The 254745-nt window shown below is 42.9% G+C and overlaps 3 protein-coding genes across 9 annotated transcripts; 1 reads left to right on the top strand and 2 right to left on the bottom strand.

Annotated features, from left to right (window-relative positions):
* Nucleotides 1–3810: 3810 nt before the first annotated feature.
* On the bottom strand, nt 3811–23505 carry LOC134348868 (platelet-derived growth factor receptor-like protein). 4 transcript variants are annotated; one of them, XM_063052653.1, is made up of 6 exons: nt 23385–23505; nt 18517–18805; nt 13074–13225; nt 10394–10687; nt 7228–7367; nt 3811–5279 (listed from the first exon to the last, which is right to left on the bottom strand). In XM_063052653.1, the coding sequence occupies exons 2-6, from the start codon at nt 18666–18668 to the stop codon at nt 5070–5072; spliced, it is 948 nt and encodes a 315-aa protein (XP_062908723.1). In that variant the 5' UTR covers nt 18669–18805; nt 23385–23505; the 3' UTR covers nt 3811–5069. The 4 variants fall into 4 exon arrangements, with proteins under 4 accessions (XP_062908723.1, XP_062908722.1, XP_062908725.1 ...); XM_063052652.1 differs by lacking the exon at nt 23385–23505 and adding an exon at nt 22827–23162; XM_063052655.1 differs by lacking the exon at nt 23385–23505 and adding an exon at nt 22758–22791.
* A 7924-nt stretch (nt 23506–31429) lies between these two features.
* On the bottom strand, nt 31430–71589 carry LOC134349185 (cationic amino acid transporter 2-like). Its single transcript, XM_063053132.1, has 11 exons — nt 71214–71589; nt 56929–57084; nt 52406–52571; nt 49481–49617; nt 48169–48391; nt 43852–43988; nt 42448–42550; nt 42190–42353; nt 37497–37663; nt 37164–37272; nt 31430–35988 (listed from the first exon to the last, which is right to left on the bottom strand). The coding sequence occupies exons 1-11, from the start codon at nt 71587–71589 to the stop codon at nt 35858–35860; spliced, it is 1869 nt and encodes a 622-aa protein (XP_062909202.1). The 3' UTR covers nt 31430–35857.
* A 5-nt stretch (nt 71590–71594) lies between these two features.
* On the top strand, nt 71595–171629 carry LOC134349186 (fibroblast growth factor 1-like). 4 transcript variants are annotated; one of them, XM_063053137.1, is made up of 4 exons: nt 71595–71673; nt 143132–143337; nt 150992–151095; nt 169683–171629. In XM_063053137.1, the coding sequence occupies exons 2-4, from the start codon at nt 143169–143171 to the stop codon at nt 169875–169877; spliced, it is 468 nt and encodes a 155-aa protein (XP_062909207.1). In that variant the 5' UTR covers nt 71595–71673; nt 143132–143168; the 3' UTR covers nt 169878–171629. The 4 variants fall into 4 exon arrangements, with proteins under 4 accessions (XP_062909207.1, XP_062909206.1, XP_062909205.1 ...); XM_063053136.1 differs by lacking the exon at nt 71595–71673 and adding an exon at nt 107487–107804; XM_063053135.1 differs by lacking the exon at nt 71595–71673 and adding an exon at nt 123398–123587.
* The last annotated feature ends 83116 nt before the right edge of the window (nt 171630–254745 follow it).

Below are 254745 nucleotides of genomic sequence, written 5' to 3'. Positions count from 1 at the left end.
TAAGTTACATAGAACATAGAAAACCTACAACACAATACAGGCCCTTCGGCCCACAGAGTTGTGTCGAACATGTCCCTACCTTAGAAATTACTAGGCTTACCTATAGCCCTCTATTTTACTAAGCTCCATGTACCTATCTAAAAAAAAGACCCTATCGTATCCGCCTCCACCACCATTGCTGGCAGCCCATTCCACGCACTCACCACTAACTATGTAAAAAAAAAACAACAACAACTTACCCCGACATCTTCTCTGTACCTACTCCCCTGGGAAAAAGCTTCTGACTATCCACATGTTCAATGCCTCTCATCATCTTATACACCTCTATCAGGTCACCTCTCATCCTCCGTCACTCCAAGGAGAAAAGGCTGGGTTCACTTAACCTGTTCTCATAAGGCATGCTCCCCAATCCAGGCAACATCCTTGTAAATCTCCTCTGCACCCTTTCTATGGCTTCCACATCCTTCCTGTAGTGAGGCAACCAGAACTGAGCACAGTACTCCAAGTGGGGTCTGACCAGGATCCTATATAGCTGCAACATTACCTCTCAGCTTCAATTCCACGAATGATGAAGGCCAATACACCCTCCACCACCTTAACCACAGAGTCAACCTGTGCAGCTGCTTTGAGTGTCCTATGGACTCGGACCCCAGGATCCCTCTGATCCTCCACACTGCCAAGAGTCTAACCATTAATACTATATTCTGCCATCATATTTGACCTACCAAAATGAACCACTTCACACATATCTGGGTTGAACTCCATCTGCCACTTCTCAGCCCAGTTTTGCATCCTATCAATGTCCCGCTGTTACCTCTGACAGCCCTCCACACTATCCACAACACCTCCAACCTTTGTGTCATCAGCAAACTCACTAATACATCCCTCCACTTCCTCATCCAGGTCATTTATAAAAATCATGAAGAGTAAGGGTCCCAGAACAGATCCCTGAGGCACACCACTGCTCACCAATCTCCATGCAGAATATGACCTGTCTACAAACACTCTTTGCCTTTTGTGGGCAAGCCAGTTCTGGATCCACAAAGCAATGTCCCCTTGGATCCAATGCCTCCTTACTTTCTCAATAAGCCTTGCATGGGGTACCTTATCAAATGCCTTGCTGAAATCCATATACACTACATCTACTGTGTTTAGTCACATCCTCAAAGTTGTTGGAAGGAAGAGGAGTCAGGCAGAAAAGTACAGTAAGAGGCCAATAATCAGATCAGCTATGACCAACCAAATGGCAGGAAAGACGTGAAGGATCAACCGTTACTCCTGTTATGAATTAATATTTCCCAGGATTGTGCACATACGGTCTTTGATAATTCATCTGATTTTTTTAATAGCATGTACATTTAATTAAATAGTAGTGTCTTTTTTCAATCACTTTAAATCAGGGATGACATTCACAAGATTTTAAGGTCAGGAATTATAAAAGAAACACATCATTGTAAAAAGTCACGAGTCAGGGCAATCTAACATGCTTCACTTTTTAACAATAGGACAACAAACAAAAGCTTCATAGATTCAGTTTATTTAACTAAAAACCTTTTAGTTATAATCTACAATAAGTGACAAAGGGGCATGATGCTCATGATTAGTCAACATTTCCATCACCGTTGCAATATGTAACTTCCAGGGCAGCGGAAAGGAAATGGAATAGACCTTTGGCTTTTCACGTCTGATATTTCCTGTTTGCTTAAGGTAGTAAGTCAAATACAGAACAACTGTGGCCTAATGGAATAATAGTTCAGGTTTCAAGGGCTCATGGTTTGTCGCTTCTTGTGGATTCTAATTATGGACTTTTTTCATACTTTGGATGTTATAATGATTCATGAACTGCAATTACAGTCTAATTTTAAAAAAAAACATAAGTGCCCTCAGCCATTCAGGACTGCATGGTACAAATGTTTCTATTCTTGAATTAAATTGCCAGGCAATTCAAATCCCACATCTTGTGGCTTGAACTGACATTTGAGTGAAAGATTCGGACTGAATTTCATTGCTATCTATGCCATTTGTCAGGCAAGTTATTAAACTGATTTCCAGCAGATGGGTGGATACTAAAGATTTTGTGAAAGGAAGATCAAAGATTTCTCCCAGGCTTTCAATTCCACTGTTCAATATTTCAGGTTAACATTGCTCATACACAATCTTACAACATTCTCCAAGATAATTTTTCAAACTCTATGGCCCAGATATTGAGAGGACAAAGGGAGGTGAGATACCGGTCAGCAACTGAAAGACCGGGAAATCCCAGGAAAAGCAGAAGCCTTTGGGACGGTAGCTCAAAGAGTTTTTATTGTATTGCCTGTCAATTTTTATTGTATTAACCATATAACCATATAACAATTACAGCACAGCAACAGGCCATCTCGGCCCTTCTAGTCCGTGCCGAACTCTTACTCTCTCCTAGTCCCACCGACCTGCACTCAGCCCATAACCCTCCATTCCTTTCCTGTATTGCCTGTCCAGTAGTTGCCAGACTAAAAGATGGTCAGTTGCTGGGTGGCAGAAGACAGCAGTCCAGGTCTCTGGCAAATGACAAGTTCAGGGATCAATATGGTCTTGAGTCATGGAGAAGAAACGGGAGGGAAATTGGTTAACATGGGGCAGAGATCATGTGTGTAAGGTCTTGAAAGGAGATGCTGAATCCAATTCCTATTGTCCTGTTTTATTGGAATATTGAACACACCCCAAGCCTTTCTGATTGAAAATGCAAAAACTGCAGATGCTAGAAATATTCAGCAGGTCAGGCAGCATCTACAGAGAGGGAAACAGTTAATATTTCAGGTCAATGACCCCTCTGATGAATCTACCCAGATCTCTCAAGACTCCACCTGTGTAATACAACAAATTTGCATTTAACACATTTTTGAATTTAGCAATCCCCTCCGCCCTTGTGCAGGGTCTCATCCCTCAATCTGACCCTTTGCTCCCACAGATGCTGCCTGATCCACTGAGTTACTCTTGCAATTTACTACTTGCCCCAGATTGCAGCATCTACAGTCTCCTGTGTCTCCAATCCGCTCCGTTGGCTCTCTTTAGGTGCTCAACGTCTCCCTCTGCTGTTCTACCTGAGCTAGTATTCAGCTCAGTCTGCACAATAACATTCTCAGTTGATGCAGCACCCTCTGCAGTGCATCACTCCCCTCTGCAGTTGCCCATTTTATTCAGTGCTCAGATAAAGGGATCGGGGATTCGGAGTCAGAGTCAAGCATAGTAACACTGCCTTCAATTCGTGTGTGAACTACAAGAGCACAGATTTGAGCATGCATGCATACTTACTACTTCCAGAAGACCTGAAGTTCACCTTGTGGCAGAGGCTTGTGAGTTTCTGTGATCCCGAGAGTGATGTAATGTTGTTTAGCCATCTGGCCCTGAGCTCCTGATAGGGTCACCCGTGGCAGTAAGGTCAAGGGGGAGTTTCCAGACCAAGAGCAATCCAACCAAGATCTCAACAGTGGAGCTTGTGGAAGATGATAACAGATCACAACAGCAGTAAAGGCGGAGGAAGGCTGCTGCAGTCCCCCTAACATCCCAGATTCATTTTTGTGGCAATCAGCCAGTGGCGAAGGGGGCAAAATTCTGAGGTCTAGAAGCCACTCAGAATATGTGGATTGCGGATCGACCTCCGCAGCCACCTGAAGATGCTTTCAGGTCTTCAATAGACAACCCTTTAGGAGATCATGCTCAACTCGAGTTATTGCTCTACAACTATTACTTCCAGAGTAGCAATCATTTTGTTCTCCTTTACACTAGCATATTGATGAATGACAGGAAACAAACATGAATTAGGACATTTATTAGTGGAATCTGTGCCTAGATGAAATTATAATACTGGCCACAAAAACTGCTTGCTGCCACTGTCATATTAGTCACCACTCAGGCTTTATTGTAAATTTTCATTGAGAATTGTAGTTGCAGGCACAAGTGACATCATTATCTTACCAAGCAGGTATTCATCTCCATAAGGGATGAGGCATAGTCTACTTTTAATATAATTGTCATATAAATGCTCATTGCATAGACCAATGTATAACAACAGATATCAGCTTTGTGCTCCAACATCAAAAAATACAGTGCTTCTGGTTAATTGGGCCATCAGTTAAGTAGGGCAACTGCTTATTTGGGACAACCCTTAAAGAACAAAAACTAATCAAGACAATAGGCCAGATTCCCTTTGTTTATTTGGGACACTATGCCACTTAACTAGGCAGGAGATTGCTGCTCAACTGTTTCTAACTAGCATCAGTCACATGTGCTTGTGTGGCCATTAGACATCCCTAGGGCATGTCTTAGGGCAAACAGTTTTCAAATAGCATCAGTTCCATGTGTTTGTATTCAAAAAATCAGTAATTATTGTCACTGATAGTTGGTGAGAAATAAGCGGTAAGACAATTCAAAACTGTTGTACTCACTGCAGTTTTAGGCATTCAAGCTTGCAAATGCCAGAAACGGCCGGGAGTGAAAATGAAATGATTTCACCACTTCAACAAGATAGGAACTACGAAGAGTTCGAAGGTATCTACAACAATCTTGAACTACAAGGATGTAATTGTTGAAAACATTGCGTAACAAAATTCCATTACCTGCACTAGGTGTCTGTGCTGATTTTGTTCATTTACAGTCAATCAAAAAGTCACAGTAGTGTACGCTGGATGAATTCCTTCATCAATAGCTTTTAGGAACTAATACACGGTTTTATAGTACTGTATTGGTAGTGTTCTAATTTGTTTTGTTTTTCATTTAAATACATACTTTGTTACTCAGTTAAAGGGTAATTTGTCTTTTTTTTATACCCTTTAACTATTTCCATGAAATGTCAGCTAATTGGGGCAGCTGCTTAATTGGGCCAAAATGTTCTAGTCTGATGTGTCCCAATTAACCGGAATCCATGTATAAAGGAAACCTTAAACAAAAAAATACAGCTTCTCTTCTAAGACAGAAATAACAAATGCTCATCTAAATACATGGCAGAGATTTAAAGACGATTGCAGTCGGTTCTCCATTTTGCAAAGTAGTTCTCAGTAACCTGAGGGAAAGTCGTATTCGTGTCTCTCTGCTCAGGCTTGACCTGGGCCTCCCTGTGGAAGTACCTTGACCCGAGTGGAGACTGTGGTCGACCCCTGCAGATTCTGAGCTGTACAAGTGTAGAGCCCATCATCGACAGGGCGGGCCTCATCCACCAGGAGCACGCTTTGGGATGACCGGGCTGTCTTACCACCAGGGAATACTGGGTGCTGGCTCTCCACAGTATAGGTTGGTCTCCCCAGCTGATTACAGCAGAAAGGGATAAAATGAAATGGCAGGCAGAATTTTAAAACATCAATTCCATTTTCAACAACAGAGTAACTTAAGAGTTAAGCAAATTCACGTTTTGTTACTGTTCCACTCTAGATATAAATAACAAGAAAATAAGTCTGCTACCTTGTAAGAAGGACTTGAATTTCTTTGCACACTCAGTTTGTGGAGGCAGCGGGAATTTAAAGTTTATAACAATAATGGGAATATATATTTTAGAACACCAAATAGCATCAATAAGAACAAAAATATTTTCAGATGGTGGTTCTAATATAACTGGTTACCGGGAAAACCACTTTTATATCCTGCATAAATGGGATTTCTTAAAGTGTTCACTGCTTACTGCATTCAGAGAGAAATTTGTAAAAATCCTTATTAAATGTGAGCAAGCAAACTTCAACATTGTTCAGAAACACAATTTCAAATTTTCCTCAGATTAGCCATGTGCTGTCTTGCAGACTGTGGAAGTCAACCATCTTCAGTGATTTTCAGCAGCACACATTGGATTATTATTGACTGACAGCAAACAAGAAAACAATTGTTTTTGCTTTACCATAAGGGAAATATTCCAAACCAATTCACTGAGTTTCCATCAAATAAGCAGACACTGTGTTATGGCATTATCAAAGGGAGCTTAATTTACACAGAAGGTTGCAAGTGCCTAAAACACGTTGCTAAGAGAAGTGGTAGAAGCAGATACAATAGACATTTAGACACACACGTGAACAGGCACAGAGGGCGTGGACTATGTGCAGGCGAATAGGAATAGTTTAGATTGGCATCATGGTTGGCACAGACATGGTGGATCAAGGGCCTGCTCCTGTGCTGTATGTTCAATGTACCTTCCAGTCTCACATTGTTTAATAAGGATTTTTACAAATTTCTCTCTGAATGCAGTAAGCAGTGAACACTTTAACAAATCCCATTTATGCGGGATATAAAAGTGGTTTTCCCGGTAACCAGTTATATGTCCTGAAGTCTTGTATAGGTGTGAGGCCCTGGACTGGAGCATGCCTTATGAGAATAGATTGAGTGAAATCGGCCTTTTCTCCTTGGAGTGACGGAGGATGAGCGGTGACCTGATAGAGGTGTACAAGATGATGAGAGGCATTGATCGTGTGGATAGTCAGAGGCTTTTTCCCAGGGCTGAAATGGCTAGCATGACAGGGCACAGTTTTAAGGTGCTTAGAAGTAGGTACAGAGGAGATATCAGGGGTAAGTTTTTTACTCAGAGTTCATGGAATGGGCTGCTGGTGACGCTAGTGGAGGTGGATACGATAGGGTCTTTTAAGAGACTCCTGGACAGGTATATGGAGCTCAGAAAAATAGAGGGCTATGGGTAACGCTAGGTAATTTCTCAGGTAAGGACATGTTCGGCACAGCTTTGTGGGCCGAAGGACCTGTATTGTGCTGTAGGTTTTCTATGTTTCTAAATGGCATAATGCTTGTCCGAACTGAGAGCTCTATATACTTTTACAATATGGCATCGTTGTTCAGATTGTTTGACCTTCATCTACCTAGGAGTAGATGCAATTCCCATCTTAATCATTTTTTTCTGATTCCCATTCCCAGTGCCTCAATCTCTACACTACTTCACCCTATGGATGTGTTCCCATTAGTCAGTGGTGGGTCAGATAGCAATAATACTCTATGACACTCACCATCACCCTGCTTCTCCCACAGCTTCCTCGCTGCTTTTGAAGCTTCAGGTGTTCTTTCTAAGTTGGTGAAAATTTCTTGGTGACCACCCATTACATAGCCTTCCCTTTAAGTTTTTATCTGCTGATCAATGTCAGCGAGGCAGTGATATCATGAGACATCCTAATTAGATGAGGTCCAAGGCTGAACATTATGCGCAACTCAAGACAGCAAGAGAATTCCTGGGTCAGACTTTGAAGTCCTTGGAGGGCTGAAACTTACCTGCTGGCCAGGGAACTCCCAAGTGAAGTCCACCTCTATGTTAGTTTCTCCAACAACTGTACATGTTAAGTTGAAGTTAGCACCTGCAAGGACAGAGCTAGACGAGGCTTTGATTGTAGTTGATGGAGGTGCAGACGGGTCTGAGAAAATAAATATGTTGTTTGCCCTCAAAGATAGTCTATAGTTCCTATATCAGAATTGTCTTTTGTTTTTTTTTCTCTATAACTTAAATAACATTTCATAATCACTAGGTAAAACTTTGCAATTGAACATAGAACAGAACGTGAAGCGCAAAGAAGTACAGCACAAAAACAAGCCCTTCCACAAATAATGCCTGTGTTGGGAATGACGGCCAAATTAAACTAAATCTCTACTGCCTGCACATGACCAATATCATGTGGCTATCTAAAAGCCTCTTGAGCATCCCTATTGTATCTAAAAGCATTTAAAAATCTTAAAAATATTGAAATCAATGAAAGTAATAAATTTTAAAAATCATTCACAGGGTCTGTCATCTGCTAAGAGCCTTGTTAACTGGACTGAGTGTTAAGAATGCATTTGTTGGTGGATCTAGAAACTACTTGCCGAAGTGTTTCAGCCTCTGGGGAGTGTACATATTCTAGCTCAGGAGACCCAAGATTTGCAGTGAGGTGAAATGACTTGTGCACCCTTACAAATTCCTCCTCCAACACACATACAGTTAATTCTGGATTTCTAACACCAACTTTAACTGCTTCATTAATGGCAGCTCTGTGTCAACTGCTCTGGAATTCTCAGTTAAGTGTCATTGTCATGGTCTTCCTCTCTTTTGATAAATTCTCCTCAAAGCCCAGTTCTTTGAATTAACTCTCCTCAAAGCCCATCTCTTTGAGGTTTTAGTCGTCTCCCCCAACAATTGCTACATGGCAAAGTCAAATTTACTTTGATAGTACTCTGTAAAATACTTGTAACAGTTTACTATGTGAAAGCAAATTGTTCTTGTTTTTTTTTGCAGTATAATTTTTTGCACTCAGTGTTCAGGTGCAAATAATTTCTTTGCTGATTAATTAAGTATTCATATCTGTTCTGTCATATTTTGTGCTTTTTCAGTACTATGAATATACAAGTGGAACTGTTGGATTCAACTCACCCTGGCACCATCTAAACATTTAAAAGCAACAAAAAATTGTCAGAGGAATTCAGCAGGTTGAACAGCATCTTTGGGGAAGTGGGGAGGGAAGGAGCAATTGTCCGTGTTTCAGCAGGGTTCTGACCCATTCACCACCACCACCCCTCCCAACCCCACAGATGCTGTTTGACCTGCTGCATTCATTCAGCAGTGTTTATTGGTCCACATTGCAACCTCTGTAATCTCTTGTGTCTCCGAACCTTAAAAAGACTTACTGGCCTTTTTCTTTTAGTTCTTTCCGGTTCTTGCTTTGTGCCTGCCTGTAAACAGACAAATCTAAGGTTGTATAATTTATACAAACTATTATAATAAATGTACTTTGAATATTCTTTGTTTATGGAGAAAGATGTCTACAAAATATTAGTGATGCTCCTATTTTACTGATGTAATGGGAGAAAGCAGAAGCTTTATTTCTGTCCGTTTTTTTCCTCTTTCTCTTCTTCCTCCTCTCCTCCCCTTTGTGTTTCTCTTTACCTCCCAGGGTTTTTTGCTCATTGATTTCCCAATTTTCCCCTTCAAGAGCCTTGGGGTGTTCAGGTGACATCTACGGATCTTGCGGCTATCATTGTATTGAACGGCACAGAAGGGATATTTTCTCCAGATAGCAGAAAGGTTGGCCAGCATTGGCTGAAGCATCTTGGTTTCAAGCTCAACTGCCAGGGTTCTGTGCTTGATCAAGCTGTGAAGACAATGATCAATGATCACCAAAGCCAACAGCAGCAGACACTCTCTAGTGATACCATACCTACCTAGCAAAGAGCCAGTTTAGAAAACTCTAGTACCCACCTGCAGTAACCTGAAATTATACTGAAGGCACTAATTTTATATTAGCTGTTACAAAAGACTGGAATTGGGAGTATTTGGGGAGTGCCAAACTTCCTTACGCAGAGAGTGGTAGCTGTGTGGAACGAGCTTCCAGCAGAAGTGGTTGAGGCAGGTTCGATATTGTCATTTAAAGTTAAATTGGACAGCTATACAGACAGGAAAGGAATGGAGGGTTATGGGCTAAGTGCAGGTCGGTGGGACTAGGTGAGAGTAAGCGTTCGGCACGGACTAGAAGGGCCGAGATGGCCTGTTTCTGTGCTGTAATTGTTATGTGGTTATAATATAATGGTAAAATTATTATATATATATATATATATATATATATATATATATATATATAGTTTCTTTTGCAAAGGGACATTCAGTAATTGATTTTATGTTTAACATTATATTCAAAAATATAAGCATCTGGGCAAGCACTTGAATCACCAAAGCATTGTAAACTACAGACTAAGTGCTGGTAAATGAGATGTCTATAGATCTTCTTTAGCAAATAGGACTGGCTTAGATGTGAGTTATGTTCCGGCTGGACTTAGTCCTTAAACTGCTGGAGAACAGTGCGGAAAGAACAGGTGCCGCTTTCTCCTGGTAGGGATTAGCTTTTAGTTCCAAGTGCTCCTGCCACGTTTTGTCACCCTGCAACCTTATCCTTCAATCTCTTTGAATTATGGAGGACAGCATGTGTATAAATGTCTCTCTCCAGCAGACTTCATCATGGCTCCAGTATCTCTACTATTTTTTTAATGTTTCTTAACTGTACATATGATTTTTTTGTGTTCTGTCGCTGAGCAGCAGAGAACCATCTGATTGGTCTATCAGAGTTCTCTTTGGGAACTAGTTGACTTGATCAGCATTTCTGATCTGGCTATTGTTCATGATTGCACTTAATAGAAATAAAAATCTTGTCTGGCATGGACCAGTTAAGACAAAGGGCCTGTTCTGAGCTGTATGACTCCATTTTTTTTTTGGGACCACCAAGTCTTGTCTGTACTTATCACATTTTTCTGTTTCTGTGCTGTATGACTTCATGACTCTAGGGATGTACAGGTGGCATAAGGAATTAATTCAGGCAGCTGGAATTAGTATAGCGAGGCACAATAATCTGCACAGTCATGGTGGACAGAAAAGTTTGCTGCTATGCTATACTACTTTGTCACTTTATAGGATACTTACAATTGATAAATATCAGCAGGTACTTTGTAGAACTTTGCATTAGACCCTGATAGCTTGCCACACAGTACAGTGTGCCACCAAACAATGGGAGAGCCTTATGGACAATAAAACCTTTCTTGACATCAAACGTGATTAATCTCCCATCCACTGGAATCACCTCCGGGGGGAACTCTCGGTGTAGAGACACTTTGGCAAGAGGGTTTGTCACTTGGCACGGCAACCGTGTGGGCCTGTCAGTGCGAAGCTGAATAGCTTCATAGTAATCATTCGCTGGTACAAACAATTCACGTGGATCTGCAAAATGAAACATTAGCAATCTGAGTCATTGCAAGCCATGCAAATTCGCAGTGTTTAGACCTGTTTGGGGATTTGGTTCTCATTCAGGCAGTCTATGGACAATATGCTGCTTTTATTTCATTTTATCCAATTCCAGCTCGGATGCTGCTGAGATATCTCAATCATCAGGAGGGCTTTGCAAGCCACTAAAATACTCAGTGAAAGTAAGTCACACAGAATGGCGGAGCAACTTAGCAAGTCAGGTAGCACCTATGGGGGGAAAGAAAACAGTCGATGTTTCAGACAGGGACCTTTCATCAGCTTTGGAAAGGAAGGGGTCAGAAGCCAGAATAAAATCCAGAATGGAATCAAGATGTCCAGCATCTGCAGAATCTCTGACACTGGACACACTTTGATTTGTGGACAAGAACTCAGTTTCCAACATCACTACCCAGTTGCCACTCATCTTCTCAGACTCATGGTACAGGCATGGCACACTGGCAGCTACACGTGACTGTGGGCATCCTGTGAGGGGCAAATGTACGGCTTAATGAGGTTGTGCCAAAGCCAGCTCAGCATACCTGTGTAATTCTCAGGTTAGTTATGTAACTGGCACTCTTTGAGGAGGAGACAAGCAGGAGAAATAAGTTGTACTGGGGAACAGGGCGTAGGTACTACTGCCTGTTTTTATAGTTTTTACTATGGTAAAACTCTGATAATCCATGGGACTTTGATGGTTCCAGACTATTGGCTATTTCAAAGTTCAAAGTAAATTTATTATTAAAGTAATATTCTTCTCTTAATATAGCAATGCATTTTAATTTTATTTCCTTTTTAGATGTTCGACAACAGTATAATTTTTCTAATCCCATGGAGTGCAGGAAACAGGGCCCCAGTGAATTTAATGTGGACTGTGGAAACAGAGACCCAGTAGGTTTAAAGGGAGTGTACGGAACAGGTCCCTGGAGAGTTCGAAGGGAGCACAGCAAACAAAGCCTCAGTGAGTTTAAAGGGAGCATGGACACAAGTGTTGCTAGCAGATCATCAACTTGGCGAAAGATGCCCTTTGGTTTGCCAGTACATCAACAAGCCCATAGACACAGAGGAATGCTGCTAACTGGCAAATTCCAGGCTGCAGGAGTATGTGCTGAGGGACACATTTAAGCTTGGTGCAGCCACCTCAGGGCTCAGGGGGGAAGGACTGATAACTACTGTCACTGGGCTCAGTGAGGAAGTTCCTCAATTATTGTAGTAACCCAGGGGGCTAGATGAATGGCAATTGTGCTATTGGGTTTAAGGAATGCAATAAAAAATACATAATGCAATAACTGTAGATATAAGAATGAAAGGGTATTACACAGTTCATTCTTGTAAACATTATTTTATTATGAATGAGGTTTATTTTGATATATTAGAAAACATATCCCTGTTGAGTTCAATGGGAGCACAGTGAAGTTGAACAGTGCAGAAACATGGCCCTAGTGAGTTTAAAGGGAATGTAGATATAGAGCCCTAATGAGATCAATGTAAGAAAAGAACAGGATCCCAGTGAATTTAAAGGGAACAGGAAATTAAAACCAATGAGACAGATACATACCACCTGAATTTCTAAATATCAGATGCTGAATTTGGTGTTGTCAGTTCTTTTTTAAATATGTGGAGTCAACTAAATTTGCTGAACATTAACATCTGGCATCCAAATGGTGATGACATCAGGGAACTGTCAGGTTAAAAAATTAACGCAGTGCTTTAAGATGAGCACACCAGTACTTGTATGACTACAAAGCACTTCCAGTATATGACAGTTTTGGCAAAATCAAACAAGACTTCAGACTAATGGGAGGTATCTTGTATAAAGGAGGAAGAAAATATACATTTTAGGATTATTACTTTGAGATTAGAATGGAAATCTGACAATTAAACAGTCTCCATACATTTATCAAGGAACAAATTGCATAGATTGCAGCATCTTCTGCAGTTAGAGCATGTAATTATATTAATTTGCCAGCCTGAAATTAATTTCAGTTAGGTTTAAACCTTTCTGCTATATGAATCTTCAAAATCACATTCTAGTGATTGGACCTACTTCTGTAGCTCAAGAGATTCTGCAGATGCTGGAAATGTTGAGCAACACACACACAAAAGGCTGGAGGAACTCAAAGGTCAGGCAGTGTCTATGGTCTTACTTCAATCTCCCTGTCCCTTCCACCTGCCTCCTTGCCTGGTCTCATCTATCACCTGCCAGCTTGTACCCCTTCCTCACCCCCACACCTTCCTTTCCAGTCCTGATGAAGGGTCTCGGCCCGAAACATCAGCTGTTTATTGCCCTCCATATATGCTGCCTAACCCACTGAGCTCTGTTTTTGTGTCTGCTTTAAGGGTCGCATCTAAGTGTGGTCCCCACCAGAGAAGAAGACGTAAGTGCTGCCCGTTTTGGAGTCATCCTTTCTGCAGGTCTCAGAGTCACAGTCCAACGCCCAGCAGCTGTATTCACCCGTATCAGCTCCTGTGCTGTTCGCTACTGTCAGCTGGCTAAATCTTTCCCGATGGCTAATGCTGCAATGTAAAAATCAACATTTAAAATTCAAAAAGCAAGCATTGTTCCATTCATAAATTTATCCAAACCTTCCTTTTATTTGCAGATACAGTATTGTGAAATTTTATTTGTGAACTTTTGCTTTGCACCCATAAATGATATTACTGTAGTATATATAGGGGGGAGTCCAGGACCAGAGGGCACAGCCTCGGACAAAAGGAATGTCCATTTAGTACAGAGATGAGGGGGAATTTCTTTAGCCAGAGAGTGGTGAATCTGTGGAATTCATTGCCACAGACAGATGTGAAGGCCAAGTTATTAAGTATATTTAAGGTGGAGGTTGATAGGTTCTTGATTAGTCAGAGCATGAAATATTATGGGGAGAAGACAGGAGAATGGGATTGAGAGGGATAATAAATCAGGCATGATGAAGTAAACGGAACAGACTCGATTGCTCCTATTCTTATGGTCTTATTTATTATATGTTATATATATGGAAGTTTATATAAGCTCTTTCTAAGGTTAATTAAATAAGCAGTCAAATTTAGAATCTCAATAGGTACATTTAATGCCAGAGAAATGTATATACATCCTGAAATTCTTTTTCTTCGCAAGCATCCATGAAAAACAGAGGAGTGCCCCAAAGAATGAATGACAGTTAAATGTTAGAACCCCAAAGCCCTCCCCAGCTCCCCCGTCCCCGCACAAGCAGCAACAAAGCATCGACCCCCCTCCCCCACCAGCAAAAAAGCATCTGCATTCTCCACCGAGCACTCAAGCACGCAGAAAGCATCAATAAAGACACAAACTTGCAGTACCCCAAAGACTACTCATTCACCTGGTAATTCGACATAACACAGACTCTCTCTCTCTCCCTAATAAGGGGAAAAAAGGTGTCCCCGTTTCACAGCGAGAGGGGAGACATAACAAAACAACTCGCCGATATATGATGAATCTGGACCAAAATGTAAAATTCTGACATTTTTAGAAGCACTTGGCTAAGTACATAGAAAGGAAGGGTTTGGAGGGTTATGAAGTTCAAAACTAGAGGGCACGGATACTAGATAAGAGGGGAGAGATTTAAAAGAGACTCGAGTGGGAAATTCTTAACAGAGAATAGTGAGTAGCTGGAATGAGCTGCCAGAGGAAGTGGTTGAGGCAGGCACAATGGCAACATTTAAGAGGCATCTGATTAGATAAATGGAGGGGAATGGCTTGGAGGGTTACAGGTTGAATGTAGGTAACTGGGACTAGCAGGGAGGATGCTGTGGACAGCATGGGCAAGTAGGGCCAAAGGGCCTGTTTCTGTGCTGTATTACTCTAACTCTAAAGTCAAATTGATTGAACTGTACAGAGGCACACAAAACGTCCATTTTAATCTCTCCTTTTTGCTGTTTTTTTGATAAGACATTAAACTGAGGCTTCTGACTGCCATCTCTAGTAACATTGGTGAGACACTGCACCATTTTGCGGGCAGCGAGCAAAACTATTCTACTAAATATACTTTTTCTGGACTACGATGGTTTCAATCCACAGTCCATAATTTCCCTTTGGCTTTTGTGCTTCTGACCTGGTGTTTTTGTGGTATTCTGATGGATTTCGTGAACTGGATTTTCGAGAATGCAGGTACTGCTACATCAGCCATGGCTGGAGCAGACTTGGTGTCTGATTGAAGCAGCAAAATCTGGGCCCAAAACGAAAAACAAAGTGAAGTTTAGCCGATTTCAGCACCAAACCAGATTAAAAAGATCAAGGCATCAAGGCCAAGGGCAAAGGACAAGTTGGTGTTCAGCTCTCTACATCGGGCTCCTAGATCAGCTGCAGCCCTGAACTGGCTCCATGGCTGTGGACTCACTGTCGGGACTCTGCGGTTCATGTCCACTGTCTTATTTGTTTACTTTTTTAGTGTTTGCACAATTGGTTCTTTTTTTGTCACATTGGGTGTTTGATGGTCTTTGTTGTGTGGGTTTTTTCATGGATTCTATTGCATTTCTTTGTTTTGTGGCTGCCTGTAAGAAAACGAATATCGAATATGTATATGGTACACATAATGTGATATGTACACTACTGTGCAAAAGTCTTAGGCACATAATGAGGCATCCGTTAGTCTTGTGAGACCATGGATCTGCGTCTGGAAAGTGTTCACTCTCCAGGGCGCAGGCCTGGGCAAGGTTGTATGGAAGACCAGCAGTTGCCCATGCTACTAGTCTCCTCTCTCCACGACACCGATGTTGTCCAAGGGAAGGGCAAGGGCCGATACAGCTTGGCACCAGTGTCGTCGCAAAGCAATGTGTGGTTAAGTGCCTTGCTCAAGGACACATCACGCCGCCTCGGCTGGGGCTTGAACTCACGACCTTCAGGACGTTAGTCGAATGCCTTAACCACTTGGTCATGTGCCCACACAATATATATATATATACACATATATACAGTATATATAGCTCAGGTGTCTAGACTTTTGCATAGTACTGCAGTCATTTTATGTACTGCTGCCACGAAAGAAAATATATCATATATGTGGTGATGATAAACCCGATTCTGATATGGACCTCTATTGTGGGCTGAGAGTGAGAAAGGGGCAGGGAGAGGGAAATCATGGATGGAAAAAGGGGAAGGGAGCAGAGAAGAAGTGGGAAGCACCAGAGAGACATTTTGTAATGATCAAACAAACCAATTGTTGTAAACAAATGAGTTTGTCTGGTGTCTCAGGCCCCGGCCTCCGGCACCTCTTCTCTACTAGCTGTCCCACACCCCTCCCACGGCGCTCCATCCTCGCTACTCCCAGCATTCTTTGTTCCTGCCAGATTTACAAACTCACTCTCCGCTCCACGTTGACAAATACAGTGCCGTGCGAAGGTCTTAAGTATCCTAGCTATATATATATTTGCCTAAGACTTCTGCACAGTCTGTACTTTGAACTTTAAACTTTTGAAAAAGCCCCCTCAGCAAAATCTCAGAGAAGATCAGGAGAGTTCTGACCAATATTTAGCCCCTAAATACAGACGATCATGTCTTGTCATGTTCGTGGACTTGGTTGTGCACTAAATTGATTGCTGCATTTCCTATGCACAACTATTGTGTCTACAAAAGTAAGAGATTGTGAAAATGTCTCTCACTAACTTACCTGGCTGTGAAGTACAATTCACTTCAACCCTTTGGGTCAGGGAAGGGAGCTACAACCATTCCTTCTGATCTAATGTAAGCATCAGGTCCAGCTGTTTCATCTTGGATAATCAAAGGATTGTCTAGGGTCACTCACTCCGATTAGCTGAGATACCATTACCCCAGGAATTAATATCTTCTTCTTTGAATTAAGTCCAAGGAAACTCTGAAGAGTACCCTGCAAAATTAAAGTTGGCTGCTGTCTAACACATGTCAGCCTCAAAGGGAAACTAATTCAGCTTCAAAAAAAACTACAATAAACAAGAAGAAGAAAGATAAATCTTCCAAATGTTTCTATGGGAATTCGTACTTCAGAACAATAATCCAAAGAAATAGATTATTACTGAGTACAAAATGTATTCATAACTGCATTCATTTTAAACTAAATCATGATTATATCAGATTGTTTTTAATCAGCTCAGTCAACTGCTATTCCACTTATCTGTTGCTTTATAATATAGAATGTAGGCTTCATAAAGATTGATAAACATTAATTTGTATTTCAGATGAAATATTAAATTGAGATCCCTTCTGATGGATGTGATTAACAAATGTAAAAGCATTGTTCTGAAGGGCAGAGGAATGCTCTAGAATTTCCTGATTCGGAAATGTATCTTATAAATGTAATGTTCTCATTTTCTGTTGTATTTTTAAATTTTTGTTTTTTTTGAGAGAGATTGGCAACAGGCCCTTCTGCCCAACAAGCCCATGCTAGCCAATTACCAATTAACCTTCTAAGCCATGCATCTTTGGAATGTGGGAGAAAACTGGAGCACCTGGAAAAACATGGGGAGAACATACACCCCTTACAGACAGTGATGGAATTGAACTCGTGTCACTGACACTGTAAGAGATTTCCACTAACTGCTAAGCTACTCTGCACTGATTGTGCATGAGGTGTGACCCAAACTGTAATATGGAACAGGGCTAGAATCCCAAGGTTTCAATTTTCCTCCCAGTGCAATTCATCTAAAATTGGTATTATCACAGAAACTTGACCCAAAACATTGGTAATTCTCAGATCAAATTACCGTCAAAATTAGTGTGTTTGGCATTTAAAGAGCCATCCTTTTTAATTTCAGGAAATGCCTTCCTTAGACTGCACTGTTCTATTTTACAAATTGATTAAGTTCAATAAAACATGCAAAATAGACTGAAGAGAAAAAATTTGTCAAAATCATTGTAAAATTATACTCAAAATTGAAATCATCCTCTCTAACTGTACCTAAATAATTACTCACATGTCCTCAACTGAGGAGAGCTATAATGTAGAAGAAATTTCAATGAACAACTTCCATGTACTGTGTATTAGACTTTTAACTGCTTTGTGCATCTGTTACAGATTTGAAGTATATTGCAGTAGATTATGATGAAATTAAGGCTAGAGTAAATTTTATTTCTGTCCAGTGTAGTGGATACTTATTGAGCAATTTATACTAAATGTATTGTGTTCCATCCCCCTTTTTACCTGAGGTGCTTTGGTGTTCAAAGTTTTAAATAAATTATCGAAGTACATATATATCACCATGTACAACCCTGAGATTCATTTTCTTGGAGACAATAACAGTAGAACAAAGAAATACAATAGAATCAATGAAAAACTACACACAACGATAGCCAAACAACTAATGTGCGCAAGAAGGCAAACTGTAAATACAAAAACAACGACAAATAATAAGTAACTAAGTAAAAAAATAAATAATATTGAGAGCATGAGTAGTAGAGTCTTGAACATGAATCCATAGTTTGAAGAGTCCACGCTCATTCAGAAGTCTGATAGGGTAATAAATGTTCCTGAACCTGGTAGTGTGGGACCTGCCTCCTTCCTGATGGCCACAGTGGGAAGACAGCATGGCCTGGATGATGGGAGTCGTTGATGGTGGATGCTGCCTTCTGTGACAGCACTCCATGTAGATGTGCACAATGGTGAGGTGGACATTTCCCGTGATGGACTGTATGATTAGTTGTTGACTCTTGATTTCACTTTGGGAAATACTATGGGTAGCTAAATAACGAAAGGGAATTTTCAGGTGTGATTGTGTGCAACTGGTGAGTCCAGTTAATGTTAGACAAAAGACCCCCACTCACTGATGATTATGGGTGCGCAAATACACAAGGACAAAAAGCATTACAGCAAATGGATAAATACCTGAATCTGCCATCGTTTTCCTCGTCTAGATAAATGGGATAGGTCCAGCTAATGTAGTCGCCCCTGCAGCGTAGCACGAGCGTCTCTCCTGCAGGAATTACCAAAGAATCGGATGGTTTCTGAAACCTGCCTTTCTCCAGTAGTTGGGTCATGATGCCAAACCGTGCGGGTTTCTTAACCGTCACCTTCTTCACTTTCGGCTTGCTCTTGTGCTTTTTGTTGGTCAGTTTACCTTTCTTGTCAGCATTTCGCTTTTTACTTTTGGCAGCTGTTACATCCTGGCATTCCACTAAAAGAAACAACTTCATTACACTCAGCAATACTTAAATATGAACCGATTTATTTAGCTTTGTAATCGTGATTTTTTTTATTGAACTTACGAGTGAAAATGTCTTAAATTCTTGACGTTCAACTTCATTCTGCAATCAACCCACTTGCCATAATCGATGTAAAAATGACATGATAGAAATAGCTATTGGCTAAACCAATCCACTTGATGAATACCAAGTTTCCCCAAACACTCTTGAAATAGTAATATTAACTCCATATGTTCATTCTGTTCATGTTTCTTTAACAACTGCCTTTCGATCGGTCTATCTGTAATGATGAAATGTGCCTGTTACGTATTGCCCGGAACAAGAACGACAGCAAAATGGTGTGATTAAATGACTTTTTAGAAGATTTATGTAGTAACACTACACGCTGGGCAATTTACAGTGAAGCAGCAGCGAACCGGGCCCGCCTAAACAAAACACATGCGCACCGGAAAGCCCGCGCGTAGGAGGCTTAATGGATTCACCGCACTGTCAAACGGCCGCATGTGCATTTGCCACATTCGCGCAATCGATCTGACGCAGTTCTGTGGCCTTATGGCCAACTTTGTCCGTATCGACCATGACGCTTACCAACGCTAGTCCTAACTGTATTTAGTCCGTATAACTTTAATCATTTCCTAATCAACTATCTGCACAAGTACTTTTTATATGTTCCTCTTGCTCATATGTACTTTCCATCTAGATTTTGTTTTCCCCACCGTGAATATAATCATGACTATTCGAATTCGTAATGCCCTTTATCTATTCTAAGTATGAGCATCAAGCTGACGTTTCTCTGATGTATTTTAATAGTCACTTAAATATAATACAAACCAAATGAGAAAGGTAAACAACACATTCAAAGCACCTTAAAAATAGTCTCTCAAAGGAGAACAAAATTTACCAATTACAACACAGATCATATTTTGCTTGTTATAGACAGGTTGCATTTCTCAATGTAACACAAATGATTTGTTTTCAAATATAGAACAGAACAGACAGTACAGGCCCTTTGGCCCATAATACTCTGCCAGCCCTTTAACTTACTCCAAGATCAATCTAACACTTCCCTCCCACACACAGAACTGTAATTAATGTTCATTAACATCATTAGGATGTCTCATCTATGCACAGACTGAGGTACGCATGTACATCCACTGTAATTGTACTGACTGCTGTCATTCGCTATCTACTCACAAATAAATTGGTCATACAGTAGAACAAGAACAGAAAAAAAAATGGTCCAGCAAATCACTTACATCCTGACATGATAAAAATAGCATTTCCTGTCAACCCATTCAAATAATGGAACAAGAACTCTTAATGTGATTTGGCAAGCCATGCTTGAAGTTTCCACTCGAACTCCTAGATGATCAAGGAGATTGCAATAAACGGCACAGCCAAGAAGGGCCAAAGGGCCTGTTTCTGTGTTGTAGTTTCTGTAGTTTCTATGGTAAACTACATTGATGAGCATGGTAATTCTATGTCATGTGCAGAAATTCTCTGGTGACTCAGCAATAGTTGGGTGTATAAAGGGAGGACAGGAGAATGAGTACAGGGCCCTGGTGGAGGACCTTGTTAAATAGTGCAAGCTGGATCATCTGCAGTCAACATCAGTAAGACAAACAAGATGGTGATGGACTTTAGGAAGACTAAGCCTTTACTGCTATCTGTTATTATTGATGGTGAGGACGTAGATGTGGTGAGAATCTACAAGTACGAAGGGAAGCACCTGGATGACTGACTTGAGTGGAGCACCAACACAGAAGTTGAGTACAAGAAGGGCCAGAGCCACCTCTACTTCCTGAGGTCCTTTGGAGTATGCAGGCCTCTTCTTCACATGTTCTACCAGTCTGTTGTCGCCAGCCTAATCTTCTATATGGTGGTGTGCTGGGGCAATGGCATCAACACAGGTGATGCCCCAATAAACTGACTAGCAAGGCTGGCTCTGTTATAGAAGTCGGACTGGACATGCTGGAAGCTGTGGTAGAACAAAGGACTCTACGGAAAATCCTGGCAATTCTGGACAATGTTTCTCACCCTCTGCATACCACCTTGTCTGAACAGAGGAGCACTTTTAGTAATAGACTAAGACAACTGCACTGTTCCAAACAGTGCTAGGTGAAGTCATTCTTACCCTTGGCTATTAGGCTCTATAAAGAGTCGGCCTATAGCTGGGGAAGTGATGACACCCTCCTGTAAGACTGTTTGAGGTAACTTTTTTTTTTATTCTTTCTTGCTTCTCTTCTAATATTTGTATACTTGGATATCTGTGCACTTGTAATGCTACTGTGACACTGTAATTTCCTTTGGGATCAATAAAGTATCTATCTATCTAGTTCTCCAGTTTTCCATAAGCTCAAATGTCTTCCATGCCTAAGATCTTTTGCAGCTTGCTTTAGATGCCTGAAACCCTCCTACATTGAAGAGATCCAACCCACTGTAGTGCTGTTTGGGAACAGTATTCCTTGCAGAGCTTGTACTGATCAGCATCCCACTGAGAACCTCCCTATTCTACAAACTGGGAGAGACCACAAAAAATACAGTAGGTTAACATGGTCAAACTTGCAGAAGGTACTAAAATACATTAGCTTCCCAATGATCTTGCAACATCCAGCAGAACTAGATGTGGACCTTCGCAATTATACAGTACTGTGTCAAGCTCTCAGGAATATATATATATATAGTATGTAGCTAGGGTGCCTAAGACTTTTGCACAGTGCTGTATGAATTGCACTGTACTGCTGTTGCAAAACAAAACAAGCTTCATCACATATGTGAGTGATGATAAAACTGATTCTGATATGGGTCTCTATTGTGGACTGAGAGTGGGAAGGGGATAGAGAGAGGGTAGTCATGATTGGGGAAAGGGGAAGGGAGGGGGAAGCACCAGAGAGACATCCTGTAATGATCAATAAACCAATTGTTTGGAATCAAATGATCTTGCCCGGTGTCTTAGGGCACCCTTGCCAACCCCCGCTCCTGGCACTCCTCCTCTGCCACCGGTCCCACACCCCTCCCGCGACGCTCCGCCCTCACCATTTCCAACATCCTTTGCTCCCGCCAGACTTACAAACTCGTTCTCCGCTCCATGTTAACAAACACGTTACCGTGCGAAATTGTTAAGCACCTTATCTTGCACGGTACTGTATGAGCTATCTATACCCTCAGGTTTAGCGATCTTGAGGAGTTAACAGGATGTGTTGGCATGTTGTAGTCGCGACTGGAAAGTACTGTACCATGTGCGTAATGTTTACCGTCTCGCAGAGACACATCTTTCCATTCAGTGCTCGATGACTGGAGAGCCCTGGACGGCGGGGCCTTTGATGACGGATGCTGCTTTCTTGTGCCAGTGCTCCTCCTGAATGAATTTAATTGTTGGGGAGAGCTTTGCTTCTGATGGACTGGGCTGTATTCATCGCTTTCTGTAGTTTTTTTTTCCCCGTCCTGGGCATTGGTGCTTCCATGCCAGGCCATGATGTAACCGGTTAAAATACTCTCCTCTGTGTGACATGCCGAAAGTAGGCAAACGTTTCAGAAAGTAGAGGCGCTGTCGTGCCTTCTTTGAGACCATACTAACGTGTCGAAATCCCCTGATATGTTAACGCCAAGTTACTTTCTCTCTCCACCCCCGTGCCCCTCACGGGGACTGATTCATGGACCTCCGGCTTCTTCATTTCTCTGAAGGTGATGTTACCGACTCGAGCGGCCGATTGGCCTCTTTCTGCTGTCTACCAGCCTGACATTCAATCAACCCACAAGCTGCAAATAAACAGCGGTCGTGTCCCTCTCAGAGCTGTGGGTCACTGCAAATTCCCCACAGCACTGCGTACAGTAAATTACCTTTATTGCCCCGTTTAAAAAAGAATATGATTTTAACCTCTAATTATTTAATCTTTTGGTTACCAGAGTGTGATTTTAAAGTACCTTGGGGTAGTTATGGGGCTCAAACGTGATCCAGGTTTCTCCATTATAATCCCTTACAAGTTTACTCACCGAATTCCAGCAAAAAAACGCTCAGACAAACCAGCAGGAAAACTAACCCCGGCCTCATTGTGGAAATTTTGTTTAAAAATAAACGAGGAAGCTTTTTGCACTTCGCAGCCAGCGAAAGAAATGCCGTCTCAAACAGGAACGAATTTGACACCAACTTCGTTGTTTCGTGGTCTCTCGCAGCGGAGAACCTGCCTCTCCCCGAGCGGAATCAAGGAGTCAACTATTTCTCGTCTAACAAAGTACCCTCACAGACCTAACCCTGATGAAGCTGCCAGTCGAGAAGACAAACTCAATGGAATCTATTCAACAGAATTCAGCTCTCAATAAATATCCACATTCCTGCCATATTTCCCTTTCCGCCGTTACTTACCCTTCCTAAATCTGATTTAACACGTCGAAACCCCAACATGAATCCACCTTATAATATGCATTTTTTACCCTCGTAGCCACAGAGGTCAATAATAAACTTGACCTCTTACAGTTCACCGTCGAATTCTATCCTTAAAACCACCTTAAAACCAGAATCGTAGCAAATATTTCTGAAAAGAGATCCCCCACCTGCAAGGTGTTTTTAAGCCTGCACTCTGTACTGACCCACACAAAATGCTGGAGGAACTCGGCAGAACCAGGCGAACAGGGTAAACAGCCGGTATTTCGGGCCGAGACCCTTCATTAATAGTTGACGCCTTTATTCCGCTTGGGGAGAGGCAAATTTCCACGGCACCGCAGGTCTCTGCTGCGGGAGTTGCCGAAACCACGAGTTGGTGTCAAATTCGCCCCAGTCTGGGTCGGCATTTCTTTCGCAGGCTGCAAAGTGGAAACCTTGTTTTCTCCATTTGTTTTATACTCTTTGTAGTGCAGTCATTTCTGCAAGGTAGGCAATGTAGCGCACAACTTGAATTCCTGCAGGTGACTACAGAGGAATTTATGGATATTAAAATGCAAACATTAAAACAGAAAGATAACTGGAAGATGCAAACAGCAGGAATTCTGCAGATGCTGGAAATTCAAGCAACACACATAAAAGTTGCTGGTGAACGCAGCAGGCCAGGCAGAATCTCTAGGGAGAGGTGCAGTCCACGTTTCAGTCCTGACGAAGGGTCTCGACCTGAAACGTCGACTGCACCTCTTCCTAGAGATGCTGCCTGGCCTGCTGCATTCACCAGCAACTTTTATGTGTGTTGCTTGATAACTGGAAGATTGCTGGTTTATTTTGAAAATATTATAGTTATGTAAATTAACACGGCAGCAAAATAGTCTTTACATCCAAACATATATTTTAAAAATCCTTCAGTTTTGAAAACGCAAACACGAGGAAATCAGATGCTGGAAATTCAAGCAACACACATCAAAGTTGCTGGTGAACGCAGCAGGCCAGGCAGCATCTCTAGGAAGAGGTACAGTTGACGTTTCCGGCCAAGACCCTTTGTCAGGACTAACTGAAAGAAGAGATAGAAAGAGATTTGAAAGTGGGAGGGGGAGGGGGAGATACAAAATGATAGGAGAAGACAGGAGGGGGAGGGTTGGAGCTAAGAGCTGGAAAGCTGATTGTCAAAAGGGATACAAGGCTGGAGAAGGGAGAGGATCATGGGACGGGGAAGCCTAAGGAGAAAGAAAGGGGGAGGGGAGCCCAGAGGATGGAGAGCAGGCAAGGAGTTATAGTGAGCAGGACAGAGGGAGAAAAAAAAGGGGAAAATAAATAAATAAATAAGGGATGGGGTACAAAGGAGAGGAGGGGCATTAACAGAAGTTAGAGAAGTCAATGTTCATGCCATCAGGTTGGAGGCTACCCAGATGGAATATAAGGTGTTGTTCCTCCAACCTGAGTGTGGCTTCATCTTTACAGTAGAGGAGACCGTGGATAGACATGACAGAATGGGAATGGGATGTGGAATTAAAATGTGTGGCCACTGGGAGATCCTGCTTTCTCTGGTGGACAGAGCGTAGGTGCTCAGCGAAACAGTCTCCCGGCCTGCGTCAGGTCTCGCCAATATATAGGGGGCCGCTCCGGGAGCACCGGACACAGTATATTACCCCAGCCAAGTCACAGGTGAAGTGTCGCCTCACCTGGGAGGACTGTCTGGGGCACTGAATGGAGGTGAAGGAGGAAGTGTAAGGGCATGTGTAGCACTTGTTCCGCTTACAAGGATAAGTGCTGGGAGGGAGATCGGTGGAAACAGATTGGGGGAAAAATAGACAAGGGAGTCGCATAGGGAGCGATCCCTGCGGAAAGCAGAGAGAGAGGGGGAGGGAAAGATGTGCTTAGTGGTGGGATCCCATTGGAGGTGGCGGAAGTTATGGAGAATAATATGTTGCACCCGGAGGCTGGTGGGGTGGTAGGTGAGGACAAGGGGAACCCTATTCCTAGTGAGGTTTTTTCTCTCTCTCTGTTTTCTTCCTCTGTCCCTCTCACTATAACTCTTTGCCCCTTGCCTGCTCTCCATCCTCTGGGCTCCCCTCCCCCTTTCTTTCTCCTTAGGCTTCACATCCCATGATCCTCTCCCTTCTCCAGCCTTGTATCCCTTTTGCCAATCAACTTTCCAGCTCTTAGCTCCATCCCTCCCCCTCCTGTCTTCTCCTATCATTTTGGATCTCCCCCTCCCCCTCCCACTTTCAAACCTCTTACTATCTCTTCTTTCAGTCAGTCCTGACGAAGGGTCTCGGCCCAAAACATTGACTGTACCTCTTCCTTTAGATGCTGCCCGGCCTGCTGCGTTCACCAGCATTTTTTGTGTATGTTGCTTGAATTTCCAGCATCTGCAAACTTCCTCCTGTTTGTGTCCATTATTAAGGACCTCTAGCACCCAGGGCATGCCCTTTTCTCACTGTTACCATCAGGTTGGAGATACAGAAGCCTGAAGGCACACACTTAGTGATTCAGGAACAGCTTCTTCCCCTCCACCATCTGTATCATAAATGGACATTGAACCCATGAGTACTACCTCACTTTTTTAATAGACAATTATTTGTTTTTTGCATGATTTTAATCTATTCAATATACGTATACTGATTTACTTATTTATTTATTATTATTATTTTATTTTGTTTCTCTTCTTCTTTATTATGTATTGCATTGAACTGCTGTTGCTAAGTTAACAAATATTAGGACACATGCCAGTGATAATAAGCTGATTCTGATTCTAGCGGAGATGGAAAGGGTATCTCCAAACGTGGGAGAGTGTGGGATCAGATGGTGCAACTTCAGACTACAAGGACATCTCTTTAGAACAGATTTGAGGAGGAATTTCTTTAGCCAGAGGGTGGTGAATCTGTGGAATTCATTATCACAGATGGCTGTGGAGGTCAAGTCATTGTGTATACTTAAAGTGGAGATTGAAAGCTCCTGATTAGCCAGGGCATCAAATTTTACGGGAGGGAAGGCAGGAGAATGGGGTTGAGAGGAATAATAAATCAGCCATGACTGAATGTTAGAGCCAACTTAATGAGCCAAATGGCCTAATGCTGCTGCTATGTCTTATAGCAGGGTTTCTCAACTGGGGTTCCGCGAGAGATCATGATTTTTTAAAAAACATTGCTTTTTGAACTTCACACCACACGTGATGTTCAAGTAGTAGTAAGTAGTAAGGAGAAAAGTAAAAGTGGCAGGCCGACAAATCCAGGGCAAGCATCAAAAAGGGCCACTTTTCAACATAATTGTATAAGGGCTAAGAGAGTTGTAAAAGCGCGCCTGAAGGCTTTGTGTGTCAATGCAAGGAGCATTCATAACAAGGTGGATGAATTAAAAGTGCAGATTGTTATTAATGATTATGATATAGTTGGGATCACAGGGACATGGCTCCAGGGTGACCAAGGATGGGAGCTCAACATTCAGGGATATTCAATATTCAGGAGGGATAGACATGAAGGAAGGGGAGGTGGGGTGGCGTTGGTGGTTAGAGAGGAGATTAACACGATAGAAAGGAAGGACATTAGCCGGGAGGATGTGGAATCGATATGGGTAGAGCTGTATAACACTAAGGGGCAGAAAACGCTGGTGGGAGTTGTGTACAGGCCACTTAACAGTGGTAGTGAGGTTGGGGATGGTATTAAACAGGAAATTAGAAATGTGTGCAATAAAGGAACAGCAGTTATAATGGGTGACTTCAATCTACATGCAGATTGGGTGAACCAAGTTGGTAAGGGTGCTGAGGAAGAGGATTTCTTGGAATGTATGCGGGATGGTTTTTTGAACCAACATGTCGAGGAACCAACTAGAGAGCAGGCTATTCTAGACTGGGTATTGAGCAATGAGGAAGGGTTAATTAGCAATCTTGTAGTGAGAGGCCCCTTGGGTAAGAGTGACCATAATATGGTGGAATTCTTCATTAAGATGGAGAGTGACATAGTTAATTCAGAAACAAAGGTTCTGAACTTAAAGAAGGGTAACTTTGAAGGTATGAGACGTGAATTAGCTAAGATAGACTGGCAAATGACACTTAAAAGGTTGACGGTGGATATGCAATGGCAGGCATTTAAAGATCGCATGGATGAACTACAACAATTGTTCATCCCAGTTTGGCAAAAGAATAAATCAAGGAAGGTAGTGCACCCGTGGCTGACAAGAGAAATTAGGGATATTATCAATTCCAAAGAAGAAGCATACAAATTAGCCAGAAAAAGTGGCTCACCTGAGGACTGGGAGAAATTCAGAGTTCAGCAGAGGAGGACAAAGGGCTTAATTAGGAAGGGGAAAAAAGATTACGAGAGAAACCTGGCGGGGAACCTAAAAACTGACTGTAAAAGCTTTTATAGATATGTGAAAAGAAAAAGATTGGTTAAGACAAATGTAGGTCCCCAACAGACAGAAACAGATGAATTGATTATGGGGAGCAAGGACATGGCAGACCAATTGAATAATTACTTTGGTTCTGTCTTCACTAAGGAGGACATAAATAATCTTCCGGAAATAGTAGGGGACAGAGGGTCCAGTGAGATGGAGGAACTGAGGGAAATGCATGTTAGTCGGGAAGTGGTGTTAGGTAAATTGAAGGGATTAAAGGCAGATAAATCCCCAAGGCCAGATAGTCTGCATCCCAGAGTGCTTAAGGAAGTAGCCCAAGAAATAGTGGATGCATTAGTGATAATTTTTCAAAACTCTTTAGATTCTGGACTAGTTCTTGAGGATTGGAGGGTGGCTAATGTAACCCCACTTTTTAAAAAAGGAGGGAGAGAGAAACCAGGGAATTATAGACTGGTTAGCCTAGCATTGGTGGTGGGGAAACTGTTAGAGCCAGTTATCAAAGATGTGATAACTGCACATTTTGGAAAGCGGTGAAATCATCAGACAAAGTCAGCATGGATTTGTGAAAGAAAATCATGTCTGACAAATCTCATAGAATTTTTTGAGGATGTAACTAGTAGAGTGGATGGGGAGAACCAGTGGATGTGGTATATTTGGATTTTCAGAAGGCTTTTGACAAGGTCCCACACAGGAGATTAGTGTGCAAACTTAAAGCACACGGTATTGGGGGTAAGGTATTGATGTGGATAGAGAATTGGTTGGCAGACAGGAAGCAAAGAGTGGGAATAAACGGGACCTTTTCAGAATGGCAGGCAGTGACTAGTGGGGTACCGCAAGGCTCAGTGTTTACAATATATATTAATGACTTGGATTAGGGAATTAAATGCAGCATCTCCAAGTTTGCGGATGACACGAAGCTGGGCGGCAGTGTTAGCTGTGAGGAGGATGCTAAGAGGATGCAGTATGACTTGGATAGGTTAGGTGAGTGGGAAAATTCATGGCAGATGAAATTTAATGTGGATAAATGTGAAGTTATCCACTTTGGTGGGAAAAACAGGAAAACAGATTATTATCTGAATGGTGGCCAATTAGGAAAAGGGGAGGTGCAACGAGACCTGGGTGTCATTATACACCAGTCATTGAAAGTGGGCATGCAGGTACAGCAGGCGGTGAAAAAGGCGAATGGTATGCTGGCATTTACAGCAAGAGGATTCGAGTACAGGAGCAGGCAGGCACTACTGCAGTTATACAAGGCCTTGGTGAGACCACACCTGGAGTATTGTGTGCAGTTTTGGTCCCCTAATCTGAGGAAAGACATCTTTGCCATAGAGGGAGTACAAAGAAGGTTCACCAGATTGATTCCTGGGATGGCAGGACTTTCATATGATGAAAGACTGGATGAACTAGGCTTATACTTGTTGGAATTTAGAAGACTGAGGGGGGATCTGATTGAAACGTATAAAATCCTAAAGGGATTGGACAGGCTAGATGCAGGAAGATTGTTCCCGATGTTGGGGAAGTCAAGAACGAGGGGTCACAGTTTGAGCTTAAAGGGGAAGCCTTTTAGGACCGAGATTAGGAAAAACTTCTTCACACAGAGAGTGGTGAATCTGTGGAATTCTCTGCCACAGGAAACAGTTGGGGCCGGTTCATTGGCTATATTTAAGAGGGAGTTAGATATGGCCCTTGTGGCTAAAGGGATCGGGGGTATGGAGGGAAGGCTGGTGCAGGGTTCTGAGTTGGATGATCAGCCATGATCATAATAAATGGCGGTGCAGGCTCGAAGGGCCAAATGGCCTACTCCTGCACCTATTTTCTATGCTTCTATGTTTCTATGTGATGCTGACATTCGCAGTGGTAGGCGGTGACTGAGTGGCCCCTTTGCAATTTCAGCCCAGTATGGCAGTGTATCATTTGGACCGTGTTTATCTGGGTGAGTCTATTCTCAGTTTTTGATATGAAATAGGGGAGGCCATTGATAATTAGAGAGTGCTGTGTTGCACGGGGGACAGCAGGCTGTTGAAGAGCATGGAGTGCATTTTCCAAGCATTGAATGTACTCGCCCAACATGGGCTGTGACAACATCCTCTCCCTCCCGAATTACCTCCCCCAAGTTCCACTTACGCGCCACCGACTGGTTTATGGGAGCAAACAAACTACCAGTGTAGTAAAAAATTGGAGGAAAATTATCATTCTCAAGACAGTACAGTGTGGTGAATTTTGAGGAGGAGGTGTGAGATGGAAGAGCAGGATTCTAGGCCTAGGCCTATGGACAACTCTGATAACATTAATGATGAAGGATTACAATCCTCAGAATCATTTCGCTGCACTAGTGCAACAACAGACACAGGAAGGTCTGTCTTTACAACGAAAGTTACTTATCAATGGGTCTTACATGGACTGGTGATCCAAGTTGTCCTATTCCATTGTGCCTAGTCTGTGGCAAACAATGTACAAATGTAGCAATGGCTCAGCAAAATTGAAAAGACACAAAAACAAATCACAGCCATATGACATGTAAAAGAGCTGATTATTTTAAACGACTATTGGAATCTCAAAACAAACAGATTAAAGCTTTTGAAAATAAGGTCAGAGTCAGTAAAAAGACCCAGGAAGCAAGTTATTTTGTAGCTCTTAAGCCCAGTTCACTCAAGGATGTGTAAAAACCTGGATGAAGAGCATACCAATCTCCTGCTACATACAGAAAATCCTGTGGCTTAGAAGAGGAAGAGTTCTTCACAGGGTGTTTGAGCTGAAAGGTGAACTGCAGGAGTACTTTCAGGAAAATAGTAGGCTAGATTGTGCTAAGTTCTTTGAAGATGAAGAATTGGTACAGAAGCTGGCCTACTTAACAGACAGTTTTCATTATATGAACCAGCTGAACAAGTCTCTGCAAGGACTTGAAGAAAGTGTTTTGATTTCAAGTGACAAGATTCTTGGATTTAAAAGGAAACTGAATCTTTGGAAAAATCATGTTGCAAAAGGAAATCTTGAAATGTTTCCACTGCTGCTTGGGCTTGAGAGTGAGGAAGGATATCAGAAAGTCTCAAGTGTTATTGAAAACCACCTGGAAGAAATGCAGAACAAAACTGAGCCGTATTTCTTCCCTTTCAGCACAGGTGTATGACTGGGTGAGGGACCCTTTCTTTGAATCTTCTGCTCAGCCTGAGAACTTGGCTTTGAGAGAAGAGGAAGAACTTAGTGAGTTGCATTCTGATCATACACTCAAGCTGGGAATTACTGACCTGCTCCTGGACAAGTTCTGGATTTCTGTGAAAAAAAGAGTATCCTGCCACTCATATGAAATAATGAATATTTTCCTACAGTTTTCAACTTCTTACATGTGTGAGCAAGCTTTTTCTTGCTTAACAAGCATCAAGAGCAAGGATAGAAATCGTCTCATTTCAGTTGAAGGTGAAATCCATATGTGCTTATCTGAAATTCGACCCAGAACTGGGAAACTTATTATGATTGCCTTATGAGTTTTTAAAACTTATGAAAAGGAAAGAAAAAGATTAATTTCAAGAAAGTTAAGCTAAGGTTGACTATCTTTTTTTAAGAATGGTTTGCTAAAAGTTCATTCTTTACTCAAAACAGCATTGACAATTATTTTCACATTATTATATCTACAACTTACCGATCGTGCTAATGTACCATGAGCTCTAGCTATAATAATTTTTATGCAAGGGTTCCCTGAGCCCTGAAAATTATTTCAAGTGTTCCTCCAGGGCAAGAAGGTTGAGAAAAGCTGTCTTATAGTCTTAACATCTCCAATTACTTTTAAAGCACTGAATTTGTTTCATTTAACTGTCCAATTTGGAAATGATTTCAAATGCCTTTTCTGGGTAGATGATTGAAGCAGGTTCAAAAATAACTTTTACTGGGAATAGAGTACATACCGTACTCAAAAGGGAAACATTTTCAATGCTATGGTGAAACAGCAAGGGACTGTTTCAAGGACTTTACATGCTTAATGGCCCTCTTAAAAGTTCCCTGATTATTTTTCGTTGAAACACAATTTTCCAAGATGTTTATTCTGTAAAAAAAAACTCACAATAAGTTTCTGCAGTACATAGAAGCCAGACAGTGATACTGATAAAGGGTTGACTCTTGTAATCCAGAGGTTAAGTTTTTCAGGACAATTTTATCCATTACCAGAAGGTTGTAAACAGACATCAGTGAATTTCTAATAGACAGTGGTATTCCCTGGAGCGCAGGAGAACGAGGGGAAATTTGACAGAGGTATACAAAATTATGAGGGGTATATATAAGGTAAATGCAAGCAGGTATTTTCCACTGAGGTTGGGTGAGACTAGATACGGAAGTCATAGGTTAGCGGTGAAAGGTGAACTATTTACTGGAAACCTGAGGGGGGACTTCTTCACTCAGCGGGTGGTGAGAGTGTGAAATGAGCTGCCAGTGGAAGTGGCGGATGCAGGGTTAAATGCCATCACTTAAGAGAAGCTTAAATGGGAGGAGCATGGAGGGCTATGGTCAATAGAACAAGGCAGAATTACAGTTAAGCACAGACTAGATGGGCTGAAGGGCTTGTTTCTGTGCTGTAGTACTCTATGACTCTATAGTTAAGTGAAAGACTGAAATACCCTGGCCTAGTCACTTAATATACTACTCAGGGCACTCTTGGCAAAGACCTGTTAGAAGATTGTACCCCCACCCCTTTGTCTAGTCTTCTTCTGTGACACATATCAAAAATAACCGAACTGTTTAGAAATAAGATAGAAAATCAAACGAGGCGCAAGCGAGGCATAAAAGTGTGCATGGTCTGTTTGGGTTGCATAATCTGTTTCTGTGCTGCATAGTCCATGTAATCCTTTGTAATTTAAAAGGTGACAAGAAAATGAGCAATGATCTTAGATGTCATCTGTACAGAGTTTGCAGTTCTCCCTGCGACTGTGTGGATTCCCAAAGGGTGTTCTGGTTTTCCTCCCACATTCCAAGACCAGCAGGTTGGTTAACCCTTCGCTGTAAGTTAATTTTAGTATAGAGGGGAGATTGGAATGTGAGAGAGAATAAGAAGAGGAAGAATACCGATGGGAGTGATCTGGTAATGGATCAAATAGCCTTCTTCTGTGTCTTAATGAATACATAACCAAGTCCTCAGGGAAATAAGTATTACAGCACCACTGCGTAGCAGGAAAGACAGCATTAACACACGCTGGATTCTCGTGTTCCACTGAGTTTCATAGAGTCAGGAACCAGTTACTCACCTCATCAATCCCCATATTTGTTTAAATATTTACCAATAGGCATTTAACTATTATATGTTTTGATAACCTACTATCAAAACCAAGAGAGAATAAAAGCTGCTTTAAATCAGTCAGCTCATAGTATCACTATGTGGATAAATTTTAATAATACTAACATATATTAACTCATCTTCTTTGTAAATTTGTTTTTCCTCATGTTCATTTAAAATATCTTCCGGTGTTCAACCCAGAATGCCCCAATTAAAATGGAGATTCCACCATTCCCACCCAGTGAAGATCCAAAATGAAGCATCTGCTCCATTGTGGCTCTGTTGAGACTGTGAGCAAAACTACGCTACAAATTAAGTGCGATGTAAATCTGCATTTTGTGCTTTTCTTTAGATCTGGAGCCAATAGACAAATAAAGGTGTTTCAATTAGATGCATGACATAGAAATATCTAAATGCATCTACATGCTGCCTGCAGCTTCTTAAGTCAAGGGTCAACTAGTGGTCCGTAAGGTTAAGAACTACTTTGAGGTCAAAATGTAGATTGACAATCCAGTGTAGCTTTAAAGGAATGTTGTACCGATAGACATAGTATTTCCCGCATAAGACATTAAACCGAGGTTCCATTTGTCTTCTCAGGTGCAATTTACAGATCTCAAGGCACTATTTTATACTAGGTGGAGGAGTTCACCCTGACATTTCAGACAATACTTATCACACATCCAGTATCATAGCAGCAGATTACTTCATCATTATTGAAAATTGTTTCCACCGGTAAGTGAGACTAGAAATAGGGGGTGTAATCTCAAGATTCGGGGAAATAGATTTAGGATGGAGATGAGGAGAAACAGTTTCTTTTTCCCAGAGAGTAGTGAGTCTGTGCATTTCTTTGCAGAGGGAAACAGTAGAGGCTACCTCATTAAATATACTTAAGGCACAGTTTGATAGAATTTGCATAATAGAGAAATTTGCATATGTGGAAAAGGCAGGGAGGTGGAAGAGCGGACCGGGTGTAGCATATCTAAGTTTGCTGATGACACTAAACTGAAAGGAAAGCAAACTGTGCGGAGCATCCAGGGAGTCAGCAGAAAGATGTAGACAGGTTAAGTGAGTGGGCAACGATCTGGCAGATGGAGTACAACATTGGCAAATGTGAAGATCAGATTATTATTAATTAAATGATGAAAGATTGCAGCATGCTGTTGTGCAAACCACAAAAGGTTGGTTTGCAGGTACAACAGGTTATTAAGAAGGTAAATGGATCTTTGGCTGTCTGTGCTAGAGGAATTACATTTAAGAGCAGGGTGTGTATGCTGCAACTGTACAGAGTATAGGTGATGCTACAGCAGGAGTACTGTGTGCAGTTCGAGGGAGAGTGGATAGACATACTGGCTTTGGAGGAGGTGTAGAGGAGATTCACCTAGTGAGTTCTGAAAATGAGGGGGTTGGTCTATGAGGAGAGATTGAGACTCCTCAGTCTGTATTCACTGGAATTCAGAATAATGAGAAGGAATCTTATAGAAATATATAACCTATGAAAGAGATAGATAAGGTAGAGTCGGGAAAGTTGTTTTCGTTGGAGGGTGAGACCGGAACTACAGGATATAGCCTCAAGATTCAGGGAAATAGATTTAGGATGGAGATAAGGAGGAACTGTTTTTCTCAGAAAGTAAATCTGTGGAATTCTCTGCCCAGGGAAAGGTAGAGGATACCCCATTAAGTACATTTTAGACACAGTTAGGTAGATTTTTGCATTGCAAGGGAAGCGTTATGGGGAAAGGGCAGGTAGATGGAGCTGAGTCCGCAGCCAGATCTAATTGGAGCAGGCTTAATGGACCGGATGGCCAACTCCTGCTCCCATTTCTTATGTTCTTTTTCTTGAGAAGTGACTTCTTTACGCAGAGGGTAGAGTGTGTACCTGAAATGAGCTGCCAGAGGAAGTTGTCCATGTGGGTACAATTGCAACATTTAAGAGACATTTGAGAGAAGGGATTTAGAGGTCATAGACTGAACGTGAGCAACTTGGACTAGCAGGGAGGATCCTGTAGTTGGTGGACCAGTTAGGCCAGAGGGTCTGTTTCTGTGCTGTACTACTTTGACTCCATGTCTCTATCATAACCCAGCGACAGACAATTTGGCCACTGTGTGTGGTACATAAAAAAATGTTCACTATTTTACTCTCCACAAATACTGTTGAATATTTGCCATTTTCTATTTTACCACAATTAAATGACAGAAGGTATCTTAGATGTCTTGAGGTAATAATATGCACTATATTTCTTTTTCATTGAGAAATGGTTGATCTGCATCTCTTTCAGAGTTTAATTTCCTTACACATGCAGTGAGTTATTTTCTTGTAGAATTAGAATTTTGAAACCAGATGTGCAAAGAAAAACAAGCTGCAGGGAGACCTCAATGGGTCAAGTATCATTTATGGAGGGAAAGGGCCATCTAATATTTTGGGTTGAGACTGTTCATCTATTATTCACAACGGTACCTGACTTATGAGACTATGTATGAGGTACCATATGGTTTTCATCTTGATACTTAAGGAAGAATAGGCTCTGGGACAATGCAGGAAGGCCTTTCCAACTTAGCTCTGGATTGGAAGTTGTCTTATGAGAAAAAAATTTAATTGATTGGTACTTCACCCTCTATTTAGGTGAATGAGAGAGGATGTTATTGAAATATATAAGATTCTGAGTGTATTTAATTGCCGATTTTCCTGAAGGGGAAATCTCAAGCTAGGGAGAATAATTTCAGGAGGGCCTGTTTCTGTGCTATTTTGTTCTATGACTTTATGTCTATCATAACCTTATGAGAGTGGGGGCTTCTTTCATTGATTCTGGTTATTATTCTATTACGGGTTTACTGAGTATGTACGCAAGGAAATCAATCTCAGGGTTGTATATGGTGACATATATGTACTTATGATAATAAATTTACTTTGAATATGAGGCAACTTGGGATGTTTGCTTACATTAGACATGCTGCATAGATAGAAATTGCTGCTGGTATTGGAAAATATGGTATTTTGCTGAGAACTCATTTTCATTCTCCTAGTCTTTGGTTCCTTTAAACTTTCTCATCCTTATGCTCTTCCTCTGTTGGCCTTGCGATCTCAACTGGACTTGAGGCAGACTGTTCTCGAGGCTGCTGACCCACCACGCTGTGCTGGATACCATAGCAAAAGTATATCAGCAAACCTGTCAACAGTGCAGAAAGTTGTGTTATTCAGTATTGGTAACGTGCAGGAAAGGAAAGGAAAGTTTTTCTTAGTTGACTAGCAACAACAAAACTGACTGCATAAGATAAACAAGGCAGCGACTGCCTGGATTTCAGCTTTTGTCATTAATTAAACTTAAAGATGAACTTTATTGTATACTAATAGGAAGGGTTAAACAGAGAGAAAATGAGTGAAGGAAGAACAAGAGAGATGCAGTCAGTACATAGGAAATGGATAAATAATTGTTTTCACAAACATGGGAAAATCTGCAGATGCTGGAAATCCAAGCCACACACACAAAATGCTGGAGAACTCAGCAGGCCAGGCAGCATCTATGGAAAACAGTACAGTTGACATTTTGGACAGACCTTTCATCGCTCCTTTTATTTTTACTGTAAAGAATTTTGCTGCTTGGGAGGTTTTTCTGCTCATGTGGCAAGAAATTAAGATTTGTCTCGTCTAGTCAATTTTAATATATTCAGAAAGAACTTATATAAGATGATGCAGATTCATTGAATTGCAATTTGATATACACTCAGTGTCCACGTTATTAGCTACCTCCTGTATCTAATGAAGTGGTCAAAGTGTATGTTTGTGGTATTTTGCTGCTGTAGCCCATGTACTTCAAGGTTTGATATGTTGTGTGTTCAGAGATGCTCTGCTGTGCACCACTGCTGTAAGGCACGGTTACTGTCATCTTTCAGTCAGCTTGAACCAGTCTAGCCATTCTCCTCCGATCTCTCTCATTAACACGGTGTTTTTGTCCACAGAAATGCCGTTCACTGGATTTTTTTTTTTTGTTTTTCGCAACATTCTCCGTAAACTCTAGAGACTTCTGTGCATGAAAATCCAAGAAGATCAGCAGTTTGTGAGATACTCAAACCACCCCATCTGGCATCAATAATCATTGCACGGTCAAAATCACTTAGGTCACATTCTTTCCCCATTCTGATGTTTGATCTGTACAACAACAGAACCTTGTGACCATGTCTGCATGCTTTTGTGTATTGAGTTGCTGCCCTATGATTGGCTGATTAGATATTTGCATTAATGAGCAGCAGTAAGGTGTACCTAATGAGGTGGCTACTGAGTGTAGACTGCAGTTGAATCAGTCTGTATCATGATGAGGCGTTTAACTATGATGAAGAACCTTACCAATTGCCAACCAGATAGACAGTCGAATCCATGTGGCTACACTCATCTGTGCCATGAGGTAAATGTTTATCAAAATACTGAATATTGGCAGAAATGGTAGGCAGGGAACCTTTAAACAGAGCAAAATATATATATAGTGACAACCTCATTGATAACAAACATTTTAACAGAACATTATTGAAATAATGGTCAAATCTATAAAATTACATCATCCTATTCTATTCTACAATAGAGATAAACTTACATTGTTAGTTAATGACACAAATATTTAAATAAAATATCAGATATCTATCTCGTTGTTTACTAGTCCATTATTTCCTACCATCATCTTACCATAAACATGGCCTTCTTCTGATTTTGAGGTTGCCTCCAGATAACAAATACAATGAATATTGATGCCAATATAACAGGTACAAAAAAGCCGACACTCCCAATCGTTGTTGCTGTGATAGTTTTCAACCCATATGTCATCATTCCACTTAGAATACAAATTAGGACGACTGTGAAAGAGTACAGTATAAAGTCACTATAAAGCTTTCATGGCACGGGCTGCCCCCAACATATTTTTCGGCTTATGTTGACAAATGAACATTTAATGCAAGAAGCCAAGCAACATCTGTGGCAGGGGTTCCCAACCTGGGGTTCATGGACCCCTTGGTTAAAGGTCGGAGTCTATGGCATAAAGAAGATTGCTAACCTGTGATCTAGGGAGATTAATCAACAGGTGACACTTCGGGCCAAGAACCTCCATCAGTACCCTTCATCAGGGTCTTTGCTAAAACATCAACTATTTATTCTGCTCCATAAATGCTGTCTGACCTGCGAAGTTCCTTCAGCATTTTGTCTTTGTTGCTCTGGATTTAACAGCAACTGCAAAAACTGGATATGTTGGTTGTTATTGCAAATGACACATTTCACTGTATGTTTTGATGTACACATATTAACTAAGTAAACTGATGATACTTAATAATTCACCAAAACTTTCTGGAGGTTTAATTTTCACGGTGCGTTTATTTGAAATGTACACATGTATTAAAGCAGTGGTAGGTCAAATGGAGTAAATATCGATATCATAATATCCTAAATTTTACTTTAGATCAAAGGTCAAGTTAGAGCAAAATTGCTTAAAGGAGGAGCAGTTGACCAGAAAATTGGCCTGGTGCTATAAGAAAAATTGTCAGTCAAAAATGTCATTGGCGCTCATTAAAATGGAGACAATTTGGGTACAGGCAAGGTACATTTGTATGAGGGAAGTCGTATACAAAGATCTCCATGGGTGAAAAGAGTTTGAATAAAATGAAGCAGGAAAACAGTTCATATGACCAATGTCAGAGGGGTTTTAGAAGTGGCTAGAAATTCTTCCTTACTTAAATTTATGTCACTAAGTCCTTTGGGATTTAATGAGTTTATTGAGGGAATAGGAGTTTAAATTGCAGCGATATTGTCCGCAATTATCCAATCATCCTGAGTTCCATGAGTGGTACAAAGGAGAATTCCAAATGTTACAGTCCATTTCTCAAAATAAGGAGAAAAGATGAATCAGCCTACTTCTTTCACTGATAACCTTCACAGTCGAAGAACATTCTAGAAACAACAATACAGGACAAATTAACAGTCTTTGGGTGAATTATTTAAAGGAAGCTAGCATGAATTTGTAGGAGACAAAAATCATGATTAACTAACATGATGGAATTTTTGTTTAGGTAATACATGAGGACAAAGCAGTGCTTGTGAAGCATGTGGACTTCAGATGGATGTTTACTGAAGGACCATGTTAGGCTTGTCTATTAAGAAAATAAAAAGCAGCAGAGGTAACATGGTAAAAATTGCCTTTCTGATAGAAAATAATAGCAAATATTTCATATTGGGAGTAGAGAATGGCTCTGCTGGTAAAGAATGGCATCAATCAGTAGGAAGATGTTGAATCCTTGTGGGCTGAGTTAAGAAACTGCAAGGGTAAAAGGACCATGATGGCAGTTATATACAGGCCTCCCAACAGTAGCTGTGATGTGGACCACAGATTACAACGGGAAATAGAAAAGGCGTGTCAAAAGGGACAGGGTTATTATAATCATGGGAGATTAAAGCACGTATGTCAATTGAGAAAACAGGTTGGTAATGGATCTCCCAAGAGTGAATTTGCTTATTGCCCATGAGATGGCTTTTTAGAGAAGTTTGTTGTTGGGCCTACTGGGGGATCAGCAATACTGAACTGGGTGTTATGTAATGAACCAGAGGTGATTAGGGAGCTTAAGGTAAAAGAACCCTTAAGAGTCAGTGATCACAATATGATTGAGTTCAACTTGAAATTTGATAGCGAGAAAATAAAGTCTGACATAGCAGTATTTCAGTGGAGTAAAGGAAATTACAGTGGTATGAGAGAATATTTGGCCAAAGTAAGTTGGAAGGAGATGCTGGCAGGGATGACAGCAGAGCAGCAATAATGTTTCTGGGAAAAATAAAGAAGGTGGAGGATAGATATATTCCAAAAACAAAGAAATACTCAAATGGCAAAATAGTACAACCATGGCTGACAAGGGAAGTCAAAGCTAATGTAAAAGCAAAAGAGAGGGCATACAACAAAGCAAAAATTGGTCAGAGGATTAGGAAGCTTTTAAAAACCTACAACTAAAAGAGTCATTAGGAGGGAAAAGATAAAATATGAAAGCAAGCTAGCAAACAATATCAAAGTGGGTAGTAAAAGCTTTTTCAAGTATGTAAAAAATAAAAGAGAGATGAGAGTGGATATAGGACCACTAGAAAATGAGGCCAGATAAATAATAATGGGGGATGAGGAGATGACAGATAAACTAAATGAGTATTTTACATCAGTCTTCACTGTGGAAGACACTAGCAGTGTGCCATATGTCGAAGAGTGTGGGGGAAGAGAAGTGAGTGCAGTTACTATTACAAGGAGAATATGCTCAAAAAGACCTAAGGATACGTAAGTCGCACAGATGAACTGTACCCTAGGGTTCTGAAAGAGGTAGTGATCGAGATTGTGAAGGCGTTAGTTACGACCTTTCAAAATTCAGTGGACTCTGGCATGGTACCAGAGGACTGAAACATTGCAATTGTCACTCCACTCTTTAAGAAAGGAAGAAAACAGCAGAAAGGAAATTCTAGACCAGTTAGCCTGACCTCATTGGTTGGGAAGATGTTGGAGTCAATTGTTAAGGATGAGGTTATGGAGTTCTTGGTGACACAGGAGATGACAGGACAGTCAGCTTGATTTCCTTAAGGGAAAATCTTGCCTGATGAACCTGTTGAGATTCTTTGAGTAGATTACAAGTAAGATTGATAAAAGAAATGCAGTGCATGTTGTATATTTAGACTTTCAGAAGGCCTTTGACAAGGCGCTACACATGAGGCTGCTTACCAAGTTAGGAACCCATGGTATTAGAGGAAAGTTACTGGCGTAGTTAGAGCATTGGCTGATTGGTGGGAGGCAGCGAGTGGGAATAAAAGGATGCTTTTCTGGTTGACTGCCAGTGACAGGTGGTGTTCCGCAGGAGTCAGTGTTGGGACCACTTCTTTTTATGGTGTATATCAATGATTTAGATGACGGAATAGATGGCTTTGTTACCAAGTTTGCAGATGATACAAAGATTGGTGGAGGAGCAGGTTGTGTTGAAGATACATGTAGGTTGCAGAAGGACTTATACAGATTAGGAGAATGGGCAAGAAAGTTGCAAATGAAATACCATGTTGGAAAATGCATGGTTGTTTACTTTGGTAGAAGAAATAAATGTACAGACTATTTTCCAAACGGACAGCAAATCCAAAAATCTGAGATGTAAAGGGACTTGGGAATCCTTGTACAGGGCAACCTAAAGGTTAACTTGAAGATAGAGTCAATGGTAAGGAAGGCAAATGCAGTGTTCACATTCATTTCAAGAAGTCTAGAATACAAAAGCAGGGACATGATGCTGAGGCTTTATAAGACACTGGTGAGGCTTCACATTGAGTTTTGAGCTCCTCATGTAAGACAAGATATGCTGGCATTGGAGTAGGTTCAGAGGAGGTTCGCAAGGATGATTCCGGGAATGAAAGGGTTAGCATATGAGAAACATTTAATAGTTCTGGGTCTGTACTCGCTGGAATTCAGAAACCTTACGAATGTTGAAAGGCCTAGACATGGTAGATGTGGAAAGGGTGTTTCCCATGGTTGGGGAGTCTAGGACAAGAGAGCACAGCCTCAGGATAGAGGAGCATCCATTTTAAACAGAGATGCGGCGAAATTTCTTTAGCCGGAAAGTGGTGAATTTATAGAACTTATCGTCACGGGAAGCTGTGGAGGCCAGGTCGTTGGGTGTATTTAAGGCAGAGCTTGATAGGTACCAGGGAGTGGGGCTGAGGAGGGGGGAGAAAAGGATCAGCCATGATTGAATGACGGAGCAGACGCGATGGGCCAAATAGCCTAATTCTGCTCCTATGTCTTATGGTCTTATAGAGAAGATAGACTGTCATTTTCCCTCGGACTAAATGCTGAGACCAACCAGGTCCAAAGACCGAAAGGATCTTTCGTTGGAAAGCTCTGGAGGAGCAAATAACTTGGGCCAGACTACAGTCAGAATGAGTATCAACATGTCATGTATCAGGTGAGTAATATGCCTTGTGAAGTAATAATTTTTTTGACAAACTCTGTTTCAGTCAGCTTCATCATGGGCTGGCTCACCATCAAGGACATCTTCAAAAGAACCACCCCCCACCCCCACTCCCCCGGCCACACCCAGGACATGCTGTGTTCTCATTACTACCAACAGGAAGGAGGTACAGGAGCCTGAGGGAACATACACAATGTTTTACGAATGGCTTCTTCCCTCCATGATCAGGTTTCTGAATGGTCCATGAACCCATGAACACTACCTCGCTAATTTTGCTCTCTCTTTGCACTATTTATTTATTTTTTTATATATTTCTCACTGTGACTTGTAGTATTTGTTTAATGTACTGCACAGTACTGGGGACAGAAATCAATAAAATTCATGGCATGTATCACCTGACTCTGATTCTGGACACTCACCTATTAACCCTACGCAGTATGTCACAATAATTGATGATCGCTTTGTGGGGAATTGAAGAGGAAGAATCAACAACTTCAAACTGGAACCTTGTTTAGGAGTCTCTGAAATCTGTAGCCCATTGAACATTTCAATCTCAGCTTCAAAACTAGGATCTGGTTGGTACCTTTTGTATTAAAAAAAAACATATTGATAAGTTAACTCTCTATCCTTATTACATTTGAACTGCATTTTCCTGTACATAGATATAGTGTTCTTACCTCAAAACAAGGATACATATTGCCACCAGTGTATAGGCTAGAAGTGTTCCAATGGACATCATATCAACCAATGATTTCAAGTCAAGAAGGCAGGCCATTATAGCTAAAAGCAGTTCAAAAAAGATCATTAGTGAATAGTTTAGGTTTATATTTAATTTAAATACCCTACGTAAGGAATGCTTTTAAAATAAATTTGAATGTTGCTGATGGGCCGAGCTTCTTAAACTCAGAGTGTTGTGCGTGTGTGGAATACGCTAACAGCAGAAGTGGGAGATGCAGGCTCCTCCACAGCATTTCAAGGAAGTTTGGAAAAGTCCATGGATAGGAGGGACATAGAGGGCTATGGTCCAGGAGAGGGTCGATAGGACTGGGCAGAATAACAGTTTGCCACAGACTAAATAGGCTGACGGGCGTGAATCAGTGCTGTAGTGCTCTATGACTATGCCACAATATAGCTTAGAATATTTAGCATATCAAGATAATATTCAACTCCATTTGGAGTTCATGTGTGACTATTTCATTGAACACCTTCGCCTCTCTCTATGTCACTTGCAAGTCACTACATAAATGAGCTGAGATCCTTCCTTGTATGCAATAATAAAATTTCACACAATAGTGCAGTCATCTGGTTAAACACTCCACTCCCCCCTTTGATGACTATCTTGCAACCGCAGGTAAGTAACAGTCTTTCATGGAGTGAAGATCATATCCAGCTTTTCTGTGATGTAATAACCTCTGCATGTAATAACCAGCATTATTTGCATTGATTCATATATCAGTAACGGCAATTTGGTTGAATCCTGGTGGACCAATTAATGAGCAAAAAGATCATGCAACTGCCACAAGGAGAGAAGGGAACAGAATGAGAATTAAAGGCAACAGGAAGTGAATACTCTTAGAAAAGATTAGTCGTCTCTTCTGGGAATATTATTCCCAATAGCAGTAATGTGTAGTGGTTAGCACAATGTTCTACAGTACAGGTGATCTGGGTTCGATTCCTGCCATTGCCTCAAAGGAGTTTGTACATTCTCTCTGTGAACTGTGTGGGTTTCCTTCGGGTGCTCTGGTTTCCTCCCACAGTCCAAAGACATACCAGTTAGTGGGTTAATTGGTCACTTTAAATTGTTGTCCCATGATTAGGCTGGGATTTTTGGGCAGCATGGCTCGAAGGGCTTATTTTATGCTGTATCTCAATAAATAAATTAATTAATAATGCTGCGAAAGGTTTTCTTAAATAATGCTGCAGAACCGGAATTATTCCTTCATATACAGAATTGAAATTGATGAAGAACTATACTGACTGAAAAACTATTGACAGAAGTTGATTACATTTTGGGTACTTACAAACAAATTTTTACTTGGAAATAATAAGCAGAATAAGGTTAAATCTAAATTGCCTCTTACCAGAGATGCTTCCTGCTGTGATTGTGGCAAGGACTGGAGTCTGACGTTTACTCAGTTTTGCTAAGGCTTTGAAAAGCAAACCATCTCTCGCCATTGCAAACAGAATGCGGGGTAGAGGGAACATGGAACCCAAAAGGCTGTGGGGAAATAAAAAAAAATTGAACCGAAAATCAAAACAAAGAGCACAGTGAGAAGATGATGAGCAGAGCTTGCTGAATTTCTTGTTAGTTAAGTGGGTAATCTACACTCAGTAGCTGTTTATGAGGCCACTGGGTGGATGTTCATGGTCTTCTGCTGCTGTAGCCCATCCATTTCAAAGTTTGGCGAGTTGTGCTTTCAATGATACTCCTCTGCACACCACTGTTGTAACACATGGTTGTTCGGGTTACTGTTGCCTTCCTGTCAGTTTGAACCAGCCTGGCCATTCTCCTCTGACCTCTCACAAAGTGCTTTTGTCCAAAAAACTGCAATTCACTGGATGTTTTTTTGGTTTCTCACAAGTTTCTCTTTAAATTCTAGAGACTGTTGTGCGTGAAAATTGCAGTGGATCAGCAGTCTCTGAGGTACTGAAATCACCCCATCTGGCACCCACAACTATTCCATGGTCAAGGTCACTTAGGACACATTTCTTCCCCATTCTTATAATTGGTTTGAACAGCAACTGAACCTCTTAACCATATCTGCATGTTTTTCTGCATTGAGTTGCTGCCACATGATTGACTATTTAGATATTGTATTAACAAGCAGGTGTACCTAATAAAGTTACCACTGAGTGTACTAGGTACAACTGGTGTCATTAATGGATTAATGTGGATGTGTGCAGATTATTAGATTATTATCAGACCTATAGATGTCTGCGGGCTAGAGGATATAAGTTGGGGCACACACATACACACACACAACTAATATAAAAGTGCAATCACTCAAGTCGAGTGTGATGTCCTCTGAAGGGGTTTTCTATTGGTGGGTCCTCAGGTGGTTGTAGAGGTCGACCCGGAATCCACGTAACTATTCTGGGATGTCAGGGTGATTCTGTTAATGGAGAATGCCCGAGCATGATTTTGTTTAATGTGGGGAGGCAGCCACCACTCAGCCCTTGACAGATCAGGGTCGGGGTCCAGTGCCATGGAAAGCAAGATGACTGGGGACCTTTCATGACTGCAGCCTTCCTCCACCTTCACTGCTGATGTGACGTGTCATCATTTCTGCCAGCTCTGCTCTTGAGGTCCTGGTTGAACCTCTTTCTTATATGGAACCTACCCCTTGACCTTACTGCCACATGTGACCCTATGAGTCACTATAGTCATCTTTAAATTCAATACAGCCTTTATTTTAGGTTTACGGTTGTTTTATTTACTGTAACATTCTGACTGATTGCATCCAGTCATTCACACGCTCACGGATGTTGGCCACTAACGGTATCGCTCTCCGCCACAAACAGGTGGAGAAGATCAACTAACATTAAGCTACATCTGTGGGTATGTATTCACCACATGTAATTAAGGACATATGCAAGTACTGTTTCAAAATCCAGCATTTAAATCTGTACAATTGATCAGAACGTGGGGCTGTGCAAAGAACTATATACGAATTCTGTTCATCTGTATTGTTTTTTATCTTTGTGCAAAGATATAATTGTAAACTCACTCATAATCATGATTTGATGATGAAAGAGTTTTTACATACCATAGGACCATTAGACATAGAAGCAAAATTAGGTCATTCAGCCCATCAAGTCTCCTCCTCCATTCCATCATGGCTGATTTATTATCCCTCTCAGCACCATTCTCCTGCCTTCTCCTCATAACCTTTAATGACCTGGCTGATCAAAACTTATCAACCTCTGCTTTAAATATACCCAGAGACTAGGCCTCCACAAACTTCTGTGGCAATGGATTCCACAGATTCACCAATACCTGTCTAAAGAATTCCCTCCTCATGTCTGATCTAAAAGGACGTCACTCTATTCTGAGAGTCTTAGACTCTCCCAAGACAGGAAACCTCCTCTCCATTTCCTCTCTATCTAAGCCTTTCTATATTCAATAGGCTTCAATAAGGCCTCATTCTTCTAGTAAGTACAGGCCCAGAGCCATCAAACACACCTCATACATTAACCCTTTCATTCCTGGAATCATTCAGATGAATCTCCTCTGGACCCTCTCCAATGCCAGCACGTCTTTTCTCAGATAAGGAGTCTAAAACTGTTCACAACACTCCAATTGATCTGACCTAAGCATACAGGTAGGAGTGTATCATTTTGACTGGCTTCCTCTCCATTTTTCAGTGAGCAACAAGAAAACAGAATCTGTCTCCTTGTATTACAAAATGCTGAGATAAAACTCGGACTCCTTCTATGCTTCTATATGTATTAAATGTTTCAGCATGGACCAGATGGGTCAAAGAGCTTTTCTATGACTCTATTCTATTCTCTAATTATAAAAATGTAGGAGATATTCAACAAATCAGACAGTGTCTGTGGAACAGGAAACAAGCATCAATGTTTCTGATCTATGATGCTAGTCTTTCTACTGATACTCCATTGCATCCTGAATATTTTCAGCATCTTTTGTTGTTATCTCTGTTTCTCTCCCCACGGATGCCTCCCAACCAGTTGAGTATTACATTCATTTTTTTTTTGTTTTATTTCAGGCTTTCTCTCTCTGGCTGAGAGGAAAAGAAACTTCTTTACATAGAGGGATGTGAATCTCAGAGGTGGATAAGCAGTCCTTTAAGTATATTTAAGACTTTGGACAGCAGGGAAATCAAAGAGCATGGTGTTAGAATGGGAAAATAGACTGAGAGAGAAGATTAGCCTTAACCTGGCCAACTTGTAGAGCTGGCTCAAGGAAGCATATAGTCTCTCCTATACCTATTTCTTATGTGCTGATGGAACATTGCAACGAATATGTTGGACTAATGGTTAAGGCTTATAATATTGCAGTTTTACAGGAATAAAATGATGACAAGGAGGCATACAAGAGCAAGATAGATCAGCTAGGTGAGTGGTGTCATAACAACCCTCCCCTCAGCATTAGTAAGACGAAGAAATTGATTGTGGATGTCAGGAAGGAGAAGTCGAGGGGAAACACACCAGTCCTCATCAAGGGAACAACAGTGTCAACATCTCTGAAGAACTATCATGGGCCCAACATATTGATGTCAACTACAAAGAAAGCATGACAGCGGCTACATTTCATTAGGAGTTTGAGGAAACTTGGTATGTCACCAAAGACAATTGCAGATTTCTGCATGTGTACGTGGAGAGCATTCTAACTGGTTGCATCACTGTCTGGTATGGAGGGGCCATCACTCAGGATTGGAAAAAGCTGCAGAAACTTGTAAAATCAGCCAGTTCTTTCGTGGGCACTGGCCTCCAAACCATTGAGGACACCTTCAAAAGGTGATGCCTCAAAAAGGCAGCATCCATCATTAAGGACCCTGATCATCCAGGACATTGCATCGTCTCATTGCTACCATCAGGGAGGAGGGACAGGAGCCTGAAGACACACACTCAACATTTCAGAAACAACTTCTTCTCTTCTGCCATCAAGTTTCTAAATGGACAATGAACCCATGTACACTACATCTCGCGACTATTTTTCTTTTTTTTTTGTTCTCATTTTGCAGTTATTTAATTTAATTTTTATACGTAGTACTGTGCCAGAAGTCTTAGGCACATATATATAGCTCGAGTGCCTAAGACTTTAGCACAATACTGTAATTTGTCAGTGTGAGTTTGTAAATCTGGCAGCAGCTAAGGATGTTGGGAATGGCGAGGGTGAATCATTGCGAGGGGCGTGTGGGACAGGTGGCAGAGAAGGAGGGCCAGGGGCGGGTTGTGGTGCTGGTGCAGACACACCCAAAACCTGAGACACCAGGCAAGGTAATTTGATGCCAAACAATTGGTTTATTGATCATTACAGAATGCCTTTCTGGTGCTTCCCACTCCCTTCCCTCTCCTTCTCTTGTTCCCAATCATGATTCCCTTCTCTCTGTCCCCTTCCCACTCTCAGTCCACAATAGAGACCCACATCAGAATCAGGTTTATTATCACTCACATGTTTTTTTTTGTGGCAGCAGTACAGTGCAATACATAAAATTACTTCAGCACTATTCAAAACCCTTAAGCATCCTAGCTATATATATGTGCCTAAGACTTTTGCTCGGTTCTGTACTTCTCCATTGTTATAAATAATGAGCAGTCCTGGTATATTTGGAAGACAGAAGCCTTCTTGTCCTTTAAATGTAAGTTGAAATTGTCAATTCTATTTGATTTTGGGGGGTGGTGGTAGGAATTGGATTTTCTTCACACATTACCTGGTGGAAAGGGAACATAGTGAGCCCATAGCCACAAAATATTTGGCAGCACCCCATTCAATATACTGGAAGGCCTCAGGGAATGGACTCTTGGTATCAAGGAGGTAATAGGGCATAATAAGAGTCAGTGCAGCAGAAACCCCAAAGTAGGCGAAGAAGCAAATGAGAAGAGATGACATAATCCCAACTGGGATGGCCTTCTGAGGATTTGTCACTTCCTCACCTGGGAAGATAACCACAAACAGAATCAAGGTGAAATATGACAGAATAAAAATATCTTAAAATCTCCTCAGGTTCTGTTGAAGTTCTTTCATTTATAAACCTCTTTCATAGTAAAATCAACTGTCGATAGGCTACTTTATGATCCAAAGTGTAACCAAGCAGAAAGGCAGATCAAGAGACTGAGATCAGAAATAATGTGTTCACTGTAATTTTAACATCATCATTCCATTTTCTTTGCTAACAAAGGAGCTACAGAGAATTGAAATAGAAAGTGTTACAGCAATAATAACTTGCCTTTATATAGCACACTATAGAGCAAAACCTCCCAGGACCACCTTCAAGCAAAATTTAACATCATGTGAAACAAGTACAGATGACCAAATGTCTGGTCAAAGAGCTTTAGGAAGGTTTAATGCATTTTAGAGAAGGAACTTCATACTTGTGGGTGTTGGCAGCTTGAAATCTTGGACCTAATGGCAGAAATATTGAAACTAAAATGATCGGTTGTTTGTCAGTCTGTTTTTTTTAATAGTTTTTCAGAAATTTTATTGTATTTCTTTATTTTCCTGTAAATGCCTGCAAGAAAATTAATCTCAAGATACTATATGGTGATATAAAAATACTTTGATAATAGTTTACTTTGAAATTTAAACTGAACTTATTTTATGTTTATGGTTTTCTTGTGAATGCCGTTTATCTGATGCTGTTGCAAGTTTTTCACTGCTGCCAATTTTCTCCCATGTGTAGCTGTGTGGTAGAGTCCATGGGGAGTTGATGGGAAAGAGAGAACAATTTGAAAAAATAGGATTACTGAAGGATTAGTGTGAATGAGTGCTTGGTGTCAGTGAAGACTCAGTGGGCCTAAGGCCCTGTTCTCAAGCTAGTTGACTCTATGACCAGAATAGTTTTAGTAAAGATTTCTGAAAGGAATGTACTTGTAAACAGCAAACTAATACTCATGGAATATTTTCTTAGCACAATTCTGCAGAGTAGTTCACTTAAAATACAAAATAAAATGTCTCAAATCTTTATTGATTCGCATGCACTGGCTTTAAACTTTGTAGCATGCTTTTCACCATGAGAAACCTACCTGTGGTCGAAATGCAATCAAACCCCACAAATGCATAGAAGCAGGTGGCAGCGCCAGTCAGAGTACCTCTGAACCCATAGGGCATAAACCCTCCTGTTCCATAATCACTTGTTATGTTTGCACCTGAAGACAAGTTCCTGGGGAATATGATAGAACATATATGTAAGCATCCAATGCAAATTATAAAGTATGTTTAGATGAGGAATTTCTCTTCGCTGCTGTGACTCTTGCTGTGGGGCAGTCTCACCACTTCAAGAGGCCTTCTAATCCAGTGATCAACTGAAACTCTTCAACGTGAATAGGAAATGTTGGAAATGTTTAGGAATGGTTTCGAGAGATACAGGGGGAACATAGGCATATGAGAATAGCTTTGGTCAGTATGGATGAGTTTGGCTGAAGGGCCTCTCTCTGTGCTATTCGGCTGTGTGGTCCCTCGAGCTCGGGGATGATTTTCTTCCGCTCGCTTACCTGGTTCAGAGATGACTGATTAGGTCAGTGTGGAACTTGGAAATTATGCAGACTGTGGGGTAGGAGGTCCTGAATATATGGGTGGGTGGGTAGTTTGAAAGACAGTGCACTCCTTTCAACATATACAGTACGTTCCTTTGTGCTCACAACGCATTGACTGGAATTTTTCAGCACCAACCCAAAATTCTCCTTCCTCACTCTCCTGCAGTCATAGCCAGGGATTTCTAGGAGCCAAAGGGGGTGATGTATCTTTTTCCAAAGAAGCTTTGAGAACTTCCTGGAATATTTTCCTCTTGACTGGTAATGTCTTCCTGTGACAAAGTTGGAATTGTATGTATACTTTTTGGATTTAGGTGTCATAGGATGAGTGGCCTTATCCCAGGTTTGAAGCCTTGACTTCAAACACCTTTTCCTTAGTTGGTATTAAGGCACTGAGTGTTGGAATTCTTTTCTCCCTCTTTGGCAAGTTTTAAGAACTGAGGTCAGCTTTAATTCTTAGCACTTGGACAGAGATCAGTGAGCCTGCAACCTGGAAACTGTGTGATTTAGTTACGCCCAAGGTTCACAAAAAAGGGCCACTTGTGTAAAAACAACAATAATGTGAAATGGTCTTGCAAGTTCAAGGGAACAAATGGAAAAAAGATGGTTCACAAGAGCACAATCAAATAAATTTTGTTTCAAAAAACTATTTACTCAATGTCAGTAAGATCACGAGCTGATTATTGACTTCGGGAGAGGTACCCCAGAGGTCCATGAGACAGTCCTCATCAGGGGATCAGAGTGGAGAGGGTCAGTAATTTAAAATCCCTCAGTATTATCATTTCAGAGAATCTGTCCTGGGTCCAGCTTGTAACTGCAATTATGAGGAAAGTACTGCAGCTTCTCTACTTTCTTAAGAGCTAGCGAAGATTTGGCATGACATCTAAAACTTTGACAAACTTCTATAGATGTGCATTGAAGAGTGTATTGACTGTCTGCATCATGGCTGGTATGGAAACACCAATGCCCTTGAACGGAAAATCCTACAGAAAGTAGTGGATGTGGCCCAGTCCATCATGGGTAAAGCCCGCTCTACCTTTGAGCACATCTAACATGAAGCATTGTCACAGGAAAACATTTTCCATCATCAGGGACCCCCAATACCCTGATCATGCTCTCTTCTCATTGCTGCCATCAGGAGGAAGGTACAGGAGCCTCAGGACTCACACCACCAGGTTCAGGAACTGTTAATACTCCTCAACTATCAGACATTTGAACCAAAAGGGATAGCTTCACTTAATTACAAGTGCTTCATTACTGAAATGTTCCTACAATCTATCGATTCACATTCAAGGACTCCTCATTTCATGTTCTTGACATTTATTGCTTATTTGTTTGTTTGTTTATTGTTTATTTATTCTTTCTTTTTGTATTTGCACATTTTGCCGTCTTTTTCACACTGGCTGTATGCCCAGTTGGTGCGGTCTTTCATTGATTCTGTTATGGCTATTGGATTTACTGAGTATACCTGCAAGAAAATGAATCTCAGGGTTGTATATGGTGACACTTACTTTGACCTTTGAACTTTTGAGTTTTGACTAAAAGCTGTAAGCAGCGTCCTAAAGGACAAATAAGGGAACAGGAAATGTTGGGAGTGAATTCCAAAGCTTAGAACCTTGCCGGAAGACGCCCTGGCTACAGGTAAGACCATAACACCGCAAGTCAGTTGAGCAGAATTAGACCATGCAGCTCATTAAGTCTGCTCCGCTATGCCATCATGGCTGATTTATTATCCCTCTCAACTCCATTCTCCTACCTTTTCCCTGTAGAATTTGATATCTTTACTAATCAACAACCTAAAGTGGCCATTATGTGCATTTAATTCTTTTTTCAGATCAATGATTAGCTTTATTTTGCACATGTACATCAAAACATACAGTTAAGTTCATTGTTTGTGCCCAGGACCAGTCCGATTTGAGGATAGGTTGGGGCAGTCCACAAGAGTTGCCATGCTTCTGCCACCAAAATAGTATGCCTACAACTCACTAACCCTAAGCCATGCATCTTTGTAACATGGGAGGAAACCAGAGCACCGGAAGAGGCCTATGCAGTCGTAGGGAGAACGCACTAACTCCTTACAGACAGCAACAGGAATTGAACCCTAATCGTTGGTGTTGTAAAGCACCGCACCCACTGCTGTGCTATTGTGCCACATATTTGGAACACCAGGTGAACAGTAGAACAGAAACAAAGGAGTCGGCGGAATTTAGAGTCAATACTAGAAGGGGGCTGGAGAAATCAAGTTCTTTATTCAAGTATTTTTTAAATAATGGTAAAAGTATAAATCTACTTTTAGTGGGTGTGGTAAAATGCTAATGTTGTGTTACCCAATATGACAATAGTTTTCTAGTTTGCAAGCAAAGAAAAACACATGATGTACATTTGATCAAACCCTTGAATGTCCTAGTCAGCACATACCATGTTTCAGCAGTGATGTTCTTCAGCAGCTCAGCAGTAATGTTCCAGTTCTTAATGTTTCCTTTAATGCAACCTCCAATAATAACAAATACAAGCACAAGGAGGTTGATAGTTGTAAAGATTTTGTTTACTGTCGTCGATTCTTTGGCCCCAAATGACAGGAGACCTACAGAACAGCAGGAAGAACACATTGGTGATCTGGACATGTTCACTTTGATATGTAAAGTCAATCCATGCGGATTTAAGATCCACATTTGCACAACTTCTTGAGAAAAAGAAGGGGAGAAAGGAGAAATGTTTTCAGAGATAATTGTTAAAATTTGTAACATTCTATTCAGAACTGTAGTGTAAGCCAATATTCTAATTAATTACAAAGTACTGTTCGGAATTATTTGAAGATTTAAAAATTTCAGCTTACTTGAACAAACGAAAGAGGAAAGAGATTTATAGATCCAGCACAGGCATCATGGGCCAAATGGCCTCCTTCCATAGCATAGGTTTCTATGATTCTAAGAGAAACTGGTAAACAATTTAGATTATGAGGACACTCAGTCCTTGTTAATTGTCATTTAGAAATGCACGCATTAAGAAATGATACAATGTTCCTCCAGAGTGATATCACAAAAAAAAACAGGACAAACCAAAGTCCAACACTGACAAGAGCACATAATTATAACATATAGTTACAGCAGTGCGAAGCAATACCATAATTTGATAAAGAACAGACCATGGGAACGGTAAAAAAAAAGTCTCAAAATTCCGATCGACTCCCAATAGTCCCCAATAACAGGCGGCAGAAGGTAGAAACTCTCTCTGCTCTAAACCTCCAGGCACCAAAAACTGTCGATGCATTGGAAGCACCCGACCCCAGCCGACTCTGAGTCCGTCTGAAAACTTCGAGCCTCCGACCAGCCCTTCGACACCGAGCACCATCTCTGCCGAGCGCCTCGACTCCACCCCGGCCGCTGAGCAACAAGCAAAGGCGAGGATTCAGGGCCTTCCCCTCCGGAGATTCTGGATCACACAGTAACAGCGGCAGCGAAAAAGGCATCTCAGAAGTTTCTCCAGATGTTCCTCCCTTCTCTCACGTCTGTCTCCATCAAATCAGAATTGTGCACGGCACCCTACTTGACAGATTACAGATATCATTCACCGGAGTGGCCGCGCCAGCTGCGTCGTGCCACCATCTTCTCCTCCTCCTTTGAGAGCATTACATAGGATATTTGCTTCATTAGATCTGTGCTACTATTTATGCTCCATAACAGCCCCTTCTCATCTAACATCGCATCTTGTCAATGCATCTTTCTGCACATTTCTCTTCCAAGCTAGCTTTGGATGCATCTATTCTCCTCAACCACTCGATCTGGTAGCAGGCTCCATTTTCCCTAAGTACGAAATGGGGTCTACTTGCCTTAGAATAGATGACACAGTTACCTTGAACCTTGCACTGGCTAATCTTCTCTAACTAGAGAACTAGCTTAAACAGACTAAAACCACAAGACCATAAGACATGGGGGCAGTATTAGGCCATTTGGCCCATTGAGTCTGCTCTGCCATTTCATCATGACTATTTCAATTTCCCTCTCAACTCCATTCTCCTCCTTTTCCCCGTAGCCTTTAACACCTTTTCTAATTAAGAGCCTGTTGACTTGCACTTTAAATACACCCAGTGACTTGGCCTCCGCAGCTGTCTGTGGTAATGGATTCCACAGATTCACTCCCTTCTGCCGAAAGAATTTCATCCACATCTCTCTTTTATTCTACGACTATACCCACTGTTCCTAGACTCTTCCAATATTAGAAACATCCTCTGCACATTCACTCTATCTACGCCTTTCAATAGTTAGTAATTTTTGATGAGATAACCCGCTGCATTCTTCTTAACTCCTCTGAGTACAGGCTGGAGTATAGGACTGAGCTACGAAATAAGAATAAAATCTTATGAGGCAGTTTGTAAATATCTCAGTGAGATATCGAGGCGAGAAGACTGCAACTAGCGGGGCACTGTCTATGCCACCCCGAGCTACCCGCCAGCCTAGTCATCATATGGGAGCCCAAGCACGGGAGGATGAACCCTGGGCGCCCTCCCAAGACTATGGTCAACACGCGCCTAGAAGACAGCGGTGCGGCTAATGTGGATGAACTGAACACACTGATGAGGGAGAGGGAGAAGTGGAGAGTCCGTCATCGTGCCCGATGCCGGCCCCCTAGGCCTGAGTTGACGTAGTAGTAGTAGTAGTAAGTATCTCGAGCTCTCTGCATTAGAGAACTACAGATGCTCAGACATAGGATGTATTGATGAATGATATTGATAGATTTTTGGGCATTAAGCTAGAAGATAAGTACATTTGATATCAGAATTGGACTGAACACAAGATCGGTTATGATCCTGGAGGATGGTGAAGGAGGGCCAAGGGAACATACAAGCTAATCCTTCTTTTATCTGTACTTTTCTACATTTTTAAAAGATTATTTAATACTAGCTTGAAGATGATATAAAAAAGTTGGAATATTTAGAGGTCTTTTTATACCAAGAACACAGGAAAAATTGTAATAGAAAATCTGGAGGTACTGGAAATCTTAAAGTGCTTTAGATAGAGTGAACTTTAATTACACCTGTTGTGTATTTGATATTTCAGTAATATTGCTGAATAATCATATATAATATATATATATATATATATATATATATATATATAATATGTATACATATAACCTGTAATGAATTGTTTAAGGGAACAAGAATGCTTAATCAAGGATATATGTGTATTTGATATTTCAGTAATATTGTTGAATAATCATGTACTATTGTTGAATATATATATATGATTATTCAACAATATTACTGAAATATCAAATACACATATATATATCCCTGATTAAGCATTCTTGTTCCCTTAAACAATTCATTACAGGTTATATGTATAAATACATGAATTGCATACCCCATCATGCTACCATGTGAAACATGTGCCCCTTGCTTAAAGTAAACTCAAAGTTAGATCGCTTTTCAGATTCATGTGTCTCCGTTTGAATTAATTTAATGTTTTGAAGTTACAAAACAAGACCTATACAGAGTTAAACTGAAATGTAACAGTATTAGTAAAAACTAGGTCAGAAAAGGACAGATAGTAACCGAGGATAAGTTGTAAATTGCCATGAAAGTGCTGCCATCTTGAAATAAGAGGTCCATTAAACTTCAGCGGGTGACTGTCATGATAAAGTAAGCTCAGTAAACTTTGAATCAACAATGAACAAGCATTCCTAAAAGAACTAACCTTTCACATGTGCTTGTGACAAATGGAAAGAAAATGTTAGCACCGAAGACCATAAAGAATATTTAATGACTGATTTTTCACTGCAGATAAACAAAATCGATAGAAGATGTTCAAAGATTCAGGCGTCAAATTGTTGTCAGTTTGAACAACAAGTCACTTGAAGACTCCAGGAGAGGTTAAATGTTGTTCCTTGTTTAATCAATGTGCTGGTGGTTTAAGCCAGAGGATATCCGTGATACCGGTGCACATACTGTAATTATTCCTGGCAAAACCGATTCAGATCCAAGAACTCCAAGAGATGTGAAAGACAAATTAATCATGCACAATGAATGATATATTTTTAAGGCTATATTTATTCCGCTAACCTACTTAATTAGACTAAAGAGCCAACAAAATATTTAGGCTTTAACAAAGTATCATGTTACCAAAGTATCCAGATAAAAAGAAAATAGAAGTAGCCAGAATGTATTTTCAAATGAGGCAATTATGCTTGGTAAACCTCTTAACATTTCTTCAGTAAGTAATAGATAGGGTAGAAAGGGAAATTGCAGTGTACTCTGACATCAGGTAGACCTCTGATATGTTCCCACACAGGATTCTCCTGCAAGGGATCTACCATGTTGTGTCAGAGATAAAAGAATCAATGAAAGGAATATGGAACAAAATGAAAGAGAACCACCGACAAGAGAAAACCTGCAGATGCTGGAAATCCAAAGCAACACACACAAAATGCTGGAGGAACTCAGCAAGTCAGGAGGCATCTATGAAAAGGACTAAACAGTCGACATTTCGGGCTGAGGCTCTTCATCAGGACTGGAAAGGAAAGAGAGAAGTCCAGGTAAGATGATGGGTGGGGAGGGGAGGGCAGGAAGAAGCACAAGGAAAGAGAAGAAGCTTATAATTTACTTAGAAAGAAATGTAGCTGCTCAGCTAACTGCCAGGATGAAAAAGCACGGTGAAAGCTTAAATCAAAAGGACCAAGGGAATAAGAGATTAACTTTTTTTGCTTAGTAAACTTCGACATGACTAATCACCCCTTTTGAAAGTTTATTTGATGATTTCTTTAATTATCATTGAACCTTTTAGACATAAACCATACTACTGAGATGGCCAATAACCGAGCTAAAATCCCTTCGACTATTTAATTACATTATGGCCCCAATTCAGACATAAGCGGTTTCTAGATTTCGATCTTCTATTCATTGTAGCATTTCTTAAGTTGTTTAAATATAAAAATCACCTTACCTGCCAGTAAGATTATCAAGCATGCTGCAAAGAAATCTGGATATTCTGCCAATTCTGGTGCCTCCATTCTGAAATGATTACTAAGAAAACTGCCAATACGTTTGCCTAACAGTTCATCAAATGTGCTGCTCCAGGCACGTGCTACGCTGGATGTACCTGATGTGGAGAAAAATGTAAGATGAGACCAAAAAATGTGCATATTTTGTTTTGATATTTTGATCGAGGGTAATACTGACTTCTGGAAATAGCATAAAATGGTTATTTTGGATTAGGTATTCCTTGTACATCCTGCCCTTATTCCCTTTGTACAAAGCAGAACCACAGCAACAGTGATTGATACTGGACTCCCTGGATGAGTGCTCATTTAGTTGTGTTTATAACCAGCAATGTCAGTTTCAGCAGGAGGTGTATAATGAGCAGCTATTTCAATATCTCCCATTTTACACTCCCAAGCAAAATTAAAATTATACCAAGAAAGAGGAACTTCATGTCAAGAGAGATAGTTACATTATAGTGAATAGCTTGCTTTGAGTTCATTCGCAAGCATCATCACTACATCATTGTCTATAAAATTAGGTCCAGCTTTTGCACAGCATAGGAACAGGTCGCATCATCTGGTTAGTAACCATAGTTTACATAATAACATAAGAACACTAGCGACAGAAGCGGGAAAAGTTCATTTGGTTCTGGTGCCTAGTCCATCATTCAATAAGATTATGGCTTTTTGTTTGTTTTATTTCAGCATTGCTTTCTTGCACCAACCTGATATTTATTATCATTTTCCATAAAACGAAGGAGACCATTCTGTCCATCAAGTTCGTACCAGCACTCAGAGCAATCACATTCATCTCATTGCCCCTTTGTCTCCCTATATCATATTCTATCACACATGCTCAGTGACACCCCATACAAGTCCTTCACTAGCCACCAGCACTAGGGATGATTTGCAGTAGCCAAGAAAGTTACCAGTCTATTATCAATTCTTTTTATACCCAAGTATCTATCAATTCCTGTCTTGAATATATAACCAGAAATATATTAGGTTCTTGATTAGACAGGGCATCAAAGGGTATGGGGAGAAGGCAGGGAAGTGGGGATGACTGGAAGAATTGGATCAGCCCATGATTGAATGGCAGAGCAAACTCGATGGGCCGAATGGCCTACTTCGGCTCCTATATTTTATGGTGTTATGGTCTGGAGCATTCCAAGATTCATTTCTCTCTGGTTAAACAATTTTCTTCTTAGTTGAGTTATGTATGGCCCACCTCCTACTTGAACACTAGGACTGCAGGTTCCAGATTCCATAGCCAGGGAAATTATCAACTCTGCACTTCCCTGTCAACCACACTAAGAATTTTATAGGTTTCAGTGAGATCATATCTCAAGTTGCTAAACACTTGGGAGAATAAAACCAATTTTATATTGATTTTCTATATCCAAAAGTTTGCAAACTTGAGAGGTGATCTCATTGAAGCCTACTGAATTCTTATGGTGGTTTTATATCGGTTCTATAACCAATTAATCAGCTATGAACAAAAATAACTCAGCCACAATCAAATGGTACTGCAAATGTCACTCCACTCTTCAAGAAGGAAGAGGGGCAGAAGAAAGGAAACTATAGGCCAGTTAGTCTGACCTCTGTGGTTGGGAACATGTTGGAGTCGATTATTAAGGATGAGGTCTCAAGATACCTGGAGGCACGTGATAAAATAGGCCGTAGTCAGTATGATTTCCTCAAGGTAAAATCTTGCCTGAGAAATCTGTTGGAATTCTTTGAAGAAGTAATAGGCAGGCTAGAGAAAGGAGAATCGGTTAATGTTGTGTACTTGGATTTTCAGAAGGCCTTTAACAAGAGGCTGCTTAACAAATCATGAGTATTACAGGAAAGACTTACATATTCTATCATGGATAAAGCAGTCGCTGATAGGCAGGAGGCAAAGAGTGTGAATAAAGAAATCCTTTTCTGGTTGGCTGTCTACGAGTAGTGGTGTTCCACAGGGGTCTATGTTGGGACCGATTCTTTTATGTTACACTGTATATCAATGATTTGGATGATGGAATTGATGGCATTGTTCCAAAGTTTGCAGACTATATGAAGACAGGTGGAGGGGCAGGTAGTTTTGAGGAAGTAGAGAGGCTACAGAAGGACTTAGACAAATTAAGAGAATGGGAAAAGAAATGGCAGATAGAACATAGCGTCAAGGAATGTGTGGTCATGCACTTTGGTAGAAGAAATGAAAGGACTGGCTGTTTTCTAAATGGAGAGAAAATACAAAAAAATTGAGGCACAAATTGATTTGGGAGTCCTTTTGCAAGATTCCCTAAAGGTTAATTTTTAAGATGAGCCTATGGTGAGGAAGGCAAATGCAATGTTAGCAGTCATTTCAAGAGGACTAAAATATAAAAGCAAGGACGTAATGAAGTTTCAACATTACATCCTTGCTTTTATATTTTAGTCCTTTTGAAAGCACTGGTGAGGCCTCACTTGGAGTATGATGAGCAGGTGTGGGTGCCTTATCTAATAAAGGAGAGGGTTCAAAGGAGGTTCACGAAAATGATTCCAGGATTGAATGGCTGGTTGTATGAAGAGCGTTTGATTACTCTGGGCCTGTATTCACTAGAATTCAGAAGAATGAGGGGTGACTTCATTGAAACCTATAGAATAGTGAAAGGCCTTGATAGAGTGGATATGGAGAGGATGTTTTCTATGGTGGGAGAATCTAAGACCAGAGGATACAGCCTCAGAATAGAGGGAGGTCCTTTTAGAACAGAGGTGAGGAGGAATTTCTTCAGCCAGAGAGTGGAATGGTTCGCTTCAGGCAGCTGTGGAAGCCAAGTCTTTATGTTTATTTAAGGCAGAGGTTAATAGATTCTTGATTGGTCAGGGCATGAAGGGATATGGCGAAAAGGCAGGAGATTGGGACTGAGAGGAAAATAGGATCAGCCATGTTGAAATGGTGGAGCAGACTCGATGGGCCAAATGGCCTTATTCTACTCCTATGCCTGATGGTCTAATTTGCTTTATTTATCCTCATATAAATAGTTGATTTTTTTTTGTTAAAATCTTTCCCTTTACTATATGCTCATCTTTTACTATCTCTAGTTTTTCACTGGACAAAGGATTGTTCCAGCCACCATCAGTGACAGGAAAGCATACCCCATCCTCTCTTGATCTGTTAACCTGTGACCTCATACAAACTTCCTCCAAGAGGACCACAACCTTGTCGTGGTTTGGAGGCTTGCATGCTTCAATGACCCAGGGAGCTATGTTGGCTGGAGTCAGGGCATTATGCTTAGGCTGTTGGTAGGGTCACCCATGCTAAACAGGTCAAAGGGTAGAGACCAGACAAGGAGTGGTTCATTGGTCCTCCAGGATTCAGACTGGTAAAACAAAATTATTTCATAAACAGCAATGAAGAATACATCTACGTTTGTGTCTCCACCCGGGACTTGCATGACTGACAGTAGTGAAAACCAAGAAGAAGCTACTGACATGAAGGAAGCCCTGACCACCAGAGATGGAGGACCTTCATTGCTGCCCTAAAAGCTAACAGCATAATTGTCAGTAAGCAAGTAAGTCATACACACTTATTTGTCAAATAGTGAACCTCATGGCTGAAATAATGGGAGATAAAGCTAGAATAAACATGAGCATGGTCAGAAACACAGCAATGTGTACAACCATAGATCCACTCCAAACTGGAAGAACTAAATATGACTCCAAATGCATGCCAATCATCATCATTACGTGCCCTGTCATATGACAAAGATGACCATGGTCCAATGACCATAATTCTTCTTGGCAAATTTTTCTACAAAAATGGTTTATCATTGTCTTCTTCTGGGCTGTGTCGGATGACCCCAGCCATTATCAATACTTTTCAAAGACTGTCTGCCTGACGTCAATGGTTGCATAGCCAGGACTTGTGATATGCCCCAGCAGCTCACATGAGCATCCATCACCTCTGCCCATGGCTTCATGTGACCCTGCTGAGCGGGCTAAGCAGGCGTTACACTTTGCCTAATGGTGGCCTGCAGGCTAGTGGAGGAAAGGAGCGCCTTACACCTCCATTGATGGAGAAGTATCTCCACCCCACCACCCAGATGTACCAATACATGCTGTATTCATGTATTTATCCACATTTTTATTCCATATCCATCCTTTAACCCCCTAACTTTATTTTTATATAGTCCTTTATTCAATATAGTTGTGGAATGTTGGTGTTTTTGTTGCAATGTAACTAACACATTCACAGCAAATTCCTAATATATGTAATATATGGCGACCTAAGTTGATCCATGATCCTTGAAATACAGTTCGAAAGAGGCTGATGAGCTTGAAAACTGATAAATTCCAGAGAACAAATGATCTCTGGAATAATTCTGGAATTATTCCTGCAGATTCAAAGGTGGCAAATATGACCTTACAATTCAAGAAAGCAAATAAAACCACTGGCTTGTTAGCTAATGTGAGTGGTAAAAAAAAAAATCCCAAAATATCTATCTATCTATCTATCTATCTATTTATCTATTTATTTATTTATTTATTTATCGAGGCAGTGTGGAATGGGCCATTCCATTCCAATGAGCCACACTACCCTATTTAACACTAGCCTGATCAGAGGACAATTTACAATGACCAATTAGCCTAGTGAAGAATGTAACAGCAGAGCACCTTGAAAATAAATATTGAGCAGAGGCAACAAGATTAAAACCATAAGACAAAGGAGAATTAGACCATTCAGCTTATCAAGTCTTCTCCACCATTCCATCATGGCCGATTTATTATCCCCCTCAACTTCACTCTTTAGCCTTCTTCCTGTAACCTCTGAAGCCCTGTAATTTAGAAGGGGGTTGGGAACTGGATATAGACTAGTTTGGCATGGGATGGAAACCAGAGTGACAGAACTATGGATGTTGCTGTTAGTTCACAAGTAGATGCATTGTGTAGTGAGACCGAAGATAGGGCAAAATTGCAGACAGTGGGATGAGTTGAAGTGTAACACAGGAGGAAAGTCAAAAATGTTGATGAGTAGAGGACTGAAGGTGTTATGTTTTAATGCATGAAGTATATGGAAAAAGGTAGATGATTTTGTCGTGCAGTTAGAGATTGGGGGTAGATATGATGTTGTCGGCATCACTGAGTCATGGCTAAAAGAAGATCATAGTTGGAAGCTTAATATCCAAGGATATGTCTTGTACTTAAAGGACGGGCAAGTAGGCAGAGGGATTGGGTTGGCTCTGTTAGTAAAAAAATGTAATTTATTCCTTATAAAGAGATGATTTAGGACAAAGATGGAGAATTCTTGTGGGTAGAGTTAAGAAGCTGCAAGGATAAAACTCCCTAATGGGAGTTATATACAGGCCCTGAACAGTAGCCAGGATGTGGGATGTAAATTACAACAGGAGGTAGAAAAGGCATGTAATAATGGGTAATGTTATGATAGTCACGATGGATTTCAATATGTAGGTAGACTGGGAAAATTAGGTTGGTGCTGGATCCCAAGAGAGGAAATGTTTAGAGCAGCTGGTGGTTGAGCCCACTTGGGGAAAGGCAGATCTGAATAGGGTGTTGTGTAATGAACCTAATTTAATTAAGGAGCTTAAGGTAAAGGAATACTTTGGAGTCAGTGATCATAATATGGTAGATACCACCCTGCAGTTTGAGAGGGAGAAGATAAAGTCAGATGTATCAGTATTACAGTGGAGTAAAGGGAATTACAGAGGCATGAGAGTGGAGCTGGCCAAAGTTGATTGGAAGGGAACACTATCGGGGATGAGAACAGAACAGCAATGGCTGGAGTTTCTGGGGGCAACTCGGAAAGCCATGATAGATACATCTCAAAGCTGAAGTATTCTGAAAGGAGGATGATGCAACTGTGGCTGACAAGGGAAGCCAAAGACAGCATAAAAGCAAAAGAGAGGGCATATAATATAGCAAAGATTAGTGAGAAGTTAAAGGATAGGGAAGATTTAAAAACCAACAGTAGGCAACTAAAAAAACATAAGGGGAGAAAGGATGAAATATGAAAGTAAGCTAGCCAACAATATCAAAAAGGATTCCAAATGTTTTTTTTTCAGATAAGCAAAGAGTAAGAGAGAGATGAGTGTGGATATCAGACCACTGGAAAACAATGATGGAGAAGTAGTAATGGGGGGCAAAGAAATGGCAAATGAACTTAATAGTGTTTTGTGTTAGTATTCTCTGTGGAAGACACTAGCAGTATGCCAGAAATTCAAAAGTGTCAGGGGGCAGAAATGAGTGTAGTTGCTATTACTAAGGAAAAGGTGCTTGGAAAGCTGATTCGTCTGAAGGTAGATAATTCATCTCGACCAGATGGACTACACCACAAGGTTCTGAAAGATGTAGCTGATGAAATTGTGGAGATATTAGTAATGATCTTTCAAGAATCACTAGATTCTGGTATGGTTCCAGAGGACTGGAAAATTGCACATGTCACTTCACTCTTTAAAAATGGCGGGAGGTGGAAGAAAGGAAATTAGACAGTAGCCAGTTAGCCTGACTTCAGTGATAATGTTGGAATCTATTATTAAGGACAGGTTTCAGGTTACTTGGAGGAGAATGATAAAATAGGCTATAGTCAGCATGGTTTCCTCAAGGGAAAATCTTGCCTGACAAATCTGTTGGAATTCTTTAAGGAAATAACAGGGAAGATAGAGAGCAGAAAGTCAGTGGGTGTTGTTTTATTTCAATTTTCAGACGGCCTTTGATGAGATACCTTTCATGAGACTGCTTAACAAGATAAAAGCCCATAGTATGACAGGAAAGGTATAGCATGGATGTAAGATTGGCTGACTGGAAGGAGGCAAACAGTGGGAATAAAGGGGACCTTTTCTAGTTGGCTGCCAGTGACTAGTGGTGTTTGGCAGGAGTCGGCATTGGGACCACTTCTTTTCATGCTACACTGTATGTCAACAATTTGGATGACAAAATTGACAACTTTGTGGCCAAGTTTGCAGATGATACGAAGATAGGAGGAGGGGCAGGTAGCGTTGAGGAAGCAGAGAGTCTGCAGAAGGACTTAGACAGATTGAGAGAATGGGCAAATAAATGTCAGATGGAATATAGTGTAGGGAAGGGCATGGTCCTGCACTTTGTTACAAGGAATAAAAGTGTAATCTAGTTTCTAAATGGGGAGAAAATTCAAAAACCAGAGGTGCAAAGGGACTTGGGAGTCCTTGTGCAGGTTAGCTTGCAGGTTGAGTCGGTGGTAAAGAAGGCAAATGCAATGTTAGCATTCATTTGGAGAGAACTAGAAAATAAGACCATTAATGTGATGCTAAGGCTTTATAAGGCAATAGTAAGACCACACTTGGAGTTTTGTTAGCAGTTTTGGGCCCCATATCTAAGAAAAGATGAACTGGCACTGGAGAGTCCGGAGGAGGTTCACAAGCATGATTCCAAAATTAAAGGGTTAATGTTTGAGGAGCATTTTTGTTGGCTCTGTAATTGTACTTGCTAGAGGTTAGAAGAATGAGGTGGGATGTCATTGAAACCTATCGAATATTGAAGAGCCTCGACAGAGTGAATGTTGAGAGGATCTCTCCTGCATTGGGTGAGACTTGGACTGGACAGCACAGTCTCAGAATAGAGGGATGTCTATTTAGAACAGAGATGAGGAGGAATTTTTTTAGTCAGAAGGGTGGTCAGTCTGTGGAATTCATAGCCACAGACAGCTGTGGAAACCAAGTCATTGAGTATATTTAAAATGGAGTTTCATTGTTCTTGATTAGCCAGTATTTCAAAGGTTGCAGGAAGAAGGCAAGAGAGTGAGGTTCTGAGGATAATAACTGAGCTACGAAGGAATGGTGGAGCAGGCTCGATGGGTCGAATGGCCTAATTATGTCTTATGATCTAATAGAAACATAGAAACATAGAAAATAGGTGCAGGAGTAGGCCATTCGGCCCTTCGAGCCTGCACCGCCATTTATTATGATCATGGCTGATCATCCAACTCAGAACCCAGCCTTCCCTCCATACCCCCTGACCCCTGTAGCCACAAGGGCCATATCTAACTCCCTCTTAAACATAGCCAATGAACTGGCCTCAACAGTTTGCTGTGGCAGAGAATTCCACAGATTCACCACTCTCTGTGTGAAGAAGTTTTTCCTAATCGCGATCCTAAAAGGCTTCCCCTCTATCCTCAAACTGTGACCCCTCGTTCTGGACCTCCCCAACATCGGGAACAATCTTCCTGCATCTAGCCTGTCCAATCCCTTTAGGATCTTATACGTTTCAATCAGATCCCCCCTCGATCTTCTAAATTCCAACGAGTACAAGCCCAGTTCATCCAGTCTTTCTTCATATGAAAGACCTGCCATCCCAGGAATCAATCTGGTGAACCTTCTTTGTACTCCCTCTATGGCAAAGATGTCTTTCCTCAGATTAGGGGACCAAAACTGCACACAATACTCCAGGTGTGGTCTCACCAAGGCCTTGTACAACTGCAGTAGTACCTCCCTGCTCCTGTACTCGAATCCTCTCGCTATAAATGCCAGCATACCGTTCGCCTTTTTCACCGCCTGCTGTACCTGCATGCCCACTTTCAATGACTGGTGTATAATGACACCCAGGTCTCGTTGCACCTCCCCTTTTCCTAATCGGCCACCATTCAGATAATAATCTGTTTTCCTATTTTTGCCACCAAAGTGGATAACTTCACATTTATCCACATTAAATTGCATCTGCCATGAGTTTGCCCACTCACCCAACCTATCCAAGTCACCCTGCATCCTCTTAGCATCCTCCTCACTGCTAACACTGCCACCCAGCTTTGTGTCATCCGCAAACTTGGAGATGCTGCATTTAATTCCCTCATCCAAGTCATTAATATATATTGTAAACAACTGGGGTCCCAGCACTGAGCCTTGCGGTACCCCACTAGTCACCGCCTGCCATTCTGAAAAGGTCCCGTTTATTCCCACTCTTTGCTTCCTGTCTGCTAACCAATTCTCCACCCACACCAATACCTTACCCCCAATACCGTGTGCTTTAAGTTTGCACACTAATCTCCTGTGTGGGACCTTGTCAAAAGCCTTTTGAAAATCCAAATATACCACATCCACTGGTTCTCCCCTATCCACTCTACTAGTTACATCCTCAAAAAATTCTATGAGATTCGTCAGACATGATTTTCCTTTCACAAATCCATGCTAACTTTGTCCGATCATTTCACTGCTTTCCAAATGTGCTGTTATCACATCCTTGATAACTGACTCCAGCAGTTTCCCCACCACTGACGTTAGGCTAACCGGCCTATAGTTCCCCGGTTTCTCTCTCCCTCCTTTTTTAAAAAGTGGGGTTACATTAGCCACCCTCCAATCCTCAGGAACTAGTCCAGAATCTAACGAGTTTTGAAAAATTATCACTAATGCATCCACTATTTCTTGGGCTACTTCCTTAAGCACTCTGGGATGCAGACCATCTGGCCCTGGGGATTTATCTGCCTTCAATCCCTTCAATTTACCTAACACCACTTCCCTACTAACATGTATTTCACTCAGTTCCTCCATCTCACTGGACCCTCTGTCCCTTACTATTTCTGGAAGATTATTTATAGAAACATAGAAACATAGAAAATAGGTGCAGGAGTAGGCCATTCGGCCCTTCGAGCCTGCACCGCCATTTATTATGATCATGGCTGATCATCCAACTCAGAACCCAGCCTTCCCTCCATACCCCCTGACCCCTGTAGCCACAAGGGCCATATCTAACTTCCTTTTAAACATAGCTAATGAACTGGCCTCAACAGTTTGCTGTGGCAGAGAATTCCACAGATTCACCACTCTCTGTGTGAAGAAGTTTTTCCTAACCTCGGTCCTAAAAGGCTTCCCCTCTATCCTCAAACTGTGACCCCTCGTTCTAGACCTCCCCAACATCGGGAACAATCTTCCTGCATCTAGCCTGTCCAATCCCTTTAGGATCTTATACGTTTCAATCAGATCCCCCCTCAATCTTCTAAATTCCAACGAGTACAAGCCCAGTTCATCCAGTCTTTCTTCATATGAAAGACCTGCCATCCCAGGAATCAATCTGGTGAACCTTCTTTGTACTCCCTCTATGGCAAAGATGTCTTTCCTCAGATTAGGGGACCAAAACTGCACACAATACTCCAGGTTTATGTCCTCCTTAGTGAAGACAGAACCAAAGTAATTATTCAATTGGTCTGCCATGTCCTTGCTCCCCATAATCAATTCACCTGTTTCTGTCTGCAGGGGACCTACATTTGTCTTTATCAGTCTTTTCCTTTTTACATATCTATAAAAGCTTTTACAGTCCGTTTTTATGTTCTCTGCCAGTTTTCTCTCATAATCTTTTTTCCCCTTCCTAATTAAGCCCTTTGTCTTCCTCTGCTGAACTCTGAATTTCTCCCAGTCCTCAGGTGAGCCACTTTCTCTGGCTAATTTGTATGCTACTTCTTTGGAATTGATACTATCCCTAATTTCTCTTGTCAGCCACGGGTGCACTACCTTCCTTGATTTATTCTTTTGCCAAACTGGGATGAACAATTGTTGTAGTTCATCCATGCAACCTTTAAATGCTTGCCATATATAATGGTCTATATTTGAAGAGGACTGGTGTATTTGGATTTTTGGAGAGCTTTCAATAAATTCACAAACAGGAGATCAGACAATAAAATTGGATCACATGGAAAGGGATGTAATATACAGAGACAGAAAGCAAAGAGTAGGACTAATCAGAACATTTTCCAGTTCACAAGATGTGTCAACTCGAATAATGTAGAGATTTGTGCTCAGGATCCAGCTTTTCTAATATATAATAACAAAACAAAATTCGGTGAAGAGATTTAGAACGGAGATCAAGCCAAAATAATTAATTTATTTGACACTATGCTGATAGGATACCCAGTCAAAGTTAGTGAATAAAATGCAATCCATGACAACTTATAGTTGGTAAAATAGTTGTTGAAGAAAATGACTTCCTCATTGGATGAGGACCAAAGCTCAAATAAAAGACAAAATTTAGTCTGAACTAGATGGGATGAATGGCCTACTTATGTGTTGCATTTCAAATATGGCTTTGACATTGATTGTTGGCAGAATATCTAACCCAACTTTTCAGTTCTGAGCCCAGTCATGATTTTACCTAATTCTCCTGATGAAGGGTCGCTGCCTGAAACGTCAACACTTTATTCCTTTCTATAGACGTTGCCTGATCTGCTGAGTTCCTCCAGCATATTGTATGTGTTACTCTTGCCTAACTTCCACCATTCATGCACAGCAGCAATATCTGGATGACAAAAGGAGGAGGGAGTCCCAGTCTATATTCTCCAGATGAATCCAAAGATACTGAGTCTTTACATTGCTAACCAGTAAGCGAATTGATTCTGCAAACCTTTGAATTACTAGGTTCAATCACTCACTGGATAAGTTTACAAAACTATCAAAGGTGTACTCAATGGTGTGCCCACTATTGAGCACATCGACACAAAGTACTGTAGCATCCATCATCAAGGACCCCCACTACCCATGTCATGTTCTCTTCTCGCTGCTGCCATTGAGAAAAAGTTACAGGAACCTCAGGACTCACACCACTGAGTCCAGGAACAATTATTACTCCTCAACTATCAGGCTCTTGAAACAAACTTCACTCAGCTTCATTTACCCCATCATTGAAATGTTCCCACAATCCATGGACTCTCTTTCAAGAACTCTTCATGTCATGTTTTTGAAATATTTATTGCTTATTTATTTACTATTATTATTTCTTTCTTATTGTATATGCACAGCTTGTTGACTTTTTCACACTAGTTGAACACCCACGTTGGTGCGGAATTTCATTGATTCTATTACGGTTATTTTTCTAATATGGCTTTATTGAGTATGCCCACAAGAAAATGAATCTCAGGGTTGTATACTTTGATAAGAAATTTACTTTGAACTTTGAAAAGGACCTGAAGAAATTTTTGTGGTAAGTGCTCTTATGATCCTTTTTCAGCATATACAATAACTATTGTTATCAATGAAACATACATAAACAGAAGCTGACAGGCAGCTAAAGGGTGGCTCAGTCCAAAATATTGACCGTTTATTCTCCATAGATGCTGCCTGAAATCCTGCTGTTCCTCCACTATTTTGTGGGTGTTGCTCGGTATTTCCAGCACCTGCAGAATCTCTTGGTTTTATGATGAGCTGCTCCACTGCAAAGTCTGTTTGAGGGACGCATACCATGAACAAGTTTAAATCTTCTCTTTGACGGGACTTCAGTGAGATCCTCTTCGATGCTCCCCCTGTGTGATCTTTGCTGCTCTCCAATTCTTCGACCATGCGCTCAGCCGGACATGCTATCACAGCACCTACCACTTGCCAGCTTGTATTCCATCCCCTCTGCCCACAATCTTATTCTGTCTTCTTCCCGCTTCCTTTCCAGTCCTGATGAAGGGTCTCGGCCAAAGCGATGAATGCTTATTCCTCTCCAGAGATTCTGATGGTCCTGCTGAATTCCTCCAGCATTTTGTTTTTGTTGCCTGGATTTCCAGCATCTGCGGAATCTCCCTTGTTTATAGTTTTTTTAAAACTTGAATATTTCCTCTGGTGAAATAGGTTCCTGATTCATGTGGAGCTCTCTGCTAAGCTGTGGATACAGTGTGTCAGGACACTGGCTGAGAACAGGATTAAGTTTACATGACATCTTCTCAATCACAGTTTTGAAGAACTGGCACTGCTCTATTTAGTTAGAAAGTTCACTAAATTGAGTCCCCAGGGCTCGTACTATGAATAGAAGTGAAGTATATTGGGCCTCCCTCTCCAGAGCTTAGGAAAAAGTAAACAGAGTTCACTGTGACATGTAAGATTTTCATGGGGCTTGAATTGTGTATCTGGAGCTGATATTTCCCTTTGCTGTGTCAAAGTTTTAAGTGTTTATGTCACCCAGAGGAATATAACTATTTGTTGTTCTTTACCAAAGAGAGCTGTATATGCTCTGTCACTGAAATATATTCAAGATATTGAAAGATTGCGGAATATAAAGGGAAACAAAGGATGTGGGGTTACTACAGGAAAGTGGTGCTGAGATAAACAAAAAAAATCATCCATAATATCTTACTGAGTGGCAGAACAGAACTTGTAAACTTACAATCGACTTTGTCATGGCCTTGCGCCATATTGGATTCAAAGTACATTTATTATCAATGAATGTATAAATTATACAACCTTGAGATTTGTTTGCTTACAGGCAGTCACAAAGCAAAGAATCCAAAAGAACCCAATTTTAAAAAATAAAAACCAATACCTGATCTGCAGAGAAAGGGGAAAAGAAACAAATCATGCAAACAATTGAAGTAAGCAACAACATTTCAAACCAAAAATCAGCCCTTAGATCCAAACCCGAGAGCAGCCTGGAGTAGGCCCAAGCCTGGGTATCAGTCCATTACATTAACAGGCATGGAGCACAGCAGCCGGGGGCAGTTTTCAAAGCCTCAGCGCCATGAGAGAGGAGTGAACATCATGGGAGAGTGAGCAAAATCAGCTCTCACTTCCGATCCCCACATCCTGTCTTTCCAGTATATTAATTAAATTGGCCAAGCAGCGTTTCGTACCTCGCACTGGGACGCAGGCACCGCTGCAGTGAAAGACTCCTGGCCTAGAACATGCTGCCCAGTGACCCACTCTGGGCCCAGATTTTACCGCCCAGCCTCGACTTCTCCAAATAAGCCTGGCGCACTTAGCGATCCCACCTTGCACCCGGGCTGGTTGTACGGGCATCAGAACTCCTCAGCTTCGACTTCTCCTCTCCAAATGTCTCACTCCAGCTGCATCGATCCTGCAACGTACTCGCACGGTTCATCCCTCAAATTCACTTCACCTTCGCTCGCCTCTTCATTGATTGCAGTGATAATTTACTACAATTTACTTCAGAAAAGGTGTCATCAGCAATGCTTTCAGTTGAATTTCTTGCTTTTCAAACTACCTGTGACCCGTCACGCGCGTTCAGTAGCACCGCCCTGATTCGGAAGTTTAAAAATTGTCTGCCTGTACTGCACTTTCTCTGTAACTGTAACACTTTATTCTGATTATATTTTTTGCTTTTCCCTTGCACTACCTCAATGTACTGATGTGATGAAATGATCTGGATGGATGGTGTGAAAAACAAAGATCTTCACACTATTTTAGAACATATGGCAATAATAAACCAATTTATTAATCTAATACCACTTAAGTTTCTACCAACTTAATTACCAATGTAAAGTCCATCAACTTTGTTTAATTGTATCACTTAGAGATAATATTAATCTGCTACTTGCCAATGACGTAAGAGAGGATTAAATTCCAACCCGTAATGAAAGCCAAAAATTCTCCGATGGTAACATAGCTGTAGAGATAAGCCGAGCCAGCCTTCGGTACCCGTGCACCAAATTCCGCAAAGCATACACCTGCCAACGCTGAAGCAACCGCAGCAATTAAGAAGGAGATGACGATACTGGGCCCAGCCTCTACTTTGGCAACTTCTCCTGTCAGCAAGTATACACCAGCACCCAGAGTACTGCCAATGCCGAGGGCAATGAGGTCAGCGGTAGATAAACAGCGACACAGACTGGATTCTTGAACGTTGTCCAACGTCACCACTTTTTTCCGAAAAAGGCACTGAGCAACTGATGGGACTCGACCACAGGAAATCATCCTAGTGGGAAAATAGAAAGAGTATGAATTATGAAGCAAAGAAAGATTAAAACATGATGTCTGTAACTGCCAAGGAATCACAAAGTGAGTTTTGAACTACCTTCTAACAACTGAATGAAGTGACAATGTCTTTCCTTTAGTTTTAAAAATATATCTTTTTAAAAACTTGTATTTCGGTAGTCATGCATTTAGTCATACTGTATCATATATTCTAGAAAACTCCTGTCAGGCCACATCTGGAATATCGCATCCAGCTCTGGTCACCCCATTACAGGAAAGATGTTGCGGCTTTGGAGAGGGTGTAGAAGAGGTTTACCAAGATACTGCCTGGTTTAGAGGGCATGTGCTGTAACGGGAGGTTGAACAAATTCAGACTGTCTCCTCTGGAGAGCCAAAGGCTGAGGGAAGATCGTGGAGAGGTTTATAAGGTTATGAGAGGCATAGATAAAGTGAGCAAACAGTATTTTTTTCTCCCCAGGGTTGAAATGTCAAATACCAGAGGCCATGCATTTAAGGTGAGAGGGAGCAATTTCAAAGGAGATGTGAGGGGCAATTTGTTTTTTAACTACTGTGACGAGAATACACATAAATTAAGATGTTTGCTGGCCTGGGCTAGCATCAGTGGCATCAGCAGTTGGTCTGCCACCTGTCCTCAGGGGAGGGAGAGATAAGGAACACAATGAAGCAGCATTTGGAGATGTTAATGAAGGAGCCATCAGTCTGGGTATTGTCTAGAGCGGCTCCCCCTTTGAACCCTGAACTGTTTGAAGTGATGGACAGGCGATACCCCAGCAGGGGGATAAAAAGGGACAGGTTCGCTAAGGCAGGACACGCATGACACCCGAGGTAATGAGACCCTGGAAGCGGTGCGCCTCTCACAATTCGGTGGGAAGCTCTTGGACGGCTGATCGCGGGATCAGCCTTAGACGCACAGGGTGGGTACGATCAGCGGGAACCCGGTGTGTGTCCGCCCTTGCTTGGGTGCCAGGTTCACTGCAGAGGATCGACCGCATCTGGAGGAGGGGTCACAGTCGGTGACCTCAGGTGACATCACAAAGGACCCGCCCGAAAGCTGCTTGTGAGCAATATCACAGGTCTGTGTGTGGAAGCCGTTTTGAATGATCATTCGTTCTTGTTCTCTCTCTCCTTCCCCCCCCCCACATGGTCCATCGCCATGGCAACGATTACTGCGAACTGAACTAAATTGAACTGGACTTTGTGTCACTTTGAAATTGGTCATTTACCCCTAGACAACGATAGAGCTTGATTGATCCTGTTATCTTAATTCTGTGCACATGTGTGTTTATCATTGCTGAACTGTTGCATTTATTATCCTTTCGATTACTGTGTTGCTTGTTTCTTTAATAAAACTTTCTTAGTTCTAGTAATCCAGACTCCAACTGAGCGATCCATTTCTGCTGGTTTGGCAACCCAGTTATGGGGTACGTAACACTACACAGAAAGTGGTGGGTGCCTGGAATACATCATCTGGGGTGGTGGTAGAGGCAGATGTATTAAGGACTTCTAAGAGACATATAGTTAGGCACATAAATGTGAGGAAAATGGAAGGATATGGACATTACGTCAGCATAAAGAACTCGGTAAATTGGCCATTTGATTACTAATAGATTTGGTTCGAAACAGCATTGTGGTCCGAAGGGCCTGTTCTTGTGATGTACTCTTCTATGTTCTGTGATTCTGTTGAAATTTGCTTATTAATCGCAAGTAGGTCAAAACATACAGTGAAATACTTTGTTTGCATTAACAACCAACTCAAACAAAGAATGTGCTGGGGGACTGTCTGTTTTGATGGTGAAGTTCTGTTTCTCACAATGTTGCAAATAATGCATAATATCTATCCTATTCCTTGGCGGTGAGTATATTTATTTATTGACATTCTGCGCAGTGTAAACCCTTCCGGCCCTTTGAGCCGCACCACCCAGCAATCCCCCAGTTTAATCCTAGTCTAATCATGGGACAATTTACAATGACCAGTTGACCTACCAGTGTAGATATTTGACACACTAATTGGAAATTTATTTTGCTACCATTTTAACTCACTTATTTTAACTAGTTTAATCCTTTGGTTTACTTAGCAGAGAAGAAGATTTAAGACCTTTTAGTCGTTTGAATGTAATAAAGAAATAGTTTAATTTCTAAAGCACTTTTCATGACCCAGTCTGTCCCAGATACACTCTAGCTGATTGGTGATGAAATGATAAAAATTTCTAATGTAACTGAAAAAATAGTGCAGGAACAGCTCCTAAGTCTCTTTGTTCTGGAGGTCGGAGGCCTGGAGGTAGCCTGCCCAGGCGTTGGAGGCCCCTCTGTGTGTGGGGGGGCAGGGGGTGGTAAAGGGGGTGTTGTTGGGGAAAGGGTTTGTTTTGCTGTTGTTGCTTGTTGCATGCTGGCTGTGTGTTGTTCTGCGGAATATTGTAGGCATGTAGCATTTGTTGTGGTAGTTAATACTGTTATTCCTTTGCCACTCAGTTAGCCGCTCGCACTTGGGAGGAGTTCACATATTGTACAAGCAGCGTTATCAATGAAGTTTAGTTGAATATCCTGCATGCTGCTGGCAAACTGGTGTGCTTTGCACTCGCCCTCAATATTGAAAATGACGTGGTGTCAGAAATGGTCGCTCATCAATGAATTCGGGCTACAGACCAAAAGGGATCCCCAAGAGGAAGAATTTACAGTAAAATTGTCCTTGTTCGTATATATCTAGGAAAAATATCCGAAGTCTTATCAACCTATATTGTCCATGCCAGTTGCAAATTATATGCACCATGAGGCAGAGCTGAAACTTGGCAACACTTTTGAGCCGTACCCAAAAGTGGATACATTGTAATAAACTGTGTGCCAATAGCCTAGGGAGGTGTACAGAGACATAGACACAGCAGAGAAAGCAGAGAAGTCAGTCAAACTCTCAGGGAGAGAAAAAAAGATTTTTGTTGTCCAAATAAATAAAATACTGAACAAACAAATAGGAAAATGAAGCAACACACGCAAAATGCTGGAGAAACTCAGCAGGCCAGGCAGCATCAATGGAAAAAAGTACAGTTGATGTTTCAGCCCAAGACCCTTCAGCAGGACTGGAAAAAAAGAAATGAGGAGTAGATTTAAAAGATGGGGAGAAGGGAGAGAGAAACACAACGTGATAGGTGAAACTGGGAGGGGGATGAGTGAAGTAAAGAGCTGGGAAGTTGATTGGTGAATGAGATACAGGGCTGGAGAAAGGGGAGTCTGTTAGGAGAGGAGAGAAGGCCATTGAAGAAAGAAAGGTGGGGGGAGCACCAGAGGGAGGTGATGGGCAGGCAAGGAAATAAGGTGAGAGAGGGAAAAGGGGATGGGGAATGGTGAAGGAGGGAGGGGGTGCATTACTGGAAGTTCAAGAAGTCAATGTTCATACCATCAGGTTGGAGGCTACCCAGACGGAATATAAAGTGCTGTTCCTCCAACCTGAGTGTGACCTCATCCCACTAGGAGAAGAGTCCATGGATTGACATATCGGAATGGGAATTGGAAGTGGAATTAAAATGGGAGGCCACTGGGAGAGCCTGCTTCTTCTGGCGGATGGAGGATAGGTGTTCGGCGAAGCGGTCTCCCAATCTACGTCGAGTCTCACTGATTTACAGAAAGCCACACCAGGAGCATTGGACACAGGTATATGACCCCAACAGTATATGACAGGTAAAGTGTCACCTTACCTAGAAAGACGGTTTGGGGCCCTGAATGGTAGTGAGGGAGGAGGAGTAGGGGCAGGTGTAGCACTTGTCCCGCTTGCAAGGATAAGTACCAGAAGCAAGATCTGTGGGGAGGGACGAATGGACAAGGAAGTCGTATAGGGAGTAACCCCTGCAAAAAGCAGAAAGTGGGAGGGGGGGGTGAAGATGTGCTTGGTGGTGGGATCCCACTGGAGAAGGCGGAAGATCCGGAGAATTATGTGCTAGACACGGAGGCTGGTGGGGTGGTAGGTGAGGACAAGAGCAACCCTATCCCTGGTAGGGTGGCAGGAGGATGGGGTGAGAGCAGACGTGGGCAAGATGGAAGAGATGCGGTTGAGGGCAACATTGATGGTTGAGAAAGGAAAGCCCCTTTCTTTGAAAAAGAAGGACATCTCCTTCATTCTGGAATGAAAAGTCTCATCCTGAGAGCAGATGCAGCGGAGCTAGAGGAATTGAGAGAAGAGGGTGGCGTTTTCACAAGTAACAGGGTGGGAAGAGGTATAGTTGAGGTAGCTGTGAGAGTCTGTGGGTTTATAAGAGGCATCGGTAGATAAGCTGTCTCCAGAGATAGAGGCAGTGAGATCAAGAAAGGGGAGGGAGGTGTCAGAAACTGACCAGGTAAATTTGAAGGCAGGATGGAAGTTGGAGGCAAAGTTGATAAGGTCAATGAGCTCCCCATGGGTGCAGGAAGCAGCATCAGTGCAGTCGTCGATGTAGCGTAGGGAAAGTGGGGGACTATGAGTTCAAACACCAGACAAGCAGTCCACAGTACCCACAGGCTAATGGAGAAGTGGAAAGAGCAATGCAAACTGTTTTGGGCCCCCTATCTTCAAAAGGTTGTGCTGATACTGGAGTGGGTTCAAAAGAGGTTCACAAAAATGATTCCAGGATTGAATGGCTTGTCACATGAAGAGCATTTGATGGCTCTGGGCCTGTATCCACTAAAATTCAGAAGAAGGAAGGGTGACCTCATTGAAACTTATCGAATGGTGAAAGGCCTAGATAAAATGGATGTGGAGAGGATGTGTCTTATGGTGGGAGAGTCTAAGACCAGAAGATACAACCTAAGAATAGAGGGGCGTTCTTTTAGAATGGAGATGCGGAGGAACTTTTCTTACCAGGGAGTGGTAAATCTGTAGAATTCTTTGCCACAGGCAGCTGTGAGGACCAAGTCTTTATGTATATTTATGGCAGAGATTGATAGGTTCTTGATTAGTCACGGCATGACGGGATATGGAGAGAAGGCAGGAGATTGGGGCTGAAAGGAAAATTGGATCAGCCATGACTCGACAGGCCAAATGGCCCAATTCTGCTCCTATATCTTATGGTCTTATGGTCTAACAAGCCTGCCTATTCTTTCTTCCCTTCTTCACCCTCACTTGCTGGTCTTAGAGAAAGAGAGAAATTTTGTGACAATGGAGTGGAGAAAATGAAGAGCATGCGTGATCTCAGAGACAGAGCTAAATCTTTGTTGTCACTCAGGAGTGGTGAAGCTGTTTACGTTCCAGACCAATTTTTCAGAGGAACAATAGTCCGGCAGCATGCAACACAATCGCTTGTGATCAGAAAACCACAAGGTGAAATCAGATGGAACAGGCACGTGCTCGTGCGCCTTCAAAGTCCACGAAAGGTAGAGAAAGAAATAGAGTGGTCTTATTCTTATGACCAGGGTGACCTGAGGTAGAATCACCTGGTCAAGAATCTCCTTCCGCTCCAACACCTCCAAGAACCTACACCAGATATGATTGTTTATCTGTCCCACCACAGGGATGTACTCCATAGCCTAATAGCTTAAGGCAGGTGACTAAAGAGGGAGAATAATCCTCTCACTTTGCCAATGTGTTCAGGTGGTCTACCCTGAGCTCCATTAAATTTAGTGTTTTAAAAGGAGTTCTAATGTTGGAAATATTTCACAAAATGAGACTGTTCTTATCAGTGAAAACAAAGGGAAAAAACTAAGAGAAAGACAGTTATAATGTTGGCAGTTCTTTTTTACATTATGTAACGAGAATAAGGAGCTTTGCTATGGGCAAAGTGAACTAGATAGCTCAATTTCAGTGACAATAATTTCAATACAGTTCTATGGACAAGAAGTACATGTTCCCGCTGATGGGTGAGTCCAGAACCAGAGGCCACAGTTTAAGAATTAGGGGTAGGCCATTTAGAACGGAGTTGAGGATAAACTTTTTCACCCAGAGAGTGGCGGATATATGGAATGCTCTGCCCCAGAAGGCTGTGGAGGCCAACTCTCTGGATGCTTTCAAAAAAGAGATGGATAGAGCTCTTAAAGATAGCGGAATCAAAGGTTATGGGGATAAGGCAGGAACTGGATACTGATAGTGGATGATCAGCCATGATCACAGTGAATGGCGGTGCTGGCTCGAAGGGCCGAATGACCTACTCCTGCACCTATTGTCTATTGTCTATTGTCTACATACCTAGTTTTTCTTTATTTTTCAAGAAGGGGAGATGTCGTGGTAGTTAATAGTGTTATTACTATGTCGCTCAGTTAGGCACTCTCACATGCGAGGAGTTCACATACTGTACAAGCAGCGTTATCAGTAAAGATTAGTTGAATATCTTGCATGTTGCTGGCATCCTGGGTGTACTCTGCTCTCTCCCTCAGTGGCGAACACAACAGTGTCAGCACCTGAATGTGTACTGACCCTTGCAGGCTGCCTCTGCACATCCTTATGTACTGTTGGTTGTTAACACAACGTGTTTCGCTGTATGTTTCAATGCACATGTGATTAACAATTAAATCTAATCTTTCAGCCTGTTTCATCAAAATCACAATTGATTTCCTAACCTAGTGCTGTCTGCATATCTCTGCATTGCGCCACAGTAGTGCAGCAGTTGGCGCAACGCTATTGCAGCTTGTGGTGTCTGAGTTCAGGGTTCAATTCCGGTGATGTCTGTAAGGAGTTGGTACGTTTTTTCCATGACTGTGTGTGCTTCCACCTGGTGCTCCGGTTTCCTCCCACAATCCAAAGACAAACTGGTTAGTAGGTTAATTGGTCATTGTAAATTGTCTGGTAATTAGGCGAGGGTTAAATCGCTGTGTTGCTGGGCGATGGGGCTTGCTGGGCTGGAAGGGCCTGTTCCACACTGTATTTCTAAATAAATAAATATAAATAGGAATTACCTTGATATCCAGCAATTTATTGGCTTCTATTTTAAATAAACTTAGTAGCAGACTCTTCGTAGCCACCACCAGGATAGGGAAGACCAGATTACACCAAACACTGCATGAAATGAAACCAATACAGCTGACTGTTTCTGCTGACCCCACTTGCCTGCATTAAGCTTGCATTCCTCTACACTGGGAGTTCCCAACCTGGGGTCCACGACCCTGGCTTAGGTATTAGTCCACGGCATAAAAATTGCTGGGAACCCCTGCTCTACATCTTTCTTATCCAAGTACCCGCCCAAAAGCTTCTTAAACATTATAATTGCATTTGCCTCCACCACCTCACCACTGCTGGGTCCTGATGCTCTTGGAGGTGCTATTGAAATACTGAGATTTATGGATTGGACTGTATTTCAAACTAACTATAGTTCACACTGGACTCTTTCAGTTCTATGTTTTTTTTCATGTTCTCACCATTCTTTCTGTTTGCTGATTGCCAGACTAGGCATTTGATGTTCTTGTTGATATGTGGGTGATCTGTTTTTGTGTGAGGGAGGGGTGGGTGTGTTTGCAAGCTTTTTTTTCTTTTTCTTTTCATGCTGAGGGTGAATACAATTAGAGAGCGAGGGAGGGGATTGATATCTTTTTTCAACTACTTCTATGGTTTTCTCTATTTTATGGCTATCTGGACAAGACAAATCCCAGGGTTGTATTCTACATACATACTTAGATAATAAAATGAACCTTTGAACCTTTTTGAATCTTTGAAGTGGCAGCTCATTCCAGGCGAACACTACCAGATGAATAACTTACCCCTCAGATCTCCTTTAAATAGTTCCCCTCTCACTTTTGAACTTTAAACCTGTGCATTCTAGGAAAGGCATTCTGATAATCTGCCTTATTTACGATCCTCAGAGTTTTAAAATCCTCTCTGAGATCACCCCTCAGTTTCCTATGTTACAGTGAGGAAAAATCCTGCACATACAATCTCTCCTTGTAACTACATCTCTCTCTCTTTGACCTACCTGACAAAGAACGGAACCCATTACTTATTTAACAAACCCTGCTTGCAGAGTTGGCATAGACGAAAGTTTTTATACCAAAACAGATCTGTCATATACTCAGTTACACATGGACAAGATGAGGCTGAAATAATTGATGGTTTACATACAAAAGGGGTTTATAATTGTCTACAAAGCCATCTTACAGAGAGATATCATTATCAAAGTTCTCTCAAGCTACAGTTGACAGAATATAACGAGATATTATGTACTCGAGTTGGTATACTCATTGCAATGCACATGAGAAGGAATGTCAGAATCAGGTTTTACACCACTGGCATATGTTGTGAAATTTGTTGCTCTGTGGCAGCAGTACATAATAATAAAATTATAAGTTACTGTGTAAAAGTTTTAGACACCCTGGCTATATATATGTGTCTAAGACTTTTACACAGTTCTGTATCTCTGGAGGAACAGACAAGATCAGCACGGGAGAACGAACTGCTGCCTCTACTGTGGCACTCCAGAACATTTTCATACATCATATCCCAAGCACCCAGTAAAACCTGTTAGCAGGAAGGGGGAATTGTGAGGGGTCGATTCTCCCTTGAAGCACCTTCCCCTAATCCAGTAATGCTCTCAGCTTCCTTGTCATGGGGGTTCCAGATCCTTGAGCTTCAAGCATTTCTTGACTCTGGAGCAGGCAGGAACCTCATGGATATCTCTCCGGCTAAAAGATAGGGAGTTCCAACATAACAACTGTGAGAGAATATTGATGTCAAGGCTTTGGATGGTTGGCCTCTGGGCACCGGCAAGATCCACCTTTCACACAACCCCCTCAATTTGTGCTAGAAGGCAACCATAAGGAACAGCTCTCATTCTGTTTCGTTGGTTCACCTGAACTGCCTCGGGTGCTTGGCCTTCCCTGGCATCTCAACACAAAACACCGATCGATTAGTTCCTAACTGCGCTCCGGGATTGGGGACCAGCATACGTGCTTACCTGTCTGGCTCTAGCCCAAACCCCTGTCAGTATATCTCGTCCTGTGCCAGCCGCTACTGTGGACCTGTCTGGTGTTCTGTCTGAATATGCTGATCTTCTTGAGGTCTTCAGCAAGAAATGGGCTACCTTCCTATCTCCACACCAGCCATACTACTGTACCATTGACTTCTTAACATTTGAGACCTCCCCAAGGCTAGCTCTTTGCCCTCTCTCATCCTGAAATAGTGGCCGTGAAATACATCAAGAGGGCTTTGATCTTAGGATTTATCCATCCATCAACCTCTCCAGCAGGGGTCCCTTCTTTTAGTCATAGTCATATTCATACTTTATGGATCCCGGGGGAAATTGGTTTTCATTACAGTTGCACCATAAATAATAAATAGTAATAGAACCATAAATAGTTAAATAGTAATATGTAATTTATGCCAGTAAATTATGAAATGAGTCCAGGACCAGCCTATTGACTCAGGGTGCCTGACCCTCCAAGGGAGGAGTTGTAAAGTTTGATGGCCACAGGCAGGAATGACTTCCTATGACGCTCTGTGCTGCATCTCGGTGGGATGAGTCTCTGGCTGAATGTACCCCTGTGCCCACCCAGTACATTATGTAGTGGATGGGAGACATTGACCAAGATGGCATGCAACTTGGACAGCATCCTCTTTTCACACACCACCGTCAGAGAGTCCAGTTCCATCCCCACAACATCACTGGCCTTACGGATGAGTTTGTTGATTCTGTTGGTGTCTGCTACCCTCAGCCTGTTGCCCCAGCACACAACAGCAAACATGATAGCACTGGCCACCACAGACTCGTAGAACATCCTCAGCATCGTCCGGCAGATGTTAAAGGACCTCAGTCTCCTCAGGAAATAGACACGGCTCTGACCCTTCTTGTACACAGCCTCAGTGTTCTTTGACCAGTCCAGTTTATTGTCAGTTCGTATCCCCAGGTATTTGTAATCCTCCACCACGTCCACACTGACCCCCTGGATGGAAAGAGGGGTCACTGGTACCTTAGCTCTCCTCAGGTCTACCACCATCTCCTTAGTCTTTTCACATTAAGCTGCAGATAATTCCGCTCACACCATGTGACAAAGTTTCCTACCGTAGCCCTGTACTCAGCCTCATCTCCCTTGCTGATGCATCCAACTATGCCAGAATCATCCGAAAACTTCTGAAGATGACAAGACTCTGTGCAGTAGTTGAAGTCTGAGGTGTAAATGGTGAAGAGAAAGGGAGACAAGACAGTCCCCTGTGGAGCCCCAGTGCTGCTGATCACTCTGTCGGACACACAGTGTTGCAAGCACACGTACTGTGGTCTGCCAGTCAGGTAATCAAGGATCCATGACACCAGGGAAGCATCCACCTGCTTCGCTGTCAGCTTCTCCCCCAGCAGTGCAGGGGGGATGGTGTTGAACGCACTGGAGAAGTTAGAAAACATGACCCTCACAGTGCTCGCTGGCTTGTCCAGGTGGGCGTAGACACGGTTCAGCAGGTAGACGATGGCATCCTCAACTCCTAGTCGGGGCTGGTAGGCGAACTGGAGGGGATCTAAGTCTGACCTGACCATAGGTCGGAGCAGCTCCAGAACAAGTCTCTCCAGGTTCTTCATGATGTGGGAGGTCAATGCCACCGGTCTGTAGTCATTGAGGCCGCTGAGGCGCAGCGTCTTCGGCACAGGGACGAGGCAGGACGTCTTCCACAGTACAAGAACCCTTCGGAGCCTCAGGCTCAGGTTGAATACATGGCGAAGTACTCCACATAGCTGAGGGGCACAGGCTTTGAGCACCCTGGTACTGACACCATCCGGTCCTGCAGCCTTGCTTGGGTTGAGACATTTCAGCTGCCTTCTCGCCTGTTCAGGCTGTGAAGCCCACCGTGGTGGTTTCGTGTGGGGAAGGGGTATAGTCATGAGAGCAGGGTGGGGGACTGTGAGGAAGGGTAGGAGGGGAGAGTGGAATATGTGTTTTGAGTAAGAAGGATGGCAAGCTCCATCTCTGTATTGATTACCACTACCCTCTTCCTCTGCTTGCCTCTGCAATCAAAGACCTCCAGTGAACAACCACATTTTCCAAGATATACGAGGAGTGATTGATAAGTTCGTAGCCTAAGGTAGAAGGAGTCAATTTTTGAAAACCTAGCACAGTTATTTTTCCTACATTTACACACTTAGTCTAGTGGTCGTAGAGCATACGGATCCCTTCTTTGTAGAAGTCGGTGTCTTAGACCTCCAGAAAGTGATCCATAGCAGGGGTGATTGATAAGTTCAAGGCCTAAGGTAGAAGGACATGAGTTATTAACTTCAAACTTTCTGAATTTTCACTCAAAAAGTTGAACTGCACGTACATTGTAACAAGAGCTGTATAACTCATCGCCTTCTACCTTAGGCCACAAACTTATCAATCACCCCTGCTGTGGACCACTTCTACAAAGAAGGGATCCGTATGCTCCACGACCGCTGGACTAAGTGTGTACATGTAGGAGGGGACTATGTTGAAAAATAGATGTGCTAGGTTTTCGAAAATTGACTCCTTCTACCTTAGGCCATGAACTTATCAATCAACCCTCATATCTGTGCAATGCTTATAACCTGGTTCGTATCCTAGAAGGGGATGAGTGGAAGACAGCATTCAACACCTCCACTGCTCACTATGAGTTCCTTCTGATGCGTTTTGTCCGGACAGCCCTCCTGCTGCTTTTCAGGCCCTGGTCAACGAGGTGCTCTGGGACATGTGAATCCATTTGTTTTTCTGTATTTGGATGACATTCCTATCTATTCCCGCTCTCATCAAGAAAACGTACAGCATGTCCAGACTGTTTTCAAATGGCTACTCAAGAATAGCCTTCGTGCCAAGCCGGAGAAGTGTGAGTTCCACAAAGACCAGGGCTCATTCTTGGGCTACATCCCCACTCTTTCTGGTGTTCAAATGGACCCACGTAACATTCAGGCAGTCAGCACGGCCCAAACCATCTACGGGCAAACAGATGAGGGGTTGCAAACTTATCTCCTCTTCACCACAAACTTCAGTTTCATTGCAGTCCCCATAAATACACTCACCAAGAAGACCTGTGCAGGATTCCTATGGACAAGTGAAGCAGACCGAGCATTCCCAGCGCTAAAGCAACACTTTGCCGCTACCCCAGCGCTGCAACATCCAGACCCATCCCGCCCATTCAGCATCGAGCTTGATGTATCAGATGTGGGCATTGGAGCTGTATTCGTTAAGCGCTCTTCTGAAGAGAATTGGCTGCACTGCTGTTCTCTTCTTTCCTGTCGCTCGACTCCTGCAGAGTGTAACTATGATGTCAGGAACTGGGAACTTCTGGCTACGAAGGATGGCAATACTGGCTGGAGGGACAGAACACCCCTTTCTGTTATGGTGTTACTGCCATAAGATTTCTGGATGAACAATGAACCTATGAACACTACCTCAATGTACAAACACATGTCTGCAGATGCTGGAATTCCAAACCAACACACAAAACGCTGGAGGAACTCAGCAGGTGAGGCAGTATCTAAGGAAAAGAGTCAACAGTTGATGTTTCGGGCCGAGACTCTTCTTCAGGACTGAGAAGGAAAGGGTTAGGGTACCTGAATAAAATGGTGAGGGTAGGGGAAAGAGTCTGGCTGGAAGGTGATAGGTGAAGCTAGATGGGTGGGAAAGGTCAAGGGCTGGAGAAGGAAGAATCTGATAGGAGAGGAGAGTGGGCCGTAGGAGAAAGTGAAGGAGGAGGGGAACCGGGGGAAGTAATGGGCAGGAGGGAAGAAGTGAAAGGTCAGAGTGGGGAATAGAGGAGGGGAATGGAATTTGCTTAGTGGAAGGAGAAATCAATATTTATGCCATCAGGTTGGAGGGTACCTAGACAGAATGAGGGTGGCCTCTTCTTGACACAAGAGGAGGCCATGGATGGACATGTTGGTATGGGAATGGGAATTGGAATTAAAATTTTTGGCCACCGGGAAGTCCCACTTGTGGCGGATTTTGTGGAGGTGCTCGACGAAGCAGTCCCCCAACTTATGATAGGTCTCACTGGGAGCACAATGGACAACCCCAGCAGATTCGCAGTTGAAGGGCTGCCTCACCCGGAAGGATTGTCTGGGGCCCTGAATGGAGGTGAGGGAGGAGATATATGGGCAGGTGGAGCACTTAGAATTTTATTTATTTATTTAAATCTTACCTCTGCCCCACATTGCGAGGGATTAAAAATCTTTGTGTTATGACTCCGTTGAAATGTATAGACATGTGAATTAAAAGTCTAATGGTTTGTAGAAAGAAGCTGTCCCATAGCCTGTTGGTCCTGGCTTTAATGTCGTGGTAGCGTTTGCCAGACAGAAGCAGCAGAAACAGTTTATGGTTGGGGTGACTGGTGTCCCCAATGATCTTCCAGGCCTTCATTACGCACCTGCTGCTATAAATGTCCTCAATGGTGGGAAGTTCACATCCACAGATGCACCGGGCTGCCCGTACCACTCTCTGCAGTGCCCAGCGATCAAGGTTGGAGCAGTTCCCATACCAAGTGGGGTATAGCCAGTCAGGTTGCTCTCAATGGTGCCCCTGTAGAAGGTCTTGAGGATTTGGGGGCTCATGCCAGACTTCTGCAGTCTCCTGAGGTGGAAGAGAGGCTGTTGTGCTTTTTTGCCACACAGCCAGTATGTACAGTCCAGCTGAGATCTTCGGTGATGTGTATACTAACGAGAAGCTTGAAACTAATCACCCTCTCAACTGCAGTCCCATTGATGTTGATCAGGCCTGTCTCCGTTCCCCCTGCAATCCACAATCAGCTATTCTGTTTTTTGGAAACTGGGGGAGAGGTTGTTATCTTGACACCGCTGTGTCAGGGCGTTAACCTCTCCTCTCTCGTCTGTCTTCTCACCACTAGAAATAAGGCCAATCAATGCTGTTTCATCTGTAAATTTGATCAGCAGGTTGGAGCAGTGTGTGACAGCACAGCCATGGGTGTAAAGAGTGTAGAGAAGGGGACTCTAGACACAACCCTGGGGGCACCTGTATTGAGGGGCAGAGGTGGGGGAGCCCATCCTTACCACCTGTATTGAGGGGCAGAGGTGGGGGAGCCCATCCTTACCACCTGTATTGAGGGGCAGAGATGAGGGAGCCCATCTTTACCACCTGTCTGCGATCCGATAGGAAGTCCAGCTGCACAAGCTGGGGTGTAGACCGTTTTCAGGGATAAGTGCCTGGAGGGAGATTAGTGGGGACGGACAAATAGACAAGGGAATTGCAGAGGGAGCGATCTCTGCAGAAAGCGGAAGAAGGGAAGTAAAGACATGTTGGTGGTAGGATCCCTTTGGAGATGGCGGAATTTGCAGAGAAGAATATGTTGGATGCGAAGGTTGATGGAGTGTAGATAAGGACAAGAGGAACTCTATCACTATTACGACAGTGGGAAGATAGGATAGGCGCAGGTGTACAGGAAATGGAGATGTGAGTGAGGGCAGGATCAATGCTGGATGAAGTGAAACCCCATTCTTTAAAGGAGGACATCTCTGATGTCCAGAAATGGAAAGCTGTGTGCTGGGAACAGATATGGTGAAGGCAGAGAAACTGAGATATACATACACATACACATACACATACACATACACATACATACATACATACATACATACATACATACATACATACACATACACATACACATACACACACACACACACACAATCAGTGGCCACTTTATTAGATACACCTGTACACCTGCTCATTAATGCAATTATCTAATCAGCCAATCATGTTGCAGAAACTCAATACATGAAACTATGCATACATGGTCAAGAGGTTCAGTTGTCGTTTTGACCAATTATCAGAATGGGAAAGAAATGTGATTGAAGTGACTATGACTGTGGAATGATTGCCAGTGCCAAATGGGGTAATTTCATTATCTCAGAAAGTGCTGACCTATTGGGATTTTTTCATTAGAGTTTACAGAGAATGGAGTGAAAAACAAAACAAAGGTATTCAGTAAGCAACAATTCTGTGGGTGAAAATGCCACAGCAACTCAAATAATCATGCATTTCAACAATAGTGTGCAGAAGAGCATCTGTGAAAGGACAATACATTGAGCCATGATGTGGATGGATTACAGCAGCAGAAGGCCACACCAGGTTTAGAAGGGTGTGCCCTGTAAAGTGGCTGCTGGGTGTATGCTTGAAGTCTTCTGCTGCTGTCCTAACTCTTCGTTGGATTGAGGTGCATTGGCTTGTGACAGACCATGTTGTGCTGTGATGTTCTTCACAGACTAATAGCGTTTGGCAAGAGTCCAAAACACGCCCACACATTTCTCACTAAGTTTGAGGGGACGCTCTATTCCTTGGCATTATTTGCTTTTGGCTTTGAATGTTCAGTGTTGCAAACGTTGCAATGTTTTTCATCTCGTTAAACTATCAGAACTGTCATTGTTTTTGTCAGACGTGAAGGTTGCTTTTTGGAAGTTAATTATTATCTCCTTTTGTTCATTTACGACAATTGAGGTTTCAGTCCTTTGTTGTCCTGCACCTATGCAAAGTAGGGGGTCACGAACTCCCGAGACAAGGACCTCAATGATAACAAGGAACACAGGCTATGAGGAGAAGGCAGCTCTGAGAACCACTGGTAGCATTCTGATTTGAAGTGCTAACAAACCAATGAGTTACAGCTTGCTATCTTTGTAAAGAAACACAAGAATTCTGGCTCTCTCTATCTTGTCAAAAGGTAGGACAAGAATTTCATCATATTGAAGGTGGGTGTCTTTTCATCTACGCTTGGAAGATGTGTTTCTTTGGACTTAAGTTATATGAAAGGAATACTTAGGGGTACTTGTTTCTGTTTTGGTTTGAAAGGTATTGCTGGTCTTTGTTATTCCATTTATTCAGTTGGAGGAGAGCAAGTTTTATGGGAATCAGTTTGGGGGTTGGGTTGTTGAAGGCGAAAATACCTTATGTAGAAGATCCAGTCATTATCATGTAGCCAACTGATATTTTTTTCTCCCTCAGTCTGTGTTTATATATGGCTCAAAGTTGGCTGATCTGTAGAATTGTACATCCTAAGAGTCTGGATTAAGAATGGGGTCAGTAGGTCAGTGAGTCTGATCTGTTTTACTGACTATGTTTTTACTAACTTAAATAAATGGCTGGGAAATGAAAAGTACTTCAAATGAGAACACAAAGGATGCATTTTGCTGTACGTTTTGATGTTCTTTCGCTCGTATGCACCAATGTTATATGACGTGAGCCATCATGGGCTTTCCATGACCATGATTATTTTTGGCAAATTTTTCTACTGAAGTAGATAGGGTCCATAGGTAGATAGGGTCATAGAGGAAGCTTTTGGCACATGCTCTTCATAAATCAAAATATTGAGTACAGAGATGGAATGTAATGTTGAAGTTGTATCAGGCACTGGTGAGGCCTAATTTGGAGTATTGTGTGCAGTTTTGGTCACCTACCTACAGGAAAGATTTTAAAAAGATTGAACGAGTAGAGAGAAAATTTGTAAGGAAGTTGCTGGGCCTGAAGGACCTGATTTATAAGGAAAGATTGAGTAGGTTATGACTTTATTCCTTAGGATGTAGAAGATTGAGAGGAGATATGATAGAGGTATACAAAATTATGAGGGGAATAGATAGGGTAAATGTAAGCAGACTTTTCCCACTGAAATTGGGTGGGACCTCAAAAGAGGTCATGGGTTAATTCAGACCATACATGGATACAGCCAAATGAGACTGCATTTCTCTGAAGCCAAAGTGCAAATACATACATGCGTATTCAAAACAACGAGAAAGAGAAAAGAAAGAACATAGTCACGTAAGAAAACACAGTTTTAGTCCAAGGCCCTGAGCAATGTCCTGCTAATTGATGGTTCCTGGCAGTCCAGCCTGTAATTCCACCAATCCAACACTGGAGGGCAGCACTAAAGGGAGCGGCCACCTCAACCGAGCCTGGATGCTATGCTACAATGCAGGCCCAAGGATTGAGGCCTAGTCCTTGTTACAACCAAGGCGACATTACTGCCTCACAACCTGTCTTACCACCAAACATGGGAAGCCAGCCTGCAGCATTAATGTCCCACAGGGTCTTGCGATCACTAAAAAAAATGTCTATGACAGTCTCTTACAGTTTCACTACGTGCCGACCGTGCTAACTTGAAGGCACCAACACCTTTGCCTCGGCGTAGCAGGCAGCAGCACGATCTCCACCCAGGTCAGCTCTTCCAAACCCAATCCATCTCCTCCTGTGGCCCAAAAGCCCGACTCAAATCCCCTGGCTCAACACCCCAACTTATATCTCCCAAATGCACATCTGACCACCCCAGCCCGATGGCACAACATGATTCTGTCGGCCCAGTGGGCTAACACGCCTTCTCTGAACTGCCGGCTGGCTCTTATAACATCCTGGCTGGCTACTCCAAACAATGAGCTGTCCACTGATGCGGTGGATCTGCATCACGTAGTTATTGGAGTCAAGAATGTTCTTACTATGCATAGAAACACATTTAACAAAGAGAAAAACATCTTTTGTTGGCCCCCCGAGAGGTTGCTGCATGTATACATGCCGCCATCTTACTGGAAGTTCTTTACTCTGAGGGTAAAGGATGAAAAGTGAAAAATTTAAGGAGAACGTGAGGGGAAATGCCTTCCCTTGGAGGACTGTGGGAGTGTGGAATAAACTGCCAACTCAAGTGATGCATGCAAGCTCGATTTCAAAGTTTAAGAGTAGTTTGGATAGATGCATGGACAGTAGGGGTATGGAGGGCTGTGGTCCCGGTGTAGGTCGATGAGATTATACAGTTTAAATATTTCAGCATGTAGATGGGCTGAAGATCTTGTTGCTGTGCTGTACTTTTCTTTAACTCTATGACTCTAAGTGGTTTGCTTTTGCCTTTTTCTGAGCAATGTCTTTCTAAGTCGGGTGACCCCTGCCAAGAACAATACTCTTCAGATTGTCTGCCTGGCATCAGTGGTCGCATAGCCATGACCTGTGGTATCCACCAGCTGCTCATACGACCATCCACCACCTGCTCCTATGGCTTCATGTGACCCTGACTGGGGGGCTAAGCAGGTGTGACACCCTACCCAAAGGTGACCTACAGGCTAGTGGAGGGAAGGAGTGCATTACAACTCCTTTGGTCAAGACGCATCTCCACGCTGCCACCGAATATTTTGATGTACACGGGACAGATAAAGCTAACCTTCAATCTCTTTATTAGCAATGGGGGGGGGGAATGGTGGCTGTGATCAGTGGTCAGAGAGAGTAGAGTGGTGGTCAGGATCCTGTGAAGGGAAGGTTTGGTGAATGAATGTATTCATGTTGCCTCATTCAGTCAGGATCTTTTATTTGGACAGACGATAAAATCTTGAGGCCATAAGATACAGGAGCAGAATTAGGCCATTTGACCCATCGAGTCTAGTCCGCCATTCAGTCATGGCTGAGTTATTCAAATCACAAACAAGAGAAAATCTGCAGATGCTGGAAATCCGAGTAACACACATAAAATGCTGGAGGAACTCAGCAGGCCAGGCAGCATCTATGGAAAAGAGTATAGTCGACGTTTCCACCCAAAATGTCGACTGTACTTTTTTCCATAGATGCTGCCTGGCCTGCTGAGTTCCTCCAGCAGTCTGTATGTAGGGATGGGTTATTGTTCTCTCTGAACCTCCATCTCTTTCGCTTCTCCCCATAACCTTTGACGCATTTACTAATCTAGAACCTCTCAACCTTTGCTTTAACTATTCCCAATGAGGAGGCCCCCACTGCTGTATGTGGCAATGAATTCCACAGACTCTGCATCCAAATGTGGTTTGACCAGTGCCTTATATAACATTGGTGTCTGAGGCTCAGGTAGGGTGATCAGACGAGTGCTGTGTGTTTAGATGGGTGTAGAGGTTGATATTGTCGTCTGGGAATGAGCACAGAAGAGTTGATAGGTATAGTCAATCAATTAAAGAGGACCTACTGAGTGAGGTTCTCAGAGCATATCCAGAATTATTTCACTGCAGAAGAAGCACAACTATTAACACTCAGTTAAGCTGAACATATTCAACAAAGGACACCCTATGGAACCTTATGGACTATTTAATTTCAAGCAGTGCTTGCATGGGAGAATATGTCCACAATGGAAAAAGGCTAGAGTCATAGAGTACCATATCAAGTTTCCAAACCAGTGCAAGTCAACCCAAATACAATGATAATCATTCTCCATCACAGGGAAAATTCATTTAGATTCATTTACAGCATGGAAACAAGCCATTCAGCCCATCTGGTCCATGCTGAACCATTTAAACTGCCTAGTCCCAATGATCTGCACCTGAACCATAGGACTCTATAACCTTCCCATTCATGTACCTGTCCAAACTTCTCTTAATTGTTGAAATTGAGCTCGACTTAACATATGACCTCTAGTCATAGTTGCACCTAACCTAGGTGGGAAAAGCCTGTTTGCATTTACCCTATCCATACAACTCATAATTTTGTATACCTCTGTAAATCTCCCCTTAATCTTCTGTGTTCTAGAGTATAAAATCCTAACCTATTCAATCTTCCATTATAACTCAGGTCCTCTAGTCCCAGCAACATCCCTGTAAATTTTCATTTTCCAATTTTTTTCAGTGTTATTGAAATCCAGTTTCAAGGCCAATGAAGTTAAACACTCAGGGTCGTGTTACACCTGATAACAAATGCTATCACATTCTTTCAACTAAATTGTCACTGTTTCTAAAGCAGTAAGAATATTACAATGACAAGGGAATGTATAGGACTGTGCAAAAATCTTAGGCACATTTATGTAGCTAGAATGCCCAAGACATTTGCACAGTACTGTAGTAATTTTATGTACTGCACTGTACTGCTGTCGCAAAAAAAAATTCATGACACATTTGAGTGATGATAAACCTGATTCTGATATAGGTCTCTGTTATAGACTGAATGGGAAGGAGGCAGGGAGAAGGGGATCTTAGTTGTGAGAAAGGGAAGGGAGAGGGGAGGGAGCGGGAAGCACCAGAGAGACATTCTGTGATGATCAATAAACCAATTATTTGGAATCAAATGACCTTGCCTGGTGTCTCAAGGCTGGGTGTGTCTGCACCAGTGCCACAATGCCCCCCTCCCCTCCCCACAGCACCACTGGCACTCTTTCTCTATCTCCTGTCCCACAATGCACCTGCGGCACCCCACCCTTGCCATTCCCAACATCCTTTGCTGCTGCCAGATTTACAAACTTGCTCTCTGCTCCACATTCACCAATACAGTACCGTGCTAAAGTCTGAGGCTCCCTACCTATATGAATGTGCCTATGATTTTTGCACAGTGCTGTAGAGTATTTACAAATCTTTTTAAATTTGTTCAGAAGACACAATGTACTACTTCCAAGATTGTAGACAGATCATATTCTGCATGGAAGTCAGTCAGCAGTGGTGTGCCTCAGGGATCTGTTCTGGGACCCTTACTGTTCGTGATTTTTATAAATGACCTGGATGAGGAAGTGGAGTGATAGGTTAGTAAGTTTTCTGATGACACAAAGGTTGGAGGTGTTGTGGATAGTGTGGAGGGCTGTCAGAGGTTACAACGGGGCATCGATAGGATACAAAAATGGACTGAGAAGTGGCAGATGGAGTTCAACCCAGATAAGTGTGAAGTGGTTCATTTTGGTCGGTCAAGTATAATGGCAGAATATAGTATTAATGGTAAGACTCTTGGCAGTGTGGAGGATCAGAGGGGTCTTGGGGTCCGAGTCCATAGGACACTCAAAGCTGCTGCGCAGGTTGACTCTGTGGTTAAGAAGGCATATGGTGTATTGGTCTTCATCAATCATGGAACTTAATTTAGGAGTCAAGAAGTAATGTTGCAGCTATATAGGACCCTGGTCAGACCCCACTTGGAGTGCTGTGCTCAGTTCTGGTCACCTCACTACAGGAAGGATGTGGAAGCCATTGAATGGGTGCACGGGAGATTTACAAGGATGTTGCCTGGATTGGGGAGCATGCCTTATGTGAATAGGTTGAGTGAACTTGGTCTTTTCTCCTTGGAGTGCTGGAGGATGAGAGGTGACCTGATAGAGGTGTATAAGATGATGAGAGGTATTGATCGTGTGGATAGTCAGAGGCTTTTTCCCAGGGCTGAAATGGTTGCCACAAGAGGATACAGGTTTAAGGTGCTGGGGAGTAGGTACAGAAGAGATGTCAGGAGTAAGTTTTTTACTCGGAGAGTGGTGAGTGCGTGGAATGGGCTGCCGGCAATGGTGGTGGAGGAGGATATGATAGGGTCTTTTAAGAGACTTTTGGATAGGTACATGGAGCTTAGAAAAATAAAGGGCTATAGGTAAGCCTAGTAATTTCTAAGGTAGGGACATGATCGGCACAACTCTCTGGGCCGAAGGGCCTGTATTATGCTGTAGGTTTTCTATGTTTCTCTGTAAGATTCAAAATTCAGGTTTCATTGTGCAGTTTCTGTTAAGTTGAGGAAGTTCAACAAGTTGCCACATCCTGTATCTTGGGAAAACTAAAATTTAACATGAGAATCAAGGACAATGAGTTCATTTTATGGAGTCTCAGTGAAAAGAATATAAGGAGGTTGGTTTTACCCAATTCAAGGCCATGGGACGGAACGAGTTCGAGAAGGTGACCAGGGAGGAGGGGTTGGAATCAGCTTTGCCTTCAACACACCAAGAAAGCAGGAGTGCGAAGGAAGTGTGAATGAGGAAAGTTATCAGCGCTAAAGCACGGGCCAAACTGATGTCCACAAAAATTCCATCATAGCAGTGCAATCATAAACTGCTGATAAGAAGGACATGAAGTACAGCCCACAGAACATCATACACATTGGTTTCTTACAGAGGAACAACAATGAAACATCAATCAAAACATCTGAAAATATGATAGGCATTAATGCAACTACTTGTAAAACATCGTTTTGTTTTGAAACATTTTGGTTTCATTTGTTTTTGTTACCTTTCATTTACAGCTCTGTAAATTATAATGTCCCCTTCTTCCAAGAAAAGACCCAGTTCACAGCTGATAAGAAATCTCTGGTCCGTTGTTTAAAATTGCCAAATATGAAATGCAAGACTTAACGCATTGACTAAAATATCAAAAAACATCTAAAGCATTAGACATCACACTGGTGGAATTTGCATATTTTGCGAACAATTTTCCAAGCATTCACTGAAACATTGGGTTTAACATCTATAGGCTCATTGTAAGCATTTCCAAATTAAGAGAAACACAATGTGCAAAAATGAAAATCCGATTTAAAAACAACACAAGAATAATCCTTTTAGAATGCAGTGCATTGTTCGGGGTAAACAGTCGAAAATGCAAGTTTAATACCACATTAATCCAGCATTAATGAGAGAGTAAAGGCGAATAACAGGTTGGAGCAGCACCATCAGTCATTAGGTTAGAAGCTACCTAGATGATATGAGCTGTTGCTCCAGCAACCAGAGGTTGGTGTCATCATGGCAGTAGAGAAAGCCATGAGCTAACATGTTGGAATGGGAGTGGGGACTGGAATTAAACTGGTTGGCCACTGGGAAATCCTGGTTTTTGAGAATGGAGTAAAGGTGTTTGACATAGCAATCCCCCAGTCTACATTGGGCCTCACCCTTATAGAGGAGGCCACATTGAGAGCACTGGGTACAATAGATGGATTGTTGTGCAATCAAAAACTAGAGGATTGTAACTCTGTGTATATCTCTAGGTAATTTTGCACCCACCAGAAGCACATTTCTTCGTCTGTTCACCAGACTTTTCTGCTCTACAGCATTTTTGTTTCAGCATAAAACTATTTTCCCAAATATCTGCCTGCTGAGACATATTCAACCTCATTAGTCTGAGGCTGTTCACATATACTATACCATGGTTATTCATATACAGTATAGTGTAACATAACGTCATTTATTCTCAAACTGTGCTGTTTAAAGATCCCATGTGCAAACTGTATCCTTTACTTGCTTTGCGATCAATGATCTCCTGCATTTCAAGCGCAGTCTCAGAGTCAATGTCAAAGCCAGAGGCAAAGTAAGTTACTATCAGAGTCAGAGGTCAGAGGCACTATCACTCACAGTTTCTCAGCCATCGATATCCCAGGCCACCGCTGCTGATCCCTGCGCCATATCTCCCAGTTCTTCACCAGAGAGGCCACTTTTGCTTCATGTTCAAGGAAATGTGTCGCGAGACCAAGACGAGAATGGTTAGGACCCAAGTGCTGGAGAATCCAAGACTAGAATTGAGACATGATACAAGACTGAAATGAGAACAGAGTACTAAGCTAGACACTAGACAATAATACAAGTAGAGGTGACGATTCTGCACTGAACCTCAGTTCAGGTGCTCTTTAAAAACTAAAATCCTCGTGCCAAACATGGGCACCAATTAGCAGGGTGGCCTGAATCTTTAAAGGAGCCACGCCAGCTATCCATTTTCCAGAGAGTTAAAGCATCTAAACCCTGGTAGCTCGTGCAGTTGGGTGTGTATCATAACAGAAAATTCATATACCTCATATATTGGTTGTAACAGAAAAAGCATTTTTTCTGACCTTGCATGTTGAACCAGAAAATGCATTATACCTCATATACATTCCTTCAGCCCCCAGGAACTGACAGAGCAGGAACAGAATGAGGGCCTTATCTGTCCCAGCGCCTAGCTTCAGTCATTGGTGATGGATATTTGGTCAAAGTGATGGAGGAATACTGGTGCTTATGAAAGCAGATTCTAACTTTGAAGAGGGAATTATTTTTTATTTGCACAGCTTGTCTTCTTTTGCACATTGGTTGTTTGTCAGTCTTTGTCTGTTCATGCATAATTTTCTGTAAAAATCTATTGTGTGTCTTCTTTTTCTTGTAAATGCATGCAAAAGAAAATAGATCTCATTATAATATACATTATAACATTCACATACTTTGATAATAAATTTACTTTGAAACTTGAGCTTTAAACATTTATTTATTTACTTATTGAGGTACAGCACGGAATAGGCCACACCGGCCCTTCGAGCCACGCCACACAGAGACCCTCCCCAACCCCCCAATTTAACAATAGCCTAATCACGGGAAATTTACAATGACCAATTAGCCTATCAATTTGTGCCCTTTAAAGATAGAAATGAGGTGAATTTTTTTCTCTTTCTCTCAGTAGTTGTGAGCCTTTGGAACTCTCTTTCTCAAAGGACAGTTGCTTCCCAGGTGCCAAGGTCAGGGATGTCTCAGATCGGGTCCACGGCATTCTAGATGGGCAGAATGGCACCAATAACAGAGGTGAAGAAATCCTGAAGAGAGATTTTAGGGAGCTAGGTAGGAAGCTGAAAAACGAGACCTCCAGGGTAGTATCTCACACACCAGTGAGGGTAAGAATAGAATGATTTAGCAATTGAATGTGTGGCTGAGGAACTGGTGCAGGAGGCAGGGATTCAGTCATTTATTGATCATTGGGATCTCTTCTGGGGAAGGTATGACCTGTACAGAAAAAATAAGGAGGGCTGGTGGAACAGACAGGAGTTGAATCTACATGGTGGAACGGAATTGAAAGGGTTGGATGTCGCACTGAGCCTCCGAATTCAAACATTTGCAATATCCACAGGGAAAGACATATTTCCTCATCTCAGTACTGACTGCTTTATCCTACATCTCCAGCCTGAGGAAACAGTCTCACAGTATCTAGCACAACAGTCCCATTCAGCTGTGATATCATCTGTCATTTTTCCATCGCAAGTATAGATCCCGTAGCTCAGCCTGCGTGTTATAACAATCAGTGTAATGATTCCACACTCCACTGCCTGTGTGGCTTGTCTGCTATATGCTTTTAATAAGATTAAAGTTCTGGATATAACCAGTCAAGGTTAATAACAGAAATTATAAGGTGTAGTTTAGTACTCCATACAGTTGTGGCAATATTGCGTTGTGGGGAAGGTGCTGACTGATATTATAAAACAAATATGCAAGTACAATAAGGAAAGCTGAGGTTGCTTTTAGTAAAATAAAAGGGTAGACGTGCTTGTAAACTATTTTGCTTGGGCAGCACAGTAGCGTAGTGGTTAGTGTAATGCTATTCCAGCACCAGTGATCCGGGTTCACTGTCTGTAAGGAGTTTGTATGTTCTTCCCGGGACCACATAGGTTTCCTCCAGATTCTCCCATTCCCTCCCACATTCCAAAGACATGGAAGTTAGCAGGTTAATTGGTCATATGAGTGTACTTGAGCAGCGGGGGCCTGTTGCCTTGAAGGGCCTGATACCTTGCTGTATCTCTAAATAAATACTGATTCTTGGCCTCAAGTGGCTGCAAAAATAATGTAGGACTTTTAAAAGATGAGAAAAAAAGGGAAGTGCAATAGATGTGTTTGCACTTACTCAAACTGGACTTACACTCAGCAACCACTTTGTTAAATACCTCTTCTACCTAATAAAATGGCTATTGAGTGTAAGTTTGTGGTCTTCTGCTGCTGCAGCTCATCCACTTCGAAGTTCGACAGTTAGTGCATTCAGAGATGCTCGTCTGCCCACCACTGTTGTAGTGTGTGGTTATTTGAGTTACTGTCGCCTTCCTGTCAGCTTGAACCAGTCTGGCCATTCTCATCTGACCTCTCTCATGAACGAGGTGTTTTCACCCACAGAGCTACCACTCACTAGATGTTTTCTTTTTTGTTTTTTGCACCATTCTCTGTAAACAGAGAAGACTCTATTTCCAGAGGAGACTGAGGTCCTTTAACATCTGCCGGACGATGCTGAGGATGTTCTACGCGTCTTTGGTGGCTAGTGAGATCATGTTTGCTGTTGTGTGCTGAGGCAGCAGGCTGAGGGTAGCAGACACCAACAGAATCAACAAACTCATTCGTAAGGCCAGTGATGTTGTGGGGATGGAACTGGACTCTCTGACGGTGGTGTCAGAAAAGAGGATGCTGTCCAAGTTGCATGCCATCTTGGACAATGTCTCCCATTCACTACATAATGTGCTAGTTGGACACAGGAGTACATTCAGCCAGAGACTCATTCCACCCAGATGCAACACAGAGCGTCATAGGAAGTCATTCCTGCCTGTGGCCATCAAACTTTACAACTCCTCCCTTGGAGGGTCAGACACCCTGAGCCAGTAGGCTGGTCCTGGACTTATTTCCTTGCATAATTTACATATTACTATTTAATTATTTATGGTTTCATTACTATTTAATTATTTATGGTGCAACTGTAGAGAAAACCGATTTCCCCCGGGATCAATAAAGTATGACTATGACTAAAACTCTAGAGCAGGGATCCCAACCTAAGGTCAACAGACCCCTTGCTTAATGGTATTGGTCCATGGCATTAGAAATGTTGGAAATCCCTGTTCTACAGACTGTTGTGCATTGAAACTCTAGGAGATCAGCAGTTTCTGAGATACTCAAACCACCCTGTCTGGCACCAATGATTATTCCATGGTCAAAATCATTTAGATCATATTCCTTCCCCATTCTGGTATTTGATCTGAACAACAACTGACTCTCTTGACTCTGTCTGTGAGTTTTTATTCATTAAGTTGCTGCCACATGATTTGCTGATTAGATATTTGCATTAATGAGCAAATATATAGGCGTTCCTGATAACGTGGCAACTTTGTGTATATGTATGTGGCCAGGTCAGTGGAGAGTGGAGGAAGCTCCATCCTATCAGGGTTCAGTAGTTTAGTAGTCATCCAGACCCCCAAACTAATAGCAAGATGGTAGGTCAAATTCATTTAGTTCAACTGTTGCAAAATCCATTTGGTTCATTGATGCTCTACATTGTAATTCCAGACCATATGATGACCCTCAGCTACCCTCTGAAAAAGTCAAACAAGCCACGCAGTTCAGTGGGAATTAGGAAGAGGCAACAAATCCTGACGTTGTTAATAATGGCAAGGAAGGAGAAATGAGTAAGAGGCACAGGGAAATATCTGATTGTAATGAGAGGATCAAATCACTAGATGGCAACAAAGTATAATAGAAATGTCCAAAATCAGCTGAGCAAATGCATAAACAGTCATAAATCAGCTGGAAACTGAGAGATTGTGTGCACCATCTATGGGGACATATGTAGTAGACATTAGCCAACTTGGCCCTTTTAGAGTTGGATTTGGAAATACAGCACAGTAACAGGCCCCTCTACCCCAACAAGCTCATATCAACCAATTACCCCCATGTGACCAATTAACCTTGTAATCCGTACATTTTTGGACTGTGGGAGGAAGCTGGAGCACCTGGAGGAAACCCTCATGGCGATGGGGAGAATGTACAAACTCCTTACAGACAGTGGCGGGATTGAAGCCAGGTCACTGGCGTTGTAATAGCGTTACGCTAACCGCTCAGCTACCATGCCACCATGCGCTCTGTTGCTACTTTGTTATACACAAGGTCAACTTTCAACATTAACTTGCATTTTTATATTTCCTTATGACGTAGGAGACGGCATTTTGGTCCATTTATCCCATGCTGTTTCACAGAGGAATTTCCATTCCCGCACTAATTCTCCCATGTTCCCACTAACTCTCCCCAGATTCTACCTCCCACCTGCACAGGGTCAATTCACAGTGGCTAATCAACCTGACTAAAACCTCCAGGAGCATCATCGGCACTGAGTTAATGGAGATATTATGACAGGAAGCCAAAAGCTTGGTCAAAGGGATAGATTTAATGTACTGTGGGGTTTTAGCTAGCTTTAAGTGATGCTGAGATATATCCATAGAACCATAGAACCATAGAAACTACAGCACAGAAACAGGCCTTTTGGCCCTTCTTGGCTGTGCCGAACCATTTTCTGCCTAGTCCCACTGATCTGCACACGGACCATATCCCTCCATACACCTCCCATCCATGTATCCGTCCAATTTATTCTTAAATGTTAAAAAAGAACCCGCATTTACCACCTCGTCTGGCAGCTCATTCCATACTCCCACCACTCCCTGTGTGAAGAAGCCCCCACTAATGTTCCCTTTAAACTTTTCCCCCCTCACCTTTAACCCATGTCCTCTGGTTTTTTTCTCCCCTTGCCTCAGTGGAAAAAGCCTGCTTGCATTCAATCTATCTATATCCATCATATTTTATATACCTCTATCAAATCTCCCCTCATTTTTCTACGCTCCAGGGAATAAAGTCCTAACCTATTCAACCTTTCTCTGTAACTGAGTTTCTCAAGTCCCAGCAACATCCTTGTAAACCTTCTCTGCACTCTTTCAACCTTATTTATATCCTTCCTGTAATTTGGTGACCAAAACTGAAGACAATACTCCAGATTCGGCCTCACCAATGCCTTATACAACCTCATCATAACATTCCAGCTCTTATACTCAATACTTTGATTATAAAGGCCAATGTACCAAAAGCTCTCTTTACGACCCTACCTACCTGTGACACCACTTTTAGGGAATTTTGTATCTGTATTCCCAGATCCCTCTGTTCTACTGCACTCCTCAGTGCCTTACCATTAACCCTGTATGATCTACGTTGGTTTGTCCTTCCAACGTGCAATACCTCACACTTGTCTGCATTAAACTCCATCTGCCATTTTTCAGCCCATTTTTCCAGCTGGTCCAAGTCCCTCTGCAGGCTCTGAAAACCTTCCTCACTGTCTACTACACCTCCAATCTTTGTATCATCAGCAAATTTGCTGATCCAATTTTCCACATTATCATCCAGATCATTGATATAGATGACAAATAACAACGGACCCAGCACCGATCCCTGTGGCACACCACTAGTCACAGGGCTCCACTCAGAGAAGCAATTCTCTACTACCACTCTTTGGCTTCTTCCATTGAGCCAATGTCTAATCCAATTTACCACCTCTCCATGTATACCTAGCGACTGAATTTTCCTAACTAACCTCCCATGCGGGACCTTGTCAAAGGCCTTACTGAAGTCCATGTAGACAATATCCACTTTCCTGGTAACCTCCTTGAAAAACTCCAATAGATTGGTCAAACATGACCTACCACGCACAAAGCCATGTTGACTCTCCCTAATAAGTCCCTGTCTATCCAAATGCTTGTAGATTCTGTCTCTTAGTACTCCCTCCAATAACTTACCTACTACCAACATGATGTGCTGGGACACATCATCAGTGATGTAACCTGGGGTTATTGGGTGTTTTAGGTCTTTCAACATTAGATACCCTCGCCCAGGCCCCAGCCAGGTTTGATCAGGCCCAGGCTTGTGTCCCAGCAGCACTGGCCCACATGTCACACCTTTTGATCCTCGGCTCGCTCGGCAGCCTCTGTTATGGTCCTGATGGCACTTTTCTAGTGCCAAGGAGAGAGTAGGTTCTGCACAGTGATCAGGCAGCAAAACCTCTACACCCCTCCTCCATAGGGCTGCATCGTGCCCTCCACCCCTGTCTCTGACACTGCTGTAGCAGCTCCTGGTATTTGTCTTTCTTACGTGAAAACGTCTCCTCAACCTGGTCTTCCTGAAGCACAGTCAGTTTTCCCATGACCACCTGCTTCAAGGTTTCTGACAGAATGACCATGTCAGGCCTCAGTGATGATGTGATGAGGTCAGGAAATTTTAATTGCTCGCCAAATTCAACATGCAGTTGCCATTCAGAAACTGTGGTGAACAAGCCTACAGGTGATCTGGGCTAAGGCTGTGGTTGGTCTCCAGAAAGCTTTAGAATAATGAAACCTATAAACAAGCAACAGATTTGGATTGGTATCTTAACTTTATCGAAAAATTTCTACTGCTGTTAATACTTCAGAAACTAGGTGCATCATAAAATTAAGATTATTGACATCTGTAATTTCTGATACAGTGCTATCTTAAGTAGAGCACGACTATGGAGACAACCCACCTCAAACCATTAGACTCATTGCTCTTGTGAATTGCTAAGCGATACTGCAGGATATATTCAATGCAATACTCAAGATATAGATTTTATTGTGCCCAGGGTTGCAAAAATCCAGATGTACTAGACTTTGTCTGTAACATCCTTCACAGATGCAGCCCGGGAATTAGATCCAAAAGAATGTCCTTTCCTCAATGTCAAATTAAATTTGTTTCCTGGAAATGTCATTAGAGTGTGTCTGAATAGTGTAAAACAGAGTCAATAATTGATGTCCCTGAAAAACAGTGTACTTATAGTATATCTTTTCTTTTTTGTAAAAATGCAACTAATGTTTAGTCATTAGTCAGGCACATCAAATATACAATTTCAATTATTAGACAACAATCTTAGAATGTGATTTATATTGTACCATCAAATGGCATGAAAATAAATGGGAAATGTTAGAGCAGGTCTCAGTGGGAATGCCTCTTTCTCAAAGCCACAATTGGCAGTGAAAGATCAGAAATTAGACTTTTTTGTTTTGTCTCATAATGTGGATATAATTTGTAGAAAAGCTTCACTTATTTGTCATGTGGCAGGAAAATTGTCGTGATCATCCAACAAAATACCGTTAAAGTCACAAATTACGTTCTTCTTCTGAGGCATTCCCTTTGTGTTGAGGATGACTTCGGAATCAGAATCAGGATTAACATCATTGGCATATCTCGTGAAATGTATTGCTATGCATCAGCAGTACATTGTAATACATAATTAAAAACTCTAAATTACAACACGTGCATCTATATTTAAAAAGTTAGTTAAATAATTAGTGCCAAAACAGGGGAAAAAGAGGTGGTGAGGTAGTGTTCATGGGTTCAATATCCATTCGGAAATCTGATGATAGAGGGGGAAAAGCCATCCCTGAATTGTTGAGTGTGTGCCTTCAGGCTCTTGCACCTCCTCGGTGATAGATGAGGGTGCAGCACATGTACTTCTATCCCCTCCAATTTTGTGCGTTCTGAGGTGACTGATGAAGGCAGATTGGCATTTTCAGATGCTACCGCAGATTTGGTAGGAGACTGCCTGACCTGTATAAGGTGAATCCCCTTTCCTGATATTTATGTACGGCTTCTCATTCTCCTCTTGGTATTCATCAATACCAACCTGGGTGATCAATTTCTCCTCTGAGCAGCCATAAGAAGCAGTGGAGCTGATGCATTATTTTCCAAGGGAACTTTGACTACACCCTTGAATCTTTCCCTTGGTCCACTGAGTGCTCTCTATGGCAAAGCTTATAAATAACAAACTGTTATGGGAGTTTGGTATCTGGAATGTAAGCAATGCGGCCTGCTCAATGTGTCCAATTGAGTATAATAAAAACCTCACTTCTGAGGATATTGGTGTGGGAGAGGACACAAACTTGTGTTTGTGCATCCTTCCAGTAAATTTTTGGAGATAGTACCCATAGTATCATTCAGGCACCTTGAGGTGTCCACTATAAGTCATAAACGTAAATGTGGGTTGAGATCATTGCTGCCTCTGGGGCCAAGAGCTCTTTGCCAATTCTGAGGTCTTGATCTTCAAGTACCCTTTTTCTTTAACTGAACAAATACCATTGAGGGTGAGGGTGCATTTCATCACTAACAACTGACTTCACCAAAAGGTGGTCACCTGAGCCACCCTCTGCTTCATCTGAAGATCTAAAATGGATCTCCTCTGTTGAATTGTGATGTGCAGATCTTCAGAGAAAGGGGAAATAAATGTACCCAATGGAGCCCTCATTTGATGACCACATTAGTGTTAGGTCTGGATCAAACTATGCATAGAACCTGACTACAGAAACACTATGTGTCACAGTCTGCTGAGTTCCACCTGAAGCCACTAAGGGTTTCGTACAGTGATAATGGTATTTTCAGTTGAATCTGTAAATAGTGTGTTTTATGAAGTCCAGAATATTGTATAATAGTAAACACAAGAGATTCTGCCAATGCTGGAAATCTGGAGCAAAACACATAAAATTCTGGAGGAACTCAGCATGTCAGGCTGTATCTACGGATTGATGAAAATTCTCAGCCCGAAATGTCAACTATATTTATTTCCATAGGTGCCGCCTGACCTGCTGAGATCCTCCAGCGTTTTGTGTATGTTATTGTATCATAATGTATTGTTGTGATAATGTAATCCTTTGAATAAAGTTTTGTATATGTAACGAAGAATTTCTTTATCTCAATTTTGCCAAGGATGGACCTGTGTTGTTGCTGCAGAACATTTCATTCATTTGGACCTTGCTACACAGCTTGTACTCCATAAAAAAGTTATTGCATGAAAATATTTTTGATGACAAATCCATCAGACTCCGGTCAGCACAGAATGCCACTAAAGCCTTGCAGGTGAAAGAGATGGATATGGTTTCCACACAGATGAGTGAAGTAGTATGGCAGGATTCTCCATCTCACAGACAAACAGCAAAGCCTTGCTTGGCTGGTGTTGAAAGAGGCCCTCCTCCTCAAATCATTCACGAATAGCTGGAGTCTCACTCCCACTTGAGATGGTTGTGGTACATAAATCATGATCTTCCACATTTGCCATGAGGTCTCTGTAAAAAGATGCAATGGTTCTTGTCGAGCTTTGTCCTAAGTGGCTGTGCAACAGAGAGCTCAGTGTTCCTCTGCCAGGTCCCAGAGACACACACCAAGATAAACATCAACCACTCCTGTGGAATCGTCAACTCAGTTTGGTATCCCATAAAATTATTAGTCTTCCAGTATAATTAATGCCCACAACTGAATGCTGCTGACTAGCATATTCCCGGGTGGAGGTGTACGTGCTGAAGAACAAACTGAAGCTCAAAGCAGCCTCAACAAAGGCCATACGGGAAAAGTCCCCAGACACTGAGGAAATGGACTCAGTATAACACTGTCTCAGACACTTCATGGGTGCACTTTTTAAAGGAAGAAACATGTGTGGCATTGATGCATTGTAAAAGAAAGTATTGAATTGATGGTACAGTGATAGACTCTGGCCACTTTATTAGGTCCATCCGCACACCTGCTCGTTAATGTAACTATCTAATCAGCCAATCATGCGGCAGCAACTCAATGCATCAGATCATGCAGAAAAGGTTCAGTTGTTCAAACTTCAGAATGTGGAAAAAATGTGCTCAAAGTGACTTTGACCATGGAATGATTGTTGGTGCCAGATGGGGTGGTTTGAGTATTTCACAAACTGCTGATCTCTTGGGATTTTCACATACAACAGTCTCTAGAGCTTAGAGAGAATAGTGCGAAAAAGAAATCCACTGAGCAGCAGTTCTGTGGGTGAAAGTGTCTTGTTAATGAGATAGGTCAGAGGGGAGTGGCCAGACTGTCTCAAGCCGATAGGAGGGCGACAGAGACTGAAATAAAAACACATTACAACAGCGAAATGTAGAAAAACATCTCTGAATGTACAACACATTGAACCTCGAATTGGACGGGGTACAGCAGCAGAAGACCATGAACATACACTCAAAGGCCACTTTATTTGATACAGGACGTACCTAATCAAGTGGCCACTGAGTGGGATGTCCCTACTAGGAAGGATATAATTTGAAGGTGAAATTTAAAGGTGACATGAGGGGCAACTTCTCACACAGAAGGAGGTGGGTACCATGAACAAGTTGACAGAGGAAACTGTAGAAGCAGGTACAATTACATTTTCTAAAAGGTATTTAGATAGGTACATGGGCAGCCAAGATTTAGATGAGTATGGTCCAATGTGACTAGCTTGAGCCAGCAATTTGGCTAGCATTCATGTGCTGGGCTGAAGGGCCTATTGCTCTATAACTCTTTGACTCAGTGGCTGCACTGTATTTACAAATTATATTGTGAATAACGTATATGTTTGAAAAATAAATGTTCACGTACATCTAGTTTTGCCAACTTTCTCACTCCCAAATAAGGGACAAAAGTAGCAGTCAAATACGGAACACTTGTGTTTACCCCGAGAAAGACTACCATGACCATGAAGCCTTGCGTGGGCACCCGTGTGCGCATGCGTGACGTGCGTATACATGACGTGTGCATGCGTGTACGTGCCGATCTTTTTCTACAAATCGGTTTTGGCTTAATCTTCCCGATTCTGCTACACTGTACATACATTATTTCTACTTTATTTAGGCTGTGTATTTATCATATCATTCCTGCTTTTACTATATGTTAGTGTTATTTTAGGTTTTAAGTGTTATTGGTATGATTTGGTAGGTTATCTTTTGGGTCTGGGAACGCTCAAAAATTTTTCCCATATAAATTAATGGTAATTGCTTCTTCGCTTCACGCCATTTCAGCTTACGAACGGTTTCATAGGAATGCTCTACCTTAGTGAGGGAAATACGGGACAAGGGTGGTCCCGTATGGAACAAACCAATTTAGCCCAATATACGGGATATCCCAGCAAATACGGGACAGTTGGCAACCCTACTTACATCACCTTTAAAAGGGTATCTGGGTGTTGGGACATGATGAACTTTTCATCTTCACTATTACCACACACTTTAAATGAAGGCTGTTAAATTTGTCACCTGCACATGAGGTTGGTGTATCTTTCTTGAACTGTGTGAATATTACTGCTTTTCTTTGCAGGGGCAGCACAGTAGCTTAACAGTTAGAGTAACACGTTACAGCACCAGCGACCCAGGTTCAGTTCTCACCACTGTCTCTGTGGGGTTTGTATGTCCTCCCCTTGACCAAGTGGGTTTTCTCCAGCTGCACCGGTTTCCTCCTGCATCTCAAAGGGGTCAGGGGTTAGTAGGCCAATTGGTCACCTGGGTGGAATCGGCCACCCGGGTGTAATCGGTCACCTGGGTTTAATCGATCACCTGGGAGTAATTGGTCACTGGGGTGTAATTGGTCACCTGGGTGTAATTGGTCACTGGGGTGTAATCGGTTACTGAGGTGTAATTGATCACCTGGGTGTAATTGGTCACGGGGTGTAATTGGTCACCTGGGTTTAATCGGTCACCTGGGTGTAATCGGTCACCTGGGTGTAATTGGTCACTGGGGTGTAATCGGTTACTGAGGTGTGATTGGTCACTGGGGTGTACAGTAATTGGTCACTGGGGTGTACAGTAATTGGTCACCTGGGTGTGATTGGTCACCGGGGTGTAATTGGTCACCTGGGTGTAATTGGTCACCTGGGTTTAATCAGTCACCTGGGTGTAATCGGTCACCCGGGTGTGATTGGTCACTGGGGTTTAATCGGTCACCTGGGTGAAATCGGTCACCTGGGTGCAATCGGTCACCTAGGTGTAATTGGTCACTGGGGTGTGATCGGTCACCTGGGTGTAATTGGTCACCCGGGTGTGATTGGTCACCTGGGTGTGATTGGTCACCTGGGTTTAATCAGTCACCTGGGTGTAATTGGTCACCCGGGTGTGATTGGTCACTGGGGTTTAATCGGTCACCTGGGTGAAATCGGTCACCTGGGTGCAATCGGTCACCTAGGTGTAATTGGTCACTGGGGTGTGATCGGTCACCCGGGTGTGATCGGTCACCTGGGTGTAATTGGTCACCCGGGTGTGATTGGTCACCTGGGTGTGATTGGTCACCTGGGTTTAATCAGTCACCTGGGTGTAATTGGTCACCTGGGTGTGATTGGTCACCCGGGTGTGATCGGTCACCTGGGTGTAATTGGTCACCTGGGTGTGATTGGTCACCCGGGTCTGATCGGTCACCTGGGTGTAATTGGTCACCCGGGTGTGATTGGTCACCTGGGTGTGATTGGTCACCTGGGTTTAATCAGTCACCTGGGTGTAATTGGTCACCTGGGTGTGATTGGTCACCCGGGTGTGATCGGTCACCTGGGTGTAATTGGTCACCTGGGTGTGATTGGTCACCTGGGTGTGATTGGTCACCCGGGTGTGATCGGTCACCTGGGTGTAATTGGTCACCTGGGTGTGATTGGTCACCTGGGTTTAATCAGTCACCCGGGTGTAATTGGTCATCAGGGTGTAGTTGGGCTGCACGGTCTCGTTGGGCCTGAAGGGCCGGTTACTGTACTGTATCTTTAAATAAATAAATAAAAAGCTGAAACCAAAGTTTATTTACTGGTTCTGTGGCAAGGTATGTACTTTGAGAGATAGTTTCGTTTAAAGCTTATTTTCCAAGTAACTGAAGTTCAGCAGTAATGGTTGGTTACGGAAATTATTCAAGGGGATCTGAGCAAACGTAGTTTCAGAAAGCCCATAGTTATGGCTGAGAAACCAGTGAGGGCGTGTGAAGCCAGGTTACTGAGCAGTGATTCGTTCAGACAGTGCGATCGGCAAACAATTCAGAGGAACTAGAACACTCTGTCCTTGTGCTCTTGCACCGAGAATCCACCCAGAAGCAACCTGCACTCAGCACAGGCTGTCGACGTGTTTGTTGGTTGCTACACTGGATTGTACAACCCTAACCTCGCAGTCTCGCAGGGACAGTCGGCTGCAGGATTAGGAGTCTGACTGGCTATCGGCTCAGGCAGTGCAATCACACGACAGGCAGCCCTTGCACTCTGAGGCCTTTCATCCCTGCTCTCTGTATCCCCTGCTGCCATCTCCTTCCAGCACATTGTGTGGATCCCCAGATTTCTCAAAAGGTAAGGAAACCCTTCAGTACATACCTTGGACTGTGCCAGAGTCACACTGAACAGTAAGTCTAATGTTGTCAGGATGACACTCAATTTTTGTAGGCCGACATGAGTTCAATTTGGATTAAACTGCCTCCGTCTGAGATTTTAGATTATAATAAGACAAAATCCACATTAAAAGAGGCTGCTTTCTTGTCTCAGAAGAGCTACTGCTCTATTCTAATCTGTATGTTTGCTGTTTATGCCACAGATCTATAATTTAACTGTTGCATTGCTCTAGGAACATGAATCTGAAACTGCCTCCCCCACTATTTTTAAAACACTGGGTTTGCTTTCAAAAATATTTTTATTGAGTGTCTTCAGACAGACTTCCACAGTAAAAGGGGTCCATGTTTGTTGTAAAGGGTGGTGAATAAATGTGGTATAAAATTCAGAGCTGAGGCCAGGTTCGGAAAGTCTAGTTTGAGTTCGACTAACCACAATTCACCTGAAATATTTTGATCCGATGTGATAAAATGTGAATGTATTTTGAAAAGCTGAAAGGGGAATTGTTAAGATTCTGACTCATATCCAGGATTAATAGAGGAAAAGAAGAACTTTGCTCTCCATTTTAAAACTCAGTGCAATTGCTTTTTTAACCTCCTTTCCCTCTCCTTTTGATCCTTAAATCTTCCCATTAAACCTGCCAACTCCTCCAGCTATTTAGACAGCACCTCTTCCCACCCTGTTTAGAAACATAGAAACACAGAAAACCTACAGTACAATACAGGCCCTTTGGCCCACAAAGCTGTACTGAAAATGTCCTTACTATAGAAATTACCTAGGGATACCCATAGCCCTTTATTTTTCTAAGCTCCATGTACCTATCCATTGGTGGTTGTCTCTCGGGCTCCGAGGAAGACTAAACATTGTGCAGTCATCTATGGATACGCATGTGGCTTCGCAGGCCTAAGGCTGAATCACACATGCGGTTGCAGGTTGAACATGGAATGGCAGTTGTTAGAACAGGTGCACACACAGCTTTGTGGTGTTGGTCTCGTGCTGCTGCAAGGTGCTGATTTTGGTCATCCTCAAAGTCAGATGCAGCTTTTCTGGTCAGGGCACGCCACGCAGCCCTGTCGGCTGCAGACTCCTCAAGTTGTCGAGGCTGGAGGTCTGCCCTTTTGATATACGATTTCAGATTGTCTTTGAATCTTTTTTTGGGGCGGCTCTGATTGCGACTGCCATGCTCAAGCTCACCGTAGCGCAGCTGCCTGGGGATTCTTGTTTCACCCTTGAGGATTACATGGCCAGTCCAGCGTAGCTGAGCCTGGAGGATCCTTGTCTCAATGCTTGTGCTGTTGGCTCTGTCAAGGACATCCTGGTTGGTGATTCGGTCTTGTCATCAAATCCTCATGATCGACCGCAGAAAGCGCATGTGAAACTGCTCCAGCTGTTTGATGTGCCTGTGGTACAGGGCCCAGGTTTTGCAGGCGTACGGGAGAGAGGTGAGGACCACAGCCTTGTACACCTTGAGCCTGTTTGAAAGCTGAATGTCCTTGTGCTCCAGAACTTTGACACGGAGTTTCCCGAGTGCCTGGCTGGCTTTCTGGATGCTTGCTATGATCTGTTTGTCAAGGGATCCATCACTAGAGATGGTGCTTCCTAGATACTTGTAGCTCTCCATATTCTTCAGGACAGTGCCGTCGATAGTGATGCATGGCTGAGGAGGGTGATTGTTTGGTGCAGGTTGTAGGAGAACTTCTGACTTACCGAGGCTGATTGTCAGGCCGAGCAGCTTTGAGGCTGCGGAGAACTTGTCGACAATCGTCTGCAGGTGGTTCTCCTGGTGGGCCATGAGGGCACAGTCATCAGCAAACAGGGCTTCAGTGATGAGCCTCCTCAACGTTTTGGTCTTTGCAGCAAGGCGTCTCAGGTCAAACATCGATCCGTCTAGGCGATATCTTATGTAGATACCCAAGTCTATGTCCTTAACAGCATGCTTCAGCATTTGGGTGAAGAGGAGTTTGACGAGCACTGGTTCCAACAGTGTCAGAAGAGAACCTTCCCGAGTTGCAATGTGGCTCTCATCCTGAACACAGCACTGTCGACATGATCTTCGCAGTGAGACAGATACAGGAGAAGTGCCTGGAACAGAGCATGACATTATACTCTGTCTTCATTGATCTGATGAAGGCGTTTAATATGGTCAACAGAAAAGCGCTATGGATCATCCTTAGAAAGCTTGGCTGCCTGCAGAAATTCACTACACTCATCCGCCCTGCTCCACGATGGCATGACAGGAGAAGTGTTCTCAGATGGTTCCCCATCTGAGACCTTCAACACCTCAAATGGCGTGAAGCAAGGGTGCGTTCAAGGAGCTGATTATTGACTTCAGGAGGAGGAAATTGGAGGTCCATGAGCCAGTCCTCATCTGGGCATCAGAGGTGGAGAGGGTCAACAACTTTAAATTCCTCAGAGGATCTGTCCTGGGCCCAGCAAGTAAATGTCATTACAAGGAAAGCATGACAGTGCATCTACTTCTTTAGAAACCTGCAAGGATTTGGCAAGACATCTAAAACTTTGACAAACTTCAATGGATGAGCGCTGGAAAGTATATTGACTGGCTACATCACAGTCTGGTATGGAAACACCAATACCCGTGAAAGGAAAATCCTACAAAAAGTAGTGGACATGGCCCAGTCCATCACGGGTAAAGCCCTCTCCACCACTGAGGACATCTACATGGAGCAGTGTTGCAGGAAAGCAGCATCCATCATCAAGGACCCCACCAGCCAGGACATGCTCTCTTCTTGCTGCTGCCTTCAGGAAGAAGGTACAGAATCCTCAGGACTCATACCACCAAGTTCAAGAACAGTTATTAGCCCTCAACCATCAGGTTCTTGAACCATCTTCACTCATCTTCACTCACCACATCCCTGAATTTGCCCACAACCTATGGGCTCACTTTCAAGAACTCTTCATCTCATGTTCTCGATACTTATTGCACATGGAGTTATTTATTTCTTCTTTTGTATTCGCACAATGTTTTATCTTTTGCACATTGGCTGTTTATCTGTCCCGATTCTATTGTGTTTTATAAATTTACTGTGTATGCCCACAAGAAAATGAATCTCAGGGTTGTATATGGTGATATATATGTACTTTGATAATAAAGTTACTGTGAACTTTGAACTTGGAATGTAAACTGGAGGAGCAACACCTTGTATTCCACCTGGCATTCCTATTGAGTTTTCCAATTTTAAGTGACCCAACACCCCCCTCACTTAATTCATTTTTCTTCCCCTTCCCTCACCCCACTTCCATTTTTCTGATCCTCCTGTCCTCCCACTTTTATCCCCTTTCCCACTTTGCCCCAAGCCTCCCTCTTCACCCTCTTTACCCCCTTCCTCCTGCCTCTATCCACTCACCACATGCAGGTTTACCCCCAAGCTCGCCACATCTGTACATCTGTCCTTCACCTCTCCCCCTAACGGTTCCCCGTCTCACCTCCGTCACTTATCTAGATCCCGCTCTGGTAGTGCTTTATGCTCCTGCTTGTATCCTTCTAGCAGCTGTCGTCCATCTTGGCATTCCCCTCCCCCCCCACCCCCACCCCCACCCAATTTACTTTCTTTTCCTCTTTCTCTCTTTGTTCTATCATTCACCTGCCCATCTTCCAACTCACCTCTCCTACTTGGTACCACCTGCCTATCATCTCACACCCCTCCCCAATCCACCAATTACCTCCGAATCCTTTCTTATCATTACCCTTTGCCGTTTTGTACTGACCACCTCGCCTCTCTGGATTCAGGGTTTCAACCCCAAATTTTGACACTTCCTTCCCTCCCACGGATGGTGCCCGACCTGCTGAGTTCCTCCAGAACATAGCTGCAATACTTCTTCAAATCTTTCACTTCCCACTTTCTCCATCCCACAGACTAGCTCCCCGTTGTTTCCAATGATAGTTGATGCTGTGGTTCCTCGGCTGTTACAAAATTAGCAGCCGGCTAGCTATTGTGTGGAGCTACTGTAAGTGCCAATCCAAAGAGAAGAAAGACTTGGATTTAAGAAACAGCTTTCATGATCTCAAAACTTCTGCCATGCAATCCTTAAGTGAAAACTTTGGAAGCGTTATGATAGCAGAAACAGGACGGCCAGTCTAAGACAGAAATCCACCATACTTAACATTGTGACGAAGCTTCTTTGCTTGAGGGATAAATGTTGCCAGTGACACAGAGGTTAATTATGCTGCTTAAACACGAGGAATTCTGCAGATGCTGGAAATTCAAGCAACACACATCAAAGTTGCTGGTGAACGCAGCAGGCCAGGCAGCATCTCTAGGAAGAGGTGCAGTTGACGTTTCAGGCCGAGACCCTTCGTCAGGACTAACTGAAGGAAGAGCTAGTAAGAGATTTGAAAGTGGGAGGGGGAGGGGGAGATCTGACATGATAGGAGAAGACAGGAGGGCGAGGGATGGAGCCAAGAGCTGGACAGGTGATAGGCAAAGGGAGTATGAGAGGATCATGGGACAGGAGGCCCAGGGAGAAGGAAAAGGTGGAGGGGAGGGGAAAAACCCAGAGGATGGGCAAGGGGTATAGTGAGAGGGACAGAGGGAGAAAAAGGAGAGAGAGAGAAAGAATGTGTGTATATAAATAAATAACGGATGGGGTACGAGGGGGAGGTGGGGCATTAGCGGAAGTTAGAGAAGTCAATGTTTATACCATCAGGTCATGCCATTATGCTGCTGTTTGAATTTGGTGTCTGAGAATCTTGAGAGAACAGATAGGACCTTGGTTTAACTTGTCTTCGAAAACACAGCATGTTCAATTGTGCAGCTTTCCTTCAGCAACTCCACAAGCATGCAGCCATCCACTCAAATACCACACTGCAGCCCATCATATATACCCCTTGGGTTCAAGGCTGACGTGCATCCAAACAAAATCTGCCAGAGGAACTCAGCAGGTCAAGCAGCGTCTGTGGAGAAACCGGACCTATTGATGTTTCATAGAACAGAGGGCAAAGGACATAGAATATAGGACATAGAACAATACAGGCCCTCAGGCCCATGATGTTGTGCCAACCTTTTAACCTACTCCAGGATCAATCTAACCCTTCCCTCCCACATAGCACTCGATTTTTCTTTCATCCTTATATCTATTTAAGAGTTTCTTAAATGCTTCTAATATATATGGCTGTACCACCACCCCTCATGGTGCATTCCATGTACACACCAGTCTCTGTGTAAAAAAACTTGCTTCTGACAACCCCCTTATACTTTCCTCCAATCACCTTAAAATTACGCCTCCTGATATTAGCCATTTCTACTCTGGGGAGAAAAAGGCTCTGTTCCTCCACTCTATCTATGCCGCTTATCGTCTTAAACACCGCTATCAAATCCCCTCTCATTCTCCCTTGCTGCCAAAAGAAAAGGACTTGCATGCTCAATCTTTCCTCATGAGGCGTGCCGTCTAATCCAGACAACATCCTGGGAAATGTCCTCTGCACCTTCTATAAAGCATCCTCCTCCTCCCTATAATGAGGCAACCAGAACTGAGCATAACTCTCCAGGTGTTGTCTAACCAGAGTTTTGTGGAACTGCAACATTACTCTTGAACTCAATCCCCTGACTAATGAAGGCCAACACAGCATGCACAATTTTAACCGTCCTATCAACTTTCTGAGAAGCACAGTGATCACTGCTGCCTCATACACCATGAGGTTTGTGCTAGGCCTGAGATCCTGGTCCTCAAGCAGGCTTTTCTAATGGCGGGCTGAAAACAATAGTGACATTCATCACTGGGGCTTGTTGTCACCAAGAAATGAAGCTGACATCACAGACAGACAGGATGGTGAAGAAGACATTTGGCACGTTGTCCTTCATCAGTCAGGGCATTGATTAGACCAAGATTAGCTTCACCTGTCACATGTACCTTAAAACATTGAAACATACAGTAAGATGTGTCATTTGCGTCAATAACCAACACAGTCCAAGAATTCTACTGAGGACAGCCAGCAAATGTTGGTGCCAACGTAGCATGTCTTCAGCTTACTAACCCTAACCTATACATCTTTGGAATGTGGGAGGAAACCAGAGCACCTGGAGGAAAACCACATGGTCATTGGGGAGAACATACAAACTTTTTGCAGGTAGCAGTGGGAATTGAACCCTGAATGATGATCACTGGCACTGTAAAGCGTTGCTCTAACTGCTACGCTACTGTGGCATCCTTGAGTATAAGAGTTGGGCTGTTACGTTGCAGTTGTGGAGGATGTTGGTGAGGTCACATAAGGTGCATTGTGTACAGTTTTGGTCACCCTGTTATAGATCGTTATGGTGGAAAGAGTGAAAGGAAGATTTGCGAGTATGTTGCCAGGACTCAAGGGCCTGAGTTATTGAGAGAGTAAGAGCAGGCAAAGGCTCCTTAAGAAGGAATTAATCGTGGATTACAGGAGGAACGCAGACGGATTAGTCCCTGTCGACATCAATGGGACTGCAGTTGAGAGGGTGAGTAGTTTCAAGTTCCTTGGTATACACATCACCGAGGATCTCACCTGGACTGTACATACTGGCTGTGTGGTGAAAAAAACACAACAGTGCCTCTTTCACCTCAGGTGGTTGAAGACGTTTGGCATGAGTCCCCAAATCCTCAGGACTTTCTACAGGAGCACCATTAGGAGCATCCTGACTGGCTATGTCACTGCCAGGTATGGGAACTGTACTGCCCTCAATCGTAGGGCACTGCAGAGAGTGGTGCGGACAGCCCAGCGCATCTGTGGATGTGAATTTCCCACTATTCAGGACATCTACAGCAGCAGGTGCGTTAAAAGGGCCCGGAGGATTATCAGGGACTATAGCCACCCCAACCACAAACTGTTTCAGCTGCTTCCCTCTGGCAAGTGGTACCACAGCATTCAGGCCAGGACCAACAGGACAGCTTCTTTCACCAGGCCATCAGATTTATCAATACACACTATTCTCATTGCATATCTGACTGTACATACATGTATACAACACAATTTTGTATACAATCTTCGTATTAGGGCAATATCCTCCCACATTTCCCTTGTACATAGCGACAGAGATGCAACATAAAGATTTTTACTCCCTCACGTTGTGAGATGGATGTAAGAAATAAAATTCTAATTCTAATTCTATTCCTTGGAGCATAAGGGAATGAGGAACTGACCTTAATGGAGATGTATAAAATCATGAAAGGCAGGGATAACAAGGATAGCTTGAATGCACGTGGTCTTTTCCGAGGGAAAAGGCATCAAAAACTAGACGGCATGGGTTTAAAATTAGATTAGATTAGATTATGAAGACACACAGTCCTCTTTTATTGTCATTTAGTAATGCATGCATTAAGAAATGATACAATATTTCCTCCGGTGTGATATCACAAAACACAGGACAGACCAAGACTGAAAAAACTAACAAAACCACATAATTATAACATATAGTTACAACAGTGCAACAATACCATAACTTGATGAAGAACAGACCGTGAGCACAGTAAAAAGTTCAAAGTCTCTCAAATGTCTCACATCTCACGCAGACGGGAGAAGGAAGAAAACTCTCCCTGCCATGCCCGATCACAGTCCGACTCTGAGTCGTCTGAAAACTTCGAGCCTCTGATCAGCCCCCGACACCGAGTACCAGGGCTGGTTTAAGACACCTGAGGGGGAAGGTTTAAGACACCTGAGGAGAAAGTCCTCTTCCAGGGGTTGTTGCTATAATGGAATGAACTGGGAGAGGAAATGGTAGAGATTAGTACAACAACAGCATTTAAAAGACATTTGGACAGGTATATGGATAGGAAATATTAGAAGGGATGTGGGCCAAACACTGGCAAATGGGACTAGCTTAGCTCAGCATGTTGGCCAGCATGGATGAGTTGGGCCAAATGGCCTTTTTCCATGCTTTATCACTATGATTCTATAACTGGCTCCCATGGTATGGACAACACAGTAACATAGTGGTTAGCACAATGCTTTACTGCACCAACGAACCAGGTTCAATTCCCACTGCTGTCTGTAAAGAGTTTCTACATTCTCCCCATCACCGCATGGGTTTCCTCCAGGTGCTCCAGTTTCCTCCCACAGTTCAAAGCCAAATGGGATAGTAGGTTAGCTGGTCACTGTAAGTTGTCCCGTGATTAGGCTAGGTTTACATTGGGGGATTGATGTGTGGTACAGTTCGAAATGCTGGAAGAGCCTATGTTGTGTTGTATCTCAATCTTCTCCTTCTTCATGTGCCTTGCACGTTACACGCTTGGGCGATCATGGCTTTCCACATCGAACGATCACTGGCAGTGCAAATGATACCTCGCACACTTAAATCTGTTAGTTCTTTCACAGTGTCCATATATTTTCTCCTTTGCCTTCCTCTTCCACGTTTCCCAGGCATACGGCCTTGTAATGTAAGGCATTCTATTTCTCCCTTTCTGATGACGTGGTCCAGGAATTTAAGTTTCCTCTCATTTAATGTTCTCATTAAAGATCTTTTTGTATGGGCACATTGGAGTACTGTCTCATTAGTTACCCTATCTCTATATGATATTTTCAGCATTCTTCTAAGAAACCACATTTCTGTTGCTTCCAAGTTTCCTTGGAGTTCTGGTGTTATAATCCCTGTTTCGGAAGCATACAGCAGGATTGACCAGATGTAACATTTCAGTAGCCTAAGCCTTGTTGTCATAGAGATGTGTCTGTTGGTAAAAATGGGTTTCATTTTTTGGAAGTTGGTTTTGGCAATGGAAATTCTTCTTTTTATTTCTACTTTACTTCTAGCACCTTGTAATATGAAACTACCAAGGTAATTAAAGCTGGTCTTTTGTTCAATCTCTTGGTTACCGATGTACAATTGGCAGTTGGGAGTATCCTGCTGTTTTGATATTACCATACATTTTGTTTTTTTACAGTTGATGGTTAGACCAAAATCTGCACTTGTTTATACTACTTTGTCTAGGATGATTTGTAGGTCTTCCGCAGCACTTGCTATTAGGCTGGTATCGTCTGCATATCTTATATTGTTGATGTTAACATCTCCAATTTTTATCCCATCTTGGTCTTCCATTTCTGAGAGAATCATTTCACTATAGATATTAAACAGTTCCGGTGAGGCAAGTATCTCAATCAATAAATAAGTAAATATGGGAAATGTTCCCAAAAATAACAAGGCCTTGAGAGTATGTAGGAGGTTTCACTGTTGAATCCACAAGCTCAGCAGTGAAGAGCTTAAGTCAAAAGCCTCATACACCCATTGGGAAGTATAATGCATATACTTTTCAGAGATACAGGCCCTTCCAGCCCAGTTGTTCAGGACACCAAGATTTTCTACCATGGCTTGTTTTATATTCACCAGTGAGGGTGACTTTAGATTAATGCCTCGTCTGAAAGATTGCGTTTCCATAAGCAAGGCAGGCAGTCCACTGTTGTCAAAGCATTGAGGAATTTCAGAGAGCTGCGTTCAGACACACATCTCTGCTGCCCAGTAGATGGTGCTCATTTTGAAGGAAAATAATTGCAGAACTATGGGGAGAGACCAGCAGCAATGGGCAGAATGGAGAGATGCGTGTTTCTATAATTCTGCATTTATTTATTCTTTTAAATTTATATTTATGTAGCGATCTAGCACGGTAGCAGGCCCTTCTGGCCTACAAACCCGTGCTGCCCAATTACACCCATGTGACCAAGTAACCTACCAACCCCACATGTTTGGACATAGTGTCAGGAGACCATTGAGTTGCTGTCATGATAATGTACCGTACCTAATCATAATTGCCAGGGTCCTCCTCTCAGAGCTGCTGCCTGATTCAATCCATTCAAAGGCATCACAAACAGGATCTTCACTGCACAACAACTTGAAGAAAAATACACAGAGCAGCACCCACCACTATACCTTTACACGTCACTTTCTCTGTAACTGCAACACTGCGTCTGCATTCGGTGTCCTTATTACCCTGCAGAGCTGCTGCCTGAATTGCTCAGCTCCCCCAGCACTTCGTGTGTGTTGCTCAAGATTTTCAGCAACTGCTAGTAGCAAAGGCCTTTTCTCCCTCTCATCATAGCATGTGATTCCAGAAAACAAGAGGGCATTTTGTGGTCATAACCTAACTCCATGATGAAAAACAGGTCAAAATTAATAAAGAATGGAAGAAAATCGGGAAGAATCGTGACCTTCTAGCGAAAATCCAGTTAACCTTTCCCGGAAATGGATCAACCAGGAATAAATCAGTTTTAGTGGGAAACGGTGCCCCCTTCTGGTCTGAAGCACTGCACTGCAGAAACAGGAACTCTCAGTGGGAAACCCAAGAGATTTATCAGATCAACAACACACACAGAATCTGGAGGAACTCAGCAGGTCAGGCAGCATCTATGGAGAGGAATAAAGTATCAACCTTTCAGGCCGATACCCTTCATCAGGACTGGGAAGGAAGCAGGAAGAACCTTGAATAAGAAGATGGGGGAGGAAAAGGTAGTAGGTGATAGGTGAAACGCATCTCTCCCAATTCACGCAAAATGCATCTCTCCCATTTCACGCACATCTGCTCTCACTCCATCCTCCTGCCACCCCACTAGGAATAGGGTTCCCCTTGTCCTCACCTACCACCCCACCAGCCCCTGGGTCCAACATATTATTCTCTGTAACTTCCGCCACCTCCAACGGGATCCCACCACGAAGCACATCTTTCCCTCCCCCCCCCGCTTTCCACAGGGATCGCTCCCTACGTGACTCCCTTGTCCATTCATCCCCCCCATCCCTCCCCACTGATCTCCCTCCCAGTTCTTATCCGTGTAAGCGGAACAAGTGCTACACATGCCCTTACACTTCCTCCCTTACCACCATTCAGGGCCCCAAACAATCCTTCCAGGTGAGGCATCACTTCACCTGTGAGTCGACTGTGGTGATATACTGCATCCGGTGCTCCCGATGCGGTCTTCTATATATTGGCGAGACCCGATGCAGACTGGCAGATCGTTTCACTAAACATCTACGCTCTGTCCGCCAGAGAAAGCAAGATCTCCCAGTGGCCACACATTTTAATTCCACATCCCATTCCCATTCTGATATGTCTATCCACGGCCTCCTCTACCGTAAAGATGAAGCCACATTCAGGTTGGAGGAACAACACCTTATATTCCGTCTGGGTAGCCTCCAACCTGATGGCATGAACATTGACTTCTCTAACTTTCGTTAATGCCCCACGTTCCCGTCATACCAACATCCCTTATTTATTTTTTTTTCTTTTCCCTTTTTTTCCTCTTTTTTTCTCTCTCTGTCCCTTTCACTATAACTCCTTGCCCATCCTCTGGGTTTCCCCCCCTCCCCCTTTCCTTCTTCCAAGGCCTCCCATCCCATGATCCTCTCCCTTCTCCAGCCTCGTATCCCTTTTGCCTATCACCTGTCCAGCTCTTAGCTCCATCCCTCCCCCTCCTGTCTTCTCCTATCATTTCGGGTCTCCCCCTCCCCCTCCCCCTCCCCCTCCCCCTCCCACTCCCACTTTCAAATCTCTTACTATCTCTTCTTTCAGTTAGTCCTGATGAAGGGTCTTGGCCGGAAACGTCGACTGTACCTCTTCCTATAGATGCTGCCTGGCTTGCTGTGTTCCACCAGCATTTTGAGTGTGTTGCTTGAATTTCCAGCATCTGCAGATTTCCTCGTGTTTGCGTGGGTGATAGGTGAAGTCAGATGATGGGGAAGGTAGGTGTGTGGGTGGGGGAGGGTGAGATGAAGTGAGAAGCTGGGAGGTGATGGGAGGAAAAGACAAAGGGCTGAAGAAGAAGGAATCTTCTGTGAATAGCGCAAGAAAATGAATGTCAGGATAGTATATGGTGACATATATGTACATTCAAAATAAATTTTCTTTGAACTTTGAGTCTGATGGGAGGGGAGAGTGGACCATGGAAGAAAGGGAAGGGTGAGGGGCACGGTAGGGAGGCGATAGGCAGGTAAGGAGAAAAGAGGAGGAAGAGGCAAGAGGGAAGCCAGAATGGATCACCTATGTTCACATAGGGCAGCATAATAGACCCAGAGCAAATGGAATTCTCCCACAAAACCTGCAAAGGACACATGTTAACAACAGGAATTCTGCAGATGCTGGAAATTCAAGCAACATACATCAAAGTTGCTGGTGAACGCAGCAGGCCAAGCAGCATCTGTAGGAAGAGGTGCAGTCGACATTTCAGGCCGAGACCCTTCGTCAGGACTAACTGAAGGAAGAGTGAGTAAGGGATTTGAAAGCTGGAGGGGGAGATCCAAAATGATAGGAGAAGACAGGAGGGGGAGGGATAGAGCCAAGAGCTGGACAGGTGATAGGCAAAAGGGGATACGGGAGGATCATGGGACAGGAAGTCCGGGAAGAAAGACAAGGGGGGGGCGGTGACCCAGAGGATGGGCAAGAGGTATATTCAGAGGGACAGAGGGAGAAAAAGGAGAGTGAGAGAAAGAATGTGTGCATAAAAATGAGTAACAGATGGGGTACGAGGGGGAGGTGGGGCCTTAGCGGAAGTTAGAGAAGTCGATGTTCATGCCATCAGGTTGGAGGCTACCCAGATGGAATATAGGTGTTGTTCCTCCAACCTGAGTGTGGCTTCATCTTTACAGTAGAGGAGGCCGTGGATAGACATGTCAGAATAGGAATGGGATGTGGAATTAAAATGTGTGGCCACTGGGAGATCCTGCTTTCTCTGGCGGACAGAGCGTAGATGTTCAGCAAAGCGGTCTCCCAGTCTGCGTCGGGTCTCGCCAATATATAAAAGGCCACATCGGGAGCACTGGACGCAGTATATCACCACAGTCGACTCACAGGTGAAGTGATGCCTCACCTGGAAGGACTGTTTGGGGCCCTGAATGGTGGTAAGGGAGGAAGTGTAAGGGCATGTGTAGCACTTGTTCCGCTTACACGGATAAGTGCCAGGAGGGAGATCAGTGGGGAGGGATGGGGGGGACGAATGGACAAGTGAGTTGTGTAGGGAGCGATCCCTGCGGAATGCAGAGAGAGGGGGGGAGGGAAAGATGTGCTTAGTGGTGGGATCTCGTTGGAGGTGGCGGAAGTTACGGAGAATAATATGTTGGACCCGGAGGCTGGTGGGGTGGTAGGTGAGGACCAGGGGAACCCTATTCCTAGTGGGGTGGTGGGAGGATGGAGTGAGAGCAGATGTACGTGAAATGGGGGAGATGTGTTTAAGAGCAGAGTTGATAGTGGAGGAAGGGAAGCCCCTTTCTTTAAAAAAGGAAGACATCTCCCTTGTCCTAGAATGAAAAGCCTAATCCTGAGAGCAGATGCGGCGGAGACGGAGGAATTGCGAGAAGGGGATGGCGTTTTTGCAAGAGACAGGGTGAGAAGAGAAATAGTCCAGATAGCTGTGAGAGTCAGTGGGCTTATAGTAGACATCAGTGGATAAGCTGTCTCCAGAGACAGAGACAGAAAGATCTAGAAAGGGGAGGGAGGTGTCGGAAATGGACCAGGTAAACTTGAGGGCAGGGTGAAAGTTGGAGGCAAAGTTAATAAACTCAACGAGTTCTGCATGCGTGCAGGAAGCAGCGCCAATGCAGTCGTCGATGTAGCGAAGGAAAAGTGGGGGACAGATACCAGAATAGGCACAGAACATAGATTGTTCCACAAACCCAACAAAAAGGCAGGCATAGCTAGGACCCATACGGGTGCCCATAGCTACACCTTTAGTTTGGAGGAAGTGGGAGGAGCCAAAGGAGAAATTATTAAGAGTAAGGACTAATTCCGCTAGACGGAGCAGAGTGGTGGTAGAGGGGAACTGATTAGGTCCCACCACTAAGCACATCTTTCCCTCCCCCCCCCTCTCTGCATTCCGCAGGGATCGCTCCCTACACAACTCACTTGTCCATTCGTCCTCCCCATCCCTCCCCACTGATCTCCCTCCTGGCACTTATCCGTGTAAGCGGAACAAGTGCTACACATGCCCTTACACTTCCTCCCTTACCACCATTCAGGGCCCCAAACAGTCCTTCCAGGTGAGGCATCACTTCACCTGTGAGTCGACTGGGGTGATATACTGCGTCTGGTGCTCCCGATGTGGCCTTTTATATATTGGTGAGACCCGACGCAGACTGGGAGACCGCTTTGCTGAACATCTACGCTCTGTCCGCCAGAGAAAGCAGGATCTCCCAGTGGTCACACATTTTAATTCCACATCCCATTCCCATTCTGACATGTCTATCCACGGCCTCCTCTACTGTAAAGATGAAGCCACACTCAGGTTGGAGGAACAACACCTTATATTCCGTCTGGGTAGCCTCCAACCTGATGGCATGAACATCGACTTCTCTAACTTCCGCTAAGGCCCCAGCTCCCCCTCGTACCCCATCTGTTACTCATTTTTATGCACACATTCTTTCTATCACTCTCCTTTTTCTCCCTCTGTCCCTCTGAATATACCTCTTGCCCATCCTCTGGGTCACCCACCCCCCTTGTCTTTCTTCCCGGACCTCCTGTCCCATGATCCTCTCGTATCCCCTTTTGCCTATCACCTGTCCAGCTCTCGGCTCTATCCCTCCCCCTCCTGTCTTCTCCTATCATTTTGCATCTCCCCCTCCCCCTCCAGCTTTCAAATCCCTTACTCACTCTTCCTTCAGTTAGTCCTGACGAAGGGTCTCGGCCTGAAACGTCGACTGCACCTCTTCCCACAGATGCTGCCTGGCCTGCTGCGTTCACCAGCAACTTTGATGTAAAGGACACATGTTGTAACACTGAAGAATAATTTTAAAGTAATCCTTTCTGAATTAGTTGAACAAACAACCGCCACCTCCACTATCCCTGCAAGATATTGACAAGTGAGCATTCAGTATCCCTGATTTCTAAAGTTGGAAGTAAATTTATTATCAAAGTACAAATATGTCTCCATATACAACCCTGAAATTCATTTTCTTGTGGGCGTACTCAATAAATCCATAATAGTATAACAACCATGATAGAATCAATGGAAGACTGCAGCAACCTGGGCATTCAGCCATATACACAAAAACAACAAACTACAAATAAAAAAGGAAAAATAAATCAATAAATAAACAGTAACTTAAGAACACGAGTCCTTGAAGGTGAGCCCATAGGTTGTGGGAACATTTCAGTGATGGGGTAAGTGAAGTTCAGTGAAATTCAGTGAGATGTGTATAAAATAAGACAACAGCCTTATTTATTATAATAATATATAATAATTAACTAAACAAATAAAAAGATGAATAGATAGATAGCAGGATAGTTGGACAGATAAATAGACAAACAGATGAATAAATAAATAATACTGAGAACAATGAATAAGGAAAAAAATAAGACTGAGAACTGACCTCAGGAGAAATGAAAGCTATCACTCTAAACAGTGCCCACTGTAGGCTCTGTCCAATTTGCTGTTGAAGAGAACAGGAGTGGTGGATGAGTGGGATGTTGAGGGACAGATGCACGGACGGTTCATAATGCCCCCTCTCCCGTTGTGCATAATGCCAAGGGGAAAGTGCGCCCGACATGCGCAGCGCCTGTTAAAGCTCTCAAATCTGCCACCACAGGCTATTGAAATGATTTGGCATGGTTCCAATACAAGCCCGGTTGATGGTAAAGTCTAACATCGTAAACCAAAGGTGAAAAAACTCGCGCTGGGGAAAGCAACCTTCTTACGCAACGTCAAATTCGATGCAAAGTTTAACATGGAAATGGTGCTTTTAACAGCACAGTGCTTCAAACTAAAAATAATCCCAATGTATTTGACTCCTTTGTCCCTCCCTTGCAATCCTTGTTGATTACTTCCTGTTTTCAGATGCTTCCAGACTAGCAAAGAAGGCAAGTACACAGTTCAATGTTGTTCGCTTGTCACTATGCTTTTAACTAGAAACTATATCGGATATTTCTAAAAGAACTGTTAGTAGTTAAGTGATTGTACTGTTCTGGACAAGAAGTGATCCGTAGGTTACTTGAATGTCAGGAGGCACGCTGTTTGGAACAGGTGTGAGTTTTTTCTCTTCTCTATGAAGCAATTAACAACTGGCAAAGATCAAACCATTTCCTACGTGCACACTTTCTATTCATTCCTGTTGTGTGTGGACTGTGGAACTGAATTAATTACAGCTGCAGATGAAAGGATGGATTAGCTGGGTCATAATGGGACCACAGAGGGAGAAGGAAAGAGTGTGGACTCTTTCTGCTGAACGAACTAAGTTACTTTGCCCGAAGCAGTCAGAGGAGCATAATTTAAAGTTGTATCTTGATGCTTACCATTGGGCTATACCCAATAGTATTATTGGTGTGGTCCACATATCAAATCGCTAATTTCATTTCCTATAACAATTGTTTAATTCAGCGTACATGAAAACTGAATGAACAAAAAACACAGGAATCTTTTTGTGTTACTGAGTGAGCCATTCTGGTCAAAATAGTAAGACTCCACAGGGCTTCCTGATGGAAAACTCCCTAATATGGCGACAACTCCCTTTTTAATGAACTTATTAAGGAATGTTCAGAAACAAGTGTTTTTTTTAACATTAGTCCAATAAGCAAAAATACTAAGGACTGGAGGTTAAATGTCTGACTAGTCCGGGAAAATCAATAGCAATTCCTTAAATATTTGCAACAACAAGAGCTCATGCACACAATAAACAAAAAGAAACTAAGATGAAATTCCTTTGATTTTGTCTGCTGAAGTCTCAACATGTTTTGTTTTCGTTTTCAGCGAGCATACAAAGCATTTCAGGTCTCAGGTTTGAGACTGTTGTTTCCTAATTTTAAAAAAAGATTATTTAAAGATACAATACTGAACAGGCCCTTCCAGCCCGATGAGCCACAGCACCCAGAAACCCAACTGTTAACCAGTAGCCTAATCACAGAACAACTTACAAACACAAATTATCTAACTGCTAACTGATGCACCTTTGGACTGTGGAAGGAAACCACAGCACCAGGGGAGACCTATGTGGTATACAGAGAGGAACCTGCAAATTTCTTACAGGCGGTGCTGGAATTGCACTCTGAACTCCAGAACCAGCATCTGGTTTAATATCACCAGCACATGTCGTGAAATTTGTTGTCTTTGTGGCAGCAGTACAATGCAATTCATAATAATAGAAAAAACATGAATTACAGTCAATGTTTATCTATTTATATAAAATAGTTAAGTTATATATATTATTATATAATCAACATTTGCCAGGCTGACAAAGAGAGTCTGGGAGAACACAAAGCTGACGACGCACACCAAAGTTGCAGTCTACAGGGCCTGTGTCCTCAGCACACTGCTTTACGGCAGCGAGACCTGGAGCCTCTATTACAGACAAGAGCGGCGTCTCAACGCCTTCCACCTTCGCAGCCTGAGACACATCCTGGACATCACGTGGACTGACCGAGTCACCAACAATGAGGTCCTGGCCCGCGCCCAGATACCCAGCCGCTTCACCCTGCTTCAACAACGCCGTCTCCGCTGGCTGGGCCACGTACACCGCATGTCAGACGGAGGATCCCGAAAGACCTGCTGTACGGGGAACTGGCCTCCGGCAAGAGAGCACAAGGGCGGCCCCATCTTCGTTTCAAAGACGTTTGCAAGAGAGACATGAAGTCACTGAAAATGAACATCGAGGGGTGGGAGGACACTGCAAGCGATCGCTCTCACTGGAGGCTGGAACTACACAGAGGTCTAAAAAGAGGAGAGGAGAAGCTGAGGCTTGCTGCTGAAGTAAAGCGTGCTCGTCGGAAAAACAGCACCAAGACAACACTGGAGGACAGCGCCTTCAAGTGCAGTCGATGCAGCCGAGACTGTCACTCCCGTGTGGGCCTCTACAGCCACAACAGATGCTGCTCTAACACAGACTGAAGCAAGACTTTCCAGGAGCAGATCCATGGTCTCGTGAAACCAACGGATGCCACCACCATTATTATATATATATATATATATACATACATAAATAAAATAGTTAAATTAAGTAAGTTGTGCAAAAATAGCATTGTGCTAACTGCTATGATGCCATGTCTTCCTAATTTAAGATGAGAAGTATTCATCTGGGGCCTTTACATTCCGTGTGTATTCCTGATTGCTACACACTGGCAATTGTGAGTATAGGTGTTGTATGAGGAGACAATTGGCCCATATTGTGATGTATCCAAAGGTCAAGTGGTCAGCCAAGGTTTATGAAGTAGTGTAATAGAGCGTCTGGTGCTCTTGGAATCATCTGCCAGGGGATGCCAACAACCTCAGGAGAGATGGAAAAGGTAAAACAGCAAGAAAAAAAAGTCTGAATAATCATGTAAATGTTTTGATTTCAAATGTTACAACTAGTTGCTATTTAAAATGAAGGTAGATTGATCTAGATTATTTCACAGGGCACGCCTTTTCTGTTCTAAAATGTACTAAAACAGGAAGTGACAGGATTTGCCTTCAAATGATGTTCAGTTTCACTCCAAAATTATTGGGCTTGAAGCCAACTGTAAGTGGGAGCTACGTGGTAGTGTAGTCGTTAGCCTAACGATAGTACATTAGCAATTCAGATTTAAGTGTCAAAGCTAAAGAAAGAGTGCAGTGCAAGTAAACCATAAAATGCAAGATTATTACAAGGTAGGTTGTGAGGTCAGCACTCCATCTCATTGTACAAGTGGTCCATTCAAGATCTGGTAACTGATGGAGAGAAGCTGTCCTTGAATTTAGCGCTTATAGGCTTTTATACCTTCTGCTTGATAGGGAAGGGAAGAAAAGAGAATGTCTGGGGGGGGAGGTGTCCATGATTATTCTGGCTGCATTACCAAGGCAGTGAGAAGTAGAGACAGAGTCCACAGAGGGGAGGCTGTTTTACGTGATGCACTGAGCACTTGTGCTGGGTCACGATTAAGTTGCTGCCTTTTTTTGGGCACTTGTTTTGTGCAATTGGTTTCTGTGCTCCCAGAATTACAACTGGTGCTAAGGACTCTTGAAAAAGACTCTTAGTTCCAAGCGTAGTCACAGGAAGAGATTACCAGCCTGACAGAGGAAATGATTCAAAGATGAGTTCCGAGCTTGCAACGTGCCCACAGTCTTGTAACAATTCTTGTGTCTACTCAAAGTGAGGAGAGAGCACGTGGGGTAATGCTGAGGACATCTGAGACAATGCAATGGGAATGGAATGAGCACCTGTATTAAAGGTGGAAAGAGTGCATCATCTGAAATGCTGCTTGCCCAGTCACAATTGAAAGAGTCTAGGGTTCCCTCATTGCCATCAGCAGGCCCCTCAGAGTCCATAAACCAGGGGAGAAGAAAATTATCCTTGATCCTTGATCAGAGAAACAGCAGTACATGGCTATAATGTCCTTTGGGGGATCCTGAGGTTGTGCACTCTACAAATGCAAGACTTCCAGTTTGTGAAGTGCACATGGACACCTCCGCTTAATCTTGCCCATACTGTAGCAGATCAGCCTCTACAGCCACCTGAGGACCCAACAATAGACAACCTGCCATGGTAGCATAGTGGTCAGTGCAATACTATTATAGCTCGAGGCATCGGAGTTCAGCATTCATTTCCAATGCCATCTGTAAGAAGTTTGAACGTCCTTCCCGTAAACAGCATGGGTTTCCCCTGGTTGCTCCAGTTTTCTCCCACAGTCCAAAGACGTACCAGTTAGTATTTTGATGGTCATCGTAAATTGCCCTGTGATTAAGCTAGGTTTAGATAGATGGGTAGTATGGCTTATTGGGCCGGAAGGGCCTGTTCCGTACTGGATTTCTAAATAAAATTTTTAAAAAATAAAACCCCTTCGGAGAACATCATACTTGAATAATTAGACTTCTACGACTATTGCGTTGACAGAAGGTATGACAGAACATTTTATACCGCCCAAATAAAAACTGCAACCTTCACTATCCGACAATAAAATGCCCATGATGATATTAAACAAAATTGGAGACATTGAGTCAGCCTGCTTTAATCCTCTTTTCATAGGGATGGACAATTGCTTTATTATCTTCGGTTGGGATAGTTGGCTTAAAATATAAATTGGGAATAAGATAAATAAAATGTATATTATGCCCATTTAGTCAGGGGGATGAACACCCATATTGGACTGTCTCAGTACTTTTATATTTGTGTGCTGTAGCACTTACTTTTTATTCGCAGTTATTTTGTAAATAATACTATTGTTTTGCACTTCTGGTCAGAGGCTAATTGCATTTCATTGGCTTTGTATCTGTACTCGGCACAATGACAATAGGGTTGAATCTAGTCTAATCTAATCTAATCTGATAAATGGATGACCCACTGAATGAAATGTCATGCCTACTTTGATTGAAAATATACCAAGGTTTTTAACACCCCTTCTGCCCCCTACTAACAAATTAATTAAGGTAAAGATATTTTGATTGCACGCAGGTGTTGCAACTAAAAATCCGTTCTGTCATTTGCTCAGGGCAACTGCATAATTATGTCGTACAGTCACAGTGAGATACAGCATGGAAGTACAGCCCCTTTGAGACTGTGTTAACTGTCGATCACTCATTTGCATGAGTCCTACATAGAATGTAGAAGAGACATCTATTTATCACAAACCTGAGAGTCCAGATAGGCCCATTGTCCCTGCCTGCTCCTACCGCACTGAACTCTTGTCCGCATACCTCGACTCCATTCTACACCCCTTGGTTCAGTCACTTCTCATCTATATCCGCGACACTTCACATGCTCTCGACCTCCTCAACAGCTTTCAATTCTCTGTCGTTGACCGCTTCATTTTCACCATGGATGTTCAGTACCTACACACTTCTATCCCCCATCAAGAAGGCCTTAAAGCTCGCTGGGTCATTCTCAAACAAAAGACCCAAGCAGCTCCCCTCCACCAACACCCTCCTCTGACTGGCATAACTGGTCCTCATCCTCAACAATTTCTATTTCAGCTTCTCCCGCTTTCTCCAATCTCAAGGGGTAGCCATGCATACCTGCATTGGCCCCAACTATGCTTACCTTTTCACTGGCTATGTAGAAAAGCCCATGTTCCAAGCCTTTCCTGGTAATGCCCCCAACTCCTCCTGTGCTAAATTGATGACTGCATTGATGCTGATTCATGCACCCATGCTGAACTCATCAATTTCATGAACTTACCCTCCAACTTCTACCCTGACCTTAAATTCCCTTGGTCCACTTCTGACACCTCTCTCCCGCCTTTCTAAACTCTCTGTCTCTATCTCCAGAGACAAACTGTCTACCAACATCTTTTATAAACCAACGAATTCCCAAAGCTATCTTGACTATACCTCTTCCCAACCCGTCCCCTGTAAAAATACTATTCACTTTTCTCAGTTATTCCGTCTCTGCCACAACTGCTGTCAGGATGAGGCTTTCCTTTCCAGTACAACAGAGATGTCCTCCTTCTGCAAAGAAAGCGTTTTCACTTCCTCCAATATTGATGCTACCCTCACGTGCATCTGCTCCATTTCACGGGCATCATGCTCACACCATTTTCGTGCTGCCTTAACATGGATAGAGTTCCTCTTGTCATCACCTACCAACCTATGAACCTCCACATCCAACACATCAGCCTTCACAACTTCCACTATCTTCAATGGGACCCTACCACCAAAGACATCTTTATCTATTCCCCCGCCCCCGCCCCCACTCTTCGCTTTCCATGATTCCCTTGTCCACTCATCTCATCCCATTAATCTACCTCCCGGCACTTATCCCTGAAAACGACAGCAATGCTGCGCCTGCCCATTCACTTCCTCCCTCACCTCCACTGAGGGCCCCAAGCAGCCCTTCCAGGTGAGGGAAGTCTTCACCTGTGAATCTGCTGGGGTCATCTACTGTGTCTGGCGCTCCTGATGTGGCCTCCTCTACAATGGTGAGACCCTACATAATTTGAGGGACATTATACACATTCTGCCCCCTCCCCTCCTCTGGTATAAGCCATTTCTACCCTGGGAAACCTTTCTGTCTATTCTCTAGAGCTATGCCTCTAATCATTTTGCACATCTCCATCAAGTGACCTCTCATCCTCGTCGGTTCAGATTAATTCCAGATTTTATTTCCCTACATTGTCATCAATTCGTACCAGTTTCTATCGCCCTCCTACTTACTACAACTTAGAGTGACCAATTAATGTACCCACCTGCATGTCTTTGGAAGACCAGAGTGCCCACAGAAAAGCTTAGCCCTTGCAATGAGAATATGCACAGACAGTACCTGAGCTTGGGTCTCTGCCACTATATGGCAACAGACCTAGGGGCATAAGGAGCTGGTGGTAGACCTGAGGAGAGCTAAGGCACCGGTGACCCCTGTTTCCATCCAGGGGGTCAGTGTGGACATGGTGGGGGATTACAAATACCTGGGGATACGAATTGACAATAAACTGGACTGGTCAAAGAACACTGAGGCTGTCTACAAGAAGGGTCAGAGCCGTCTCTATTTCCTGAGGAGACTGAGGTCCTTTAACATCTGCCGGACGATGCTGAGGATGTTCTACGAGTCTGTGGTGGCCAGTGCGATCATGTTTGCTGTTGTGTGCTGGGGCAGCAGGCTGAGGGTAGCAGACACCAACAGAATCAACAAACTCATTCGTAAGGCCAGTGACGTTGTGGGGATGGAACTGGACTCACTCTCTGACGGTGGTGTCTGAAAAGAGGATGCTGTCTAAGTTGCATGCCATCTTGGACAATGTCTCCCATCCACTACATAATGTACTGGGTGGGCACAGGAGTACATTCAGCCAGAGACTCATTCCACCGAGATGCAACACAGAGTGTCATAGGAAGTCATTCCTGCCTGTGGCCATCAAACTTTACAACTCCTCCCTTGGAGGGTCAGACACCTTGAGCCAATAGGCTGGTCCTGGACCTATTTCATAATTTACTGGCATAATTTACATATTACTATTTATTATTTATGGTGCAACTGTAACGAAAACCAATTTCCCCCGGGATCAATAAAGTATGACTATGACTATAACTTTAAGGAGGACAGTATAGGGGGGAAAGTCAGAGACAGTGTTTTTGCACAGTGAGTGGTAGGTGCATGGAATGTACAGTCAGGGGCAGATAGATTAGGGACATTTAAGAGACTCTTAGACAGGAATATGAATGAACAAAACATGGAGAGTTGTGTGGGAGTGAAGAATTAGATTGATCTCTGAGCAGTTTAAAGAGTCTGCACAACATTATGGACTGAAGACCCTGTCCTGTGCTCTACTGTCCTATGTTCTATGTTCTCAACAAACTCTTGCCACTCTGCTGCCCCTTCTAGCTTCTAGTCCCTTCTATCTAAAGGTTGTGTAAGCATTCTGAGTAAAATTGGTCTGTAGATACTTATGGCAATATTAAAACCTACACAGTAGTAAAGGCAGCACTGCAGTGAAGTTACACTGCAACATCCACTTAAGGTTGTAGATAAACCATAATACCGTAAGATATAAGAGCAGAATTCGGCCATATGGCCCATCAAGTCTGCTCCCCATGGCATCAAGGCTGATTCATTTTCACTCTTAGTCCTATTCTCCTGACTTTCTCCCCATTTCCCTTCATCCCTTGACCAATCAAGAATCTAGCAACCTCTGCCTTAAATATACGTAAAGACTTGGCCCCCACAGTTGCCTGTAGCAGAGAATTCTACAGATTCACCAATCTCTGGCTAAAGAAATTCCTCCTCATCTCCATTCTAAAAGGATGCCCCTCTATTCTGAGCTATATCCTCTGATCCTAGACTCTCCCACCAAAAGAAACATGCTCTCCACATCCACTCTATCGAGGCCTTTCAACATTCGATAGGTTTCAATTAGGTCACCCATCATTCTTCTGAATTCCAATGAAAACATGTCCAGAGCCATGAAACAGTCTTCATTTGACAAGCCATGCAATCCTAGAATCATTTTCATGAAACACACATCAAAGTTGCTGGTGAACGCAGCAGGCCAGGCAGCATCTCTAGGAAGAGGTATGGTCGACGTTTTGGGCCGAGACCCTTCGTCAGGACTTTGATGTGTGTTGCTTGAATTTCCAGCAACTGCAGAATTCCTCGTGTTATCATTTTCATGAACCTCCTTTGAGTTCTACAGATTCATCCTGCAGTCTTCTAACTTCAAGGTGAATATCATATCCACTGTGTGACTTTAGCAAATTCAAACCCTGCTCATTATATTTGTCCTGTAATTTGATATTCAAACCTTTTTTGGTTTATTTGACATTGGGGACATGATTCCAAGTGTCCTGTTTCCTTTGCTCCAGGCTTCTGGTTCAGAATGATAAAGAATTTTCATGTTTCGAAACTCTCGGTCAGACCCCTTATCTTTGGATAAGCGGATGTAGTTTTCTTATTAAGTTGCTTATTTCTTTAAGCCCGTTATTTAACTTTTTGCATCCAGTGGTATTAAAGAAATTCTCTCTCTTCTAAAATTCTCTACTTCATAGAGAAATTTACTCTCCTACTTGCTGCAAATTATGTCAGGCTTCATACTTTTCCTCATGGATAGTTCTGATGGCCCAGGCATTTCCTTTAAGAAATCCAGATGTAAGTTTTTTTCTCGCATGATAAATTTTCTTAGTCATTTGCTTTATTAGAACCTAAAAAAATTTTGAGGGGTAATTCATCAAAAATGAGTAATATTTTCAACAAGCATTACGTTAACTGGAAAGAAATCCCTGAAGGTAATTTGTTCTGAGAGAGTATATTAAACAATGACTGGGACTTCACGGTAAAAGGGAAGAGGAATTCAGAGTGTACTCTGGGGAGTAAGAGCTATTCATTGTTTTGAAAGATCTGGTTTGTTTTTACAAAGAGGCCTTATTACGATTTACATAAATTTCAAAGTGATAAGCAAGTTGATCTTCACTAACAATTGGGCCAAGTCAGAAGAAAGACAATTGGTAAGTTGAATTCAACAGCTGTGATAATTCAATTTACCTATCGAGCAGGTGCCAATCTATTTATTCTTGGGCCAGTTTTTCATTACGTTACCAGGATCTTTGAGAGAGAGATAATTTAATGACAAATACCATTATCACTAATCTGCTATGAATACAAAAACAGAAAATACTGGAATAAGGCTTAGTAGATCTGGCTGGTTGCATCTGTAGAAAGGGAAACAGAGTTAGTGTTTCAGACCTCTTCTTTAAACTGAAATGTTAACTGATTCTCGTGGCCTGAGCAAGAAGAGGGCATGAGAAGGCCTTGGCGAGTAGGGTAAAGGAAAACACCAAGGCATTCTTCAGTTATGGGAACAACAAAAGGATGACAGGGGTGAAGGTAGGACCGATTAGAGATAAAGGTGGGAAGATGTGCCTGGAGGCTGTGGAAGTGAGCAAGGTCCTCAATGAATACTTCTCTTCAGTATTCACCAAAGAGAGGGAACTTGATGATCGTGAGGACAATATGAGTGAGGTTGATATTCTGGAGCATGTTGATATTAAGGGAGAGGAGGTGTTGGAGTTGTTAAAATACATTAGGACAGATAAGTCCCCGGGGCCTGACGGAATATTCCCCAGGCTGCTGCACGAGGCGAGGGAAGAGATTGCTGAGCCTCTGGCTAGGATCTTTATGTCCTTTTTATCCATGGGAATGGTACCAGAGGATTGGAGGGAGGCGAATGTTGTCCCTTTGTTCAAAAAAGGTAGTAGGGATAGTCCAGGTAATTATAGGCCAGTGAGCCTTACGTCTGTGGTGGGAAAGCTGTTGGAAAAGATTCTTAGAGATCGGATCTATGGGCGTTTAGAGAATCATGGTCTGGTCAGGGACAGTCAGCATGGCTTTGTGAAGGGCAGATCATGTCTAGCAAGCCTGATAGAGTCCTTTGAGGAGGTGACCAGGCATGTAGATGAGGGTAGTGAAGTGGATGTGATCTACATGGATTTTAGTAAGGCATTTGACAAGGTTCCACATAGTAGGCTAATTCAGAAAGTCAGAAGGCATGGGATCCAGGGAAGTTTGGCCAGGTGGATTCAGAATTCACTGGCCTGCAGAAGGCAGAGGGTGGTGGTGGAGGGAGTACAGTCAGATTGGAGGATTGTGACTAGTGGTGTCCCACAAGGATCTGTTCTGGGACCTCTACTTTTCGTGATTTTTATTAACGACCTGGATGTGGGGGTAGAAGGGTGGTTGGCAAGTTTGCAGACAACACAAAAGTTGGTGGTTTTGTGGATAGTGTAGAGGATTGTGGAAGAGTGCAGAAAGACATTGATAGGATGCAGAAGCGGGCTGAGAAGTGGCAGATGGAGTTCAACCCAGAGAAGTGTGAGGTGGTACACTTTGGAAGGACAAACTCCAAGGCAGAGTACAAAGTAAATGGCAGGATACTTGGTAGTGTGGAGGAGCAGAGGGATCTCGGGGTACATGTCCACAGATCCCTGAAAGTTGCCTCACAGGTAGATAGGGTAGTTAAGAAAGCTTATGGGGTGTTAGTTTTCATAAGTCGAGGGATATAGTTTAAGGGTCATGAGGTAATGATGTAGCTCTATAAAACTCTGGTTAGGCCACACTTGGAGTACTGTGTCCATTTCTGGTCGCCTCACTATAGGAAGGATGTGGAAGCATTGGAAAGGGTACAGAGGAGATTTACCAGGATGCTGCCTGGTTTAGAGAGTATGCATTATAATCAGAGATTAAGGAAGCTAGGGCTTTACTCTTTGGAGAGGAGGAGGATGAGAGGAGACATGATAGAGGTGTACAAGATATTAAGAGGAATAGACAAAGTGGATAGCCAGTGCCTCTTCCCCAGGGCACCACTGCTCAATACAAGAGGACATGGCTTTAAGGTAAGGGGTGGGAATTTCAAGGGGGATATTAGAGGAAGGTTTTTTACTGAGAGAGTGGTTGGTGCGTGGAATGCACTGCCTGAGTCAGTGGTGGAGGCAGATACACTAGTGAAGTTTAAGAGACTACTAGACAGGTATATGGAGGAATTTAAGGTGGGGGTTATATGGGAGGCAGGATTTAAGGGTCGGCACAACGTTGTGGGCCGAAGGGCCTGTACTGTGCTGTACTATTCTTTGTCCTATGATCTACATTCCTACATTTTCTGTTTTATTTTTCATATCCCACACAGCATTTTGTTTTATTTTCACTGCGGTTGATAAACTTTGCTCTGGAGATTACAAGAAAATGTCGAGAGGGCTCAAAACTCATAGTAAATACATGTCAGTTCCTGCTGGCACATGTAAAGTTGATATCATACAGGATAACCCTCTTGAGGATTTAATGAAGCCAATCCTGCTCTAATTGCCAGTCTTCTGTTAGTTTATGTATTATAATCTTTCCTTCACGTTTTGTTTTCTCTTTCCCCCTTCTTAAGCATCCTGTTAAAGACGGTGGGATTAACCACCGTTTGTGTTTTGCCTGTGAAATTCAAGTTGTTTGCTGGTTCGTTTCCAGAAGGGGGCACTTAAATGCTTTGTACAACCGTAAAAGCAACATCATTCACATTTCCAAATATCAGGGGCTTTAAACAGGAAAAAGCAGCAACCAGAACGATATTGAAAGTATATTTATGCTGTCCTACTAGTGACTAGTAACTAGTCCATGGTGTTCAACCAGTCAGGAATTACGACCTGCAAACCAAGAAGGTGGCCAATACTAATGACAAACACAAAAGATTCTACAGGTGCGGGAAATCCAGCGTAACGCACAAGAATTCTGAATGAAGTCAGCAGGTCAGGCAGCATCAATGGGAAGGAACAAACACTTGAGGTTTCGAGCCGATACCTGATGAAAGGAAACTCTTTTATGATGTTCCCATGCTAAAAGTTCTCACAAGTAAGAATTACAGTCTCTTTCATCTTCTTTTGCAGTCTCTCAGGATTGAGGACGACTTGTTTCTATTCTTCTTTTGTAGCTCTCTGAAGTGATTGGTAAAGCCAACCACATATGGAACGGACAGTGCCTGACAGACAGGCTTTTACATAAAATAGACAATAGGTGCAGGAGTAGGCCATTTGGCCTTTCGAGCCAGTACCACCATTCACTGTGATCATGGCTGATCATCCACAATCAGTATCCAGTTCCTGCCTTAACCCCATACCCTTTGATTCCACTGTCTTTAAGAGCTCTATCCATCTCTTTTTTGAAAGCATCCAGAGACTTGGCCTCCACAGCCTTCTGGGGCAGAGCATTCCACATATCCACCACGCTCTGGGTGAAAAAGTTTTTCCTCAACTCCATTCTAAATAACCTACCCCTTGTAGTAAAATGTCCCAAGGTTCTTTACAGGTGTATAATTTGGCTAGAATTGGTGCCAAACCAGAGACACAGCTTTTAATAGAGGTGATTAAATACTATGGGTGGCAGCCTGGAGATACACCCCTACCAAAAGAGGTGTAAGATGCGACTTCACTCCGCTAACCTGCAGATTACCCGTGGGCAAGGGGTAGCACCTGCTTAGTCCCCTGATCAGGGCCGCCTGAAGCCACAGGAGCAGGCGATGGATGGCCGTATGACTAGCTGGTGCATATCAGAACTGCTGGTTATGTGACCACTGACACCAGGCAGACAATCTGAAGTGTACTGATAATGGCTGGGGTCAGCCATCTTGTAAAGACTCTGCCCAGAAGAAGGCAATGGCAAAGCACTTACGTGCCAAAATTTGCCAAGAGCAATCGTGGTCATGAGACCATGATCGCCAACGTCATACTGCGCGGCACAGAATAATGATGATGATAATTAAGTACCTGAAGTAAATAATTTGGAGTAGGGATTGCATAGGTGAAGCCAAAGCTACTGGTGGAGGAGCATAGACCATTGGGAGTGGAAGAAGTGAAGGACTGCAGATCTCTCAGAGGAGTGTGAGGTAAGAAGTGGTCACAGAGATCTTGATGACAAAGCAAATATAATCTGGTAAAGTTTGCAGACAATAAAGGAATGTATAACAGTCAGTACAACAGTGATGTGTCAATGGGATATGGCTGAGATGGGAAACGAACAGATTTTGAGATGAGCTCAAATTTATGGTGGGTGGAAGAAGAGTATATCTCAGATAACCTTGAAGAACCTGGTTTGGGAGGGAAAATAGTATTATTTAAACAGCAAAAGATTGGGAAGTATTGATGTATAAAAAGACCTGTTTCTTGTATACCAGCAAATATGTACTGTACATGCAGCAAGTTAAAAGGCAAATGATATGTTGTCCTTCATTGGGAAAGACTTCAAATAAGGAACAATTTGGTTCAATTATACAGAGCATTCCTGAGATCGCACCTGAAATATTGGAAAGAACGTACGTTATTTGCTATTGAGGGTGTCCAGCAAGGTTCATTCTTGACATAGCACGACTATCGTATGAGGGGACATTGAGTTGCCTCAATCCACTCGACTTAAGTTGAGGGATGTGAAGGGTATTGAAGTTAAGGACAGGTGCATTGTTTTTCAGGAACATATAGGTATTAAGATGGCAGAGGTGTTATAACACGAAGAAAGGTAAGTCCCCAGGGATGGATGAAATCTAGCCCAGAGTGCTGAGGCGTGGAAGGACACTGCTGGGTTCAAACAAAGCTGCTTGTATCTTTGTTAGCCATAGGCAAGGTACTAGAAAAGCGGACAATAACTCGTGTAGTTCCTTTATTTAAGAAGAGCAACGGGACTAAGCCAGGTAACTGCAGGTTAGTGAGCTTTCTGTCAGCAGTAATTACTGGACAAAATTCTGAGGGGACAGAATTCGAAAAAGGGGCTGATCAGGAAAAGTCCGCTTGGCTTTCTGAGGTGGGGGGGTGGGGAGAGATTCTGTCCCAATAACTTGACTGAGTTTTTCTGAGATGGAAATGAAATTGGTTAATGAAGACAGGCAAAAGATTTTGTCTATATGAACTTTAGTTAGGTATTTAACAAGGTCTCAGATGGGAAGCTAGTTGAAAAGGTACCTAAAATCCAAGGTGACCTGACTAATTGGATCCAAAATCAGTTTGGTGATTGAAGGCAGCAGGTAATAGTAGAAAGATGTTTTGAAGATTGGAAACTTGTGACTACCATTGTACTACAGGGATCAACACGAAAGACCTTTGTTCTTTGTGATATAGAAACATAGAAACATAGAAAATAGGTGCAGGAGTAGGCCATTCGGCCCTTCGAGCCTGCACCGCCATTTATTATGATCATGGCTGATCATCCAACTCAGAACCCCGCCCCAGCCTTCCCTCCATACCCCCTGACCCCCGTAGCCACAAGGGCCATATCTAACTCCCTTTTAAATATAGCCAATGAACTGGCCTCAACTGTTTCCTGTGGCAGAGAATTCCACAGATTCACCAATCTTTGTGTGAAGAAGTTTTTCCTAATCTCGGTCCTAAAAGGCTTCCCCTCTATCCTCAAACTGTGGCCCCTCGTTCTGGACTTCCCCAACATCGGGAACAATCTTCCTGCATCTAGCCTGTCCAATCCCTTTAGGATTTTATACGTTTCAATCAGATCCCCCCTCAATCTTCTAAATTCCAACGAGTACAAGCCCAGTTCATCCAGTCTTTCTTCATATGAAAGTCCTGCCATCTCAGGAATCAATCTGGTGAACCTTCTTTGTACTCCCTCTATGGCAAGGATGTCTTTCCTCAGATTAGGGGACCAAAACTGCACATAATACTCCAGGTGTGGTCTCACCAAGGCCTTGTACAACTGCAGTAGAACCTCCCTGCTCCTGTACTCGAATCCTCTCGCTATAAATGCCAGCATACCATTCGCCTTTTTCACGGCCTGCTGTACCTGCATGCCCACTTTCAATGACTGGTGTATAATGACACCCAGGTCTCGTTGCACCTCCCCTTTTCCTAATCCGCCACCATTCAGATAATAATCTGTTTTCCTATTTTTGCCACCAAAGTGGATAACTTCACATTTATCCACATTAAATTGCATCTGCCATGAATTTGCCCACTCACCCAACCTATCCAAGTCACCCTGCATCCTCTTAGCATCCTCCTCACAGCTAACACTGCCACCCAGCTTCGTGTCATCCGCAAACTTGGAGATGCTGCATTTAATTCCCTCATCCAAGTCATTAATATATATTGTAAACAACTGGGATCCCAGCACCGAGCCTTGCGGTACCCCACTAGTCACCGCCTGCCATTCTGAAAAGGTCCCGTTTATTCCCACTCTTTGCTTCCTGTCTGCTAACCAATTCTCCACCCACACCAATACCTTACCCCCAATACTGTGTGCTTTAAGTTTGCACGCTAATCTCCTGTGTGGGACCTTGTCAAAAGCCTTTTGAAAATCCAAATATACCACATCCACTGGTTCTCCCCTATCCACTCTACTAGTTACATCCTCAAAAAATTCTATGAGATTCGTCAGACATGATTTTCCTTTCACAAATCCATGCTGACTTTGTCCGATCATTTCACCGCTTTCCAAATGTGCTGTTATCACATCCTTGATAACTGACTCCAGCAGTTTCCCCACCACCGACGTTAGGCTAACCGGTCTATAATTCCCCGGGTTCTCTCTCCCTCCTTTTTTAAAAAGTGGAGTTACATTAGCCACCCTCCAATCCTCAGGAACTAGTCCAGAATCTAACGAGTTTTGAAAAATTATCACTAATGCATCCACTATTTCTTGGGCTACTTCCTTAAGCAATCTAGGATGCAGACCATCTGGCCCGGGGGATTTATCTGCCTTCAATCCCTTCAATTTACCTAACACCACTTCCCTACTAACATGTATTTCGCTCAGTTCCTCCATCTCACTGGACCCTCTGTCCCCTACTATTTCTGGAAGGTTATTTATGTCCTCCTTAGTGAAGACAGAACCAAAGTAATTATTCAATTGGTCTGCCATGTCCTTGCTCCTCATAATCAATTCACCTGTTTCTGTCTGTAGGGGACCTACATTTGTCTTTACCAGTCTTTTCCTTTTTACATATCTATAAAAGCTTTTACAGTCTGTTTTTATGTTCCCTGCCAGTTTTCTCTCATAATCTTTTTTCCCCTTCCTAATTAAGCCCTTTGTCCTCCTTTGCTGAACTCTGAATTTCTCCCAGTCCTCAGGTGAGCCACTTTCTCTGGCTAATTTGTATGCTTCTTCTTTGGAATTGATACTATCACTAATTTCTCTTGTCAGCCACGGGTGCACTACCTTCCTTGATTTATTCTTTTGCCAAACTGGGATGAACAATTGTTGTAGTTCATCCATGCAACCTTTAAATGCTTGCCATTGCATATCCACCGTCAATCCTTTAAGTGTCATTTGCCAGTCTATCTTAGCTAATTCATGTCTCATACCTTCAAAGTTACCCCTCTTTAAGTTCAGAACCTTTGTTTCTGAATTAACTATGTCACTCTCATGTAACAAACTTGAAAGTGAAAGTAGAATTAAAGTTCATTGATGACACAAAAATTGGTATGGACAGTGAAAAAGGTGTCTAATGCTACAATATCATAAAAACAGTGGGAAGTAGATGTTACTAAAACCTCAGATTAAGTCTGGAATCGAAAGGTTGGGCATGTGCAGCTAATGTTCTGAGCTCATATATTTCAATGTAAGAAGTATTGTAGGAAAGGCAGATGAGCTCAAGGCATAGATCAACACCTGGGTATGGATATTGTAGCCATTAATGAGACTTGGTTGTAAGAGGGGCTGGATTGGCAGTTTAGTATTCTGGGGTTCTATTGTTTTAGATGTGACAGAGCGGGAGGGATTAAAGGGGAAGAGGTGACATGACTAGTCTGGAAAATGTCATGGCAATGCTCAGTCAAGACAAACTAGAGAACTTGTCTAGAGAGCCTTTATAGGTTGAACTAAGGAATAAGAAAGGTATGACCATGTTAATGAGGCTATATTATAGGCCACCCAACAGAGGAACAAATCTGTAGGGATTACAGGCTATTGCAAGAAGCATAAACTTGATATGGTAGATGATTTTAACTTTCTACATATTGACTAGGACTCCCATACCATTCAGAGACTAGATAGGATTGAGTTTTTCAAATGTGTTCAGGGAAGTTTCTTTAATCAGCTCATAGAAGTCCCGAAGAGAGAATGTGCTATACTTGATCTCCTATTACAAAATGAGACTGCACAGGTGACAGAAGTTTGTGTAAGGGAACACTTTGCATGTAGTGATTATAATACCATTAGTATCAACGTAAATATGGAAAGAGATAGGTCTGGTCTGCAGGTTGAGATTCTAATTTGGAGAAAATCCAATTTTGATGGTATCAGAAAGGAGCTAGCAAGTAACAATTGGGGCAGGCAGTTTTCTGTCAAAGGTGTACTTGGTAAGTGGGAGGCCGTCAAAAGTAAAATTTTGAGAGTACAAAGCTTGTATGTGCCTATCAGAATAAAAAGTAAAAATAACAAGTGTAGGAAACCTTGGTTTTCAAGAGATATTGAGGCTCTGGTTAAGAAATAAAAAGGAGCTGAATCGCAGGTAGGAACAAATGAGGTGCTTATGGGGTACACGAAATACAAGAGAACACTTAAAGTAATCAGGAGGGCTAAAAGAAAACAAGAGGTTGCCCTGGCAGACAAGGTGACGGAGAATCCAAAGGGATCCTACAGATATGCTAAGAGCAAAAGGATTGCAAGAGACAAAATTGGTCTGCTGCTAGATCAGAATGGTAATCTATGCGTAGAGCCAGAAGAGATGGGGGAGATCTTAAATGGATTTTTTGCATCTGTATTGACTCGGGAGATGGACCTAGAGTCTATAGATTTGAGGCAAAGCAGAATGAGGTCATGGATTCAATATCGATTACAGTGGAGGAGGTGTTTTCTGTCTTGTGGCAAATTAGGATGGATGAATCCCCAGGGCCTGACAAGATGTTCCCTGAGGACTCTGTGGGAGGCAAGCGCAAAAATTACAAGGTCCCGAGCAAAGGTATTTAAATCATCCTTAGCGACAGGTGGGGTACCCGAGGGTAAGAGGACAGCTAATCTTGTTCCACTGTTTAAGAAAGGCTCTAAAAATAAGCCAGGAAATTACAGGCCCGTGAGCCTGACATCAGTTGTGGGAAAGTTATTGGAAGGTATTCGAAGAGACCGGATATATGAATATTTGGATTAATGGGGACTTATTAGGGATTGTCAGCATGGCTTTGTGCATGATAGGTTATGTCTAACCAATGTTATAGAGTTCTTAAAGGAAGTTACCAGGAAAGTAGATGAAAGCAAGGCACTGGATGTTGTCTACATGGACTCTAGTAAGGCACTTGACAGGGTTCCACATGCGAGGTTGGTCAAAGAGGTTCAGTCACTTGGTATTCAAGATGAGGTAGCAAACTGGATTGGACATTGGCTATGAGAGAGAAACCAGAGAGTGGTGGTAGGTGACTGTCTCTCTGACTAGCGGCCTGTGAGTAGTGGAGTACCGCAGGGATCGTGCCGGGTCCTTTGTTGTTTGGCATTTATATCAATAAACTGTGTGATAATGTGGCTAACTGGATCAGCAAATTTGTGGGTGGCACAAAGATTGGCGGTGTAGTGGACAGTGAGTAAGACTATCAGAACTTCCAGCAGGATCTAGACCAGCTGGAATTTAATGCAGACAAGTGCAAGGCGTTGCAACTCAGTGGGACCAACCAGAGCAGGTCTACACAGTGAACGGTAGGACACTGAGGAGTCTGGTCAAACAAAGGGATCTGGGAATACAGGTACATAATTCATTGAAAGTGGTTTACAGGTTAATAAGATCATAAAGAAAACTTTTGCCACATTGGCCTTCATAAATCAAAGTATTGAGTACAGGAGGTGAGATATTTTGTTGAAGTTGTTCAAGATGCTGGTGAGGCATAATTTGGAGTGCTGTGTGCAGTGTTAGTCACCTACCTACAGGAAAGATGTAAATAAGATCGAAACAGTACAGAGAAAATTTACAAGGATGTTGCCATTTCTGGAAGAACCTGAGTTATAAGGAAAGATTGAACAGATTAAGACTTTATTCCTTGGAACATAGAAGATTGAGAGGAGATTTGATAGAGGTATACAAAATTATGAGGAGTATAGATAGTGTAAATGCGACCAGGCTTTTTCCACTGAGGTTGGGTGGGACTTCAACCTGAAGTCATGGGTTAAGGTTGAAAGGTGAAACGTTTAAGGGGAACATGAGGGGAAATATCTTCACTCACAGAGTCGTGAGAGTGTAGAACAAGCTGCCAGCACAAGTGGTGTATACAAATTTGATTTCAACATTTAATAGAAGTTTAGATAGGTACATGTATAGTATCAGTAGGATAAGATGAGACAGCGATCACTTTATTTGCTGGACTCTTTGCCAATAGTTGCTATCTAGGCCCAGAAGGAAAATAAATCAGGACAAGAATAAGGAGAGAAGAAAACCATGATGGAAAAAAATGAAAAATATATAAATACACTTATGACGTAGACTTTGAATCATTTGGGTTTCTGGTTTGCTGATATTTTTAGCTCCTGGACTGGTATTCATTGAAGTATCTGCTTTGTTGTGTGTCTGTTGATATATTCCAGGAGAGAAGATCCATATGAACACTGTGCCGGAGGCATCATGGATGTTGGAACTGTGACAAGTTTATCAAACTTATCTGATTCCTTCAATCACTTCCTGTCGAGTTACAAAGACCCAAAGCTCTTGTACTGTCAAAATGGAGGGTATTTTATGCGAATTCTTCCTGACGGAACAGTGGAGGGAACACGAGACCACAGTGACATATACAGTGAGAATCATTTTCAATCATCGTGTGCTCTGTACTATTTTTAAAAAGTGTGTGTGTATATACATGTGTGTGTGTGTGTTTGACTTGTGCTGCTTGGCAACTGCTTTGAAACTTCCCAAGTTACTAAGTTCAATTCATTAAGATCTCTTTAGCAGCTAGAAGAACAAACACTCAGGGGAGCAAGAAATGTTAACCGTTAAAACAACATAATTTCAGCACAAAATAGAGTAACTTCTATTTAAACTTTCCTGCAAGTTGAAACTAAGTTCTTGCAAGGCTGTGTTTACCTGTGCTGCATTTTGAATTATATTTTATTAACTTATTTATAGTATTATACTTCGGTTTATGAGCTGTGTGTGATTGATATATGTTGTGTCAGTGTACCATATTCTGGGGGAATATTGTTTTGTTGGTCAGTATATATATATAGAGTCAGGTGACAAACTTGAACTAGAACTGTGAATGTCCCGGTGTATAACTGCACCTTACAAGTGTTCATTAAGTGTTGGAGAGCTAAAGCTTTCACTTTCATTCTTACTGTTTTTCTTTCATTTTCTCTAAATAAAGTCCACACTTTACCGGAGCTACTGCCAAGTTGCCTCTCTCCAGGGGTGAAAATTGGGGGAGCTAGTTGAATATGGGTGACGTTGCATTAATCCTGTTCATCTCTGTCCTTGATGCAGTTATGGGTCTGTTAATTAGTGGGGAAATGTGGGGATGATGCACGGGGTGGGGGGAGAGGGGTTAGAGTCAAGCCACTATTGGTTCAAGGAGATGCTGGGTGGCTGAGGAGGTCGCGGACCCTTCTTCCTGCTGATACACGGTGAGAGCTGAAACAGCCATTTACATTGTGGTGCTGTCATGGTGGAGTTAATAACAAAACCAATGAGCAGTTTTAACTCTTCCCCTTCCGGGCCCCACAACCCTGAGACTGATTTCACTGGCCTTACATGGAAGTCATCTGCATCTGGGAAGCTTCGACCTGCCTGTCTGCCTGACATGTTAGCGGCACAGTGTCCAGTTTCTCTCAGATTAGCAGGGATGCAAGGTCTTATACAGACGGGTGTAATAAGAAGAGACTATTTGACCCTGTGAATGGTCAAAGTTATTAACGTATTGGCAGGGATAGGGGTAGTAGTGGAGGTGAATTTAATTGTAGTGTTCAAAAGTAAGAAAGTGTTTTGTTGACTTTCTGAAAGAAAAGAATTTGCAAGGGTATGAGGAAGGGCATCACAATGGTAGCATGGCAGTCAGCTTTACAGCAGCACTGTAAGATCAGGGTTCAATTCCCGCCACTGACTGTAACGAGTTTGCTCCTTCTCCCCATGACCGCGTGGTTTTTCTCCAGGTGCTCTAGTTTCCTCCCACGTTCCAAAGGTGCACGGGCTAGGGCTAGTGAGTTGTGGGCTTGCTATGTTGGCGCTGGAAGTGTGCCGACACTTGCGAGCTGCCCCCAGCATATCTCGGACTGCGTTGGTTGTAGACTCAGAAGAACACAGTTCAAGGAAAGTTTCGACGTACGTGTGACCAGTGAAGGGGCAGGAGAGTAGATCCTTTTTTAAGGGGCAGGAGAGTAGACCCATTTGAATTGCTCTCACACATAGCCTATATGGACTTGACAGGCTGACTAACTTCTCATGCTGAAACCCTTCTTTTATGTTTCGGACGGCATGGTAGCACAGCCGTTAGCGCAGTGCTGTCACAGTTTGGGGCAATTCAGGGTTCAGTTCCGGTGCCAAGGAGTTTATACGTTCCCCCAGGGTGCTCTGGTTGCCTCCCACGTACCAAAGACGTACAGGTTAGTATGTTAATTGGTCACTTGGGTGTGCGTGGGCAGCGCAGGCCCGTTGGGCCGAAGGACCTGTTACCACACTGGTAAAAATAAAAATTTAATTTAAAATGTTGTGATTTGTTATCAGAGTAGTAAGCATTGAGATTTGATGATGTATAATGGGAGAAAAGAAACTGGATGTATTCATGATAAGCTATCCAAAATTCAAAGTAAATTTATTATCAAAGTACACTAATGTCACCATATACAACCCTGAGATTCATTTTCTTGCAAACATACTGAGTAAATCCAAGAGCCATAATAGAATCAATGAAAGACCGTACCAAACAGAACGGACAAACAACCATTATGCGAAAGACAACAAACTGCGCAAATACAAAAAGAGAGTATGTAATAATAATAAATAGATAAGGAATAAATATCGAGAATATGAGAGGAAAAGTCCTTGAAAGTGAGTCCATAGGTTGTGGGAACATTTCAGTGATGGGGCAAGTGAAGTTGAGTGAAGTTATCCCTCTGGTTCATGGGCCTAATGGTTGAGAGGTAATAACTGTTCCTGAACTTGGTGGTGTGAGTCCTGAGGCTCCTGTACCTTCTTCCTGATGGCAGCAGTGAGAAGAGAGCATGTCCTGGGTGGTGGGGGTCTGTAATGATGATGATGCTTTCCTGTGACAACACTCTGTGTAGACGTGCTGAATGGTGGGGAGGGCTTTACCTGTAATGGACTGGGGCATCAGTCAGTAGGTGCCGTCCCAAATCTGGGGTTGGCGGCTATGCACCTCCATCTTCTTCGATCTTGCGACAGCACCGAGTACAGCCTCTCCTCCAGTTTGTTCTTGCTGGCCGCCTTGGCACCGCCTGCTGCTGCCCCCCGCTGAACTCGAGCCCGAGGCCGTGACAGCCTCCAGCCGCGGCCACTTCTTCGAGATTGGCCCTTCCCTAGGTGGAGGCCTTGGGCAGGTCCAGGCGCACGGTGCAGTGCCTGAGTTCATCATGTCTCTTCTAAGTAAGTGCGTGGTGAGGCTTTGATCCCTTCCACGGAAGATGGCCATTGGCTCACAAGAAGCTCATCCGCCCTTTGTCAGGTCTTGTTTTTTTTTTCGTCCTGCTGGGTGTCCTCACACCCTCCTCACCAGACTAAGTCCGGTGGGGGAGCCGGCCAAGTCACCGACCACTTGACCACGGCCCCCGGCCGAGTGACAGGCGCCCGCCCCCACCAAATCTCTCCAAATGTCCGGCGTCCGACCGAAAACCATGGTCGAGAGGCTGGCGACCAGATGACTGGGGCATATCAACCACTTTTAGGAGTATTTTCCGTTCAAGGTCATTAGTGTTTCTATACTAGGCCGTGATGCAGCCGGACAATATACTCTCCACCACACATCCACAGAAGTATTATTGTGGACTGGGTAACTGCTGTCACTGGGACCTGCTGCATTTGCAACATAGGCTAAGAAAATGAAAATGTTATTTGCTCAGAGCACAGGTTCCTCCAGCCCACGAGCCACACTGCCCAGCAACCCACCCATTTAACACTGGACTAATCACAGAACATTTTACAAAGACCATTTAACCTTCTAGTCTTTGGACTGTGGGAGGAAACTGGATCTTCCGGAAGAAACCCACGCTGGCACAAGGAGAGTGTACAAACTCCTTACAGATGGCGCTGGAAATGAACTCTGAAACCCTCCCGAACTGTAATAGTGTTATGCTTACTGCTACGTTACTATGGTGCCCCAAAGTAGTTTATTTTATTTAAGGTTAAAGCACAGCAACAAGCCCTCCCGGCTGAATGAGTCCACATTGCCCCATTACACCTATCGAATGGTGAAAGGTCTTGACAGAGTGGATGTGGAGAGGATGTTTTCTATGGTGGGTCCAAGACCAGAGGACACAGCTTCAGATCAGAGGGGCGTCCTTTTAGAACGGAGATGAGGAGAAATTTCTTTGGCCAAGGAGTGGTGAATCTGTGGTATTCATTGCCACAGGCAGCTGTGGAGACCAAGTCTTTATGTATATTGAAGGCAGAGGTTGATAGATTCTTAATTGGTCAGGACATGAAGGGATATGGGGGTGTCGGCAAAGGCAGGAGACTGGAGCTGAGAGGAAAAATGGATCAGCCATGATGAAATGGTGGATCAGACTCAATGGGCCAAATGGCTTAATTCTGCTCCCATACCTTATAGTTTTATGGTCTTATTACACCCTTGTGATAATTAATCTACTAACTGTCTTTAGAATGTGGGAGGAAACCTGGGTACCTGGAGGAAACCCATGTGGTCACTGGGAAATTGTACAATCTCCTTACAGAAAGTAGCAAGAATTGACCCTGGGTCACTCATGCTGTAAAGCGATGTGCTGACCACTATGCTTCTGTGCCACCAATTACCGGAAAGTTCCGGTGATCCGGCAAGTTCGGGACATTGGTGCTGTAAGAATTGCACATTTTCAGGATTATTGGATATTTTTCCCCACCTATACCTTGCAATAGGGTAACATATTTTCTAGTGAATCTGGATAGGTTTCAGAGAAGCACGGGAAACAAAATGAGGTGAGTTTTCATGGAGTGTGGGAACCAGGGTTCTGGTGTGTTAGAGGGAGAGTGGAAGTACACACCCAGTGAACCAGCCACCAAGCCGCTAGGATATCTGACAAATCAGATAGTGGATTATCAGACCTTTTTCATACATCACTCAATTGCTCTTCACTCTTGGTCTCTCGTTTCTTCTCTTGCATTTAAACTTTATGGCGTAGGTGTGGCATGGCCTGGTCCCTTCACACCACAAATTAAGTTACTTGGTCGCTTTGGGATCATAGAAACACAGAAGGTTCATGGTACTGAAGCAGCAATTTGGTCCGTCATTTGCAGCTTCGACTTGTCTCGCAGTCTCAGTTCAAAGCCCAGTAGTTTTCAGAATCAGGTTTAATATCTTTGATGTGTGTCATGAAATTTATTGTTTATGTGGCAGCAGTACATCACAATACATAATAATAAAAACTGTAAATTACAGTAAACATATATTTTTTTTTAATTCAGTAAGTAGTGCAAAAAGAGAATAAAAAAGTAGTGGGGTAGAGTCCATGGGTTCAATGTCCATTCAGAAATCTGATGACAAAGAGGAAGAAGCTATTCCTGAATTGTTGAGTGTGTGTCTTCAGGCTCTGGTACCTCCTCCCTGATGGTAGCATTGAGAAGAAGGCGTGTCCCAGGTGCCACCTTTTTGAGGCATCGGTCCTTAAAGATGTCCTGGATTCTGGGGAAGCCATTGCCCATGACGGAGTTGTCTGGGTTCACAGCTTTCTGCAGCGGGTAATTACTTCGTCCAAATGCTTTTTCCATGTGGCAGGAAGTTTCTGCCTCCAGCACCATTTCAGGGAGTGAGTTTGAGACTTACCGTGCTCCCTGGATGTAAAGGAAACTTCCTCAAATACCCTCTAATCTTCTACCAGTTACTTTAAATCTTGGCCCCTCGTTATTGACCTCTTTGCTAAGGGAAATAGTTCCTTTCTTTCCACCCTAGTTAGGCCTCTTAGAACTTCACATACTCACTTTCCCTCAGCCTCATCTGGTCCAAAGTAAACAAATCAGCTTGACTAAACTTTCTTCGTTACTAAAATCCTTCAGTTCTTACATTTTCCATCAGTAACATAACATCCTTCCTGAATGTGATTTCATTGCAAGTTCAACAATGGCTTTTTCTAAGTTACCAAGTTTTGAACATAAACTTCCCCAAGTCATAACTTCTGTTTTCTTACTCCATGGCTTAGTATTTTCCTTACATCCTTTTCTCATTTTTGTTAAATAAGGAGGAAAGAAAACAGAGATTGCGGGTGCTGGAATCGGGGGAAAAAGGCATAAAGCACTGGAGGAAGTCAACAGGTCAGGCTGCAGCTTTCTAGGGCAGGGGTTCCCACCCTTTTTTATGCCATGGACCAATATCATCGAGCAAGGTGTCCATGGACCCCAGATTGGGAACTCCTGTTCTAGGAAAATGGAGAGTCAACATCCCATTGAAACGCCTTGCCCTAAAATGTCAGCTGTCCATTTGCCTCCGTAGATGCTGCCCAACCCAATGAGTTTCTACAGAGACTTTTCTGAGCTGCTCGAGGAAACTGAACCAATAGAAAGAATGCACAAGCATCAGCATCAGTCTGAAGCAAGAGACGGAAGCAGCCAGATAGGTTCACAGCATCCACATAGAAGGAGGAGGAGAAGATGACGGCGCGACACAGCATGCGCGGCCTTTCCAGTGAATGATATCTGTAATCTATCAAGTAGGAGATCGTGCACAATTCTGATTTGATGGAGACAGATGTGAGAGTACGGAGGAACATCTGGAGAAACTTCTGAAATGCCCGCTTCGCTGCCGCTGCTACTGTGTGGAAACTGGAATCTCTGGAGCAGAAGGCCCCGAATCCTCGGCTTTGCTTATTTTGGCGGCCGGGGCGAGGTCGAAGGCGCTCGGCAGAGGATGGCGCTCGGGAGGCTGTATCGGAGGGGCTGGTCGGAGGCTCGAAGTTTTCGGATGGACGGACTCGGTGTCGGCTGTGGTCGGCTGCTTCCAAGGCATCAGCAGTTGTCAATGCCTTGGAGTTTTATGGCGGGGAGTTTCTCTCTTTTGCCGCCTGCAACCAGGGACTTGGGAGTCGATCGGGACTTGAGACTTTTTTTACTGTGCCCACGGTCTGTTCTTTATCAAATTATGGTATTGTTTAGCACTGCTGTAACTATATGTTATAATTATGTGGTTCTGTTAGTGCTAGTCTTTGGTTTGTCCTGTTTTCTGTGATATCACTCTGGAGGAACATTGTATCATTTCTTAATGCATGTATGCATTTCTAAATGACAATAAAAGAGGACTGAGTGTTCTCATAATCTAAAAAAAAAAGTGGTCTCATCTCCTTAAGTTGGAGGACAAATCCTCATCAGTTAATCCACATAAACGTTTCAGCCTCAGACTCTTAAGACTCCACAATATGCTATTAGCTAAGACAAGAATTCTGTGAGGCTTGATACTTTGCTTGCCGCATCACAGAACAACCAAAATAGTAATGATAACACACGCAAAATGCTGGAGGAACTCAGCAGGCCAGGCAGCATCTATGGAAAAGAGTGTCCTGCTGAAGGATCTCGGCCCAAAACGCTGACTGTACGCTTTTCCATTGATGCTGCCTGGCCTGCTGAGTTCCTCCAGCATTTTGTCTGTGTGGCTTGGATTTATAGCATCTGCAGATTTTCCCTTGTTTGAAAATAGTAATGACTGTGGGAACCTTTCCCATGTTGGGTCCTTTTTCATTAGATTTACTCACACACTCAATGAACATGCTTCAAAAAATCAAGACATCTCTTCCACCCATCCAAGATATTTATCAGGAGAGTTGCAAAGCCAGGGCCCTTAGCATTGTTAAGGATCCCTCCCACCCATCCCATTATCTATTGACCTTGACCCTCTACCATCAGGCAGGAGGTACTGTAGCATTAGGACCAGGACTGTTAAGAATGGGAAACAGCTTCTTCCCCAGGCCGTGAGACTATTGCACTCCTTGCCTTCTCCCAGGTCTCGTCAGGTATGAAGCACCAGTAATGTCATGCTATTTACTTTTTAACTTGTGTCTTTATGCAAAATGTCAATCTTCTGGAATATATTTTATCTATTTGTTAACTTACTTGTGGTAATATTACTTTATGTGTTTTTTTTGTGAGTTATATGTACTGTGTTGTGTCCCTTGGTCCGGGGAAATGTTGTTTTGTTGAATGACAATGAACCTGAACTTCAACTTTTACTTGAAATTTGCATCTTAGTTGCTCAATTTCGTCTTGTGGAAAATAAAATTCACCTTTCTGCCTTCCTCCTTTTTCAGTTCAGCTTCGGCTGCAGGCCGTGTGCAGAGGAGTGGTGACAATTCAGGGGATTGAAGCCGGACACTACCTGGCAATGAGTGAAAAGGGTCATCTTCATGGCTCGGTAAGGAGAAACCTTGGTACTTCTGTGGAATTACTTCATTATATGTAGATTGCACAATACACCATTTACGTTCGGAGTTAACTGGAAAATGTCATGGGCTTTCAGTTGGGAAATTACTCCCCTGTCCACTCTCCTCTGTTTCCCCTTCTATTCCCACCTTTTTTTGTTTTCCCCCATTCTGGTAGCCTTCTCAGACTTTCTCTTCTTCCCAACCCCCCCACTCCATCATGACCTGCCCATCACCTCCCTCTGGTTCCCTACCTCGTTCCCTTTATTCCATAGTCTACTGTCCTCTGCTCTCAGATTCCTTCTTTAGTCATTTACCATCTCCACCTATCACCTCCCAGCTACTCGCATCAACACCCTCCCTCCCCCACCCACCCACCTTACCCCTCATCTGGTCTCACTTACCCCCTGCAAGTTTGTATCCCCTCCCCTTCCCTTCCAAAGTTTGAAGTAAGTTTACTATCCAAGTACATATATGTCACCACGTACAACCCTAAGATTCACTTCCTTGTGGTCATACTCAACAAATCTATGAGCACCTCTGTCGGTCAAAGTAACAATGGATATCGCATCCTAGCTGTCTAGATATGCAAGACAGGGCAGTACGATATGGACAGCAAGCTCCCCCTCGCCACACAACTGGTGAACCCAAAGGAACAGCAGGGGCCGATACAGTTCGGTACCGGCAGTGTTTCAGGAGTTGCCAGTCAGCATTGAATTCCCAAAGCCTTCCCCACAAGTGGGTATAGCCACAAGGCAGCAGAGGTTTGAGATCAGAGTTTTCCTTCTCCTAGATGAGCTGCCAACCACCGCTGATGAGCCCCATCTGCCCGAAGCGACTGGTTTTAAGGTGCCAGTAACCGGCCTTTGTCCCTTCTCCTGCCGGTGAAATGGTTCCGACAGGCTTAGAAGCTAAGCCACTCATGAAGGCCAGGAGTTGGACTTGGTTGTCAGGGCTATTTGAGGCACTTCCCATATGGGACTATTTAATAGGTAGTGGGAGCTTGTCCCCATTACTACCTCTGGCTGTAACAAACTTAAGGAACCACAACTATTGAATAATAACTATAACTGAATCAGTGAAAGACCACTCAACTAGGGCGTTCAACCAGAGTAAAGAAGACAATAAACTGCACTAATACAAAAAGAAGAAACAATAATAAATAAATAACAATAAATATCGAGAAGATGAGATGAAGAGTCCTTAAAAGTGAGTCCATAGGTGGCATAAACATTTAAGAACACAAGAACATAAGAAATAGGAGCAGGAGTCGGCCATCTGGCCCATCAAGCCTGCCCCGCCATTCAATAAGATCATGGCTGATCTGTCCGTAAACTCAGCTCTATCTACCTGCCTTTTCCCCATAACCCTTAATTCCCCTACTATGTAAAAATCTAACTGTATCTTAAATATATTTAGTGAAGAAGCCTCAACTGCTTCCCTGGGCAGAGAATTCTACGGATTCACCACTCTCTGAGAAAAACAGTTTCTCCTCATCTCCATCCTAAATCTTCTCCCCTGAATCTTGAGGCAATGTCCCCTAGTTCTAGTCTCACCTACCAAAGGAAACAACTTCCCTACTTCTATCTTATCTATCCCTTTCAAAATTTTGTATGTGTCTATAAGATCCCTCTCATTCTTCTGAATTCCAGAGAGTATAGTCCCAGGTGACTCAATCTCTCCTCTTAGGTTAACCCCTTCATCTCTGGAATCAACCTGGTGAACCTCCTCTGCACTGCCTCCAAAGCCAGTATATCCTTCCTCAAGTATGGAGACCAGAACTACACACAGTACTCCAGGCGCGGCCTCACCAGTACCCTGTATAGTTGCAGCATGACCTCCCTGTTCCTGAATTCAATCCTGGCAATGAAAGCCAACATTCCATCTGGCTTCTTAATAACCTGTTGTACCTGCAAGCCAACTTTTTACGATTCATGAACAAGCACTCCCAAGTCCCTCTGCATAACAGCACGCTGCAACCTTTCACCATTTAAATAATAATCTGCTCTTCTATTATTCCTTCCAAAGTGGATGATCTCGCATTTACCAACGTTGTATTCCATCTGCCAGATCTTGGCCCACTCACTTAACCTATCTATATCCCTCTGCAGACTCTCCACATCCTCTGTACAATTTGCCTTTCCACTCAGTTTAGTGTCATCAGCAAATTTTGCTGTGCTACACTCAGTCCTCTCTTTCAAATCATCAATGTAACTGGTAAACAGCTGCGGGTCCAGCACCGACCCTTGCGGCACCCCACTCACCACTGACTGGCAACCGGAGAAACACCCATTTATACCAACTGTCTGCCTTAACCAATCGACTATCCATGCCAATATACTTCCTCTGACTCCATGCATCCATATCTTATTTATAAGCTTCTTGTGCGGCACCTTATCGAATGCCTTCTGGAAGTCGAAGTATACGACATCCACCTGTTCCCCTCTATCCACTGTACTCATTATGTCCTGAAAGAACTCCAGTAAGTTTGTCAGACAGGACCTGCCCTTTCTGAATCCATGCTGCGTCTGTCTAATGGAACCACTCCTTTCTAAATGTTTCGCTATTTCTTCCTTAATGACAGCTTCAAGCATTTTCCCGACTACGGATGTTAAGCTAACTGGCCTATAGTTGCCCATCTTTAGTCTACAATCAATGATGAGTCAACTGAAGTTATCCCCTTTGTTTCAAGAGCCTGATGGTTGAGGGTCCCCCTTCTTGTTCTGGCTTCTGCCTCCTTCCTTTCTAGTCCTGATGAAGGGTGCTCACTGTCTGGAGTTAGCACATCATTGTGGGACTCTCCTCACTGTTCTAGTTTACTCCCGCAGCCCCAAGGTTGACTTCTGGGCAAATTATTCACTCTAAGTAGTCCCTAATAAGGAGGTAGGTGGCTGAACCTGGAGGAGTTAAGAGGTATGTTGGGAGAATTGAAAATGGGATTAGCATTAACTGAGTGTGAATGCTCACTGCGGTCTCCGTGGGCTGTTCTGTGCTGCGTGACTCTATAACAAAATTGCTGGAGTGCGTGACAAAATAAAATATTTTCTTCAAAGAGCCAGCATGAAGATAATGGAATGAATGGCCACTTTTTATTCTGTAAGATCCTATAATTCTAGTGGAATTGTAATTCCTGCAGTAGAATGAGAAAAAAGTCCAGCAAACTGCCAGGGGTGCTGGTGAAAAATATGCTTATTTAAGAGGCTCTTGTAGGCACATGAATGTGCAGAGAGTGGAGGGATATTTACCTTGTGATGGTTGAAGGAATTAGTTTAGTTAGGTATTTAGTTACACGTTTAAAAATAATATATTATATATACAGTATAAGTAAATGATATATATACAGCAATGTGCAGAAGTCTTAGGCACATATATCTACGGTGACTTAGACTTTTGCACGGTACTGTAGTAATTTTATGTATTGCACTGTACTGCTACCACATAAAGAAAAGAAAATTTCATGACATATGTGAGTGATGATAAACCTGATTCTGATATGGGTCTCTATTGTGGACTATGAGTGGGAAAGGGGCAGGGAGAGGGGAATCAGGTTTGGGAAAAGGGGAAGGGAGAGGGGAGGGAGCTGGAAGCACCAGAGAGACATCCTGTAATGCTCAATAAACCAATTGTTTGGAATCAAATGACCCTGCCTGGTGTCTCAGTGTGGGGTGTGCCTGCACCTGCACCAACACGCATTCCCGGCACTTCTCCTCCGCCACCTGTCCCACACGCTCCCACGGCACTCCACCCTCACCATTCCCAACATCCTCTGCTCCCACCAGCTTTACAAACACGCTCTCCACTCACATTGACAAATACAGTTCTGTGCAAAAGTCTTAGTAAGCACTCTAATTATATACATGTGCCTAAGACTTTAAGATAGTTATTGTATAAAATATAATAATATCATATAATTTTAAAAAAATATATTTATAGTATATAATAAATAAATAAAGGGGCAGCGTGGGTTTCCTCAGGGTGCTCCATTTTCCTCCAATGTTCCTAGGACATAGGAGTTAGAGGGTTAACAGGTCACATAGGTGTAATCGGACTGTACTGGCTCAATGGGCCAGAAGGGCCTGTTACTGTACTGTATCTTTAAATTAAAGAAATAGGTAGATAGGGGAATAAATTAGTGAATACATGGATGAATGACTGAAGATTTCAGTGCTGCATTGAGAGGTGAAAGGCCTCTTTCTGTACACTTCTATGCTCTGTCAGCTTTCTATTTATTTCTTTGAGATACAGCGTGGGATAGGCTTGTGCAGCCCTTCAGGCTGCACTGCCCAGCAATCCCCCGATTTAACCCTTACCTAATCATGGGACAATTTACAATGACCAATTGGCTTCCCAACCAGTACATCTTTGGAATGTGGGAGGAAACCAGAGGTGGTCACAGAGAGAACGTACAAACTCTTTATAGGCAGGGATGGGAACTGAACCCGGGTCACCTGTACTGTAAGGTGCTATGCTTGTACAGTGCAGGATGACACTCCGGGAGGATACCAAAAGCAGATGTACAAAGTTAAGGAGGATTCCGTGCTACAAGGGTCATGAAAGTGAGATCAGGCCTCAGGCTTTTGGAGTGAAGTCAATTTTGTGAGTTGGTCAGGATCATCTGTTGTAGCACCTGAAAGAAACCCACACAGTCACGGGGAGAACGTACAACCTCCTTACAGGATTATTCAAAGCAAGCCATGTCTAACAGCACTATGGGAGGGATTTTAGCCACCAAAGACAAGAAAGGCTCTGTCAGGACACAAATGCAAATATTAAAACTCTAAAACCCATCTCTAACAAGGCATATTGCAGACCAATCCACAGGCTGGAGAAGGGTTAGTCATTTAAATATTATAATGGCAAGTGAAAAAAACTATAGATTTTAGAAACTGAAAATGTTGGAGATAGTGAAAATGACCAGCAGCTTCGGTGGACAGAGAATAAAAGTTAATGTTTTACTTTGATGACTTTGGTGGGGTGAGGAAATGTGGTTGGGGGATTGAGAGGGTGCAGTGCGGATTGTGTAAAAGGATTGTTGGGTCAAGATGTTAGTGCTTTCCAGCTGGACAGGTTTACTCGCTTCACCCGTCATCTGCAATCAAGTTAAATCCCCAGCCCTATCATTTTATTCTCTGAAGAAGCCTCTGATTTCCTCCATCATCATCACTTGCAATCTTCCCTCACACCACGGCCCTGCCAATCTCTCCCTGAGTCCTGCCTACAGTTCTTCCATCCTCTCCATAGCCTGTGTGATGTAATTTCCAGCCTTTTCAATCTGGCAACCTGTCCCTGGGCAGGGAATATAGAAAAATCATCAGATTCAATAGATCAGTCCTCAGGGGAAACAGTCTTCCTGTTATCAAAGCAGCATCTCTCATTCCACCACAGTCTCTGCTCTCTTCCTCTCCTCCCACCTCTGATATCCACTAACGTACATACATCCTTGTCTCCCTTCCCGGTGGCAGAAGATACAAAAGCCAAAAAGCATGTGCCATCAGGCTGAAGGACAGTTTATTTTGTTGCAAAACTGTTATAAGACTATTAAGATGCAATTTTGACCTCACAATCTACTTTATCATAGTCTTGCACCTTACTGTCTGCCTATACTTTCCCTGTAACTGTAATACCGTAGTCTGCATTCGGAGATTGCTTTTCTCAGGATGATGTACTGAGATGATGAAATGACCTGTACAGGTGACAGGGAAAACAAACTCTTCACTGTACATGTGACAATAATAAAGAAATTCCCAATTACCAATGATCAATATCTTGGAGTATCTGAAGCAACATTCCTTCTGTTCCATGAATTGACGAACATTAAAATCCTATCAACTCCTCCAAAAAAAATCCAAGTTCAGGCGAGGTGTCTTTCAGTTTATGTTTCAATCAAAGCAACTGACTGCTTTTAACTACTAAGTGATTACTAAAACACATAATATTGATTTATATTCCTCCTTATAAAGTCAATCACTATCCCTTTTGGCTCTGAGATCTCATCTCAGCAAAATAGATTGATGGAATGATTTCCAGTAGTGCAAGTTTGATCACTGTCAAGACAGAAATTCATCTTTGTTTGCTTCCAATTGATACGTGATATAATGCCATTGCTCTCCATTTCCAAAAGTGATTTATTTATTTATTTATCTATCTATTTATTGATTGATTGATTGAGATACAGCGCAGAACAGGTCCTTCCGACCCTTTTGAGCCATGCTGCTGAGCAATCCCCAAATTAATCTTAGCACATCACAGGACACTTTACAATGACCAATTAACTACCAATAGGTACATTTTGGACTGTGGAAGGAAACTGGATCACCTGGAGGAAACAGTACAAACAATTTTGAAGAGCAGGGTTTGAATGTGTTCATGATTACCCTGTGTGTTTATCACAAATGACCAAAGAAATTCTGTGATCTGTATCCCAATTACTTCTCATAGGTTCTTTGAAGACCATTATACAAAATTCTAGTATTTGTAGGTTCACAGAACTTACAGTACCATGCAAAAGTATTAGGCACATTTATATAGCTAGGGTGCCTGAGACTTTTTACCATATTGTATTTGTCAGTGTCTCTAACTTTATAGCTTACTATATTTTAGATTCAAACCCAGCTACTTCTGAACTGCAGTGTGGGTTTTGGCCCTTATTGCTCTTTCAACCAATGAGTGTAAGATCTCAACCAACATCTGGTATTCTCATCCCTTGACTAATTACTTTGAACCCTAGCCCCTCATTAATGACTTCTTAGCTAAGGGAAGTGGGCCCTTCCTACTCACTCTGCCTATGTCCTTTGTAATCTAATAAACCAAAAATAAATCTCCCCTCAACTTTCTCTATTCCAACGAAAGCAAGCCTTGTGCTTTCTTTATTTCCCACACAATTTACTTTACTAACATTTCCTGCGCTTCACTCCAGACTACGTCTGACAGCTTGGAATCATCAGTTTCAAGGGGAGGGGTTGGGGTTAAAGAAAGGTCTCTTAAAGGCAAAGTCAAGTTTTAAACACAAGAGGTTTTACAGGTACTGGAAATCCAGAGTGACACACGTAAAATGCTGGAGGAACTCAGCAGGTCAGGCAGCATCTATCGGAAGGAATAATCAGCCAGTGTTTCAAGCCCGGAGTCAGAATCAGGTTTATTATCACATGTGTCGTGAAATTTGTTAACTTAGCAGCAGTAGTTCGATTGACCCTCTATCAGGACTCAGTTGTCATGTGCACAAGTACATGTATGTACAGGTGCAATGAAATAATTACCCATAGCAGCATCACAGGCACATGGCATCAGATAGACAGCATTTACAAGAACATAAACAGAATTTTTACGAGAGAAAACAATTAGAACAAAAGAGATTACATTGCAGTGCAAAGTGGTCACCCTGCAGCCATGTTGCGGTGGTGATTTGAGTGATAGAGTGAGTTGTCCTCTCAGGCTCAGGAGATCATGGCCTCATGCCTTAATCTATAACCTCAGGTGCAAAATGTAAACTCAAGGTGAAATTACATTAAATTTCTTACTGATGCAGTCTATCATCAGCAATGTGATTTAATCTATTTGCACAGTACTGTGTTTGTTAATTGGAGCGGAGAGCGAGTTTCTCAATCAGGTGGGAGCAAAGGATGTTGGGAATGACGAGACTGGAGCACCATGGGAGGGGTGTGGCACAGGTGGCAGAGAAGGAGTGCCCGGTGTGGGGTTGGTACTGGTACAGACGAACTCAGCCCTGAGACTCCCGGCAAGGTCATTTGATCCCAAACAATTGGTTTGTGGATCATTACAGGATGTCTCTCTGGTGCATCTCGCTCCCTCTCCCCTCTCTTCTCCTTTTCCCAGCCACGATTCCCTTCTCTCCCCTCTCCCACTTTTCCTATTCTCAGTCCATACTGGAGACCCACATCAGAATCAGTTTATCATCACTCACGTATGTCATAAAATTTGCTTTTTTTTTGTGGCAGCAGTACAGTGCAAAACACAGAATCGATACAGTACTGTGTAAAGGTCTCAGGCACCCTAGATACAGTATATATATATATCCCTAAGACTTTTGCACAGTACTGTGCATCATCAACAGACCAACATTTCCCAAGTTTCTTTCTCCTCAGCTTGCATGGTGTGGATACTACCCTTCTCTGCCACCTGTCCCACGTTCCTCCCATGGCACTCCTCCCTCCCCGTTCCCAACAGTTTGCTCCCAGCTAATTTACAAACTCGCTCCCCACTTCACGTTGACAAATACAGGACTGTGCAAAAGTCTTAGGCACCCTTGCTCTATATATATATACACACACACCCAAGACTTGTGCACAGTACTGTAAATATGGGAGGCCCTCAGGTATTCTGGCCAATAATTATCAATCAGCTGAAATTGAGAAATCAATAATTTTCACTACCCTGTCAGTGTCAAGCAACTAAAGTTTCACCTGCTCCTTCAACATGACCTAAAGGATCTCACGGCACTGTTCTAAGGATCTAGTACTGTGCAAATGTCTTAGGCACAAACTGTACATATAGCTATGGTGCCTAACTTTTGCACAATACTGTAGTAATTTTATGAATGACACTGTACTGCTGCCACCAAAAGAAGAACAAATTTCATGGCAACACACATCAACGTTGCTGGTGAACGCAGCAGGCCAGGCAGCATCTATAGGAAGAGGTACAGTCAACGTTTCGCGCCGAGACCCTTCGTCAGGACTAACTGAAGGAAGAGCTAGTAAGAGATTTGGAAGTGGGAGGGGGAGGGGGAGATCCAAAATGATAGGAGAAGACAGGAGGGGGAGAGATGGAGCCAAGAGCTGGACAGTTGATTGGCAAAAGGGATATGAGAGGATCATGGGACAGGAGGCGCAGGGAGAAAGAAATGGGGAAGGGGGGGAAACCCAGAGGATGGGCAAGGGGTATAGTCAGAGGGACAGAGGGAGAAAAAGGAGAGAGAGAGAAAGAATGTGTGTATATAAATAAATAATGGATGGAGTACGAGGGGGAGGTGGGGCATTAGCGGAAGTTTGAGAAGTCAATGTTCATGGCATATGTGAGTGATGATAAATCTATTCTGATATGAGTTTCTATTGTGGAGTGAGAGTGGGAAAGGGTCAGGGAGAGGAGAATCATGGTTGGGAAAAGGTGAAGGCAGAGGGGAGGGAGTGGGAAGCACCAGAGACATTTTGTAATGATCAATGAACCAATTGTTTGGAGTCAAGTGACCTTGCCTGGTGTCTCAGGGCTGGTGTGTCTGCACCCAATGCCACCACTCTGCTCCCCGCTCTGCCCTGGCACTCCTTCTCTGGCACCTGTTCCACATGCTCCCTGCGGCACTCCACCATCACTATTCCCGACAACCTTTGCTCCCGTCGGATTTACAAACTCACGCTCTGCTCCACGTTGACAAACACAGCACTGTGTAAAAGTCTGAGGCACCTAGCTATATCCAGTAGATGTGCGGAAGACATTTGCAGAGTACAGTACTGTAAATATGGGAGTTCCTCGGGCATCCTGGTCAACAGTTATCACTCAGCAGAAATCACTACTTAAAAATTGTTCAATTATTTCACTGCTATTTCTGAGACCATGCAGATTTCAAGCAGCTCTCTATGCTTCCTGTATTAGCGCAGCGACCTTATTTCAAAAAGAACTGTTGAACGTCTTGACAACCTAAATTTGGGAAAGGCATGAAGTAAATGTCAGCCTTCCTTTGTATTTTCTATCCTACCGGAGTAGAAATACAACCATGCCCTGTACCCGAAAAGGATTCTTTGATCACAAAGAGCTCTGTACAAAAATGTGTTTCTCCGTAACAGCTTCCTTCCCCCCACTCCTCCCTCTTTTGCTTTCCTTCCTTGCTATTCTTTCTCATGCTCTTTCCTGTCAAACCATAAATCACGGCCTACAACTTGGCTCCCCTGGAAGAGATAAGTATAGGGGAGGTAACATCTTGGTAAATTACTGTTATAAGACAAAGGAAACACTACTCACCTGCAAACACTGAGCTGAGGACAGCTGCTCTTCCCCGGAGCAATGAAGAAACTGGAAAAACAAGTCAGAAAGAAAGGATTCTTGAAATTCATCGTCGCAGCCTTGCAATATTAGCTGATCCTCCTGCTCGACAGCTCACCACTCCCTGTAATAAAAAATATAGTCAAAGTTATTCACAGCATGTTTCTTTATTTTTCACAGTAAGGAAATATTTCCTCACTAATCTATTCACCAGAACGTCCTTCTTGATGGCACAGATTCTTAGAGCTCTGCAGTAATGAGCATGGAAACAGAACATTCACTCAACTTGTCCATGCCGACGAAGATGTCCAACTGAGCCTGTATGCGGCCCATATTTCTCTAAACCTTTCTTACCCGCTTACCTGTCCAAATATCTTCTAAGCGTTGTCTTTGTACTCGTCTCAACCACTTCTGGCATCTCCGTCCATATACACAACACCCTCTGAAATTTCTGAAGGATTGATAGAGGTTTATAAGGTTATGAGAGGCAGAGATAGAGTCGGCAGGGAGGATCTTTTTCCCGTGAGGGTGAGAGTGGGTAGGTTCAAGAGGGATGTGAGGGGTACGTTTTTGGACTCAGAGAGTGATAGATACCACCTGGTATGGTGGTGGAGGCAAATACGTTAGAGGCTTTTAAGAGACATTTAGAGAGGAACATGAATATGAGGAAGATGGAGGGATATGGACATTATGTAGGTAGGAGAGATTCTTTTCTTGGAGGGAGGGGTTGATTTAATTTTGAGCTGGTTCAGCAGAACACTGTGGGCCGAGGGGCCTGTTCCTGTGCTGTACTCTTCTATGCACTAACTCATCAATCCCAATATCCCACTGAGGATGAAAATGAGGCTTAAAGTAGATGAGCCACTGACAAGCATGGAGACTTAGCCTGTTTGATTGGCTGGATCTTATTTCAGCCAATAGTTCCAGTGTCTAGGCTGAACGTACCCTTTCCACTACCTAGGAAATTGGGCATCCATTAACCTATGATAACCATATTGATGACTGGTGAATAGGGAGCACTAAATGCTCAACAGGATTGAGTCAAAATCTGGGACAAATGTGTCCCAAGGATTGTGTGGCCTGGCTGGGAAACCCACTCACCAGGTCCAAGCCAACCAATAAAAATCATCTATACTGATTCTGCACTAATCCCATTTTATCCTCCCTGTAGTCCTGTCCTGGGTGGCGGGGTGGAGATATGTCACCACCAGAAGGAGATGTAAGGAACTTCATCACTGCACTAGCAAGCAGCTTACCCTTGAGCAAGCATAGCAACTGCTTAGAAACCACCCCCCCCCCACCGATCGGTGTCACGTAAAGCCGAGGCAGCAGGTGATGGATAGTCGTACGAGCAGTTGGTGCACATCACAAGTTATGGAACCACTGACACCAGTCAGACAATGTCTGAAGAGTACTGATTATGACGAGACAGGGTCACCTATCTTGTAAAGACACTGCACAGAAGGAGGCAATGACAAACCACTTCTGTAGGCAAATTTGCCAAGAATAATCACGATCATGGAAAGACCACGATCGCCCATGTCATGCAACAGAGCACATGGAAAACAAATGATAGTCCTGTCCTCCCCCCCCACCCCGCAACTAATTCCTATCAGCCGCCTTTACTCTGGGGGCCATTCACAGTCGCCAGTAAACCTCACAATCCCCATATCCTTGGAAATCTGGAAGAAACAAATTGAGGCTTAGATAGAGCAGGCAGCTGCTACCTTTTCCCCAGGGTGCCAACAGCCAATACCAGAGGACACCTGTTCAAGGTGAGTGGAGGAAAGTTCGTGGGGGCATCAGAGGTTGTTTGTTTTACAGAGAGAGTGGTGGGTGATGGTAGAGACTGATGCAATAGCAACCCTTAAGAGATTCTTGGAGAGGACATCGATGTAAGAACAACAGAGCATTGTACACTGCGTAGGAGGGAAGGATTAACTTTCTTTAAGATTAAGATTAGCTTTATTTGCCACATGAACATTGAAACTGAAAACATCCAGTGAAATGCATTGTTTGTATCAACGACCGTCGTGGTCCTGATGATGTGCTGGGGGCAGCCTGCAGGTGTCTCCATGCTTCTGGTGCCAAAGTAACGTGCTCACAACTTACTAACCTGTACATCTGTGGAGTGGCAGCGCACCCAGAGGAAACTCACATGGTCACAGGGAGAACGTAGAAACTTTTTACAGACGGGCAGGAATTAAACCCCTTCTGCTGGCGCCATAAAGCTTGACGCTGATCACGATGCTACCAACCCACTCTTATGAAGGTCAATGCATATCGCTCGTTTGCTTTGTGCCGTGTCATATGACACGGGCAATCATGGTCTTGCCATGACCAGGATTGTTCATGGCAAATCTTTCCACAGAAGTGGCTTGCCGTGGCCTTCTGGGCAGTGCCTTTACAAGGTGGGTGACCCCAGGCATTATCAATAATATTGTCCGCATGGTGTCAGCGGCAGCATAACCAGGACTTGTGATATGTACTAGCTGCTCATACACTCATCCATCTGCTGCTTCCGTGGCTCCAGGTGACCCTGATCCGGAGCGGGGCGGGGGGGCGCTAAACAGCTACTAGACCTCCCTGATCGGTGAATAAGTTACAGTGGTCTGCATGAACTCAAAGTTCAAAGGAAATTTATATGAAAGTACATATATATACTACCCTGAGATTCATTTTCTTGCAGAACAGAGAAATACAATAGAATCAATGAAAAACTACATATAAAAACTGACAACCAGTGTCCAAAAAGAGACAATCTAAGCAAATAGAAAACATAAGTAAACAATTAAGTAAATATTACTGAGAACATGAGTTGTAGAGTGCTTGACAATAAGTCCATAGGCTGTTGTAACACACACAAAATTCTGGAGGAACTCAGCAGGCCAGGCAGCATCTATGGAAAAGAGTAAATGGTCGATGTTTTGGGCTGAGACTTCTTCTTCAGGAACATTGGCTGTGGAATCAGTTCAGGGTTGAGGTGAGTGAAGTTACCCACGCTGGTTCAGGAAGCTGATAACTTCACTCACCTCATCTCTGAACTGAGTCCACTGTTTCGGAGATGTATGGCTCCGCAGTTCTATAACTGCAAGAGGAGTCCTGCATAAGGAAAACTACGTTGCTCAACCTGTCAGCTCCTAACCTCTTTGCATAACGTGCAAGTGTCTGGCTCCCGGCCCAGCGCGGCCACCGCTGCCGGTTCTGCATGCGGGGACACATCCCGAGACACCATTGTAGGCAGCAAGTGCAAGAGGGAAGGAGGATGTGGAGCACTTGCTGAGTGGGTGAGAGAGAGGACAGAGTGATGGAGCGGGAGACACACAGGAAAGGAGGGAAAAGGCAAAAAGTCATGCAGAGGAGGGGTGGGGGAGATGTAACGAGAGCTGAAGGGAAAGGCGGAAGGAAGGAATGTGGGAAGGAGGGAAGAAAGCAAGCAAGCAGAATTTAGTGTACATTTTCTAAACTAAAGACCACATTAAAAAAAACACAGCCACATACTTTCTAAAATTGGAAGCATGAAAGGACCTCCAATTACATGTAAAAGATTGTGGTATACATTATCAACATCTTTAATTTTGTATCATTATAATTTGGCTGGTTGACTTTTTAAAATGTAAATAATTAAGTGATTATTAATTAAATTGTGATTTAATTGCAGTTTTAACCACATAAAACAATAACAGATGATTGAATAACACAGAAGTAAATGTTTTGATCTGGCATGGGAAAATAGAGCTGACAGAAAAGGTTAAAGCACTACAGCTAACAGCTGAGAATTCATACAGTTTTACAGCAATGCACAAATTCTATTACATAGTGTTCAACAATGTATTTTTAGACCTCTTTAAAATAGCATTAGAAACATGCACATAACGCTCATAAAACTGAGCAATTTATCTCTGGGTAGTTTCTCTTTATTTACAATGCATTCACAACATTGAGGCATGTCCGGGCTGGTAAAATAAATGCTTTCCAATGTGACATTAACCATTGCAAAAGATTATTTTTAGAGTTATAGAACATTACAGTGCAGAAACAGGCCCTTCAGCCCATCTAGTCAATGCCGATACATTATCGTTTCGCTGAACACCTACGCTCTGTCCGCCAGAGAAAGCAGGATCTCCCAGCGGCCACACATTTTAATTCCACATCCCATTCCCATTCTGATATGTCTATCCACGGCCTCCTCTACTGTAAAGATGAAGCCACACTCAAGTTGGAGGAACAACACCTTATATTCCGTCTGGGTAGCCTCCAACCTGATGGCATGAACATTGACTTCTCTAATTTCCGCTAATGCCCCACCTCCCCCTCGTACCCCATCTGTTATTTATTTATATACACACATTCTTTCTCTCTCTCTCCTTTTTCTCCCTCTGTCCCTCTGACTATACCCCTTGCCCATCCTCTGGGTTTCCCCCCTCCCCCTTTTCCTTCTCCCTGGGCCTCCTGTCCCATGATCCTCTCGTATCCCTTTTGCCTATCACCTGTCCAGCTCTTGGCTCCATCCCTCCCCCTCCTGTCTTCTCCTATCATTTTGGATCCCCCCTCCCCCTCCCACTTTCAAATTACTTACTAGCTCTTCCTTCAGTTCGTCCTGACGAAGGGTCTCGGCCCGAAACATCGACTGTACCTCTTCCTAGAGATGCTACCTGGCCTGCTGCATTCACCAGCAACTTTGATGTGTGTTGCTTGAATTTCCAGCATCTGCAGAATTCCTCGTGTTTACGCCGATACATTATGCTGTCTTGTCCCATCAACCTGCACCTGATCCATAGTCTTCCATATCCCTTCCACCTACGTGCTTGTCCAAACTTCTCTTAAATGTTAAAATCAAACCTGCATCCAATACTTCCATTGGCAGCTCGTTCCACACTCACACCACCCTCTGAATGAAGAAGTTCCCCTTCAGATTCCTCTTAAAAACGTCTCCTTTCACCCTTAACCTCTAGAGTCTCACCCAGCCTCAGTGGAAAAAGGCTGCTTGCATTTACCTCTGTCAAATCTCCTCTCATTCTCCTACGCTACAGGGATTAAAGTCCTAACCGATCCAATCTTTCGCTATAGCGCAGGTCCTCAGACCTGCCAACATTCTTGTAAATTTTCTCCGCACTCTTTCAATCTTATTGATATGTTGCAGAGATAAGGTGACAGGTATTTAGAATTAAAGTGCAATCTGCCCCTGATTTCTCTATAAGATAGAACACAGTTAGAAGGGCTGAGCGGACTACTCTAGTTCTGAAGTGTGCAGTGCAATTCAAAGGAAGAGTACTCTGCCTCACCATTGCAATGAAACTTGCTTAAGACTGCATCAATCAATATTAAAATTCCATAATTTAGTAGCCAAAGTAGATGGTCAAGACACTGTGTGACTTAAGTCAGAGAAATTATATTATATTGCAAGTGTTAGATCTCTATATGAGGAAATCTGCAGATGCTGGAAATCCAAAGCAACACGCACAAGGTGTTGGAGGATCTCAGCAGGTCAAGCAGCATCTATGGAAAAGAGTAAACAATCAACATTTCGGGCCGAGACCCTTCATCAGGACCGAAAAAGAAGGGGAGAAGCCCTTCCTCAAGGAGGTGACAGAAACACCCAGGGTTTCTGAAGGAAGGCTTCTCCCCTTCCTTTCCAGCCCTGAGGAAGGGTCCTGGCCCAAAACGTCAACCGTACTCTTTTCCATAGATGCTGCCTGACCTGCTCTGTTCCTCCAACATTTTGTATGTGTTGCTTTGGATTTCCAGCATCTGCAGATTTCCTCGTATAGAGATCTAACACTTGCATTATAATATAATTTCTCTGACTTAAGTCACACAGTGTAACATGTTCATTGCGAAGACCACCTTCAATCAGCAAATAATATTCTAATTTCTACCTCATAAGATTGTGGACTCCAAAGTTATTTTAGCAGTGGTCTTGACCATCACATGAAACTTTAAACCATAGATCTACTGTATTTGCTTTTTCATAAGGATGAAAAAGATCTCTTGACTTCGAAGTTTTTTGATGCTATGGCCGATATTCTTTCTCAAACAGCATTAACTGGCAATTGCCTGCCAAAATGCTCCATGGAGAATGCACTTCAGAAGTAAATCATAAGCTGGGAAAGGCACTGGAGGTTCTTGAGATCATGAGGAGACACATTGTCATGGCTAAACACTAAGTTCTCAGGAGCAATCCAGCAGTCCACTTCCTGCACTAAATCTTTCATTTATCCCAGAGCATACCAATGGGTGACATTTCTTTGTTCTTGGTGTCCTCCTTTCCTCTCCTGGAGGCTGTGGAATCGTGCATTCTACAACAGATGGTACCTTCTCGTTAGCTCTTTGCAGTGACTGTTGGTAGCCTTTTTTATTTACTACGGTTGGAGACAATGAAGCTAGATTGTTGGTGGCCTCAGCTAATATTCACACAGGTCTAGATTCAAACAGGATCACCAGATGACAACCAGCAGCAGAAACCCTGGGTATTTCTCTCACCTCCCTTAGCCTGTGGTCAATCAAAGTGCCTCCAACCACAACCCTGCTTGAGACCAGCTGAGCCCAGACAAACCAGAACAGCAACACTACAGCGGATCAAGAAAGCAGCTCACCAGCCCTTCCACATGGTCAGTTAGGGATGGGCTAGAACTTGCCAGCAACTCCCACATCCGCAAAAGAATAAAGGAATTATTGGAAACGATGATTAGCATGAAGGGGCTAAATCATAGTGCGACTTGCTTTGACTAAGCTCATGTTTCCTTAGAAATAAAAGATTAAGGGGCAACTTTAATTGAGGTGTTTGATGTGAATGAAGGATTTGCCGATGTTGTTAAGGTGAATCTTTTTTTTTACGTTAGTACAGGGATGAAGGACAAGGGTCATAAAATTCAATTGAAGGCCCATCTTCATACAAAGGGTCATGGAAATTGGAACCAAAGTCAATGGAAAATTCAAAGATGAATCTAGTTTTGTAATGTCAGGGCACAAAGAGAAATGATTTGAAGCTGAGATATAAATTACCTATGGAAAATGTAAGTAAACAGGTAATTGGTTTATTATTGTCAGATATCAGAATCAGGTTTAATATCACTGGCATATGTCGTGAAATTTGTTAACTTTACAGCAGCAGCACAATGCAGTACATGATAAATAAATAGAGAGAAAAAGAAACTGAGTTATATTAAGTAAGTATATGTTTATTAAATAGTTATGTTAAAATAAGCAGTGCAGAAAAACCCAGAAATATAGAAGCAGTGAGGTGGTGTTAATGGGTTCAACATCCATTTAGAAACCAGATGACAGAGGGGAAGAAGCTGTTCCAGAATCGCGGAGTGTGTGCCTTCAGGCTTCTGTACCTCCTTCCCAATGGTAACAGTGTGAAGAGGGCATGCCCTGGGTGGTGGGGATCCTTAGGCACTGCTCCTTGAAGATGTCTTGGAGACTACGGAGGCTGGACAAGGTAGAGCTGACTAACTTTACAAGTTTCTGCAACTTATTTTGATCTTGTGCCGTAGCCAAGGTTTCGAGGTATGGTGAAAAACTTGCATTCCAGCCTTGCCAACCACTTTACTACAATAGCGAATTAAGACACATAACAATGATGAGGATGGAGGCAGTACGAGGTTAAAAGAATAACAGCACGGTAGTACAGCGGTTAGTGCAATGCTTTACAGCCAGCGCCAGCAGCCCAGCTTCAACTCCACTGCTGTCTGTAAGGAGTTTGTGCGTTGTCCCTGTGACCATGTGGGTTTCCACCGGGTGCTCTGGTTTCCTTCCACAGTCCAAAGACGTATGGGTTAGTAGGTTAATTGTTCACATGGGTGTTATTGGGCGGTGCGGGAAGGGCCTGTTGCCTTATAAATACATTTAAAAAATAAGTAAAAGAATCAAGAAATCTAAATAAAAAATGAAGTACAGAATAAATTGCTACAGTTGTAAGAATTCAAGTTGTAGAATCAGGAAGGAGGTACAGAAGTCTTAGGGTCCCCCCCCCGCCCAACCAGGTTCAGAAACAATTATTACCCCTCAACCATCAGGCTCCTGAACCAGTGTTGATAACTTCACTCACCTCAACACTGAGCTATTCCACAACCTATGGACTCATTTTCAGGGACTCTACAACTCAGATCCTCAATATTTATTGCTTATTTATTTAATATTATTATTATTTGTTTTTTGTGTCTTCGAAGGCACATTGGTTGTTTGTCCATCTTTGCGTGTCGTTTTCCATTGATTCTACTGTGTTTCTTTACATTTTCTGTGAATTTCCACAAGAAAATGAATCTCAGGGTAATATATGGTGACATATACTGAGTGTACTTTGATAATAAATTTACTTCGAACTCTGAACTTAATTGTATGATGGAACAAGCTTAGTGTTCATCATTGCTACATCATTGGGACTCACAGTTGGAGAGCATAAAACAAACAACATGACCCTGAATTCCAAAACACAAGTACTTCATATTCAATGGAGACTTGGTAGTTTGATTTTGGCTTCATGTTTGGACCGGGATCTTCCTTGTCAAAAACTTTACTGGTTCAGCCACCAGGGGGAGCTATTTTCATTTCAATCAGTTTTATTCCTTCTATTTATTCGCAGCCATCTCCGACAGAAGAATGCTTCTTCCTGGAAACCCTGGAGGAGAATGGCTATAACACGTACAGATCCAAAGAGTACTTGGAGAGGAACTGGTACGTCGCCATTCGAAAGAATGGGAATGCCAAGCCAGGGCCGAAAACCAACGCTGGGCAGAAAGCGATCCTTTTCCTTCCCATGCAAGTGAAGAACAATTAGCAGGACGCCGAACGGCCACCACATTCAAAAAACTTCTGAATGGACTTCTGAAAGAGGATTAAATGGTCAATGTGTTGATAGAGGCAGGTGACTAGTGATAGTCACTAGCAGTAAAAATGAGACCTACAGAACATTTTCCCCTTCACTCATTTCTGGCCATATTTACTCCTCCTTTACTGGCACCTTTGACTTAGCCTGGAACCAAGGAGGTTTAGTCAACATGCTCCTTCTGACCTGACCATCCCAGACAGAAAGCCTTGGCAGTGGTCAGTTTTCAAGGGCTCCGGACTAAAGCCAACCCTGACCTGTCTGGACAAAGTGCAGATAGGGATGAAACAACACCCAGATACAGACTGGGAGCTTGAGCTCTCACTGCATTTCACATTCATTACTGTATCATTACCGTTATTTGGACCTCTCCCAGATCGGAGAAGAGTTCAGAATTGTGCAGCTTACTGACATATGAAGTATTTTACTTATTTAGAGATGCAGCATGCTAACAGGCCCTTCCTGCCCACAGTCCCGCACCACCCAATTACACCCATGTGACCAGTTAACGTACTCAGCCATAGGTCTTTGGAATGTGGGAGGAAACCAGAGCACCTGGATGTAAGCTGTACAGTGACAGGGAGAATGTGGGGACTCCTTACAGACAGCAGAACTGAATCCAGGACGATGTCGCTGTAAAGTGATGTGCTAGCCACTACACTACTGTGCCGCCAAGTTCATAAATTCTCAGCCACGGAAGGAGGGGCAGGGTGAAGGAGGGAGGTGGTTGCCACTAGGAACCCAAGTTGAGGGGATGTGCTGTTACTAAGTCATTCTATAACTGACATTTAAGAACAAAACCTCATGAGTTTTCCTCTGCAGTGGAGTATCTGACCTTTGGGTAGGGTTACCAGCTCTGGCAGTAGTTAATATGTACTTCCTGGAAACAATACCTGAGTTATATTAAGGCATCCGTTATTCTTGCGAGACCATGGATCTGCGCCTGGAAAGTCTTCACTCTCCAGGGCGCAGGCCTGGGCAAGGTTGTATGCAAGTCTCCCCTCTCCACGACACCGATGTTGTCCAAGGGAAGGGCAAGGGCCAATACAGTGGCACCAGTGTCGTCGCAGAGCAATGTGTGATTAAGGGCCTTGCTCAAGGACACAACACGCTGCCTCAGCTGGGGCTCGAACTCACGACCTTCAGGTCGCTAGTCCAATGCCTTAACCACTTGGCCACGTGCCCACGATACCTGAGTTATGGTTTGAAATAAAACAGGCCAACTATGAACATGACCATCTTCACGTTAAATAACCACTGCATTATATCCCGATCTTCAAACATTACAGGTGTGTAATTTCACTTCCAGTAAGGATTCAGAAAAAACCCGACTTCATATCGGAATTTTAGAATACTAAATTTTGACAATTGTTATTTTATTTCAACGGTCACCTACTTTAAGCTGCTGACCTGAAAGGTGAGAGATTGATGTCATAAATTCAGTTCACTATGCTCTCTGCATACTTTAACCATGTATTTATTCATTATAGGCTGGATGAGATCATTAAAGAAACATTGTAAACTCAGACATAGCGGTTTCCTTTACGTAATTCCTAAGGCATGTTATAAAAAGAAATCTGTGATAACATTATCACTTTATGCTGATACAGTGTCATGAGGGATGATGTAACTAATATTGTATTTTCTCCTTATTAGATGTGTGGAAATCTACTGATACTATTCACAATAAACATAATATTTTAAACAACAGCACCTGATAATATACTGTATATCCAAACAGAAAAAGACAACAGTAGCTGCTGAAAATTTGGAATATAAGCAGAAAATGCTGGGAAGACCCAGCATCTGTGAATTCAGAAACATTTAATATTTTAGGTTAATAATCCACATCAAAAGTGGAAATTGGTTTTCCTATTCTGGTGAAAGATCGTTGTCCTGATATGTTAGCTCAGTTTCTCTCTCCTCGGATGCTGACAGATTCACTATTCCTAGTACGTTTGTTTTCAGTTCACATAACGTATGACTCGTATCCTGTTTACCTCCTACACCATACCCTGCAGTTTCCTACACAATAGTTTCCTCTGCCACAACACACACTGTTCGAATGTCCAAAATGGGAGAGCGGGAAACGAAAGTGAACACTGCTTGGTTACAGTATCACTGATACCCTCACCAGTGATCCTACAACAACCACCACCTGTTAACAAACTTTCATCCCTCAGTCTACCTCAGTATGGTTCTTGTACTCTCTCTACCTGAACTGTACTGTCTCGGTAATGGTTAACACCGTATTCTGTACTCTGTTCATAACACACACAAACTGGAGGAACTTAGCAGGTCAGGCAGCATGTACGGGGAGCAATAAAGAGTTGACATTTTGGGACGAGACACTTCGTCAGGACTGGGCGAGTCAGGACGGATCTTGGCCCGAAGCCTCAACTCATTATTCCTCTCCATAGATGCTGCCTGACCTGTTGAGTTCCTCCAGCATTTCTTATGTGTCCCTCTGGATTTCCAGCATCTGCAGAATCTCTTGTGTTGATGATATTTTGCAGTCTGTTATCATTTTCCCTTGGTATGACCTTGATATACTTACGTATGGAATTATTTGCCGAATAATAAGTTTTTCACTGTACCTCAATACATGGAACAATAATAAATCACTCACCAATTAGCCAATTCAGTTAATTTCTCTATCGACCTCACATTATTTCCTGCTATTCTCTGTTTTTCTTTCTGTCTCTCTTCCCACTCTTTTGCTTTATGTCGCTTTATTAGAGTCAATTAAAAAATGGTGGCTTGATGCCAACCAAGGGACTCAAATACAAAAGGAGTAACACTTCAGCGCAACGTGAAGGGACCAATTGAATTGCTGCCTTTGAAATAAGACAAGATATTGAGTTAAGTCTCAATGGCATCATTTGGCTGAAAGCGGTAATGCTTCCCCTGTGCTCTGGCCAATACTTATTTTTCCCTTCAACATCACTAAAACAGATGAAATCTACTCCCTCTTATAAGTGCTTTATGTGAAGAGCATTAATGTCTTTGTGCGGAATTCCATTTGAGAGTGAAGAGTTTGCTGATTGTCCCCTTCCTTAGCCGAAAGTCAATCAGACAGCCTCAAATGGCTGAAATCAGCCAATTCAGCTCAGATTGAAATCGGCATGTTCTTGGCCCCACAGCACAATGTATTCATCTGACATTCCCCCAATTCGACAGAAGAAAAAGCCATCAGGTCACTTTTAAATGCAAGAGATTCTGCAGATGCTGGAAATCCAGGGTAACACATACAAAACGCAAGAGGCACTCAGCAGGACAAGCAACATATATGGAGAGGAATAGCAGGCCAATATTTTGAGGTCGAGAGCCTTCATTGGGACTAGAAAGGAAGGGGGAAGATACCAGAATAAGAAGGAGGGGAGGGCAGGAGGACAAGATGGAAAGGTAATAGTTGAAGCCAGATGAGGGGGAAGGCAATTGAATGGAGGAAGGGGGATGAAGTGAGAAGCTGGGAAGTGATAGGTGGAATAGGTAAAGGGCTGAAAATACAGAAACATAAAGGTACCCTTTACCTATTCCACCTATCACCTCCCAGTTTTTCACATTATCCCTCCTCCCCCACCCATCTACCTTCCCCCTTACCTGGCTTCACCTCTCACCTTCTAGCTTGTACTTCTTCCTCTTCCTACCCCCCACCCCACCTTCTTATTCCACTTCCTCACATCTTATTCTGGCTTCTTTACCCTTCTTTTCCAGTCCTGAAGAACCTCAACCCGAAACGTCAGCTCTTTATTCTTCTCCATAGATGTTGCCTGACCTGCTGAATTCCTCCAGCATTTTGTGTCTGTTGCTGTGGATTTCCAGCATCTGCAGAATCTCTTGATATTTTTTATCAAGCAATTTTGTTTAACCAAGAAGAACTAACTGTCTTGAAAATGTATGTTATAATAGAACCTTATTATAAACAGAAATTGCACTGGGACCTGATGATTGATGGAAAATAAAGTTCTAATAACCAGTATGTTTGAGTTACGCATCCCATGACGATCGAGGGTTTCTTTTTATAAACCATCCCGCCTCCATGTTTCTTCTCTCTTTTCGCTCAAATCTTTAGGCCCTGAAAATCAGTCACAAAGTAGTCATTTTCCGATGACCTGTTAACAAATAACAGAGCTGACCCGGTTGTGTCGAGGTGTCTACTAAGTTTGCAATTTTATCTTCGTATGCAAACTAACTTCTGTTCAAAATGGAGTCAGGTTCAGCTTTATTTCAGAATGAGATTTATTTACATCGAAGCATAGAGTGAAAATGTCATTTGTGTTAACAATGAAAACACCCAAGGATGTGCTGGGGACAACCCACAAGTGTTGCCACACGTCCCAGCGCCAACACAGCAAGCCCTCAACGCTTGAAAGAACAAAACAGTACGTAATAAGTGACAAAGCAACAACAGCACAACAAGCCCCGTTCCACCCTCTCTCCTACCCACCCACCCACACACACACACACATGAACAGTCCTCTATCCCCAGTCGACTTCTGCTTCCAGCCTCCAGCAGATTCCTGGATTCACAGCCACTGGGCCTCTGACTTCCCCAACAGACCCGCAGAGATTCACAGACTCGGGGGTTCAGCCATCGGGCCTTAACGTCTGGACTTCCGATTGACCTTCAGGCTTTGATCTTCAGCATTGGCCCAAGAATCACCAATGATGACAAGTAAGGGCTGTGGATGAGAACCCAAACACCAGGATTCTAACGCTAGATGTGCTGATGAACACTAGGCCTTGAACACCGGTCTTGCCAGCTCGCATATCTAGGAGGGGTCACCGGTCCTCGTGCCTCCTCTCTGTATGGAACTTCACCTTGTCCTCGCTGGTCTGCCAGCCCAACATCTATGTTCAAGTTGCTGGCCTTCGTACATGGAGTGGAGGCTTAGACTCCTGCCTGCCCTCTAATTCACCACATCCCTCTCCCTATTCTGTGCTCGGTGTCAGTGGGAGGTCCTGGAGGCTCCCAGCCTCCCAGACGACCACATCTGCACCAGGTGCGTCAAGCTGCAGCTCCTTAGAGACCGCGTTAGGGAACTGGAGCTGCAGCTCGATGACCTTCATCTGGTCAGGGAGAGTGAGGAGGTGATAGAGAGGAGCTGTAAGGCAGGTAGTCACCCCGGGACCATAGGTTTCAGAGAAGTGGGTAACAGTCAGGAAAGGGAAGGGCAAGAAGCAGGTACTAGAGAGTACCCCAATGGCTGAACCCCCTTAACAATAAGTATTCCTGCTTGAGTATTGTGGGGTGGGGGGAACGGCCTACCTAGGGGAAGCAACAGTGCTCGTGCCTCTGACACAGAGTCTGGCCCTGTGGCTCAAAAGGGTAGGGAAAGGAAGAGGATGGCAGCAGTGATAGGGGACTCTATAGTTAGGGGGTCAGTTAGGCGATTCTGTGGATGCAGGAAAGAAACACAGATAGTACAGTAGTTTGCCTCCCAGGTGCCAGGGTCCGGGATGTTTCTGATCACGTCCACGATACCTTGAAGTGGAAAGGAGAACAGCCAGAGGTCGTGGTACATATTGGTACCAATGACATAGGTAGGAAAAGGGAGGAGGTCCTGAAAACAGACTACAGGGAGTTAGGGAGGAAGGTTGAGAAGCAAGACCTCAAAGGTGGTAATCTCGGGATTACTGCCTATGCCACATGACAGTGAGTATAAGAATAGAATGAGGTGGAGGATAAATGAGTGGCTGAAGGATTGGAGCAGGGGGCAGGGATTCAGATTTCTGGATCACTGGGGCCTCTTTTGGGGCAGGAGTGACCTGTACAAAAAGGATGGGTTGCACTTGAATCCGAGGGGGACCAATATCCTGGTGGGAAGATTTGTTAAGGCTACTGGGGAGAGTTTAAATAGAATTGCTGGAGGGTGGGAACTGAACTGAAGTGACTGAGGAAAGGGAGGTTGGCTTACAGATAGAGAAAGCTTGGAGACAGCGCAAAAGGGTGATAGAGAAGGGACACGCTCAGTCTGATGGTTTGAGATGTGTCTACTTTAATGAGAGGAGTATCATGAATAAAGCAGATGAGCTTAGAGCATGGATCAGCACTTGGAGCTATGATGTTGTGGCCATTACAGAGACTGGATGGTGCAACGCCAGGAATGGCTACTTCAAGTGCCAGGCTTTAGATGTTTCAGAAAGGTTAGGGAGAGAGGCAAAGGAGGTGGGAGCATGGCGCTGTTGATCGGAGATAATGTCACGGCTGTAGAAAAGGAGGAAGTCATGGAGGAGTTGTCTACGGAGTCTCTGTGGGTGGAAGTTAGGAATAGGAAGGGGTCAATAACTGTACTGGGTGCTTTTTATAGATCACCCAATAGTAACAGGGACATCGAGGAGCAGATAGGGAGACTTCTGGAAAGGAGTAATAATAACAGGGTTGTTGTGGTGGGAGATTTTAATTTCCCAAATATTGATTGGCATCTCCTTAGAGTGAGGGGTTTAAATGGAGTAGAGTTTGTTAGGTATGTTCAGGAAGGTTTCTTGACACAATATATAGATAAGCCTACAAGAGGAGAGGCTGTACTTGATCTGGTATTGGAAAATGAACATGGTCAGGTGTCAGGTCTCTCAGTGGCAGAGCATTTTGGAGATAGTGATCACAATTCTATCTCCTTTACCATAGCATTGGAGAGGGAGAGGAACAGACGAGTTAGGAAAGTGTTTACTTGGAATAAGGGGAAATACAAAGCTATCAGGCAGGAACTTGGAAGCATAAATTGGAAACGGATGCCGTCATGGAAACGTACAGAAGAAATGTGGCAAATGTTCAGGGGATATTTGTGTGGGGTTCTGTGTAGGTACGTTCCAATGAGACAGGGAAAGGATGGTAGGGTGCAAGATCTGTGGTGTACAAAGGCTGTTGTAAATCTAGTCAAGAAGAAAAGAAGAGCTTACGAAAGGTTCAAAAAACTAGGTTATGTTAGGAATCTAGAAGATTATAAGGTTAGTAGGAAGGAGCTAAAGAATGAAATTAGGAGAGTCAGAAGGGACCATGAGCAGGCATTAGCGGACAGGATTAAGGAAAACCCCAAGGCATTCTACAGTATGTGAAGAGCAAGAGGATAAGATGTGAGAGAATAGGACCAATCAAGTGTGACAGTGGAAAAGTGTGTATGAAACCGGAGGAGATAAGAAAGGTACTTAATGAATACTTTGCTTCAGTATTCACTACGGAAAAGGATCTTGGCAATTGTAGGGATGACTTGCAGTGGACTGAAAAGCTTGAGCATGTAGATATTAAGGAAGAGGATGTGCTGGAGCTTTTGGAAAGCATGAAGTTGGATAAGTCACCGGGACCGGACGGGATGTACCCCAGGCTACTGTGGGAGAAGATTGCTGAGCCTCTGGCAATGATCTTTGCATCATCGATGAGGACGAGAGAGGTTCCGGAGGATTGGAGGGTTGTGGATGTTGTTCCCTTATTCAAGAAAGGGATTAGGGATAGCCCAGGAAATTATAGATAGTGAGTCTTACTTCAGTGGTTGGTAAGTTGATGAAGAAGATCATGAGAGACAGGACTTACGAACATTTGGAGAGGCATAATATGATTAGGAATAGTCAGCATGGCTTTGTGAAAGGTAGTTTGTGCCTTACAAGCCTGATTGAATTTTTTGAGGATGTGACTAAACACATTGATGAAGGTAGAGCTGTAGATGTAGTGTATATGGATTTTAGCAAGGCATTTGATAATGAACCCCATGCAAGGCTTATTGAGAAAGTAAGGAGGCATGGTATCCAAGGGGACATTGCTTTGTGGATCCAGAACTGGCTTGGCCACAGAAGACAAAAAAGTGGTTGTAAACAGGTCATGTTCTGCATGGAGGCCGGTGACAAGTGGTGTGCCTCAGGGTTCTGTTCTGGGACCCCTATTCTTTGTGATTTTTATAAATGACCCGGATGAGGAAGTGGAGGGATGGGTTAGTAAATTTGCTGATGACACAAAGGTTGGAGGTGTTGTGGATAGTGTGAAGGGCTGTCAGAGGTTACAACGGGACATTGATGGGAACAAAACTGGGCTGAGAAGTGGCAGATAGAGTTCAACCCAGATAAGTGTGAGGTGGTTCATTTTGGTAGGTCAAATATGATGGCAGAATATAGCATTAATGGTAAGTCTCTTGGCAGTGTGGAGGATCTTGGGGTCCGAGTCCATAGGACACTCAAAGCTGCTATGCAGTTTGACTCTGTGGTTAAGAAGGCATACAGTGCATTAGCCTTCATCAATTGTGGGATTGAGTTTAAGAGCCAAGAGGTATTGTTGCAGCTATATAGGACCCTGGTCAGACCCCACTTGGAGCACTGTGTTCAATTCTGGTCGCCTCACTACAGGAAGGACGTGGAAACCATAGAAAGGGTGCATAGGAGATTTACAAGGATGTTGCCCGGATTAGGGAGCATGCCTTATGAGAATAGAAAAAAAAATAGGTTGAGTGAACTCGGCCTTTTCTCCTTGGAGGATGGGAGGTGACCTGACAGAGGTGTATAAGATGATGAGAGGCATTGATCATGTGGATAGTCAGAGGCTTTTCCCCAGGGCTGAAATGGCTAGCACGAAAGGGCATAGTTTTAAGGTGCTTGGAAGCAGGTACAGAGGAGATGTCAGGGGTAAGTTTTTTACTCAGAGAGTGGTGAAGGCATGGAATAGACTGCCGGCAGCAGTGGTGGAGGCGGAAACGATAGGGTCTTTTAAGGGACTCCTGGATGGCTACATGGAGCTTAGAAAAATAGAGGGTTATGGGTAAAGCCTAGGTAGTTCTAAGGCACGGACATGTTCGGCACAGCTTTGTGAGCTGAAGGGACTGTATTGTGCTGTAGGTTTTCTATGTTCTATGTTCTATGTTCTATTCCCTAACCTGACCCCTAAATCCCCGCTCTGACCCCAAAGCAATCCCTACAAACCTAAAAAAACTAAAACTAACGCTAACTCAGAGCCACAACCTGAACAAAGACCACAGCTCGACGCTATCTTGACCGGAGGAGCCCTTTATTTGCAAAAGCACCGTATGTTGGTTTGATGTTTTGATGTACTGGTAACAAATAAAGCTAATCTTTATCTTCATACAAGTGGTACCTACTCACTGCATGTCAGTTAAGAGTGGGCGAAGGTGAGTTTCTAGCGAGGAGTTTTTGTGTTTCAATGCATTTGATTTTAAGACCGATTAAGATTGATTTTTTCCTTTGAATGGGTTCCATGTTTTCTTTCTTTTGTGAAAAGATGAATATCGGGGCTGTATACTGCATACATACTTTGATAATAAATGTATTTTGAATTTGAATCTTTGAAGTATAAACCAGACGTCTTTCAGAAATTGGAACAAACCGTTTATTCGATAATGGGTCATCAGATAATGAACTATTTAAGGGATTGTAAACCAGGACGATGAAGCGCTAAAGAGAACCACAAATCCCAAATTAAGACAAAAGAAAGGTCACCGACCCGTAACTTGACTACTGTTTCCATCTCCACTGTTACAGCTCAGCTCATTTTGCATGTCTAACATTTTCTGGTTTCAATCTTAATGTAAAGTAAGAATAGTGTTTTCATCACAGAATCGCAATGTGGTCACAGTACCAATGAAGGTCTTTCTGTCCATCCAATTAATACTAGCACAACATACGAGCAATCTAGCTGAATCCGTTGCCTTCTTATGATCCTACAAACTTGTTCCTCTCAGATAATTGTCCAGCTCCCTTTTGAAGACTAAAACAACACCTGCTTTTAAGATCATAAGATGTAGGAGCAGAATTGGGCCATTTGGCCCAACAAGTCTGCTTCACCACTTCATCAAGTCTGATCCATTTTACTGTGACACCTGCCAATACATTCCAAGCCCTAACAACTTGCACAGTGAAAAATGTCCAATTAAAAGAACTTGAATGTCAATCTTCTCCCCAGGGTGATAATGTCCATATTGGTGAGTAGTTGCCAACCTTTGATCAATGATTAACCATGGGAATGCCTTTAGTATTCAATTAACATTTGCTTTCACTTGATTCCCATTCCCTTTATTGGAAGGATAGTTCCAGCCTTTATCTGCACTGAACACCAGCACTGTGCAGGGGGAAACCTTATCTACAAAGTGTAAGTGGCTAAGGCTTCTCCTCCACTATAACAATGCACACTAATACAGAAGTGTACCGAAGGACACAGTAGTGTATTGGTATTCAATACAGTATGGGAGGGGGTATCCCTGGAAAACAGGCATGCAGTGCACTGTATTCCGGAAGAGAAAACCTAACCAATTACCACACACAACTTCACCTAACCCTTTCGCTTATCCTTCAGTTCCATTCTTCCTCATCTATTCATCTGACTTCTCCTTATTGTAGTAATATTCGTTGCTTCATCTTCTCCACACACTCACCTGCAAAGGATCTAATTTCTTTTTTCTGTTTGCCAGCTGGCGGATTTGATCCCTGGCTTGTGCAAAACCTGTTATCCATTGTCAGAGAGCATCACAGCACAGATACAGCCTCCTTGGCCCAACCATTCCAATACTTCTAACGACTTCAGTCTCCGCTGAGGCTCTCCTCACAGCAATGATTGAAATGTTTTGAAGATTTGAACTATTGAGGATTAGCTTTATTTGTCACAGGTACATCAAAACACGTTGTGAAATGAGTTGCTTTAGTCAAAGCAAATCAGCGAGGGTTGTGTCTTAGGCAGCCCGCAAGTGCCACTACACCCCCAGGCGACAACACAGTATGCCCACAACCACCAACCCCAACCCACACTACCCCGGAACGTGGGAGCAAACCAGAGCACCTGGGGGAAACCCGCGCAGTCACGGGCAGAACACACAAGCTCCCTACTGAGAGTGGCAGGAATTGAACCCCAATCTTACAGCCGGCACTGTAATCATGTGACACCAACTGCTATGTCAACGTCCCACTTTACTCAGATGATTCCTATTCAGTCAGGGCACTGAATACAAGAGTTGGGACTGGTTTGTTTTGTGCTGTGTCGCATGATGTGGGCGATCAGAGTCTTTCCATGACCAGGATTGTTCTTGGCCAAATTTTTCTACAGAAGTGGCTTGCCATTGTCTTCTTCTGGGCAGTGTCTTTACTAGTCAGGTGACGCCAACCATTATCAAAGCTCTTCACAGATCGTCTGGCTTCAGTGGTCACATAACCAGGACTTGTGATATGCACCAGCTGCTCATAAGACCATCCATCACCTGCTCCCATGGCTTCAGGTGACCCTGATTGGGGACTAAACAGCTCCTACACCTTGCCCAAGGGTGACCTGCAGACGAAGCAGAGGGAAGGAGCACCTTACACCTCCTTTGGTAGTGACATAACTCCACCCTGCCACTCATAAGAGTGGGATACTCAGTTAATAACTGCTTGAATGACAGGATGTGATGTGATGCTCCTGTGTTAGTCTTCCTAAATTAAACCGCCTCAATTATTTTGTGATGACTAATCAGTGAATAAATTTTCTTCCCCTCTTGCTGAGAGATCACTAGTTAATCAGTGACATTAAAACTAAATGTAAGTATCCAAATATTTTGGTTGGGGATCATTTGGCAGTATTCGTGTCCTTCTCCCAGAATATGAGCACACAAAATTTTGTATGATACACTTGCCTAGGGTAGAGGAAGTACTGGATTGCTGGAGGTGCCATGGCTGATGTGAGAGGATCTGGTTTTGGGAGGTTCTGACAGAGCAGTCCAAGCGAATGATTCCAGATAAGTGACTACAGAGCATGTTGCATATTGTACCCACTGCAGCCACTGTAAATGGAAAGACGGTTTAGGATGGAGAATGGTGCGCCACCCCATGAGCTCAGAATGCTTTTAGCCTTATAGAGTTATGCTGCAATTGCGTTCATCAGGCAAGTAGGGATTATTCCATCAGTTTCCCAATTTGTGCTATAGTGTTGAAAAGATGTCAAGAGTTGTGTCACCTGCCTGTTAACTGTCACTCCATACCTCACCCTTTGTCACTTTTACCTAGGAAAGGAAGTGAATTTTGCTGCGATTAGCCCTATGGCAGCATCAACTCACCATTAGAACATAGTACAGACCCTCGATGTTGTGCCGACCTTTTAACCTACTCTAAGATCAATCTAACCCTCCCTCTACGTATCCCTCCATTTTTAGCTCATAATAAATGCTCCCTAATCCAGGCAGCAACCCAGGTAAACATCCTCTGCATCCTCTCAGAAGCTTCCACTTCCTTCCTAAAATGAGTGGACCATAACTGAACACAATATTCCATTTGCTGGGCAATGTGACTTTTCTCCAAGTGTTGTCCTCCCTAAGGAGTACCAGCGACTGTGGGTTATCATAGCTAAGACTATTGCCACATAGCACCAATGTGCTGATTCACAAGGGTAGATTTAACAAGATTTATTCTGCGTGTCCCACATGATGGATTCCACTCTCCCATTCCAATTTTGATTCCCAATCAAAATGGGACAACATTGTTTCAATATAATCGAAGAAAGACAAATGGGAATAGGGAAGAAGCGAAGTGTTGATTGGATACCAATTACATTCCCATCGTTAATCATTGGCTAGTTGGCTCAATAATGCTGCCTGTTTTTTGATAAACCTGTTTCTATCTCAATGGGGCTGACAGTTTAGCCTTTGAAAGAGATGCAGACTCTGCCTGGAAAAACAACTGCTATTAACAGTTCATCAACTGACCCCTGCACTGTCATTTCATGGTTAACGCCACTTCCCTGACCTAGACGGCCATTCCTGAGATCAATGTCAATGTCAAAATACGTTTATTATTAAAGTCTGTACTCACTTCCATAAACTACTTCAAGATTTCTTGCAGGCATTTACAAGAAAATGCAGACATGTAATAAAATTTATGAAAACTATACACAAAGACTGTAAACAACCAATGTGCAAGAGAAGACAAATTGTGCAAATCCTCCCAAAAACATGAGTTGAAGAGTCTTTGACAGTGAGTCTGTAGAATCAGTTCAGTGTGGAGGTGAGTGAAGTTATCCACGCTGGTTCAGGAGCCTGATGGTCGTGGGACCTAAGGCTCTGATACCTCCTAACCAATTGTGGACATGAGAAGAGTGCGTGGCCTGGATGGTGGGGGTCCTTGATGATGGATTCTGCTTTCTTGTGGCAGCGCTCCTTGTAAGTGTACCTCATAGAAATCAGGTTCAAGCTGAAGTTGATACACGGGGTGGAAATGCTATAAAAATTAGTTTTTGCAGCAGCAGCTCTGTATATTGCATACATGACAAGCATGTTAACATGAACTTAAATTAACATAAATTATATGACAAAATAAAATAGGAATAACAATATTAGTGCGCATTTGAGAGCAAGTAAAAGAGAAATATAATCCAAAGTAGTGTTAGGGCTTTACATGTCAGTTCAAGAACCCATCTCTGTGGTGCAAACGTTCAGCAAATTCAGCCACTAATGCAAAGACTGGTGGTTCGAGACCAGCCAGATATGCTGGCGTCCAGCAGCTTGGGCTGGCTCGATAGCACAGCGGTTAACATAATGCTATTAAAGCGCCCTCGAACTGGGTTCAGTTCCCACAGCTGGCTGAAGGAAGTCTACACGTTCTCCCTGTGACTGTGTGGGATCCCTTCGGATGCCCTGGCTTCTTCACACAGACCAAAGATGGACGGGTTAATAGGTTAATTGGTCACAAGTGTGTAATTGTTGTGGCAGAAGGGCCTGTTACCACTAAATAAAAATAAATAAATGAACATGATGACAGTGGGGAGAAAATGAGGAGTGGGTAGTATAAATGGCTGCAACTTTACTAATAATATTTATTAAAGGTTCTTCTTTCAATTGCCTCTGCATTTCCTTTTTAAAACATTTGGATTCAGCCGGTCTGTTGCTATAACTGCTGGTCTGTGAATAAACATTGAGCCGGCTGTAGGACCAAGCATTCTAGGCATGTTATCCACTTGTGCCCTACAATGGAGGAGCAGTAGCGTAGTGGTAGGCACATCGCTTTAGGGTGCCAGCGACCCGGGGTTCAATTCCCACAGCTGCCTGTAAGGAGGTTGTACGTTCTCCCCGTGACCACGTGGGTTTCCTCCAGGTGCTCCGGTTTCCTCCCGCAGTCCAAAGACCTACCAGTTGGTCGGTTAATGAGTCATTGTAAGTTGTCCCGTGATTAAGCTAGGATTCGATTAGAAGATTGCTAGGCAGCATGGCTCAAAGGGCCAGAAGGGCCTACTCCGCTCTGTATCTCAACAAATGAATAAATATTGACAGCGTTAGCACAGGTGTTGACTGATGTAGGAGTCTGTTCACCCAACAACACATTAAAAGGTCCGATGTAATGACTCTAAGTATAGAGCAAGACCCACAGGAACTCAGCAAGTCAGGAGAGGAATAAGCGTTCGACGTTTCGGGCCGAGACTCTGCGAAGTATAAATCATCAGCAATAGATCTGGTCAGGAGCTCAGAAGAGAGTTCCTCAACAAAAGAAACACACAGAATGTGGAACAAGTGGTATACTAGTCTGGGGCAACAAAAAAGCTAAGTGGAATCTATGAGATTGAATAAGGGCCACAGCAGAAAAGACAAAGGAAACGGGACTGATGGGATTGTTCTGCCCCAAGTTGTCGTGGATCCAATGAGTTAAATGAGCTTCCTTTCTATGCCATAGTAAGGAATCAGTAGAGCAGTTATGATGAATAGTTTAAATACTTTTAAGATAAAGCTATATAAATTCATGAAAGAGAAATAAGTGGAAGCATACACAGATAGTGTTCATCAGAGGATCAGAACGTGGAGAGGGTCATCAGCTTCAACTTCCTCAGTGTTATTATTTTGGAGGACCTGTCTTGGGCCCAGTCAGTAAGCGCAATTACAAAGAAAGTGCAGCAGTGCATCTATTTCCTTAGGAGTTTGGTGAAGATTTGGCATGACATCTAAAACTTTGACAGGCTTCTATAGGTATGTAGTGGAGAGTATATCGACTGGGCTGCACCACAGCCTGGTATGGAAACACTCACGCCCTTGAATGGAAAATCCTACAAAAAGTAGTGGATATGGCCCAATCCTTCACAGGTAAAGCCCTCCCATCACCGAGCACATCTGCATGAAATACTGGAAAGTAGCATCCTTCACCCACACCCAGGACATGATCTGTTCTCACTGCTGCCATCAGGAAGAAGGTACAGGAACCTCAGGATTCTTACAACCAGGGTTGCAAAGTAGTTATTACCCCTCAACCATCAGGCTCTTGAACCAAACAGGATGGCTTCACTCGTCCCGTCAACGAAATGTCCCCACAACCTTTGGACTAATTTTCAAGAATCTTACGTTCTCAATATTCATTGCTTGCTTATTTCTTTCTTTCTTTCTTTATTATTTTGATATTTGCACAGTTCGGTGTCTTTTGCACACTGGTGCTGCATCCCAGTTGGTTCGATCTTTCATTAATTCTATAATGCTTATTATTCTATTAAGGATTTATTGAGTATGCCTGCAAGAAAATGAATCTCATAGCTGCATATAGTGACATATATATACTTTGTTAATCTGTTGTAAGGAGGTCTGGTCCAAACACCGACAGGGAAACTGCAAATCAACAGCAGAGAGCATCGTCAAAAATAAATCACTGAGAAGAAATGCCTGTGAACTCAATTGTGACTGCGGTGTTTGCGAAGACAATATCATCTTTTCATTAGGTCTTTTGACTCAGCCTGGGTTCTGTGCGCTAAGTTGTGGTTAGAGAAACAAAAGGTCAAAAATGTTCCATCGGAGATGATATTTGTTTGACCTCGTGATAGTGTAAGTGGCTTCGGAGCCCACAATGCTTTGTGGAGATGGCTGTATCGCAAGAACTCCATGCAGACTGGCCTTCGGCTCCTGTGGGCTGTAATTTCTTCCAAAGGAGATGCTGTCTTTCTGCAAAGGGTTATGGAAAAGGTGAACACATATCATCTGTTTATGTCACTGAAATCAGCCTCTGAGACGTGCAGCCTTGTAATGGCTTGATGACGCAATGGCACCTCTCAGTATAGGTCACGCTGTCAGATCCAGTGAGCTAAGCTTTCCAAGTAGTTTTTGAAGCCTACTAACTCTTTGGCCTAAACTACTATTTCCACGATCACTTGATCTTCTCAATTCTTAATAAATTTTAAATTTGGTTATGAGCAAATTTAAGACATTAATGGTCGAGTCTTCGGGAATAATTTTAACCTTACCCACCCAGCAGAAAAATATTGGCCGAAGCACAGTCATTACTGTAATTCTTTACAGGGCAGCGACCCAGGTTCAATTCCTGCAGCGGTCGATAAGGAGGTTGTATGCTCACCCTGTGACCTCGTGGGTTTCCTCCAGGTGCTCCGGTTTCATCCCACATTCCAAAGGCATACGGGTTTGGGTTAGTGAGTTGTGGGAATATTACTATATGTTGGCATGGCAAAACTCACGGACTGTTCTCAGCACATCTCAGACTGTGTTGATCACTGACACAAATAACACATTATGTTTCGATAAAACCCTGATCTACAGGTCCAAGCCCTAGTACATTTCCTGTCAAGAAAGTAAATGCAAAATTATAAGCCAAAAAATGATAAGTTTCTGCGCTACTTTAGAAAATGAAGTGAAATTTTTCTCTCAGAAGGCCATGAGACATAAAAAAATAAAAATGTGGAAAACTGAAGCAAGACTGGACCATTTTGCATTTGAGCGCATACCACCACTCAATTGTTGTCCCTTTATATCATATTCCAGCTCTTTACTGCTATCCTTCAACGCGCTTTGAATCTAGAAATTGACCCGCTCTTTCTTACGTTTTCGATGACTTTTCCTTCACCTTTTGGGGTAGTGAATTCTACAGGTACACTATCATCTGCATGTCAAAATTTCTGACTCTGCAATTAGATGAGCTGGCCTCCAGAAATCATGTGGTAAAGACTTACTCATTTCTCAGATGAGGAAAGGAGATTTAAACTGGATATCGGATGGGCGCAAGAGGAAATGATTTGCAGCACTACATGGAAAGAGCTGAGGACAGGGATTACAAAATTGCTCTGTTAATAGCCACGGGAGACTTGACGAGCCAAATGGCTCATGCTCGGCTGCCAAAATTTTATGACCAGTGGCTTAACTGCCGTAAGAAACTATTGACAACAAGGACCCAGATTCCGAGATGAAAGAAAAATAACAAAAGTTGAATAATCAGGGCTCGATCACTGGAGTACGTTGCTACCTCCTGTACTTAATAAAATGGTCACTGAGTGTATGTTTGTGGTCTTCTGCTGCTGTAGCCCATCCACTTCTAGGTTCAACATTTTGTGCATTCAGAGATGCTCTTCTACACACCACTGTTGTAACACGTAGTTGTTTGAGTCACTGTTGCCTTCCTGTCAGTTTGAACCAGTCTGGCCATTCTCCTCTGACTTCACTTATTTCCAAGGCGTTTTCACACTGCCGCTCATTTTACGTTTTTTTTTTGTTTTTCGCACAATTCTTGGTAAACTCTAGAGAATGGTGTACATGACAATGCAACGAGATCAGCAGTTTCTGAGATACTCAAGTCACCTCATCTGGCACCAACAATCGTTTTACAGTCAAAGTCACTTAGATCACATGTCGGCCCCACTTTGATGTTGCACTGAACAACAACTGAATCCCTTGACCCACATAAAAGTGGGCATACTTTTGTGATTGAGTTGCTACACATAATTGGCTAATTAAATATTTGCATTAATGAGCAGGAGTACAGGTGTATCTAATAAACTGTCCATTGAGTGTATGTCTGCCCTGTTCCACCTCAATTAGGATTGATTAGATCTTATGATGGTAGTGTACCAGGGTATCACAATTTGAACAATATCAATGGTCTCTCATTGTTTAATCTACTGCATTAATTACATGTACCAGCTTTATCTTTCAACTTCAAGCCATCTGAATGACGTGATTCTATCTTGTTCCCATCTCCTTGTAATTGAAGGATTGGAGAGCACGTCTTATGAGGACCAGTTGAGCAAGCTAGGGCTTTCCTCTTTGGAGCGGAGGAGGATGAGAGGTGACTTGATAGAAGTTTATAACATGATAAGAGGCGTAAATCAAATGGACAGCCTGAGACTATTTCCCAGGGCAGAAATGTCTAATACAAGGAGGCATAATTTTAAGGTGATTGGAGGAAAGTACAGGGGGAATGTCAGAGGTAAGTATTTTACGTAGAGAGTGGTGGGTACATGGAACAAGATCCCCAGGATGATGGTAGAGGCAGATACATGAGGGACATTGAAGAAACTCTTAGCTAGACACATTGATGATAGAAAAATGGAAGGCTATGTGGGAGTGAAGGGTTAGATTGATCTTAAAGTAATCTAAAAGGATGGCACAACATTGTGGGGCCGAAGGGTCTATACTGATAAGGAAGATTAATTATGAAAAGTGGAGGGAGAGAGAGAGATGAAACTATTTCTGCCATTTGTAGGAACAAATGTATGCACAATTTATATCAGTCTTTTAAATTTAATAATATTACGGGAGCTTGTTTATAAACCTGGCATTCTTGTCCCAGGGACAGTCTATATTCTTTTGTAGAGGGCAAGCACTCCAACCACAGCATACCTGGATAGAGGACCGGTCAAGCTGGCTGCTTTTTCCTGGATACTGTTGAATCTCCCTGAATGTTGTTGCTGTTGTAACACTCATCCAGGCAAGTGGAGAGTATTCCATCATACCCTTGACTTGTATTTTGTAGATGGTGGAAATACACAGGCACTTTATGGTACTCGTGTGGTTTAGTCCAGCTGAATTCCCAGTCAATAGTGACCTTCAGGATATGAGTAACTCAGTGGAAAAGAAAGAACTTGCATCCGTAGAGCACCATTAACAATCCTGGATATCTCAGAACGCTTTCCAGTCAACTCAATACATTTAAAGTGTTATCACTTCTGTAACATAGGGCAACATTCATAGCCCGTTTGCACCACAAACCGTAATGCGATAATGACCTGGTTTTCAACTTTAGTGCCTAGTTGAAGGCCAGGTGTCCAGATAAAATTCCCCTCAGCCGTGCACTACTCAATCCATGCTGCACAGGAGTGTTCACCTTAATTTTACGTTCATAGCTGGAGCCATTAATGTCTTGAAACATGGATGCAAATGGAACTAACTGAACCTTCATTGATACTGTGGTCTCCTGTTTAGCAGCACACAAAAGGGTCAGATAACATCTATAGAGGGAAAAGGACAGTCAGCATTTCAGATTGAGATTCTTCAGAATCAGAATCTAGTTTACTATCACTGGCATTATTTATTGATAATCTATTAATATTTATTAATAATTATTGATTGATTGATTGAGATACAGCACGGAATAGGCTCTTCCGGCCCTTTGAGCTGCACCACCCAGCAATCCCCCAATTTCATCCAAGCCTAATCACAGGACAATGACCAATTAACCTACCAACCAGTACATCTTTGGACTGTGGGAGGAAACTGGAGCATCCACAGGAAACGCACACAGTCACGGGGAGAACATGCAAGCTGCTCACGGGCAGCGGCGGGAATTGAACCTGGTCACCAGTAATGTAAAATGCTGTGCTAACCACCGTACTATCGTGCCAACCAACAAATTTATGTAGTGAAATTTGTTGTTCTGCAGCAGCGTTCCAGTGCAAGACATAAGAAATACTAAGTTAAATAGTGCAATGCAGCAATAGTGAGGTAATGATCACGGACCATTCAGAAATCTGATGACGGAGGGAAGGAAGCTGTTACTAAATCATTGAGCGTGGGTCATCAGGCTCCTGTTCCCCTGCTTGATGGTAGCAATGGCATGTCCTGACTGGTGAGGGTCCTCAATGATGGATAACGCCTTCCGAAGGCACCGCTGTTTGAAGATATCTCCAGTGGCTGAGAGGCTTGTGCTGTTGATGAAGATGGCTGAGCCTACAACCCGCTGTAGCTTCTTTTGACCCTGGTGGTGATGCAACTAGTCAGAATTCACTCCACCATGCACCTGTAGAAATTTGCATCCAGACCGGCAATTTTTTTTTTAGTTTGGAGAAGACTTGAAGAAAGCAAGGTCCTCCATGTTCTCAGCTTCTTCCAAACTAGAAATTTAAAAAAGATGGCATCCTTTTTTTTGATTCCTACCCACTAACACCTAGTCGATAACTATGGCTGAAGATTGGACAGTAGTTGGCTGTGCCATCTTATCCCAAGAAAGTCATCTTGCTTGACAAAAGCCATGGTCAAATACACACAAAGAGAATCATTGGCTGGTGTCACCAAAGCAATGCCAAGGACGTTGTGTCAACATATTCACAAAAAAAAAGTTGCCAAAATACGTTTTTTATTCATTTTATTTCAGGAATGTGGGTATTCAAAGTTTGAAATTCAAGGTAAATTTATTTTCAAAGAACATAATGTCCATAAAAAGTATTCACTCCCCTCGAAAGTTTTCATTTTTTATTGTTTTACAACATTGAATCACAGTGGATTTAATTTGGCTTTTTTTGACACTGATCAACAGAAAAAAGCTCTTTCGTGTCAAGGTGAGAACAAATCTCTTCAAAGTGATCTAAATTAATTACAAATATAAAACACAAAATAAATGATTGCATAAGTATTCACTGCCTTTAATTTGACATGCCAAACCATCACTGCTGCAGCCAGTTGATTTAAGGAGTCACATAATTAGTTAAATGGAGATCTGATTTTGGAGACCTGTGTGCAGTCAAGGTGTTTCAGTTGATTGTAGTAAAAATACACCTGTCTCTGGAAGGTCCAACTGCTGGTGAGTCAGTATCCTGGCAAAAATTACACCATGAAGACAAAAGAACACTCAAGGCTACTCGGTGAAAAAATTTTTGAAAAGCACAAGTCAGGAGATGGATACAAGAAAATGTCCAAGTCACTGAATATCCCTTGCAGTACAGTTAAGTCAAACATCAAGAAATGGAAAGAATATGGCAAAGCTGTAAATCTGTCTAGAGCAGGCTTTTTTCCTCAAAAACTGAGTGAATATGCAAGAAGGGGACTAGTGAGGGAGGCCACCAAGAAACCTATGACAACTTGGGAGGAATTACAAGCTTCAATGGCTGAGATGGAGAGACTGCGCATACAATAACTGTTGCCCGGGTGTTTCACCAGTCACAGCATTATGGGAAAGTGGCAAAGAGAAAGCCACTGTTGAAAAAAACTCACAGGAAATCCGCTGCTGCATTCACCAGCAATTTTTATATGTGTTACATGAAATCTCAGCTAGTTTGCCAGAAGGCATGCGGGAGACTCTGAAGTCAGCTGGAAGAAGGTTTTGTGTCTGATGAAAACAAAATTGAGCTTTTTGGCCATCAGACTAAATACTAAGTTTGGCGTAAGCAAAATGCCACATATCATCAAAAACATACCATCCCTACTGTGAAGCATGGTGGTGGCTGCATCATGCCATGGGGATGCTTCACTGTAGCAGGCCCTGGAAGGCTTATGAAGGTAGAGGGTAACATGAAAGCAGCAAAATACAGGGAAATCTTGGAGGAAAATCTGGTGCAATCTACAAGAGAACTGTGACTTGGGATAAGACTTGTTTTCCAGCAAGAAAATGAACCCAAACATAAAGCCAAAGCTACACAGGAATGGCTTAAATACAACGAAGTTAATGTTTTGGAGTGGCCAAGTCAGAGTCGAGACCTCCATGCATTTGAGAATTTGTGGCTGGATTTGAAAAGGATCATGATCCCCTTGCAATCTGACAGAGCTTAAGCAGCTTTGTAAAGAAGAATGGGGAAAAAGTGTCCAGATGTGCAAAGTTGTTAGAGACCTATCCACACAGACTCAAAGCTGTAACTACTGCCAAAGGTACATCTACTGAATACTGACTTGAAGAGGGTAATCATGCAATCAATTATTTTGTGTTTAATAAAATCGTGCAATCAATTATTTTCTGTGATATCATTCTGGAGGAACATTGTATCATTTCTTAATGCATGCATTACTAAATGACAATAAAAGAGGACTGCGTGTCCTCATAATCTAATCTAATCTAATCTAATAAATAGACCAATTGGTAGACATTTGTTTTAACATGAAAGTCTTTTCTGTTAATCAGTGTCAAAAAAGCCAAAGTAAATCCACTGTGATTCAATGTGGTAAAACAATAAACCATTAAAACTTGCAAGGGAGTTGAATACTCTTAGAGGCACTGTATATATTGGGGTGTATGTGGGAAGAGTTTGCACCTCTGTTGAAGGGATTTGTCATGTTCGATCTGGGGCAGTTGACTCACCATTAGTACCCACCAGACACTCAGCTCTCACCTGTGGCTCCAAGTACCATTTGCATACTGCAGCAGCCACACCCTAGTACACCACTTCGACAGGCAGGCTAAACCCAGTGTGGATTGCTGGCAAGCCTCATACCCTGGTGAGATAGGGACGTGGCTGTCTTAGCATGCAAAGTCCACTCTGGCAGACTGGGCAGATGAGATCTACAGTGAGATCCAACGGCCAGCTCTGCAATGCTATGTGGAGAGCGAAGGGCATTCAGAGGAACAGAAGAAATCAGCGCCATCCACTGCAACCAAAGAAGACCACAATTGTGACGAATAGTGTATCACTGGACCCAGACTTCCGAGGTCGAGAGAGAGAGAGAGAGAGTGGAACTATCCCAGTGTAATGTGCGTCAAATGTACACTGTAGGTACCGCGCACCCTACATCGTACCCTATGCCATAGGGTGACGTGCACCTCCTCAAAAATGTAACTCACACGTCGCGGTGACGCAGCCACAACTGTGATTGGTCCGCTTGGTAGCATCACGTTTCCTCCTACGCACTTGCGGTTGCTTTTCTCCGTCATGTCTGTACACTGATGTGAAATAAATGGTTGGAGACGATGAACCGAATCGTCAAATCTACCTGCCGACATCCGAAAGTATTTGAAATGCATTTCCTCGTCCATGTCTCTCACGAAGAATCTCAATGCAGTGCCATAGAAACCCCAGCGCCAACTGGCGTTTTGGCGGTGAATTGCAGAGCGATGCAGACACAACTACACGTGCTCGCTACGGCGTAGGGCTACGCAGAAGTATAAATCAGCCTTAAGGCTCCAGTACCTCCTAACAGAAAACAGCAGTGAAATGAGAGCATGTCCTGGACGGTGGAGGTTCTTAAACCTTGTCAGTGGCGTTGGGGGGCTTTACCTGTGATGGCCTAGGCTGTATCTACTACTTTTTATAGGCTTTTTTGTTCATAGGCATTGGTGCTACTACACCAGACTGTGATGCAACCAGTCAGGATAGTCTTCATTGTGTATCTTTAGAAGTTTGTCAAAGTTTTAGATGTCATGCCAAATCTGTGCTAACAGTGTCTTCTTTGTGATGGCATATACGTGCTAGTCCCAGGGTAGGTTACTCAACATATTCACACAAAAAATTGGTTGCCAATAACTTTTTTATTCATTTTAAATCAGCAGTGCAGTTATTCCAAACCCAGAAAAAACTTGATTTAAATCATCTAGTTTAAGTAAAATAGAAGTACTTGTTTTTTACGCGTGTCACATCTGCCTAAATTCTAATGTACCATTCACTAATGTTCACTAACATTCACGTTATTCTAGAAGCACTTTTGTCTGAAACCACCTACAGGTTAATGAAAGGGTTAAGCTTTTGCAAAGTGCTTCAGGAAGCCTGCTGGCCCCAGGGTACAGTGAGAGCAGGAAGGGAGTCATTAGCTGTAAACTGACATGGTATTACTTCCTTCTGGATTACTGTTTAAGGAGGGCAGGAATTTGAGCCCTGTCACTACCACAGTAAAACAATTTGGCAAGCATGTGTCAGCACTGACAGCAAAGAAGCCTCTGTGGTTTTAGTGAGCTGCTGTGCATTGACAATCATATATTTATACGTCTGGTCAAGGTCTATACTTTACAATTTGGAAATTCTGGCCTTCCGCTTCTTTCAACTACTGTCATTTGAGTGTCACCTAATGTAATAGTAATCTATAATCTGTGGGCCTCTGAATTTGACCTTGATGAGTCTAGGCTGCTTCCGGGAATGAAAATACAACATCGAAAATGTGTCATTAGGACTCTACTTGTGATTCATTGGACAAGTACACCAAATGGCCAAGTGTTATAGACCCATACACTCCAAGATCTCTAAATGAAGTGGTTGATTTTATTTTCTTTTAATGTTCATTTGTTTAGAGGACCCACCAGTCCTTGTTGGTATTTATTGCTTGTCCCTCATAGACTGAGTAGTTTGTAGAGTCAGCCATCACTGTAGTGCTGGACTCAAGAAGGATAAATTCAATAGATCTTCTTCCCTATAGGAAGTGTGAATAGGAAGGATTTTTATAGCTATCGAGTCAATTAACGCACTGTATGTTCACCACTGCTGATGTAGTGCTGAACCTTTCCGTGCCTTGTAGCACATCGGGTGGCAATCTTGCTGTTTCTTTAGCATTTGTCTGGTTTTTTTCATGAGGCCGAGTTGCTAGCTTGACACTCAGCCCAGCAGGGATGGAAAGCGTGCAAGGAGCCGGCCAGATTCGAACCTCAGTCCGCTCATCACAAAGTCTGGTGCGGATGCCTCCACACCACCAGCCAGCAACAGCTGATGTGGCGTGTGGGGGAAAGCTGTGGACTGTGGGGAAATTTTCACTGGGTCGGAAGAGGGCCTATTGTGGCCCAGTTTCCCACATATCAGTGCCCCGACACTGTCAATTAAGTCTCATATGTTGTCAGTTAAGGACATAGCTCAGCAATACTCTATAAACACCACAACTAATAAAAGGAATCAGCAGATCTAAACCAAATTTCACAAATAGTGGAAAATAATCTAATCCATTAACATAAAATTCACGTTGCTTCTGAAATCCTGCACAGTGAATGGAAGCAATCTAATTACTTTGACTTTGGACAAAAATGTTGAGCTGGCAATATCAGGTCAGTGGCCTGATGTCGCCCTGACTGATTTTCCTTTTTATTGATTGCAATGCAAATTAAAATTGAACTGCCTGCATAATGGGTGTCTGATTCAATATTATCTGTTTTCTTCTGTCCCTGAGGGTTAAAATTGGTCCCATTATCTTTAAAAAAGGCTTTAGTGGAGGTCACATTGAGGATTGTACAGCAGGCACACAGTCCCTTGTCCAGATTATATTTTTATTCGCTATTTTCCGTGGAGTATTTGGGTTCTAGAACTGTGTCTATTGCAGAATGTACTTGGTCTCCAAGGATTTATTGTAACAGAGGGGTGGCATGTGGTGCGGCACGGTGGCATAGCAGCTAGTTTAATGTTTTACAACGCCAGTGACCTGGGTTCAATTCCCACCTCTGCCTATAAAGAGTTTGTACGTTCTCCACGTGACCGCGTGGGTTTCCTCCGGGTGCTCTGGTTTACTCCCACAGTCCAAAGACTGGACTGACAGATTAGAAAGTCATGGGCATGCCAGAAGCACAACGATACTTGCGGGCTGCCCCCACCACATATTCGGACTGCATTGGTCATTGATGCAAACGATGCATTTCATTATATGCTTTGATAAACGTGTGCCAAATAAAGCTAAACTTTAAAAACGCAAGCAAGAGGAGATCTGCAGATGCTGGAAATTCAAGTAACAACACAAAAAATGCTGGTGAACGTAGCAGGCCAGGCAGCATCTACAGGAAGAGGTACAGTCGATGTTTCGGGCCGAAATCCTGAGCTGTACATCTTCCTGTAGATACTGCCTGGCCTGTTGCGTTCACCAGCATTTTTTGTGTGTGAAGCTAATCTTTAGATTTTTTTCAGAGATTTTCAGCTGAACCTAAAGCAAGGTACATCCAGTGCTGTAAACATTAACCACATGACACATTTCCTCAAGGTAGCCACTCCTTATGGCTACATTAACAGTCAGTATACACAAGCCACAAAACAAGGCATGCTACATTTTCTTAAACGAAATCCATGGAACTGATCTCACCGAGTCTCCAGTTGCAGCCCAGAGCTGAACTTGCTCTGCTGCGGAAAATATGGTATTAAAAGTCTTCAGCTAAGTATTGGAATTTAATCATTTATTCAGTCGTTAAAAAATATACATGTAAATACTACATATACAAACATCCTCTCTATGTCCACTTATCTAGGTCTTTCAGTCTCACCTGGCCCCTCAACACCATCTCTTTGGTCAGGAAGGCACATCAGCATCTCCATTTCCTTAGGAGGTTGTTCCCCTCCCTCACTCCTCCCAGCATCTCCCCCCCTCCGCAATGCCTCCATTCTAACCAATGTTTATACTACCATCAGGCAAGAGGTACTGTAGCTTTAGACAAGAAATGTTTGGATGAGAAACAGCTTCTTCTCCCAGGCCATAAAACTACTGAGCTCCCAGTCAACACCCACATCTCATCAAGTATGAAACGCCAGCAGTGTTTTGGTATTTACTTTATAACTCGTGTTGCAAATGCACCTTATTTTTGTTAATTTATTTGCGGCAGTATTACTGTATGTTGCGTTGTGTGTATGTGTGTGTGAGTTATATGTACTGTGTTGTGCACCTTGCTCCAGAGAAACCTTGTTCCGTTTGGTGGTATACTCATGTACAATTCAATGACCATAGACCGGCCTTCACATTGAGCTTGAATACATCGATGTTGAAAGGTCCAGAAAGAGTGGATGTGAGGAGGACCAGAGGGCACGTCCTCAGAGCAGATGAATGTCCCTTCAGAGGAGGAATTTCTTCAGCTAGGGGGTGGTGAATCTGTGGAATTCATTGCCACAGATGGCTGTGATGGCCAAGTCATTGGTTATATTTAGTGTGGAAGTTGATAGGTTCTTGATTAGTAAGGGCATCGAAAGTTACAAGAAGAAGGCAAAAGAATGGAGTTGAGAGGGATAATAAATCAGCAATGATCAAATGGCAGATAAGACTCGATGGGCCAAATGGCCTAATTCTGCCCCTGTGCTTTATGGTCCTATGGTCTTGCATTCATGTAACATCAAATAAATAGGTTCCTTTACATCAAAGTCACTCATATCTTCTCCTTAAACAATAAACCCATCATGTGTTTGGTTTGAAAGACTGTTAGACAGGACCCAGCCCCTCAGTGTCCAGTGATGGCAGAAACATAGACTGTTAGACAGGACCCAGAGCCTCATTGTCCAATGATGGCAGAACCATCGACTATTAGACAGGAAAGGACCCCTCAGTGTCCAGTGATGCCAGAACCATAGACTGTTAGACAGGACTCAGCCTCTCGGTGTCCAGTGATATCAGAACCATAGACTGCAGTTTTTACGTTTCATAACTTCAAACTTACTTACCTCATGCCCATTACGCCATTGGCTTTAGGGCAGCAATAAAGATCATTCTTCACTTGGGGTGTTCAGGGCTTCCTTCATCATGTCTGTAGCTTCCTGTCAGTTTTCACTACTAGAAGTCATGCAAGTCCTGAGTGGAGAACCAGGAATAGCATTGCATTCCGATGTAGAAGGGTTCTTCATTGCTGTTTCCATAACAATTTTGTTTGACGAGTCAGGTTTGCTAGCATTGAGCTGAACCCTCAAACCTGGAAGACCTCTTGCCTTTGACCTTATTGATATGGGTGACCCTACCAAAGGCCAAAGCACAAGGCCCTGACTCCAGCCAGCGTGGTTCGCCAGGTTATTGAGGCACGCAAGCCTCCAGACCACGACAAGGCTTTGGTCCTCTTGGAGGTTTTTACTTCAAAACATTAAACTAATTCAAAGGAATACACGGGAGTCTGAAATGCAGGTCTAAGTTCGAGTTGCTTTAAGCGAGGCATGTACATATCACGTGGTAGTGTGCAATTCATGTATTTATCCATCTAACTGGCAATTAATTATTTTAACAAATAACATATATACAAAATTACTCAAATATTATTGAAATAAATACACAATAATAGTCCTTCCCCACACAGTGGCTGCACCCTAGAAAGTGTCACACATTCACCCATTGGCAATTGTGGGATGAAATCTAAAGAAATGAAAGAAAGACTCGCATTTACATAGCATCCTTCATGGTTCTTCCAGAACATCCCCAAGTGTATCGAGGTCAACGAAACTCGTTCGATGTGCGCTCACTATAGCCAGCCAGCCAGCAGTGTAAAGATCTAATCATCTGCTCCAGTAATTTTCCGTGAGGAATAAATAGAGGCCAGGGCACTGGGGATAACGTCTTCAAACTGGTACGCTGGAACTCCAGCAGTCGACCGGAAACGCTGATGATCCGGCTTCTGCCTCTGTCACTGGGGTGAGATGTGAGTGAGGGATCCAGAGTGCAAGCAGGGAGTGTGGCCAGAGCCCTGGCCAGAGTGCAGTTGGGGCCAGGATCCAGAGTGTTGGCCTTGTGTGCAGCCAGTACTGGGGTCTTGGAATGTGGACCAGATTCATGACTAGAGCTGGAGTCCGCAGTACTTGTACCATTGTCTTCTCGCTTTAACCTCATTAGAACATTTATTATACAATTTTATAACAAGTAAAAGTCTTTCAATATTAAATGAAAAACATGCTGTTTACACAAACAGCCCTGTAACACCAAGGTCCCAAGGGTGGCAGATTTTGTGGAGTTTTTCCACACTGTGAAATCTTCCTGTACGTGAGAAAGCAGAGACATTTCAATGAAACACACACAAAATGTTGGAGGAGCTCAGCAGGACAGGCAGCATCCATGGAAAGGAATGAGACGATTCAGCAGGACTGTCTCCCAGTATCTGCAGAATCTCTTGGGAGATGTTCAAGTGCTGTAATTTCAAACTGACTGACTAAGAGGAAAGAGGAAAAAAAATAATCCAAACACTGTAAAGAGCCTGAAATTACTTAATGAAACTGTTGATAAGATTTAATATTTATTTATGCTATGCACAATTCCTTCTCATTTGATTGCAGATTTTAGTTGAATGACTGAAGAAAAAGGCCACTAGAGGGGGCATGAGAGATTTTTTAAAATTTATTTTAATATATTTAAAGATACAGCAAGGAACAAGCCCTTCTGGCCTAACAAGCCGCACTGCCCAGCAGCCTACCTGTTTATCCCTAGCCTAATCACAGGACAATTTACAATGACCAATTATCCTACTAACCTGTACGTCTTTGGACTGTGGGGTGAAACTGGAGCACCCGGAGAAAATCCACGTGGTTCACAGAGAGACCGTACCAACTCATGACAGACTGCACCGGAATTGAACTCCAAACTCCGGAATATCCCAAGCTGTAACAGTTTTTTTTTACAAGTTTATTCTCTAACAAAAACACAATGCAACGATCAAGCTATAGCTATTTACAATTTCAAATTAAAATACGATTATATTTCTCTGATTTGAAGGTCGCTAGTTCGAGCCTTGGCTGAGGCAACGTGTTGTGTCCTTGAGCAAGGCACTTAACCACACATTGCTCTGCGACAACACCGGTGCCAAGCTGTATGGGCCCTAATGCCCTTCCCTTGGACAACATCGTTGGCGTGGAGAGGGGAGACTTGCAGCATGGGCAACTGCTGGTCTTCCACGCAACCTTGCCCAGGTCTGCGCCCTGGAAACCTTCCAAGGCGCAAAACCATGGTCTCATGAGACTAACAGATGCCTACACAAATTTCTCTACCACATACTGGGGTCCCTTAGGGGCCGACCATTCTCAGAAATCCCCCCACAGTGCCTGTGGATACCACGTGCTCCTTTCCAGGGACAGGGGACATAACCCCAGAAAAGGGCAGGCGATCGGCTCAGGCAGAGGCCTCGACTGACTACACCGCCTGGACCCGTGACTGACCAGCTTGGCCAGGCCCAGGAGCAAACCAAGCCTAAAGCAGTTTCTGCTATTCTATTTGCCCAGTCTTGCTGATCATTAATTTGTTCTCACATTTTCTACATTACCCCAGTACCCTCAAGTTCCTGAACAATATTTATCAGCTGCTGCACATCACTGTTTGTGCATTGACTCTAAGGTTGCCAACCTTCTCACTCCCAAATAAGGGACAAAAGTAGCAGTCAAATACGGGACACTTGTGTTTACCCCGAGAAAGACTACCATGACCATGATGCCTTGCACGGGCACTTGTGTGCGCATGCGTGTACGTGCCAATTTTTTTTCTACAAATCGGTTCTGGCTTAATCTTCCTGATTCTGTTAAGTGAAACTACACTGTACATACATTATTTCTACTTTATATAGGCTGTGTATTTATCATATCATTCCTGCTTTTACTATATGTTAATGTTATTTTAGGTTTTATGTGTTATTTGGTATGATTTGGTAGGTTATTTTTTGGGTCTGGGAACGCTCAAAAAATTTTCCCATATAAATTAATGGTAATTGCTTCTTCGCTTTACGCCATTTCGGCTTGCGAACGGTTTCATAGGAATGCTCTACCTTAGCGGGGGAAATACAAGACAAGGGCAGTCCCGTATGGGACAAACCAATTTACTCTAATATACAGGATGTCCTGGCTAATACGGAGCAGTTGGCAACCCTAATTGACTCTGCTGTTCCAGGCTGCTTGCTTTGAATTAACTGGGTACAACACTTTCAATGTTACAATGGTAACAACAACTCAAAGTTTTTTCAAAGACTGCAATTCACCTTGCAACACTCTGAGGAATACAAGGTAATAGGACGTGTTGGTCTCATTAATCAGCAACTGAGTTTGCCGGCTCTATAAAACCATGGTTGGATCACCCTTGGAGCGTTGTGTTCAGTTCCGGTCACCTCATTGTAGGAAGGATACGGATGCTTTAGAGAGAGCAGAGGAGATTTACCAGGATGCCGCCTGGACTTGGGAGCATATCTCATGAGGATAGGTTAAGTGAGCTGGGGCTTTTCTCTTTGGAGCGAGGGAGGATGAGAGGTGACTTGATAGGTATGTACAAGATGACAACTGCCATAGATCGAATGGACATCCAGAGACCATGTCCCAGCACAGAAATGGCTAACACAAGGGGGCGTAACTTTAAAGAGATTAGAGGAATGTGTCGGGGGGATGTCAGAGGTGAGTTTTTACACAGAGTGTTAGGTGCATGGAAGGCACTGCAAGCGGTGGTGATAGATGCACATTCAAGAGATCCTTAAACAGGGAGCTATATGGGAGAGAAGGGCTACATTAATCTTGGAGTAGGTTAGATGTGACAGCACAACATTGTGGGCTGAAGGGCCTGTAATATGCTGCACAGTTCCATATTCCAAGATCATAAATGTCAATATGAGGAGTGTAAAACATCTCGGGATCTAATGGGGGTAAATGACAGGTACAAGGATCCAGACATTGTAAATTTTGAGAGGAGGGTATTTCAATCGTTTTTTTTTTCCTTCCCTTCTTTATATCTGCTCAGCTAGGACAGTAGAGATGACAGGCAGGATAGTTGAAAGCTCCTCTCGTGGGATATGGGAAGGCTGGGAGACCTCCAGTGTCCCGGACAACTACAGCTGCGAGAAGTAGATCCAGCTGCACCTTCTAACAAATCACATTAAGGAGTTGGAGCTGGAACTGAATGAGCTCCAGGTCATTCAGGAGGCCGAGAGGGTGATAGGATATTTAGAGAGGGAATTACACACAAGGTGCAGCACACAGGAAACTGGGTGACAGTCAGGAAGGGGAAAGGGGTTAAGGAGCCAGTGCAGAATACCCCTATGGCCATCTCATTCAATAACAGATATAACATTTTGGAGGAAAGTCACAGTGGTCAGGTCTCTGGCACTGCGTTTTCCACTATGACTCAGAAGGGAAGGGGGAAGAAGAAGCATACTGTGTGATGGGGGAATTCAATAGTTAGGGGAACAAGCAGGAGGTTCTGTGGGCAAGAACAAGATTCCCAGATGGTATATTGCCTCCTGGGTGCCAGGGTCCAGAATATCTCGGATCGAGTCCTCGGCATTCTTAAGTGGGAGGGTGAACAGCCAGAAGTCATGGTCCATGTAGGTACCAATGGCATAGGTAGGATGAGTGACGAGGTTCCGTGTAGGAAGTTAGATGGCAGGACCTCCAGGGTTGTGATCTCAAGATTGCTACCTGTGCCACGTGCTAGTGAGGCCAGAACCAGGAAGATTTTCCCGTTAATACATGGCTAAGGAGTTGGTGTAGGAGGGAGGGTGGATAATTTTTGGAACATGGGACTCTCTTCTAGGGAAGGTGGGACCTATACAGAAGGGTTAGTTTCCACCTGAACTAGAGGGGGACTAATATCCTAGCAGGAAGGTTTGTTAATACTGCATGGTGGGGTTGAAACTAGAGTTGCAACGGGATGGGAACCAGAGTGCCAAAGCAGTCAGTGGAGAGGTTGTGGAGGCAGATGTTGGTAAGATCTCAGCCAAAGTTAGGAATCAAAAGGTTGAGCATGGTGCCACCAGTGTCCTCAGCTGCATATATTTCAATGCAAGAAATTTTGTTAGGGAAGGCAGATAATGGTACTGGTTAACAAACAGAGGAAACAGGTAGTAAGGAGAGGCTGCTGATAGGGCAAAATTACAGTCAACAGGATGAGTTGCAATGTAAAAGGCAAATAAGATTGAAAAGGGTGAATGCAGGACTGAAGGTGTTGCATTTGAATGCGTGCAGTGTACAGAGTAAGGTAGATGAATTTGTAGCTCAGTTGCAAAATGGCAGTATGATGTGGTAGACATCACTGAATCATGGCTGAAAGAAGATTACAGCTGGGAGCTTAATGTCCAAAGATTGTCTCAAAAGGACAAACAGGAAGGCAGAGGGGGGAGGCTTTGCTCTGTTGGTAAAAAATGAAATCAAATCATCGGTAAAAGGTGGCATAGGATCGGAAGGTATTGAATCATTGTGGATAGAGCTAAGGAACTGCAAGGGTATAAAGACCCTGACGGGAGTTCTATACAGAGCCCCAAATGGTAGTAAGGAGATAGAAAATGCATACCAAAAGGACAATGTTACAATAGTCATGGGAAGAAGGTTCTTGGGAAACTGAAAGGTCTGAAGGTAGATAAGTCACCTGGATCAGAAGGTGTACAGCCCAGGGTTCTGAAAGAGATGGCTGAAGAGATTGTGGAGGCGCTAGTAATGATTTTTCAAGAATCGCTAGTTTCTGGAATGGTTCCAGAAGACTGGAAAATTGCAAGTGCCTCTCCACTCTTCAGAAAGAGAGAGAGGCAGAAGAAAGGAAACTTTAGGCCAGTTAATCTGACCTCAGTGGTTGGGAAGATGTTGGAGTCAATTATTAAGTATGCGGTCTCAGGGTACTTGGAGACACATGATAAAATCGGCCATCGTCAGCATGGATTCCTCAAGGGAAAACCTTGCCTGACAAATTTGTTGAAATTCTTTGAAGAAAAAACAAGTAGGATGGGCAAAGGAGAATCTGTTGATGTTGTGTACTTGGATTTTCAGAAGGCCTTTGATAAAGTGCTGCACATGAGACTGTTTAACAAGCAACAAGCCCGTGGTATTACAGGAAAGATTCTATCATGCATAGAACAGTGGCTGATTGGCAGGAGGCAGAGTGGGAATAAAGGGAGCCTTTTCTGATTGGCTGCCGGTGACTAGTGGTATTTCACAGGGGTCTGTGTTGGGATCAATTCTTTTTATGTTATATGTTAATAACTTGGATGATAAAATTGATGGCTTTGTTGCAAAGTTTGCAGCCATTATGAAATAGGTGGAGGGACAGTAGTTTTCAGGAAGTAGAGAGGCTACAGAAGGGCAAAGAAATGGCAGATGGAACACAATATTGGGAAGTATATGGTCATGCACTTTGGTAGAAGGAATAAAGGGGTTGACTATTTTCTAAATGAAGAGAAAATGCAAAAAAAAAAACTGCAGTGCAAGTGGACTTGGGAGGCCTTGCGCAGGATTCCCTAAAGGTTAACTTGCAGGTTGAGTCTGTGGTGAGGAAGGCAAATTCAATGTTAGTATTCATTTCAAGAGGACTAAAACATAAAAGCAAGAATGTAATGTTGAAACTTTATAAAGGACTGTTGAGGCCTCACTTGGAGTATTGTGAGCAGTTTTGGGCCCCTCATCTTAGAAAGAATGTGCTGAAACTGGAGAGGGTTCAATGGAGTTTATGAAAATGATTTCAGGATTAAGTGGCTTGACACATGAAGAGCATTTGATGACTCTGGGCCTGTATTCAATGGCACTCAGAAGAATGAGGGTAACATCACTGAAATCTATCAAATGGTGAAAGGCCTTGATAGAGTGGATGTGGAGAGGATGTTTCCTGTGGTGGGGGAGTCTAAGACCAGAGGACCATAGCCTCAGAATAGAAGGGTGTCTTTTTAAAACAGAGATGAGGAGGAGTTTCTTCAGCCAGAGAGTGGTGAATCTCTGGAATTCTTTGCCACAGGCAGCCATGGAGGCCAAGGCTTTACGTATATCTAAGGCAGAGGTTGATAGGTTCTTGACTGGTCAGGGCATGAAGGGATAAGGGGAGAAGGCAGGAGATTGAGGATGAGACGAAAACTGGATCATCTATAATGAAATGGCAGAACAGATTCAATGGGCCAAATAGCTTAATTCTGCTCCTATATCTTATGGTCTTATGGTTTTATATCCTAGATACAGTTGGCCAAGAGGACTTTGACTGTACTGTATGATTCAATCGCTCCATCACTAAACAATGGAAGGATCATATCCTGAGCCTGTTTTTAACCATTGTCCAAATTGCCAGCAGAACCTGGCTGCTTATTTTCCACGGTCCCTGTCAAAACTCTTGCTATCATATAAACTCACATTGCAGAGAAAGGCAGCAAACTCTGACAAAGTAAAATCATCTGCCTACAAAGCTGCAAAAATGTCAATGCTTATCTTAATTGCAAAAAAAAACAAGTACTTAGTTACGTGAATGCTATTATTGTCCCCAAAGAGTTAAGACTATGAGAATGAGACATTCGTCCTCGGACTGGTTTGGAACTGAGCCTGGGTCCCAGAGGTGGATATGGGCAACTTTGGAACAAGTTGTACTCTACAAACCCACATCAGAGACGATGGAGAAATCTAGCCTTTTCCATCTGGGCTTCTTTTGACTTCAACTCAGATGCAGAAGGACAGGACTCTAAAATAAAAGTCGCTGTACTTAGCTTCAGCAAGGATCAAGTTTCAATCTTTATGTGATTGGTCAGCAGAGAATGATAGATAAAGAGGCAGGTTTGAAACAGCAGGAACTATAAAAATAATTAGCAAAGAATTTTGCACGGGTAAGGTTCATTTAATGATTAGTGAACAAGAAACCTATGGACATTTTATTACAACACAATCAAACCTGCAGAAAATGACAATAAACTATTGAATTGCAAACGTTCTCATGGAAGCATATGTTATTCTAATTCAGCTTTACAGTTTTCAGCAGTAGAATGTTCCAGAACGTATTATTTTCGCAGATGTTCCACACAAGCAGTGCGTGTGTTGAAGTCATCAAAGGACAAGCAGTATTTAAAGGATTAATCACTGCATTATCATCGTTTGCCCTCCAGGCAATAAGAGTGCGTTAACAGTTTGTGAAATATTTCCGTATACACAACACAAATCATGGTTTCTATAGCTCAGCAAATGGAACTTCAGAGACATTCCACTGGGGCAGAGGGGTACAATTATGCAGATAGACCTGGGAACTTCTTCTCTGTGCATGCACTGAAGATATCAGCTGCAAAAGATCTCTTGCTTGGAACTACTCTGATTGCTTAACAAATTTCCCTTGTAAGCAGCTAAGCCAAGCAAATGCAAGATGTCTTTGGTTTGGTCTCCAGCCTGATCTGACTGAGTGATCTGCCAGCAAGTGTTACCATTGTTGTCACGAGCAGCTGCGGAGGACAAGTCACTGGGTGTACTTAAGCCAGAGATAGATAGGTTCTTGATTAGCCAGGGCATCAAAGGGTATGGGGTGAAAGCAGGGGAGTGGAGATGACTGGAAAAATTAGATCAGCCCATGATTGAGTGGTGGAGCAGACTTGATGGAGCGAATAGCCTACTTCTGCTCCCATATCTTATGGTCTTATGGTCTAATTGGTCAAAGTCCATTTGCCCATTATGTGCCGTATTGCACGACATAGCTGATCATGGTCTTTCCATGACCACTATTTTTCTACAAATTTTTCTACAGAAGTGGTTTGCCATTACCTTCTTCCGGACAGTGCCTTTACAAGATGGGTGACCCCAGCCATTATCAATACCCTTCAGAGATTGTCTGCCTGGTATCAGTGGTCGCATAACCAGGACTTGTGGTATCCACCAGCTGCTCATGCGACCATCCACCACCTGCTCCCACGGCTTCACGTGACCCTGGCCATGGGGCGAAGCAGATGCTACACCTTGCCCAATGGTGACCTACATGCTAGTGGAAAGAAGGAGTGCCTTACACCTCCTTTGGTAGAAAAGTAATGTATCTCCACCCCACCATAGTGTCCTTGGTATTTATAAATTAATTGGCGTATAAACTTTAATTGAAGGGCTGGTTTTACCAATTGAACTGTTCAGAACTCACTCAGACTGGTTTCTTGGGCAAAGTTCTTGGAGCACGCAATGTACACTCAGTGGCCACTGCACTAAATACCTCCTGTACCTCAGAAAGTGGCCACTGACTGCAGGTTTGTGGTCTTCTCCTGCCGTAGCCCATCCACTTCAAAGTTCTGAAGTTCGACTTGCTGGGCGTTCAGAGATGCTCTTCTGCACACCACTGTTGTACCGTGTGTTTATTTGAGTTACTGTCACCTTCCTGTCAGTTTGAACCAGTCTGGCTATTCCCCTGTGATCTGTCTCATTAACAAGGTGTTATCACCCAAAGAACTGCCGCTCACCGGGTGTGCTTTTTTGTTTTTTCACACCATTTTTTGTGAGCTCTAGAGAATGCTGTGCACAAAAATCCCAAGAGGTCAGCAGTTTCTGAATCATTCAAGCTTTCCTGTTTGGCACCAACAATCAACAGTCAAAAACACTAAGATAAATGTGTTCCCCATTCTCATCCTCACGACTGGTCTGAACAACAATTGAACCTTTTGGCCATCTCGGCATACTCCTATCCATTGAGTTGCTGCCACATGCTTGGCTGATCAGATATTTGCATTAATGAGCAGGTGTACATGTGCATCTAATAAAGTGGCCACTGATTATAACTTGCATATGACATAGGAGCAGAATTAGGCCGTTCGGCCCATTGAGTCTGTTCCACCATTTCATCATGGCTGATCCCAGATCCCACTCAACCCATACACCTGCTTCCTCACCATATCCTTTGATGCCCTGACTAATCAGAAAACTATCAACTTTTGCTTTAAGTATACCCACGGACATGGCCTCCACCACAGTCTGTGGCAGAGCATTCCACAGATTCACTACTCTCTGGATAAAAAAGTTCCTCCTTACCTCTGTTCTAAAATGTCACCCTTCAATTTTGAGGCTTTACCCTCTAGTTCTGGGTATCCCCACCATAGGAGGCATCCTCTCCACATCCACCTTATCTAGTCTTTCAACATTTGGTAGGTTTCAATGAGATCCCCCTGCATCCTTCTAAATTCCAATGAGTACTGGCCCAAAGCTGCCAAACAGTCTTCATATGTTAACCCCTTCATTCCTGGAATCATCCTCATGAAACTCCTCTGGACTCCAATAACAACACATTCTTTCTGAGATAAGGGGCCCAATACCGTTGACAATACTCCAAGTGTGGCCTGACTAGTGTCTTATAAAACCTTGGCATTATCTCCTTGCATTATATTCTATTCCCCTTGAAATAAATGTATTTGCCTTCTTTACCACAGACACAACCTGTAAATTAACCTTCCAGGAGTCTCGCATGAGGATTCTGAAGTGCCCCTGCACTTCTGATGTTTGAATTTTCTCCCCGTTTAGATAATAGTCTGCACTATTGTTCCTTTTACCAAAATGCATTATCACACATTTCCCAACACAGTATTCCATCTGCCCATTCTTCCAATTTGTCTAAGTCCTGCTGCAATTTTATTGTTTCTCACACGATCTACCTCTCCATCTATCTTCATATCATCTGCACCTTGGCCAAAAAACCATCAATTCCATTATCTAATACATTGAAAAACAATGTGAAAAACAGCGGTCCCAATACCGACCCCTGAGGAACACCACTACTCACTGGCAGCCAACCAGAAAAGGCCCCACTTATTCCTACTTACTGCCTCCTGCCTGCCAGCCATTCCTCTATCCATATCAGTACTGTATCTTTCCTGTAATGCCATAGGATTTTATCTTGTTAAACAGCCTCATGTGTGGTGTCTTATCAATTCCCTTCTGAAAATCCAAGTAAATGACATCCACGGCCTCAAATTTGTCCACCCTGCTGATTACTTCCTCAAAGAACCCTAACAGATTTGTCAGGCAAGATTTCTCTTTCCAGAAACCATGCTAATTTTGACTTATTTTATCGTTAGTCTCCAAGTAACCCGAAACGTCATCCTTAATAATAGACTCCAACACTTTTCCAACCACTGAGGTTAGGCTAAATGGCCTATAATTTCCTTTCTTTTGTTTTCCTCCCTTCTTAAAGAGTGGAGTGACATTTGCAGTGTTACAGACCTTCAGGACCATGCCAGAATCAAATGGTTCTTGAAAGATCAGAACCAATGCATATGTTATCTCTTCAGCAACCTCTCTCAGGACTCTGGGATGTAGTCCATCTGGTTCAGGTGACTTATCCACCTTAAGACCTTTGAGATTGCCTGGCACTTTTTCCTTTGTAATAGCAATGGCATTAATTCCTGCTCCCTGACATTCACGGACCTCTAGCACACTGCTAGTGTCTTCCAGTGAAGACTGATGCAAAGTACTTGTTAAGTTCATCTGCCATTTCTTTGTCCCCCATTACTACCTCAACAGCATCATTTTCCAGTGGACCAATATCAATTCTCACCTCCCTTTTACTCTTTATATAACTGAAAAAAACTTTTAGTATCCTGCTTTATATTATTGGCGAGTTTGCCCACATATTTCACCTTTTCCCTTCTTTATAGCTTTTTTAGTTGCCTTTTATTGGATTTTAAAAGCTTCCCAATCATCCAACTTCTCACTCACTTTTGCTACATTATATGCCCTTTCCTTTGCTTTTAAACTGTCCATAACTTCCCTTGTCAGCCATGGTTGCCTCCCCCTGCCATTTGCGAACTTCTTCTGTGGGACATATCTATCCTGCGCCTTGTGAACTATTTCCAGAAACCTCAGCCGCCTCTGCTCTGCCATCATCCCCACCTGTATCTTCCTCCAATCCACCTGGGCAAGTTCCTCTCTCATGCCTCTGTAATTCCTATTATTCCGTTGCAATACTGATACACGTGACTTGTGCTTCTCCCACTCAGATTGCAGGATGAGTTCAATCATATTATGATCACTGCCTCCTAAGGATTCCTTTATGTTAAGCTCCTAATAAGATCAGGGATATTACACAACACCCAGTCTAAGATACCCTTTCCCTGAGTGGGCTCAAGCACAAGCTGCTGGAAAAGCCATCTTGTAGGCATTCACTTGTAATCCGACACCAACCTGACTTTCCCAGTCTCCTTGCATATTGAAGTCCACCATTACAATTGTGTCATTACCTTTAATACATGCTTTTTCCAGCTCCTATTGCAATATCAACCCCACATCTTGGCTACTATTTGGAGACTTCTATATGATTCTCATAATGGTGTTTTTACCCTTGCAGTTTCTTAACTCCACTCACAAAAGCTCAACATTCTCTGACCTTATGTCACCTTTCTCTAAAATGTAATTCCATCTCTTACTAACAGAACCACACCACCGCCTATGCCTATACCTTCCTGCCAGACCTTTCAATACAAAGTATCTCCTTGGATGTTAAGCTCCCAACTATGGCCTTCTTTCAGCCACAACTGAGAGATGCTCACAACATGATACCAACCAATCCCTAATTGTACCACGAGTTCAACCACTTTATTCCGAAGACTCTGTGCATTTAAATACAGCATCTTCAGTCCTGCATTTCTCGCCCTTTTGAATTTTGCCTCTGTGGTAGAATTTTACTCTTCACTCTGTCTGTATTCCTATCCAGTCATTGGCTTGTCCTTCCTTGCATTCATGTTACACCCATCATCCACTCGAAAACCTGTTGGCTCATCCTCAGCTCTATCATACTGGTTCCCATTCCCTTGCCGTATTAGTTTAAGCCACTCCCAACAGCTCGAGTAAAATCCGCCCTCAAGAATATTGGTCCCCCTCAGATTCAGGTGCAACCCATCCCTTTTGTACATGTCAAACCTGCCCCAGAAGAGATCCCAGTTATCCAGAAATCTGAATCCCTGCTCCCTGCTCCAATTCTTCAGCCATGTATTTATCTGCCACCTCACTCTATTCCTATCCTCTCTGTCACGTGGCACAGGCAGCAATCCTGAGAGTTCTACCCTTGGGGTCCTGCTTCTCAGCTTCCTTCCTATCTACCTGCATTCTGTTTTTTGGACCTCCCCCTTTTTTCTACCTATGATGTTGGTACCCATATGTACCAGGACTTCTGGCTGCTCATCCTCCCTTTTCAGGATATTGTGAAACATCTTGGACCCCAGCATCTGGGAGGCAAACTACCAACTCTGTTTTTTTTTTCATGTCCACAGACTTGCCTATCTGTCCCCCTGACTATAGAGTCCCTTATTACTGTTGCCATCTTCTTCTGTTCCCTACCGTTCTAAGCCACAGGGCCAGACTCCGTGCCAGAGGAACGACCATTGTTGCTTCCCCCAGGTAGATTGTTTCCCCCCTCCACAACCCCCCCCCCACCAACAGAACCCAAAATGGAGCACCTATTGTTGAGAGGCTCGGCCACAGTAGTGCTCTCTACTATCTGATGCTATCCGTTCCCTCTCTTGACAGTCACTCATTTAGCTGTCTCCTGTAGCCTTGGGGTGACTACCTCCCTGTAGCTTCTGTCTATCACCTCTTCGCTTTCCCTAACAAGCTGAAAGTCATCGAGCTGCAGCTTCAGTTCCCTAACACTTTCTCTAAGGAGCTGCATCTCGATGTCGCTGGTGCAGCTGTGGCCATCAGGGAGATGGTAGTCTCCCAGAAATCCCACATCTGACACCCAGAACAGAACAACTCTGCTGTAGTAGAAACTAGAAATATTAAATGACTGAAATCTAAAGTAACATTTCAAAATTCAAAGTAAATTTATTATTAAAGTACATATATGTCACCATATACAACCCTGAGATTCATTTGCTTTTAGGCATACTCAATAAATCAAACAACAGGAATTCTGCAGATGCTGGAAATTCAAGCAACACACATAAAAGTTGCTGGTGAACGCAGCAGGCCAGGCAGCATCTCTAGGAAGAGATGCAGTCAACGTTTCAGGTCGAGACCCTTCGTCAGGACTAATGAAGGACTAATGAAGTCCTAACGAAGGGTCTCGGCCTGAAACGTCGACTGCACCTCTTCCTAGAGATGCTGCCTGGCCTGCTGTGTTCACCAGCAACTTTTATGTGTGTTGCTCAATAAATCAATACAGAATCAATGGAAGACTGTACTAACAAGGCAGACAACCAGTGTGTAAAGGAGAACAAACTGCACAGAAAAATGGGGTTTGGTCTTTTAGGACTGAGATAAATTATTTATTTATTCAGAGAATTGTTAGTTTTTTGGTGGGAATTGCTGTCTTGGGGGCTTTGGTTTCAATGCCAAGATCAGTAGGTTTTTGGACTCTAAGGGAACCAAGGCCATGTCTTTTACCAAATGCCAAGGTTTTTTGAATGATAAGCAGGCTCAAGGAGGCATATGATCCAATCCTAGTTCCATGTTTAAATATCTCTGTGCCATTATCTAGTAAACAGTACATCCACTAAGGCAAAGTAAGTGTCAACATTGAATCTATGGTCTATATGGAGTTTCCTGAATGGTCTCCTTGTTTTCTTGCCCTGATATGTATGGTAGAAGGAGTGCTATAATAGTGGATTCCATCCAATATGTAGGGCAGAAATACACTCAATGACTACTTTATTAGATACACCTGCTTGTTAATACAAATATCTTATCAGCCAATTCAATGCATGAAGATAGCCAGACATGGTCAGGAGGTTCAGTTGTTGGTGCTCCTATCTCTCTCCATGGAGAAGCCACTTACGTGTAGTAAGGAGTTGTCATCCTTCACTTTCCTAAAGCCCACAACAATCATCTCTAGTCTTGGCCATGCTGAGACTCAAGTTGCTGTGCTCGCAGTATTCCACCAGCTGCTCTACCTCCTCTCTGTATGCCATCTCGTCATCGTTGTTGCTGAGGCCAACCACTGTTGTGCCATCAGCAAATTTGATAAGACCATAAGACCATAAGACATAGGAGCAGAATTAGGCCATCTGGCCCATGGAGGTTCATGATGATTCAGTTGGAACTGGATCTAGCAGTGCAGTCACCCATCAGCAGCAGGCTGAGCACACAGTGCTCTGTGTGACGGAGCTAGACATGTTACTGACTGTGGTCTTTCTGTTAAGAAGTTCAAGATCCAGTTCCAGAGAGAGAGGTGTTGAGACCCAACAAGGACAGTTTACCCACCAGAAGAGACCAGTCCCTAAGTATTTTTGATCCATTTTCCAATTGACCACGATCTTGAAGCTCCATCATGAGCACAAATTTCCCCACCATAGAGGACATCTTGAAAAGGTGAAGCCTCAAGAAGATGCCATTTGTCATTACAGATCCTAAGCAGCCACACATGCCCTTTTCTCATTGCCACAATCACGGAGGAGATACAGGAACTTCAGTCAACATTTTAAGAACAGTTTCTTCCCCTCTGCCGTCAGATTTCTGAACACTACTTTGCTATTTTGCTCTCTTTTGTACTACTTATGTTTTATGTCTTATTGTAACTTACATTAATATTTTGTTATTGCACTGTCCTGCTGCACAAAACAAGAAAATTCACTGCATATGTCAGTGATAATAAACCTGATTCAGATTCTGATTGTTACCTTGCTCTGCTAACGTTGTGTAGCAATAGCTTGCAACACCTATCTGCTGTTAAAGAATTTAACCATGGGTAGCTTCCACTTGAGGATTGCTTAAGAAGAAATTGACAATTTTCTAGGGAAATGAAAACCTGACAGCTTTTTACACTGGAACCTGCTGGGTTGCAGAATATTAAGGCACGACTTTCAAAACTCTACAAAATACTGGAACATGAAAACTCATTTTTCTTGGACTTATGAAATGGAGCCAAGAGATGGAGAGAAGACATTAGCATCTCTTGTGGAATAACTGCTCAAAGGAATAGACATCAAGAAATAGGGAAGTTTACATATCAAATAATAACCAAGTGGCCTGCAGAGAAGAAGTCATCATCCTGACACAGTGGTGTCAAGAAAACAACCTCTCCCTCAATGTCGCAAAAACAAAGGAGCTGGTTGTGGACTACAGGAGGTATGGAGACAGGCTAGCCTCTATTGACATCAATCGATCTGGGGTTCAGATGGTGAACAGCTTTAAGTTCTTCGGCATAGACATCACCAAGGACTTCACGTGGTCTGTACGTACCAGCTGTGTGCCTCTTTCACCTCAGACAGTTGAAGAAGTTTGGTATGGGCCCCCAGATCCTAAGAACTTTCTACAGGGGCATAATTGAGAGCATCCTGACTGGTTGCATCACTGCCTGGTATGGGAACTGTACCTTCCTTAATCGCAGGACTCTACAGAGAGTGGGGCAGACAGCCCAGTGCATCTGTAGATGTGAACTTCCCACTATTCGGGACATTTACAAAGACAGATGTGTAAAAAGGGCTCAAAGGGTCATTGGGGACCTGAGTCACCCCAACCACAAACTGTTCCAGTTGCTACCTTCCGGGAAACGGTACCGCAGCATGAAAGCCAGGACCAACAGACTCCATGACAGCTTCTTCCACCAGGCCATCAGACTAATTAATTCATGCTGATACAATTGTGTTTCTATGTTACATTGACTGTCCTGTTGTACATACTATTTATTATAAATTACTATAAATTGCACATTGCACATTTAGACAGAGACGTAACACAAAGATTTTTACTCCTCATGTATATGAAGGATGTAAGTAATAAAGCCATTTCAATTCAATATGGTGTAACCACCTAAAGTTGTCAAGTAAATGAGGTGTGAATATGAGACAGCACTTAGCATTTGTTTTGGCACTTGGGTGTATTGTCAATACAGCACCCACATGAGCATTACCAGTACCATCAGCCTATTCACACCTTCTCTGCAACAGAGAAGACGAGAATCTAAAATTTCAAGCCATTTAATTGCTACCTTTTGCCTTCTTTTCTTGAGGACTAAACTCTGGATCACAGTTTTTAGCAACCTTCAACACATATTTGTAGAAAATAGCTCTTACCTTGCTGCAAAGTTTAAAAAGTGCAAAGTAAATGCATTATCGAAGTATATATACATGCCCCAGGTTCATTTTCTTAAGAGCAGACTCAAGAAATCTATAATAGAATAGTAACCATAATAGAATCAATGAAAGACCACGCCAATTGGGCATTCAACCAGGGTGCATAAGACTGTGCAAGTTTTCTCCTGGGCTTCTGCTTTCTTGTGCTTTGCTAAAAATATGGAACCCTTATTGTTGGTGGTTAACTAACTATTCAGTCACTGGCTAGTCAAAGGTCCAAAGTACATGTTATTTATCAGAGTATGTATGCAACATACACCCCTGAAGTTCGCCTTCACCACAGAAAGCCACAAAACAAAGAACCACAGAACTAACCCATTCAAAGAGAAACATCACACCCCCACCCTTTCCCCACATGCAAAGAAGTTGAACAAACAACAATAAAAAAACGAGTGGAAACACAGAATACAAAACACAAAATAAAAAGGCATAGTTCAGTTCAGCTCAGTGTTCGCTACCTGCAGGCCGCCCTGGTTCATAAGTTGCCAAAAAGTAACAACGAAAAAAAAGAAGTGACCTGTATAGAACACATCATAAACTTGAATTAGAGTCCAAAAATACAAACCACGTCGATTAAACTTTCCACTGACAGCATTGAGGGAGAAAGAGAGAGAGATCACTGTATGTAAGGAACTCCCCTTGAGATTAGCGAGCGAGAGGGAGAGAGAGAGACTGTCAGATACAGTCACCAACCTCCGGCAGAGGCTGGTAGATGTCGATGAACACTCCCTTGTCCTCCACACTCACTTCAACGATTTCAGTCTTCCTTGGCGCATTAATCAGCCAGATCTTCTGCTGGCTTCTTGACCTTCATGATGCACACTTTTCTCGCAACCTCTCGGAGACAGCAAGGTGCCAGATCACACGATTGGCCTGAATACTCATCACCAGAGTGGAAATAACAGGATCCAACAGCAGCAGATTCACATCTGAAATAGAGAAAAGATGTCAAAAAAAGTGAGAGGAATTGCTTTGTGAACCATCTTGAGGATATCACTTCAGGTAGCGTTGCCTGCTGGTGCCATCTTCTTTCACCAATCCAGTCCAGATGAAGGATCTTGATCTGTAACGTCAATTTTTCAGATGCTGCCTGATAGTCTGAACTTCTTCAGCGTCTCTCTGTCCTGACGAAGAGTCTCGGCCTGAAACGTCAACTGTACCTCTTCCTAGAGATGCTGCCTGGCCTGCTGCGTTCACCAGCAACTTTGATGTGTGTTTCTCCAGCGTTTTGTGTTTTTCTTCCAAATTTCAGCTTGTTTTAGTTTTGCTCCATATTGTGCAATCTCCTGTGTCTCCTGGATCTTCCAGTTAGGGAAGATACTATTATTTTGCACAAACACTTTACAGCACCACCGTTGCCTACAAGGAGGCTGTACGTTCTCTCTGTGACCGCGTGTGTTTCCCCAGGTATTCCGGTTTCCTCCCAAATTCCAGAGATGTACGGGTTGGGGTGGAAAGTGGTGGGCATGCTATGTGGATGCCAGAAGCATGACGACGCTTGCGGGCTACCCAGCACAATCCTCACTGATTTGATTTGAGACAAAGAATGCACTTCACTGTACATTTTGATGCTCATTTGTTCCTGGCAAAGTTTTCTACAGAAGTGGTTTGCCATTGCCTTTTTCTGGGCAGTGTCCTTACAGTACAGGTGACCCCAGCCATTACCAATACTCTTCAGAGGTTGTCCTACCTGACATCAGTGGTCACATAACCAGGACTTGTGCTCATACGACCATCCACCAGCTCCTCCGATGATTTCATATGACCCTGATTGGGGATGCTGAACAGGTGCTACGCCTTGCCCAAGGGTGACCTGCAGGCTAGCGGAGGGAAGGAGTACCTTACGCCTCCTTTGGTAGAGATGTATCTCCAACCTGCCACCCCATATTTTGATGTACATGTGACAAATAAGTCTCATCTTTAGTCTTTACACAGTTGGTAATTATTGCGGACTTCAAAGCAGAGCTTAAGTTGTACAGCTCTGTACAGTACCGGCCGCCCCAGGAAGTATTTGGTCCTGACATGCTCTCGGTTGGATTTGGCACTGTATCCTGGGACATGTGACAATAATAAACCAACAACAATGAGGCCATGATGAACTTGGTCACTCTGGAGCAGGCAGGGTGGGTTTAGTACCTGGTCAGATGATGGGGTCAATGGGACTAGGCAGCACTAACTCAATGGGCTGAAGGGCCTGTTTATCTGCTGTCGTCCTCTATGAATTCCACTTTTTGGTTAGTCTTTATTAGACCCTACTTGTAAATATAAATGTGAATGAGGGGAAAGGACAAAATTTGGGTGGATGTGGTATCCCCTGCAGGGGTATTAGTGTGTACCAATTCTAACTTGGGTAATTTAGCTCATAGATGATCATTCAAATTTCCTGTGGCTTTAGTCCATCAACAATGATAATAGAATATGTTAAACTACTTCTTCCTCCTCCATTCCCCAGATATCTAATCTCCTGATAGGGATTTTAAAAATTCCCAGAGATACAAATGTAATACTCATAGGCAATAAGGGGCAAATTATTGTGGTAAATATGTTTTTAAGTGATCAAGACCATTGAGATTACATGGTCCATGGATATCTTCAGATGTGCTCAACAGCACAAGAAAATGTCTTCAGATGAGAGAAAGGGATGAGATTTTGCTTCACTTCACTGCTGTTGATTTTCAACACGTGATCAACATCACTCAACAATGTAATCTGAGTGGTTCCAGGTGAGAGAAGGCAGCAAAGACAGACTTGAAAATATACACCTATATCTTATAAACTTTCAACAGCCCCAAGATGTTCCAAGAAATTTGGCCTGTCCCCTAAAACCCTCACTAATTTTTATAGATACACCGTAGAAAGCATTCTTCTAGGGTGCATCACAACTTGGTATGGAAGTTGTCCTGTCCAAGACTGAAGAAGCTGCAGAATATCGTGAACACGGCGCAGCACATCACACAAACCAATCTTCCGTCCGTGGACTCACTTTACACCGCACGCTGTTGGAGCAGTGCTGCCAGGATAATCAAGGACACGACCCACCCAGCCAAAACACTTTCCGTCGCTCTTCCCTCTGGGAGAAGGCTCAGGAGCTTGAAGACTCGTATGGCCATATTTGGGAACAGCTTCTTTCCAACTGTGATAAGACTGCTGAACTGATCCTGACCCGGATCTGGGCCGTACCCTCCAAATATCCGGACCTGCCTGTCGGTTGTTTTTTGCACTACCTTACTTCCCTTTTTCTGTTTTCTCTTTATGACTTATAATTTAAATTTTTAATATTTACTATTGATTTGTACTCCAGGGAGCACGAAGCACAGAATCAAATATTGCTGTGATGATTGTATGTTCTAGTATCAATTGTTTGGCGACAATAAAGTATAAAGTATGTTTCTCATAACCTGAAGAAGTCAAAGAGAATTCTCAGAGTGGCAGCAAAAGAAGGCTAGTTCAATATCAGATGCCAGTAACGTCCAGCTCCCTTCTTGACAGGGCTGCCAACTTCCCACCCCACCCCCTGGCTACTGATGGGTTTCTTCCATTCAACTCCGGAGGGCACAGCCTCAGAATACATCTCCCCATGAACTGCATAAGTTTCATCCGGGCGCTCTGGTATCCTCCCACAGCCAGGTTAGCAGGTTAATTGGTCTTTTGTAAATTGTCCCATGATTAGGTTAGGGTACAATCGAGGTTGCTGAGTGGTGCAGCTCGAAGGGCTGGAAGGGCCTATCTATCCACGTTGTATCTCAATAAATAAATGAATGAATTAATTAAATAGATGGGTATCTGTCTAGAACAGAGATGAGAAGGACTATCTTTAGCCAGAGGGTGCTGAATCTGTGGAACTCATTGCCACAGACAGTTGTGAGGGAATGTCATCAGATATATTTAAAGCGGAGGTTGATAGGTTTTTGATTAGTAAAGGCGTCAAAGTTTATGTAGGAGAGTGGAATTGAGAGGGATAATGAATCAGCCATGATGGAATGGCAGAGCAGACTCGATGGGCCGAATGGCCTCCTTCTGCTCCTATGTCTTATGGTTTTATGGTCGAACTCAGAAACAATAACATATGCAAAAAAGTGTTTTTTTAGGTGATAGTGAGACATGTTGGGTGGATGTTGAAACTTCCATGGTACATCTCTGAAGAAGGAAAAATATTCTGGCCACTATTCAATGCTCAATGTCTCCAAAATATATTATCTGGTCATTTATAGCATAACTCTTTGTGGGATGTTGCTGTGCAGGTTGGCTGCTGTAATTTCTATGTCACAACCATAACTTCTAAAATATTTATTGGATGCAAAATGCTTTGGAACATCCTAAAATTCTTGATTGTCCAGGGAATGACAACTATGAACTGCGTTTGCTGGGAACTAAGGTGATCGGATATCAAAAAAGAGATTAGCTCAATTTGTCACGGGTACGTTAAAACATTGAACATTCAGTGAAATGTGTTATTTGTGTCAAATCAAATCAGTAAGGATAGTGCTGGGCAGTCTACAGGTGACACCAACAAAGCACGCCCACATCCCACTAACCCCAACTGCGTGTCTTTGGAAAATGGGAGGGAACCAGAACGGTCAGAAGAAACCCACAAGGTCATACGGAGAACGTGCAACTTCCTTACAGACAGCAGCAGGATTTAAACCCCGGCTGGTTATCGCTGGTGCTGTGATAGCATTACGCAAACCGCTACACTACCGTGCGCCCAAATCTGAACAATAGGAAGGCCAGGTATCAGTGAGTTTAAAGAAGCTGTGGGCTACAGTGGGGGAGGGAGAAAGTCACTGAGGGAAGGCAGTGAGGTGGGTGCTGTACACTTCCAGTATTCTACTCTCCTGCAGGTCAGACAAAAGTGAAAGCTCTTTGAGCTAATCCATTCCATCCTTCTCTGGAAGTGACTGCCGGCGAATCATTTCAAAGGCCCGTTGGTAAATAAATAAAGGTTACACCCTGTGAACTGTGCAAGCTGTCCCTAAGTGGGTGTGAATAAGGACACACATATATAGCCACACTCCTGTGAATCCTTTTGAAGGTGGAGAGCCCAGGAAATTAGTATCTCACCAGCTGGGAAATTATCCGTTTGCAGGAGCTGTTGGTTCTTGCCAGTTGCTTCCAAGTGAAAATAATCCTACTTAAAACAATAAAGAATTCATGTAGTTTTTACTTTGACGGGCCGTGTCTTGTCTTGGATCTTCATATGTGTGTCTCCCGCTTTCTGAGTTTGTCAAATGTAGTTAACTCCTTCAGAGTACGCCATCCGAGTCCATACAAGTGATTATTTGGTCCCAATAACAAGGGACCAATTTAGTAATTATACTCAATCCCCTCATCTGGGCATAGAAACATAAACCAATTCATCCAGAATATATTGTCCTGCAGACAAGTATTGTTATATTTAACAGTGCAAATGCTAATGTGCACTGGTTATCTGTAATATGATTTCTATGTCTCTATAACTAGAGGTCATAGGTTAAAGGCGAAAGTGAAATATTTAAATGGAACTTGAGGGGGAAACTTCTTCACTCAGAGGGTAGTAGTAGCGTAGCGCGATCCCTCGAGTTGGGTACTCAGGCGGGTGGTGAGAGTGTGGAACAAGCCACCAGCAGAAGTGACGGATGTGGAATGGATTTCAACATTAAAGAGTGGCTTGGATAGGTACATGGATGGGAGGGGTATGGATGGATATGGTCCAAGTGCGGGTCGATACGACTCAGCAGAATAATAGTTTGGCAATGATTACATCGGCCAAACGGCCTGTTTCTGTGCTGTAGTACTCTATAACTGTTAACAAATTTCTTTCCGTCATTATCTTTGTCTTTACTCCAGCTTTTAAAGAAATGCTATATACACAAATAATGCAATTAGAACTTCTCTTCCTCAACCACCATGCCCCTCCAAGTCTTTAAAAGCCTTCACAAAACCTATCAGTTGGCCTCATCTTCAATTGCCTCAACTCCTCTAATTTTGTCCAATTTCTATTCAAAACTGATTTGCGATTAATTTTAAAAATTTTCTATTTTGCAAGTTAACCAGGATCCATTCAATACAGGAAAGATGTTATTTCTGTGAAGTCACTGTAAGTTTATGGTCAATAGCTAACCTCCATCAATCATTTTCCAGTTAGCCTTTCACCTACACTAATATTGATATGGCTGCTTGGTGGCCAGCCATTTTAATTCCAATCCCCATTCCCATTCCGACATGTTGGGCCACAGCCTCCCCTACTGCCAAGGTGAGGCCACTCTCAGGTTGGAGGAGCAACACCTCATATTCCATCTGAGTAGCTTCCAACCTGTCAGTATAAGCATTGATCTCTCTATCGGTATTTGCTCAGCTTCCCACTTCTCTCTTCTTCCATTCCCCATTCTGGTCCCTTCGTACCTCCTCTTTTCTCCTTACCTGCTTATCACCTCCGTCTGGTGCCCCTCCTCCTTCCCTTTCTCTCATGGTCCACTCTCCACTCCTATTCAATTCCTTCTTCAGCCCTTTACCTTTTCCACCTATCACCTCCGAGCTTCTCACTTCATCCCACTTCCCCACCCACCTCCCTTTCCCCCTCACCTGGCTTCACCTATCAGCTTCTAGCTTGTACTCTTACCCTCACCTTTTTATTCTGGTTTCTTCCCCCTTCCTCTCCAGTCCTCATGAAGGGCCTCAGCCAAAAGAGTTGACTCTTTATTGCTTTCCATAGATGTTTCCTGACCTGAACAGTCCCTCCATCATTTTCTGTGTGTTGCTCTGGATTTCCAGCATCTACAGAATCTCTTTTAGTAATGGCTAGCTTTTAGTAATCAATACTGTTTGATAAAACAGACACCACTTAGTTAACCAGGCAACAAAATGACAGATAGGTCATTTGAATGCCCTATTTTTTTTTCAAATTTATGCAAATATTTTCTTCATTCTGTAGATATTGTTTTCATCATCTACATTGGCAGCCCACCTTCCCTGCCTCTCATCCCAGGCAGTGAATTGTGAAGAGATAGAACAAACTACTTCTGGAAATGTACTGGCCCACCTAATCTCTGTTAAGAGTCTACTTAATCCATAAAGGATCATCCAAGTTCTAGGACAGAAGAGGCTGTTCTCTGCATAATATTGATTGCTTGATAAGATATGCAGGCTTCAGAACAATTTCCTCTAGTTTACAAATTATTATACAATTTCATTCTGCATTTATATAGGACCTGCCATAAACTTCAGTTATCCCAAAGTGCTTTATATTGATGAGCACTTTCAGAGTGTTGTTTGTAGTCAGTGAGTCTGCATGAACAACGATGAGATAATGACCAAGTGACCTGTTTCTAATTATGTTAAATGCTAGCTGGGACAATAGGCAAAATTCTCCTACCCTCCTTCAAAGCAATACCATGGGGTACTTTATCTGAATGTATAGACAGGGCCCGGGTTGGGTTAAATTCTGATTGTGAGACTGCACCTCTGGCAGTGAAGCACCTGAAGTGTTTACCTCAGTTGTTGCTTGAGTGGGAGAAGTGGAGAGTCCGTCATGGTGCCTGACGCCGGCTCCCTAGGTCTGAGTCGATGTGGTAGTAGTAGTAGTTGTTGCTTGAGTGTCTGGAGTGGAAAGCTGAGATGTGATGTGAATCAGTCTGCTGCTTGCAAGCTCTGAGTGGGTGCATGCGGATCCACAATATCAGTAAATGGTTGTCCACCTCCTTCAAATGCACAGGCATGTTCTAAAAGTTATTGAATACATCATTTAAAATTATACTTCAAAACTGACAACTTAGAAACTCCAATTGAAATATGGTGCTGTGGAGATCGTTTAAATACATTTTCTGTGTTTAATTTCATTCCTTCCAAAGGTGACTGCTTGACTCTGTGATATTAAAGCATATATTTGTTTAGACCAGCCAATTTTCAGTTAATTCTACCTCTTAAATATATTACGCAATAGTTTCTTTTTCTTAAAACACAGCTTCTCTCTTGTGATGTGTTGCCCCGTTCCACAAGTTCAGGAGACAGTTTTTTAATTCAGTAAATCACAAGTAAACAAAAGTCCTGGGCAACACACACACAATACTGGAGGAACTCAGCAGGTCAGGCAGCATCTATGGAGAGAAATAAAGAGCCCTTGTTTCGGGCGGAGACCCTTCGTCAGGACTCAGAGGTCAGCCTAAAGCATCGACTGGACAACGGCAGCGATGACTGGATTCGTGGTTGCAGACTCACTTTTGTGAACTTCAGTTCTGAATGTTATTTGCTTACTTTAATTGCTTGCACGATTTGTTTTTTTTCCCCTACGCACTGGGTGTTTGATTATTTTTTTCAATGGATTCTATTGGGTTTCTTTCTTTTGTGGCTGCCTGTAAGCAGACAAATCTCAAGGTTGTATAATATTCATACTTTGTTCTTTCTTTTTAAATCTTTTTATTGAGTAAGTATACAAAAAAGGTAAGCCATATAAACATTAATACAATGTTAAAGTATAATAAAATTCCAAAAGATAACAATACCAAAAAGAAAATACTACAAACAATGTAATTTAAGCATAAGAAAGCAAGATAACATAATAGTATACTAGATTTTATATATATCAATGGAAAAAAAAAGAAAAAAAAACCCCAAAAAAAAAACCCACCGAAAACAGTGAAAAAAAAACAAGAAGGGTAAATATTACATTAAATGAATAGCAATTGCAAGAGGTTCTAATGCAATATCAAATAATAGGGGACTAAGAGGACAGCCTTGTCGAGTACCACGAAAGAGAGGAAAAAAAGGTGAGTTTAAGGAGTTAGTACGAACCGAGGCTACAGGGGAGTGATATAACAGTTTAATCCAGGATATAAATTTCAAGCTAAAATTAAACATTTCAAGCACCTTAAATAAATAAGGCCATTCTACTCTATCAAAAGCTTTCTCGGCATCTAAAGAAATAACACACTCAGGAACATTTTGTGAGGGAGTATAAACGATATTTAACAATGTACGAATATTATAAAAAGAGTAACGACCTTTAATAAAACCCGTTTGGTCTTCCGAAATGTATTTTGTACTTAGGGCTTTTCATTCCTCTCCATGGATGCTACCTGGCCTATTGTGTTCCTCCAGTATTGTTTGTGTGTGTGTGTGTGTGTGTGTGTGTTACTTTGGATTTCCAGCATCTGCAGAATCTCTTGTGCTAAAAATCTTGGGCCTTATTTTCAGCTGGAATGTCCCAGAAACCCTAGCACAGATGATTTAAGGCTGGTGTCTTTCTGGCAGATGCTGGGCCAGGCAGATGGAACTCAGGTGGTATATGCAGCTCAGCCAGAAATGATGGGAAGTGTCAGCAAATGTCACAGGCAAAACGGCAAATGTGTCTCATTGTTATTTATAAAAGGCTTCCTCAAATATAAATCACTCCCTGAGGAGGGGGAGTGGGTGGGGGAAATTGTGATTGACTGAATTGGTATTGGATTCACACAATTTACAGCAGGAAATTGAGTATCTACTCTGTCATCTAATTTAACATCCCAGCCTAGGGGGAATTGTACAGAAGAAGGAAGAAGCTCCGAAATTTATGCTCAACAAATACAGATTTCTGGGTGCCAGAACCAGTCTGCACCAGAATGCCCGGGCACATTTAACATCGGGAAGCTGACAGGAAGCCAAGAAAGCTCTGGAAGTTTCTGGAGATTAAGGAAAGAATCCCTTTATAGAGAGCTTCTTATACCTCTTCTAGATTGCCCAAAGGTACTTCACAGCCAGTGAAGTATTTTTCCTGTATCACATACAACAGACAACCACAATCAGTCTCTGGACCAGGCCTCTTGTACAATAAGAAGGACTCTCGGCCTTACAATCTACCTTGTTGTGATCTTGTTATTCACTATTTACCTGCACTGCACTCTTCTGCAAGCTTTTATTCTGCATTGCTATTGTTTTACCTAGTTCTAGCTCAATTCACTGTGCAATGACTTGAGCTGTATAAACAGGCTTTTTACTGTATTCAAAGGATTTCAAAAGGGTTTCAAAGCACATTTATTATCAAAGAATATATAAATTACACAACCTTGAGATTTGTTTGCCAGCAGGCGGCCACAAAGTAAGAAACTCGAAAGAATCCAATTAAAAAAATAAAGACCAACAAAAGGAAGAAAAAAACACAAATCATGCAAACAACAATCAAGATGAGTCCTTGGATCTGAACCCAGGCATTGATCATATTAGTGGACATGGAGCACAGCAGCCAGGGGACAGTCTTCGTAGCCCCAGCGCCACGGAGAGAGGAGTGACCATCACTGGAGCACGAGGGAAATCGGCTCTCCCCTCTGATCTGACACCTTGTCTTTCCAGTAGATCATTTAAATTGTTCAAACAGCTTACTGAACCTCACACCAAAATACGGGCACCGCTGCAGAGAAAGGCTACGGGCCTAGAACATGTCGGCCAGCTTGGTACATGTGATACAATATACTACAATTTGCTTTCAGAAAAGGCAACACAGGCAGCAATATCTCCAGCACAATTGCTCTCAGCACTGATGCCCCACAAGGTTGCGTCCTTAGCCCTTGACTCTACTCCCTGTTTACTCATGACCTTGGGGCCAGATTCTAATTTATTATCATCTGCAACTCTTTAGATGATCCCACTATAGTGGACTTTATCTCAAATAATGATGAGTTGGAGCACAGGAAGAGATAGGGAGCTTATTAACATGGTGTCATGGCAACAACCTTTCCTTTAGTGTCAGCAAAACAAAAGAGCTGGTCATTGACGTCAGGAAGGGGAGTGGTGCACATGCTGCTATCAACATCAATGGTGATGAGGCCAAGAAGTTTCAAAGTTTTAAGATACTTGATCCCACAATGTAGATGCCCTGACCAAGAAAGTTCATTTAAACTTCCTCATGAGGTTAATATATTTGGGATGTTCCTTTGTCCATTACTGATTTTTATTGATGCACCATAGAAAGCATTTCTCCAGATGCTTCCTAGTTTGGTTTGGGCAGCTACTCTATCTGTGACTACAAAAAACCACAGTGAGTTGTGAACACAGCTCAGTACATCAGGGAAACCAATTTCTCTCCGTGGATTTAGTCCATACTTCTCAATGCTTCAGTAAAGCAGTCAGCATAACCGAAGACCCCACCCACCCCAGACATTCTCTCCTCTCTCCCTCTCTCTCTCTCTCTCTCTCTCTCTCTCTCTCTCCTCTCTCTCTCTCTCTCTCTCTCTCTCTCTCCCTCTCTCTCTCTCTTTTATCAAAGATACAAATGCATGAAAGCATGTACCATGAGAAGCAGGACACTGATAGAAGACTATTAAATAGTCTGGATGTAGGGTGTAAGTTGAATCAAGAGTTAAAATTGGCATGTCGCAAAGGTAATGCTACAGTTGTTATGGGGGACTTCAACATGCAGGTAGACTGGGGGAATCAGGTTGGTGCTGGACCCCAAGAAAGGGAGTTTGTGGAGTCCCTCCGAGATGGATTCTCAGAACAGCTTCTACTGGAGCCTACCAGAGAGAACGCAATTCTAGATTTAGTGTTGTACAATGAACCGGATTTAATCAGGGGCCTCGAGGTAAAGGAGCCATTAGGAGGTAGTGACCATAATATGATAAGTTTTAATCTACAATTTGAGAGGGAGAAGTGAAACTCGGAAGTGTCAGTATTACATTTGAACAAAGGGAACTATGGTGCTATGAGGGAGGAGCTGGCCAAAGTTCAATAGAACAATACCCTAGCAGGGATGACAGTGGAACAGCAATGGCAAGCGTTTCTGGGAATAACGCAGAAGGTGCAGGATCAGTTCGTTCCAAAGAGAAAGAAAGCTCCTAAGGGGAGTAAGGGGAGGCCGTGGCTGACAAGGGAAGTAATGGACAGCATAAAAATAAAAGAGAAGAAGTATAGCATAGCAAAGACGAGTGGGAAGCCGGAGGATTGGGAAACTTTTAAAGAGCAACAGAAGGTAACTAAAAAAAGGCAATACGTGGAGAAAAAATGAGGTACAAAGGTAAACTAGCCAAGAATATAAAGGAGGATAGTAAAAGCTTCTTTAGGTATGTGAAAAGGAAAAAAATAGTTAAGACCAAAATTGGGCCCTTGAAGACAGAAGCGGGTGAATTTATTATGGGGAACAAGGAAATGGCAGACGAGTTGAACAGGTACTTCGGATCTGTCTTCACTAGGGAAGACACAAACAATCTCCCAGATGTAATAGTGGCCAAAAGACCTAGGGTAATGGATGAATTGAAGGAAATTTCTATTATGCAGGAAATGGTGTTGGATGGGCTGTTGGGTCTGAAGGCTGATAAGTCCCCGGGACCTGATGGTCTGCATCCCAGGGTACTTAAGGAGGTGGCTTTAGAAATCGTGGACACATTGGTAATCATCTTCCAATGTTCTATAGATTCAGGATCAGTTCCTGTGGATTGGAGGGTGGCAAATGTTGTCCCTCTCTTCAAGAAGGGAGGAAGAGAGAAAACAGGGAATTATAGACCAGTTAGTCTGACGTCGGTGGTGGGAAAGATGCTGGAGTCAATTACAAAAGATGAAATTACGACAAATCTGGATAGTAGTAACAGGATTGGTCTGAGTCAGCATGGATTTACGAAGGGGAAATCGTGCTTGACTAATCTTCTGGAATTTTTTGAGGATGTAACTATGAAAATGGACAAGGGAGAGCCAGTGGATGTAGTGTACCTGGACTTTCAGAAAGCCTTTGATAAAGTCCCACATAGGAGATTAGTGGGCAAAATTAGGGCACATGGTATTGGGGGCAGAGTACTGACATGGATTGAAAATTGGCTAGCTGACAGGAAACAAGGAGTAGCGATTAACGGGTCCCTTTTGGAATGGCAGGTGGTGATCAGTGGGGTACCGCAGGGTTCAGTGCTGGGACCGCAGCTGTTTACAATATATATTAATGATTTAGATGAGGGAATTAAAAGTAACATTAGCAAATCTGCCTATGACACAAAGCTGGGAGGCAGTGTGAAATGTGAGGAGGATGTTATGAGAATGCAGGTGACTTGGACAGGCTGGGTGAGTGGGCAGATGCATGGCAGATGCAGTTTAATGTGGATAAATGTGAGGTTATCCACTTTGGTGGTAAGAACAGGAAGGCAGATTATTATCTAAATGGAGTCAAGTTAGGAAAAGGGGAAGCACAACGAGTCTAGGTGTTCTTGTACATCAGTCAGTGAAAGCAAGTATGCAAGTACAGCAGGCAGTGAAAAACGCTAATGGCATGCTGGCCTTCATAACAAGGGGAATTGAGTATAAGAGCAAAGAGGTCCTTCTGCAGCTGTACAGGGCCCTGGTGAGACCACACCTGGAGTACTGTGTGCAGTTTTGTTCTCCAAATTTGAGGAAGGACATTCTTGCTATTGAGGGAGTGCAGCGTAGGTTCACAAGGTTAATTCCCGGGATGGCTGGACTGTCATATGTTGAAAGATTGGAGCGACTGGGCTTGTGTACTCTGGAATTTAGAAGGCTGAGAGGGGATCTTATTGAAACATATAAGATTATTAAGGGATTGGACACGCTGCAGGCAGGAAGCATGTTCCCGCTGATGGGTGAGTCCAGAACCAGAGGCCACAGTTTAAGAATAAGGGGTAGGCCATTTAGAACGGAGTTGAGGAAAATCTTTTTCACCCAGAGAGTGGTGGATATATGGAATGCTCTGCCCCAGAAGGCTGTGGAGGCCAAGTCTCTGGATGCTTTCAAAAAGGAGATGGATAGAGCTCTTAAAGATAGTGGAATCAAAGGTTATGGGGATAAGGCAGGAACTGGATACTGATAGTGGATGATCAGCCATGATCATAGTGGATGGTGGTGCTGGCTCGAAGGGCCAAATGGCCTACTTCTGCACCTATTGTCTATTGTCTATAAATAGTTCCCTAGTTAGCTGAGTTGGACTCTTGACCACAATATATCTCTTTATGACCTTACACCTTGTTGTGCACCTCATCTGCACTTTCTATGTAGCTGTTACCCTTTATTCTGTATTATGTTATTGTCTTACCTTGAATTACCTCAATGCACTATGTAATGAATGGATCTGTATGAACAGTATGCAAGACAAGCTTCTCACTGTACTCTGGTACATGTGACAATAATAAACCAATTCCAATTCCAATTCCATTGATAAGAGAGGAAGACAGAGGCTGCTGATCTGGAGCAACAAGAAAGATGCTGGAGGAACCCAGCAGGTTGAGCAGCACCTCTGGATCAAGACATTGAGAATACATTTTCCTCCACCGTAGGTAACGGGAAGGGACTCACACCCAAACCCAGCCCCACTAACTCCACACCACACTCAACCCTGGGTCCCTGAGGGTTAAGGGGAACCTGAGGGGGAACATCTTCTCTCAGAGGGTGGTGCAAGTGTGGAATGATCCGCCAGTGGAAGTGATGGATGCAGTTTCAAGTTCAACATCTAAGGAGAAGTTGGATAAATACACGGAGGGGAGAGGTGTGAAGGGCTATGGTCCAAGTGAGGATCGATGGATTAGATTAAATTAGATTCGATTCAACTTTATTGTCTTTGTGCCAAGTACAGATACAAAGCCAACGAAATACATTTAGCATCTGGCCAGAAATGCAAAGAATAGTGTTATTTACAAAATAACTGTGAATAAAAAAAGTGCTACAGCACACAAATATAAAAATACTGAGACAGTACAATACGGATGCAATACTGCTTAGCACTGTGATGAGAGGTTCAGCAGGGTCACAGCCTCAGGGAAGAAGCTCTTCCTGTGCCTGCTGGTGAGGGAGCAGAGGCTCCTGTAGCGCCTACCGGATGGGAGGAGAGTAAAAAGTCCATAGTTAGGGTGAGATGCATCCTTGATAATGCTTTTCGCCCTGCCCAGGCAGCGTTTATGGTAGATGTTCTCAATGGTGGGCAATTGGGTGCCGATAATCCACTGGGCAGTTTTCACCACACACTGGAGTGCTTTGCGGTCCGTTACGGGACAATTGCCATACCACACTGAGATGCAGTTGGTGAGTATGCTCTCAATGGTACAGCGGTAAAAGTTCATCAGTATCCTGGGACAGAGGTGAGCTTTCTTCATGCTCCGCAGGAAATAAAGGCGCTGTTGCGCCTTTTTGATCAGGATGGAGGAGATCAGGGACCAGGTGAGATCCTGGGAAATGTGGACACCAAGAAAATCCAGGCAGAATAAACATTCGGCATGGACTAGATGGGCCGAAGGGCCTGTTTGTATGCTGTAGTGCTCTATGACTGGACTGAAGGATAGGAATGTAGGAGTCGAGGATGAAGGAACCACTCGTCCCGTCAGGCAGCATCAATGGGGAGAAAGGCAGGACTGGAAAACTCACATGAGCATATTTTAAGCAACAGAAAATGGGAGGTGGAGAGGACGGTGGAAATGCCTGCGATAAGGAGCAAATCAAAATTAACAAAGTAAAAATTACCTTAAAAACGGTCAGTCAGGATAAAATGACGCAGAAAAGCTGAAATACAGGTCTAGACACAGCTCGGAAAGATAGGGATTTGCATGAAATTGCTAAAGAATTATCAATTGTAAATACGTGGAGTAAAGGAAAAAGCAGAGGGGAATGGGTGAGAGAAAGAAAAAAAAATCAGGGTGGTGATAAATCTTTCCTAAGAGTATAATGATTCTTTCATGCAGAATCAGCTTTTAATAAATAATATGACTGTGGTACAATAAACTGAAGAAATGCAGGCAGGAAGCATTAATTGTCTCTCACAATGGTTTTGCAACATGTTGGAGGAATCCCAGTCTGACAGTGGGTTTAATATTTGACAGTAAAGGAGGATGAATAGTGTGTGCTGATGGTGTATCCCGCTTCTATTTGCCCCGACGGTGACTCGCTGGAGGTTGGTTCAGAAGCTGTCGGCCATATGGTGCCTGATTCTCACAGGCAATAAATGCTTAATGTGCCTTCCAAAAAAATATCGAACTCCGTCTGGGTTTTCTTCCCCCAGCGATGCATAATCCGCACACAACCGTTGAGCCACCACCCGAGTGGACGCTAATTTCGATCTAATTGCACAACTTTACCGGGAGAGGAAGGGAAAAGTGGCCACGGGGCCCTATGTGTCAGAGGAAATGAAGGTTATTTGCGGAGAATGGGAAGTGCTTTGTGACGGAACGGCGTGTGAAATGTCCTCCTTTGTTCCTTTATTGTCGCTTTCATGGGATTCCTCAGTCAAGCAGCAGAAATTTGCTCTAATTGCTGATGACACTTGCCAGTGAAGAGTTAAGATCCTAATCCAACTGGTCTGTTGGAGAGTGACAAGGAGCACAGAGCCATCTTACTATAAAGCGAAATTATTTATTAAAGATATTTTATATAGACGCCTCCCAAGTAAAGCTGGAAAACTTGTTAAAATAGCTTTCTGCCTGACGGCGGCTTTCAGGGCATTGCGGAAAAGAAGGGGATGGCGCGGTAGTTGTCAGCGTAACGTACTACAGCGCTAGCAACCCGGGTTCAGTTCTGCCGCTGGCTGTAAGGAATTTCTACGTTCTCCCCTTGTCCGTGTGGGTATCCTCCGGGCGCTCCGGTTTCCTCCCACATTGCAAAGATGTACGGGTCACATGGCTGTAATTGGGCGGCAGGAGTTCTTTGGGCCTGTCCCTCTGCTGTATCTCTAAATAAAAACGAATTAAATAAGGCAAAATGGACAAAACTAGAAGAATTTGCTCAATTTTGCCCCCATTTATGACAGCAACTGCTGTACATTTAAAATGTGGAAGCTTGCTTCTTTCCATCCAGCCAGCGGTGAGCGACACAAGTAACATTGTTCACTGTCTATTAGCTAACCCAAGCACCAAGAGCCATTTAACCAGGCTGAGAACAAAGAGATAAGTTAACATTGCACGCGTAGCCCTTTTGTCAGAATATTAATTTTTCATAATCCTGTATTTAAAAAGCACCTTTCTGTCATAGTCCGGATCGGGGTCCCTTTAAATTTACCTTGTTTATGTTACGATCCGGACCGTTGATTTCCTGTTTTCTTGTGTCCCTCGACTTTGGTGATTAGAGGCAATTAACACTCGGCTGAACCAGTAGTTTATAGTCTCCGCCGTTCAGGCGGGAGCATCTGCAAAGTCATCTAAGGTACGGTGTGTCGATGTCACCTGGCCGGAGAGCAAGTCTAGTCTCTGCCGAAGCGAGTGCCGGTAATTCGCCTTTTCCTCACCGGAGCAACCCAGTCCAGTTACCTCGCCAAAGCGAGCCTGCAAAGTTTCCTCACCGAGGTGGGTCTGTCAGTTAACCTGCCGGAGGGAATCAAGAACCACTGTCTACTGTTCCCGGGTCGAGTCAAGAGCTCGGCACTACCCGGAGGTTCCAAGTCAAGTCCTGGCTCCGGGGGCATTCTAGCACCAAGTCAAGTCCTGGCCCTGGCGGTCTGTGATTCCTGTCCTACCCCCTTGTCTGAATCCCTTCTCTGCCCCTCTCACCTCTCACCCTCGTCTGCAGTCCCTGCCTGCACTTCAGTCTAGTTCCATCGCCGGAGCTAGATAGGTACTGTCTGGTGTTCATTCGTGTTGGCCTTGTCTTGCCTTGTCCTCCGTGGGGTAAGTCAGACCGTCTTACCGTTGCCCCGCAGGGGGTCATGAGTCCCGGCCCTATGTCCTGTACCCAAGGAGGGGTCCCGACTCTGTGTTCTGTGTATGTGTCCATGGTTCCATGTACCTGCTCTCCCGAGACCGAGGATCCATTTTTCCATGTTCCTCCTCTCCCTAGCCTATGTCATGTCCTTGGCTGGTTCTGGGGTCCGAGCCCGAGGCAAGACCCAGGTACTGGGTCCTTGCCCAGTCTCTGGCTGAGAGTCCATACCCTAGCCTCTTCATGTCTCCTCTAGTTCTGGGAGCCAATTCCGAGTCCAAACCCAGACCCTTGGTCCCAGCCTAGTCGTAGTCCTGAGACCTTGTTCAGTTCGCTATTTCCTGCTCCTGCCTTGCTCTCCTGGTATCGAACAATAAACTAAATCTAAGTAACCTCACAAGATGTGTCTTGCATTTGGGTCCACCCTTGCTCCCAATGCCCCCACCAGTGTGACACTTTCAGAACATCACAGTAACTTAAAACTCTGCTTAAATTAATGGGCATAATCTGAGAACCTGGGCTAATAATCTAGGAATGCCAGTTCAGCAGCAGCTTCAAAATTTTAATTCAATGTTCAAGGCAAATTTTATATCTAAATACATATATGTTACCATATACTACTTTGAGATTTATTTTCTTATAGGAATATAAAGAAATACAATACAATTTGTGAAAAAAATACACTATTAAAGATCAATAACCAATATTGAAAAGAAGACAAATTAAACATACTGAGAAAATGAGTTGTAGATTCTTTGAAAGTGAGTCCATACATTGTGGGATCAGTTCAGAGTTGAGGTGAGTGAAGTTATCCATGCTGGTTCAGGAGCCTGATGACTGCAGGGTATTAACTGTTCCTGAACCTGACCAGGTTGTATGGGAGCCTTAGGGTCCCATACCAGCAGGTTCAGGAACAGTTATTATCCTCAAATCATCAAGCTCCTGAGCCAGCGTGTACATCTTCACTCAATATTGGAACTGATCACTGAACACAACCTATGGACTCACTTTCAAGGACGCTAGAACTCATGTTCTCAGTATTATTTAGTTAATGATTATTACAGTGGATTCTGGTTAATTGATCCATCAGTTAATCGGGCCAGCTGCTTATTTGGCACAGCTCTTAAGGAACAATTTTGCAGGCATTCCCTTTGTTTATTTGGGACATTATGCCACTTTACTGGGGCATGAGAATTGCTGAACAGTTTCCAACTAGAGTCTGATGGTGCATTTGCATAGCTATTACATACCACACCATGCTTAGAGCAAACAGTTATGGAATAGCTTCAAATGTGTGTGTTTGTGTTCAAAATGCAGAGATTTTGTCACTGAAAGTTAGCGAGAAATAAGCAGTAAAACAATTCAGAATGGTTTTCTCATTGCGGTTTCAAGCATTCAAGCTTAGAGATGTCAGAAACGGCTAAGAGTGAAAATGAAACAATTGCACTTCTTCAACAACTTAGGGACTACAAAGAATTTGAAGGTATCAACAAGCATCTTGAGTGTTACAATGAAAATGAAGTTTTGGAAAATGCAATAGTTGAAAGCATTGTATGGAGGTGGTGCATTATCTGCACCAGGTGTATGTGCTAATTTTGTTCATTTACAGTCAATCAAAAGAACACAGCAGCGTGTTCATTGTCCATTGTATCTGACAATGGACACAATGAAACCGGTGCAGGAGAGTTTTAAAGTGGGAAAGCTGTTGATTTGAGACAACTCCACTCTACTCTCTATACCTCGGAAATCCAGTTCCAGCGGTACGAGTAGGTGTCACAAACTGGGGTCTTCCTTGGTTGCAGTCGACGACCATGACTTCTTCTGTGCCTGGTCATGCCCTTTGCTCTCCACAAAGTGTTACAGAACTGCCTTCTTGGCCATTGAATCTTACTGTTGATCTCTTCCACCCGGTCCACCAAAACTGACTTCACATGCTAGAGCAGGCATGTCCCTCCTTCACTGGGATATGAGGCCCACTGGATACCCTCGCACATTTTAGCCTGCCTTTCGTAGCTGTGTATCGGGCTGTGGCCTCTGTCGCATGCACACAGTTACTTGGTGCCAGAGCTGAGCGTCCGTTGGGGACCAAAAGTGAGTGAGCTGCCCCAGAACGGACACAACAAGCCCTTTCACCAGAGGCTTCCAAGCCTTTTCCTTGGACACCTTATACACAGCAGCATACACTGGATCAATTCCTCCATCAATAATCTTTAGGAACTAAATCACAGTTATACCATCAAGAGAAAGGCTACAGATGTTGGAAATTTGAGCAACGCACACAAAATGCTGGAGGCCAGGGATTATCTATGGAAAAAAGTACAGTCGATGTTCCGGGCTGACAGGACTGCTGAAGGGTTTTGGCCCAAAGCATCGACTGCTTTTTCCCATAGATGTTGCCTGGCCTGCTGAATTCTTCCAGCATTTTGTGTGTGTTGCACAGTTTTACAATGCTGTAGTAGCATTTGGTAGTGTTCTAATTTGTTCTGTGTTTTATTTAAATACTTAATTTTTTACTTAATTAAACAGTAGATGGACTTTTTTAGATCTGTTTAACTATTTCCATGAAATTTTGACTTACTGGGGCAACCACTTAATTGGGCCAAAATGTACCAGTCCCGATATGTCCCTATTAACCTGAATCCACTATTTCTTATTTTATTTGGATAATTTGTCAGTCGTTTTTATGTGTAGTTTTTCATTGATTCTATTGTACTTCTATGTTCTACTGTGAATGCCTGAAAGAAAATGAATCTCAGGTATTTGGCAACACATACAATGCTTTGACAATAAATTCAGTTTGAGTACTTTGAACTGGCGGTGGTGGTGATTCAGTGCAGATTGGCTATTGTCATTTAATGATCCTGAGCAGTCTGATTCCCTGTCAGTGCAGCTTCTCAGCAATGCAAATACACTGCACTGGCAGCAGAAATAGTGAGTAACGCAGCAACATCCCTTTATTGTGCAATACCTTGAGTCTATTTTAGGAAAGGACACAATGAGTAATAAGCCTCCTTCTAAATTTAAAAAAAAGTGTGGTATGTAAACCTTGAAAGGGAGCAAGTTAAGGAAAGCCAAACAGAAATAGGCGGAGCTAAGGCTTGGAGAAAAGGTTGAATAACTTAGGACTCTTTTCCTTGCAGCATGTGGGTGGCAGGGTGGGGATACATCTCTCCTAAAGGAGGTGTAAGATGCTCCTTCCCTCCGCTAGTCTGCAGGTCACTCTTAAGCAAGACGTAGCTTGACCTTCTTGGCCTCCCACCGCAATCAGGGTCACGTGAAGCCGTGGGAGCAGGTGGTAGATGGTCGCATGAGCATATCACAAGTCCTGGTTACGTGACAGCTGACGCGAGGCAGACGATCTCTGAAGAGTACCGATAATAACTTGGGTCACCCTTCCTGTAAAGACGCTGCCCAGGAGAAGGCAATGGCAAACCACTTCTGTGGAAAAATTTGCCAGGCACAATCACGGTCATGGAAAGATCACAACATATAATGAATGAACGATAGGAGAATGAGGAGAGATCCTAGAGAGATATACAAAATTATGAATGACATAGATGGCATGAATGCATGCAGACTTCATCCTCTCAGTATGGATGAGACTAGAACTAGAGGTCATCAGTTTAGGGTGAAAGGAGAAATATTTAATTTTTACTTTTACTGATTTTTACCAATCTCCATATGTATGCTGTTTCTTTGGACTGTCTTTTAGTCACTGAAACTCAGTGCTGTGGTATGGCATAGTGTAACAGAATTAACACCCACTCAGTTTTGATCATTTATTTTCATCAGAAAAGTAACAGTAAAAATTCATTAAGCTATGCAATGTTAGTGCTTTTTTTTTACTGGTATTTCCGGCTGTTTCACAATACATGTTGATTGCTGGTCATTTCCTCAAGTTTCGTCTTCGTGTTGTTGCCCATGTCACCAAAGAAACACAAAAATTGACCTGGTGAGTCACTGTGCCAGCACAATGTTCAGCTATGTTCATCACAGTAAGATGTACTCAACAAAGCAGTGTTGCTGAAAGGTGATAGGTTTATAAGGCTTCTTCTAGACATGGATGGTTTATAGTTTTGTACAAAGCTCCAGTACTGCATTAGTCTCAGACAAAATGAATATATATAAATAAAAGTTCTCACCAAACTCCAGTATACTCTTAGCAAACCTTCCTATACTTTTGTACCCACACTTGTCGGTTGTGAGCGCTCATGTGGCCATTACGCCGTGCTTAGAGTGAGTAGTTTTTAAATAATGTCAGTTGGGTGTGCTTGTGTTCAAAATGCCGTGATTTTTGTCACTGATAATTGGCAAAAAATAAGCAGTAAGACAATTCAGAATTATTTTGCTCACCGGGGTTTCAAGCATTCAGGCTTGGCAATGCCAGAAACAGACGGGAGTGAAAACAAAACTATTTCACTACTTCAACAAGTTAGAAACTATGAAGAATTTGAGGGTACTGACAATCATCTTGAAGATAATAATGAAAATGAAGATTTGGGGGATGAAATTATCGAAAGCATTGTATGAATGCAGTCTATTATCTGCACTAGGTGTCTGTGCTGATTTCGTTCTTTACAATCAAAGGTACACAGTAGCATACACTTGATGAATTCCTCCATCAATAAATTTTAGGAACTAATATACAGTTTTAATACCAGCCAGTGGTGGAGTGGCATCCGCACCAAACTTCGAAGTGAGTAGTCCTGGTTTCGAATCTGGTTTGGCTCCTTGCACGCTTTCTATCGCGCTGGGTTGAGCACCAAGCTAGGAACTCAGCCTCGTAAAAAACAGGCAAGTGCTGAAGAAACGACAAGGTTATCTCCCGGTGTGCCACAAGACGTGGAGAAGAACAGTAACACCGTTTTATAGACAACCAAGAGAAAATCTGCAGATGCTGGAAATCCAAGCAACACACACTAAATGCTGGAGGAACTCAGCAGGTCAGGCGGCATCTATGGAAAAGAGCAAACTGTTGACATTTTGGACTGAGACCCTTCTTCAGGACTGGAGAAAAAAAGATGAAAAGTCAGAGTAAGAGGTAGTACTGTGGTAGTATTGGTAGTGTTCTAATTTTTTATGTATTTCATTTAAATACATCATTTTTTATTCAGTTAAACAGTATCATTTTTATGCCTTTCTGACTATTCCCATGAAACTTCGGCTAGTTGGGGCAGCCATTTAATTGGGCCAAAATATTTTGATCCCGATGTGTCCCAATGAACCAGATTCCATTATATACTGTATGTATATAATGAATTGTTTGTCAATTATATACATTGCTCAGGTGTATATAACTGACAAACTCCAGATACAGTTTGCAGATACAAGCTGCAAAAAGAGACAGCAGATACTAGAATCTGGAACAACAGAAAACAGATCTCCAGAAGACCATATATTACCATATAGACATTGGTTGTTTGTCAGTCTTTATTTACTGTGTGTATTGTTTTTCACTAATTCTATTATATTTCTCTATTTTCCTGTAAATGCCTGAAAGAAAATGGATCTCTTTTCAGCTCGTCGGATGATTGCATTTCTTACATTAATGGCTAGAAGATCATTTTGCTGAACTGGAAAGAGATTAATCCTCTCACCACATTTCATTGATTCTCTCAAACTATGTTGTGCTTAAACTAGGAAAAAATTAGAAGCGTTGTTTATGATCCCTCTATTAAATTCGAAAAGACTTGGAGGCTATTTATTCAACATTTTCATATGATGTAATTTGACCTTTTCCAAACTTATTCTATCTCTTTGTAATATATGTTGAGAGGAACGGAGTCAACAACAGTAATGGTTCCTTTTTTTATGATGTTACATAACAGCCCATGTCTTTTTTTTCTTAGTTTAGTTGATTAACACTGTTTAGGTTAGTTTTTTTTGGGGGGGGTATATTTTTTTTCTTTTTCAGGATTTTTTTTAGATTTTTGTTTGTTTTATATCGTTCATCTGTATCCTGTATGATTGGGAGATTTAACACTCGTGTCAACTGGGCTTATATTTAACTATGTTAACTACGACAATGTATTCCCAATAATTTTGTATCAATATTATGGTATGTTTATTATTATGAAACTAATTTGAAAAAGAAAAAAAGAAAATGGATCTCAAGTAAACACACCTTAATAATAAATATACTTTGACCTTTGATGTTGAGTTTGAGGCTCCTTTAAAGTGATATGCATTGTCAATGCTCAATGGTCTTCATGTCAGTCTCCACCCCACCATGAACATTATTCCCCTCCCATAACCTCATGGCAGGCAGGGTATCCTTTGGGACAGCATTAAACCCGGATCTCTTCTGTTCTTAATATCCCTTGGCACTACTTTGAAAAGAACAGAGAAGTCTCCAGCGACTGGCCAAATTTATTCTCTAACCAACTTCATTAAACTAAGTTATTTTGTAATTATCACCTTGTTGCATTCGGGGTTTTGCTGTGTACAAAGTGGCTGCTGTGTTACCTTCATTACAGCATGGATTAGTGCTCAGATGTTCCTCATTGGCAGTAAAGTGCTTTGGGACATACTGTGGTCAGGACTGACATTCTGTTCAATGTGGGTCTTTCAGTCTGCAGTCTACCCACTACTCTGCCAGCAGGAAATGGTGAGCTGCAGTGGAATGTGGGATTGCTGCTGCGTTATGGGGGCTGCAGTTCACCCAACGCCACGGTGATGAGTTGGGGATTCACAACAGTGTGAAGGGGCAGGCCACATCAAATGCTTAGCATCTATTCTGAGAAAGTAGAGTTTGAGCCTTTTCTGCTTTTTTCCATCATCCAATTGCAACTTCTGTGCAACAGCAACCAGACATGCCACTGGGCTCACCATTTCCTAGTGGCTGGGTATTGAGTAGGCCAAAGGTAGGAAGACACAAGTGAGTGAGTATGACATTAGTCATTACGCCAGAATGTCTCAAAGTACTATTGAGGAAGATTATGCCTACTCTAATTCCCCAAGCCTTGTGCACTTTGATGGCAAAAGTGACTGCAGATACTAGAAACTGGACCATAAAAAAATCAGAACACGAGAAGAACTCAACAGGTGATGCAGCATCTGTGGAGAAAAGTAGACATTTTGGCTTGAGAGTCTGCACCAGGACTGAGTAGGAAGAGGAAAGACTACCAGTATGTGCCCATCCTTGTGCTGATCAAGTTTGTTGAAAGGAAACCTACGGAGGCTGAGGTTCGACTTCGGTTAGAAAAATTAAAGAGGGAGGATGAGAAAGAGGCTGAGACCCTTTCAGAGTCTGCTAAGATAGCAGACGAAGTTGTTTTAACCCACGAGGTTGAGTTTACTCCAGATGAGAGTTTGCCAGAGAGTAGCTGGGAGATCAGGGTAACTTTGAATTTGAAACTGGGATTAGCAATGAAGGCCTAGAAGAGGCAGCTGTTCCGTCTGCCTGTGTTGAGGTTGTCAAGTTTTTCCACTTCCCTCTCGACCCCAAAATGTCAACTTACACCTTTTGCCTCCATGGATACTTCTGACCTGCTGAGTACTTCCAGCGTTCTGTTTTTTAATGTTGTGGATTTGGTTGGTAATGTTGAATTAGTTTCCACAGAGGGGCAAGTCATTGGGTATACTTGAGGCAGCTACTGACAGGGTCTTGATTGGTGAAGGGGTCAGGGGTTACAGGGAGACGGCAGAGCAATGGTTTGAAACAGAATTAGCCATGATTGAATTGATGGGCTGAATGGCCTAATTCTGTTCCTATATTATGGTCTTAAGGCCTTTTATCAAATGTTGGCTGTCCAGCTTGCCAGCTTGTTGAGCCCTACTGCATGCATTCCTTTAATTAATTATAACACCTGCATTGAGTGTCACTTTATCAAAAAGAAAACTCTTCAAACTTTCTTTCTGATACCCATTCACTGTTAACATGTTCTTTGCCACTATCTTAAAGGCAAGGACAGTAACTTCCTTGACTTCAGATATCTTCACAGGCAACAGAAGTGGTTTGCTCTTCCTTCTTCTGTGTGGGGTCTTCATAAGATGAATGACCTCAGCCATTATCAATATTCTTCAGAGATAGTCTGTCTGGTGTCAGTGTGTCGCATAACCAGGACTTGTGATATGCACCAGCTGCTCAGACAACCAACCACCAACTGTCTCCATGGCTTCGCTTGACCCTGATTGGGAGGGTTAAGCAGGTGGCCTGCAGGCTAGAGGAAGGAAGGAGCACCTTACACCTCATTTGGTTGAGACATATCTCCACCTCATTACCCAATTTCTTTTTACCATCCTTATTTTAACATACAACTTAGAACATTGCAGCACCATACAGGACCTTCGACCCAGGACATTATGCCGAGCTGTTAACCTTCTGTAAGTTCAATCTAACCCTTCTCTCCTACATAGACCACTATTTTTCTATCTTCAATGATCCTATCTCAGAGTTCCTTAAATGCCCTTAATGTATGTGCCTCTGCCACCACCCCCAGAAGGGTGTTCCATGCACCCACCACTCTCTGTCCAAAATAAACTTAAATAAACTCTGACTTTCCCCCTATACTTTCTTCCAATCAACTTAAAATTGTGCCCCTTTGACAGAGGTACACAAGATAATAAGAGGCTTAGATCGAGCGGATAGCGAGAGAATTTTTTTCCGGGGCAGAAATACAAAGGGACATAATTTTAAGGTGATTGGAGGAAGGTATGGCGGGGTGGGGGGTGTGAATCAAGGTAAGTTTTTTACTCAGAGAGCGGTGAGTGGGTGGAGCATGTTGCCAGAGATGGCGGCAAAGACAGATTCATTCAAAGTACTTAAGAAGTTCTTAGGCACATGGATGATTTAAAAAATGAAGGGCTTTGGGAGGGGAGGGGTTCAATTGATCATAAGAGAGGTTTAAAAGGTTGGCATAACATTGTGGGACGAAGGGCTTAGACTGTGCTATAACATTCTATGTTGTTGAGCAAGGTGGACTTCAGAAAGGATCTGAACAGGAAAGGAAGCAAAGTAGATAGAGAAGGGAATTCCAGGTTAAGTGTATTGGCAATTGTAGGCAAAGCTATAACTATGGGACAAAGGACAGAGAAAGTGTAGAAGAAAACAAAGAAAGAATTACAGAATTGTGAAAGAATTGAACTGATTACAGAAATATGAAATGAATAAAACTATTGAGGTGTCAAGGGAAAGGATCATAAGCTTGGAGAGTTAGAAGTTCAGATGTCATTGTGGGTTAACAAGGATATTTATGATGGTTAAAAATAATTTCATTTGGAAAAGAAAAGGACTATTAGGCTTCATAATGAGCTATCATGGGAGAGGAAGGGCAACTGTCTGGAAGCATTGAAACAGTCAAAGCCGGAGGTAACAAAGGCAAAATTGATGCAACAAAAACATATTTTCATCCAAGTATGAAAACCAATGTCCTTTCTTTTCAAAACCAATCTTAATCTTAATGCAAGAATTTCCTCATATTTCAAACAAAGTAACTGCAGCCAAATTCTCTTGTAAATTCCAGAAAATCTTCAGCTTGAAAATCAGTCGCACCATTATTATTGTTTTTTTCAAAATTTGATTTTATTCATGATAAGAAAATACCTACAAGGGATGAAACAGTACAAAGCAAACCCATAACATTCATTTCTGTTGTATTCATTAGTGTATCAGACAGAGAGCATGGTAACATGGTATCATGGCAACACCTTTCCCTTAACGTCAGCCAAAAAGTTCTATTCAAAAGGTTCAAAGGAACATCTAAACAAGCCTGATGCATTTTGAAAACAAGTCCTGTGGACCGTTGAAGTTAAAATAGAACTTTTTGGCCACAATGAGTAAAGGTATGTTTGGAGATAAAAGAACCCCTCTCCAACTGTTAAGCATGGGGGTGGGCCGATCATGCTTTGGGCTTGTGTTGCAGCCAGTGGCACAGGGAACATTTACTGGTAGAGGGAAGAATGAATTCCGTTAAATACCAGCAAATTCTGGAAGCAAACATCACACTGTCTGTAAAAAAGCTGAAGATGAAAAGAGGATGGCTTCTACAACAGGATAATGATCCTAAACACACCTCAAAATCCACAATGGACTAACTCAAGAGGCACAAGCTGAAGGTTTTGCCATGGCCCTCACAGTCCCCCGATCTAAACATCAGCGAGAATCTGTGGATAGACCTCAAAAGAGCAGTGCATGCAAGACGGCCCAAGAATCTCACAGAACTAGAAGCCTTTTGCAAGGAAGAATGGGCGAAAATACCCCAAACAAGAATTGAAAGACTCTTAGCTGGCTACAAAAAGTGTTTACAGTACAAGTTGTGATACTTGCCAAAGGGGGTGTTACTAAGTACTGACATGCATGGTGCCCAAACTTTTGCTTTGGGCCCTTTTCCTTTTTTGTTAGTTTGAAACTGTAAAAGATGGAAATAAAAAAGTGTTCTTGCTTAAAATATTAAAGAAATGTGTCATCTTTAACTTTATGCCTTTTGGAAATCAATTCATCTTTTACTCGCTTAGCTATTCACAGTAACAGAAATTTTGACCAGGGGTGCCCAAACTTTTGCATTCCACTGTATATGTACTCTGATAATAAAAATTACTTTGAACTTTGAGAGCATCCTATCCATGCATTCTGGCTTGGTATAGCAATTGCTCTGTGCATGACAGCAAGAAACTGCAGCGAGTGGTGGGCACAAGTCAACACGTCACAGAAATCAGACTCTTCTCCATGGGCTCTGTCTTCACATCTTACCGCCTTGTTGAAGCAGCCAGCATAATCAAAGATCCCACCCACCCGGACATCCTCTTCCCCCCCTCCCATCAGGCAGAAGCTTCAAAAGTCTAAAGGCACGCACCATCAGTCTCAAGGGCAGCTTCTATCCTGCTGTTATAAGACTATTGAACAGTCACCTAGTACAATAAGATGAACTCTTGACCTCACAATTTACTTCATTATGGCCTTGCACCTTATTGTCTGTCTGCACCTTCTCTGTAACTCTAACACTTTCTTCTGCATTCTGTTATTGTTTTGCTTTGTACTACCTCAATGCACCATTGTAATGGACTGATCTGTATAGACAGTATGCAAGGCAAGATTTTCACTGTATTTTGCAAAAGTCTTAGGCACATATATATAGCTAGGGTGCCTAAGATTTGCACAGTACTGTAGTAATTTTATGTATTGCACTGTACTGCTGCCGTAAAAAATAAACAAATTTCATGACACGTGAGTGATGATAAACCTGATTCTGATATGGGTGCCTATCGAGGACTGAGAGTGGGAAGGGGGCAGGGAGAGGGGAATGAATCATGGTTGGGGAAAGGGGACGGGAGAGGGGAGGGAGACACTCTGCAATGATCAATAAACCAATTGTTTGGAATCAAATTGCCTTGCCTGATGTCTGAGGGCTGAGTGAGTCTGTAACCACACCACCACCCCCCTCCTCCTCTGCCAGCTGCGCACACCCCTCTCAAGGTGCTCCACCCCTCACTGTTCCCTACGTTCTTTGCTCCCACCAGATTTATAATTTCGGTCTCCAGTCCACATTAACAAATACAGTACTGTTCAAAATTCTTAGGTACCCTAGCTACTGTATATATATGCCTAAGACTTTCACACAGTACTGTAGGTACTTGTAACAATTATAAAGCAATTTAATCTCATATTACCCATTTTACTAGTTCAATTCTGAGGTTCTTGCCTGCTTGACCTCATCTTTGTCAGCACCTCTTTCAATGGTCCATTTGCTCCAAATGAATTTAAGGAATTGTTTTAGAAGTTCAAAGTTCATCCACCAATGTAACCAATTACCCACCACATTCGACCAGCAAAGAACAAGCAGTATTGACTAATATTTTCCCAGTACTGATTCAGATAAAAATCTCGTGATCTTTACGTTTGAAAGAAAAATCATTTGATTCAATCTTCTGCTGCTTAACTCTGTGATGTGCTTGCTTCCTACTGAAGGAGATCAAGCCCTCCCCTTATATGGAGTAAACAGTTATTATTTTGTAAAGATACCATTAGCATCAGGTACAAAGTTTCCAATGTAAGCAATGCCAAATTTCACAGAATAAGCCAGTTTCCTTTATTTGTTAGCTATAAGTGAACTCCCATCCTTATATTCCAGACAAACAGATGTTAGAGTTTGCTTGTCTTCTTAACAGTAACTTCCTGATAAATAGCAACTTAACACAAACAATTATAGCTTTATTGTTATTTACCCTATCACATCACTATGATCTTAACGTTTGATGGAGTTGTTCAGTTGAAGAAGTCATATATATTTACAAAATGGTGTGGATTTAATATTTGCTTTTTAAAGTCAAAAACTTGTAAAATCACTTTGAATTGCTGAGATTGAAATACCCTAAGGCCTCTTTGCTCTCTCCTTCCCCAGTTGCCATTGACCAGATTGTGTTTTGGATGAGTTTTTTTGTCATAAGTGCTTTAGTCTACCATCTCAGTACCTCTCCTATTAAATAAACAACCCCCTAGCTCATTCTAACAGAGAACTATAAGACCATAAGACGCTAAGACAAAGGAGCAGAAGTCGGCCATTCGGCCCATCGAGTCTGCCCTGCCATTTTATCATGAACTGATCCATTCTCCCATTTAGTCCCACTCCCCCGCCTTCTCACCATAACCTTTGATGCCGTGGCTACTCAGATACCTATCAATCTCTGCCTTAAATACACCCAATGACTTGGCCTCCACTGCTGGCTGTGGCAACAAATTCCATAGATTCACCACCCTCTGACTAAAAAAATGTCTTCGCATTTCTGTTCTGAATTGGCGCCCTTCAATCCTTAAGTCATGCCCTCTCGTACTAGACTCCCCCATCATGGGAAACAACTTTGCCACATCCACTCTGTCCATGCCTTTCAACATTCGAAATGTTTCTATGAGGTCTCCCCTCATTCTTCTAAACTCCAAGGAATACAGTCCAAGAGCAGACAAATGTTCCTCATATGTTAACCCTCTCATTCCCAGAATCATTCTAGTGAATCTTCTCTGTACCCTCTCCAACATCAGCACATCCTTCCTTAAATAAGGAGACCAAAACTGCTCACAGTACTCCAAGTGAGGTCTCACGAGCGCCTTATAGAGCCTCAACATCACATCCCTGCTCCTATACTCTATTCCTCTAGAAATAAATGCCAACATTGCATTCGCCTTCTTCACTACTGACTCAACCTGGATGTTAACTTTAAGGGTATCCTGTATGAGGACTCCGAAGTTCCGTTGCATCTCTGAACTTTGAATTCTTTTCCCATTTAAATAATAGTCTGCCCGTTTATTTTTCTGCCAAAGTGCATAACCATATACTTTCCAACATTGTACTTCATTTGCCACTTCTCTGCCCATTCTTCCAATCTATCCAAGTCTCTCTGCAGACTCTCCATTTCCTCAGCATTACCAGCCCCTCCACCTATCTTTGTATCATCAGCAAACTTAGCCACAAAGCCATCTATTCCATAATCCAAGTCGTTGATGTACAATATAAAAAGAAGCGGCCCCCAACACGGACCCCTGTGGAACACCACTGGTAACCGGCAGCCAACCAGAATAGGATCCCTTTATTCCCACTCTCTGTTTCCTGCCAATCAGCCAACGCTCTATCCACGTATGTAACTTTCCCGTAATTCCATGGGCTCTTATCTTGTTAAGTAGCCTCATGTGTGGCACCTTGTCAAAGGCCTTCTGAAAATCCAAATATACAACATTCACTGCATCTCCCTTGTCTAGCCTACTGGTAATTTCCTCAAAAATTTGTAATAGGTTTGTCAGGCAGGATTTTCCTTTAAGGAATCCATGCTGAGTTCTGCCTATCTTGTCATATGCCTCCAGGTACTCTGTAACCTCATCCTTGAAAATCGACTCCAACAACTTCCCAACCACCAATGTCAAACTAACAGGTCTATAATTTCCTTTTTGCTTCCTTGCCCCCTTCTTAAATAGCGGAGTGACATTTGTAATCTTCCGGTCCTCCGGAACCATGCCAGAATCTATCGACTTTTGAAAGATCATTGCTAATGCCTCCGCAATCTCCACAGCTGCTTCCTTCAGAACACGCAGGTGCATTCCATCTGGTCCAGGAGATTTATCTACCTTTAGACTATTCAGCTTCCTGAGTACTTTCTCTGTCATAATTGTGACTGCGCACACTTCTTTTTCCTGCCACCCTTGAGTGTCCGGTATACTGCTGATGTCTTCCTCAGTGAAGACTGATGCAAAATACTCATTCAGTTCCTCTGCCATCTCCTTATCTCCCATTACAATTTCTCCAGCATCATTTTCTGTCGGTCCTATATCTACTCTCACCTGTCTTTTACTCTTTATATACTTGAAAAAGCTTTTAGTATCCTCTTTGATATTATTTGCTAGCTTCCTTTCATAGTTAATCTTTTTCCTCTTAATGACCTTCTTGGTTTCCTTTTGTAAGGTTTTAAAAACTTCCCAATCCTCTGCCTTCCCACAAATTTTTCCTTCCTTGTATGCTCTCTCCTTTGCTTTAACTTTGGCTTTGACTTCTCTTGCCAACCACGTTTGCATTCTTTTTCCACTCGAAAATTTCTTCTTTTTTGGAATATACCTGTCTTGCACCTTCCTCACTTCTCGCATAAACTCCAGCCACTGCTGCTCTGCTGTCTTTCCCGCCAGTCTCCCTTTCCAGTCAGCTTTGGCCAGTTCCTCTCTCATGCCACTGTAATTTCCTTTACTCCACTGAAATACCGATACATCAGATTTCGGCTTCTCTTTTTCAAATTTCACAGTAAACTCAATCATGTTATGATCACTGCCTCCTAAGGGTTCCTTCACCTCAATCTCTCTAATCACCTCCGGTTCATTACACAATACCCAATCCAGTACAGCCGATCCCCTAGTGGGCTCAACAACATGCTGTTCTAAAAAGCCATCTCGCAGACATTCTACAAATTCTCTCTCTTGAGATCCAGTGCCGACCTGATTTTCCTAATCCACTCGCATGTTAAAATCCCCCACAATTATCATAACACTGCCCTTCTGACAAGCCTTTTCTATTTCCTGTTGTAATTTGTAGTCCACATCCCTGCAGCTGTTTGGAGGCCTATAAATAACTGCCATCAGGGTCCTTTTACCCCTGCTATTTCTTAGCTCAACCCATAAAGATTCTGCACCTTCTGATCCTATATCACCTCTTTCTAATGATTTAATATCATTTCTTACCAATAAAGCCACGCCTTTCCCTCTGCCTACCTTCCTATCCTTCCGATACACCGTGTATCCTTGGACGTTCAGCTCCCAGAGACATGCATCCTTTAGCTAGGTCTTAGTGATGGCCACAATATCATACCTGCCAATCTGTAGCTGTACGACAAGATCATCCACCTTATTCCTTATGCTGCGGGCATTTAAGTATAACACCTTAAGACCAGTATTTGATACTTTTCACTTTGATTTCACTGCAACTTTATTGCACTGCAACTCATTCCAATGGATATAAATTTGCCCATCACCTGCCTGTCTTTCTTGATATCTTTACTGCTCACTATCTTAGATTTATTTCTGATTTCCCCTTCCTCCGCTCTGTCATTCCAGTTCCCATCCCCCTGTCAAATTAGTTTAAACCTTCCCTAACAGCTCTATTAAACTTTTCCGCCAGGATATTGGTCCCCTTCGGGTTCATGTGTAACCTGTCCTTTTTGAACCAGTATACATGACAGTCATTAGCATATATATCTCATTCTTGGAAACTACAACTGAGACCAAGAAAGCCTTTAAAAAATCTCATCACAAAGGAAGTCAAATTGATCCACCCAGGTGATTTCAATGCCAGCATCAGAAAAGACACGATCATCTCCAAGGACATGATTGAAAGGAAGGGAGTAACTAATAATGTAAGAATTAGGAATAGAATTAGATTCTCTGGCTCATCAAACCTCTTCCTCTGTCCATCAAAGTCATTGTTGATCTTCCACCTCAGTGCCATATTTCTGCACTGTCCCCATGTTCTGTTAACATTCAGATATCAATCAATCAATGTTCTGAATTAACTCAATGGCTGAACCGTCACAGACCTCCAGAGTAATGAATTGCAATGATTCACCACCATCTGAGTGAAGAAATTTCTTCTCATCGCACCATGAGAAGAGATTATCATAAGACTGTCACTTCTTGTTCCAGACTACTCTGTCATGTAAAGCATGCTCTCCCTACAGCAGCCCTATTGAGCTCTGTAAGCATACAACATAGAACATAGACCAGAGAACAGAGAACATAGAATACTACAGCGCAGGACAGGTCCTTCAGCCCACGATGTTGTGCAGAAATTTAAACCCGTTTTAGATCAATCTAACCCTTCCTTCATACGTAGCCCTCTGTTTTCCTATTATCCATGTGCCTGTCTAAGAGTTTCTTAATCGAATGTTGTACGTTTCAATGGATCACCTTGCATTCATGAAGATTAAAGAGAATGTATGCATAGTCTACTCGTGCTCACCTCATAGAACAAAACTGTTTTCCAAGGAACTTGTCTGGGAACCTTTGTTGCACTTTTCTACAACCTATGTTCATTTTTAGGTAAATAGACCAGACTAACAAAATACTCCAGATGTCATCTCAGCAAGGCCTTAGATAATTGCAATATGACAACTTTCCTCTTGTACTCAAATCCTCTCATAACAATGCATTAGCCTTCCTAGTCCCTTGATGTACTTAACAAGTGACAAGTATACTCTAGCACCTTGGAACACTACTATTTCCCAATCTATCACCAAAGTTCAAAGTACATTTATTATCAAAGTACGTACACTATATATCAAGCTTGAGATTCGTCTTCTTACAGGCAGCCACAAAACAAAGAAAGTCAATAGAACCACTAAAAAAAAGGAGACAGTCAAACATCCAATGTACAGAAAAAAAAACAAATTGTGCAAAGAATAAAAGTAAGCAGATAACATTTAGAACTGAAGTTCACAAAAGGGAATCCATAGCTCAAAGCCAGTCATCACTGCAGCTGATGCACGAGCCCATTTAATAGATATTCTAATTCATAGTTTTGTGTATGAAAGTGGATGATCTCACATCTACATTGTATTCCATCCGCCATATTCTTATTGATGCTCTGAGCTTGTCTCCATCCACAAAACCCCATAATGTCCCAACTCCTAATCCCATTGCCCTGTGTGATAAAGACCACTATGCTAAATACCTTCTTCACCAACACCTTTAAGTGTGATGCTGCTATCAGGCAACTATGCACTTGTACACCTAGGTTCCTCTATTATACTAGTGCCCTATCATTCATAGTATAAGTTCTACTCTGGTCTGACTTTCTACTTACACTTATCTCTATTGCCCCTTCTCGGCCCACTTCTCTAATCAATCAATGCACCTTGCAATCTACAATAACCTTTGTCACTATTAACAACACCTCCCTATTTCATGTCATCTGTAAACTTCAAGATTCAAGATTGTTTAATGTCATTTCCAGTACACAAATGTAAAGGAGAACAAAAAAAAAACACAATTAGATAAAGAACACAATAATAAAAAAACACAATAATATAAGTACAAAATATACACAGATTGCTTGTATGTACATAAGGTGATGCCAAGTCCAAGTGTGTCTGTACGTAAATCGTCTCTGATAGGAAATGATAAAGTAGTGGTAGTGAGGTGGGTCAGGGAGTGGAGCTGCTGAACACCTTACCGTCTGGTGGTCTTGGTGTGGATGCTATGTAGTCTCCTCCCTGAAGGGAGTGACAAAAACAGCCCATGAGCAGGGTAGGAAGGATTCCTCATGACATTGCTGGCACCTTTATGTATATATCACTAAATAATTACCCAGAGGAATCAGCACACTGGACCACTGTTACACCACCATCAAGAATTCCTGCCATGCTATTCCACGCCCTCACTTCAGACAATCTGATCACCTGGCTGTACTTCTACTCCCTGAGTATAGACAGAGACTGAAGACTCCAGCACTAGCAGTGAGGACCAAGAAGAAAGGAAGCACAGGACTGTCTACAGGTCTGCTTTGAATCAGTGGTCTGGACTGATTCAGGGATTCATCTTCAAATCTGGATGAGTATGCTGCTGTTGTTACTGACGTCATTAAAATCTGTGAAAATGGGTGTGTGCCTCCGAAAACTTGCTCTACATTATCAAACCAAAAGTCATGGATGAACCCGGAGGTTTGTCATCTGCTGAGGGCTGGATCTGTGGCATTTAAGTCTAGTGACCCAGGTCTGTACACGAAAACCAGGTATGATTTGTGGAGAGATATTTCAAGAGCAAAGAGACAGTTCTGAGTGAGGTTGGAGGTGACATCTAATGCACGATAACTCTGGCAGGGTTTGCAAGACATTACTTCCTACAAAGTGAAACCCAACGGCAAGAATGGCAGCGATGCTTCACTACCAGGTGAGCTCAACGCCTTCTCTGCCCGCTTTGAAAGGGAGAATATAACTACAGCTGTGAAGATCCCTGCTGCACCCGATGACCCTGTGATCTCCATCTCAGAGGCCGATGTTAGGCTGTCTTTCAGGAGGGTGAACCCTCACTAGGTGGCAGGCCCCGATGGAGTGCCTGGTAAGGCTCTGAAAACTTGTGCCAACCAACTCGTGGAAGTATTCAAGGACATTTTCAACCTCCCATTGCTATGGTTGGAAGTTGCCACCTGTTTCAAAAAGGCAACAATTATATCAGTGCCTAAGGAGAGCAGTGTGGTCTGCCTTAATGACTATCACCCAGTAGCACTCACATCCACGGTGACGAGATGCTTTGAGAGGTTGGTCATGGCTAGAATGAACACTTGTCTCAGCAAGGACCTGGACCCACTGCAATTTGCTTATCACCACAATAGATCTACAACAGATGTAATCTCAATGGTTCTTCACATGGGCTTAAATCACTTGGACAATACAAACACCCAGGTCAGTATGCAGTTCGTTGAATATAGCTCAGTGTTTATCACCATCACTCCCACAGTCCTGATTGATAAGCTACAGAACTTGGGCCTCTGTACCTCCCTCTGCAATTGGATCCTCAACTTCTTAACCGGATGACCATAATCTGTGCACATCTGTACATATCTCCTCCTCACCGATGATCAACATAGGAGCATCTCAGGGGTGTGTTCTCAGCCCACTGTTCTATTTTCTCTATACCCATGACTGTGTGGCTAAGTGTAGCTCAAATGCCATCTATAAACTTGCTGATGATACAACCATTGTTTCATAATCTCAGATGGAGATGAGAGGGCATACAGGAGTGAGATATACCAGCTAGTTGAGTGGTATCACAGCAACAGCCTTACACTCAATGTCAATAAGACCAAAGAGCTGATTGTGGACTCCTGGAAGGGTAAGAAGAGGGAACACAAACTAATCCTCATAGAGGGATCAGAAGTTGAGAGAGTGGGCAACTTCAAGCTCCTGGTTGTCAAGATCTCTGAGGATCTAACCTGGTTGCAACACGTCGATGCAGCTATATAGAAGGCTATATTTCATTAGGAGTTTGAAGAGCTTTGGTTTGTCACCTAAGACACTCAAAAACTTCTATGGAAGTATCGTAGAGAGCATTCTGGTAGGCTGCATCACCGTCTGGTATGGGGGAGGGGGCGGTGTACAGGCTACCACACAGGATTGAAAGAAGTTACAGAAAGTTGCAAAATTAGTCAGCTGCATCTTGGGTACTAGCCTCCATAGTATCCAAGACATTTTCAAAGAGCAGTGGCTCAGAAAGCTAGCACATATCATTAAGGACCCCCATCACCCAGGGCATGCTCTTCTCACTGTTACCATCAGGTAAGAGGTACAGAAGCCTGAAGGCACACATTCAGCAATTCAGGAACAGCTTCTTCCCCTCTGCCATACGATTCCTAAATGGACATTGAACCCATGAACACTGACTCACTTTTTAAAAATACATATTACTTCTGTTTTGCATTATTTTAAATGCATTTAATATGCATATGTAAACTTGCTGCATTTCACCACACATGCCAATGATAATAAACCTGATTCTGATTTTGATATATCCTTGCTGGCAGGTAGCCTGTGATATCTTGGGCAGTTTTGGCTACCCATTGTAGAGCCTTCCTGTCCACTACGTACAGTTTCCGTACCAAGCTGTGATGCAGCATGTTAGGATGCTCTCTACTGAACATCTGTAAAAGGTCAGGAGTATCGATGTGAAAAATCTCTTCAATCTCCTCAGAAAGTAGAGGTGTTGGTGATCTTTCTTGATTGTGTAGGGTGTGTTCTAGGACCTTGAGAGGTTGTGCGAGATGTGCACTCCCAGGCGTTTGAAACTGCTAGCAGTTTCCACTGCTATGCCGCTGATATAAAGAGGGGTGTGAGTGTTGTGAGCTCTTCTGAAATAGATAAGCGTCTGTTTTGCCTTGTTGACATGGAAGAAGAGGTTATTTGCTTGGCACCAGGTCTTGAGCTCTTCCACCTCCTCTCTGTAGGTTGTTTCATCATTGCTGGTGATGAGCCCCACCATTGTGGTGTTGTCAGCAAACTTAACCATGTGATTAATCGGCTGTTTGGTCATGCAATCATGTGTGAGCCGACTGTACAGCAATGGGTTCAGCACACACCTGTGTTGAGGATGATGGGGATGGGGGAGTGGTTGTTCATCTTGACTGTCTGGGGTCTGTTAGTTGGGAAGGTCAACACCCAGTTGTACAGTGGTGTATTGAGACTGAGGAGCAGGAGTTTGTTCACAAAGGTCTGTGGGACAATAGCATTGAATGCGGCACTGAAATCCAAGAGCAGCATTCTGACATGTGTCCTTGTTTTCTAGGTGTGTTCAGGCCAGGTGTTTTACAGAGTGATTCTGTGTGTAAGCGTATTGGTGACTGCCTCTTGTCTCGAACCACAAAGCCTCTTCGTATCCTCCTCAGCCCTGCTGACAATCCTACCCGATTGTGCACCATCAGGGGAGGCACAGTAGCGTAGTGGTTAGCACAATGCTTTTCAGTACCAGCGACCTGGGTTCAATTCCAGCCACTGTCTGTAAGAAGTTTGCATGTTCTCCCTGTGACTGTGTGGGTTTCCCCTGGGTGCTCTAGTTTCCTCCCACAGTCCAAAGACAGCTGGTAGGTTAATTGGTCATTGCAAATTGTCCCTTGATTAGGCCAGGAATAAAATCGGAGGGTTGCTGGGCAGCGTGGCTCAAAGGGCCAGAAGAGCCTATTGCACACTGTATGTCAACAAAAACGACAAGTAAGTCTGAAAAAACTTAGAAGTATGAAAATTGGTATCTTCAGCAAAATTGATATAAATTGTGAATATCTGGGACCCAAGCACCAATGCCTGTGTGATTTTCCCCATCTCAACATACCACCAAGCAATCTGTTAGTTCCCACTCTCCGTCTTCTGAGTGATAACCAGTTCTTAATCCTTACCACTATATTACTCACAATTCCACGTACACTAACTTTTTGACTGACCTACTCTGTAGAACAAGCCTTGGGGACAGACAGTGTGGCTGGTCCACAGTTACTATAAGAACTAAGAACTATATTTTAAGCATCATCAGACAAAATAGCTGAGACCTAAGAAAAACATCTATTCTGGCTTGGGAAATCTCCTATGAGGTTGTTTGAAATAATTACATTTCAACTACCAGAATCCATTTATGAATACATAACATTTATTTCAAGAAATAAGAATATATTTAGAAACCAAACAAGAACACAGATATGGTAAAAAGCTAACTTCACTGGGTTTAAAATAGCTTTGATACACTGAAGATAAAGATCTTGATTTCTGTTGTATTTGGAAAAAATTACGCTATAGGAAATGATGAAATTGTCCCTCAAATCAACTCATTCTCTAAAGGGACTTTTGAGATCTGAGAATAGATGTGGTTTACTTATGTTCATCACAACCGAAAAAAGACACTGGTTTCGTATACAGCACACTTAATTATTTAATTAGGTTTCACTTTAGCTACAAATTCAGACTGTTTGGAAGTTCTGTGATGTATAACTTTGATGGAGTATTCATTCAGTGTAAGTTGGTCCAAGGATGGAGCATTACATCGCCTGCATAAAGTCACAATCAGCAGTAGGTGAGCCCTGTTGAAGGTGGTACCTGCAGAGAATGTGGCAGGAGAGCTCCTTTAAAGTCTGTGGAGAGAGTGTTAATTTGAACGTAAGTGCCCACTGCCAGTGGTAAATTAATTTGTATCAGGCAAACATGTAATTCTTGGTGATCATAACCAAAGCTCATGCACGAAAATGATATTTTAAGAACATGCCACAATGAAGTAGAAATAGTGCTAGTGAAACGACACAGACAGGAAGAAGAGTGCTTTCAGTGAAGGAAGGAAATAGGTCAAATTAGTCTGATGAACTATGCAAAGGCCACTTGGTCCATTATGTCTTTGCCAGCCCTTTGAAACAACAGTCTAATTAGTCTACTTTCCTCATACCCTACAATTTTTTTTAATTCACTCACCTTCTGGAACTTACTATTGAATTTGGTTAGAGTCATAAAGTTGTAGAGCACTTCTTCAGTCCTGAAGAAGGTTCTTGGCTCAAAACGTTGACTGTCTGCTGTTTTCCATAGATGCTGCCTGACCTTCTGAGTTCCTCCAGCACTGGATGTCCAGCATCTGCAGACTTTCTCATGTTTGTGAGCACGAGTGCTGCCTCTTTGGCCCACCGCCCTTTCCCTGCATTGGATCAATAAGATCCACTAGTTAAGCAACACACATAGAAGTTGCTTGAAATTCCAGCATCTGCAGATTTCCTCGTGCTTGCGTGTCCACTAGTTAAGTTCAGTTTATTGCCAAATGTACAAGTTCATCCCCATGTATGAAATGCTGGTGGAACACAGCAGGCCAGGCAGCATCTCTAGGAAGAAGTACAGTTGACGTTTCGGGTCAAGACCCTTCGTCAGGACTAACGGAAAGAAGAGATAGTAAGAGATTTGAAAGTGGGAGGGGGAGGGGGAGACCTGAAATGATAGGAGAAGACAGGAGGGGGAGGGATGAAGCCAAGAGCTAGGAAGTTGATTGGCAAAAGGGATATGAGGCTGGAGAAGGGAGAGGATCATGAGA

The sequence above is a fragment of the Mobula hypostoma genome, chromosome 7 (assembly GCF_963921235.1).
Source record: "Mobula hypostoma chromosome 7, sMobHyp1.1, whole genome shotgun sequence".
Taxonomy (NCBI): domain Eukaryota; kingdom Metazoa; phylum Chordata; class Chondrichthyes; order Myliobatiformes; family Myliobatidae; genus Mobula; species Mobula hypostoma.
The sequence above is the reverse complement of the archived record's forward strand: the minus strand, read 5'-3'. Positions and strand labels throughout refer to the sequence as shown.

Excerpts from the sequence above, each read along its gene's own strand:
- LOC134348868 (XM_063052652.1), bottom strand. The coding sequence starts at position 22,884 with ATGAGGCCGGGGTTAGTTTTCCTGCTGGTTTGTCTGAGCGTTTTTTTG. Across the intron at positions 13,226-18,516 it reads GAAAACGATGGCAGATTCAG|CATTAGCCATCGGGAAAGAT; the intron begins GTATTTATCCAT and ends TTTACATTGCAG. Across the intron at positions 7,368-10,393 it reads CCTGCTGATATTTATCAATT|ACCCGTCTGCACCTCCATCA; the intron begins GTAAGTATCCTA and ends TTATTTTCTCAG.
- LOC134349185 (XM_063053132.1), bottom strand. The coding sequence starts at position 71,589 with ATGATTTCCTGTGGTCGAGTCCCATCAGTTGCTCAGTGCCTTTTTCGG. Across the intron at positions 52,572-56,928 it reads CTTGATAATCTTACTGGCAG|GTCTCCTGTCATTTGGGGCC; the intron begins GTAAGGTGATTT and ends GCTGTTCTGTAG. Across the intron at positions 43,989-48,168 it reads CTATGTTCCCTTTCCACCAG|CCTTTTGGGTTCCATGTTCC; the intron begins GTAATGTGTGAA and ends ATTTCCCCACAG.
- LOC134349186 (XM_063053134.1), top strand. Across the intron at positions 143,338-150,991 it reads AGACCACAGTGACATATACA|TTCAGCTTCGGCTGCAGGCC; the intron begins GTGAGAATCATT and ends CTCCTTTTTCAG. Across the intron at positions 151,096-169,682 it reads AGGGTCATCTTCATGGCTCG|CCATCTCCGACAGAAGAATG; the intron begins GTAAGGAGAAAC and ends ATTTATTCGCAG.